This window comes from Solenopsis invicta, chromosome 13 (assembly GCF_016802725.1).
Source record: "Solenopsis invicta isolate M01_SB chromosome 13, UNIL_Sinv_3.0, whole genome shotgun sequence".
NCBI classification, from domain to species: domain Eukaryota; kingdom Metazoa; phylum Arthropoda; class Insecta; order Hymenoptera; family Formicidae; genus Solenopsis; species Solenopsis invicta.
The window spans coordinates 7,654,969-7,897,316 of NC_052676.1; the positions used below are offsets into that span (position 1 = coordinate 7,654,969).

At 34.7% G+C, this 242,348-nt stretch overlaps 11 protein-coding genes and 1 long non-coding RNA gene across 16 annotated transcripts; 7 read left to right on the plus strand and 5 right to left on the minus strand.

The window, feature by feature from the left end:
• Positions 1-865: 865 nt before the first annotated feature.
• LOC105203244 (mucin-19) lies at positions 866-16,848 on the plus strand. Of its 2 annotated transcripts, XM_039456590.1 has the most exons (11): positions 1,735-1,800; positions 3,066-3,429; positions 4,625-4,768; positions 7,575-7,720; positions 7,979-8,151; positions 8,432-8,702; positions 8,822-8,944; positions 10,175-10,345; positions 10,920-11,080; positions 11,186-11,436; positions 11,624-16,848. In XM_039456590.1, the coding sequence occupies exons 4-11, from the start codon at positions 7,607-7,609 to the stop codon at positions 15,703-15,705; spliced, it is 5,346 nt and encodes a 1,781-aa protein (XP_039312524.1). In that variant the 5' UTR covers positions 1,735-1,800; positions 3,066-3,429; positions 4,625-4,768; positions 7,575-7,606; the 3' UTR covers positions 15,706-16,848. The 2 variants fall into 2 exon arrangements, with proteins under 2 accessions (XP_011170320.2, XP_039312524.1); XM_011172018.3 differs by lacking the exon at positions 3,066-3,429 and having other exon boundaries at positions 866-1,800.
• A 1,193-nt stretch (positions 16,849-18,041) lies between these two features.
• Positions 18,042-23,457, plus strand: LOC105203245. The gene is made up of 3 exons (XM_011172020.3): positions 18,042-18,190; positions 20,909-21,074; positions 21,348-23,457. Coding segments are annotated over exons 1-3 (489 nt in total). The 5' UTR covers positions 18,042-18,188; the 3' UTR covers positions 21,669-23,457.
• On the minus strand, positions 20,821-21,437 carry LOC120359306. The gene is made up of 2 exons (XR_005576110.1): positions 21,316-21,437; positions 20,821-21,126 (listed from the first exon to the last, which is right to left on the minus strand). It is a non-coding gene; the product is annotated as an uncharacterized LOC120359306 (long non-coding RNA).
• A 628-nt stretch (positions 23,458-24,085) lies between the features above and the next one.
• Positions 24,086-30,837, plus strand: LOC105203246. The gene is made up of 3 exons (XM_011172022.3): positions 24,086-26,687; positions 29,557-29,725; positions 29,966-30,837. Exons 1-3 carry the CDS (start codon positions 26,533-26,535, stop codon positions 30,290-30,292), a joined length of 651 nt encoding a protein of 216 aa, XP_011170324.2. The 5' UTR covers positions 24,086-26,532; the 3' UTR covers positions 30,293-30,837.
• An 833-nt stretch (positions 30,838-31,670) lies between these two features.
• LOC105203251 (adenylosuccinate lyase) lies at positions 31,671-67,475 on the minus strand. Its single transcript, XM_011172027.3, has 6 exons — positions 67,228-67,475; positions 35,266-35,469; positions 34,473-34,755; positions 32,939-33,090; positions 32,393-32,791; positions 31,671-32,132 (listed from the first exon to the last, which is right to left on the minus strand). The coding sequence occupies exons 1-6, from the start codon at positions 67,381-67,383 to the stop codon at positions 31,869-31,871; spliced, it is 1,458 nt and encodes a 485-aa protein (XP_011170329.1). The 5' UTR covers positions 67,384-67,475; the 3' UTR covers positions 31,671-31,868.
• On the plus strand, positions 35,686-38,944 carry LOC105203249 (protein snakeskin). Its single transcript, XM_011172026.3, has 4 exons — positions 35,686-35,831; positions 37,390-37,596; positions 38,450-38,569; positions 38,793-38,944. Exons 1-4 carry the CDS (start codon positions 35,781-35,783, stop codon positions 38,889-38,891), a joined length of 477 nt encoding a protein of 158 aa, XP_011170328.2. The 5' UTR covers positions 35,686-35,780; the 3' UTR covers positions 38,892-38,944.
• Positions 46,121-53,080, plus strand: LOC105203248. The gene is made up of 4 exons (XM_011172025.3): positions 46,121-46,498; positions 47,236-47,446; positions 48,499-48,684; positions 51,955-53,080. Exons 2-4 carry the CDS (start codon positions 47,354-47,356, stop codon positions 52,174-52,176), a joined length of 501 nt encoding a protein of 166 aa, XP_011170327.1. The 5' UTR covers positions 46,121-46,498; positions 47,236-47,353; the 3' UTR covers positions 52,177-53,080.
• Positions 54,542-62,345, plus strand: LOC113004200. The gene is made up of 13 exons (XM_039456358.1): positions 54,542-55,428; positions 56,239-56,396; positions 56,480-56,573; positions 56,864-57,076; positions 58,382-58,584; positions 58,646-58,779; positions 59,393-59,678; positions 59,806-59,889; positions 59,995-60,067; positions 60,157-60,240; positions 60,329-60,430; positions 61,743-61,826; positions 61,889-62,345. The coding sequence occupies exons 1-13, from the start codon at positions 55,294-55,296 to the stop codon at positions 61,964-61,966; spliced, it is 1,728 nt and encodes a 575-aa protein (XP_039312292.1). The 5' UTR covers positions 54,542-55,293; the 3' UTR covers positions 61,967-62,345.
• LOC105203247 lies at positions 62,054-72,624 on the minus strand. 3 transcript variants are annotated; one of them, XM_011172023.3, is made up of 5 exons: positions 72,110-72,623; positions 71,745-72,049; positions 70,011-70,483; positions 69,068-69,268; positions 62,054-64,213 (listed from the first exon to the last, which is right to left on the minus strand). In XM_011172023.3, exons 2-5 carry the CDS (start codon positions 71,938-71,940, stop codon positions 63,134-63,136), a joined length of 1,950 nt encoding a protein of 649 aa, XP_011170325.1. In that variant the 5' UTR covers positions 71,941-72,049; positions 72,110-72,623; the 3' UTR covers positions 62,054-63,133. The 3 variants fall into 3 exon arrangements, with proteins under 3 accessions (XP_011170325.1, XP_011170326.1, XP_039312291.1); XM_011172024.3 differs by having other exon boundaries at positions 71,745-72,061; XM_039456357.1 differs by having other exon boundaries at positions 70,017-70,483; positions 71,745-72,624.
• Positions 72,625-74,664: 2,040 nt separating this feature from the next.
• On the plus strand, positions 74,665-87,155 carry LOC105203253. Of its 2 annotated transcripts, none has more exons than XM_026136803.2 (7): positions 74,665-74,812; positions 75,682-75,835; positions 78,019-78,145; positions 78,267-78,364; positions 81,800-82,040; positions 82,745-83,240; positions 85,270-87,155. In XM_026136803.2, the coding sequence occupies exons 2-7, from the start codon at positions 75,797-75,799 to the stop codon at positions 85,580-85,582; spliced, it is 1,314 nt and encodes a 437-aa protein (XP_025992588.2). In that variant the 5' UTR covers positions 74,665-74,812; positions 75,682-75,796; the 3' UTR covers positions 85,583-87,155. The 2 variants fall into 2 exon arrangements, with proteins under 2 accessions (XP_025992588.2, XP_025992589.2); XM_026136804.2 differs by having other exon boundaries at positions 74,757-74,868.
• LOC105203252 (unconventional myosin-XV) lies at positions 86,799-149,411 on the minus strand. The gene is made up of 34 exons (XM_039456364.1): positions 149,067-149,411; positions 140,195-140,280; positions 132,382-132,492; positions 128,828-128,916; positions 128,688-128,751; positions 128,494-128,603; positions 126,844-127,128; positions 126,570-126,747; positions 125,970-126,263; positions 124,941-125,285; positions 124,544-124,831; positions 124,316-124,473; positions 123,673-124,050; positions 122,051-122,394; positions 121,451-121,919; positions 121,175-121,377; positions 120,815-121,086; positions 119,348-119,524; positions 118,305-118,752; positions 117,245-118,041; positions 116,633-116,737; positions 115,860-116,338; positions 115,111-115,395; positions 114,825-115,036; positions 114,540-114,735; positions 113,378-114,359; positions 112,743-112,985; positions 94,792-95,162; positions 93,059-93,359; positions 90,742-91,322; positions 89,956-90,088; positions 89,657-89,861; positions 87,815-87,951; positions 86,799-87,725 (listed from the first exon to the last, which is right to left on the minus strand). The coding sequence occupies exons 2-34, from the start codon at positions 140,213-140,215 to the stop codon at positions 87,492-87,494; spliced, it is 9,495 nt and encodes a 3,164-aa protein (XP_039312298.1). The 5' UTR covers positions 140,216-140,280; positions 149,067-149,411; the 3' UTR covers positions 86,799-87,491.
• On the minus strand, positions 132,503-139,809 carry LOC120359309. The gene has a single exon (XM_039456365.1). It carries the CDS (start codon positions 134,652-134,654, stop codon positions 132,861-132,863), a length of 1,794 nt encoding a protein of 597 aa, XP_039312299.1. The 5' UTR covers positions 134,655-139,809; the 3' UTR covers positions 132,503-132,860.
• Positions 149,412-242,348: the final 92,937 nt, after the last annotated feature.

Consider the following 242,348-nt stretch of genomic DNA (forward strand, 5'->3'; position numbering starts at 1 on the left):
ATAAATCTTTCAATATAACTATCATCAAATAAAATTTTTAGAGAATTATGAACTTTATTTTAAAAAAAATAAAAAAATAAAAAACTGCATTTCTCCCCATCTTGCCCCAAGAGTGAGGCAAGACGGAATATCCCCTTAGGCAAGATAGGATACACTTTAAAAATAAAACAATTATTTAATATTAATGTTACAAGTGAAAAGATGAGACACAATCATAAAGAAATCGCAAAAAAAGATATATAAATTAGTCTAACGCAGCTGCCTACTTCGCTGACTTGTGGATACCTTTCAACTCTGACCAGTATACTCGATTGTGATTCCTGCATTCGAATCGCGTGATACAGAGGATACCCCTTGCTTTGCTACTCTGTCTTGCTCCACCTTCCTCTATTTATCATCATGGACGTTGTAGTTTTGACCAGAATTCAATTTCTTTGAATTTTAAGAAAATATAAAAAATAATAATGTAAACCATAAAAAAATACATGTCAATTTCAGTACTTAAAAGAATATTTTAGAATTGTTTTTGTATATTATTTACGTCAAAATCAAACTAGCACAATGAGAAATGTCAAAATTGATTAAAAATACTCTTTCCGCTACATTTAATAAACGCCTTGTAAAAAAATCTTATTAAGAGTTTAAGATTGCAAAAGAAATTATAAAAAAAATTTCCGTGGCCCCCTAAAATGTTGGACTTTATTCGTAAGCAGTTTGCTCCTTGAAGATTTCAACTACTGGTATGAAAATAAAAGTTCATGGAAGTTTAGCGGTGTTTTTATATTACGGCGATGATTCAATGATGCAATCGTCTAGATTTAAGAGAGATTCATCATCGATTAGCATACGTCAGTACTGTCGCAGCAACGCGGATGCCAAGACGTTGGACGACTCTCGTATTGCATCGGGAGAACGGAGTTGGTTTACGCACGGTGGTAGTTCAATCCGAACGAGCGCGGCGTGCGTTTCTAATAATCGCACAGGCGCGATTCTCCGATAGTATCACGCTCGATTTATCCGAACGTGACGCTATCAGGATCGCGAATCCGCGAAGCCGGGGATCGGCCGTCTGAAGCATTCGGTTTTGTAACAGATTCCTGTGAATCAATATCGTCGCGCGAACGTAACTCCCACGATACCTCGACGACGGCTCGTTACGACGAATTGAGCGGCTAATTGCCGCAGCTGTCCGATCCGCGATTTCTAATAGTTAGCCGCTTAATTTGCCCGGCAAAGAAAAAAGAAGAAAGACGCTTCGTTGCGCGCGAGCTCGCATTACCTTATTTCGCGACGTGCATCGTTACGCGTAACGCGGAAAGTGTCCCGATCTGGGACAGTCCGGGTACCCCACCCGCGATCCGGCGATCTATCGATCCCGATGGCCTCCGGCCTCTCTCCCTCTTTTTTTGCCTCACCTCCGCCTGTTCTCTCGGTACCTTCCCTTTCGGTCTTTGGTCCTCGCTGCCATCCGGTCGAGACCGGCAGGGTTTACTAGAGAGCACGCGTCCTCCAGAAACTTCAGTGTAAAACGCGCGCTCGAACTCGAAGGATCCACTAGGATTCCTCCACTTTGACAGAGACGAGACAGACGACAGTACTTCGAGGGTGCGAGGGCAGGAGAAGAACCCAGTTAACTCATGCACGATACCCGATGCGACATTCAATAATTCGAGTGTGATCTCCTTGCATCTTTAATACCGATTCGGCTGTGATCCGTCGCGATTTCGGTGTTCCCGTAAAAAATGTGGGGTCGTAGTATTCTCCTAGTGTCATTCGCACTCGTAGCGTTCGCAACGGCAAGTAAGTGATTCTTGAAAACAATCTTTTTTTTTTAAATCATTTTTTGAAGCTTGGAATTAAAATAATTTTTGTGCTTTAATATGTACAGGAGCATTTTAAAGAAAAAAATGTTGCTTGTCTGAATGCAAATCCATACATCATTTTAATCATCTTTTCGAACACGCAATATCGTCTTTACTATTTCTGTCATATCGATAGTTGCAGCAATCAAAGACGCACTTTCCAGCACTTGTTAATAGTTTACTACATTTTAACAAATGTACATACAATTAATTTTAATACGATGATAACACGCTGCGAGCTATTAGATTGTAATTTTATGCATCAATTATATTTGGGAGCAGCAGTATAATTATCAACACGCACCAATCTTTATTGAACTGCACATCTTTATACTTCAACTATTGTAAAAATTAAATTGCTTTCAACACTGAAGATGATCAAATGCTGGGATTGAAACGTTTGTTAATGTGGCCAATTGAGAAATACATTAAACATTTTGCACGAAGATCTTCCGAAGATTCCTCTATTTTCAGTATATTATTTCGTTTTTTATTTTTCTTCAGTTAGTTTTTATTTGATTTTTATTTTGTAAGTAATATATTTAGAGATATATATGTATACAGATGTAATATTTGTATCTGTAATTATATTGTACAGTAAAAATATAATATAATCTATATATATATATATATATATATATAATTATATTGTATTCAGATATAAATAAATAAAATATTTTCTGGACGATATAAATAATAAATTTAATAATAGATTTTAGCTTTTTAATTATATATTAACAATTTAAAGTTTATACATTTAAACGTTACATTTTAATATATAAATGTTTATACACAAAAATAAATCATTGGTTTTTTAATTAAAAACTAATTTTATAAAAAGTTTTCTTTAATCGCATGTTTATATCTCGATATTTCTATAAAACAGAACTCAATTGGAAAAGTTTAGATATAAATGATCTTCTATATTTAATAAAAATTAAAAACTTTTTTATAAATAAATCTTTGAAACGAATAAAGAACAAAACATTTTATATTTTATTATAACTTTACACATAAGTACTAAGTAAAAATTTAACAATAACATTGTACATAAATAATGTTTATGTGTAATTAAAAATACAATGTTTATACGCAGTTGTAGATAAATTGAAATTTTATATTCATTTGCAAATAAATCTTCACAGAAATCAATGAACATCGCAACGTCCTACTTTAAGAATGTAATTTATTTGTTTTTTAAAGAATATACGCTGTGAATCTATATAAATAGAATCTTGACTACACTGCGTACAACTTCCGTAGAAGAAGTGAAAATTGAATAGCACATTCAAAGAATGAAGTAGCACGCATCGACGAAATGTGAACGAATGCGACGCGAAAAGCGATCTTCTGCCGATTGCATTATACGCGTATCGGGTACGCCGCGTCCTTTAAGGTTGAATTACGCCATGTGCAGCTGAGACGATCGTTCTCGCAAGGACGATACCATTTATATCGTCGATCGTATGCATTCGCGTGCATACGAAATTTTCTGACAACACTTTGACGATCGGAAATCGCAAGTCGGTGACTTGGAGATTGTGTCCTTTGTACCACTAAACCAGACGTAAGTCGATTAACGCAAATTGATCATGCATACAGAAAAATGTGATTTTTTCCTGCTAAGAAAAGCGATTACTCAATTTTTAGTTTTCTTACTTTAAGTAACAGTTATTTTTACAAAGAATATTTTCTTAATAATAGTCTTGAAACATACTTATCATTTATCAAAAACAAATAATATTTATTTAAAATAAATTTATACGTAGCCACAAAAAATATTACTTATTTCAATAATATTACATACTTCATAAGTTCATCATGAGCAACAAATTTATTCAAAATATATTCTAAATTGTAGCAATTTATTATTGTATTTTAATTAAAAATATTAAGTTAAAACAAAAATTAAATTTGGTTATTATTATGACTTTTCTTCAATTTTATAATATTCTTTAAAAGTTCTTTTTTCAGTACGTATTAATGCAGTCTTCTAAAATTTGTGATAAGTATATTTTAAGGCAATAACAAAACAATATTTCTTATTAAAGATAATCGTTACGAAAAGAAAAAAAAAGTATAAATGTAAATTGAGTAAACGACTTTCTTAGTAATGGAATCGATATTTTTTGGGTATACAAATAAAATGAAGCATTCGGCCTGCAATTAAAATTATAATATCTCACGGCGAAGATGAAACATGTAACTTATGGTGCGTTTTTGCTTTCAAATAAATCCTATCGCACGTTTTTTCAGTGAGAGACGTCTTTTCAGTGAGAGACACTCGCTTCACTTTTACCCGCTTGATTAAACATTTAGCAAGCGCGAGTCGCACGTGGCGCAAATGACATTTGTAATAATCATATGTAAGAAAATATAGTGTTTACGTTTATACGCAGAATTCGCAAGCCTATCGCGTAATCTGTGTACGCAACGTTACGCTTAATCATATGCGCGATAATCGTACATAGTTATTATCTCAATATATCCGGGACTGATTGATTATTAATAAGATAGATGTGCAATTCGCTTCTCAATCTCCCGCGAATCCATCCTCTGCGCGGCTCTTTTTTTTTGTAGAGAGTAGATAGCGAGCTCGCGTGACTGTGCGCAAAAACTAGTATACCCGTGCTCACAATAACGCATTGTGACCGGCCGATGATGTCAACTTGCTGAAACTTCCGCTTCTCTCGCGATCGCTCCAAGCGAACGCACGCTCCTCACGGCGAGCGAAATCAAATTCACATTTAAATCTGTTGCAGAATGTCCGAAGAGGAAAACGTCACCTGTCAGAGAAATTCTCTGCTATACTTCCACCTTCGACGCGCAGCTTCTGGCCGGCTCCGTGTGCGGCTGTACCACTCTGGTGCATCAAAATCATGACGTGCGGAATCTCTCGATTTCCGGTAAGCGCAACATTCTCACAAGGGAGCACTGTAACTCGACCGTTTGAAACATTTCGAAATTACGCTATTAAAAATTCAGACAGGTGAATTCAACGAGCCGTTTGTAATGGAAGGCACAAGATGAGTTTTGAAGCATTACACACGGAGAGAATTTTCTCTTAGAATTCACTTTTAAAATGGTATATTTTCCTTATGTTAGATGTTTGTAGAATATATATATGCATTTATTTGTAGTCATAATATTTCATAAAACATATAGAAATCAACTAACATTTTTTCTTATTTTAGTCTTGTATTTTGAACGGTACAGTAGCGCATCTCGCGCGTTCGAATTTGGATTTTCGAGAGAGAACTCCAATCGAAGAACATTTGATTGTAATGCATGTTAAAAAAGATAATTTACACAGAAATATAGTTATTACATGTAATATCTATAATTCTGCTCGCCTTTAAAGAAAAAATCTCTACGATGAAAGAAAACTGAATTTATTAATATTTCGCTTTATACAGAAGAAAAGGGGAATGAAAAGGGGAAAGAAAAAGAAGTAACAATAAATAATATCATCGAATGTAGCCAATTAGATTTGCAGTTACGTTTAGCCTAAGTAATTTTAACGTTAGTAAGATTATTGAGTTAAATATGCTTAACTCTCTTACAGGAAATGCGGAATTGAGGTGTAATTAGTTAGATGCGATTCATCAATAATTCGTTTTCTTCTTTCTTTTTAATTTTTCCGTATCTAGTATTGTAAAATTATTACCTCAGACTCTTTTATGTTGATATCACTAATGGAAGAATGTGAGGGGTATCCAAATTTCTTATTGCTACTACGCCTTAACATATTAGAGGTAATATGTCTTTTTAATCTTGTATATATACGTCCATTTTGATCGAGGTACAGGCCTCTTGTGGTATGAATCCAATGTCTAGTGTTTTTTGATGGGGTTAAGGCCATGGCCCACAGAAAAACATAAGCAATAAGACTTGGGAAGTAAGCGATTAGGTTTGAGAATGTAAGGCCATAACGTAAGCAGTAGCAAATCCAACATGTTGATTTCCTTATTACGTACGTGTTACTGCTTAAGTTTCTTCCACGTAGCCTTTAGGATATGAATGCACAGTGTGCCAAACTATTATCAGTTATTTTGTTAATCTAAAGGAAGTGCTCATGTATCAGATTAATTATCAAATTATTGACTCGGGGAATGGCAGCGTTAGGTTACTTATATGCTTCCTAAAATCTATTGCTGATTGATGTTTGTCTATTAATGTTTAAGCATCCTTGTAAACACTTCTTTTCAAATATTCTAATCTTCTCCGTGAGATATGCATTGATATTGTGTCATATGAAATATCCATACGTAATTAGTGATCTTACTAACTGATAGCAAATTATTATGATTTTTGTGAGAAGATTTGGACTAAATAAATCTTTTGTATGCTTGAAAGCTTTAAAATGGTAATCAACAGTAGAGACAACATGACTTTCTAAAATTTTATTAAAACTAATGTAAATTTAATACTATTTATTATAATTTTAGTAAAATTTAATAAAATTTATATTTAGTAAAATTTACTAAAATATTCAATTTCATTTACATTATACTAAAGGACGATAGCTAAAGCCGATTTTTGTCCTCAGAGGAGAAAGTAAAAATCGTATAATTTTTTGTAGTTTTGGAGTTACTGAATCAAATCTTCAAAAAATTTTAATTTGTCAAGAAAGAATTAAATTCAATGAAACTATTAAACATTTAATACCATTTAATACAAAATTATTAAACGTTTAGTATTAACCTTTATTAAATTGTAATTTTATTGTTGAACTTATGGACATATATTTATGAACATATATCTATAAATATATTATATATAAAGTGCTCATTTGTGTTTTCCTAACAAAACATGACAATCTTTTGTTTTTCTAATTGTTCACATTTCGCTTGATAAAAAGAAATTAAAAAATTATTATCTGAAAATAAATTCATTATTAATAGAAACTATTTTAAATCTTGAGTCTAGTATTTTAGCATTGCTGCTACGTCTTTCAAGGACTTTCTCTTAAAGTATTTGATATTCTATTGTAGTATAATGTTGTACTACTAGAAATTGTAAGATTCTTTCAAAAAATATTTTTGAACATTAAGATTCGATCGATTAAGAACTTATACATACAGTTTCACACTTCCGGTTAACTTAACCACCGATTAAGTATCAACTGTGGTTAGTTATTTCAATTCTATTTAACAACAAATGCAGTTGGTTAATTTCAATAGAAAAATCGGCCGATTAAGCTAATCGGAGGTGAAACTAGTCTTAAAGCTTTCTTTTCACTCGTCATTAATTTGTGTTGTTTATATACAATGTATTATATTATTTATATTATATTATATTATATTTTTATATTTAGTATTATTTATATACAGTGGATTTTCAGGAAAAATATTTTATTACAATTACTATATTTATTTAACTATAATTGAACATTTTTATTAATATAGTATTTTCATAATATCTTATTCTTATGTATTTTATAGTTTTATATATTTTGAGTTTAGTGCCTTCCGAAAAAATTAAAATTTTAAAATTTTAATCAAAATTAAATTCAGTATCTTAAAAGCTCTTCTAGTAAAATACTTTGAGGTCCATGTTGTCCTACGATTATTACGATTTTAAATAGGTTAATTTTAGGAAAAAATTCTGTCTGTGTACAAATATAAATGAGACGTAAATATAATTAAACAAATGCGAGCAAAATTTTTGGCAAACTTGATTTATTTAATTACAAATAAAATATCGTTGTAGACATTTCTGATTTGCGGAAGTCTTTGAAAGAGATGCATCCGCCACTTCAATTTGTAATTTCTATACACGATCCCGAGATGATGCTTAGAAATTCCGCCATGATACGACAGGAAGCTATCGCTCGGATTATTGCCGTTATGAAAGAGGTATGGTATTTTCTATTGTCATATCGAAGTGAGATCTTATCTTCTCTCTTCAAGATGACAAGATAGCTTGAGAAATGAATAATTACATAATGAGTGTTTGTATATATATTTAATATTACAAGTAATCATGAATAATTAAGTAGACCGCTGAAAAAGTGTTAGTAGTCAAGATAAGCTCGTAAAACAAAGTATGCAAATGCAAATGTTAAATCACGAAAGTTGCGAGTTGATGGTAGGAAGCTTTTCTCTCCTTTCAAGGTGGACGGCGTGGAGATGAACGTGACGGCGGGTTCGAAGGAGCGCCTGTATAATTTTATCAAGAGCCTGAAAGACGAGATGATCCGAAAATCTTACGACAAGAGGATTTTCATAGCTTTGCCTAGTAAATCTGAGGATTTAGCCAAGCAGTTCAATATTAAGGAACTAGTAAAGTAAGAATTCTTCTCGTCGACTTGACGTGACATATTATCACCCATTCGTCGACGAGACGTTCAACAAATTGCTATTGGGTCGAAACAAATGCTAGTAGAGTTTTACAATAGCCTGCCTGCAGTCATTGATGACCAAATCGTAACGTTAATTGAAAATAATTCATGTCTATGTACATTTGTACACATAAATCTATCCTGCCCAAGTATCCAAACATTATCTTTGAATTTCACTTAAAAAAACACTACAAAATTATTTCTTTTTTCTTTTTTGTTTGATTAGGTATACCGATCTGTTTACGTTGCCCACGGATTATTTGACGGACGAAGACGGAGCCTTCGTCACCTTTCACCCTTCGCGTCTGATGGGACTTTTCGACATGCTGAACACAGACAGCTTGGTAGACTTGATAAGTGGATTAGGAGCACCCAAGCAGAAGATCTTGATGACCTTGCCAGCCAGTGCGTACAAATTCACTTTGAAGAATGAGAACGAGAACGCCCCAAGATCGGAAACCACGGAAAAGGAACCTTTGCCGATCGATCGTAAACAGGTGCGACGTGCTTTCTCGAGCTGAAAACTTGCTTGAGATTTTAGCAATTCAGTTGCAAGAAATGTATACGATTCCGTTAAAAATCGCAATACTCAAATTAACCGATCTTTATCGCACAGCTCTGCGAAGCCTTAAACGGCGGGGAATGGACCGTGGAACGAGATGAAGATCTCACGGCGCCGTATGCGTTTCAAAACAAAACGTGGATCGCTTTTGAAGATAAGATTTCGGCCGGAATAAAGGTGCGGATTTCCCAGTCACCTATTTTTTTTACGTAAAGTATCAGTTGCAATGCTGCTGTTTGAGACTAATTAAAATGTCATTCTTTGTCAGTATTTCTTTTAAATTTACCAAAACGATCAGTGCTTTGATTTGTGGTGTCTGCACGACATAAAAGTCAATTGTGATGCTGCTATTTAAGATTAAATGAGATGTGACAAATTAAAACGTTGCAAGTGCCATTTCTTTAATTTTGTAGGAGAATGGGAAAAATTATTCTTTTGAAAATCAACGCTTCAAAGTTCTGTAAAAATTATGTAAATAGTAACAAAAGATATGAGCGATCAGTCTCTACAATAATTTTTAAATAATTTTTAATTGAAAAAGATCATGTTAAAATATTGTAGTTGAAATTACAAAACTATTGGTGCATATTTGCAAAGATGCAGTGAAACGTTTTAAAGTTGCATCGTTCATTTTTCTTCACTTACAGCAGCATTTTCCATGCTAGATATTAGTATGTGATAAAACGCAGCACTTACAATCCAGTCATACAATATAACACAATTGCACAATTTCGGTGCTTACAACGTTCTGCTGTAGTACGCTTCAACGTTTATTTAGCATTTAGCAAAACGATCAGTGTTTATGTCTGTTTTAGTCTACACTACAGAAAAATCGCTTGCGACGTCACTGTTTTGCATTAAATAAAATACGTCAAAACAAAACGTTGCAATTACCATTTTTTTTTTAATTTTTTAGCAGAAAAGAAAAACTTTTTTTCTTCAAAACTATTGCATTTTAAAAATTCTGTACAAATTACTGTAATAACTAAAGGTATGAGCAACTAGCTTTACAATAATTTTTAATTAAGTTCTAGTTTTAAAATATCATAAGTGTAGATAAAGCTGCGGAGTAGCATTCTAAATTGCACCGCTTATTTCTCTTCGTTTATAGCAGCATTTGCCATGCCAGATATCAATAGATGATAGAGCACAGTATTTACAATTCATTCATATAATAAAACGAATATGCACAATTTCGACAACACTATCAGGAAACAATATTTTTTAAATGTTCTTTGAATATTTAAAAAACGTTATAATGAAGAATAAATATTTAAAAAACATTTAAAAAACATTGTTGATAGCTACGTTTTTCTGTGCACACCTCAAGTAGAACATCCCTCAGCATTTACTTAGGTTTTACGGATGCGATCAATATTTTAGCTTGTATAACAGAATTAATTTCAGGGAAAATACGCGTTGTTACGGGATCTGGCAGGATTAGCGGTGCGAAATATAGAGAACGATGTAGAAACTGAATGCGAAGAGTCTCTCACACAAGAAATTTCCCGTTCCTTCACAGAGTTTAAAAGAAAATCGAGACAAGCCGTGCTCAATGCACTGGAAGATGAGCTTCATGTATGTGAGATTATTTTTACGCCAAATTATTCTTACTATTTTTATTGTGTGTACATAAGAAAAAAATTAGTCAAATTGAAATTAATTATTTTCTATTTAACAATCACTATTTCCTTTATAAGTAAACAATAAAAAAATTTTAACAATTGAAACTAAACTAAGTTTTATATATAATATAATTAAAGACAAGATAGGCCAATATATGGTCACAGCAAAATTCAAACATTTTATGTATTCAAGTCAAATACATATACTTGAATTTAAAAAACTTAATCGAGTTAAAAAATGTTGTTAAATTAATTTTTTTTTTTAGTGTATCATTGTATTGATAATAATATTATTAACACTCGAATTTTTAGTTTAATGATAATGCAATACTTATCCATGCTTTTTCTCAACTCATGAAAATTATTATTGAATAATGAGAATATATTGTTCTTGATAAATTATATAAATTTTTAATGTAACAAATTCTGTCTGTTTATTCTTATTTTAGTAATTACATTTATATTATAAGCATAAAGATCTTCTCAAAAGATTCTTTGTTTTTATGATAATTTAATGAAAATTACAGCAAATGCAATTTTCATATCCAAACCATGCGAAAACGTCCAACTTCCGTGTCGCTCGTAAAGTAGATGCGGAGGGGCATATCAGAGCCGTACGCGAAAGCACACAGACCGAATTCGTTTGCAGACGGCAAGGCTATTTCGTTCACCCAAGAAGTTGCAACAGGTAATTACATATACCGCTAACGGCGGTAATGATCATTTAAATTAATTAATCTAGACATATTAATTAAACTCAAATATATAATATACATATAATGTTCATTTATAGATTTTATCGCTGTGTGAAATTCAATCAAGCAGTAGAAGACTATTCCGTGTTCGAATTTGATTGTCCAGCCGGACTGTCATTTGATGAACGCACGGAGGTTTGTGTTTGGCCAGGCTCATTGCCTGAGGGTTCACCGTGTCCCGGGAGCAGTGAGATTGCGCCTGTCGCTCCGAAGAGATTCGAGTGTACTCAATCCGGTTATTACGCGGATCCGCAAAATTGCCGTTGGTTCTTCGCTTGCATGGACTTAGGTGTGCTACAATTCATGCGTAATAAATTATTCATAGACCTTATGCATTATTCAGAATTGCTGAAGAAAGTGTGATGTCATAATTGCCGTATTATTTCATCGTTGCAATATCCATATAGTATTTTTTATTTAAATTTATCAAACGTGTAAAAAATACATTTTTAAATTAATTTTATTGAAATCTACAGGTGAATCGGAATTAATGGCATTCGAGTTCCGCTGTCCGTACGGTTTGGTATTTGATGAGAAGAAGATGGTTTGCGAGTGGCCTTGGTTAGTTCCAGCTTGCTCTCAATCTGGATCTGGTTATACCAGAACAGAATACAACTACGGAGGATACTCCGCAGGAGCTTCCACTGGAGGAGTTGGAGTTAATGACTACGTCACCGGCGGTTTATCGGACTACTCTGTCACGGCAGGAAGGGATTACTCCAATGTGGATTCTTCTAGAACAACCAGTACCCATGGTATCCATGGAACAGGCTATTTTGGGTCTACCGCTGGAAATATTGGTACATATCCTGGTATCTCAACTTTCGGCTCTGATACAGTCTCGGGACCTGCAGGAATATATAATAGCAGTCCAGGCGGTTCCTATTATTCTAAATCAACTGGAGACTATGAAAGCGCGGTGTCTTCTGTTCCGACGTACAACAGATCACCGGGTATACAGGGTACTAAACCAATCGTCGTGGGAGAAGGTAGCATTGGATATTCTACACCAAGCAGCAAAATTGGCGGTACTGCTCATGAATATACTGGTCACGATGGCACTGGATATTCCATATCAACTAGTGGATTTGATGCTGGATTTGCAAATAGGGGACCACTGGGAGGAGTTACTGCAGGCTTCTCTGGATCTACGGGGAGAGAATATTCCCAAACTACTAGTGGAAGTCATTTGACGGAGCAAGGTGCAACTTATTCAAGAAGACCTATATCAGGCTATCCTTTAGCAGCGGAAGATTATACAAGAAGTGATAGTAGTACAAGTACTCCGATAACAGATACAAGTTATTCGAGAACTCCAGGAAGCTATGTCGGATCAACAAAATTACCTGGATCATCTATCGGAGTTCAAATAGAATCTACTAGTCCTAAATATGTTGGATCAACAAATGTATATGCAGGTTCCAGCAAATTTAAAGCTAATAATTACTCGCCTTCTACTGGCGTCTATTCAGCAACAACTGGGCGTCAGCCATCGTTTGGTGAAACCATTCCGTCATTCGGAACTGCATCTTATCCCAGTGTTATCGGCAATGTCGAAATCACAGGCTCTAATAACAGAGAATATACGGGATCAACTGCAACTGTGTACGAAGGATCGACTGGCGCAGAATATTCCAAAGCTACGGGCGGTATCAGCACTACTGGCTCTGGTGAAAATGAAATCAATTTGTCAACCAGTTCTGGGATAGGATCAAATGTGTACGGCTCAACAAGTTCAGGTCGAGTCCCAGGAACTAATTTTATTAGTAGTTTTCCAAAAACCGGACTGGGAATTTCTACAACCTCTGGATATGTGAGCGGTACTCCTGGACCAACAGGCGCTTTTTCAACAGGCTATCAACAAAACAATGAAGGATACACAATCCCTGTACATATACCACACCAAGAACCCTCAATTTATCCCTCAACTGGAACAACAAGAGCCGGAACGATTGATACAAGTGGATACAATTTAGGTGGTTACGATGTAACTAAACTTGCAAGACCGTATTTAAACGTCAGTATTTCCGGCAATGAAATTTCTACCGATTATAATGTTCAAAATGGATTTACGGGCGCGATTCAAACTGGAGGTAGCATAGATGGAAGTATTACTACCGGTGACTCTTTCTCTGGAACCGTATTTAGTCATGGAAATATTCCTGGATCGGTGTCAACTCCTGCCATTAACCAGGGTAATGTACTAACCGGAGAAATTCAACCTGGTTATGTCACTACTTCTTCCGAAACTCCAGGATATGTAATTAGCGACGGAAAAAAAACCGTGGACATCGGATCAGCCAGTCCAGGAACATTAATATATGGAACGCCGAGTCCTGCCATTTCAATAAACGGCCCTTCGACAGCCGGTATTCTTTTGAAAGGTGATTCTACACCAAACGCCATAATCTCTGGACAAACTGCTCCTGGAGTATCTATAGGTGGTTCCATTCAATCGGGTTCAACCATCGAAAGCTCAACCCATAAATCATACGAATCATCAACTTATTACGGTGCCCCTGCAAGAGGTTCGAGTAGCACTTCAAGCGAAGGCTTAATACCTACAGCTCCTCACGGTTACAGAACTGATGAAGGACGCGGTACATTTATAATCAACGCTGGTTACGATACTAGCAAGTATACAGACATTCCGGATTACAGACCAACCAGCGCTATTGTTCCCGATTCAATTCAACTCTTTTCCGGAGGTAAAGTTGAAGGCTCTGAGGGTAATACTCTTGGTTTTACTTCCGAAGGGTCAACTACTCCAAGATATTTCTCGAATAAATCGGCCGTTTTCACACCAAGCGGATTTACAAAGACCGGTCCGACTAGGACAGGTATAACCACCGCTATTCTCGGAGGAGGCGGTAGCTACTCGATAAGTACGAGTGATCGTCGACCTACTTATAGTCCCGATAATATTAGCGAGAAGGCATTTGAGGGAAACGTTGCTGGGTATACTAAGACATCGTCTATTGACGGTTTGTCCGTCACTTTGACTCCACCCGGCTACTCATTAACAGCTCCACCAGCTAGTCGTTTCACCATACAGTCAGATACTTCCGGCTACTCGTATCCCGAACCAAACGTTCAATTAGGAATTAACGGAGCTACATTCTCCTCAACGCCGATTGCACCAATCGGAAATAATGTACCAGTCACAACATCGAAACCGTTCTACAGTCATTTACCAACATCAACGCTCAAGCCCATAATTTATACCACTGAAAATCCAGAGATTTACAAAGCAACTCTTTTCGAATCAAATAAGACTCCGGTGTCGACTGTTAGACCTATAATTGATCGAACGGGTAGTTCCCATATTGCATCAGTAACTACGTCCAATATTGGTGTAGGGGTGCCTTTCCGACGAACCGATTCAAGTGACCAGACAGTTCACGGCTTCTCAGTGGGATACCTGCCATCAAAATCAACTGAGACTGGTGTGATTGGATCTACCACGAAATACGACGAATTTACAGTAACTGGACGACCAGAACTAGGGGTAACATACAAGAAACCTTCATCTACCCCAGACGTTAGATACGGAGGTCCTTCCTCGTTCCAAGTACCTACTACGTTCAGACCCTCTAACGTTTATTATCCTGGCCAAGGATTTTCGACTACTCCGTCTTCCCTAGGGACAACTCCCGGCGGCGGATCTCCGACAAATCTAGATATTTCAAGAGATAAGATTGATAAGTTAATTACAAACTACGATAGAGGCACCATCAAGTACACCCCAGCCGAATATGGTACGAGCTCAGAATTTGACTCAAATAAGAAATTCACTTCGTCATTATCTTCCACGAAGTCATCATTTTCTGGGAAGATCGGCAGTGGCTTTGTCACAACATCTGGCATCCGTCCTTCGTCATTCGCGTACGAAGTTACCACAAAATCGCCCGAAGGCAAGGTTATCATCAAATGGAGCGATCTTCATCCACTTCTTTTAGGTAAACTTGGAGCAGAATGTACATGCAAATCCGATCCGTTTGCCAATATTCGCGGTCCAGGAAAAAAATTGATCGAATCTTCCAAGGGTAAGGTGGATTTGGCCAACTATGACTCTTCTGAGATTTACGTCGATCTTGGCTCTTCTGTAGAAGACTATTCTACCAATAACGACAATTTGCCAGCGCAACCTTTTAAGATTAGTGCACCCAAAACAACGAGCTCTCTGCCGTCATCCTCTTATTTACCTGCGCTAGATTCTAAAACATCTTCGAGGACTAATGAGTTCCGCACAGGTCGTCGAATGGGCAAGAAACTAGAATACCAAGAGGTAGAAGAAGAGGAAAACGAAAAAGATGAATATTATGAAGACGATCCTGATCAAATAATTAACGGTGCCACCGATTGCGCTAGGCCAGGCCTCTTCAGACATCCCAGTCTTTGTAATAAGTTTTACGCTTGCCATTGGGACCAATGGAAGAAAAAATTCACTCTTCACATCTTCAATTGTCCAATTCACTTAACATTTGACTCAAATGCGGGCGCGTGCAATTGGCCAAGCAAGGGACCTGCTTGCCAAGGCGGCAATTTATTAGTGTAAATGCGTCGTTAGATTTTTATTATCCGATCGTCTTTTTTATATCCTCATGGATATCCTCATTCTTCTAAAATTCTCTTGTACATAATAAATAAAAAAAGTCGAGGTCTAATTGTATATTTTCAAATTACTTTTAGATCGTTTAGTTCGGAAGATTAATTTGCTATTGCACAATGAAACGTTGTGAGTGTAGTGATATGTCATTAAATAACGAGCGATTGTTGCTTTCATGAGGATTCGCCTCCCGGCCTTGGATTTCTTTTGGGATTTATCTTGACACCCAGATCCCAAACGTTTGCATTGAATAGCATTGATAAATATCTTCTTGAAATGAATCCCTTGGCGGAGAGAGGAGTTGTGGGAAGATGAAGACTTGTTGAGACGTAAAAAGAAGGCCAAATCCAAGGCAATCAAGGCACTCCAAGAAAGCGTCGTCAGAGTGAAAGTAGTCCGTGCTCATCGATCCAAAACACGAAAAACCGATGGATATCAAAATGTATATATAACTTCTACTTGTACATTTTAAATTTATGTAAAACCTGTAAAATTGAACGAGTCACTTGAAAAAAATCCATTATTGGCAACAATAAGCCTAATAATGATAATAATACATTAGCGGGATATTTCTCTCTGATAAAATTAACAAACAAGAAATCAAACTTTTGGAACAGGAATAAATAACGCTTGTTCTACATTCAATTTTTAAATATTACTTATTTTCATAAAAATTTTGTCGAATTAGTTACATGTTACAAGTGCTTCTGCTTATGTGAATAGCCCATCACCTTTCGCCATTTTGTCTGGCGTAACGATATCGATAACGCGTGCTGCACGATTGATATTCTTCCTGATCGAGTTGGCGCTTTCCTTTCCGGGTGCCCAACTTCCTGACATTCTTGAGATAATTGTTCAAACTATACTTTATTATACATTTACTACGTACACGCTTGCCTTGATTTTCCATTCCTGCCCTATCTTACGTATACTCGCAAAATATAATTTATTCGTTGCTTATTAAGAAAATGCGATAATGTCATCGTCTACTCTTTCTACGGTTTTGACAGCGCTTTAATTACCGTACTATTTATTGAGCGGTCAATTGAATACTGTTATGATCTTAATAAATAATAAATTGCGTGACCAAGATGTATCTTTATTTATTAGCAACTGAACTTTATTGGAATATTGCAATTTAAAAAAAATATTACCCAGTTATTAAGGTGCCTGGACTGAATAAGGCTTACGCAATTTATTTTATTAAAGGGACTTATTCAACTTAGATATCTTATAATAACTGGTAATATTGCTATTGAAATTATAATTTAACAGAGTTTTTAAAATTGCATTTTTAAAAATAAACTAACAATTGTCGAGGGCTAAAGGAGCAAAACTAAGTCGTCGTGTTAATACAAACAATAAACATTTAAATTTTATACGTTTTGATTGTAAATGCGGTCATCTTCAATAAACAATTCGAAAAACAATCTATACGCTTAAAGATTTAAGCCTGTGATTTCCACAAGAATTTTCAAAGACTTTTCTGTTTGCGGAGAAAAACATCTCATTTTTTCAACGAATTGCGATAACATGCGAGATAATACGAGCAATATCTATAATGACGGTTATTTAAATAATTGCATTGTTTACTGAAGACTGCATTTTTACGGTCAAAACGTATATAATGTTTATTATTATTATATGTTAAAGATTGTTTCTATTAGCATAACGACCTTTGCTCCTTTAGCCCTTCACAATTGTTGGTTTGATTTGGAGAGTATTGATTCGATATATTATTGTAATCTTTTATTTTTAAAAACTTAAATAGAAATTTAATTTCTAAAATTTTACTTTTATATTTAAATAGTTTAAAAAAATAAAATTAATTACATCTTATTGAGGAACTTTATATGATATTAAAAAATTAATATTTGAAGATATTAGAAAATATTGGAAAGTAAAACAAATTCTAAAAAAATTATTTTAAAAATACGTATTTATATTTCCTCTTTATAAAAAACTTTACACATTTATACCTATTTACGTAAACTTTTTCAACTTTATAATTAAACAACTAGATGTTATTTAAAAAAAAGGAGAAATTGCTTTCTTTATATACTAATATTTTTCAAAATTTATATCAACCGTATCTTGTTCACATCAAAGAGAAAGAGTGATAGTTTATTCTCGAAACCTGTTTCCTACTCGTTAATGGTGGTGGGAAGCGTTTACTTTGTTACTACCTAGCTAACTTGCCGGCGACTGGAGAGGGATCGCGATTACCACTCAGTAAGAAAGAGAGCACTTGTGGTTGGAACGAGACACAAAAAGAAAGAAAAGGCTGGTGCCGACGCTCGATTCACTAGTTCGAGCTAGGAGGTGATATAAAGGCGTCAGAAAAGCGAGTCGGTCTGATTTGTCCGTAACATCTACCGAGAAACCAGCCTCAGAGCGGGAAATCCGTTGCTGCCACACCACATTTTACCATCATGTAAGTATATTATATGTATTATATATATTTTACTGTGTTATATAATAACAAATTTATTATTTCGTATCGATTATAATATTATCTTTCAACGATGTAACGAACGTACTTTGTCCTTTTAATTTTGATACACATATAATCTTAAAATCAATATTATTATCTCAGTTCATGAACCAGTTTTGAATCATAATTCAGATTTTTTCGCATTTGGTTTTACAAAATATTTGATAATTTTTTGATTCATAAAATTAAAATTGAGTTTTAAGAATTCATTTAATTTCTTTCTGTCTCGTGATTTTGCAACTAAGAATTATATAATTAAATAATATTGATCAAACATTTTCTGTTATTTATTTTTGTAGCAAAAATACATAAATTTATTTAATAAACACTGCATAACTTTTATTTCACATGAAGAGGTTTGTAAAGATTTGTAACGGTAATAGACACAATGCAAATCAGTCTTCGCAACATTATATAAGCAGAAGATAAAAAAGCGATGATCGTCGACCTTGTAACTAACATTACTTCGTAGTTTCACTCACTAACAAATCAATACAAATGATGTTTCTGCAATTACTAGAAGTTTAAATTTCCCCAGTGTATATTGAAAAGTAAGTTCAAAGTATCACTGCGCAGCACGTTTCGCTCTAATGAACAATAATTTTAGCTTCAATCTCACGTATCAATGTATTTTCTTTTCTTTTGGCGGTGAAAGTTAATCCCCTTTACATTGCGTCAAATTGTATTTCTCAAATCAAAATAATATTAATTATTAGTATCATAAATAAATAGTAGAATTAAATAAAAGCCTATTTTTATAAAAAGTATTAAATAAATTAAATCATGATAGATAATATTAAGTCACGATGTTATTTAGGCCCTGCACGCAATAGAGGAATGTTGGATATTAGAAATAGAAATAAACATTTTAGAATTAATTTTTTTAATAAATATTAAATTTAATGCCCAATGATATGAGTAAGACACAAATGTGTCGTACAAGATACAACACAATTTATTATTTATCCACAGTGTTTTATTGAGACAATTAACTGATTCTAAAATTTTAATTCTTATTCCTAATATCTAATATTCCTCTATTGTACGCAGGGCTTTACAATCGCAACATTTAAATATTAGATTTGTAAGTATAAATAATATAATGAAAACATATCTACACCTTTTGTATTGCAAATAATAATTTATTATAAAATTTATTAAAAATGATAACATTTACGTTTTGTACAGAAAAAAATTTTTAATTGATTAAAATTAATTTCCAACATTATGATTATAACTTACAATATAATCTTAAATTATTAAAACGTGAACAATTTCGTACGCTTTAATGTAAATCAAGCATTGATAACAATAATTTTTAATAACATTTGTAAAAAAAAATTATTATCACGAAAGATCTGCAACTTGACAAAAGGAGAAAGGTGAGAGGAAAATAAAAGATATATGCACATGAAAGGACGAGCTCGAAGACTTGGCTAAGAAGTAGCCGCGAGCAGTGAAAGTAGCGCAAATGCACCGAGTGAACTTTACCGAGAATGGTCACATTGGTGATTAAACGCCTGGTAGAAAAAGAAGCGACACGAGCGCAAAAAAATTCCTTCATACACCCACGTGACGCGTTGTGTAATAACTTGTAGCCTCGACACAGCGTTGATGTTAAATTTTATGATGTTAACGCTTAATGTGTAATTTGAAATCATAGATAGATCTTTCTCACTTTGGATTTACTTGTGGATCAATAAACTGCATCTAAAAATTCAGTTAATTGCGATTTTTGTTTCTTTCTGCTTAAATGAATAAAATCTTCAACAAATTATATTTAGTTTGCTTTAGAAAGAGTTTAAGTTTACTTGTAAATAAATAGAAGTAATGCTCGTTTTTTAAGCGTTACTGTAACGTTGCGTCATAATATCACAAGAACAAATCTACGGTCATGTGCGTATAGAGCCGAGTGACTATTGCATATAAGTTTTCTGATCATTATAACGAATCTGCAATTACAATTCTAATATTAGAAATAGCTAATCCAATATGGCGGATCAAAATGTATTTAATTATATTTTATTATATTCTCGTAAAATTTTATACGTACATACAAGTTTTAAAATCTCTTATGACAATTCAATTATCAAAATAAAAACATTTCTTTTATTATGAGCTGATCCAGACGGAGTAAAATGCAAAATTTACTTGAAATTTTTTTATTCGCACGCGAGAATTGACATTATTAAAAGAAAAGAACTGATAAAGTGCTTCAAAATAATACACATTAAATAAAACAATATTTTACGAACATTTTATTAAACATATTTTATTTGAAAAAAAGATTTTTAAATAATTACTTTGGCTTCAAAAATAATTATTTAAAAATAATTTCTTTGTTGTTACTAACAATAAACATTATATCATATTTATTATGAAAACTGTAGTCTCAACGTTTTAGTATTGAAATTTTTGTTTTAAAATTATTTCAAAAATCTACCCTTAAATATTGTTACAATCTTTATGAAACATCCTGATAAAAATATTAATTTACGTAATATGTATATCTTTAAGGAAAAATTAATCGCATGCAAGTGCGAATTTCTCCAGAGATTTTTTAGACAAAATTTGCAAGAGAATTTATTTTTTATTACTCAAGCATTTGTGTAGAATCAAATCGCTGGTTAATGCATATTTGCTCAATTGTATTAACAGGGTGGTGTGGGCGGTGCTGATATTGGCAGCGGTCGCGTTGACCAATGCAGCGGTACCAGATCCACCACAAACTTCTGGTATCACCACGATCGGCTCCAAAAAATTAGGTACTGCCGCCGATTGTGCCGGAGTTGTCGCTTTCTCTGCCACCCAAGGATCGATAAATGTAAGTTAATGATGCAATTAATCTTAAAAGATCAAAAGTATCTGCTTGCAAACTGAAATTTAATTTAATTTTTTTAAATAACAAAATAATCGTTAATTTTAATAAAAACTAAAGAATTTTGATAATAGAGAGAAAAAAACTTATTCGATTTCCTCTCAATTTTTATAAATAGAACATATAATGTAATATTTAAATAACAACCCAACGATAATTATAAAACAGATAATTTAAATTTACGCACTCAGAGAATGATATAACTTTAAATGTGTACAGGAAGCTAAGCTCATCCTCGCCGAGACACTAGTGGACAAGGGAGTCGGTTACGCGGCGGAGACTGGGATTTTTACCACGCATTGTCCAGGCCTCTACCAATTCAGCTTCGCCGGATACGGTAGCACGGATCTGCGGCTGACATTGAAACGCAAACAGAACAAATCCGATAGTTGGACACCGATTGTCAGCGTTGGTCCAGCCGGAGGAAGCAATCTCGTCCTGTTGGACGTCGAAGCTGGCGATCAACTTGCCGTCTTCGTTGAATCCGGGAAGATCACCGACGGAGCCAGCTTCACGGGTCACCGTGTTTATAAAAAGTAATAGCAGGGCCATTAAATAACAATCTTGACGAAGGATTCAAGATCACCATTAGGAAAACGAAATTGAAATGTTATAAACTAAGACTGAGTCTAAACAAATTGTGATATAATAATTTTGTAAAAAATTTGGAAATTATTTATTGTATACTTTTGAATGATGACTCATTTTACTTTGGATTGATAACATTTTGGTTGTATTGTTTAAAATTATCAAATATCTGATTACAAGATACTAAAACATAATGCCATGCTGTGAGATCCAGAAACTGCTAGATTGTTATTAAATGCATTTAAAAACACGTACAAAGAAGAAAAAGAGGATTGAAACGCTTTTACAAAATCCGAATTTTTTTTTCTACAAACGAGAACTTTCTTGTGTGCTGAATTAGAGTTTCTAATTCGTAATTCCGAAGCTTCTCGATGAACTGTACGTTCTGTGATAGCTATTCTCTTCATTCGTCTAAAATTTCATTGATTTCATAAATTTCTTTAACTAGAATGATAAATATCTAATCCAGCTTTCGCTTAGCATTTCTTCCGCTTCGCTTTCTAGGGTTTTTTTGTTCGTATTAACTTTCCCCTCATCTCTTGATACATTTTACTCGATATTTTATTGCTTCCTTAATTTCTTCGCTAAAATAACGCAATTAAAGAACAACTTTCTCCACTCAAAATTTACGTATCCTTTTTTCATACTTTTTTGAGAATACTGTTACATTTGTAACGCTTTCTAGTTTTTGTTATTTCTTCTATTTCTCTCTTCGCTATCTTTCTTCTTTATAATTCATTTTTCCACTCATCTCTTTGCTATTTTCGCTTTTTATCATTCCTTTATTTTTATTAAAACTTCTCTATTTCTATTTCACACATTTCTATTGGTTTCTGTTCCTATTGTCTTTATTTTTTCTTCTTTATTTCCTGTAGAGTTATTTTTGTCGAAAGTAAGCTTTTAGTCTGTCACAAATTTATCTGTTTAGTCCGTCAATCTTTTTATTTCGTTATTGCGCTTCTATAATCTTTAGAAAGATTTGTACTATTTTTGTTCTTATCATCTTTCCGCTATCTTAACATATCTCTTTTATTCTTTTATTTCTTCATTAGAATTTTCTTTCGCTTTATCGAATTTATTAACAATTTCTACTCCTACTATCTTTAGTTTCATCATTTCCATTTGTTACTTCTACTAACTTTCATTTTATTACTTCCGCCATTCTTACCTCTTTTAAATTTATTTTTTCGTTTCTTCAATTTCTTGTCTTCTGTTCCTGTAGAAAAAAAAAACATGTGCTACATCTTCTTTTCTGAATTTCTTTCGCTCTTTTCTGTATCCCTTTCTATTGTAATATATTCTTATAACTTTAATGAATCATTATATTGTTTCCTTTTAGCCCAATTCAGTCTTAAATCTAGTCTATGTACATTGCTTGTTCCGTCTCTCTTTTCGTCTTAAATATCTATCTTTCAATCTATCATCTGCGTATCTGTCAACTGTCTCTTTCACTTCGTTTCTATTATATATAAATATCAAAATCGTCTGCTATCACAGGCAGTTACGTCGGAGAGAAGATTTATAAAACTGAACTTAGAAAATGAAGAAAAAATAAGAAAGACAGATTGCGGCAATGAAGCAAGAGAAGTACCGATTGCCTATACAGCAATAGAGAACGCGCGCGCGCGCGCGCATCTATATAACGAACAGTGCGATTTATTTTTTTGTAACTTTATTAAATCAATGTAAGAAGCATTAACGTGATAAATAAAGTTGTAATTACATATTTTTTTATCACCAACAAAATTTCGTAAAGTTAATCACACTCTTAGCCTTGAATGACAACCTGACATTCCACACAGACTTCTTTGAAAAAAGTATAAACTATAGATAAATAAATAAATAGATTAATATAATCAAAGATTCCAGTTCATCTTCTCCGCTTTCCAATCGCTTGTAGTTTCTAAGTAGGACAGATATCACTTCTTCGAGGAACTCGACAATTTGTTTAGGCTACCGACAGGTCTAGCAGAGTATCGAATTGAAATAAAATTGTCGCGATGTATCTTCCTGACCCAGTCAACCAAGCCATAGTGTAGCTATACTAGCCTTGATACTTTATTTATGTTCCAATTTCTTGTAACAGCACGCGGATTTTCTCGTAGCCAATTTAAAGCAAGTGCGTAAAAGCGACATGCAGAATTAATTATCTAATATATTCCAAAGTGCATAATGTTTAAATTAAATTAAAGTGAATGATACAAGTTGTTTCACCAGGACGCGTTTATTTGTTTACAAATTTATTCTCTACAACGATCCCGCACAATATCCAATATTCTATACAATTAGAAGACAATTTTTCATTATTTCTCAAAAAAAGTAACGGAATGAAACAATGATAGAGGTCGTAAAAAATATAAAAAATAATATTAGAGAAGTAAAACCAGTCGACTATTAAAAATTCATTTATTTCCGTTATCAGTTATCAGTAACCTAATGTTGATATTTTCACAGAACAATTCCAGAAACTTTCCTACACGTGTTAAAAGCTTTATCAATAATTTTATCAAGCAACTCAAAAATTATACTCAAGAGCTGATAAAAAGAATATTGGTTACAATGGATAAAAAAATTTACACACCAAAAAAAGTTTAATTTACTTAATGACTATAATAGATACGCTAAAAAAATCCGATTAAAAAACTTATTAACAAGACACGTGAGACTCTAAACGTAAACTCTACATTTTTTTCTTTCAGGAACAATATATACGAGCAAAATTTCGAAATTCTAATTGACCCGCTATAAGATTTCGGAATTCAATTACCATTTTATTTGAGAATCGTAGATGATATTGCGATTGCTGTCCCTTCAAACCAAACTGACTGTCTTCAACATTTTGAATTTATTTCATCCCAGATTACAACTTACGATCAAAGTCGTGGAGAAGAGGACAACAGATAAAATCTTCTTGATATCACCATGATAAATAACGACGGCATTCTTTAGTTTGATTGATATCACAAACCATCATATTCTCAAGTAGATACTTCAACTATTTATCTTTACATTTATTATCTCAAAAAAAGACCATAATGGATATGGTTGACAGAGCATTTCACTCCCAGATCTTCAGTTTCATAGTATAAACATCAGTTTTGTTATTAACTAACTCTTTGCTGAATAACGATTATCTCTTGGATTTTACTTTGAAAACGATAAATGTATGTCTCAGATCCCTCTTAAACGAATAAACATTCAAATTGAAAACTATTAACTGTTAACGAATTTGGAGGTAGTGAATCATAAATCAAAGAATTTGACTTATGATTTATCAATTAGTATATTTTAGATTTCGGGAATCTTGAATAAGTTCAGATTTATAAGAAAAAATACTTATAGAGACTGGTGTTTTTAAGCTTGAACAAATTAGATAAAAATGTTAGAGTATATAATGATCCGTTGCCCTCAAGTTTAAAAAAATCAAGTGGTTCCATTTTATATACTTAAAAAAAATTATGTTTAAATTGATGATATTGTTTTCTAATTCGATTTTTTTAAAATATAAGTAAAAATATCTTCGAGAAAAATACAAGTTTATTTAATTTCAATCAAATCAACAAACAACGTTATTATCCTTTATTAAAGAAACATAAATTATTTTTAATTCAAATAATTTAGTTGTTCTGGTTTTAAATATATATTTCTTTTCTGTAAAGAAAGATTTGTGTTGTATAACTATTTTTTCAATTCTAATATAAAAAACAACCCAAATGTCTTCAAATCAAAGAAATTTTTCTTTAATCGCATAGCAATGCACAAATTCCTGTAATTCAAACAAATTTTTTTGAAGAAACTTTTTATTGAGTGTATAAAGACATCGTACGAGAAGTATTCATATATTGGCAGTTTATATTTCTATTTTAATATTTGATTGTAACTTTCTATTTAAAATTTCTATATGATAAATTAATTATTTATTGTTCAATCATTAACCAGAATTGTGACAATAATTTAAAGCATAAAATTTTACGAAATAAATATATACGTTACAAAAATAAAAATTTAGAGTCCCATGGTAAGTTATTCTTTTTGTTTGATTATAAAATAAAAAAAAAACTTTTTTTAATCATATTAAGAAATTTAATTTAAAAAACCTTGAATTAAGGATACACACAGCAATCACGTCCATCCAGTCTTGTAACTATGTGGATATTCTCGTATTAAGCGTTTAGGACTATTTACCATAGGAAAAGGATCCATGAGAAAGTTAGTCATGGAATAATATGTCATTGGAAAATTAGAGTACCAAAGATTTCAGCTGAAACGTATACTTTGCATTTGTATACGATTTTAAAATTAAATAATATAATTTAAATAATAAATTCTTGCGCTCTTTTTACAGTACCAACTACCAATTGCTCATTAAACTCTCTTCAATTATTTAAATTGCCTTAAATATTATTAATTTTATATTTTATATGTAATAAAAGGTCGTTTGCCAAATTTCTTGTAATGATTATGATACATCCTTAATGGGATAGACTGTTAAAAATTAGAGTTGCAGAACATCGCAATCACGTTAATAGAAACATTATGAATCCGTCATTACAGAGATTATGTAATTTATAGGATAAATTATAATCACGAGTTTGATTCGAATGATTAGCAAGTTTTGGATAATCAAAGAGAAAAAAAGTGATAGTTGTTTTTTCTCTATCTTGCTATCTTCTCGCTGATAATGACGGAAAGCTGTTACTTTGTATCTAGCTTAACTTGCCAATCGGCGCGGCGCCGCGGCGCCTGGAAAGAGATCGCGATTATCAATCAGCGAGAAAAAGAGCATTTGTCTCTATTAGAATGAGACGCAAAATGAATGAAAAGACAGGTGCCGATGTGCGATTCACCAAGTGTTCAAGTTAAGAGGTGCTATAAAGTCATACTGGAGTCCGAGACTGTCTTACCCGTTCATAACGTGAAGAACCAACCTGATAGCGGAAAATTCGTTTCTGCGTCATATTTTACTATCATGTAAGTCTGTTATTCACTTTGTGTAATAAAAAAATATTATTTTTACAAAGCCGCGAGTTAAATATACTGGGACAAGAACGAACAATAAATTAAAGAATATTAAATACTTGATTAAATGTAATCTGTCAATTAACATCAGAATTAGGAAGTAACGCGTTACATGTAATGTCAATTTCGTTACTTTTTTTCGATAACGCTCGTCACCTTGTTCTGTCTGTAATAATATAACGTCGTTATATTTTTACAGTAACGGTGACGAATTTACTCGTTATTTTTAGTGTTACTTTTTTTTTATTATATACTTATTATTTATTTTTGTTCAATAGATTACGCGCTAATCGAGTGATTGAAATATTCCGATACAGTACTTTATATCTTCGAGTGCATTCCGATAGCCACTGTCGTTATTGAATAATAATAATTATTATTATTACTACTTATTTCTATTATTTTTATTTTTTAATCTCTTTTTATATTATATACTATAGATTTTCAGTACTTACGATAAATATTGGAATATATTCTTAATAGCACTAATGTAAAAGAGAATTTAATATCAAATCTTCTAAAATTAACTAAAATAAAGAAAGAATAAAGAATTGGAAAAATTACTAGATAAGTTTAAGATATAGAAAAGCTTGTGCTCGATATACATATATACATAAAATAACTTAAAGAGTTTTAAATTTTAATATTTATTAATATTAACATTGATTATCAAATAATCTAATGATTTATTGTAGCATTACAAAAAAAGTAACGAACGTTAGTTTTAAAATTTACTTCTTGTAACAATAACGCGTTACATTTTTATGACCGACTGCTGCCAACCTTCGGTTGTTAATGTAACGTTTCAAACTTGATTAACATTATAGAAAAACTGATTTCAATTATACACAGTCTCAATTCTTCAGTCGCAATTTACAATAATTACAAACACAGAATATTAATCCGTTTCAGTTTAGTAAATATATTATAACAAAATGAAAAGTACAATAAATATAGTGTAATAAATTAATTGAGTTGGCTTGTGTTAAAGTTAACAATTATGATCAAGTAAAAGAATTAACGGTCTTCAGAACTGCAAACGTCATGCAATTAAACTTATCTAAATAATTTTATTTTTGTTTGTCCTGCGTAATCCTCTGTTTTCTTTATCTCCTTAGCGATCTTTTGTATAATTTTCATGAGTGAAAGAAAGTTGGTGTTATAATTACTCATTAATTTTATTAAATACTGATTAGTATTTTGCTCTTTGAAACTTGCTCGTAGTAAGGTGTGAACATACTTTATTCTCCATTTTGTTGAACATTATATATTTCAAAAGCAATATTATTCTCTCGGTGCACGATTTTTCTAGTTTTCAATTATAATTTAAGTTTCTCAGCATTAGATTTTTAATATTTACAGTGCTGTACAAACAATTTTTAAACATTTTTGGTATATAAAAATTAGATTTTAGGAAGTAACTAGTTTCTTTTGTCTCATAATCTTAAAATTATAAATATAATTAAATAATATTGATCAAACATTATTTTATTTTTTTTTATAGCAAAAATAGATAAATTTATTTATGAAACGCAACATAATTTTTATTTACATGAAGAGGCGTTTGCAGAAAAATTTGCAATGACAATACAATGGAATGCAAATCAATCTTTGTCACATTACATAAGTACAGGAAATAAAAAATGATAATCATCGATCTTGCAACTTCACTTTACAATTCTGATCACTAGTAGATATAAATAATGATCTCTCTTAACAAAGGCTCTTACTAAAGTTTTCCCAATATATTGTAATCACGCTATTGAAAAGCATGTTCATAATATGTGACTGTTTACCACGTTTCGCTCTGATAAACAATAACTCTATTTGTGCGCCTTGCGTAATAATGTGTTATCATATCGTCTGCGTTGATATTAATTTCCAATATCGTATAATTAATTTCAATAACTAAATTATTTTGACATTAGATTTATTTGTGTTTTTGTAAAAAGATTTACATAATCAATTTGCACTTCTTTATTATTAAACAAATAAAACTTTTAAGCTTTAATTATATACTCTGATTGAACAGTACAGGTAGTTCTATACAAAATACTAAATTTTGATCAGTTTTAACTAAAATAAAATTTAAAAATTGATTTTTTTTTAGTTTAGTGTAATAATTAAATATTCTAAAAATATAAAATATTCATTTATTACAAACATTTATAACAAAAAATAAAGTTTATGTATAGTTCTATGTAACAAAAATAAATAAAAAATTTTTTTTCTAATTTTTAATAAGATTTTTTTTTTTATAACTGTAATCTTAGACTACAGTAAATGTTTATTTAAATTTACAGTAAAAAATTTCGATTTCTCAGAGATTATCAATTTATAATATATCAAACAAATCTGAAAAAATTCTTTACAATGTTTTAAATGAGTGCTGAAGTTACCGTTTTATGATATTAATAACAGTTTAGTAGAAAATGCTTCTTTTAAAAAAAAAAAAAGACAAATTTGGACTATTCGTTTATTTATAGTAATTACGCAAATATAAATTTACACCTACCTATTTTTTTTTTAACACTAATTCATGTTCTAGGAACTCTACCAAAATAAAAAATCAATATTTTACTCAAGAAATTCATCAAAAGACATAAAAACTGAACAGAAAATGATGAGACGCTAGTGTCCCGTTATGACACAAAGGGATACGAAAAACTGAATCGCTCAAACATCAATCGTGTGTGCAACTTCTTCCAAACATTTTCTAAATAAAATTTTCTAAAACTTATACTTTATTATTCAGAATTTCATAGATCAATTCGTTAAATCGTTCGTAACATCAAATAGTTGATTATTCATTCATGAACAGGATGATGTGGACAGTGCTAATATTGGCAGCGATCATGTTGATCGACGTAGCGGCACCAGCAGATCCAATAGAAAATTCTGGCATCGCCACGATCGACCACAAAAAACAAGTTAATGCTATCGATTGCGACGAATTTGTAGCCTTTTCCGCCATTCAAGGATCAGTGATTGTAAGTTTAATGCACAATTAATCTTGAAATAAAAGGAATAAAAATCTACTTCTGCGCACTAAAATTGAATTATAATATTTTAATTCATACAAAAGATGAAATAAACATTAACTTTACTATAAAAACTAGAAGAATTTGGTACAAAAAAAAACTAAATTTTTACAGAATCTCTAAATAGAATACAATTTGATAATATTTATGCCTTTAAAGAATGATATATAAATTTGTAAATGTATATAGGAAGCTAAGCTCGTCCTCGCCGAAATGCTAATAGATAAAGGAGTCGAATACGAATTGGAAACTGGAATCCTTACCATGCATTGTGATGGCGTTTACCAATTTAGCTTCGCTGGATATGGTAGCACGGACTTGCGATTGGCATTGAAACGCAAACAGAACAATGTCGACAGTTGGATAACGATTGTGAGCACTGGTTCAGGCGGAGGAAACCATCTCGTCCTATTGGATGTCGATGCTGGTGATCAACATGCTGTCTTCGTTGAATCCGGGGAAATTAACCCAGACAGTGTCAGTTTCACGGGTCGCCGCGTTTATAGAGACCAATAACAATATTGACAAATCTAAGATACCAATTATCATTAAGGAATCCAAGTTTTAATTTATTATAAATTAAAACTGAGTCTAAAAAAATTTTTGATCAAAGAAGGTTAAACAAAATAATCAAAATTTTCAAAATGTAATTTGTAACTTAAAAGATATTTAACAAAAAGGTGGTAAAAAATTCTTTATAGAATTGATTTTTTGAAAATCAAAAGGCTCATCGTTTCTTTAAAAATCTAATTGGATTATAAAATACTAAAACATAATACCATGCTCTTGGATTAAGATTGTTAGACTGTCATTAAATGCATTTAAAAACATCTATAAGAAAAGAAAAAAAGATTTAAATGTTCTTGCAAAATACGAATTTTTTTTACTACAAACAAGAATTTTCTTGTGTACTGAAATACAGTTAAATAATTTGTTTTAAAATTTTTAGACGGATTTAATATTCTGCGATACCTATTTTTTTCAGTCGTTAAAAATTTTTAATCTTATTAATTTCTTTCATTATGTAAAATGATAAAATGTCTAATTTTTTTTTAACACAAATTTCTTCCAGTTTACTTTCTAACATTTTTCGTTTACGTTAATATTCCCCTCGGTTTTTTATTTATTTTCCTCGATATTTTATTACTTCCTTAATTTCTTTAATACAATAATTCAATTAAAAAGCAACTTCTCCCTTTAAATTTATGCATACTTCTTTCTTTATATTTCTGTCACTTTTACATTTTTAATATTTTTAAATTTTTGTTGTTATTTTGTCTTCACATTTTCGATATTTTTCTCTTCACTTTCCTACATCTTTCTTTTCCTTAGTTCACTTTTTCACACATCTTGTGCCACATCTCTTTACCTTTTTTTTTTATTATTCTTTATCTCTATTAAAATTTCTATATTTCTATTTCACATATTTCTTCATCGTCAATACCTTTGGTCTTTTAGTCCCTTTAAAAATATTTCTATCGTTATATCAATATTAAGTTTTTATTTACACAACTTTAATTTTTTTATTTCATTCTACTACATCTTTATCTGTAAAAGCGTTTATACATCGTTTTCATTATTGTTCTGTTACGTTTTAACTCCTTTAACTTCTTTATGTTTTGTTTTCTACATTTCTTTCTTCATTAAAATTTTTTGTACGCTTAATCGAATTTATTGACAATTTCCATTATTTTTAACTTCATCATTTTTATGTTACTTTTACTTATTATTTAATTATTTTTCATCCCTTTTTTTGAATTTATTTTTTTATTTATTATTATTTCTTTGTTTCCTTATTTTCTTCTAGTATTCTCTTCTTCTAGAAACAAATTAATAAAAAGAAAAGAATTTACTGTAATAAGCAAGTAAAGTACTGAAAAATGTAACAATGTAATTTATTTATTTTTTTGTAACTTTATTAAATGTATCAATATAAGAAATATTAACGCAATGTATAAAATTGTACGCATATTTCTTACCATTAACAAAATTTTAACTCGAAAGTCAATCACACTCTTAACCCTGAATAGCGTAGCCTGACATTATATGCAAACTTCTTTGGAAGGAACATGAAAAGATTTCTATAATATAATCAAATATCCAATTCGACTTTTCCGCTTTCCAATCCTTTGTAGTTTTCGAGCACGGGATACACCTCGTTTTCAAGGAATTCAACGACCTGTTGAGGCGCTCTACCAACAAAAGTTGACGGATCCAGCAGAGCATCTAATTGAGATAGAATCGGCTTGAAATATGGATCTTTTCTAATTCTGTCAACCAGATCATTATCCAAACCGTGTTGTTTTACTTGCGCTCCAGCTTCTTGCGATAACACACGGATTTTCTCGTGGCACACCTAAAAGTTACGTGGCATACATAAAAGTTATATATGTACAGGATCCATTACCTATAATATCTATGTTTTCTAAATTTTTCATTAAACTGTTACGTTTAAGTTACAAAAGATTACGTCAAATGAGCAATTGATTATAAAATAACAATTAACTTAAAATTTTACACTTTGATCGATTGCATTATAATTAAATTAAATATTCTCGTTGAACAAACAATAAAAATTAATCAAATATAAAATATTTAATGAGGAGCATTTAATACTTGTCTATCGCCACCGGCCTTCACCATGGCCATGATCACATTCTCTGCAGACATGAAGGGCAATTCCTGTGCCACATGTCTGGCAATGACCTTTGGATAGACAACTAATCCCTCCGTGATATTCTGAAGAGTCATCAGAATCGAGTCTGCCGACAAGTAAGCTTCAGCCAGAGTAAGCCGGCGATTCGCTGAGTCGTCCAACGTGCGTTCCATCCATTGGGTCGCCGCGGTATGGAGGGTGTTATTGACGAGAACCATCAGATGACGTGCCACACTGCAACATCTCTCGGAACGCATCGGGTTCCGTTTGTAGGGCATCGCGCTGGAACCAATCTGCGTACTCTCGAAGGGCTCCTCGATCTCCTTCATGTTAGCGAGAAGACGAATGTCCGTGCAAATCTAAGAAAATATTAGAAAAAAAAAGATCAGTTCGAAACTAAGTTAACAGTGAAAGAAAACATGGATATTTAAAGATAAACCCTTGGCTTTTAAAGCCGCCACGTTGCGTAGCCGTCATAGATGCAAATGCTTCAAATGCGGGCTTACCTTGTGAACGGTTGCACCAAGTGAACTTAAAACGTTCAAACACTCGATATCAACTTTTCTGCTATAAGTCTGTCCGGTGACGGCATAGTACTTGTCGAAACCAGCCATCTTAGTCACGAGCGCGTCTAATCGCTTCACCTTTTCTGCATCGCCTATTGATGTAAATTTCAACAGTTATTACATGAAATCTAAATTACATATTATTGCTTCTTACAATAATTAATATAAGGCACTTGAGCCGAATAAGGTCCAGCACTAAATAAAGTCTATTTTTAAATTTATTACTTAGATTTACTACATGCTTTATGCCAAGAATATATCCTTAAAAGATGTATCACAGGAAGTAGGTAAAGAGGGGCTGGGGAATTAAAACCTATACCAACACTTTTATTTAGTGCAACAAAAGCTTGCAACAAAGTAAATGAGCCGTCTCTTAAAAGTTTATTGCAAAGTTTATTAATTTATGGTTTACATAAGTATAACATTATTTTATGGTTTATTACAACATATTATATAATATTATTCAAATTCCTAACTATATAAAAAGCAAACATGAATTGATCTTTTGAAATATACTTTTACTTATAAATAATATGTTTATTAAGGCCCACTTATATTCTTATTGTCATTGTTTTTGTTATAGCCGTTGTGTTTATTAAGTGTAATTTGCAACAGAAGATAACGATTCTCAACGCTATTAACTTTTGAGAAACTAAAATTACACTCAAATGGCCAAGAATCTTCAATGGTTAAAAAATTAATTATAAGTAACATTAAAGATAATTGTAATCTTTAACAGTAAAATAAACCCTAAGGGATTTTGTTTTTATGATTAATAATGATTTTAAAATTGATTTCAAAGCTATAACGTTTAGTTCCTTTATATATAAATATAAAATAAAATAATAAATAATAAAAAATTAAAAGTAATAATACATTCAATTTATTTTTTATTCAAACTTTATTATACACATAAGCATTTAGTAAAGCCTAATATCAAAGTCTTAAAAAATTTCTTTTGTTTATTTAAAATGTTTTATATGGAAGATAATTTTGTTTTTGTGAGTGATTAAAATAAACATTGTCACTTTGTCAGTTTATTTCCATATTTCTATAAATAAAATAAATTAGGTAGATCTCATACGGCTCAAGTACCTTACATCATATAAAACAGTAGTGTATGTGTACACAACTAAAATCGATTGAACCGGAAAAGTAATATCACAGTATAAAGTGAACTGTGTAAGACGTAATTTCCGGAATATAAGGAGATTCAGGTTCAAATTCTGACTAGGATAATATTTTTCTTTATAATTTTTTGGAAAGGATTTTTCAAACAAATCGGAGAAATTTTCTGAAATGTTATAAAATTCTGAAAAATATTTTGAAGACTTCTAAGAAAAAATTTTAACAAAATAGACCACCCTATAATTAAGAGTATTTAACAATTTTCGACATTTCGTAAAACATTTCGCACTTTTCCGCGGTGAGAAAATCAAAAGATTTCCAATTGGGGATTGCTAAACAAACCGACCATTAAAAAGCTGAAGGAAAGACGCTTGGGTGCCGGTAGTGCCTTTAACTCCGCGGAATCTCAAATCATTTCTGGCGCGGCGAATAGCTCTCTCATCCATCATTAAGTCCTGCAGCCATAGCGTTGCCCTTTTGCCGACCGTCGTTAGTTGCGCAGGTTGAAGATGAGTAAAGCCCAAGGTAGGAAGATCACGGTTCTCGTGAGCGAATTTCGCGAGCCGCTTAATTACGCTGGCTAACTTCGGCAGCAATATGTCGAAACCTTGACGAAGAATCAAAAGGTCCTTTAAAAAACAAAACAGCATCAAAAAATTAGATAACTACAACGACTTAGTTTAACCAAATACATCAAAGGTTTAATGGTACAGCAATTGATTTTTAACTATCAGTAGCTAAATATACTTCATTTAAGATTTAAATAGATTTTTCCTTTCATCCTGCATCCAAGTGAAAATAAAACCAAGATTGTTTTTCAATTCTATCATACCGTTCTTCATGGTGTATCAACTAAAATCTCTAGCTCACAATATTTATCATTAAGATGAATAAAAGAAAATTGAATACAAAAATACTAGGTTCTTTTAAATAGTTATATAAAAGTCATATTTTTTTCAAAATACATATACTCTCGTTTTAATTGACAAACGTTTAACATTTTATGTATATTTTTTTAAAAATTGTACATTGCTTGGGCACTTGGCATCTTTTACCTTGTTTTGAGAAGGTAAATTATATTGTTACTATGATAACTAAAAGAGAATACTTTCATAACAGAATTAATCGTAGAAGTATACCGTATTATCGCCGACATAGCAGCTGGTCGCACCAAGGTGGATAATAGGCGCAGCCAAGGGACACTGTTCACCGAATACATGAACGTGCGCCATCACGTCGTGCCTCGTCGCCTTTTCCTCCTTGGCGGCGGCTTCGAAGTCGATATCGTTGACGTGAGCCTCCATTTCGGCGATCTGCTCCGGATTGATCGGCAAACCGAGCTCCTGAAAAATATACGTTGACAAACATTTCTGAATGCGACACCATCTGCTGTTTCGGTTGCGAAAATGAAGAAGTGCAACGCGATAATTTTACGATGTGACCAGGTTTTTGGAATTATCGTTATTTAGATAAGATCGCGCATGTGCGACTGTCCTCCACGCTTCTTATCCCCATTTCAACGTACTCTCTGTATCATCTGATTAGATAAAGAGGGCTTGGTTCTACTTCGGCATCACTCGAATCTCGGCACAAGTTTCATTTTGTTACGTACGTTTTGTCACGACGAAAGGCCAGTGCCAAGAAGTCTGCAAGCATGGTGTCCCTGCAGACTATTGCGAGTATAGTGATCAAAGTGCTAAAGTTGGTGAGAAGATTGCATTTTGGTTTTCATATCGTTTAATCGTGAAAAGTGTGTATTATAGAGAGGAAAAATAGAAAGCGGGGAAAAAGACGGACTATCCCATAACGAAGATATCTTCTTATCAGTGTGGAACAAATTCTTGGTTTGGAATAAACGCAATCAATGTATAAAGTTTCGAGTCAAAATTTAAGAATTTTCATTACTTAATTTATTAATTTAAATAAACATTACCCTATTCTTTTATTTTTAACGAATATTTCGTCCAAATTTTCGTTCAAATGGAATTTTATCTCAAGATTTATTTGCATTTTTTAATTGTTAATCAAATATTCAGCAAAAGAAAAAACCAAATTGAGCAAATTTCACAGTCAATTTGGCAAATTTCTTCTTGGTCATATAAATTATAAAAGAGGTTTTTCTCTTGTGATATGTACATACATAGAAATAATAAACTGAGATTAAAAAAAGATCAGGTTTAATAAAATATCGGAAAGAGTGATAAAATAACGATGTAGTAAAAATTCGATGTAAGAAACTATAACTCAAATCTAACGCATCATAAATTGTTTAATTAATGCGGCCAACGAGTTCGATCGCGGGTGATTATAAAAGGCGTAGACCAAAAAGTCATCATCATCATCATACACTCATTCAAGGGATATTCTTACGAGACGTATGAATCATTTCTGTCGCCCTTATCGGTTTGCGATAACGCACGTTGTTTAGCAAGTGATACGCTACGCTGCCGTCGCTTTTAATGCACGGAACTATAGAGAGTGTCCCAGAAAATCTTGCTATGATTGATAATAAAATTCAATTATATCTTGAGATCTTCTCAACTCTTTCGTAAACTTGGAAATTTTCAGCATTAATTTTTCTGCTTCAAAATAAGTTTCCTGTTCATATAAATATAAAACTACGACTCACTTAAAAAGCAAATTTTTATTGCCCAGTTATCTTCTTATAAAACTTAACGTCCCTAAATATTTAATTCTTCCAACAAAGTTGCCGACATAATCTGGTACGGATTGTCATCAGTAACTGAGCATCAGCATCTTTGTAAACTGGTGAAATTTTTCTTGACATTTTTTATATAATTTTTTAAAGTTTTTAAAAATTTCTATATAATGTAATTTTATAACTTTCTGAAACATATCTCAGATTTGTCATATAAATTAGAATACTTCAAAAATGCTAAGCATTATATAATTTCTAAAATTCTTTATATATGTATACATATACAAAATCTGAAAAGATTCAAGAAATTCCTTCAAAAATCTTCATAAATTGAAAATACGGAAGATTCTTTAAAAAAAAAAATTATAAAAGATTATAAAAAATTCTTTCATCAGTGTTTGAAATTATACATTTTCCATTTATCCACGAAATGATATGTACTCTACTCTGTTTCTAGTTATTCTGCCATCTTATTATATTAACACATTTTGTTACACTTTTGCTAGTATTCTGCCGATAAAAACGTATAACAGACACATTGCAAAATTTATTTACAATAAACTGGCTATTTGCAGTATTTTTGAAATTTGTCAATTTGCTGCAGGTTATCAACCTCATTGTGCTGATCCTGTACCGTACAGGATACGGTGGCGAGTTTCTAGGAGTAGGTGGAACTTGGAACTTGAATGAGGATAAGAATCCCGATGCCGAGATCGTCGCTTCCGGCGTATTCGTCGGATTCTTCATCTACACGAGCGTCGTCCTCGTTAGTTACTGTTTTGGAAACACCGAACATAAAAAGACTCTTGTTGTAAGTGTTCGTTCTTCCTATTTGACAGGGTGCGAATAATGCATATTAAACATAATAAAAACAAATAGCATAGCACGTTTCGTAAAACAACATTCAAATTTGAAGACTCAATTTTAAGTGATTATATTTTTAATACATGAAATATATCAGAGAAACAATGTTCTTTGTTCTTTCCACAACTTATAAGCTTTCTGATAAATATCCTAGTGCATTGCAAGTTGAAGTATGTAAAAGATGTACTCACTTTTTACGCATTTACATTTCTTATGCACTAATTTTATGCGTGTAATTTTTGTATTTTTTATACGCTTAGTCGTGTATCAATATTAATTTTATATGTTCAAAAAGTATGAAAATTACACGCGTATAAACGCGTAAGAGGTAACTACACGATTTTACATACAAAAATACATACTTGGATTTGCAGTGTGTGTGTGAAAGAATTTTTAATATTTTAAAATTATAGAGAACTCCAAAAAATACTTTGAATTTCTCAAGATCTTGTAAGTTTTCTTACGAAATTATAAAATGAAAAATTTTTTAAATCTTCGAAATTCGAATTTCAAAATTCACACATATAAAGAATATTTGTGAAAAAAGTTCCAATTCGTACAAAAAAATCTGAGAAATTTTTTAGAAAGTAATAAAATGTTATAGAAACTGTAACAAAATTCTGAAATTTACATAAAAACTCTGAAAAATTATATAAAAAATAAGAAAAGAATTTCAGTAAAGTATATACATTTTCTCTTTATTATCTTTATTTTTTCAAAAGGTACTTAAATCACAAAATTATAAACAACCTTAAAAGATCTTAAAACAATTTAATCAAAATATATTATTTTTTTTAAAGGAAATCATCATGAACTTTGTTGGAACTTTTATGTTTGTGGCTGTGGGTGGAACAGCTTTACATTACTGGCATGGTTATCAACCTGAACAAAATTTCATACATGATGCGCCAGAGAGGCAGGTAAGTCGAATCCCTAACTTACAAGGTAAAAGCTGAGAATATTTAAATTAGAACTTTCCAAATAACTACAGTAACGTAAACGCTCATTTTAGTTTTCTATTTATTAAAAAAATAAGATCAGCTTAATTCATAAAATACATGTAAATATTTTATTTTAATTTCTACTGACAATGAAATCAATAATTAATATTGCATTAAACCAAAAAAAATTTAATAATTTCAGATCGGTCTGGCCGTAGGGTCGTTGTGCGTTTTGGAAGGCGCGGCATACCTGATAGATTTAATATTAAGCTTTCTCCATTACGCTAAAGACGAATTATAGAAGAGAAAGTATTACAAACATTATTTTTACAGCGACAGTATTTACAAAAATTTCCGTTTCATTCCATCAAGGTCAGCTCATGCTGTAACTAACAATATATACCAAGTAAAAGTTTCATATATTAAACCCTCTATTACGACAGATTACGTTTTATATGTCTCTGGGTTATATTGTTAGTTTCTTCACATTTCTGTATGTATAGTAGTTTCTCTTTTCGCGGGAAACAAGTAACCTTGTTCTTCTTTGAAGGGAGACAAAGTTTTTCTCATTGCACGCGTTTTTATACATATTTATGTATTCGTGCAGATATGCACTTTCCATGTGAAATTACGTGTATAAAATAAAATTTATTACAGGATTTGTAATAGAATGGTTTAGAATATATTTCGTACAAACTTGAAAATTTCGTTCTAACGATATTCCTTTGCTTATTACATAGAAAAATACATATTGTAAATCACTTGAATCAAGTCAATATTACTTGTTTCACACAAATATTTCTCATGAGTTTACATATTCGCAAAAATCTATTATAAATCCGACTTCTAGGACCGGTATCATCAATTTCGATCAACCTAATCGTTTTGATTTATTTTCTAAATAGCAAAATTTAAAACTAATCTTCCATAATTTTTAATTACTTTAATTTAAAAAAATTATATAATTATTAATTTAAGAATTATATTAGTAAATTAAAATGTACTTATATAATTCTTTAAATTAATAATTAAATGGACAGAAAAACAAAATAATACAATCAATTAAAAATTTTGGAATATGCTATTCTTCAATCGACTGATCAAAGTTGATGAAATCAGCTTATCGGATCTTTTCAGATTTTGTATAAACTCGTGTATATAAAGAATTTTAAAAATTATATAATTATAGAATTAAAAATTATATAATTATATTTTTGAATTATTCTAATTTGTATATCAAATCTGAAATATGTTTTAGAAAGTTATAAGATTATATAAAAATTTTAAAAAATTCTAAAATTTATAAAATAAAAATTATAAAAAATTATAAAAAATGTAAAGAAAAAATTTTACCAGTTTACAAAGATCCTGCTCGGTTTCTGCTGGCAGTCTGTATCAGATTATGTCGGACAACACAAAATAATACGATCAATTTAAAGTTTTGCAATTGTCTGTTCTTCAATCGACAGCTGATCAAGCTAATCAAAGTTGGTGAGATCATTTAATTGACTTATTATTCTGATTCTATTTCGATAAAATTTTATGACATCCTTTGAAAGAATGTACATCTTTTTTTTAAATACATAATAATAAGTTTTTCTAAAATTTGTGTGAGTATATTTTAAGAATATTATAGAGAAAACATTTTTTGTCATAAAAGATAAACGTTATTTAAAATAAGAAAGTAACGGTAAATTGAATACTGCTTATTTTATCAGTACCTCTAGCATTGATATCTTTCTACATGTATCGCTCGTGTCTTCGTAGCCTTATGAATAAACATGCCCATTTTTTTTTTTAGAAAGTTAGCACGTTTAGGTATCTTCGCATTGCGACGCCTATGAAAATTTGTTTCTCCTTGACATGGCTGGTACTTTTTTCCGCGTCTAACGACCGATAACACCTATCGGGCGATTATGCGCGATGTCCCCTTTGTTTAATGAGGCACAATCGTGAAAATTGAAGAAAAAAGTGCACAGGAAGAATGCAGAAAGTGTGACTAAAATATGACTCACGCCCTTTTCGAAACAAACGACTCTGTGACGTTCCACCGGATGATTTCATCATGGGCCCTTTAAGATCCAGTTGTGCGCACCAATTAATCTACTTGACCTTGCAATCGTCGCGGGTGACCGGCACGATTACATACCCACCCACGAGCCGTGCACGTAATCACGTTAATTACGGAGGTCACGCCTAATTTGACTAAGTCACAAACCTAGTATATAATAGGATAAATATCCCTTAAATAAGTATAAATTACTTACTGAGGAAGAAAGAGGAAGAGAAGTGTGCCAAGAATCAACCACAATTCAAGCCAAGAATTGTATCCCCTACTTTCATATTTCTCTGAAATTATGTTTTCGGATAATTTAGGCAATTTTCCGAAAAAAACATGCAATTTACAATTACATATTTTTTTCAAAAAGCAACTCCGTGTTGCCTTTACATCAATTGATTCGTCTCATTATTCCGTGTATACAAATATTAGAGTACAATTATCAAAAAAGTAATAGCTCAAGAGATATTTTGTATTTTATAACAAAATATGTTAGAATAAAATATAAAATATCTCGTAAACTATTGAGTTTTCGCTAACTTTACCTTAATACTTTTATACACAGAATAACTAGAGGAATCAGACTATGTAAAGGAAATTAGACAATTCCATTTTAAAAAATGGTGATAACCTTTACAACTTTTTAGCACCTCCGCCTAGAAAAGAACAACGTGACCAATAATCACAGCATCATCAATAACTTCGGGAAAAATTCACTGGATGGTTTAAAATGGTTCATCTCGTACGTATAATGCACAATTTCTAATTTACATAATCCTACGAATCTCTAATAATGTCACATTGCGATTTCTTGGTCGTGACTAGCATGAATTACTTTTATTACTGAACGGAACAAAAATAATTCGAGTTAAGAAACGGAATAAAATACGATCGAATCTAAGACATACTTAACTACGTCTATAGACTTCTTCCTTCTCATCCGGTTTGTGTATATTATGTCCCTGCGTTTCTTATGTCTAAAGAACAAGTCAATACGATAAAAAAGTAACATTTTGCGTATCGTCGGCAGATAAATTACTGTCTAAGCCACTCTAAGCATTTGCACAATCGTCGAAAAGTAAGTAACTGCAATCGTATACGCTTCGTAAATGTTTCATTGAGGACGAGTTGACATAGATACCCAGCAATCGCAATATATGGAAAGTAAAAGATTGTAGCAAACTCGTCGTGCAACGAACGGATCGATACCACGACGATTCATTTCTGGCAATGTTGGCTAAAGCGAATACAGTCTATAAAAGCTATAAGTTAAAGTCGTGTGTTCTCTTTGTAATAATTTCTTTTTATACTTACAGCGCAAAACCAACTGTCGAAATGGTTTGCAATTTAAATGAATTTTAAATTATTTTCTTTAACGTTTTATCTTTATTAGAACATGCGTAATACATGTTCTTGGGAAAAGTTAACACAATCTTTTCATTAAATAAATTTCTCATGTTTTCCTTGCGTATACATTGATAAACGCTAAGAGCATTAAATCTTTGTTAATTTGAATTCAATTAATTAGAGTTCAATGTTATTAAACATCGCGTATTAAAGCATTAATATTTTTTTTTTTAATTTTTAGCTGTGCAATATGAGCTAAAAGTTACCAAGCTTTAAAAACTCTTTTTAATATTTATTTTTTCTTTTTTCTGTCAACAATAAATTTTAATCGTGAATATCCGATTGACCTTGAAAGCAGCTGTAAAAATCGCAACAACGAATAATTTGACTTGCAATAGCTTATACACAGTGTAAATGACTAGTTTACTGCAGTTAAACTTTTAGACAACATGTGAATCCAAACAAACTTCTGCGCAAATATTTATTAAAGTTTTATTGGTATTTGTAAGCGATAGGATTTAATTTATAATGCTATTTTCTCATCAAATTTGTAAATAAGTATTACAAAATGCAAGTGTACATAAAAAACCGAGAGTATATGTATACAAATTAAATGACTTTTAAACTAATAAGAGACTTGTGTTCAAATTTATAGCTACTCAAATGTAATAATAGAACAATTTATGAAATTTTATTTTTATTAATGCTTCGAGGTATGTGATACATACATTCTGAACACAATTTTCTATTTTTCTATTTTTTTTTTCGAGATAATCAAAATATATTTTTCACGTCGGTATTTGATTTTAATAGTTAAGCCTCGTGTTTTTTTATTCCGCTTAACTGACCACACTCACGCTACTATCGAAAAGCTGCTGCACCCGACGGAAAATGCAGCGGGAATTATAAAATTCACAATGAATTTCCGCAAGAGCGACTTCCTTCGCTGAAAACGCACTCGATCCCATTTTATGGCGTTATTTTGACGTTGCAGCGGTGCAAGGACACACGTCGTAATTCCGCGCGCTGCTTGCCGCTGCGCGCGTATCGAAAAGGCTCGCTATCGCATTACATGCAAACGCGCATTTATTACCGTCTCGCGTAATAGTGGCGGCGCGGTTATTTTTAACTCGCTAGGTTACAAACAGTCTGGATTGCTATAGTTGTTCTCCCAGACTGTGATTGTTAAACTTTAAATTTGAAGCGCAATGAATAGAATCTCAATTGCATGAGACATACGATTGGATTGCACGATGAAAGGATGTATTCGGGATTGTACGGTTAAGAATAGTTTCAGGAACAAAATGCAGGTATTCACAACCAAAATTTTTTGTCGTTATTTAGAAAAAAAAAGGAATTTAAGAAGGGCTTACGGTTTTTTAATTTAGATAACTTTTATATTCGGCATTATACCACAGTTCAAATATCCTTAAGGACCGATTAAAAATAGAACGAATAATCACTTTGTACTCCGCTTTTTCCAGCTTTAGTTTAAAATTCGTTGATGTTTTGTTAAAAATAAAATTGTTATTTAAGAATATAGTTACATTTTAAAGTATTTAATAATTTAATAATTTCATAGATTGTTCGATTATTACGTTTAAGTATTTATGTAAAATGTTATCTTAATTTTCTTAGTGTTTTTAAAAGTGTTCAATTTTCTTGCTCTTGTTTAATTTTTACGTAAAGTTACGTTTTATAACATTTATTTACAAATTTAATGAGGAAATATAGCATTACAAATTAAATCAAATTTTTTACATATACTATGATAAAGTTCTAATAAATATTCATTCAAAAGTGAATGAGAATTTTGTTTAAAAGTTTACCTAAAACTACAAAATACGATCATTTTCGCTGCATAAGCTGTTATAATTTTAATTTTTCCCTGTTTTCTTCTTTGCCGCTGATTTAAAGGGCAAAATTTGGATATTTGCGATCAAAATTGTTATCATTAATTAGAAAAGAAAAAGAATAAACTTAAAAAGCTAACAGTTTTTAAATTTCAATAACTTTTAGCTAATACTGTAGAGAGAAATCATTTTTAAGAGGTTTTTCTGTTCAAAGATCTAAAAATTGACTGTTTTTCGGAAATGGATTGTGAACTATACAACCGATTAAGATAAAACTTTTTATTTGTTAATTTTATTTTATAAGATTCAAAGTTTTAAAATGTTTCTCCTCTCCACTCACTCTCTATTAAACAACTGAACTTAATGCGTTAAGAAAAGTTTAAAATCGTGGAAATTCCTGACAATTCTATAATGAAAACATTTTAATAATTCATTTTTACAAGTAATTTACAAGTAATTTTGGCATACGCAGTTACTAAACCAACACTGAGATTAACATTTTAAAATTTAACAAAATGACGGCAAATTGATGATGATGATGATGATGATGATGATGATATCGTCATTTATTGAGCGCTCTAGGATCAGATCTTCTCAAGAGCTAAAAGTGAGAGAGAAAGAGAGAGAGAGAGAGAGAGAGAGAGACAGAGAAAGAGAAAATCATGTTTTAATTGTCAGCATTTCTTTTCACGCACTTTTTTTTAAAAAAGGTTTAATAATTGATAAAATACAATTAAATTATGGTTCACAAACTTCAAAAAAGGTATCTCTAATAATTGTACAGAATTTCAAATCAATCGCAGTTAAGCCGTTTTTGCGGGAGAATTTCCCGCAATTTTAAAAACATGGTTTTGAAAAAAATGATTGAAGTTTTAAGATGATTTTTTACGCATATAATCCAAATGTTTTTTTATTCAATCGTTAAACCACTATTTCAGAACTATAAAATAGAATTCAAAAAATGGAATAAAAAATCGATCTTTCCTATTCTTCTACCAAAGTCTTCTTAATTAAAAAATCGGTTCTTCTTTTTTGTATTGATAGCTGTAAGTTATAACTTGATGAAAATATATTTCAAAATTCTTCATATAATTTTTACGTATTTCTGCATAAATTTCAAAAATTTTCTAATTAGCTACATATAATAATTTTTTTCATATCTATTTCTCTGTATGACTTTTCAAAATTTATATATTAATTTCAGAATTTCTGTACAATATTTTATAACTTTTTTTATACAAATTACATTTTTACACAAATGTTAAGAAAGTTCACATCTTTTCTAGAATTCTTTATGTAGATAAATTTAGAAATATCTTAAGATTTCTAACATTTCTCATTTTATAACTTTCGAAGAAAATTTTATAAAATTTGAAAAAGTTTAAAATATACTTTTTCAATAATCTTCATAAATTTTTTTAAATATTGTAAGACAAAAGTTTTGTTTATCAGACTGTGCTCAGACAAGTTCCGTGATAAAATCTGTTGTCAGTGCTTATATATCCAGAAACAGTTCTATTGAACTTCGTGCTTTCGTCCTGGAAGATTTTTATTTCATTTCTAACAAGCTACGAGTAGTTCATAGTGTATCTTTTTTAAATCTTCGTATGACGCGGTTACTTTAAGTCACTATTCAAAAGAACGTAAACCTCGACGTCATTTAAATGGGCCTACTAACAGGAAGCTAGAACGAACATTTCTCGATGCGCGTCTGACTTCTGATGCATCGTCATTACGCACGTTTAATCGGTGACGTAACAGGGCGTGCTCGTGAAGAAAATGCCTCGCGCACGCGTCCGTGACACATTCGCGATACAGAACAAATGTTTAGACGGGCAAAAAGAAGAAACGCGACCGGAAACTTGGCGTTGTCAAACGCCGCCATGCGTGAAAGAGCCCGACCTCGCATGGCGTTTCTTGCCAAATAACGCCTTAAAAAAAAGAGGTGTGACATTTTTTTTTCTTTCTTCAAATCTACTTTGCCATAAAGTTCAGGTACAACTCCGAGCTGAGAGAATAAGAGGAGAGAAGAGACCCGCCGCATCGCTTCAGCGACGCGACGACATTTCTGCCGATTTCGTCGGCGGTCCTCGACGCGAAGCGAGCGAAAGCTACAGCTGAGGTGCACGCCGCTGGCGGTGCCTAGGCATCGAAACGTCGATTCCATCGGCACCGCACGCCCAAGGCGCGTGCGACCTGCTCGTAAGCGTGGGACTCGTAAAGTGTACTTCGCCTGCGCGCGGGGGAATGAGACTCGTAAGCTCGTAAAGTGTCGCGTATCGCCGTACGTTCTCTGCGTTTCAGTTCGAGCTGCACCGCTGCACGGCGCGGCCACGTTCGCTTCTTCCTCCTACGACGCAAGCGTCGCGACGGCGATCTGCGCACATTAAACTCGCCTCGACTTCGCGCTCGCGAAGAGTGAAGAGTGAAGAGTGTGGTAATAGAGAAGAAAGAAGAGAAGAAACGTGACGTTTCCCGACGACATCCGGGAATTCGCTTATACGAGCCCGTCGTGTTCCTCGCGACGAACCCGAGGAGCGGACGCACGAGGAGTCGCGGCGGTGCCGCGTCGAAGAAGTGAAATCGCGGACGCCTCGCCTGGCGGAGCGACCGGAGGTGACGGTACACACGTGGACGGGCGCGTGTCAGGTGAATCAATGGACCGAGTATTTGATATTCAACGTATATACTGCGGGCCTATTTAGCTACGAGTTACAGCCGCGGTCGCCACAACTTTCATGACGCAACACCGTATTCGTTCCCATAAAGAAGAAAAAAAAAAAAAAATAGACGACCGGAATATTCATTTTCCGAAGTTACGAAACACGCGTCGAAAGGAACGAATGTTGCAATGTTTGTTGTGTTAATGCGTGTTTTGCACTTTGCTTCTTTGTAACAGAAGTTGTGATCGACGATTAAAAGGAATTCTTCATCAATCCGGATTTAAATGCAAACAAGATCGAAGGGAACATTGATTATCATTTCCATTTTTTTTTTTTTTTTTACTATAAATTCGATCAGAACTATATTTTATTTATCTTTATTACGCTTGATTCTAAAGATTTTACATTGGACATTACTCAACTGTATGTCAATGTTTGTTTCTGCCGTGAATATAGTAAATTGTCTTAATTGATATTACATCAGCGCCATCTGAGGCGCGAAACACTAGATAGCTTCAACGATTTACGATTCAAATATAATTTACGACGCATTTAGTCAAAGAAAACCGACTATAGATGGAAAACACGGTAAAATATCTTATCGTTCGTACAATCCGCGTCCTATAGTCTCTTATTTGCGTCGTATACACCCCCGACTTCAACCCCTCCGATTTACGTGCGCGGCTCCCCCATAGGCGATGTTTATCGCGTTTCTCGTTTTAGGGTCGCTAAGACCGAGGGAAGGGTAACACGCACAGGAAAGAAAGAATCGATCGTCATCAAATCGAACTAAAAATCCTCCAAACTGGGCGACGGAAGAGGAAAACATCGACGGGTAAGAATGGCGGACGAAGCCCAGCAGAGTCAAGAACCGATCACCAAGAAGCATAAGATCTTAAGCCATCTACCCATTGCCATCAAAGTGCTCGAAGTGGCAAGTATCTTCTTACTTCGTATCCCATTATCAGAACTTTTTCTCGTGAATCTCGTGAAAAAAATTCTTAACATCTTAAGTTCAGTGTTTGTATATAATTTTACTACTGTACATCCATGGAATTTGATTCTGTCCATGGGGAAATTTTCCAAACTAAGAAGTCGCTATCTTTCTACATACTTACAGTTTATGATTAACGTAACGACCAATAAGCTCTAGTTACATTAATCATAAACTGCGAGTATGTAAAAAGTGGTGACTTCTCAGTTTAGAAAATTTCCTCATGGACAGAATCAAATTCCATAGGTGTACACATTTTCTTTGTTAGTTATCGCTCATACGTTAAGATATTTTTTCGAAATCTTCATAAATTTAACATAAATTCTTTAAAAGAATAATAATTATTTCAATGAAAAAATAATTATTCTTTTAAAGAATTTATGATAAATTTATAAAAATTTCTAAAAAATATCTCAATTAAACTTCTATGATTTAATAATTCTTTTTATTAAAATATTTCATTGAAACAAAAAATTTATTGTTACAAGTAATTATTTCTTTGAATTAATAAGTTTTAATTCAAAAAAATATATTTATTTGAGACAAGAGACATTCTTTCGCTGTGTAAAAATATTTAAGAATTCACATACATAAAGAATTCTAGAAAAGATTTTTCTCAACATTTTTGAAAAGTGCTCCAATTCGTATAAAAAAATCTGAAAAATTTTAAAATATTGTAAAATTGTATAGAAATTTTAAAAAGTTATGTAAAGAGCTTTGTGAAAATGTTCGCTGTAAAAATTTTTAAAAAGTACGATGCAAACTCGGTTTATTAGTCAGAAATTATAGTCTTAGACAAGTTCTTCTTATTTTAATTTCTAATTTCTTGATTTGCATTACACAACGACGCATTTTCCGATACCTCTCCATTCGTTATACAATATTTGATCTATATATTTTATTATTATTTCTCATACTCTTTCGATTGCTGTTCGTCCAATTATGTGGACAGCGTTAAACGTATGTATAATTTTCGACACGTCTCGGTGCAGATACTGTCCATTTTTGCAATCGGACTGGCGGTCGATCCAATGAACTCGTTCCAGCGCATTTTCAACAGGCCGCGATTCAAGCTGGACGACGCAGCCACTATTTACGTCACGATCGCCGGCTATATGCTCATCAATGCGCTCTTCATCATCAGCCACATGTTGGGCGATCGCGTGCCGAAAAGAACGGTAATATCCCTTTCTTCTATAAAACATATTAAAGTTTAAATAAGAATTACCTCTGCGCCTTATCCTTGTAACGTATTTGCCATCCACTTTGATGGCCTCTTCACGAAGAAGAGTATCAAGAACAAGTTTATACTCTGTGCATCCCCATATGTGCAGGGTATAAGAGTAAAGGACTATAAGATGATTCCAAGGATGATCTTTACAATTATGAATATTTCATCATTTTTGATGAAGAAAACGGAGATCGATTTCGAATTAATTGCGGAATTTCCGTAGATGAAATTTCGAAATGATTTCAAGTACTTCATTCATGTCGAACATTTTTTTCTTTTGTGAAAACTAATTTTTGAAATAAGTCGACAGAGAGAGAGAGAGAGAGAGAGAGAGAGAGAGAAAGAAGTACGTAGCCATCAAAGTGCTCGAAGTGGCGAGTATCTTTTTAATTTAATCGAATAGAGAGAACGTGGACTGCAGCGCTTCGTATCATATTACCGAAACTTTTCCCCGACGACTCTGATGAAAAAAATTCTTCTAATACCTCGTAATATTTTCAAAAACTTTTCTCAAAGTATTATAAATTTATGAAAATTTCTGAAGTGTTACCCTTCTTCCTGCTTTATACGTTTTCTTCGGAAGTTATAAAATAAGAAATCCTAGAAATCTTAGACTGTTTCTGAATATAAAACAACAATCGTCAATAAAAATACTAAAATTTTAATTTGGACTAAATTTATCTTATTACATTGTTCATCCCAAACACAAGAGATTAAAAAGAAATTTTCATTTTATTGCAACTTATATTAAAGTGTAAGAAACTAATATAAATCCATCAATTTTTACATAGATGGCTCCATTTTCACGCCCACCACTGTGTATAAAGAATTCTGAAAAGTACAAAAATTGCAAAAAAAATGCTGATCATATTTTTTGAAAAGTATCGTTCCCTCAATTTTCTCCATGCGCACTCGCGGGAATTAACAATTGATACTGTAAGCGTATCCTCGTGGTATCACTACTGTAAACATGTCCTTGTTACGTTATGTCCATAGCAAAGCCATAAGCCGCAACTAGTTACGCCTAGTTCATTTGTACAGCTGAGTCATTACGGCGACAGCGACGGCGTGTGCGTTAATTAGCGGACGCATCAAGGCCTCGTTCCGCGATCGCACGCTAACACTTCGAATGTGGTTTTACACGGCGTTTAAGAATGTGTCACCGAATGTAAAAAATCACGCGATAGGAGATCGAGCACATTGAAGCGTGCGTGTTCGAGAGGTATCCCGCTCGTGAATCATTAAAAATTCTTTTCAACTGTGTAAATCTCGAGCGCGTCGGCGACTTGTCGTGTTACGAACCATGCATAATCGATGGCACATTTACGACTGTTATCTTGATAAACAACGGAAAAATATCTCGACTTTGTGTAACGAACACGAAGGCAAATAATAGCAGGGCTTTTCGCACGTAATTCTATTTTAAGTGAACGATCAAATCATGATATTATAAATTTTCGATGCATTAAGGACGTGTGTGTGTTCTACAGCTTAAAAGAAATAGAGAAGAGTCACTTTTCATTCATACTTTGTATCTTTTAACGAAGCTTTTAGCATTGTGTTTTTGTGTGCAAATAATGAATAATGAAATTGAAACTGAAACTTAAAAATGATAATTTATTATTCAAAAATGTCCTATTACGATATTGATAAGTATTGATTTAGAAAAATGCAAAAAATTGTTTATAATGATCAGAGTTCGGTAGTAACTAGTTCAAAAGTTAAACGTTAAAGTTAATGAAATTAAAAAGTTAATAATTAAAGTTGATTAATTTTAAATAAGTTAAGTTTCAACTAGTTATTTTAAAAATTCGTAAACTGTAACTTATAAAATTTTTTTCTAAGCTGAAAATTTTCTTATGTAACAAAAAATACATTCCCATATAAAAAAAATCAATATTTCTTTGTTCTTTTACATATAACTTTATTTATAAAGAGAACATTTAATTTATTTGATAATTCATAGTGCAATTGTTTTGTTATTTAAAGTAATTTAACTTTAACAAGTTATAATAATCTAATATAAATATTTTACAAACAATTTTTAATTTAATCTTTAAGCAACTTTCAATTAAATTAATTTTAAAAGATATTAATTTTTGCGAGAATTTAATTAAACAAAAAGTATTAACTTACTCAATCTTGATAATAACGCAACAAGTCTCATTAACATATTTCTATTACTAAAACGTTATAATTCATAAACATTACATATTCTCACATGAATATGATAATAAAGCTTAATTTTTTAAATTGATCTTTGAATTCTATTTTTTTTATGAATATTATTTTTTAAATAATTTTTATATTTTGTATGTATTAAATTATATATTTAAAATACTGCTTCCCAAAAGACTCAATGTTATTTCAAACAGTTAAAAAAAAATAGGATATATACGCCGCGCGAGAATTTACGCCACAGAAATCAAGAAAAATAAAAGAAGTATGAATAATTTACATGCAACCATTTTGTTATATCATATTAGTATTGTGTTGTAATTTCAACATGGAAACTTTTTTAAAATATTTATTTCATATTGAGGACACATTTTTTTTCAAGCGTTGCAAAACTTTTCAAAGCATTAAAAGTGTTTTTTTTTATGAAACGTTTAATAAAGAGAATTTAACTCATTATTTATAACGTTTTCAAAAACATTTTTCGAAACGTTTTAAAAATATTTTGAACAACGCTATTTGCTACTTAGGATAATTCATTTTCCTTAAATAACTTTTGATAAAAATTAAGTTTTACTTATGTGCAACATAGATGTATATATCAGAGTTATTCTATATGATAAAAAATTTGAAAAAAAACAGCCATATTGATCATAAAATTAATCGCAAAATTTAATTAAATTCTTACTTATGTAAAGATCGGAGAATCTCCTTATTGTGGCAAGCCAAAAAAAGTCAGAAACGTACAAATTTAAAGGATTGACGTAAAAAGTAATATCTCTTTGTAAGTTGACTGACTAAGATAAAGTTTCTTGTCAAAAAGTTACTAAAACAAAGTTTCCTAAATTGTCGAGAACAGTCAGGATTTATAACTGATGGTGAAATCGAGTTTCAAGTGCCACGCTGGCGCGTCTGCATGCGTCCTCCAGTTTGTTTCCGCCGATGATTAAATGTTAAATATAGAGCCCGATCGCAAGTTTTTCATCACGCTAACGTCACAAAATGTCGTGCGTTTAATTCACGATTAATTGACATGTTACAGTTGCTGATGTTCGCGACCGTGGGTGCGTTTATGCACGTCGTGGCCGGAAGCCTGATTGTCCACAATTGGCGCCAGATTAACGGTCCTTATTATTACGTGCACAACAATGAAATCCATCCCAGCAAGATGTACATGGACATGCTTATATCAGCGGCCGTATTTACATTCGTGAACGCAGCCGTATTTATCACGGAAAGTATCGCCATTATAAGATACTCGTGAATACGTGCGTTTTCGCAGGAAAGTCCGTTGATCCAAACGAGTTGAAGAACTCGCAGGTATCACCAAAGCTCTATGGATAGTTCGTTTAAGAAAAAGCAGGAAGAAATATACGAAAGATCTTAATCTTTTAATGTTTATCGTAAGCAGTTTTACTAAACTCTTTGTAATTTACGTTGACGACTATTATGAATTGAGAGATTTAAGAAATTGAAAATAGAAAGATTGCATTTATCGATTGAATCGTCATAATTTTTTTAATAGCACCTCTTTCGAGGAAAGATGGTGAGTTGAACTGTACAATCTTTTAAAAGTATTAATTTTGTAAAATTATCGAACACAACATGCATACAAAGTCGTATTAGAAATAGTAAGAATATTATATAATATTTGTTATCACAGTAGTAGCATGTAAGGCCGTATATATGCGTGTAATTATCGTTAGAAGATTTAGTAATTAGTGGCGTTAGCATAGTTATAGTAATTGTCTAACAACGAGACCAAACGCGAAGTTGCAATCCTCGCGCGCAACAGCCGCGATTTCCGAAATATTCTTTGCTTTGGATGAAAAAAGTATCCATTCGCGTACGAATCCGTCCATTTTTGTACCTAAAGCGTTTACTTCTACAAAATGTTGCAATATATGTATAAGAAAACTTTAAGCTATTTGTTAAGCGGAAAAAGATCTCTTTTTGTCTATTTTCACTTATCTACTTGTCTTTATTCATCTATTTAAATAAAAATTATTTATCAAATGCAGCTGATAAATTTTAAATTCGCAGCAGCATTGATAAAGCACATGCGAGATCTGTTCATTACGCTCTCATGCTCTATATGTGTTTTTTTTTTATCTAATGCTTGTATTTTGTATAAAAATAAAGTGAATATAAAGATGTGAAAACTAGAACACATTTATTGAATCTCATTTTATCGAAACACGGATTTTTTAGACATCCTGAATGTTACATTTCCTATGCTAGCGGTATAAAGAAATTAATACAGCCAAAAAATATAAAACGTCGATTTGTAACAGGATAGAAACGATCTTGGACGAAAGAAAAGAAATAAAGAAAATTAAATTAAATTTTAATAAAATAGGAAAAGTGTAAATTTATGTCATATATTCTTTTTTTATAATCTTCTTGGAGCAAATAATAAGTTTTAAGATACTATGAATGTTGCGTTTCGCATACCGGCGATTTATAAAGAAATTGATAAAATCGGAATGCAAAATATTGATTTGTAATGAAATAAGTAAAAAAACGCTGTTGGATAAAGGAACAAATTACTAAAACGGAAAAAATATTTTGCGACTTTTTTTCTACGGCTTTGTAACTGTTGTAAGAACCTTTAATACGATTGGTTTATACAATCAGATCCGTGAGACACTAAAGATAAAAAAACCAATTGTGTTCCAACAATCGCAAAGCTGCTTTTCCTGACCTCCGTGAAGTTGGCACCCGACTTTTACGAAATCAAATTTAAAAGTGTTTCTTGTAGAATTTTGTCTGTAGATGATTGTAGTAAACATTATTTTGTTTGTAGTTAAAAAATAAATATGTTATCGGTTTTTAAAAAACAGTAAGAAATTATTTAATAGCTACAGCTCAAATGGCATCAGATTTCAATCTGAAATCGTTTGTAGTTGTTTGTAGTTCAAGAATTTTTGTTTAAAGTTTAAAAATAAGAACGTTATCAATTTTTAAAAAAACAGTTGGGAATTATTTTATAACTACAGCACAAATGGCATCACATTTCTATATAAAATTGTTTGTAATTGTTTGTAGTGTAAGAGTTTTCGTTCGTAGTTGATTGTAGTTTAAGAATTTTTGTTTGCAATTGAGAAATAAATATGCTATCGGTTTAAAAAAAAACAGTAAGAAATTATTTAATAGCTATAGCTCAAATGGCATCAGATTTCAACCCGAAATCGTTTGTAGTTGTTTGTAGTATAAGAGTGAAAACTCTGATGCCATTTGAGCTGTAGCTATTAAATAATTTACTGTTTTTTTTTAAACCGATAGCATATTTATTTTTCAATTGCAAACAAAAATTCTTAAACTACAATCAACTACGAACGAAAACTCTTACACTACAAACAATTTTATATAGAAATGTGATGCCATTTGTGCTGTAATTATAAAATAATTCCCAACTGTTTTTTTTTAAATTGATAACGTTCTTATTTTTAAACTTTAAACAAAAATTCTTGAACTACAAACAACTACAAACAATTTCAGATTGAAATCTGATGCCATTTGAGCTGTAGCTACTAAATAATTTCTTACTGTTTTTTAAACACCGATAACATATTTATTTTTTAACATATTTATTTTTACAAACAAAATAAAGTTTACTACAATCATCTACAGACAAAATCCTACAAGAAACACACTTTTAAATTTGATTTCGTAAAAGTCGGGTGTCAACTTCACGGAGGTCTTTTCCTGAACGCAACCAAGCCTTGTGTTCACGATACTAAAAATTGGCCGAAGATCTCGTACAGAGAGAAAATTAACCAATAGCATCTGAACAATTCGGTCAAATTCAGCATGATTAGTCAATTCTTCCTCGGTCAGAGATTTCGATCTGATTTCTAGCATCGTGGACACCACAAGGCTTTAGAGTAAATCCATAAATACAAACAGAAAACAAATGTACACGAAGTTAGTCATTCTACAACATGACGATGCTTTCAATCGGAGAAACAAAAATGTGCAGCATGTCCTTGCAAATGTCAAGAGGTTTCTGCTAAAACTGTTTCACGGATGCGTGCGTGTTAGCATTCGTTTTAAGTTGTAACATATTACATCATAATATTATACGTTATAATATCGCTACGTTAAATATTCGTGAATCGGAAGAGGCAAAACAGTGAGAATAAAAATGAAGCGTTTGGATCAGAAACTAATGCAGAAAGAAACCAACGTATCGATGCTAATCAAGCCGCTGAGGATATTTCAATTCGTGCGTATTGGACACCTTGTTATTTCGCTCAATTGCATTTTAATATACAAGAAAAATATCAGAATTGGAATAAACCGATAATCTCTCGCCGCGCTATAAAATTTTTTTCTGAAACAGTTCGCAGTGCTGCTAGTGTTCGCATTTACGATCTATATGATCGTTATGGACCCTATGCCACTGAGCCCTCCCTCCTGCATCTTCTTGATTGTCTTATCGGGCGTATACGTTTTCGCCTTAGTCGTTGAGTTGATCAGCCACTTTGCTGGGGGCACCTTGCACATTATTCCGGTAATTTACAATTCCGCATTGTGCGCATTACTGTTCAGTGAAATCAGAGACACGTGAAAAAACACCGAAACTTGACGTCTTTAAAATTTTACACGTTTTTCAAGACAAAAATCATTAACGCTGATAAATTAACAAACTGGAAAAAAGGAATAATCGTTGCACATGTTGTATGTATTATCAAATGTTAATAATAATTTTCAAGTGCTGTGTGTAAAGTATGCAAAGTGTTTTCTGGTTTCATAAAATAAAATAAATATATTATTAGTGTTGTGTAGTGATTAGTTAAAAAATTAAATAATACAGTTAAAAAGTTAAAACTTAATTTAATTTTGCTAATTTTAAATAATTTAATTAGTTATTATTGAAACATATAAAATTCAAATTAATAATTTTTCCACTTAAGTTGAAAATTCAAGAAAAAAAAATTATAAAAGAAAAATACATTCCCTAAAAAAAAACAATATTCCTTTGTTATACATTTTATTTAAAAATTAAATATTAAAAATTTGTTTAATCTACAATATTATAATTGTGAATAATTTATTTTAAAAATTTACAAATTTCCAATTTAATGCTTTCCAATTTAACTATTAATTTAACCTTAATGTAACTTTTAATATCTAAAATTCATTTTATAAGCCATTAACTTTAAATTAAACTAACGAGAAATGGCAATACTGGTTAAAAGCAGTTCTTAATGCTTAACATTTTTTTCCCATCAACTTTAATTTAAAAGTATACTAATTTATTCAACCCTTATTATTAATTGAAAATAAATATTTATCTACATAATAAAATAAATCATTACAGATGCCCATCTTCTCCTTACTCGGTCTCATATTTTTCGGGGTTGCCGGAATTTTATTAATTGTAAATGTCTATGCACCAATCATGATACAAATAATAGCAATAACGCTGTGTCTACTGGCAGCATTGTTATTCTTAATTGACATCACGATAGTTCTCGTGTGAGTATCGCGACCTTAAATCCTTGAGATTAATCCGAGACGAACCAATCAAATGATATTATAATAAAAATAAACATTTCTAGATTTTGGAAAAGAAAATGCTCGGCCTGTAAATGCTATAATGGCACGGAAATTTTACCGCACAAAGACAAAGAACCAAGCGCATCAGAAATCAAAGTGAGTATTCGCGCAAAAAAGGACTACATACAGTAATAGCATTTAATTCTATGAAAGATTCACAACTCAAAGATAAACTTATTTAAAATTAATAACAATGTTTATTAAAAGTTAAGTTCAATATTCATTAAATTAAATTAACTTTTGATAAATTAAAATAGTGAATCTTTAAATTTTGCAGTAGCGTAAATTAGACTCGGTTCGCTGCGCGTTCACCTAGCGCGAGACGCGACCGCGCCTCTTGATCACTATTTCACATTCTAATTCATATCTCTCGAATATAAACACAGACAACAAAGCACGATATAACAACCAGCCTGAGTGACGTCAGGGTACCCCGCGAACTGGAGGGCGTTGTGACGCCTGATCATGGTTTTCGTAAGGTCGAGTATCCTCGACGACGAGAATATGTCGATTCTCCCACCTGTGTGCCATCAATATGCCATCTCGGGGTCGCCCAGATTCAAACGGAATCGAAAAAAGTGTCTATTGTAGAGAGTCAAGTAAGTCGGATTCGAGTGTTGAACCCAACTTTCACTAACAAATCTCTTCTATTTTATTTGAATACAAGTGTCCCTCGAATGAGTCTCTAATGCTAGAAGTACCGACGTTTTTTACTCACTAAAAGAACCAAATAAATAAATTACTATGAAGATAAAGAATATGATTAAAAACGAGGGTTGAATAAATTAATAATTTTTTAAATTAAACTAAGCGTAAAAATTAATGGCTTATAAAATTAATTTAGTTACGTTAAAACTTACATGAACAAAAACTTATTCATTGTCAGTTAAAAGTTACATTAAAATTAAATTAATTTATAAATTAAAAGTTAATTTTGAAAGGCATTGTTTAGATTAGATCAGAAAATTATAATTTTTAAAGTTAAATTACTCAAAACAGTTATAACATGGATTATATTATCAAATAAATTTAATATATTATTTATAAATTAAGTATATACAAAATGTTAAAAAATATTTTCATGTGGAAATGTATTTTAACAAGTTAATCTCTTTTTACAATAATTTTTAACTTAGGAAAAAAGTTAACGAGTTAATGTTTGTGTTATAAAAGTAACTAGTTCAAGTTAAAAATGAAATCATTATAAATAATTTAAACATTATTAATTTTTTAGCTTTGTTATTTAACTTTTTAACTAGTTCTTACTTACACAACCCTAAATCCTTAAAAACTAATATTTAACTAGATATAAAAAACACAATTATTGAAATGCTGCAAAACCTTATTGTTTACACAAGAAAGATAATAATAAAAAACCGTCAATAATGATAGCTTGGAACTTCTAGTATATAAGAAAAAAGATTTACGTAAATTCAATGTCGCATTAAGACATGGGCTGAATAAGCTATTTTGTCCAGTATGGCAAATTTAAAAAAATTATTTTTTCAGTTAAACGTTTTTTGAAAAATATTTAAAAAATTAGAAAAATTTATACCTAAAAAAATCAAGAGATTTCTTAAAACAGAAGAACTCTAAAAAATCAATTTTTAAAATTGTAAATAAATTTCATATAATTTGGATGGACACTCGATAAGAAGTTAGAGTCACAAAATATGTAAATAATAATAATTTTAACAATTTTGATGAGCTAAATCCTGGAAAAATTTTACCCAGATAACATCATAAATTATAAGAGTGCTCGAACTATTTCAGTCCATAAGCGCAAAACGCAAAAGAGTTAATGTGACACTGTGTAAATTTATTTTGTGATTTGGAGAACCTCCTGCGTGTTTGTTGTCTACCGCCTTTTTAAAATTCATACGCACGTTTCTGGACGAAATCAGACTCCAAGCGCGATCACGAAGGAAACGCCGATGCAGACGTTGAGCAAATGCGAATTCTGTCAACAACAAATACCCTTCGTGCGTCCCGTCACCGAAAAGTCAGACGTACGACGTACGCAATGTTTCCAATGTACGTCACAATGGGGTTACCCCGCTATCGTGCAGTTTGTTCGCGGAGAGGACGGCGTACCGTGCTGTTCTGGGTAACATTCTAACATTTGTATCTAAAAAATCTTTCAGAAAGTGACACGATTTTTCCCGCAGGTGCAAATGCATAACGGATACAGCACAGAGCAGCTCGCAACAATTACTGCAGCAACGTACAGAATCGCTAACACCAAGAGTGAAGCCGTCTTCTAACAAAACGATGGGGAGTGAGGCAACACAGCAGGTTGCGAGTAAATCTGATATAATAAAATTGTGAATTTTTATTGTTCAGAATCACAAATCGGCGAAAAGTTGCTAGCACCAAGTTACAGTTATATAACTGTTAATTATATTTTCCTACTTAACAATATAAATGTTATATACATGTAGATATACGACCGTTTATGTAATACAAATAAATTGACAAAGAATAGGCTGTAACGGTCCCAGCAAGATCTTCGTGCTGAAACAATATCTTTTTATATAACTGTTATATAACAAATGTATTACATTGTTGAATAGGTAATTATTACAGTTATATAAATGTAACGGTTTGCTGGGTTACTTCAAAAAATGGAACAATTTTTTTAGTAAACACTTGTCTTTTCAACGATTTTCAGACCAATTTATTCAGATCACTTCATTTGCAAAATTCAAATATGCATTTTATTGCACTACAAAATTTACTAAAATTTTAATAACTTCTACTAAAATTATAATAAAATTCTTCGAACTCCATATTGTTCCACAATTACCAAGATTTTGAGAAAAAAATTCTAAGAGAAAAAATTCTCTCTGTGCGACAAATGTTTTAATTGAAAGATGGAAATTATGCTTTACATATTGCGATTCAATTAATTTTAGTCAAACAAAAAGAAGAGGCAACAGAGATAAAAAAGAATGCGAAACCGACAAACGAGGATGTCGAGCGGAACTTCGTGAAAACTGAAAAACCCGAGAGAACTAGAGAAACGATTACTGAGCTCGTCAATACACAAGAAAAAAGCAACGAAGATTGTACAAAAGAAAACGAGATCGAAAGAAGCAAAGGAGGAGGAGGAGAACGCTACACTAAAATCTATGAAAAGCTTATGCGCATGGAACAAGGAAGCATAACAGACCTGGAGGAGTCGCCAACGCACATGCATATGTAGGCAGTATTATTTTACATAAATTGAGCTCAGCCACGCGTCTCGTGTATACATAGTCAGATTGGTTGTCGTTGCACGGTCTGATGAAACGAATGATTCAATACACGAGAAATGAAATCGCTTTAGGAACGAAACGCCGCCGAGCAGCAGGATGAAACCTCGGGCATTGTTGCAGTTAAAGTCGAATAAGGTGGATCCAATCAAAAATATGTAAGCAATCAAGTAAATGCAATAAATCAAACTGATAATTTTGAAAGTTCCCCAGAATTTATAATTGTTTATAAATTTATGAGTCTCGTTGTACATCACACTTAGAGATGTAATCGAAGATCAGATCCCCGAAAGGATAGCATCGAGGACGATGCTCGATAATCAGGCTGTTCCAAAAGTATGAGACGTTTCAAGTTTTCAAATCGTGGAGAAAGTAAATTTTAAAAGATATTTTAATATTTCTCTCAATTTTCATTTCCATTCTAGAACGAGCGTCCAGCAAGGACTGACTCGCCAAATCCTGCAATTGAATATCAGCTGAACGATTCTTGTTTGTTCTGTAGGAGACAGGTGACTAGAGTGATAATACTAATCTTATTCTGAAAATCGGCAAAATTTCTCGAGTTCACCCACTTTTTACTATCTCAATTCTTTCTAGAATTTAACGCCAACTTCGGACAATTCCAGATGTTATACCGTCCTGAAAGACAAAAAGGGGAATTACTTCTGTGAATTTTGCGCCCCATCGAACAGTAAAAAGGTAAATGACCCGTACTATGAATTGACTAAACACATTAACACGTAAGCGCTGTTAAAAAATTTATTATTTCGACTTGCACAGAAAGGTCCCAAACTTAGAAATTTAAAAAACAAAAAAAAACTGTAAAACTTTGGCAATAAATAGAAAATATCCTAATATATAATTAACCATTTCTTTTACTGTTAAAATTCAATCTCTAAAGATTTAATTAACTCCTGAAAATTATAATCCCTTTTTTGTCATAGCTACCAATAAAAGGAGAAAACATTTTATAGGAAAAATTTATTTCTATCAATGAGATTTATTGATTAAAAAAACATTTTGTTTAATAATAAAGCAAGAAATCTTAATCAAGCAATCTTCATTTTAAAAAATTGATTTTACTTGTTCACAGTGAATTTAAACTAGCGTTTAACAAGGTGAACTAAACTCCATAAAACCCGGTAGATTGGGCTGACTTAAAAAATCACAACAAAAATCCAGCCAAACATTCAATTAAAATTTAATAAATGAGACAATATAAATGAGATAATATTTAATATAAACATTATTATAAATAAGAAAAACATGAAAAAAATTAATGAATTGATGAAGAAAAAGGACACGTAATAAAACTGAATAAAATCAATGTATCTGGTATTTTAACTAGCAATTTTTAGCAATTTCATACACGATAAAATCTTTTTTTTCGACTTTTAGAAAATTAAAAAAATTATTTTTGTTTTAATTTTTAATTTTATAGTTAAAACCTCTATTATTTTTAAACAAATTTATATAAAATACTCGTGACAAAATGTATGTAATAGATATTTTAAGACTTCATATATGATGGAATCAATATTTGTCAAACCAAAAATGGACCAAAAACTTATTGATTTAACCTTATGTAAATAGTATATTTATGTCTATTATATTAATACATAAAATAAATTAAATTGAAATTAATTCATTGTAGAATTATCAACGGAATAGTAAATTTTGTTAATCATTAGTGAACTATAAAAAATAAAAACGCATAAAATTCGTAAACTTCAAAAAACTTACTAGACTAAAAAAAAACCATCAAAACGTAATTAAAAAAAAAGTTTAGTACATATTAAGATATCTTCTACGTATTGCCAAAATTTTACAATTTTTTGAATTTTGGAATAGTCTTCTCTTGTTAGATTAAAAATATAATTATTATAACTCTTTTTTATTAAAAAGTTTGCATACAACTTGTTAGATAAAATTACATTTTTATTTAATAAAAAGAAACACTTTTCTACTTGGTTAAAGTGATTCGTTAACGAAAGATATTTAATGGGTTCAGATAATGAAAAGACTCGAAAGCACGGACTTAAGAGAGCTACGGTGTGCCAATTGTCGATCGCATCTTCGTTATCGACTTAGAACTGTAAGTATTGAAGTAATGATCCATAAAATGTTAAAGTGACAAATAATAATTTCTATTTTCAGAACGTTAAACTCAAAACGGACACTTGTCCGAGATGTAATCGATCGCAGAGACACGCGGCTTCTCCCTCTTCCACATAAACAGGTTGCGATTACGACACAACAGATCCTTCGGGTCGATAAAGCGCGTATCCATGCGAGTCATAAAACGGAAACGTCGATAGTGGATTGTTTCATTAAAAAGTTTTATTCCTTACAATAAGAGTCATTAGGAACAGCGATTGAAGGAACACACAGTATATTCGCGCGGACACATTGAGAAGAAATAAGCAGCGCCGATCGCGTTGTTGATCGTTACAGCTGTAACTTAATGTAAGATAACACTATCGGAAGAACATGATTATTCATATTGCTTTGTGATATTCCTCGAAACATGATATCAGTTGCCGCCAACGGCGGGATATGCGCGACGCGCGTAATCTGTAATCTGCTTGTAAACATTATTAATCTAGCTTATTGTTTATTTCACTTTCTATCTATTTTTCAGTCTTGCATTCTTAAATATAGCGTGATTTTACGCATTAGGCTTTTGCTTAAATTTCTATCGCCGATCTCAGAGTTGTCCTTCTGCACTCTGGGCGCGCGACAGTAACAAAAAATATAGCGATATAAAATTTAAGACCCGTTAAAAACTGTGCGATTAGAAAATACACGGGTGCAATTCGTATCGTTTTTAAAACAAGTGTAGTAAATGTCGAAGAGAGACTTAATCTGATATAAAATCGCGGTCCCGCTGCGTACTATCTTATTATTTTTATTATATTTTTACATTATGCTACGAGCGAGCCGGTGTTACGTAGATAGTTAAAAAATAGATACATGCCAACGATTATACGCAGTTTTATACGTTTTATACGTTATAAAACAGTAATATGGCATTTACCAATAAAATGCTATAAAATTGGAAAAAAAAACAATATGCGCGAATTACGTCAAGTAATTCGTATGAACTCGAAAGAAATCGCGGATAACAACGCATGCACTTAAAAAAAAAAATCTCTGTATCACTCACATGTGAAGCTCTTTGGCATCATGTCAATAATTAAAAACAAAAAAATCTAATGATTAGAACGCGTGAAATAAACGTAAAAACCGCAGTTCTCTAAAACCTATATAGAGGATCAAAAAGGAAAAAGAACCCCTTCTTCTTTTCCCTTTTGACCCTTATGTAGGTTTTAGAGAATTGCGGGTTTTACGTGCATTTCATAGCATATCCTTACATATAAGGGCAAAGAAAATAATTAAAAACTATTCAACACGAGTGGTTTCCTGCTTCAGGATCGGTCTGGGCCGTTTGTCCTCATTGTCGCTCGCCACGTCGAACGGAATAAGACAGGACGTCGCGTTTTCTGTAGGCGTGCAATTCAGGACGCGATTCGGCGTGCAATTTTGAACGTAGCGCGACGTAGTAGCAAACGGATTGGCTGTACGCAATATCGCGTCGCCTTTTCCCACCTTCGTCAGGACCCCACCGTGCCAGACTTCGTGATCGCTAAGCTTCTCGCCGATTTGGAGGGAATTCAGATAGGAGACATCGATCTGCTCGTTGCAGCCGTATAATCGGCGATCCTGATGAGTAAGAGAGGATTGCGGACAAGCGATTGCGTCCTTCGAATAAAAATACGGCACCAGCACGTAACACGCCGGATAATTCTGATGGCGAACGGCGGCTATCGATCGGGTCTGATCAATCGTCTTGTTGGCGAGAAAATTGCAATTGGAGTTGTAGCTCGCAATCGTTCGAGCCCCGGAATCGTTCGGATATCCGTTAAACAAGGAAGCCTGCGGCGGTGGATATTCCGCTGCGTTCTCACGCAGCGACTTCTTCGACAATTTATTCAGCGGCTCGTAAGACCTCGAACTGTCCGTGGGCAAATGGGGTAGCGTGGACACTGTATTGGAGTTCCACATATCGAAATTAGGAAAGCCGTCCGCGTCTTTCTTTAGCAGCGTTTTGTCCTGGAAGTAGTAGTGCTCATCTAGCGACTGTACATTGTCGTTGATGTCCGTGAGCACCATCTGCGGCGGCTTCTTGTTTTCATCACCCAGCGAAGCCTCATCCATTGCCGACATGGCCAGCATAGTGGAATAACGACTGACGTTGCGGTTTCGGCGACCAAAGGATTTAGTAATTGGTGAATTGGCTGGGCCGTTGTCGCCGTTCGGCGATTGTGGTGGACAGATCGGCGAGATTTGCTTGCAGCTGCCCTTAGAATCGTTCGATTCAGTCGATGGTGCTGGCGTGGACGTGGTGGTCTTCTTCGATTGCAGATACTTTCGAGTGATCTGTACGTCACCTTTGTCGTCGACCGTACCACGATCTTCGTACTGATGACATAGACATGCGATTCATGCAAAGAAGAAATTAGATATTGCCGAAGCGACGACGTAGATAGCACTGATTGCACAGAATCATTTATCAATTAGTAATACAAAAATATCATAAAAGCATCTAAAGAAGAATCTCTTGGATCTTCTTCTTTTTCTTCTTTAACAATTTTAGTGTAATGGAAATAAGTACAACATTGTAGAAAAAAAGAATAAATCTTTAAATTAATTGATACTGTTATTGATGCAATTCGGGCGTAATGTCCGTCACCAGAATACGAAGAGAGATTAAATTGTGAGAATCATCTATGAAATATTTTATGTCCTTTTCATTGTGTAGAATGTTTTGTAATAATTGTAAAATAACGTCATATTGGAGTGTGTACCTTGTTGTACAATATTCAAGGAAAAATAAACTTTTTTTTTTTGAGTACGAAGATGAGAATAATTATTTCATGTTTTAGTTTTTTTGAACACTAAATGTAATTCCATTTATTGCACTCACAATTTTAAGAAATTTTCGATTAAAGTTTTTCTTTTACACAAAAAGAGAAATTTTAATGTATTTTGGCATAGATATTTCAGTATTTAAATAGATCCGTAAATGTACATCAATTATTTTTAATTATTAATCAAAAAATTTGGCTTGCATTATATTATTGTATTCAATTATTAATATTTTATCACTAATTTCATTTATATCAAATTACTTCATTAATTTATTAACTTCTCTTATTTATACAGTAAAAACTTATTGTTAGTAATAGAGTAGACTCTGAGAGAAAATACAAAATCTTATGATTTACATAACTTACATGAGTCCACTTATCTTTTCATAAAGATAGAATTAATATAATTATTAATTTTTCTACTTTATCAGATTCTTTTAGTTTTAATATTTTACAATAATCAAAAATTCCTCAAAACTGAATTCCTCAAAACTGTAGCATGATAGAGCAATTGGTAAACTTGATCGTGTTCAGCACCTAAAAAACTACAGAAAATAATTACTTTCATTTTTTACACTTTTTTTTATTGAGCAGCGATGATAGGTTCGTAAGGATCCGATTAATTTCATCGAATTTTCTGAAATTCTCGTAATTGATAATAATTAAATATTCAAATCTGGATGAATTTTAACACATTGCTCAATTGTAACTGAACATAATTATTTTTATAATAAACGATATTATCTTAAATAACCTTTGTGGGCCAAGATAACCATGTTTTCGAAATGTTGCATGTTGTGCGTCAATCGATAAGATGTGTAGCAATATAACCCGTGTTAAAAATAGTTTCGCAATCTTCTCTTGCTTATTTGTACGCTTGTTTGCAGACGATTCAAATTTTTCCACCCAGAAATATTCCCATAAACCTCTTATTCATAAGAACTGTAGAAGTTTCAAAAGAATCCCTAAACTATTGTACATATTTCTTTCCACAAAAACTTTAAGCAGCTTAATACACATAATCAATTAGTTGCTGTAAATATAAATTTTATCATTTAATGCTATTCATATTGATTAAAATTGCCTACTCTGTACAATTTGCCATATCAGCCAGTTTTGGCCCACCGTAACAAGAATCTTTCTTCAAAGAAGCCAAGGTTTTTGCACTCATCTAATACTCTTGAATAAAAATTCACTTACATATTCTACTGATATAAATCTTTTTTATACTTTTTCTCCCTTTTAGAGTTTTTCTACTTTATACTTTATAGGTTGCAAAGTGTTGAACTAAATTATTACTATTTCAATGTAAAAGTGATCTTATTAAATATTATTCAAAACTATCAAAATTGTAATAAAAACTGTACTGAGGACTTGAATTCGAATAAAAATTCACAGTAGCACTATAGTGGGTTAAAACTTTAAATTGATTAATATAGTCAGTGCATAGTCAATAACGTAGCTGTTAATAAAAAAATTCTTCAGATGCTGTATTTTTCACAATCACACGTGTCATGAAAAATTAACAAGAAAAATTGACAAATTGCACACAAATGTACACTCAGAGAAATAAATCGTATCAGCAACTAAATTTGTGAACAAATAATACCTCAACTATATAATACAAATTAAAATAATAATAATAGGTTATGTAAACTAATAAGAAACAGAAATATTAACCATTTATCATAAAATTGTTAAATAAACTTTAGAAAAAACAGTAATGCAAATGTAGGTGGCCAAAATATTGAACCAACTGAAACTCAAATTCAGGATCCCTCATTCTTATTCCTAACAATTAGGATTCTGCTATCGTATACCACTATTATACACAGAAAAAAAAAACAGTTGTATAGTTCCAAGAAAAATATATTCTCATTACTTAATAATAATTTTCATGAATTAAAAAGAAAAAGTATTGGGAAGAAAATATTATAGCATATTCAAACCAAGAATAAGAATTTTTTAATATATATTAACAAAACAATTGTGCCCTTTCAAGGGCTATTAAGATTTTAAAATAAAATTATAATATTTAACTGAAATTTAAGAAAACCAAATTTTTTAAAGAAGATTAAATCATATGTAAGCAAGATTACAATTATTTCATTTGGAAACAGAAATATAATTTCTTGCTTATATATGAAACAATGATTGTTGGAAAGAATTCAGTAGTTTTAGTTTGATACTAATATTTGATATCGTTTTTTTTTTTCTATTCAGTTATTCCAGTCGACCATACATAAAATAGAAGTATGCAATTGCCATAACTTATTTACAGTAATCTGTTTAACTATCCAACTATACTACTAGTTGAAGTTATAATAGTTGTACAAAATATTGTCATGATGATATAAACTATTTCATAGTTATTGCAAGTAAAACTTGAGTTTTAGTATAACTCTAAAATACTTTATTGAACTGGATACTCTAATTCTACATATATATAGTTGCTTGTATAGTTGCCATCACAAATTTTTCTTTAAGTGTACTTATTATGTCAACAATATACGACTGCACACAGACACACAGACCGGTATGGTCTTATCGTTTGGGGGCACGTACCATTTCAGCTTTGGCCAGGTAAATCCAAAGCTTGCGCCACGTGCTGAACTTATTCTGGTCACTGAAATTGTAGCGCATCTCCTTCGAAGCGTACCGTGTCGACAGAGGAGAGCGATAGTCGCAATAATCGTTGCTGGGCACTTTTGAGACACTCATGGTTGATCGAGAAAGAAAGAAATTTGGAGCGAAAGGAATTGTCTGACGCGACCGCGAGAACGAGACTACGTGAGATCAGCTGATACCGTCACCCGACCGGCCGATTGAAATCGCGAGCGCCTCGCCTTGGAAAATACATGAACCTACTTCGCTGTTCAGTTCTGTCGATATTCCAAGTATGAATAGGTAAACGACCCGAATGAACAGTTGTTCCTTCTAGCTGAACTTCCTACTTCCTAGTCCGCCTGCGTGCACCGTCGTATTCGGACGTGTCCGATCGTCACTAATATTTTTTTTTGTAACCGTCGATTGCGTACTTATTGCATCACAATCGGCCTGCCGGGACAACCGCTGTTGTTCCGTGCCTTGATTTCTAATACGAGTTTTATGGTACGGTCGTATCGTCCCCGTAATCCCGGAAACGGGAATCAATAACGAAGAAGAAGCTGAACTTCTTGCACAGTTCATCCTTCCTCCTTTCCTTTTTCTACGTTGAAGAAAAAAAAAAGAAAAAGGATGAACTGTGCAAGAAATGCAGTTTAAAAAAAAATCTAATATGACGAATAAACACGACGATAAATAAATATAGCAATGAATAAACGAATTAATAATAAAAGCATGTAATATTACGATAGCGATTCCAAATAACCAGTTCATGACAGTCTCTCTGACAAATATAAAAAAAAGAAAAAAATAACTTCACGAAATGACTCATACAGCACAGATTATTGCAGCAAAACGTGGCAATATTACGTATTGCGGTGTAATATTATAGAAACATAAAGATTTTTTGCAATATTACTTCAACAATGTTGCAGCAACGTTTCAAAAATATACAGCAGAATAATATCATGTACTTCATCTGCAAGCCAGTACGTGCCACTATCATCAGACATGAACACGAAGTTTTACTTCTCATAGATAAAAAATTACACAAAATGAACTAAATGGTGCAGCATTGTGAGATTTTTCATTTACATTTTAATAATTGCTTGAAGAAGCGAGTTCTTTCTTTTTGAAAACGGAAGTAAATGGTGTGTATTTTGAGTAACATTTTTGGTTCTCTTATAAAAATTAATTGAGAGATTATAATTCCTGGAAGTTTTATGTGCTGTATTATTTATCCACACAGCAAAGACGTCCATGGAACATTCTTTGGATAAAGTAAGGAAATATATTATAACATTGCTACAATATTATAAAAGTATTTTACATATAGCTACAGAAATTGTATAGCATTTTTTATTTTACATCTTTTTCCTGTCAATTAAATTTTATTCTACTATAACAATCATCATTCCCATCTAATACTTTAATTAAAGAAATAATATGCTCACTCCAATATGACGTTCAATAAAGGAAATTCTTAAAGTTTATCATAATTTGTTATTATCTCTCTTCATTCACTTTCAACTTAAATTGAAGCGGTAACATGAAAAAAGATTTATATTAAATTATAATTTAAAAAAAATTAAAAGAAGTTATCACTATTTTGCACACTATGTGTGAATAATGAATTAGTTTATTTTCAAATTAAAAATCTAATTGCAAAAACTTACACAATCAGAGTAAAATCAGTGCTTCAATTTTGATTGTTGAAATCTGATGTCATTTTTGTTTGTTGTGTGTGTGTGTGTGTGTGTGTGTGTAGAAAAATAAAAGTTAAAATTCAAAAATTACTCACCACGTTAGTAGGATTCCAATCGACACGTGCCCATTCAACGTGTACTTCATTACATTTAAAGAGCCTTTCAGGTCTCAATTTTCGTCTCGCCAAGGCTGCATTACGATGTGATTTGAAAGAAACTATAGCATAGGCAGCATCGTGATTCGGAAATCGATAAATAGACACGTACTCGATATCCCATGCTGATGCATAAATCACCTAAATAAGGAATAAACAAATTGAAATTTTCAAAATAAGGAATAATCGAGCAAACATGAAAAGTGTGTACTTATTTACAAATTACGTAATATGAATATAAGAAAAAGATACATGAGTTATACAAAAAACAATATAGCAGTAAAAATGACAATAAAACCTATTTTTCAAAGCAATCTGGAGAAGTTTTAAAAAAATGTTCAAGTTTCACACAAAACTTGAATTATTTTTAAATCTGAAGCCCATTTTAAATAATCTATAATTTACATTACGACAAGTTAAAATTCTAGTTCTAATTTCATAAGTGTCACCTGTGGATAAAATTTTTTTCAAAATTCTTAATATATTTTTTCAAAATTTCTATATAAATTAAAAAATTTTTAAGAATTTCTAAGATTATATCATAATTTATTATGTAATTTTTCAATGTTTCGAGCCGTCAACTAGATGTGATTGTAACTAAAAATGTACAAATCAAGAAATCAAATTGAATTAAATATTGGTAACATGTTCACTGTATTTTCAAGCTATTTACCAATTGATACTTTTTTCTGTATATAATTATTAAAAAAAACTTATAAAATCTCTCTGAATATGTTCAAGTACTTTTTTCAAAAATCTATAATAAAATCTATCTTTGAAGTAGGCTTTATATAAGTATAATCTGAAATTGATGTAAATTATAATAAAATCTGTTTAAAATAGGCTTTATAATCATACATGTAAAAGATAAACAAAGATTTACTCTAACAACTTCTTCTGATGCGATGTGCCACGGCAGAGGACCGACATAGAGTTTGCACTTATTTACACTCGCCAAGACCCTTATTTTTCTGCCTGGTGAGATTTCGTACTGGTCTAACTGGGTGATGGCGCGTGCCGCGTCATCCGGATTTGTATACATGATAAAACAGTAACCCCGCGTCAACTCGGCCATATCTACCATCAACCGGATCTGGAAGACCTCCCCGACCCTCTTGAACAACGGGTACAGGGTATCTTCATAAATTGTCTTTGGGATCCGACCGACAAAAATTTCACAATCTATACCAGGAGTCGGTCCGCTCCAACGGATCGGTTGGATGCTGAGAATTCTCTGTCCATTGATCTGTGTAGAGGCTAGCTTATGCTCGTGCAAGAGTCGAAGAACATTTTTATGCGTTTGTAGTTGTCGACGTAAGGCGGGACACATAAGCGACGGCTTAAACTTTTCACTCCCTGTAAAGCAATTATTGAAGATATAGTACTTATATAATAAAACAACTTCAAGTTGTATAAATAAATAAGATTCAGAATTTACTTGAAATTCAAATATAAAAAAAAACAAATCTCTTCAATAATAATGCATTTTAGTATTAAAGTTTAAAGTAAATTTAGATATTTTAAAAATTTACAACAATAGTTTGTTGTATTGAAATATTTGAAAAGTGTATCAAGAAGGTAGCTACGAATATATACAATAATTATTTTCATAGTATTGTATCATTGGTTAAAAACAAAACATTATTTACTGTTATAAAATAAATTATGTCAAAGTCAAGTTTATCGCTGTTTTAATGCTGTTGTTTTTTTTCTATTAATTATCAATTTCCAATATATCTATATTTACATGAAATTATAATACCAAACAAATTTTTTAAAAAGATAAATTTCTTCAAGAATCAACCAATGATTTGATATTAAAGTTTGAAATAAATTTAGATAACTTAGAAATTTATAATAGTTTGTTATTGAGATATCTAGAAAATATTGTAGCAACTTAAACACAAATACATGCAACAATTATCGTTACAATTAATATTATTTTATCGTTGGTCAGAAACAATAAAATATCTTTTTAATAATAATAAAAGTACTTTTAATGTTAGAATTTCAAGTAAATTTAGATATCTTGAAAATTTATAATTTATATTTGGAATGTATAATTCTATAGACTTAATTAAACATCAACTTGTATAATGTAGAGATGACAAGGTGACTCCTATGTTACACACACTAATATGATATACTAATAATAATAAAAATAATAACAAAAATCTCGTCACTGTATTCGTAAAGAAACGTCCATATTAATTAACACACTAGTTCATGAAATTACTATTAGGAGAAACACATATTAATTCGATCCAGTTTTTATATATCTGTAGTGCAAAACATTTCAAAAGAAAAAGAAGTATATCAAAAATAAACTCGACACGTGTACAGACACGATACAGATTTATTTATATTTTCTTTTATTTATATTCTTCTTTCTCTACTTTTTCCTCGTGTTTTCTTTAATTTCGTATTTGCAATAATTTCGAGATATTTGATCCGATATTTACGTGAAATGAAGCTCGTTTGAGAAAACGATCTTTCTCAATGATAAATCCTATCTCGAAGTGCCGCGCGTTTAGACATCTCGTGCGAACAGAAAGACCGCGCACTCTACAATTAAACGCAGATCGAAGAAAAGAAGAACAAAGCATCCTCGACTTACCTTTGTCAAAATTTTCCAGATCCAGAGACGTCTCCTGTTCCGCAGTATTGAAGACATCGGCGATGGGGAGCGGCGGCCAGAGGCTTACGGTTTCTTCACTCTTCAAATGTTTTATCCGTCGAAGCTTCTCCTCCTTCCTGCCGCCTCTTCGTCGGTTATTTCCTTTCCGGTTCTCTTTCGATTTATTACTCTCCATCTCTTCGCGCAGTTCCGATCAATAAATCAATATCAGCTGCTTCAAGAACGATCTCGAACGATTTTCGAGAGGAATGTATACGAATATATGTCATACGTGTACATACATCCTGCGAAATTTGCTTTATATATAAACGTATATACGCATGATGAATCGTCTCAGGACTTACTCTGCTGACTGTTGACGAAGAGATGAGATCCCGCGCTCGTCGAACGTCGAAGGACGAGTATGTACCACAATAAAATTCAGATCTATCAGGATTGGCGGACACAATTTAGTGTGGAAGGGATTCGTGCCCTCATCTCCCTTCCACCGTCCGTGGTACTCGGGTATTGCGCATCTTCCTCCATCTTCCTACCCTTCCTGGTTCTGGAAAACGGGCGACGGCTACCGGCGACTGGCCGGACCCCAGACGCGACTTTCATCTGTCAATTGTCGCCGTGCAGGCAAGATTCGGCGCGCGATGCATACACACATGTGCACACACGTTAGTGCACGATCGGCGGCGAATGTATTATTTGCTCGCCACGTGCCTATGTGCGTACGTTGGCGACACGCACGTGCGTGAATCACGCTGAGCAAATACTTTCAAAACAGATCAGAAGATTTCAATACCGTTCCGATATACGCTGTCAGTATTGAAAAACTATACACAAAAAAAATTTAGTATCAGATCAACAATTCATTGTTTCATATGCAAGAATCACAAGCAAGAATATAAAATCTTGGAAGAATTTATAATCTTAAACACACATAATTTGCTTACATGAAGAGAAAAATTTTTTCCGTAAACAAATTATGTATGTTTAAAATTATAAATTCTTACAAGAAGGTTTTATATAAGAATATAGCAAGAGCTTATGTATGAAACAATAAATTGTTGATTTAATATTAATTTTTTTGTGTAGTTCATGTTATAGATTTTAGTTTAGAAAATATTTTCAGTATTTCTCAGTGTGAATATTGAAACGCCGCCTAAGAACGTGAGAACTCACGACGAATACGATGATGCACAATCACTTCTTCCAAAGGTTGATGCAAAGAAAAAATATAAATTTTTTACAATTTTTTCAGGAGGGGAAAAGGGTTAATATTTAATAATACGTGATATTACTTAATCTTGTTCAATTTAGAATTGTGTTATGACTGAAAATTCGGCGCGCAGTTCATTGAACTTGAGGAAAGTATATAAATCACACAAATAATACAAGCACGAAGACCTAGTTGCGACCGTAAAAGGCATTCTTGTTCAATTTGTATTGATACAGCAACGGTCAAAATATCTCTCTATTACTATAAATTTTTTATTTGAAGATTTATATAGATATGGATTGTAATTCTATTGTAAATTGTATAAAATATTAAAGACAAATATTCTATTCATTTATAAACTTTAAATAATTATCACTAGCAAACACTTCATCAAATTTTGGAAACTATACACGAGACCGATTAATAACTTATATACTGAGAATAAAATTTGTTGAAAAAAACTAAAATATTTAATCCGATATGTGCAACTACATATAGAAGTGATTTAATTAATTGTTGGTTAAAAAATTTAAATGGTTGTTATGATTGAACTGTATCTTAAATAATTGTTGAATCAATCCAATGTTTAGTTGGTGGTATCGAATTTAATATTTTAATATAATAAAAAAATTTTTAAATATACAAATAATTTATGATAAAAACAAAATTTCTAAAATTAAAATATTATATAATGTATCATACAAAATACTGAACATGTGATAGGATAACAATCAATTTCGGCAAAACATTCGATAAACATTGATTAAAGATGATTACTAAAAATTTGTGTCGCATGTTCCAACATACTTTTATTCACTCCATCGCGCCCCAATAAGTTTATCGTAAATGTAATTATTATAATCGTTTTTTAATTCACATCTTTTTTATCTAAAATTTTATTTAGTTTTATAATTTAATTTTTTTGTATCTATTATTTATCGAATATATATCTACTCTTTATTTCTTTAACTTTCTTAAATTAAAAAAAGTTATTGTAAAATTTCACAAGCTAAATTTTCAGATCTGTAATAAATTTTTACTTTTATGAGAGTGGCAAATCACTCGAAAAATTGCACTAACTCAGTTTTCTCTCTTCTCTTAATTATAGTGACCTTTCACTTTTAAAAATTTAAAGAGTAATGAAAAATATGAAATTATGATAAAAATTAAATAAAAAATTAAATTAAATTTTATATAAAAAATTTTAATATGTATAATCAATTTAATTCATAACTCTATATAAAATTTTATTAAACTTTTAAAATTTCTATTTTAAATTACAAATTTTTATTTCTCATTATTTTGTATCGCTAAACTTCATGCTCGAGGATGTTTGTAAATATAATACATAATTTTTAATTACGAAGTATATTGTGTTTTAATTTACACGTCAATAAAAAAAAATTGTACTTAATAAATGTGTAAAATAAAATTTCCTTCAAGTTCGAACATTTGTGCTGCTCACTTTTTTAATTCCACGGAAATTGTTGAGAATCGTCGAGAGATTCAAATCGCTTCGTCTTTTCTCGCGAGGTGTAAAGTGTCGAGAGGAGTGTCGAAGACAGTAACGAGATTTAGAATGTTGCGAACGGGTTCAAGGTGCGTGGCGCGCGACGAATCTCTCCGTGACACATATCCGCAGGTTCGCATCGTCCTGCGCCATTGCACCGTGTGATAATAGCATTGTTATTTGTGTGGTTCGCATGCAAGTAATCCTTATTACATGACACACGGTGCCGCCAACCTGGGCGACTGCGCCTTCGCTATGTCTTCTCAGTCGTCGCTCGAGCGCGTCGCGACGCGAAGCCTTATTTTCCGTGTTACGCAGTGACTCCTACAGGTGATAATATACTAGTTTCCACTATCGAACTGGAACGTTTAGCGATAGCAGTAAAAGTACAAAATGAAAACTAACAATTTCAAAAAATAACACTTTTCTTAACATTTGGACGGTTAAAGATAGTTTCAAAAATGTGATAACATTTTTTAAGTGCAACGTTCATTATTAATTCGTACACTTTTAAAAAAATTTTTAGCTAAGTTTAATTGTGACATCGAGGAAAAAAAATTTGTTGGAAAACTAAAATGTTTAGTCCGATACGTTCAACTAAATATTGAGTTGGTCTGGTTGATTCTTGATTAAAAAATGTTAATGGTTGAGACTTGAATGAACTATACGTTTTTCTTGTATAACTAAACAATTGCTGGAGCAACCTAATGTTCAATTAAATGTACCAGACTAAATATTTTATATTTTCAATAATTTTTTTTGTGACAGTTTCTTTTTTTTTTTTTAATCCAATTTTCTCTATGTGTGAAATAATTTTTCTCTACCTAAACTCTATTATTTATTAAAAGTAACTTATTTCTTTCATGAAGATGTGATTTAAATAAACTTTGTTTTTTATCAAAAATTGTGTCAGTTACATATGTTTATAAATTATATTAACGAGATTATAAAGATGATTAATACTCCTTTTAATTTTTTCTTAAAGTGTAAACTTTTTTTTATAGTAAAATTTTGAATTTGATTTACAAATTTTACTGTAACGTAAGAAACGCTTGGCGCAGATACTTTTATCCCGCATTGACTAGGATGTGACTAAACTTTTAGTCCATACAGTCAATAATATATTCTCTTGACAAAAAAATGAATTGTTAACGCGAATAGTGGCATTTCAAAAGAAAATGAGAACGGTTTGTTAATAGCCTGAGAAGTCACGTAATGCTTCGCCGAAAAGAGACGACACTTTCGCAAACGGCCGCTGTTTGTTCCCCGTTCCTTTAGTCGTTCACCTGGTAACGCGTCTTTAGTGATCGCACCATGTGGAACCGCAAGGTGTTCATCAGAATAATCGAAGTGGTACGTAGATACATCTTCAATTTGACTTTAGCATGAAAAAGTAAGTTAATTTTGAGATTGATGCGTTTATTAATCCAGTGTTTACCAAGAATTGGAATCAACGGAACTTTAATGCTCTCAAATGTCAATACTGTAGAATATTGTTCAATATCTATTACCTACGGTAATAAATATTAATTAAAAAAATTAAAACCCATTTTTGTTTATTTTTAATTTTACCTCTAAATGAATAATCAAATCCAAAGTTAGTTAAATCTAATGGCAACATTTAGCCTGGTACATACAACTTTGCCAAAATTATTAGGCACTTATATTTTCGTTTATCTGGAATTTTTTGTTTTTTTTTTATTGTTTTACATTGATTACTGGCTTTATACATTTAAGTTTATTTTTTTCTTTAAGCAAAGTATAAATCATTCAAGGATTTAATTTCCATTTAAATCCTTTCAGTTAAAAACATTTAAATAAGGTGCTCAATATTTTTGTCCAAGGCTATATATACATCGTAGTAATAATCAACCTGAGTAATGATGCGTAACAATAGTAGACAGTAACTAGCATGAGATATACATTTAAGTACATAGATGAACGGAATATTCTTGTTTTAAGAATATATCTTTATTTTCTGAACGTAAATATTGAAACAAGATTATATAAGCGTTACACAGTATAATTTAGTTGCATGAAAAAATCTTATATAGTGCCATTAAGAAAAACATATTTACTTCATTAAATAATAATTTGAGAAAAATTGAAAAGAAAATAATATCCGGTAAAAAATACAATATTCAAATAAAAAATTTAAATTGTCTAATGATTGGCAAAATATTTATATCGTGCTCTTTAAATGACTATTATAATGTTGAAATAAAAATATTTTTTAATATTGCTGAAATTTAAGATTATCAAATTCTTAAAAAATTTTTATGTTGTTATATATATATATATACACACACACATGGAACAACATTGTATTAAATAGAATATTAGTTTTAATTTGATACTAATTTCTTTCTGTGAAGGCAGTGATTGTACAGGAAAAGACATTTGTATCATATTAAAATATTCTATTCAATCACTATAGTTTCATATATGTATAAATAAAAAATTACATATAATAGTCTTGCCGATGTATAATTTAATTTTCTCTAAATATTTTTGAAAATTTTAAGTTTCAGCCAATTATTTTTACTTCAATATTATCACAATTATTTAAAAAGCACATGGCAGTTTTTATAATAATAATAATTCCAATTCTTAATTTGAAAATATAGTTGCTTTTTCTTTCCTCTCAACTCATGAAAATTATTATTAATAACACAAGCAATAAGAAGAAACCATTTTTCAATCAAAGTGTATCTTATTGTTAGTGTTTAAAAAAAATATTTTCATACTAATTATTAAATATATTTTTCAATTTTATAAACTATGCTAATTTTTTAAAATTGAAAAGTACGAGTATATTTAATAATTGATATGGAAGTAATTAAGCACAAAGATCCACCAAAAAATACCACTTCTTATGTCTTGTGTCGTTCACATATAGGTCTAACGTACTTAATTTATTATTGGAATTATTATTAACACTGCATTTTTTTTTTGCTTACTTAGATTGCATTCAGTATTTATGAGAATACCCTATCGGATATTTTGACATGCAATTCCGGTATAAATGTTATTAATTCATAAATAGTTTATGACAATTTCGAACAACATAAAATAGGAATTGAAAGTTGCAATCAATAGTTGAAATTTATTAATTGGAATTAATAAAATTTGTAATTTAATTAATTACAATTATCCAACGGTATTAAACAGCTGAAGTTTCTGACAGCTAAGATCTCAGATCTTTGACGTTAAATAATGAGAATATAATTTGCTTAATAAAATTATAAAATTTCTTTATTCAAGTAAATTACGTTTGTTTAACGCTACATAATCTTATTTTAATATTTACCTTTTCGATAGTAAAGATATTCTCAAAATAAGAATAATTTCTTTTTTTTATATAAATAGTTATTTTTTATAGTAGACTTCAAACTTTATATAGTAAATATTTTATTGAAACACTGTCTCGGTTCGAAATTTCGATCTCCTCGTCTAATATAATTCTCCGCTACCATGAAAAAAATTATAAGATTAAAAAATCATATGCGTCTCTCTCTCTCTCTCTGGGTTGGCAGCTCCTGTGCGTCGCCTGCGTCGTGGCGCTTAGGGTGACGGACGATGAGAGCAGAAGAGTGTTCCATTACTTGAGGAATCGCAGCAGGGAGTGGTCGCTGCTGAACAACGTGACATGGGGCAGCATAGGTAAGATACTATGATTCTCGCGTGATTCAGACACCCGGATTCCGCGGTACTCTCGCGTGCCGCGGATTGTCACGCGCGTGGCACACTCATCTTCGATTTCCTCGATTTCCGTGTATTTCAGGCGCTGCCCTCGCGACGGCGACCTGCGGCGGGTACGTAATCGTAACGACGGGTCTTTTAATCGCCGCGGCCACCGGGGAACTCCACGGCCGAAAGACGGTAATTGCTTTCCTTTTTCTCTTTCCTTTTTTCTCATGCGACGCGGTGTGCGGAATGCGTCGTAGCTGCGTTTCGTAACACCGGTAATAGAACCATAGTGCGGCGCGGTGGCCTCTCGATTGTGCGAAGAGATTGGGAGAATAATTTTTTCAAGTAAAAAAAAGTGGTTGTGACATATTTTCATAAATTTACTATTTAGATAAAGTTGCTTTTTCGAAAGTGCTGGGGAAATAGTTGAAATAAAAAATAGTAATAGAAATATTTGCAGAACATATCTATAAAACCATTATTTGATATAAGTATAAATAAATATCAAGAAGGAAATTCTGTTACCTCTGTTTTCCATTATTTCTTTAAAAGTACTATTCGCTATTTCTTAAGAATATAAGGTGAGCTTTTTTAATTCATCGATTGATTAAAAGCGCTTGACGTGATTGGTTGGATAACCGGCGAGTTAAAATAAAAAATGCGTAAAATAGAAAATACTAAGATCAAAATTTAAAAAAGGCATATGTTTTATAGATATTTAGATACTTGTTTTTGATACTTGTTTTTTGTTATCAAGTGGCTCGATAATCAGTGAGAAATAAATTTATTTTAAAACCCATTTATAGGAATTGAATTACGTCTATGAAATATGTGCGGGTTTTTTTATTTTAGTATTTAAAATTTTATTCCAGCAAACGAAAAATGAAAAATATGAAAAATGGAAAATATTGAAAATTATTTATTGAAGCGATGTCGAATCAAGTTTTTAGCTTTTTTATATCCGTTTGAATCAGTAATTATGGATTGGCTATTTACTTTCGGTATTTCATCTAATGTGCATGAAACATGCGATCAATTCATTTGAAAGAAATATATTTTCAAAACGAGAACAACCAAGTTATTTCTTACATTTCTGTCTTGAATTAAATAATTATTTGTTTAAATTATCCAGTGACTTGAGCAATTAAATAATTTATTACTTTTGAAAAGGCTAACAACGTCATTTCTGGAAATCAGATAAATTTTTATTTTCCGCAAAAGTATTCAACTTAAGAATTGAATAGAATTTATTTGCTTCAGCTTACAAAGGCAAAAAGGGACTTGCTGACAAAAAAACCTTAACCCAATCATCCATTCGTACTTTCTCTCTCTCTCTCTCTCTCTCTCTCTCTCTCTCTCTCTCTCTCTCTCTACGCATATTTGGCCTACCCTAAAAATTATACCTATTCTTAGTCCTATGTAAATCTTACATGTGTACACAACTAGTGAGGTATTCAATTTAAGAAAACCAAGTCAAAGAACAGATTTCATCAATTTAAACATAATTTTTTTCCGAATGCATAAACATAGACATAAACAGATATGACATAGGGTGCGTTTACTTTAGACGCTCAAGCGCTTATAAAGCATCGTTTTATCCTTCTTGTTTATAAATATTAAACAAGGACAAATAATATTTACAAGGGCTTTGATCGCAAAAGTAAACGCAGCCATAATATATCTACATGTCTGTGACTGATAGATGGAGCGCCAATAAAAAAAGAAAGTTGACGCATAAGGTCTCCTGGAGACAAGCTTTTTGTATTTGTATTTTTAGTTTAGAATTTGTTGACATCAGACTCAAGACATTTATATAACAAGATAAGATTTCTTTCGCCTCTTCGTTGGTTTTTACTGTCGGTAATAACACATTACGATACAAGTTACGCGTCATCCGGTCAACAAGAGCAAAAACGTTCTGTCACGAGGATAGCCCCGACCGCCCCGACAGAATCTCCACGTGTAACGCAGAAGAGCGACACGATGGCGAGAGCAGGACTCATTTCGATGGCGCACCGAGATCCTTCCCAGGCGCTCTTAATTTATTCCGAGGTTGGTGTCGGCAAGTGAAAATATACCGCGTAAATGGCGACGATAGCGGTGGCGTGAGAAGATCGGTAGCGCGACGCGAAGCCCGCGAAGGTGCCATTGAGGGGGCCAAGGATAAGAATGTTCTCCTAACGCGAGCGGGACTCGCCCTGCCCGCCGCTGCGCCGTACACGTAATCGCAGCCTTGGTCAGTCGCGACACGTAACGTAACTCATGTAATGAGTCATAATTGAGGCTGGGTCTAGCCGATCTTGAGCAGACTGCATAATGCGTAGATTTCCTGTATTCCTGTCGTCGTCCAATAAATAAATCTATCAAAAACCAGCACGCATAGGCGGAGAGCATTTTCTTTTAAACTTTACCCTCAGAACGGTAGTCATGGTAGTCATGAGTCACAGCGTGGATTTCGAGGAATTTTATGATTTTAGTGAAATTTTAGCAGAATGTAATAAAACTTATTTTACATTGTATTATATGTTTGGTAAATTATAAAATAATTTAATTAAATTTTTGTTTATAAAGTTGTAATAAAATTCTTCAAAGTCCTCGTTGTCTCACTACTGACTTTGAGGGTAAATTCTAAAAGAAATATCTTTCACAGGTATACTGAAAAAAAAGTGTTTGATATTTGTAACTATAATGATAAAACGATATAATAATTATAATAATTTGAAGCTCCATTTTGTAATTATTACTACTATGATGTTAATAATAATAATTTTATTAATGATATGATTCAATTGACTATGAATATATTTTATTATAAATTATAATAATTTCAAAAATTAATATAATAAGGTATTGAGATACAGATGGTAACAATAAAATAAACATTTTGCAAGTATCACAATTACCTAACGGCAGAAGATATCATATGAATATTCTAAATATTGTACGAACATTCGCACAATATCGTAATATCGTGCGTATATTTGTAAAATATTACAATATTCGTTCGATATCTTGTGCTGTTAGGGTTATGAGTATAATCTATTTTTTTCTTAAGATTCACTTATTATTTACGCAGCAATAGTTGTAATTTGCATGATTAAAATAATTATAATATATAGTTAGCGCCAAACATGATTACATTGAGAAAGTTATTAACTTAACTAAAATTTTCAAGTTGATTATATTTTTTCAATTCAACCATTTATGTATTTGATTAAATACATAAAATACTAGAACCTCAGTTTAAGCATTTATATATTTAACTCGAATACATACATATTTTATTTAAATACGTAAATATTTGAACTGAAGAAATTAAATCAAGTAAAAATTTGGTCAAGTTAACAAATTTTTTTCAGCATATGAATTATAATTGACTTATGGTAATTGCAATCATTGTTTTTCTCTGACAATGAGTATACCGATCCTTGCGCTACGACATCGAACTAGCCCTGAGCCTGCAATACGCGCTTCCTTTTCTTCTTTTTCCCTTTTTTTTTCCTTTTGCTGCAAGGTTGCTGGGTAATAAGTTTGCATAATTGAGTGACCGCGCTAAGCGTAAATAGATCGCATCGCCGCTAAGCTCACGCAGGTGTAACGGATTTAACATGCCCGATTGAATCTCAGGAATTTTTCTTGCTCGGACTGGGTGTGATCCTCTTTGGAATAGTCGGCGCCTTGTCGCTGGCGTCCATCGACAGTGTCCCCGAGGATCTGGTTGACAATGCCGCGGTTTTGGGTGCGCTGTGCTTATTCACGGCATTGATATTCATCGGGGATCTGTTGATATTCATCGGGGATCTGCTGATGAGTCCGCCCCGCAAGAAGGATAAGCAGGACCAAGCACGGATCATCGAGAAAGATTTGGGTGCGGCTATTAATTAAATCAACTTTACAGAAAAATTGAGAGACTAGATGATTTTGTTTATACAGAATAACAAGAAAGTTTGATCACAAAATGTCCATTAAATCGTTAGTAACCTTTATTTGATTAAAAAAAATGCGCTTTGAAGTGTTATTTACATCTTTTTAAAAACAGAAAATAATAATTATTGTTCAAAACGCATTTTTTATTAAGTTACTAATAATTTAATAAGCATAAAATTTTGTTATCTACGAACTGTCTTGTCACCATATATTAAGTTGCATTGGAATATTTTTTAACGAACGGAACGTTATATCACAATTTCTTTTCGATATTTAGTGTAACCGGTAAAAAATGTTACATGTTAAATATGTCCATGCATAAATTCATTCACTTATATAATTATATAATTATATGCAATTATATATTTATGTACATACAATTATATTTATATATATGGACATATTTGATATATATATAATTATGTATGACAAATTTTTTAACAACTACCTGGAAGAAATCATAAAAGAAACTATGAAAAAAATTCTGACGCAACGCTCCGTTCGTAGAAAACACGATCAGTGCGAATTATTGCGGCATGTTAATCCTCGTTAATTTTTTTTTTTATCTATTCTGCTTGCATTCGTAAATAAGATTTTTTCCCATGAATTCATTTATCTTTAAAAGATGACGTACTTCCAAAATAGAGAAGCGCCAGGTGACGCCGGTAGTGACCACCGAGGACACGAAGAAGTCGAAGCCAACCGTCGTCAAGATCACCGACGAGGAGAACGGTCGCGTGAACGATGCTTTCCAGAAGGCAGACGACCGTCACTCGCGATCGCAGCAGGATTCGCCGGGTACACGCCCGCGGGATACCCGGGACGATCGCGAGCTTCGCGGCGATCAGGAGCCGAGGGAGAACTTCGAGAATGGCCGAGCTCTACGTGACTCGCAGCGGTACCGAGGTGATATCGAGGTGCCGCGTACGATCGTGCACGATCCGGATCGCAGGATCGACGAGTCCAGGATAGTGTACAAGAGTCGAGACATCTATCAGCGGCCGATCGACGAGATCGACACACCACGATTTCCGATGGAGTACGAGAAGGGAGATCCGGTCTTCGCGAGAATCGTCAATCCGAGCGTGAAGATCATGAAGGTCGAGCGAGATGTGGAGGAGGCCATTGACAACTACAACAGGTGATTTCTCGCGTCCGGAGACTCTCGTCGTGTCCTCGGTTCGGAAATTTTATTTAAGCGTCGGCAATATCTACGTCGGCCATCTTGAATCATCATGCTTAAGGATGTACCACACATATTTTCAAAATAATGAAAAATTATAAAATTATTAGAATTATTCTATATTGCATTTGAAAATAATGCGAAAAATTTAGCGGCGAATTTCTTGCCGAATCAAAAATTATTTCAATAAAAAATAAGAATGTGTTTTGATGGAAATGTAATTAAGAGAAATATATGAAAAACTAAATTTTTATTATATGTAAATACTTTAAGCAGGATTGAGTAGTAACTTGTTAAAAAGTTAAAAGTTAAAGAATAAAGTTAAAAGTTCATAATTTTTAACCCAGCTAATTTTAAATGATTTAACTTTTAATTTTACTAGTTATTTTTTAAATACAAACTTTAATTTATTAACGTTTAAAATTAAAAATTTATCTTAAAGAAAAAAATATATTCTCACATACCAAAGTAATATTTTTTGTTATATAAACTTAATTTACAAATAAAACATTAAAAATTTATTGGATAATCCATGTTATAATTATTTTGAGTAATCTAACTTTAAAAACTTGTGAATTATGTTATTTAAAAATTACAAAGATTAAATTAACTTGAGTGCTTTTCAAGATTAACTTTTAATTTAACGTAACTTTTAATTAAGTCAATTTTTTGTTCATGTAATTTTTAATGTAACTAAATAATTTTACAAGCCAGTAACTTTAACTCAATTTAGTTGAAGGAATAAATAAACTTGCTCAATTTTAATTTTAAGTATTTGGTATGATTTATGTAAGTATCTCAAGCAAAATTGGGTAGTAACTAGTTAAAAAGTTAAAAGTTAAGTAATAAAGTTAAAAAGTTAATTATTTTTAACTTATTTAATTTTAAATAACTTGATTTTTAACTAGTTATTTGATTTTTGACTAGTTATTTTTGAAACACAAACTTTAATTAATTTCATTACGGTGCTGGAATTAGTTACACTGCAAACCAACAAATTTATTTACTTATTTATGAAACAACTAATCTCTGCATCGCGATGAAACATTGTATAAATCATTTTGAATACTTAAAGTTCTTGTACAAAAAATTAGGACTTTTATTTTCATTATTTTAAAATAATTAACTCTTAATAACAAATGTGCTATAAAAATGTGTTATTAAATTAAAAATATAATGATAATCTCAACATTTTTATATATACATATAGCTGTGGCGATATTGGAGTGGAAATAGAGACACCAGACAGAGAGAGAGGGGAGAATTTGAAAAGATCGTTTGGTACATGCAGAGTAAAATAATTGGCCGACGTGGCTGTTTTTGGGATTTTGGTTGGCTTACGTAGTGCAATCGTTTCTCTCCGCTTGTACCAAACGGTTTATGTTGCTGTCCTCTTCAAATGCTTCTTTTTCTCTCCGTCTCTATTTCTACTTCATTATCGCCACACAGCTTATTTAAAGTATAAATAGTAACACATTTCCAATTTTAATTTATTTTACTGCTGATACATCCACGGAAACGCATGCAAACGATTCTTATCTTTCGTACGCAAATAATTTCATGTTTAAAAAAATATGGAGGACTTTGCTAACTAAAAAAAAAGAAAAATAAATTTCCAACTTTTGAAGTAAGGAATCGATTCTAAATTGCCTAAATATCTTTACTCAGACCGCCATTGTGAAACGTGTAATTGTCAGAAAAATTAACTATTCATATTATAAATAAAAACTTCTGTCCCGCACATAAATTGTGGAAGATAATTGTTGCGTCACTTGTATTTCTCCTCTCCAATATTCACGAAATAATTAGGAACGCGAAACATCGATCATCTTACTCAGAATCACAATACGTCAAATGGAGAGTCATTTGCGTGGACGTGAATCGTCAGAATCGCTCGCTTCCGCGTTTCCGGAGTAATGATTCAAGATGCGTGACGCACCGGGCGCGCCGTCATTTAAAAATATAATCTTGTTTCAACGGCGAGCAGATATTCGGACAACAGCCAGTATGACAACGTGCCCATCAGGATGCGTGGCTCATCGGGAATCCTCAAGGGTCACCATCGCGACGTCTCCTTCAACGTGCCACCACCGCCCAAGGAGTACCGATCCAGAAGATCCAAGGACGACATCGAGATGCTGCAGGAGTACTTCGGCGTACTGAGAACCACCGGCACGCAAACCGCGAGGGTACCATCCTCGCCGACCGATCCGGGATACGTTCGGCACACTGCAAGTAACTGGCCGCAGGACGTTAAATCGAGCACACCGAGACCTAGCCCGGAACACGATAGAATTTAACCCTTTCATGCACACGCGGGTATTTTCTCGGTCTCTTTTCTCTAATTACAAGTTCATTGGCCACTTTTAGTTCAGTTAAGAATATCAATTACTTGTTTCCTAATTAGTAAAGTTAATAATTAATGATTAAAACTTTTCGAAAGTTCTTTCACTAATCTTGTAATACTAATATCTACATCCCGCTATCTTTCTGCAATTTCTGAGACTTGTTAAATATTTTCACAAGCATTTAGTCATGAAAGGATTAAAGCAAGACATAGCAATCGTTATTATTATATACTTCTCGACAATTTTTTGTAAGATTTTTGTATATGGTAAAGATGTAACAATTAAGGAACGAAACTCGTTAAGTCCAAAAACATTTACTCTTTGAAAAAAATAAAAAAAAAACTATACTTTAAGTTGAAATTAAGTGGAAATTTTTTTATATGTATTTACAATTAATACGAAACTCACTTAATCAATCTTAAATTTAACGACAATAAAACGAGGATTTTGGACTTAATTATTGTGTACCAAGCACACGCGCGAGATATCACGCATTTATACTTAAATAGTGTTAATTATAATAAATAAATTAGAAGGATAGCTACCACAGGACTGCAATCATTTCGGAACTTAAGACTCACTGCAGTCATCTTGAATTGATGACGTTATAGGCGACGAGAAAATACACGATGACAATTCTTGCAACGTACATTAAAATGAAAATGTTTTTTAATAAAACAACATTACTTAGTAATCGATAGAGCAGATATGTAAAATAATCGAAAATTCCCTCTTTGGTTGGGTGATATCAAAATAAATAATCCATATATGTCTAATTGAAATAAATATTTGCTTTCAGGTATAAAATTGTGACAAAATGGGGTCAATATATTTTAACATCACGGTAATTATTTGTCTAAAAAAATGTTGCACTAAAATAAAAAATAACGTTGAACGGTGCGAGAAAAATTAAATTATATTTTTTTACGCGTACATTGAATGTACATGTATCTATTACGTATTTCGCATCGAGACGATTTTTTTTTTACTTCACCGTTTTGAATTAAGTCGCCACTGTCAATGCGAACTTGGCAAACAGGAGTCTTAGGTGTCTTTCAATAATTTTTTTTAGTTTATATGTCCGTTACTTTTGAGAGTTTTATTTTGCAGACCTGTGCGGTAGTTTCGGGATTACGAGACAAGAGATTCGGGAAGGAATAACACATCCTTTTTTTACACGTAAAAATTTCAATATAAAGTTAATATCTTCGTTCACATCTCGTACTCCTCTATATGCATATACGTACAATTATTATTAATAATCTGATGATTACATATATAATCGCTGCATGGTTAGTTCACCTGTTCAACACTCATCGGGGACGCGTGTTAATATCAATGTTAATATTACACTGCCATGATAGATGTAATTTCTATATTCGCATTTATTCCTCACAGTCAACGTCCAAACTGTTGAAAGTACCAATTATTCCTTGTCTGTTCTCTTTATGAACTCCTTAAAACGTATAAATAAATGCTATACAAGTCCATCGTTTCAAGTCATCCGATATGGACGATTTAGATACTTGAGCATTCGTTTTTTTCTTTCTTCACGATTCCCCCTTCTAGCAAGTCCTACGAATATCCTTGATGACGGATCAGTCGCACCGTTGTTCGTCAGGACGCGGGCCGATACGTTGGAACGGATTTATCCTACTTGGTATCCGATGTAGCTCGAACCTCAAAGGTCAGTATTTTACGCAGGTCATGTTAAGGACAATACCGCGATTTACATTGGCTACATTAATCTCATGGGCTCGCGCTATGCTACATTAATCGAGGGCTTGGTTACCGCCCTGCAGATTGACTGATCCGGATCGGATATCGGTCGCGAAGGAGGAACGTCGCGTCGCAAAGAAACTTATCTCATGCCGAGCCCGATGCCGGCTCCACCTTGAACGTTGGACGTCCTCTGTTCCATAGTGATGTACTGCCTGATGAGGCGGGAGATTTCATGGGCCTGCTCCGTCTGCAGCCTAGTGATACGCTGCTGCATCAGATTGCCGCACTTCATGTCGAGGTAGAGCGTGCCCTCCTCGGACTTGACCTTCCTGGTGGAGATCACTTCGGAGTAGGGGTAATGGTACAGTGTCTCCTGGAAAACGCGAGACGCGAGGTTAAATTGTACGTGAAGAAGAAAAAACGCCGTTATGTGAAGAAGAAACGAAAAGCGGAGCTACTTACATGCGTGATCAGATCTATGAAGTGCACTCCATGTCGATTAAGAGCGAGAATATGATCGGCGCCTTTTTCCTTGCCCTCGGGCACCCTCTTTACCGCGAAGAAACTCGAGCCAAAAAGCGGCCACTTGGACAGTATTTCTAGAAAGGAGAAAAACACTGTTTGTATATATATTTGACCAATGACAATTTTTTAAACTGTTATTGCTTGAATTCTTGCTTGTATATTAAAGATATTGCGGCAAATTTGAGAATACCTTTTTTACCGTTCAAACACGGAGAGAATTTTTTATTGGGATTTATTTTCAAAATCGTAAAATATGAATGAAGAAATTTCCCGTACAGCACGTAATATTGCAATATAACAATAATATTGCTGCAATATTGCTGTAATATTACAATATTGCTGTAATATTACTGCGATATTGTAACATTATTGCAATATTGTTGATAAATTGCGTGCTGTGCGGGTTATTATAAAGTAAAATTTTAGTAAAAAATTTTACTAAACATTACTAAAATTATAATAAAGGATGATGGATAAAAAATAGGTCGATTTTTATTCTCAGAATGACAATAAGTAAAAACGGTATGTTTTATTTGTAGTTTTTAAGCTGCTGAATCTAATTATGACCTTTAAAATTTAATTTGCTTGAAAAAGTAAATTAAAATCAATATATCAAACTATTAAATATTTAGCACTGTATTTTATTATTGTTGCAAATATATTTCGTGTTTTCCTGTTGGTAAAACCTAATAACACTGTCGTCTTTAATAATTCATGTTCTACTTGATTAAAAAAAGAATAAGGAAGTTATTAATATCTGAAAACAAAGGCATTATCGATGGGAACGTTTAAATCTTGATTATAACACTTGAGAGCATTGTTGTTTACCACATCTTTCAAAGATTCTTTCCAAAATACTTTGTATTTAATTGTTGGAAACTGTAAGATGTGCACAGAAAACTTTTAAGCACTAAGATCTGCTTTGACTAAATACGATTTTCTTTATTTATTAATTTTCGATCGATTTTTACTCAATATAGTTTATTTTACTATAGTTTTATATTTTCATCAACATATCGCTCTCATAATAGTTTCTTATATACTTAATAGCTTCGTGTGCTAATTTTAATACTTTTATTAAACATTAACAATAATAATAAGTAACAAAAACGGGAAATGTGAGTCAGCGCGGAAATTATTGCGTAAACATTGATAAACAAATTTTAATCGTTATTTAGATTCGCAGGAAACGAACTTAGATCGCATCGCTTAATAAATGATGATAATTGCACCTGACACAATAATTTCTGCTGACTCACATTTTGCGTTTTTGTTACCTATTATTATCTTTAATACGGTGAGTTCTACACGAATCTTTTTACCAAGCTTTTAACAGCCTTTAAGGATCAGAATCAGATTCAATAGCTCATAAACTACAAAGAAACATTGTTTTATTTGCTGTTCTAAAAGTCAAATATCTTTTCTCGAAGTCCATGTTGTCAACTATCACAATTTTGAATATTAAACCCTAAGAGAGAATTCTTTCTGTGTATATACACAAGAAATTTTGAAATAAAATAATGTTCTGTTACTCGCTATTGGTTACCATGTACGTTATTTGTTGCAATACAATAAGTTACCCAGCAAACACCACGTTACATGTAACGTAAATGTTAGTTGTAATTTTCCACTCAACAATGTAACTGTTATATAACATACTCGTTATATAACAGTTACATTGTCGAGTGGGAAATTACAACTAACATTTACGTTACATGTAACGTTGTGTTTGGTGGGTAGAGACAAAAGGTTATATTTCGAAGTCTTGAGTCAACTCACCGAGCACCTGTGCCTTGCAGACAGCCGCCGAAGAGTGCTGAACGTTGTTCCAGGCTTGCTGGACCATGTTCGACCACTGTTGCGGCCTGGGCTCCCTCAGGCTGAGCGCTGGTTTTGGCAACAGATATTTAATCTCCTTCGTCGCGGGTTCGTGTGCCATGTCAGCCGCTCTGTGTAGCAGCGCCGCTATTTGCGCCATGTCATACTGCGAAACACGCGTGCCGTTAATTGATCGCCGTTAATTCTTCCCATCCGGTCGAACTCGAGAGCTCCCAGAACGCAGACGCGTTGATACTTACAATTATTTCTTGAGGTAAATGTTCTCCAGGTAGGACTAGTAAGAGTCCCTCCAAGTAATCGGGAGCGATTTGGTTAAATACGACTTCTATGTACAACGCTGCATCCAGTCGCAGAGGATAGTACCAAACGGATCTAAGATTTTTTTTGGAAAACGTTATTTTCATCGAAGTCACAAAAAGGACGATTAAAAATTTCTGCGCTTTTTCAAAATAACTCTGTGGCGATAAAGATTATGTAATTCATCAATTTTTATCAATCAGATACTTTTTTGTAAATTCTCTTAGTATTTTTCAGATTATTTACAAAGTAATCTGGGTTGAATAAGTCCCATCTAATTAATTTTATTTTCAAAACTTTGTGTAAGAGCTTAAATATTTTTAAACTTTAGAGTTTTTGAAAAAAAAAAAAAAAATAATAATTCATCAATTATATCAATATTTCTGAAGCAGACATTTTACCATTGCCGCAATGATGCTGAAGTATCGCAGCAATACTTGCAATGTTTCTGCAATGCTGTGCCGTATGGGATTATTTATTTTGCATTCTTATCATTGTAAACCCATGAAAGTACGCAGCAAGAACGCCCCATTTCTAATTCAAATTTATCTTCGTCTCTTTATATTACAGTAATAATCCCGTCAGTTTAGAAAAATATTGCTACACATGTATAAACAAAATAAGGTCTGTTTGTGAAAGAAGCTTCTATAAATTTTCCATTTATCGCAACTACTCGATAGTTTTGAGCTTGCAGCGGCGAAACGTAGAATCTGTAGAATCCACCGTACCTGCAGAATATTAGATAGAACATCTGATGGTTTTTTTGGAGCTCCGTGGTTACGTCCAGAACGTATTCGTCCCTGGCCAACGGCATGGTGAACGCGTCGCCGTCGACGATGCAGTACAGCGAGAACTCGTCCATCTCGTGCGGGTTTCTCACGGAGATGACATTGCACATCTCCTCAATAACGTCCTGCACGACCGTCGTGCATTTCGTGTTAATGACCCGCTCAGTGCCGCCTGGTAGTCGGTAGATCTGCCTCTTCGCGTTCCTGCCCGCGCTGATCGCCATGATCTCCTCCACGCTGGGCACGTTTTTGCGCCCGCCGTATTTCACGGTCTTCCGCAGGTTCTGCAGGCACACCATCGCGGTGCCGTGGTAAGCGCGACGCTTGTCGTACGCCGCCGTCTCGAGGTACTTGGTCAGATAGGGTCTGAGGCCTTCGCTGCAAGTGAAATAGGCGGCAATGATGCTGAAGATTCGCCAGCCGCGCTGGCAGCTCTCCGGATTCGGGCTCTTGTTATTGGTAGTCTGCTTCATCAGCTGGCAGTAAACCTCGTCGCGCAGCTGCTCGTATTTGTGACAGTGCTGCGAACAGGCGCGAGGGTATGGTTCTGTTAGAAAACGCGCGTCCTTCAGCGCGAAGAAAAGAATAGACGGAGCGATCGTTAATATTAGCGCGCGAGAAGACGAAGATAAAACAAGATAATGACAGATAATAACGGATAATCGGCAAGTTCCTCTTCTTACCAGGGATTTCGAAGGTAAATCCACGAAGAGACTGGAATATGCAAACGTAACTCGACTCTCAGAAAAATACGGAACACTTTTCATTTTACGTTCACGTTTCTATTATATAAGAAGGCAGTACAATCAGAAATGATTCTATGATAAATGAAATATTTAGATCGATACGAGTTACAAACACAGGTATGGTACCGCAATTCTTTATATGACTCCAATACTTTCTAATTAAAGAGTTTTCCTGATAAAAATTTTTCTCTCACAATTTTTCTCATTTTAAATTTATGAAAAAAAAAATACATTAAATTTTCTTAAATGTTTTTCAGTTTCTTTTTTTTTAGAAATTATAGAATAAGAAATTCTTAAAATAGATCAGAATACATATACAATTTCTAGAAATTATGTAGACTTTTTATAGTTCTTTTATACTTTTTTATAATTGCTCTGTGAAAAGAAACATTTTCTGTTATAATGGGATTAAGAAGCATTACGCTGCATACGATAGATGACCGCGACGGAGTACTATTTTTCGTAATTAAAAAGCCGCACTGATTAAAATGAAAGATGCAGCAATATGGCATTTATTAATTATGTGGGCGTATAAATATTATCCTAGCACAAATAGCTAGTCTAGTGAGTCAAATTAGTAGGTTTAACCCTTAAACACACCGATCCTGTAAAATATATAAACACATTTTCGGATCTGAGAGATTTTTTTTAACTTTGAGAAGCTATAACTTTGATTAAAATCAATATTTTTCAACAATTGTTTTTTAAATGAAAGTTTTGAAAAATCTGAGAAACGTAACTGCATAATCGGCATTGCTGAAAAATAATTTAACGTAAAGTTATAAAAAAAAACCAATAAGTAAAAATGAGAAATTGTTCCAAAATTCACTTTTCGTAAAAAAATCATATCTCCGTAACAAAAAAGTTTTGAGAACTTTAAAATACGGCGTTTTAAAGCTAAAGAGTGATACTTAAAAAAAATCATGTCATTGTCATTTATATTAAAAAATATACTTACGTAACGAGACAAATATGAGGTATTTTTGATTAATTTAAAGTATCTAAAATTGAAAATTAATGTGTTTCATAATATATTTTGGAACCTGCGTAGAAATCCTCTTTTCCATGGTAATATAATAGTATTTTAACTATAGACAGAATAACATCCGCGAACGGACCTGCTCGAATGTGTTTTGTCCAGTTTCTTTACAAATTTGACGTTTTAGAATTCAGATAAATCTTTCAAGAGCCTCCTATAGAAAATTTGAAAAATTAATGATTACCACGACATATTCGATTTTATACATAGAAATAATCTTAAAAAATATCTAAAATAATATATATTTAAAAATATAAGAATATTCTCAGAATGTCTGTCTTCTTAAAAATTCTATGAATATCCATTCAATGTTTCTAATGGAAGCTCTGAAAATGTTCCATAAACTAATATATGTTGGCTATCATAGGAACATCTTTCGATTGAAAATAATCGACTTTAACTCGAGTCTTATCAGTAAACGTTCAAAGATAAACCAAAAGTAATTTTGATTTGGTTAGAAGTGTAAACTTACCATGAGGATGGTGTAGACGCATTTGACCTCGCTGGTCTCAGGCGGCAATGGCTGGTCCCCCATGTACCTCATCAGGCACAGGAAGCACTCCACGGCTAAAAGGCTGAGATCGCCGTCCAGCCTGAGCAGACTCTGCTCGATAGGGACGGTGGAATACTTGACCAGGTCCACTTGTTCCTTCCAGGTCCACTCGGTGCCGTCCTGCTGACCTTTGCCCTTCTTCTTCTTCTTGCTCTTCAACGATTCTATCACCTTAAGGGATCCGCTGATTGACCCGTCCGCGGTTTTCAACATTTCGAATCTGCAGAATGCATACGACATGTTCATTAATGTCTATCCGCCCGTTCGCTTATGTCGCGCGCGATAAGCCGACTGTCGGCTCCTCCATGCGAACACGGAACCAGAAACGATACGGAAAAAAAGAGACACCGCGGTGCACGGTCGAAATGATATCGCACGGCGGCGGGTCGCGTTATGCTTTCTCAACTCGACTGGCTTGCATAACATAGTAAATAGTTGCTTCACATACTCATTTCCATACGATCTACGAGTTTGCGCATGTACTTGGTATCAGAATTTAGAAGGGAGAGTTATATTTAAATATCTCGTTTCTAATTGCAATTTTTTTTACATTAAACCTTTACCATTTTTATCTTAATTAATAATTATAATAGATATGATTTTCTAGCGTTGTTCCGCAGTTTGAATTATCTGTAAATATATAAGGAGTGAACAAGTAATGCGAACACTTGGGAGAAACACCCCAAGCAGAACAACAAGTCAAAATGACATCAAAATGATTCACAATTGTGTCAAAATGACATCAAAATAAATCGTAATTGATTGAAAAGTGACTTTTAATGATCATTTTGCTGTCACTTTGACATCATTTTGACGTCGTGATGACTCCCTGTTCTGCTTGAGACACTGCCTTTTTTTCATTAATAAAAGATTAATTTACTATTTGTCTTTGATACAGATTTCATCTTTGTTTAGAATCATACGATGCCTGAATGTAGATACCAATAAAATGTTGTACTTTGTATTCTTTTAGCAGAAGGTCTTTTAATTGATCACGTTAGTGATGGTGGAGGAAGAAATTTGCTTATCTACTCTACTTTCCAAATTAGTTTGCAAAATTCTTTTGTTTTTCAACGTAACTGACTTAAATATCACCGAGTCATTTTTAAAGAACAATTTTAAAGGGTAAAATGAAAAACAGATTTTCTTCTACGATTCTGCTAGAAGAATGGTATAACATTATACCGATGACTATTTAAGCATTGCATCTTATTTCAAAGAATAAAATCTGTACCAAGGAAAAATGGCGGATCAACCTTTTATTAACATAATAAGTAATATTTCCCAGATGTATATATTTCATCTATCTTCTCTTTGACAAAAAAATTGCACAGGTCTATGCGCATCTTCTTGAATTTCGCTTCCTAATGTAAAAGCATCTTCGAAGAAAATCAAAAAGGAATGTGAAACTTCACTCTTTAATGATCCAAGGAAGATTGCTGCATGATTTTCTTTCACGAACTTATAACAATTCGACAATTCTAGATTACTTATATGTAATCTAGAATATTCATATGTAACTTTTTTGGCAAAAAGTGTACCTACAGTTTTTAATTAAATTTGATTCTTTTTTTAAACGAGACGATCTTCATTTCTTCAAGATATTCACGCATTCTTGATTTGTAATTGCTTCGTCGGAAATATTGACTCACTTTTCTGTGCTTTGACGGAAATTCAGCATGGCGTACTGCAAGAGGGAATGTTTGCCGTCGTTGACCACCGGTCCGGTCTCGTAGATGCCGTCCTCCTGGAGTCGGACATTGTCGTCCGGCTGCCGCCACTCCTGGTTCGGGCTCAGCCGCTGGTTTTGCAAGTTCTTCTGATGGTTCGCCTGGTTGACGGCCGACACGTGGTTGGACACGCGCCCGATCGGCACGTGATTCTCGTGTTCGGATATTACGTGATTGGAATGGTTGTGGGGTTGAATGTGATTCGCATGATTCGCCTGCGACTGAATCGTCTTTGTGATTTGGGACACGTGATTCTCATGATGATTGATCCTCTGGTGTGGTTTATGATCGATCTGCAAACCGAACAAGCAATTCGTACATTTGGACCTTGACAATTAAATATTTTTGATTTATTAATTATTTAAAAAAAAAACGCAGTCGTGTTCGACCAATTCACGCAATGACGGGACTTCTGGTATTATTGCTGTGTATTAAGTAATGAGATTTAGAAAAATATTAAAAAGATGTCATTAAATAGAACAATTTTTATCTTTCAATGTAATCACACTGTATATATATTTCAACAATGGTTGGTAAAAAACCGCGATTTATGTAATCCTAAGAAAAATGTCATTCTCCTGTTATAAGAAGCGATTATTCAATTTTTAATTTTTTTCTTTTAAACAACGGTTGTTTTTTTAATACTCTTAAAATATACTTATCATTTATTTGAAAGTAATATTTACTCAAAATAAATTTCTGTTGTAAATACAGAAAAATGTATATTTGAATTAAGTAAATATCACTTATTTCAAATACATCATACGTTCATATCCGCAATCTGTCATAAATTTATTATACGCAAATTTACTCAAAATATATTCTGAATCCTAGTACTTTCATACTTTCATTAAAAATAATAAAACAAAAATTCGGATTGCTCGTTATTCTAACTTTTCATCTCTATAAATCTCGTAGAGTGATAAATCACTAGAAAAATTGCACAAGTTTAATTTTCACTTTTTTAGGGGAACGTTTCACTCTACGACTTACAGAGTTTGATACAATCTTACAATATTCTTCGAAGAAGTATAAATTCTTTTCTTTCAATATATGATATTGATTTTTATCCAAAATTTAAGATAATTATATTTTATCTTCATTAAAGATAGTTTACTGGAAGGGAAGAAGTAAATTGAATAAACGCTTTACTTGGCAGTATTTTTCTGTGTGTACGATCCACTTGACGCTGCAAAGCGTTTCGAAGCATTTTTTGATTGATCAATTCGTAAAATTCTTTGTTCCGATTGGTCAATCAAACGTTTCGAAGCATTTGTAACATCAAGTAGACCGCAGCCTAGACGGCGTATAGGAATTGGTAACTCTACTCGCTCCCACGATTATTATTGCTAATAATATTGCAAGCATACAGGATTTCCACCTTCCCAAGAAACTTTATTTCAATACATTTTTAAATTGTTTAAAACTACGAAGATCACTTCTTTCTCACCCTGTAGTCTCAACTTAAACCCTTATCATGGTGATTTTATTTTCGAAATCAGCGATGAAGAAATAATTTTCACATGTTAAATTACTTTATGAACAAAAGTTCAGAATATTTGTGATGGTAAAGAAAAATTAATTCATCGTCTTGAAAAAATATATTGAAGTAAAGAATGATTCTCTGGAAAAATTGTGGTTTCATTTTATCATCTTTTTTTATAGATACCGTTGAGCCGGAAACTTTCGGAGCTTTTACGTATATATGAGGTTACGTTTATCATATCTACTACACTGATCATTTATAAATATTCGTCATTAGCGACGGATCGTCTTCCAAGTCTGCACAGAAGCAAAGCAATTTAAGCCTTTTCGCTCGCGGTGCATCAGATAATCGCGAAGCAATCTTATTTATGAGTTCTGACAAGGGCATACATTTTTCGCGCGTCTCTATTTCTCTGTTTCCGCGTTGCTCGCGTTTCCTCCTTTTTTCCCCCGATTGCGCGATAGCACGTACGAAACACGATCGATCTTACAATTAGCACGCGAGTAAACGGGTCTCTCTCTCTCTCTCTCTCTTCCTGTTGGTCGTGTACCGCAACTTGGTACAGGAATGCGGCACGACACGACCATCAGGTGTAGGCGTTTTCTTTCTATTCATGCCTCGCCGAGCGAAAGAGGCAAAAAGGTGGGATAAGCGTGTGACGCCTGTGTAAATTAACGACGACTTCCGTGCTACGCGTGATTTCTCGGGCGTTCCTGCCGCGACGGACGGCCGTCGTCGTCGTCGCGGCGGATGCCCCGATGCTTCGGCGAAAGAGGCGCCGGGTCACTCTTCTTTTAGCTTCTTTCCGCTTTCGTTGATTATGAAGATATGCGACGGAAAGTAGGTGATTGCATCCTGCGTTTCTTAATATCCTCGCAAGTGTATAAGTAGATATCGGTATCTTCGATACCTAGTAGAAACCCGACACCTCGCGTGTTACTTCTTTTCCCCTCCCCCTCCCTTGCTCTTTCTTGTATAGGTAGAAAGATCGATCATGCTCGCTGACGGATATCGAATGGAAATGGTCCACTGATAGCTAACGGCTAGAGAGCTGCTCATATCGTAGTCCGTACAAAGAAAATGCGGAAAAATCGATATTATAAACAGCTATTGCGAGAGAAATCCGGTGGGACCAGAAGCAAAACCGGACAGTCACGCGGAAAAAAAACGGTTTTTTGTTAAAGTCTAAAAATATAGTTGACTACAGATCTGAAAATAATTCTGGTAAGTCATTGAAATAATTATTTCAAGAAGGTTGCCAGAATCGCAATACTTTTCACATGAAGGCTTGTAGTTAAAAAATTATAAATAATATTTTCAAGTTCTTTAAATCATAATGAAATGTACGATAATTTTTGTTTCTCATATAATTTTCTTTCGTTATTTTTTGCGTTGTTATAACTTTTTAAAATAAAAAAATTTTGTTAGCGAGGTCTACAAAATTATTCTCTTAAATTGTATCATAGATTGCTGAGCTCGCAGTGATTCTCCATCATAAGTCTATACTAATTTGTTCTATTCTACATAAAACTTCCGATACACAGAAAAAAAATTAATGTCAAATCAACAATTCATTGTTTCATATATAAGCAAGAATATAAAATCTTCTTGGAAGAATTTATAATTTTAAACAGACATAATTTACTAACACGAAGAAAATTTTTCTCTTCATGTCTGTCTAACGTTATAAATTTTTCCAAAAAAATTTTATATTGTTGCTTATATATGAAACAATAAATTGTTGATTTGATACTAAATTTTTTTTTGTGTAATATTGCAAAAATATCTTTCTTACAGAAATAATCGTATTTTTTTCTATTCTTTGTTCAATCTAATTTTATAGTCTTTACACAGAAAAAATGCTATTGAATCAACAGCATCAGTCTAATTGATAATATTTTGTTAATTTAATAACAGTATTGATAAAACAAAACTAAAAGTAAAGGCAATAGCAAATACAGGCTACGTTCTGTTTCATGCATGATGTATCGTTTATATCCTTGTAATTCCCCGAATGTCAAACAAGGACTAATGACGAAATGATACATCATGCGCATTATGCGTGAAACGAGACGTAGCCAGTTAAATAAATAAAATTTAGTTGAATCGACTACATATATTAATGACAGCCCGTGATTCGACGTCTAATTGACTCAAACTACGTTTCAATTCATATTACGGCATTTTTTCTCAGTGTGTATGTACTCTTTGACAGCACGATTCATAGTTTCTGGTTACCATTTTCTTTCGCTGTGAAGATCATCTACGTCCATCATAATGCCTATCGTAAGCTTCTTATGACGATTGTAACGCTCGTCGTATTAGCAGTCATAAGCTCATCGAGTTGACTCAACTTCGGCTCTTGTGATTACGATGCTTGTATTGCATTACGACAGCCAATGAGAATGCAACCTCGCTAACATTTTATTTCACTACTGACTGTTCGCATTATGATTTAGTAGACAGACAAATTACTACGCTTACGCGGCCAGATTTATGCCGAAGTTATAACATTGATGTTATATAACTAGCCAATCACAGTCGTTTTATGTTTTTTCCAGGGAAATAATTATGAATGTTATGATATATAAACGTAGTAATTGTTTACAACGGCTTCTCTTCAAATAATTACAATCAATTGCGATTAAAGTGTTACAGTAGATGTAGATGTGCCTTAAAAAAACAACCATTTATACCACATTAAACAAAATTGCAATCTAGGTAACGTCGTGGTGCGACTTAGAAAACTGTAAATTTAGAAAATTAACATTTCGTAAAATTCTGTTCATCTAATCTAAACAAACACTGTAACCTTATTAAAGTTATTAACGTAATTCTATAACAATTTTGCATGTTATCAAAAATTAGAAAACATCTTACTTTTCTGCAATTCAGTTACAATACAAAATGTGTCGGAAAATAACTACAATATTAGAATTATTTTTATGAACGTAACAAAATTTCTACTGCGCCTAACATTTCGAATGAAACGAAGCATTATGACAATATTATATTTCTCAAATAATCTTATAGAAACAATACAATTACAGGTTGAATTTTTAGGTGAGATAGTGCAATTTAGGAGTCGGTGCGATTTCGATAATCTTTCTCCATATAGGTCGCTCAAGTTAGTCGCTAAAATGTCAAAACTCATTGCAGCATTGCTCAATATTGCTTATACTTGAGCGTCCTTTATAATTATTTTAATGGTCCAACAAGATTATTTTCAGATCTATGTCTAATATTTAGTAAAATTTTTAGATGCTTTAGCGTTCTTTTCATGCAATAATTTGATAAGAACTCGCAACAAGACTTGAAATGTGTTAATTTTTTTATGACGTACGTCTCAATGTTTGTATGGAAATTACCCAGCATTGAATAATATAGTTCAACAGACAACATCAGGGCAGAACTATACGTTTCCTGTATTTTTTTTATACAAATCTAGTTTCCAAATTGCTTCATCACGCTACAATTTTGAAAAGTTTACAGTTAAAATTGCAAGAAAGGGCTACTTTTACGTATTTTGCTACATTATTATATTATAAATATAATTACATGTAATATAATTATGTGTAATATAATGTACTGGAAAAATTTTATTGCAATCAAAATTAAGTATGTTATTAAGATTTTTATCTTAAAAGTAATTTTTGTTTCCGTTATATTGCTAAAGATATTTACGGTTAAATACGAGGTCAATTGCGGAAAAGATTTTCTAGATTGCTTAATACGATCCAATATCAAAATTAGCAAATTTAGAATTTAAAAAGTACTTGTGTTTTCTAAAAAAAGATAAGTACAGAAATTTTTCATATTTGAATGAATACTAAAATTGACGAATTAAAAATGTTGAAATTAGTACAACCGAAATTAAATCATGTTTGAATATTAGCAAAGAATAATATGTAGGATTTTTCATATACATCATATTTAACCATAAATATCTGATAAAATCAATCAACATAAAAAATTCTTTCAGAGAAAGTCTTAACAGCATACTTAATTTTGATAAAAATTTCTCCAACATGTTAAATATCGTAGTTATAATATGACAAATTAAATAAAAATTATCCTTTTTTGCAATTTTAATTACAAATTTCTCAAAACTATGACGTAATAAAGCAATAGCAAACCAAATTCAAATTCAACGTAAAAAAATAAAGAATATTTCATTCTGGTAATCAAAAGTCTTTTATTTTGAACTAGGCACCGAGAGAAAAAATTATAGTGCTGGCAAGTATAAGAGGACAACTATATAATATTGCAACTTCTTAATTAATTCTTTAAACCATTAACTTAGTTGCAATAACTATAACAGTTTACTTAACTAAATATCATAATTCTATTTACAAAACTTGTATAGTTGTCCCCTCATGATTGTCACCGCTACAACTTTTTCTCTCAGTGTGTAATTAATTTTATCTTGCTTTTACTTAAACAGGAACGAAGTTCAGAGACTCAATCATCGACGGAATATTGAAAGAACCGATCGTGATTTCGTTGAACGGGGGTGTGATGTCATTGTGCGGTGACACCGGGTATATCGATACTTCGGAATCGACGAGACCAGAATGCGCGCAAGCGGGATAAACAGACGTCGACCCTGACCCACATAATCGTTTAATGCACCGAGACGCGACGTAAGACGTGGATGCGGTCGCTGCGCGTCCAAGTAAGTCATATTGCGACAGATAATAAGCGCAACGGTCTAACGATTTCCGCACGGCGGCTGCTGTTATTATCGAGGCATAACTGTGACGTAAAGAGGTGCGAAGTACGGTGCAAGTGGCGAAGTTTAGGTAGGCGAAGAAGTACCCACAAGTGACAAACGTTGCGTAAACGGATTGTCTACTTGATGACAATCGGGAAGTCGTTGAAACTAAATAGCTGTTATTTTCTAATAAGCGGACAGAGCAATGTGCAGAAGAAACTCGTCATTTTTATTAGTACACAAATTAGTGTAAAAAATAAATGTTTGGAAATTTGTAAGGACATAAGCATCTTTAAAAATTCAAAATTTGAATAATTGTTGAGTAATTTCATATTCGAAAAGATCACGCCATAAACGACCATTTTTCAAACTTTCGTGAAAAAGTTTAGTTGTAATTCTTCAAAGGTACATTTGCAGTTCTTCAAATTGAAAAATATTCAATGGCATCAAATGGCAAATTCAGATAATTATTTTGAAAACATATACCGCAAAAGTCTCAGCATGCTTTCATTTTTTTGCATCTCACGAAAAATTATTTCAGTGAAAAGAAATTGTAAAACAATTGTAGAGAAATTTCCGAAAATGCATTTTAAGAGCGGAAAGTTTTGAATGTCTTTTGATCTCATCGTTACGATATTTTGTTTCTCGATTGTAAAATTAAAAATCGATACTTTTTTCAATATTTGTTTACTTTGAAATGTTGTAACTTATTGAAATATCCTCGAACATAAATTAAAAAAAAATTGTTAAGAGTAAATTTATTAAAGTAAGTTTTTTGAAGCTTTAAAATATTAAAAAAAAAAATTTATGCGATAATTTCTCGCAATGATATCGAACCTGTGTTTTATAAGATTTCTTATAAAATTGTTTTCTAATTTTAAAAGAAAAAATTATTATAATGTGCGTAATTCGCATAAATTTTCTAAAAAATTTTAAAAGACTTCTTTATATTTAATTCTTGGTGAAAAGCAAAAAAATATTAATTACTTTGCAATTTTAAGCGGTAGTGTACGTATATTATCAACGATGCACATAAAACCGAATTACTGTTTCCTTTTTATATTTATTTTCTCTGATATGTATATTTTTTCGCACTACTTGCTAAAAGAATAATGAGCATTGTTTCTTCTGTAGTATAGTACTTAATTGATTTAATTATGCCAACTCGTTAAGCTTCACAAAATAAGCTATTTAGCTTCAGTAATTTTTTAATTGTCTTATACATCAACTTAGCCTTGAAGCGCCGTCTTTTTCGTGAAAGTATTTCTATTTTTTCGCTTTTTAATCAATAATTATGATTAATAGCTTCTTCTTTTCATAGCCAAGTGATAAAAAAAGGTGGAGACATCCTTGAGATGTTTATTAGGAATTTATGTGAATTGCCTCTCGACAATCAAGTATACCGTTACATCACCTGATTAATGTAAGTTTTTCTTACTTGTACCTCTCTGCGCACACCTGGGCCTATTAACTGTAATACGAAACATTCGCGTCCCATTTGATTTCATTTAACAGTCCATTTGATTTAATTTATCCCCGTGTCGGTAAGCCTTGAAAGCTCAGATTCCTGGATAATAATAAACATGACGAATGGAATACGCAACCTGATAACTCTTGACTTTCTCGTCTAATTTCTTCAAGGTTTCCTGTATGGTGTTGAGCGTCTTGTCGCTCGCCTTATCTTCATTCTGCACCTCGCTGTCGTTACATGTTGTCGTCGTCGTATCCATAGACTGCGTCCTGAGCTCTTCGAATCTCTTCAATATTTCCCGGACGCTCAGCTTACTCCCATCCGCATTCTCCTCAGTGATGGTCTCCATCTTCGCTACTTTGCGTTCACCGTTAGTCCGCACGATGATCTGCTCGCCGTCGTAGAACTCCTGAATCAAATTATCGTTCGTCCTTGGCTCTTCATCCTTCGGTTTCTGCTGAGCCGGCTTCTTCTCCCGAGTATTCTTCAAGGCTGCCGTATTTTTGGAATTTCTCAGCTCGCAACCTTCTTCGAGCCTGAGCTGCTCGATGGTCGGCTGGCGATCGTTCGCTCGCGCGATTGGGTGCAGGAATGTTTTCTGGTCCAACCTGGACATGTCTATCCTGGGAATGTTTTCGTATTCGAACTTCTGTTGGCCGAAGGGTTCCTTCCTGAAGGGTTCCGTGCCCTGTTTGATGTTCTTGTTTACGTCCAGGTGTTCGGAATCCACCTTCTTCTTCTCTTTACTGCCGTCTTTCGCCGTCGTCGAGAAGAACTTGATGAAGCTGCTTCTCTTCGTCTTGTGTTGCCGGTCCGAATGCGACGCCTGCTCCAAAAACGCTCCAGAATCATCAGTGTGCCCAGTGTATTCGTCGCTGCTCAACTCAGACTCCGAAGACTTCATTAGAAGACTATCGGGAGAGTTCGTTTTACGGTCCTCATCGGAAAAATTCCTCACGTCATGCCTGCCTATAAAGTTACTTTTTTTCCGATAAGCTAATTTTGAATCTTGGATCTCGTAGTGTTTCCAGTAACCGTCGTCTAGACGATTGAAGGGACTCTCGGGCGTCGATCTGCGTTCCCTCGGATCCTTTCGAGGATCCGGGATGTCCTTCCGGGCAAGATCGCCGAACTCGAATTTGCGCAGAAATTCAGAACGGCGCACGATCCGCTGCACGTTACTAAAAGACTGCGGTTCGTACTTGTGAAACTCGTTCTCCGAGGACTCGGAGTAATCGGTGAACTGGTTCAGGATATCCGGACGATGTCTCTGTCGACGTCTCAACGTCATTGGCAGCTCGGCCCAGTTGCTGAGAAGCCTCCTAGAGAACACTCCTTCGGTATCGGACACCTCTCTCTCCATAATAGAGCTAGGGGACAGACCCTTAACGGAAGGCATGTGTCGACACCTAAATAGAAAATACCTGCGGCTGCGACTCGTGCGATGGGTCGGTTGATGCCGTTCCACTGGCGAATTCTGTACACGAAGCTTTTCTAACTCCAAACAATCGTAATTTCACTCGGATCTTCCGAAGGATGTAGATCACGGATGAAGGACCGTCCGCGGAACATCGTGAGAAAACGCCCGGAAGGAGACTCTCGTGGGACCCTCGCCGAAACACAATGCGCACTTTTAATTATAATTACCTCGCGCCGACTACAGACTCTCCCCGTGCGCCACGACGGGCGAGAAAGCTTTCATGCTTTCATGGAAACGTCACGTCGATCCCGTTGTCGCGTGCTCGAATTTTCCTTTCTAACGGGCGGTGATCCGTCGGCGAATTTCGCCCAATGTTGTCACTCGTCTCAAGTTCCAGATCAATCGAAGAAGCGATTATACTTGCCGGAAGGTAGATAACGAGGTAACGGACTTCCACCGACGAATGAACGACCGTCGTTGCGGCCGTTAGATTTTGACTGGCGAGGAAGAAACAACAGATCGTGATCTTGCTTACGCAACTGCGGGCCCTTCCAACCTTACTCGCGCGAGATCGTCAGCGATCGTGCGATCGCCGTTGCGTTCCGTTTAATCATTACTCACCGCTGCCGCACTACTTAAGCCGCTGTTTTTACACAGTAGTGTGAAAGGCACGGTCTCATCCGCGGGAGAGAATAATCGCAGCTGATTAACTATACATTCGAAGCGTAGAGTCGTGCATTAACGATCGGCAGTCATTACCATTATGTTAACCTTGTCGAGAGCGTTGCGAATTATACAGCTGCGCGACGTTGCAGAGTCGAAAGTCTCTTGACGAGCGGCACAATCATCAAGTCGTTTTCCACGTTACGAGAGTTAATATGGCTTAAGTTCTTAATGTTTGCCTATTTTGTAAAGTCACGCACTACGACCAAGAGGCATAGGCCTTTCGATATCTTCGCGCTTCGAGAAACTGCGCTTCCGCCGGGTTTCTTATCAGCAGCCAGAGGCTCGAGAAAGAGTATCAAAGAAAAATGTAACTTCGTTTCAGAAGTTGTACATCGAGTTCTTTTAAAGTCGGCCGTTGGGCGGAACAGGAAGATACACGCGTTTCCCTTGGTACCTTCGAGCCAGCGCGAGTGCTCTTCCCCGGAAAATTAGCTTCGGAAGTCTGGGAGAGACAGCCGCTATTATTCCGACCGTCTCGCTTCGCTTCTACGCAAACAGTTCTCCGCGGGCTCCCTCGTTTCCTCCCCGTACTGTGTCGTGTGACAAGGGTACACAAAGCGAGACACGCGAGCGCCGGCGCGTCACGATACACCTGCACGGCGCGGCGGCAGTCGATGAACTGAAGAGCCGCGGCCGCGAGGCTTCCGATTCCAAGGTACCGCCGTTCCCTGCCGGCTGTATTCTGTCAGCCGATGCCCCTTCAGACGACGGATATCTGGGTCGGGCCCCACTACGGGTCCGTTCTTCCCGGGCGGCGGTATGCGTGGCGCACGTACGCCAGGCGTATGGAAAATCGTGCCGCGCCGCTTTTACGAGAGAAGCAGCGCTCTTCACACCGCACCGATCTCGTTCGATCGGAACGAGTGCATTTCCGATTTTCGAACGAGATACGCGCGTTAAGGGGAGCTCGCCGAGACCTGTCCCCTGCACTTAATCGACAGGAGACCCCGAGATCGCGGATAACGCTTGTCTCGAGTGCCGAAAAAAAGAAAGTGTTTATCTAAATGCGACGACCTCTCATCGGAGAAGCGAAATTTAAAAAAAGAAATACTGATAAAGTGAAAACACTCGCAAATACGAGTACACGAGTCGGCCCAATTTCGCACCTGTTATTATCCACCTTTCTCGGATGGGCTCCTTAATATCCAACGTCAAACGTTTTGTAATTAACTCTTAATATTAAATTTAAATTTTAAGATCCTTAGAGCTTAACGCTCTCGCGAAAAAAGATTTTTATCCGATAAATTGAAAATCACTGGTGTATCGCTCGAGAAATGTTTCATCTAGAGAATGATATGGTCTGCGCTGGTAAAAGATCTCCACGGATGGAAGGAGATCTTTTGTACGGTGTCTATATAGCTGCGATTCCACATGATGACATACGCTGCGAACACGGCAATGAAATAGAAATCGGAACCGGAAGAGGGAGGAAAGAGAGTCGGAAGCGATAGCTCATTACGCAGGGATTATTGTGATTTGCGGCTCAATGGGATCCGTCTGCAAAATCTTGTTCTCCCACGCCGAGTGCGTAATACGATTTCAGTTTTTTTTTTCCGTGTCCCCGTCTATTAAAAAGCAAAACCGGGGTTTTCGAAGTCCCGCGGAAACGGCTTTCGGAGTTCACATGACTATGCACGGTCGATGCACCTGCCGCTAACGGAAACGACCGATTATCCTTAGGGCCCTTAAAATCCTGTCGTCCTCAAGTACGTCACGTGTATTCGATTTTTCTAATTCTTTAAATAACTCAGGATTGCTGTTATTTTATGCGATGCGCTTAGATAACTTAAAATTATCTAGCTAAAGATAAGATAAATTGTGCGTAAATGTTTCTTAAATAAAGATAAATTAATTTTAATTAGATAAAAGATAAAATTACATGTTTTTGTCTGAATAATTTATAGGTAATATTTAGGCTATTGAAGAAAAACAATTTAGGATATGAGAACAATATATTCATATTTTTATTCCTAAATGTTTCTTAAAAATAAAAATTATTTTAAATAATTTAATCTGACAAAAAATATTTATGTTTAGATTTGAATTGTATATAAAAATCAAAGTTAAAGAATAGAAAGAATATGTAACTCACATTACACAATAATTGATAAAATTCCTTATGAAAGTTTTCAAATTTTTTGGAGCAATTTTTATATTGTATTATTGATCTGTGCAATCTAAGCTGTGTCGATGTAAACTGCCAGTACTAAAAATCTATAGTTCAGGTTACATTACAGATTTAATAATGACAGTAAATTTCAGAATGCAATCCTGTCATCACTTTAAAAAATTTTCATTTCAGAATGAATGAATGATAATTTGGTAGTTGAAGCTAAGAGGACAATATACTTCAGTCTCGTTATTTTCTTTACATTATTTTAGATAATTTGAAATAAATAACGTTTTTCTTATCCAATATAAAATTGAAGATAGTATACATTATAATAATCTAAAATAAAATTATTTCTTTGTACAAATGACGGTAAATTGATTTTATATAAACGGAGTAAACAGATTTAATTTTATGAATTTACGTAAATATAACTAGGTTTAATTTTACTAATTAATTTTAAATTTTGTTGCAGTTTACCTTAAAGATTTGTATTATAATGTATACAGCACGGAATATTTTGAAAGAATATTGCTGAGATAGTTGAATGTTGAATGTTGAAGTATGAATGTTTTTTCAATGTTTAATTCACACTGATTTTTCTACATTGATTGTTAATGCTGTTGCTACATTGAAATAATGTTGAACAAATTATTATCTTTTTATTGTTATTTCATTAAAAATAAAAAAATCGTGTAAATAGAATAGAATTGAATTTTATATATGTAATAAATAAAACGATAAAATAATAATTTGTAATATTTAATGAACAGTCGTATACGAATTTAATTTGTTAATAAAAGCAAATCTAATTATATAAAACAATACTTAATTTAGTGGAAATTTAAAATTATTTTTATATTGTTGTATTTACAACAATATTATTCATTAATTAACAACATTTTATGTTATTAAAAATTAAATGAAATAAATGTGTAAAGTTTCTAAATCGTCGGATAAGGAATTGAAATTCAAAAAATAATATTAAATTTTTTATTACTTAAAATTGATCCTTCCGGCATTCTGAAATATATTTTTATTTACAATACACATACACAATATACATTTTTGGAAAGCAGAAGAATCAATTTTAAATAATAAAAATCAATATTATTTTTTAAATTTACATTTTTTTCGAGCAATTTAAAAACTGATTTTATACATTTATTTCATTCAATCTTTTTGAAATTATAAAGTGTACATGACATACATTAAATCTTGCATTATTTATACGCGGAATAAATGTAGAATCATTATTGAATCAATGTTAAATTGCAATGACTGCAAGACATAGATTTGACGAACATTGGACATTTCTATAATGTCTTTTCAGCGTTGAATCTACATTTCGCGATGCTGCTGCAACATTCGCAACCTTGCAATTCAATGTTGCTGAGATATTGATTCAACACTAGTGTGCTGTATGGGTAACATCTGTTATTTTTTTTTTTTTACTAAAGTATTATCCAAGATAACATTCTCCTTTTTGTCGTTCCACAAAATCGATTGCGTTTTTATTTAAGGAGATCACTGAAGAAAGCTCCAGAATTTTCGGAGACTTTCGTTTATCGTACCGAGAAACTCGAACTTGTTAACCGTCCCCGGAGAAATGGCACTTTCTCACTCCGCGTTCTACGGAGCGACATTTTTCTCGCGCCAAGGAACGAAATATTTTCCGCGATCCGGATCGCGTCACGAGAATAGTTTCCTTCTTTTTTTTTCCCTCCCTTCGTGAGGAATTAGAGAGACCGGTCGAGCGACATCAAACGCAGGAGAACACTTTCCGCTCTTACGTGTTTTCTATTTACTTGCTCTTTCATTCCGCAATTCCAACGAGATGTCACGTGGTGAACGCGCGGAATGCGCGCGAGGCAGTGAAATTGAAATTGTTGTCCTCCACTTTGCGCGCTTGCAACACGACGCCTATTACTTTATAATGAAAGGTGTTCGTCGTGATATTTGATTGGACGGCCGGCTCGGCAAAGACGGCACGATTATATTGAACCTTTATCCGCAAAGCTTCTCCACTTTGCATGAATATTTTATCAAGGAGAATCTTCAATCTTTCCGCGTAATATAAAGACTTGATCAAATTTTGAGAATAAATTTATGAATAATATGTAGGCATTCATGACTTTTTTCAAAGTTTCCGTAGTATGATTCTTTTGAAATAACTTTTTAAAGTAACAGATGAGGTTTTGGAAAAGAGAATTTTAAGTAAATGTTGCAAACAAAATGTAAGAATACATTCGTGGAAAAATACATTTATGTAAAGATGACATTTTGGTGTTAAAAAATGAAGTTTCTTCGTAGCACTTTCATATGAATAAGAGTATAAAATGTTCATGAATTATACACACTATTCTTTTGAAGTTTATCGTCATACTAGTTTCACTACGAGAAAATGTGGTAACGTCGCTGTCGCTAATTAAAATCGTTAGTATAAACAGTTCTCAATTTTTGTCACATTAATATTTATCAATATTATAAAAAAAACTGTTTTTAATAATAAATTATTGTTATTGCTTACATTATGCTCATTATTCGTTATTTTGAATGCGTGATTTCCTTACACATTTTTAAGCTGAAGAACCTTCTTAATCATTCATAAAAGTTAAACAAATGTTTCGATCTTAAAATCACAAAATAAAAATTTAAAGTAGAGGACTTATTCGACCGATAATGTGAAAACAAAATATTTATAAGCAAAGTGTCTTAATGGACATAGCTAAATCTTGGTGCTGATATATTTATTGTGTGATTTTATATACATTTCGAGTTCACTGAACTACGCGCCGAATAAATTTTTTGATTACAAAACACAGTTCCAAGTTGAACAAGAATTAATAACATCATGTTATTAAATTGATAATTTAATAACAAATGATGCTAACCCGCATTTGAATGTGATAACCCTTTTCCCCCCAAAAAAATTTCAAAATTATTTCTTTCATAAAACAGGTATTATATGCGGAAATGAATAATGTGATAAATTATTTTATCTTGAAAAAATGTTATCTTAAGTGGGCAGAAAATAACCCGTTCGATGATAACGTATAATAAACTAACACGCTTCATCCGACGGAGCCCAATTAAATTTATACACCTACCTATCGATTATACGTTTAATATGGAACGGAAACGTTTAACAGCGTGCATAAGGCCGGAAAAGTATGTTATGAAACTCGCTTTTCATAACTGCAATCAAAACTTTCTTAACGGATTTCAAAAGTAAAGCATCTCGTCTCGATAAAGATTATTAAATTTGTCTTTTAATTTTTTTGTATTTTTGTTGGAGGGTAAAATGACGGAGGAATGAAGGGTGCGAAGGAGATTTGGGCCAACGTGGCAGAAAGAAATAATGAGCACCGTTTCACATTAGCAATTCAAACCACTTCCGGTGTCCGTGTTGGCGTGAGGAGAGCAGGCTGCCGCGCCTGCGGTAAATACGAGTTGCTTGAACTCGGAATCGCTCGAATGAAATCCAAGTATATCTGAGCTCGCTACTTTTTTTTTATATCAAAACTCTCATCTCCACGGGTGGAAAGATGCAGAAAATTAGAGTGGCTGTGTAATTTGAAGACTAAGGAATTATTAGATGATTTAATTAAAGTATCTGGCTTGAAGAAGACCTGCTTAATTACATTTTCTTTTTTTTTAGAAATTCTATTTGTATAAGAGAATATTAAAATGAATTAAACCGTATTTCTCCAAATTCCCACAAATTGAGTTAAAAAAAAAGTAAGCCTTATTCTTGTACATCCAAGGAAAAGTTATGTTAGAATTGAAGAAATCGTTTTCTTAACTTAGTTTCTTTAAGTTGAAGTTACCTTTAAAGAAAATAAAATTTTATTTTGTTTCAAGAAATAACGTTATTAGAATTTTGTAAAGTAAATTAGGTACTTGTTCAAATTATTTGTTTAATTTAAACAAATAATTCTTTAATTTAAAATAAATACTGATAAAAATGTAAGAAATAATTTAGTTGTTCTGGTTACTTTAATATACTTCTTTCGTTCAAAAAAAGATTTACGTTGCACAATCGAACTATTTCTTTAAAGCAATGCACAAATATCTTTGATTCAATGAAATATTTATTGAATCGAAGAACCATTGAGTGCACAAATCTTACTTTTGCGAGATAAGAGTACCATTTCTATCGCGTGTTTAGCTTCAAGACATGAAGAGAGAACATCTACAATGGGATTACAATGTTCACTCTTGATTTTACGTGAAAACTGCTCTCCAATTAAAATTAGTAATAATAAATGAGAAACAAAGTATAATGGAATTATCATTCCTTTGTAGTGTAAAGACTCTCCTCAAGAAAAGCATTGGACAATGGAATCACTATGCGACTAATTAAAGTCGGCTTTCTACGACTGCCGGCTGGATCTCCACGCCACGCGATGTTTTTCATGAATACTGAATCGCGTATTTTTTACGAACGGCTCGCCACGGCATTCCTCCGTTCCGATCCTTTGACATCATTCCATGTCTTCAATCAGACGCCGCGAAGAGAGACACTCGTCCGTCTTCCAACGTTGCGCGAGACGCTGCACGCGCGCACTCACGATTACGCGGCTCTTCTTCTTTTACACCGTTATATAATCCGTGATGGAATTTGAAATTGCGCGCATGTCTCAGTAAAGGTCATTTATTCGGCAATTATTCCAATCGAGGGAAAACTTCAATCGTGCATAATTGAGGGAAATTACTTGGCTGTCAACGACAGCGTGAAAGTAAGATAGCATCGGAAGTTCGGTTTCTAAATTATGGCGCGCATTACGTTCTCGATTTTTATTACCGAAATATAAGCCGTGTACGTACGACACATGCGACATTACAACAAATTACCAAAGAGAATCAGATTAACGCGCGTTGAAAATTTGATTTGACAATCATGCCCCGCTTTCTCTTCTCCCCCCCTCCCCCGCTCCCGAAAGAATAATGAAAGTTCGCGTGATTTAAGAGCGAAACCTTTAATATATATGAAAAAAATATATATCGAAAGATACATTTCAGCAAAAGTCTTCGGCAAGAGTTCGTCTGCATACGGTCATCGGTATTCGGGAGAACGTCCGTCACGCTGAACGAATCGCTTCTTGAATCGCGTGCGGCGACGATGCATGCAGGTGCATCTGATGAACAGGCGTAGCGCGTGTTATAAGAAATCCGATCTCTCCGTTTGCACAAGACATAAAGACGAGTCTCCCTCGTCGCCCCGTCCTCTCCTCTTTCTCTCGCGCTCTCTCGTTCGCGCGCGCAAAAAATCATCCCGCGTTCCGCGGTTCTTAGTGATTCACCGAGGATAGGCGCACGATCAAAAGGCATCCGGGATAGAGAAGGAACTTTTACCTTTAAAAGCGGTTGTCCGCACGCATTGCCATTGCACGCATTGCCATTTGACAGCGTCAGAATGCGAAAGATCAAGACATCCGAGGGATTAACATTTTTTTTCTTTCATTTTTTTCGCAAAAAAGAATTACGTTACGACGGAAGAGTACCGACGAGTGAAGAGCCGGTTCGCAGGGAATCCCCAGCGGCGGCATTTTCGCGGGATGTCGACATCGCGCAACTTCAATCGAAGGTGAAGAAGAGAGCGTGGAAGAATGGAAGTGGTATGGAGCGCAGCGTCGGTGATGGATCGCTGGTGCCGACGTTCTCCGATGGTGGAAAAGAGGAGAGATAAAGCGGGGGAGGGAGGGAAGAATAAAGCGAGACGTCGGAGGAGGCATTGGCCAGCATATATGACCGCTCACTGGAAACGCAATTTACACTAGGCGTTGCCCGCGGTTGCCTCGTTACAGGTTGCGTGGCGCATCATGTGTGCCGTTATCGTTTCCGCGGTCGACCGTCGCTAATTGGTCGTGGACGGGCGCGCAATGTTCGACCGTTCGCAGAAGAGACAAGGTCACATATATACACACACACACACACACTTACCAGCCTGATGTATCTGCCGATCATCTCCGTTAACTGCGGGGCGCGATTCGTGTGTAGGGGTAGTCTAACTCCCGACGCGACCTGCAGCACGCAGACACCCGATCTGGCAGAGTTCACGGAGACGATGTCTTCCAGCGGCAGAGTCTCCAGAATGATCAGATCACCGTTCAGCGTGCGCTTGATAAACCGAAGTCCGTGATGCGACACCGCCACGTGCTGCGTCTCCGGGTGTTGAGGACCGATCTGCAGAAAAATTTAAATTAAGATTATCGGATCGTGTAGAAATGTAAAAGTGATTTTTAGATCGTTTCTGCTTTTCAATCAGCATTCGTCGACCGACAAAAAAAATGAACGCTCTTAAATCATTACACGGAAAGAACGATCTTGATGAAATACAGATCTGAAAATAATTACCTTGAGAACCATCTAATTATATTAAACATTTAAGCTGATTGCTAGAATATTAGTACTTTCTAGCAATATTGTTATAGGATGCCGAAACGTCCTACATAATTGTTGCGATGGTCCAACATAAAATTATTTTCTGTACTCAGCTAAATTTTTGGATGCTGCACTAGAATTGTTCTTTCTGTGTCGTCTAGCCGTCACGGAAGAGAGAAACATGAAAAACTTACTGATACTGGAAATATTCGGGCAAAGTACAAGGGCCATTGCTTCGCCATATCCACGATGTTCTTTTTAATTGTTATCTTGTGTTGCGTGCTCTGAAGATTATCCAGAGTGACGCCATAGTTGTCCAGCATCTTCAACATGTTTTGTCGGTCTTCCTTGGTGATTCTTATGCTAGAAGTTGCCAGTACGTCGTATGCGACCTGGCAGAACACCAGGTGCAATGCCAGAGGACTGTTCAACGTCTCGTTAGGCGCAAAGACCTCTTTCTTAACCCTTAGAGTCCACGTGACTCTGTTGTACGTGAAATGCGCGTTGGAGGTTTGCGGATAAAGCTTGGTATTCATCATCTCCTGAGCCTTCTCGATTTCCGGCTTGTCTGCTGGCGGTAACACTGGCTTGAGAAACTCTGGCCACTCCTCAATCTCGATCCTCTCCATCTTGTCGGTGCGGTGGGTCGAAGCTACGCTCGATCGCCTGTCCACGTCCCGATCCAGCTTGTTGAAGCTCTGCCGTGCGACAGTGAAAGATTCTCTCGTGTTCGGGATCACACCGAAGTCACGCGGCGACGGCATCCCAAAGCTATCGCGGGATTTGGGAGATACGTCCCGGGTCATGCCAAATGGATCGCGCTTCCCGGTCGATCCATCGAACGCGTACTTGGAGTCAAAGAGCTCGGAACTGAGATCGCGGCGCGAGTCGAAGTCGGAGCTGCGATCACGCGCCGAACTTGCCAGATCAGTGCTATCCTTGCCGTAGAAGTCCTTGGACTTGATGTCCTGAGCGCGTGCCTTGTCGAAGTCGTTTCGGTAATCGTGACCGTCGCGCAAATGTTGCTGCGAGGCAAAGATATCGCGACTTTGGCTGAACATCTGATTCTTCGGAAAGTGATCGTAGGCTTCAGAATCCGGAGACGTGCGAAAAGAGTCGCGTGTTTTCGGCTCGATTGGCGCTGGTGGAGATCGCGGTTGAGGTACGCCCGATTGGCTGGAAGCAAACAAATTATTTATTGATTTTACCACTAATTTAGAACGTATTTGTCAATCTGACAAAATAATATTTTTATATCTTTTGAGTCTTTTATGACTTTTCAAGGATTAAAGCAATTACTATTTTAATTTTAAAATAATTCCCGGCAATATTTAATCTGGCGTAACGTTAAATTACCTGTTGCTGTATACACTGCCGCCTCTTGGACTCGGTGGCTGCGGCGGCGTAATGGGCGGTGGGGGTGGTACAGGCCGTTCCATTCTCTCGATCTGTGTCCTCACCACCTGAGCTTGCGTCATCATGTCGGTTGTGCCTTTAGAAGTAACGCTTTGAGTGTCATCAATGGTGGAAGCATAATCGTCCCACCTGCCACCTTAAAATTTGAATTTTTCGAACGATTAAGTACATTTCCATATCTAATTTTTGCATTTATGGTTGCGTAACGAAGATAGATCTAATTACCCAGTTGCTGTTCCAACAGAAGCTTCCTGTTATCTTCTAAACGTTTAACCTTTCCATCTTCTCGCGGGAGAGCGGGTTTCTCCGCCGTTTTCGTGGATCTCACGCTATGATTCGCCGTTACCTTCTCCAATCTCTGTCTCATCTCCGAGCTAAGCTTCAACTTCCCTATGCTTCCAGGTGATGGCCTCTGAGCGCCTACTTCTAAAGCCGATCTGCACAAAATTTTATATCAGTACTTTCTTAAGCTAAATTTAAACGCAGGAAAGAGAATCGTCATGTCAATTACTTTGATTTCTTCTTCTTCTTCTCCCCTTCTTCTTTGTATCCATTCTCGTGTTTTGCCGCGGTCGTTGACGGATGCGCATTTATAGATCGATCTTCATTGCTGACGATGTTCTCAATCTCGAACTCTTCCCACTCGACGCCGCCTTCAGTCGTAGCCTCGCCTTCGCCTTGGTCGTATTCTTGATACTGTGGCGTTAACTTGCGTTGCTGTTGCTGCTGACGCATTTTGAATTCTATGAAACTGTCTTGTCCTTGATTCTCGTTTGAGTCGCTAGGCGGTGGCCACCTGCGCAACATTAATATAAGAAGTAGAGAGAGACATTTTGACCGTTGCTGTATCAATACAAATTGAACAAGAATGCCTTCTACGGTCGCAGCTAGATCTTCATGCTTGTATTGTTTGTGTGACTTTATATATTTTCCTCAAGTTTAATGAACTGCGCGTCAAATTAATTTTCAATCATAACAAAATTCTAAATTGAACAAGATTAACTAATATCACGTATTATTAAATATTAACCCTTTCCCCCCTCCCCCTGAAAAACTGTAAAAAAATTATTGCAAAAAATATATTAATAATATATTAATTCGGCGCACAGATCATTGACCTTGAGGAAAATATATAAAATCACACAAACAATACAAGCACGAAGACCTAGCTGCGATCGTAGAAAGCATTCTTGTTCAATTAATATAAGAATTAGTATAACCTGGATAATAGCTTCACAATAAATTGGATTCTGAATTTACCTCCATTTTCCAATGCGTACTGTCTTCGCTCTGCCGTACGGATCGATGAACGGTCTAGATTCGGAAGGATCGTGAGACTCCAATGGCGGAGGCATCGGCGGGGGTGGTGGAACGCCTTTGCTATTGTTCATTGAAAGATTGCTGTCTACGCTGCTTTTCCTATTCTTCAATTCGCTAAGTACATTAGTAAAGTTGTTTTGTACGTTATTTTTATTTAAATTGGTTCTCTTCATGTCCGCCTGTGACGACGACGCTTTTCTGTCCACCATCTTTCGATCCGTGCTTATCTTTCGCGTGTAATCGATACTCGTCTTTCTGTTGGTCTCAGCATTCTTTCTGGACGGACTCTGGGATCGATGAATTTGGGCTTTTATCGTCATCGTCTCTTGCCTCTGATTTGTTGGAGTGGAAGTTAACAAGGAGGTTCCTCGTTTCTCAGTTGACCATAATTCACCGTCGTCAGGTTCTCTAAATGAGACCTAACCCAGAAAGCATTAGATGGAGTTCTCAATCAATTTGGAAAATTATTTACAGAGATGAGATTTGCAGGAGGATTGAATCGAGATTAAAAAATTTATTCGGAAGCCGCGATGATTCGATGAATGAGATATTGTCTGATCAGGTTGGCCTTAATTCTGAATATCTTCCTTGGTATCTGCTAGACGATATATACACGATATTTCCTTGGTTTCGACTAGACGATATATATACATGATATAGCCATAGCAAAGCCACAAGGTACAGCATAGGTTAGTTAATATCAGTAAATATACCTTGGAGTAACGTCCGATAGAATCATTGGGCCCCATATGGGCACCGATTGGGGGGGCTGGGGGAACAAGATTCATGCTTGAGGGGCCAGCGGGTAACACCATGCTCTGGAAACACACACCCCATGCCGCGGCGCGGCTCAGAAACCCACAGGATCGTCCAAAACGACGACAGTTTCGTTAAGACGTTAGCTTTCATTCAAGTGCGCGTATCACCTATTTCGTTACCGATGACGGTCATCGGTCATGATGATTATCAAGTTAATGACAGTGATCATGAAACGCGTGATTATAAGAGTTACGACGACTGCGATGATTCTCTTGCAATCGTGCTCGACATGCAATATTTGCTTCTGATCTATTTATCGTGATTCAACGATCAGGAATTCAATGTTATCTGCACAATTTTTTAAAAAGTCAAAAAAGTATTTGAAAAATATAAAATGCGACTAGAAAATGAAAAACTTAGACTCTTTCGAATAACTCTGGTAATGAGATCTAATTTAATTTGAATCACGATAAAAGATCAATCCGTTAATTATTCTGTTAAATCACATGAACCTCGGATATTAGACTCTTTGTACAGTTTTCTCACTTTCTCTTCTAATTTCTTACCGGTTGCTGTGTCGAATTTTGTGGACTCTGGACCAACAATTGCTGCAGAGCCTGATTCTGTGCCAGCAACTGCTGCTGTATTTGAATGTTCTGCGCCATTGCGCTCTGCAGGAAGGCTCGCTGGAGATTCTGTTGATACGCCATCACGTCATTGCTCTGACCGGGTGGCGAATTGGGATATTGAGGTAAGCTTAGTCCCTGCATGCTGTAGATCGGAATGGGCATAAAACTCGCGCCCATGCTCATGCTGGAATTCTGGCCGGACGGAACCTGCTGATTATGGTTGAACATGGGCATCATCATGGGCGGTGACATCATACTTTGTGCAATGGGACTGAAATTGAAGGCCGCATTTTGATTAGGAATGTCCATATTGCCGCCTCCCATAATTCTTTTAGACAGTTCGCCCGCGCTGATGTTTATTGTTTTACTATCTGCCAGCATCCCCTCAATGAAGTCATCTACCGTTGCATTTTTAGTAGCTTGTGTATTAATTTTTCGTAGATTTTCGAGAACTGATTGGTCGTCGGATGGCCTGGTATCGTGTGAACCTTTTATCGAAGCAGCCAAACTGCGTGCATCCGACAGTTCGTCGAGATTGCCGTCCAACACAGGCATAAAAAGCTCATCCAGGAACTGGTCCACGTCGGAAGCTTGGCTGGGCACCCTTACGCGTCGCACATGCGACGCCAAAGAAGGCGCCTCGCTGGTGTCGGACATGGCGGACGATTTTACTCCGTATTCGCTCTTCTCGATGTAGGCGCGACTAGACTGGCTTCCCGGCAGCGCGCGCTTGCCTGAAAACACGAGAGGAATAATTGATACGCGATCGATACGGAAAAATTGGATTGCATAATTATCAACTTTCTCCGCGATAGAAATGCTCGAGGTAAAATACATCTTACGCAACAGCGAATTAAATAACGAGAGTAAAGGACAAAGTCGAGATTGTTGATGTTATGACGTAATGCATATGCGGTTTATTAAGATCTGTGAAAATCCTTTGAAAAAAAGATAAGAAGATGATAAGAAGGAGAATGATTTCTTCGCGGCTACTTACCAGGATATTGCGACTTGATGAACCTGGTCTGCGACCTTATGTAGCTCTTATCATCTTCCGATCTTCCGGTTTGACTAACGGACTGAATATCCGGGTATTCAAAGTCAATCGTGAGATCCTCCTCCTCAATGTTGGGCTCCGTCGTCCTTGTGACCCTGCTGTACTTCCTCTCTTGCGGGAGCTCGGTACGCGTCATGTACTCAACGTTACTGACCGCCGGAGTCTCACCAATTCTTTCCAGACTGTGATACCGTTCATTCAACTTAGATGAAGAAAGCCCGAGATTGGCGAGTTTTACTGGCGAAGGCATGACTTCCGACTGAAGCAGGTTGTCCAAACTTCGGCTACGCTGCTTCTCCTTCTCGAAATAGCGGTCGTTCAAGGCAGATTTTCTTGATAATCCCATTTCTGTCGTCTCCAGAATGACCTCGTGCGATTGCTTTCGCATCTATATATAATATATCAAGTTGCCAGATACAATTAATAAAAAAAATAATTATTGTATTATTAAATATATAACTAAAAAAAATAAATAAATATAGATATAACAAACTGGCACACTTTCACTAATATGAAATAAAATTAGGACCGATAAAAATGTCAAATAAAAAAATGAGAGAGTCAATATCGGTTTTGTAATAGTCTGCGACACATCTTAGAGTCTAACAATAATAATAATTCTTGTATGAATTTTTAGCTCACTTTAACTGTGCGCTGCATATTCATCATTTTGAAACATAGTCCATAATCAAAACAGGAATACATAATATTCAACAACAAATTAAATTGTAAGCTATTTAATTATTTTGAGACTCGTAAGCGACTTAAGAATTCATTGCGAAAAATCCTATCTAACAATAAGACGTTATTTATAACATCAAAAAATTATTTTCACTATCAAAAAAGTAACATCTCAAGATGGGATTTTTCGCAATTAATTAGATTCTAATTTGATTTACGTATAACATTGTGAACAAAAAACTACGGATTCCAATATTAATTAGACTTCTTAATTGCTTGTCACAAAATTAATTATTACGTACGGGTGGTTTCGTAACGGGTGGCTGCGGCGGAGGAACTATTGGCCGTCTCGGTACCTGAATATCCAGCTCAACGGACTTGTCAACTACTTTTGGCACTGGTTTTCTTTCCAGAGGCTGGAAAGTTTTTAGGATAGGGATTTCCATCTCTTGTTCCAACTCCCGAATAACTTGAGCATGCTAAAAAAGAAAACATTCCATTTAAATACTGAAACTTAACAATTTAATGATAATTATTTATTCCACTTTCCATTAACTCCGTTCTCGAATTTTTTGTTCTTAAAGTCTCATCTAGACTGAACAAAATCTTATTGTATCGCCGAAAAATTTGACAAAACTCAATTTTGAATCTAAAAAATTTCGAATACATTTATAGATAACATTTTGTCGGATACATTGTTTCATACATTATTAATGAGAAATATTAAAAATGCAGGTGATTTTGTGTTGATAATGTTATTGCCTACAAGTTTATATGTTTTTGAGATAGTAAAGATCAAAAAAATGTCTGCGCCTAATCTCGATACACAGATAGCGTTGTCTGCGACATCGCTATATTATGTTCAATTGTAATATTTAATAACATTTATTCAAATCAAAACTGGACTTCAATTTCTAATAAAATTTTTAAAATTTTATTATCTCTCGATTCTTTACATAGCAAATCTTTATCATCATATTTTAACTTTCATCTAATAAAACATACTTTCCCGGATAAAAATTTTTTTCATACTTTTTATACGAATTAGAATATTTTTCAGAAATACACTTAGAAATACTCAGAAAAATCTAAATCTTCTTTTAGAATTTTTCATACATGTGTAAATTTTGAAATATTCTGAGATTTCTTCTCCATAAATTGTAACAAAATTAACTTTTAACTATTTTAGATTTTATTCCATCAGAATTATAAAACAAACAATCTTAGAAATTTCTAGGATATTTCATAATTAATATGTACAAAAAATTTTAAGAAAAGATGTAGACTTTTTGAATATTTTTCTGAAAAATATTCAATTTGTATAAAAAGATCTAAAAAAGTTATAAAATTATACAGCAATTTAAAAAAAATTTTGAAAAATTTTCACAAGAGTTACTACTATATTTTTCATACAATTTTAAATTAGGTCAAATTTATTTCTTCTTTTTGAAGAAGTTTGCTCGCTTAATAAAACTGTACAAGCACTAAAAGTCATTAATAAACCATCCTCTCTCACAATCTTGATCTATTAATGACTAACATTTAAAAATTATAATGCCAAAGAGTAATCAATATTATTATTTGATACGTTGTTGAATATAATATAATAGATATAAATTTAGTAATAAAAATGTTAGTCATTAAAATTTTGTCACATTTGTTTTCTAGATTTTTATCATCTACAATGTCAATGATGTTTCTTAGATGAAGCTTCAAGTTTTTTCTATATAGTACGTTTGTTAGCTACAGTAATATTGAAATTAACTTACCTCTCGTTTTTTTATAGGCGGCAAACTGTTCTTGCGTTGTTCCAAAAACATATGCTTAGCAGCGGGGAAAGCTGGCGCCAATTCCATCTCCGAGATCAAATCTAGGACGTAGTCGAAACCGTTGGTCTCCGTCACGATAGCATCCGGGCCGTCCAATTGATTCCAAAGTGTGATAGTCCAGCCGGAGTTTTCTACCCCGTGATTCCGAACCGCGAGATTAGCCAACTCTTCGCACGTCGTCCAGGAATCTATTGCGCATGTAGTTGTTTCGCCTGTGAAATGAAAAGTTATCGATGACACTAAAGTGTTCATGGCACAGTGTACGTTATTTTTCAAGGAGATTTATTCAAGGAGATTCACCGTCGTAGAAGCCAACGTTGAGCGCCATATTTACGCGATTTCTGTTGGCTCGCCATTCTAGGACGCACGGCGGATAATTCCTGGGCACCTGATGCACCGTTTGCTGATTATTATTCATCATACGGTATACCGTCCTCTCGCCTTGTAACAATTTGCGTTGACAGTAAGCCTTATAGCCGTCGTAGGCATGATCGGAGACGTATCTGATTAGAGAGTATTAATTAAGGATTGTAACAACATATTGCGTGTTTGCAATTTAAAAAAATATGAACTTACTTCAGAAAATACTTGAAGAGCGTGGCACTGGGCTGGAACGCCGACAAGCAATTGGATAGCAGCAGCCATCCTCTTTCCTTGTTAGCGTCGTTTTCATTCTTCCAAGTTTGATTAGCCAACTGGCACAGTATCTCGTCCCTCAGTTTCTCGTTCACGATACCCTTGTTAACGATGTAATCGCCCAACGCCTGTTCGCGTTTGCCATTAAGATTACTCTCATTCATGAAGCGCAATATCATCTTAAAAATCATCAGGGAATCAGTGTAATCCTGATCGCGAGCCTTCGCTAGGAATGGCGTCTTGATCGGCTCGCGTTTCATCCCGAAGATGTGACTCTTGAAATAAATGTTGGTGAACTTCGAGAACTGATACTGATCGATGTCGGGCGGCAGATTGTACGTATAGTTCATCGGGATGACTTGGCCGACCACCTTGAGGAGATTTCGCTCGGTGTGTGTGGGCTGCCAATCTGTGCAGTGGAATTACAAGAAAAAAAATTTTTTTAATTCAAAGTATAGTTCGTGAAAGTTATAAAATGTGTCTGAAGCTTTGAATAAACTTCACAATGTTGTTGTAATATTTATCGTGGTAAAAACGTACCATCGAGTTTGCTGTAGATAAAGGCTAGTTCTGCGGGAATCTCCAAGTGGTTTACACCAGCGACAGCTCGCGATGTCCTCTCCTGCTCCTCTCGTTGTTGCTTCGCCTTCGCCCGCTCCTTGCTGGCTCTCTCGATTTCCGCTCTCTTCACCATCTCATCCTTCAATACCTTGAATATCTCTCGTTGCTTTCTACCTCTGTATAACTTTTGCGCCATCAGGACACCCTTTTTCATCGCGCGGAACTGCTTACGTTCACGGTAACCGCGATACACCGCCTGTATCAAAACTGTGCTTCGGGAAATATTGAGGAATCTTCTGCGTGCCAAGAAGCCTCTTGTGTATCTGTAAGAGAAACCGTTATAGCGACGTCCGGGAGAGAGATTCACACATTTATTCATTTTAATTTCACTATTATAAACAGTGTAGTGAAATGAATTAAGAAGAATGGATTTCTGTGAGATATTTCAACGTCATAAAGAATTTTATATGTAAGATATATTAGGAGAGGATGCCAGTTGGAGCAAGAAGTCACTTAGATTATAGTGATTATAGTTCCTTCATAAATTACAAATTAGCTATTTTAATTTTGCACAAGTATGCGCTGAAGTGGGAAGTAAGTGGCTATAAAAGGGAACTCTGATACTAATAACCTATACAGCGCAAAATATTCCAGCAATGTTGCAGCAATATTTTCATTGTTTCTGTAATATTGTTGAAATGTTACAATGTTGATGCAACATTACTGAAACGTTCTGTGATGTATGGAAAGAATTGACAAAAATTTACAAGAATACAAAAGAATAAGTCATGAAATATGGCGTTTATGTAATATTTGATAACGTAATAGCTATGATTTAATACTTTAAAACCATGTGACTGTTAAAGTTTTGAGTATGTTTCACGACATATATGTTTCACGACAGTCGTTTCACGACAGTCACATGGCCGGTATAGATTAATTACATTTCGTGAAATCATGCGTGTGCAAGCTGCAGTTACATTTTCTTTTAACACTTGGGAGTAATATAAATACATTTAAAAAAAGTAGATATACAAAAATATATATTTTTTTTCTTGAGCGTGACACCTTTGTTAAAATAAATTAAAAATTCAAGTGTTTTACATAATTCTAAACATTTTAAATTTGAGAAATGCTGTCTAAACGTATAAATGTACAAAAGTATAATATAAGAAGTTGCTTTCTAATTATATTTATACTTTATCATTAATTTTTGTGTTGTTAGAATTTAAACTTGATTGTCCACTGTAGATAAATAAACGAATTTCTACATTACTCATACTATTTAGACAATTATTGCGCCAACTATACGTTGGCGAAGATCCTTCAGTTTTGCAAATCTTGACTTTTAAAATTCTTTTTCAAAAATCTGAGAATATCAAAATTTTAATTATTTTAATTATTTTATTTATATTATATAATTAAATAAAGGCCTCAAGGACATTAATTTTTTATAATTTAATTCTATAACATGATAAATTTGTGAATCCTAGAAGAAAGATACAAATGTGATGCTTTTTTTCAACTAACCTTATATAAAACTTATCACTAAATCATTATAAATATTTGTGTCTTTTCTTTTTGCATAATTTGACATATACCTTTGGACTGTAATGGCCGCTCTCTCTAGAATCAATGCTCTGTTATACTCCAGAGCTCTCTCCAACGATTCGCGTAAGAACACTCGCGTGAGTCCGAGTTGATACTGCGACTGTGCTTCTTTCGGAGCCGCTTTGTCCAAAATTATTCTGCAGAGCTCCTTGTTGGGCGCACCTCTAGGCAAATGCGTTGAGACAAGGTAACGATACCGATCCACAAAGTGTCCGAACAAAAGGCGAACCGGATAGCCGGTTTTTCTGATGCGAATCGTCTCCAACATGCCCGTGTATCTTAATTGTTCCAGCACGCAGGGCATGTCGAATTTCATCGGTGCTTTCTCGGTGTTCGGCTTGATGCAACGGACAAACCACGGATTACATCTACGGTGGCAGAGATAAAAAAAATTTTAACAGTAACTATCTGAACCTTGATAGTAGTAATAACTCCAACTAAAATTCCAAGAGATTGATAAAAATGTCTATTAACATGTTTTTTTTTACAGACAATTTAAATTTGCTTAAAATGTTAAAATTCTCCAAATTTTATTACTTTTATTTAAAAGTGGTTTCTTACAATTTGCAAAACACGTCTATTAATTAAAAAAAATCGTATATTTATTATTTTAATCCATTTTGGAATACTCACTGAGACATAGATTCTAAGAGCTGCTGGAGGCTGTCGTGAAATCGAGCCGAAACAGTCGGGGTTCTCGGTTTCATAGTGACAAATCTGCCATTCGGCTTGTTCATAGTTTTGTTAGCTTCATGCGTGGTTCTGACATGCTGGAACATCTTGCTAACCATCTGTAATCATCACAATCATGTATATTATATGATTCTTCCAGCTTATAGCATAAACAAACAAAAAACTTACCGAGATCTTGCTGCTGATCAACAACTCGACGACATCTGGTCTCAAGGTATCCCTGTTTTTATCTAAAAAGCCTTCCACATTGTACCAAACTTGTCCGGCATAATGCCTGATCGCGAACTCGGCGGAGCTCATCCTGGGTCTGGAATACAGCTCACTTAGCGCGTGATTGTAATGGCATTTCTCCAAGAAAGAAAGATCCGTCGCTTTGGGGAAATTGCTCTCGTCGTCCAGCAAGTGAAGAATTCCGACTGGCTTTTTCGCGATCAGATGGATGACCGGCAAGTTATCCTAAGACAGAAAGATCAAGAATTAAGTTATTTTTGTGATTCATTTGTTGATTTATGTGTTGACACGTTCCTCGCTACTAAAAAAATCATATCGTCCAAATTAACCTCACCGTGTAATTGATGGTAGTCCAGTCAATCTTCTCCTTCGCATATTCCTGTTGCTCGAGCTTGAAGATGTGCTTGTTAAAATAGAACTGCAGGTTCTCGTTCGCATAGTTGATACATAATTGTTCAAAACTGTTCTCCGTGAAAGTCTCGAAGCCAAAGATGTCAAGGATCGAAATGGCAGCTGTCTGAATGGCAGCTGTCTGCTTCGTGCCCTTGTAGACGATGTGGTTGACGCGCGCAACTAGCCACGAGAAGAGCGAACTGTACAGAGCTTTTGCGAAAGCGTCCCTGGCATCCAGGGCTTGATCGATATTCAAAGCCGTGAAAACTCTCTCGTTCCTTGCTTCCTGTAGCAATACAAATGTACAAATTTACATCTTGTTAATTTAATGCTAAATTAATGCTAAGCCAAAACAACAAGAATGTTTTAAATATACCTATAAAAGACATTCAAAGAATGTCGTGAATTTTTGTAAACATCTTTATGATGATGTCGCTTCGACATATAAGTCAAAGGTAGATACCAGTTGGGGAAAGAAGCCACTTTGATTCTAGTTTCTTCATCAATCAAAGATTAGCTAATCTGACCATGCACTAAATTATTAGGAAACTACGGTTTGAAAGAGGGTTAAAACGAAAATTCCGAGATACGAAAGGGCAAAAATTTGATAAAAATACGAAAAGGTAAGTCGTGAAATATGCTGTTCTGTGTATTATTCGGGAGGTAGATAAGCAAAATATGCAAATTGTTATTACGTCATACTATTTAAATAGTAATGGCATCTTTCTTTATAGGGGACAAAATGCTAGTTTTGCAAGGCTTAATTAATTTTTTTCCAAAAATTTTAATTACTTTCTTTGTATGAATAAATAAAAGTCTCCAAAAAATTAATATTATATTAAATTGTTCGCGGCATAATTCCATAACATAATAAAGTTATTGTAGAAAAAAACCCAAGTGTGGTATCTTCCTTCAACTCATCCTACATCCATTGAACCGGAATGAGAGATGTACCCAGGTGAAAACTTACTGTCGTCTTGGTAGTAAGTGCTCGGATGATGCCATCGGAATTCACTTGAAGAAGGTGCGCCGCCCAGCGTATTTCAGCGTCGGAACCGACTTCCACACCTTCCTGGCCGTGCCTCATTTGCTTCCGGTGAAAGTATACGTTCCCCAAATGCAACACGCTGGCTAGAATCTTGAAGATCGTGTCCTGCTCTTCGGACGAGAAGCCGAGAACCGAGAAGCCGAGAACCTGCATGGCCGACAAGAGCGCCTTGAAATCCTGCACATCGCTCTTGCCATCGATCTGGCAGTTTCCACCCTGAAAACATTTTATCAGTGATTTTACTAACTATCTTCTCTCTCTAAGCTAAAATGCATAAACTCGGGTTAATGAGAGGTTAGTGAGGTACTCCATTTTCAAAATACTAACTTTATTTTAATCAAATGGGCGACGTTTCGGCATTATTTAAAACAAAGTTTGTATTTTGAAATAATAATAATTGCGCACGAAGTACCGCGCTGACGCTCTCATTAGATTTTTGACTACGTTACCTGAAAATTTCGAGAGTTAAACTTCACTTATTAAAATGCGTAACTTTATGTCATTTATCAAACACAAACGCACCTGATTTAAATAAAAATATTTGTCCGGTGTAAGCAGACCGTATTTATCCCTGAGTTGCTGATCGAGACCAGCTAGAAGTTCATAGAACACGTGGTAGTTTCTCTCCTCCGAAGCCTGAGTTACTATTCTACTCTTTTCTAGAAGATACTGCGTTATTCTACCGCCTACGATCGCGCCGCTGGGAAATAGAAAAATTGTTTGCGTCATGTGGCACCAACAGAGATGACAAATTTTTACTTTATTGTTCCATAAAGTATCATATAATATTACTCACTCTCTGAAGTGAACTTCCAAGTACTTCCCGAATCGACTGCTGTTGTCGTTACGCGGCGTTTTCGCATTTCCGAAGCTCTCCAGGAGCGGCGTCGCTTCTAGGATTTGCTCGGTTACGAGATTGTTCGGCGCGCGATTGACGGCCGCGAGATATTGCATCACCAACTTCGTGGACTCCGTCTTTCCCGAGCCGGACTCGCCGGAAATGACGACAACCTGATTGGCACTGGAGTTATTGGCTGCAGTCACCTGACTGTACGCGGAGGAACCCACGGCGAATAAATGCCTGCGAAAAGTAGTAAAGTGGTAGTCTTTTTATAGTACGGAAGACTTTTTTAAACGCAAGTTAATTGAGATACATTTCGGTCTTTACAAGATTTGTGTAAAGAGCAAGATAAAGTAATGAATTACTTAAAACACAGTCTTTATTTGATATATTCATTCAATCAGATTAATTTATTTAATTCCGTCTTATTGTATCTTTGTATATTATACAAAGGTAGTTCAAAAGAGATTCTTTGGAAAAAAAGTATATTAGTTATTAATTCTTTCTTGCCTGAATTTTTCTAGAATTATTAGCATTTAATTTGGATCTTATGGAAGGTTTTTAAGGTAGTTGATTATAAATCTAGTCAAAATTTAAAATTTTCCAAAATGGCGAATCTAATATGGCACAAACTAAAATATAAAACTTTCTTCAATTTGAATAAAACATTTCAGGAATTTTTGGAACAGCTGATTTGAAATACCAATTGTTTTTATTTGCATTTTATCAGCTATTTTGAAATTAAGTAACGATTTTTTTGGTATAACGTTTTTTGTATAACTTTTTCATATAACAGTTTGATTTTCAAAATAACTCATAAATCGTTTTTTTCTTTATTTTTGTAGACAAAACAAATTTTTGAAGTATATATCTCACCAGGCACGCAGGTGCGTGCGCGAAAGAGAGAATTAAAATACTAGAAAATGATACATTAATCTTCAATGTAGTTCTTTCTACACAAGTAAGCCAGCAGATGAACGTTTCACTAGTTGAATGATGAATATCATTAGAATAAAATTTGCTTCATTTTTCAGCTCTATCGCTTTCTTCGCTCTACTTTAGCACATTTCACACCAAAGGGTTACGGCATTAAATAGTAAATAGCTAAATAAGTAATAACCAGTAAATAAATAATAAATAGCCAGTTTTCGGAGCTATTGAAAACAGAATTGAATCTAGTAACTGAACAAGTGAAAAGAAGCGACTCGTCAGGGGGTCATTTTGCTGCAAGATAATGCCAGGCTTCACGCTGGTCGTACGATGGATATACCGAAAATTGAAGCTTTGAAGTATCCATCATACTAAGCCTCTATCTGTCACTACATGATTATTACATATTTGAACCGATAAAGAAGGTATTGAGGGGACAACGTTTTTCCTCTAATAATCATGTGTCAAAGAGAAAGTAAAAAATTGATCGAAGAAGCAATTAAATAAATTTTATTCCAATGACACCAATTAGTTGAACATTAAAGGGAAAAAGTTGTATTGAAGACTAATGTATTTTATTTTTCGTATTTCAATACTTGTTATACCTTTTTTCCAAAGTTCCCTATAGCTTGTAAATAAATTTAGTAGAAAATAAATAAAAGAGTTAATACTAACGGTGGGAGTGTACCAAGGATCCGTCCCTCATAAAGCTTCACTTGATCCAGTCCGTAAATGTCGAACATTTTATATGGATTCACCGCCACGAGGATACTTCCTGTGTACGTCTAAAAATTCATCGCAAATGATTACCGAAGTCGAGTTGTTAATTAACGCTGGGAAATGAATAAGTCAACGTGAATGAAACGTACATAAATTAGTTCCTTGTCGTAACGGATCTTCAAGTTCCATAATAACGACGCCTCGTTCAGATCCCTGCAATTTATTCAGCTTGTTTAACGTCGGCGTGTGACAATCACGCAAATAGACACGTGATAATTTCGCGACTTACGTCAACTGAATCATGTCCTCCACGCCATTTTGACCTAAGTCCTGCCTGGGCCTCACTCCGCTCAGGTTGGTGAGAGTGAAGACTTGCGGCTTAAACACATAATTGTATGCAATTATTCGTCGTTTTTCCGCACGAAGATCCAGAGTGGTCGCGGCGACGCGATAGCATGCATTTGTATAATTTTTATGACAACCCACGAGCCCGCGATTACCCGACGACACTTTCTTTCCAATTTCTAACGACCCAAAAAGGGACACGGGAAAACGTCCAAAGACGTGACTTTCCAGCTCGAAACGAATTTTGCGATCGTTCCCGCTGCGTTTTCTCGATGCAGCTTGTAAGGAGAATGTCCGATAAAAAAGGAGGATTCATGCGAATTCACATAAGAAGCGAGAGAGCCACTCACGTGAGACTTAACCGGATACCAGCCCGTCTGCGTTTGCAGTTGCATCTCCATTGGCGCCGGCGGCAACAGTTATTTCCGGCGGATTAACGAAATTTTATGATCGGATTTAAAAAAAAAAAATTGAAAATATTTTTTATTTTCTGTCAACATTAAATTTTTCTTTGAAATTTCCTATTTACGGAAAATAAACGCGATAAATTAGAATCTTTTCTTTCTTTTGCTTCAAGAAACCTGAAAATACTCTGAGGATGAGTAATTGCAAACTAAAATAATGGAAAACTTCAAAACAAAACCTCTCAAATTTTATAATTTTTTACAATTTTCTGAACAAATGGATTTATTTATTGCAAAATATCGAAATTATTTATTATCATAGAGAGAAAGGTATTTGATGTATCTGATTATAATTGCATAATAAAATAATTAATAGCTTTATTTCTATAATTATTACTATAATATTTGTAATAATAACATTACGTTTATAGTTCTACAAATTATGAGAAAATTTTACTATAAATCATGATAATTTTAAATATTGATATAAAAAACAAGATGTAGCAATAAAATATTGTTCACAATTATAATGAATAAATCATTTTTTTAACATTTGCTTACTATTTGCGTAGTAATAATAATTAAAAGCTATTATTTGTAATAAAAAGGTACAAGTAGAACCTGTTAAAACGACTTGTTCAAGATACAGAGTGACACGTTTTTAATTTCAAAATTTATAGATCGATTTCTATCTGTCTACAGAATCAAAGTTGCAAATACGAGATGTTATACGGTCATTCCATTGGCTGAATGGAATTTTGAAACTCTCTAAGACCCCACCCATGATACATATTTAAGATATTTTTAGAAATCAAAGTCGCGAGTACGAGATATTATTCATTCCACTGGCCGGTTGGAATCTTAAAACTGTCTATGGCTCCGCATAAATTCATATTTAAGAGGTTTTCAACTATGAAATCGGATTGCGAATACCGTTAAATTCGCAAGTATACGCACATTAAGAGGTCTCTCAATACTCTTTTTCGCTTTTTTATTTTTGAAGCGATTGGCGTGCCTTACGCCAATGCGTCGTCATCTATAATGGGACACCGGTGAAGTGCAGTGCTGCAACTAGTGCACGACAATGCAACGCGGAGAACTAAAGCGGGCGGGCAGGAAAAATTGCGCGTTGTTAAATGGCCCGCGATGGGTGTCGGTGTTGCATAATGAGGTGGTTGCCTGGTGTTAATGGAAACCACGACGGCGCGCGAACAATCGTCCGTCAAGTCATTTTGTACCTTGCCGCGCGTAGCTCCTTTCAAAATTCTCGCGTCACCCACGACCGCGGGAGATCGATGACCGGCGGGTGCGATTCAAGGCGCGGGAGCACGAACTTGAAAATCGCACGCGCGCGAAGGACGAAAAAGTGAATGAAAAACGTGGAAACCAGATTGACACGGGCGCGAGCGTGGCGACGTGAGAGTTGCCCCTCTCGTTCTCGTCTAATGAAACGAATTTAAACGCGCGAGGGTCGCGCTAGAAAGTCAAGAACCGACGAGCGGTTCGCTCGGATACCACGCACACTTGCTCCATTATTCCTGCTCGATCTGACGACATTTCGATTGCCCTTAATCGCTTGACAACCGAGCCAAGTTGAAGCTTTATTCAATATTCTGCTGTGACGGTCAATTGGATCTTTTTCTTTATATTTTGAAATATCGAATATATTTTTTAATGTTATTAATCAAACGGTATAATTAATTTTAAATACATTTCCTCAGGAAAAATTAGTATTAAATTTACAATCATTGTCTCACATGTAAGCAAGAATATAAAATCTTTAAACCTTTCAGTCACAACGTATCATATATGGGGCACCTTTTTCACCTTCTTATTTTAATTATATCATGTAACATTTATGCCATTAAACTGTTTGTTGCTTTCAATTATCTAACAATTCAATCTTGACCTCCAATGGTCATTTGTTCAATAACGTTAAGACTTTTGTTGTCTTAAATAAATTAATATGTCCAAACAGTGTTATATTTTTACATTAAATTTATTTGTAAATAAACTAAATAAACAGATTCTTTTTTTAAACGTGGATACCTTAAGGAATAAAATGCGATGTTCTGCAGATATTTTGCAGGCCCAATTTTTAATTTTTTACAATACAAAGTTGTAAAAGTGTAAATTTCTACAAACTTATTTTGCGTCAATTTTGCGGAAAGTGCATAATATGATAATAATTATTTTGAATAATAAAAGGTATTAAAAGAATTTAATTCTTGGTTTAAAAATATTATTTCTTATTCGATATTTTTTTCTTCTCTTTTACTCACAAAATTATTATAGAAATAAAAACAAGTATATTTTTACTAATAAAACTAAAAACAAAATTTCTTCATGTAAGTAAATGTGCATCTGTTCAAAATTCTTTAAAGAAAATTTTATATTTTTGCTTACGTACGAGACAATAATTATTAATTTTATATTTTTTAATAGATACTTTTTCCGATAAATTAAATATATAAATAAATTTAATATTAAAACACACGACATTTATTTTAGATAAACCCTGAAATAAACATTTTGATAAAAATATGCGAGTCAATAAAATTATTATATTTTCAAATATTAGTAATCGAGCGATAAAATTGATTTTTATACATTTAAATACTTTTCTCGAAAAATCAAATATATAAATTTAAAATAAGTAACACATCGTAAATCATTTTGGCGAAGATACATGAGCTAGTTTGAGTTCCATTATATTTTAAAATATTTGCCATTTAACGGTAAAATCAACTTTAAATACATTCAAACATTTTTTTAAGAAATTAAATATATATAGATAAATTTAAAATAAAAAAGTTCAACACTTGGGCAAACATTTTGGCGAAGATACGTGAGTCGTATGTACGTGAATCGAGCTTGTCGAATGACGTCGTTTACAGAAAATGCAAAGTGATAGATTGCCTGGAGCTCAAGATAGCTGCATGTATTGTCGATGGAAAGGTCTGTTTACCAACCAAAGGAATACCGTCTGGCCTATCTTTTCATAGCTATTGAATTCTTTCGCATCACGCCATTCATAATTATTCACGGTTCATACAGACGATTAGTAAGCGCTTTCTACACTGGCTTATCTTACCTTGCCGGCGATCACTGCTTGGACCGAAAGTACATTGGCGGCTCTGTGGTATTCCAGTACTTCGCCTGGCAACACGTGGCCGACGCCGGGGTCGAACCACACCAGCTCACCCTGCAAATAATATTACATTCTTCAAATAAGCAGTCTAATGATACAGACGTTTCACCTACGCTTGCTGATATTTTAGATTGGCACGCGAAATTTATTATTTCTTCATTAAACACAATATCAGAAATTAGGTTCTTTCAACATCAACGACTAGTTAAATCAACTTTCACATTTGCAACAGAAAACTTCTCGCTATCCAAATTTCAGAACAGGAGATTCTGAAAAAAATTTGCCGGCACAATTTCACTTAATTAAAATAATAGCCTTTCAGAAAATAGATCGTTAAACTGTTTCGTTAATCAATACGATAAAATTACGTGTTTGACTTTTAAATAGAATAGATCGCTTAAAAATGAAAACTTCGTTAAATCCTATATTGTATATTTTTTCGAATCGATCCACAGGTAATTTCGAACCGTTTTCCAGTTCCACGACTGGGATCTACGAGCCACCTGCATCCTTCTCTTTCCGGTACAGAAACCGAATATCGACGACGGCATGTCCGGAGAGTTAGAACGTGCGCTGTTCGCGTCGCTAAGCGCTCTGACGTGTGTCGGGACACACGTCGCCGTCTTCCTCACGTAATTCGACCTCTCTTTGCTCTGCTTCGTCAACACTCCGCTCGTCGAGACTCTTCTCTGCTCGTCCACGTTCCGCGCCGGCAGATTCCCCGTCGACGTCTTCCGTCCGATCTTCACGTAGCTCGGCAACGTCGTCGATCTTATTCCCGTCTTCGAGTCCCCCAATTGCGCGTTCGTTAACAATTCGCTCTGCGACTTCGGTCGGCATCTCTCTTGCCTCTCGCTGGAGGTCCACGTGGAATCTCTGTGAGGACACTTATCGCGGGACCAAGAGTCCGTTTTCGAATTCTTCCGCCTAGACCAGGTGGAGTCCGCGCAGTAAGACGTCTTCGCGTCTTCGAGATCGTTTCTCCCCGTTTTAAAATTACGCAGCCGGTCGATGTCCGTTTTGGAGACCAGTATTGCGTCGTGCTTGACCCTGACCACGTCCTGATCTCGATCCTGGTGCATCCTTCGCTCCAAGGAATCCGTTTCGCTCGCGTTGCTGATTATTCTGCGCCTAGACATCGTCCGGTCGACCGGCTCCAGTCTCTCCTCGCGAGGAGCTTGCCTGGAGGATTTGCGCGCGACCTTGACATAAATGTCGTCACGAGTGACGTTGTCCGTGCCAGATCTGGACCGATCGGGTGGGTCGGGAAAGGGATCTCGCAGGTGCCTGATGACTTTCGTCGTAGCGTCCGCGCGCTCTCCATTCGCCTTTGCCCTGGAGAATCTCGTCAATGTGCTCGAAGGAGTCACGGTGGAGTCCCGGAGAGTCGCGGCGCCAGTCGGCAGCGACATTTTCCGCCGCCGAATTTTTCCATAAATGGGCGCTTCCCTCCCAGCGGCCTCCCTCGTCCTCGAAGAGGAGGAGTGCTCCTCCAGCCGAGACATTTTCGAGGCGTGCACGACCTTCGGCAAGGTCGACGGCCGCGAGAGATCGCGACTCTCTTTAGCCGAGCGACCGGAATTTGGGAAACCCGAGGACGTTCTCGCGACATCTTTCAATTGCGAGCTCGCCTCTATGGTCGCGCGACGCTGCAGGATGTCCTGCCTGGAGACTCTCTTCAAGAGCGAGGAAGCGCTCCGCTGCTCGGTGTCCTGACGAGCTCTCCTACCGGTCGACGGCAACGTTCTCGGTCTCTTCTCGACCTGATCCTTCTCCGGCGTGGAATGGAGCGTCGTCGTCTCGACGTCGTCCTTGACACACCTCCGTCGCAGGATCTCCTTTCTGGAGACCGCCGGGCCGCGCGGCACCGTATAGTACGTCGTCTCGCTCCTCGCGACGCTCGCACGTCGGTCACTCGAGTCCTGGGACGTCCGCCGGGCGGCAGCTGCCCGGTACTGCTGCCTGCCACCCGTTTCCGGCGCGTAGGAATCCAGGACGGAATTCGAATCTGGGTCTGGGCCACCGCCGCCGCCGCTGCTCGCATTATGCAACGCTCGTCCGCCGCGGCCGCCGGATAACGGTTCCGTGCTCGCGTAGAAAGCTTCCGAAGAGTGTAGCGAAAAGTGATTCCTCGGGGTCGACGATCGACCCACGGACCAGCGTCGCCGTTGCTGCTGCCTGGCGCTCGAGCCGCCCGGCGAATCCGCGTTGGCCATCGCTGCTGCCGGAAATATCGGCGATCGGTCGCGCACCTCATGTGCGGACCGATCGCACGCCACTCGCCTTCTCGCCGAGACTCCTCCTCTCTTCGCGTAATCGAGGAAGAGATCTCGATCGTCGCCCGCTAATGTACCAGCAGCTCGGTTCCTCTACTAAATTTTGCTAACTTTCGAACGCCCGTCCATAGTTATCTCGAACGCGTACAGCGTGACAGAAGTTGAACATAATTCTTGCGAACGTGGAGGATCTCCGTTTGTAAAAATCGACTGATTTCCTTTAGCTGAATTTCCCATGAAGATAACGCGTACACATCTTCATGTGCTCATCTCTTCATATAATTGTAAATGACGTGACGCACATGTAAAACATAATTGTCTGATTACAGATACGCGTAATCTCGATTTTTATCGAATGTGCAATCTTCGAAGACTTTCGAGACGCGTTTCCAGCTATTCTCACAGTTCACGATACAAGATTACGCGCGCAAATGTCTTGCTTTTCCTTCTTCCCCCGGGTTTTTCTTTCTTTCTTTTTTAAAACATCGCGTGCAGTATGATTGCGTTTTTCCTCAGTTACGGCGACGTCAAGCTTCGATTGCATCTCTCCTTCTTTCTTCCAAGTTCGCTCAATTTAAATAACAACCTCGTCGTGGATGACGCGTGTAGCGTTTCAAGTCAATGCCCGCTGCGCAACTCTCTCGGATGCGACCGAGGTATCGAACACACGCGACACACTCGGGAGGTTCGATGCCTCGCTTAAAATTGATGTAACGTGACGATCGGTAGTCCGGGAAATGCTCCAAGCTCAACGCAAACTCGCGAATCACTCTATCGAGTCACATGCCAACTGGATTTTATGATTCACGTTATATTAATTATTTATTAAGTTATTCAATCAAACATAGATTCATTAGGTCAACTAAATATCAATGGCGTACACACTGATATTTATTATATTTTGTTATTTATTACATTTGACATTTGTTCAAATCACTGGATTTTATGATTCATACATATTCATGTTAATACTAATTATTATTGTATTTATTGATTTATTCAATCAAACACTTAGATTCGTTAATTCAAGCAAGCAGTATGCCTTGCGCATTTATAATATTTAATTGTAAAACAAATAAACATTATTATTATTTTTATTTTTATTCACACATGTTCACATTAACATAAATTATCCATTGATTTATTCAGTTAAACACAAGGCTCTATTAATTGAAGTCAACAGTATGTCTCACACACTGATATTTATTACATTTGTTATATTTGATATTTATATAATTTTTCTGTTCTCCTTTGCGATATTTAATCAACCGGGTTTCATGATTCACACACATATCTATTTTTAATATTAAATGTTACACATTTGTTAATGTAAATAAACAGTGTCTTTTATACATTTACATTATTCGTTATATTTACTACTTCTCTATTCTCCTGGTTGTGAAATTTAATCACTCACGCGTAACACACGATTTTAACACCGTTTAATACGCGAAAGAAGAAAAAAAAAAACGAAGCGAAAAACGGGTCAAGCACGTCGCGATCGCGCCCAAACGAGTTTTCAGTTAGATACCAGTTGTCCAGCCGCGTCGAGAAAACCGCTTCGGCTGTGCAGAGAGTCGCATTCGCGACCGGTAGAGCAACACGTCGCATAAACGTTTTTTTCCTATTTCCAATTGAAACTTGCGACTTGGGGTCGTCAAATAAATCAGGCTGATCTATCGCCCGTCCGTCGAGGCTTCCACATTCTTCCATCCGTCGCGCGTTTCCGCGTACAGTTTTCCGCCGTCTCCGTCGCGGCTTTTCCCCGCGTTTCCGACTTATTTACAGCAGCCGCGGCGACCGGGTCTCATCGCGGACTCCCGTCACGATCGGCGATTGCGACCCGAGCCGTTGGACGTGGTCCGCGTTGTCGCGCGCATGTTAAATTCGGTGTAAAGAAGTTAGGAGGCCACGACTGGCGTCTATCGGGCTCATTGGGTCAGTCGGCAAAAGTCTGCGGCCGCACACACCGGGGAATTCGTTAACGGTGCCCGGTGGACGGCAGTGTCATCCTACGGTCCCACCGACACGGCCCGCCGTCGTCCGTCGCGAAAGCGACCCTTTCGCGGAAGACCATCAAGAGGGAAGGGCCTCCTTTTTCCCTCGCTGCCGCGCGGCACCGGAGATGATCGCGCGATGCGGACGCTAGGATGTTCGACGCGGCACTGCAAGTTGCGGGCCTTCCTCGCCTCTCCGCAACAATTGCCTCCGCGTACGCAGTGGCGTATATATGCAATTTTAATTGAGACACGCTAATTAGGCCGTGCCCGAAAGCGGCCCATATTCCCCGATCGATCGCGCCCGTTCTAATCGCCCCGCCGGATCGCGCACTTTCCCCGTTTCCCGGAGCCCCTCTCTGTCCCACCTGTCGGCGGGTGGGCCCTCCCCCTCTCCCCCTCTCCCCCTTCGCGATCTCGTTCGGAGTCTTCCGTTCTCGCCGGGATTTTTTAGCGCGATGAAATCATAAGCTGCCGGCGCCAGTGGATCGAAGCGCTTTGGGGTGGAACCAAGCGTGCCTCTCTTCTTATATAAATTACGCGCTAAATACGCGCGCGCGCGCAACCGTGCACATGCACGTGCGGATATTACATGGCTAGTGCAGGTGGCTACGAGGAGGCGCGAGGAACGCGCGAAGGGAAGCTAGTCTGCCTAGCGGCCGTGGCGAAGTTGCAGAAGAGCGATAGAAATTGTCGATTGCCGAGCGCGGCTAGTGCAACCGCAAGATGGGACACGATTATTTCTTCTTCTTCTTCTTATACGGCGATGTCGAATTGATTTATCGACATTAGACAGATTCACGTAACTCTCCTGAATTACTTCGTACACCTTTAAAATTGAAGAGAGAGAGAGGGGGGGGGGGGGAGAAAAAGGGAACGGACTCGCAACACCGCTCTCGTCTGGAAATTCTTGCTAGGATAAATGTAGAGGATAAAATGTAAAAGAAGTACGGCACAGCTCATTAAATCTCCCCATAGCGGCTCCGCGTCTTCATTTTCGATAATGCCGCTTGTTTAATATCCATTTCAATTTCGCTAATGCCCTTCTGCCACACTCGACGTAAGGAATGCTTCCTTAATTATTCCGCCGCTCATTATCCGCGATTGGATGCGCGAGGAGCGAAGTAAAAGTGAGAAGCCGCCATTGCGCCAGCGATGCGCTCTCGATGCATTCCGAACGTATCCGCGTGGCAAAATTCTTCTTGAATTCGCCTCTACATTGTGCTACTCGTCATTCGTAGCTGCTGCTACATATACATAAAGGTGACAGAGACAGATTTGGCGTACACAGTTAGGTTCACTCGTGAAAGCGCATAATTCAGAAAGTCTTGCCAACAACAGATATTACGTTAATAAGGCCGATTTCTTCATTCTTTGCAAGGCGTCGCCGTTTAATCTCTTTTATTTCAAAGGTTTCAGAAAGATTGCACACACTCGAGCAGTCGATACACGTATATGTTCTTTCAAATGCGTCACTCATAATGATCTTTCGGGCGCCCCAGCCAATCTCTCGTGGAAACTCATTTCTTAGATCAAAGTGTTTTTTTTTTTTTCTAATCCTGTGAAGTCGAAGACGATCGGCGCGCGGATCGATCGTTGACTAAGCGTCGAAAGACCATGTCGGACGAGGCGTTGGAAAGTAGCTGCTTCGAGCGGCGATGCAATTGCGTGTGCGCAGATCATTGACTCCGACCACGCAGCGAGATCCCACCGCGGTCGTGACCACGTAAACATTGTGCAACGCCGTGTCAATCCAAAAACGACTGTCTTACGAGTCTACGGGTTTACCAGTCCACGAGTGGGAATCGCAACGCCTTATCGAACGATTAAAATGCAAGAGGAACGATCGCTTTTCTTTCATAATATCAGTCCCCCGCGCCCCGTCGATGCCTCCAATTATAGACCTTCCCCGATAAAATAATTATACAATTCTAGAAACGCTCTGTACTTAAGGCGATGTTGGAGTCGGCATTTTTACCGGCAAACTCACCGACTTGCGATGTACAATACGTACGTACGATTTACGAAACATTAGCAGACTCTTATGTACTACTACATCGAGATTTCATGTGCACGTACACAATTTGTCAAACGTTCTATTCTCTTAAATTAGACTCCCCGACATAATTCTAACGATTCAATATTATTTATTCATTTATTTTACACCTGGCTCTGCCTTTATTTTGTATAAGTATCTAGTATAATGTTTTCACGAAATAAATGTATCAGTGAATTGACGGTTTTGGTCGCCGCATATTAAAATAAAAGTCGATAAAAAAAATTTGTAATTTAAAAATTTTTTATTATTTTTTTTCACAAAAAGTAAACCAGAGCCGTATACATTGGCATGTGTATTTTAATTCTGTAAAAGGAATTATATTTCTGTGAAATCAACACAAAGTATAACTTGTTTGATAAAATGTCGGTAATACAGACGATTCCATCGCCTTAAGGAGATTCTCTAGTCTTTTCACGTAATATAAGAGCTAAATTTTGAGAACAAGTTTATGATACATATAATAAAAAATGTACACATAATGTGTAGGCATTCCTGAATTTTTTTGGCCATACAGTTTACTTTAAATAACTTTCTAAAATTATATTGAGTTTTACTGAGAAAAGAACTTTAAGTAATTTAATCAAACAAGGATTTTGTAAAATTAAATTCATACAAAAGATTGGAATTAAAGTACATTTGGAAATTAAACAAACATGTACCGTACCATTTTCGTGCAAAACCATATAATATTCATGAATTCTCCCTAAATATGATATTACTTTAATAAAAATATAACAATTTCACTTGTTAGATCAAAATCATTATTATAAATAATTATTTTCATTTTTTTTCACATAAATATTAATCAGTCCGATTGGGCAAGTTTTAAAATTTAAACTAAATTAAATCCAATTAAAGTTGGTACACATAAATGTACACAAACACATAAAATTAATTTTGTTACGTTACAAGTTACATAAACGAAAAACTCAGTTAAAAATTGCGTTAAGTTTAAATTAAATTAAATTGAAAGTGAATTTTAAAAAGCATTATTTATATTAAAGTAGAATATACCTTTTAAAATTAAATTGCTCAAAGTATTTATAATATTATTTTATTGATAAAAATTATTAACTTTTTAATGTTATTATTAAACTGTTAATTTTTTAACTAGTCATTACCTATTTTTGTTATTAATATTATAAAAAATATATTATTAAATAAATTTAAATAAGAAATTATTTGCTTTTATTGCTCAAAATTTGTTATTTATTATTTTGGCAATGCTAATAAAGCTTTTGTTAAAAAATATATACGATTGAAATTTCACGTGACTCCCTTCCATTTTTTCAAGTTGGAGAAGCTTTCTTAATTCACGCAACATCCGCAAGTGTGCTTATTATTACTATTGTAGGCATGTAAAAACTCACGACTCACGACGAATCCAGTCTTTCAAGATGCATAGTTCGTAAATATCAACTCACCTTTTGCCACTCGGCGTACATCCTGGAACGGCGTTAAGTCGACCTCCGTGTGAAAGTACCCGTCATTTTGCGTCAATTGATTTGTGCTGAAACGAAATAAATTGACTAATTATTTGGAGCCGGGAGATTATAGGAATTATTATTGATTCTCAGCTAATATAGCTGACTTGGACGCGATACCGTTCATCTGCCCATCGATTTTCAATGTCAGATCTTATGCACGTGCAAGAAATATTACGCCAATCGCGCTTGTAACGGAAGCATCGCCCCGTCTTGCTGTCCAGTTATCCCTTCCAATCGTCCCGCAACTTCCGGCACAGATCGAAGAATATTAATGTTCAGCTTCGAGCTCTTTATTTATAACGACGTATATGTACTTTCTATTTACAATGACGTATAAGACCGTATATTTATTTAATTGTTCAGAGTAAACAATTCTAAACTTAAAGTCGTGCCATTAAAGGTAAAGATTTTATTTATCGATGATGCGAAATTAAAATAACTTTTCAATCTTATTGGCGTTATAGTAAATGTTTATTATCATCAGTATTATTATTAGCGTCAGAATATTAAAATTCGTTATCATAATTTTATTCTGATTCTAATATTCGATTAAAAATTACGTTTCTCAAGATTGAAAATAACGGCATGCAGTTTGGAGAAGAAAATGTATTATAAAATGACCAGGAAAATATATTATATATAAAATCACATGAAAGATATTATTGAGCATTGAAACACTGTTATGACCGTTTGTTGACCTCCTCTCTATTTTGATTGTATTACGTGTATACTGAAGGATAACGGCTTTGCTGAGATAATTAAAAATTTAGCTAGATACAGATCTGAGAATAATGAATCCTCAAAATAATTATGTAGAACGTTCAACTAAAGTCCAACATTTTTTACAGCACTTATCATAGTGCTTAAGCGTTCTACATGTTTTAATTAATTTGCTTAATAATTTTTTTTTCAGATCTGTATTTACCCACTTTTGTAGGTATTTCAACAAAACCGTTGTTGAAAAACCTCTCCGCGTACATATCACGGTCTCATCTCTCAATTAATGAAATAATTTTCTTTAAAATTCAGATAATCTTCGTAATGCTTAACTCCGGATTATGTTCGAAGAAAACATCAGTTCAGAGCGTGAGCACGGCTTGATATCGATCATAATTGCATGTTCGGAAATATGGGAAGTGTCGCAATCAGCATTCAGTTCCGCAAGATCGAGATACACACGACCACGCACATATCTACGTGTTTGTGACGCGTACGAGATGTATACCTATAAAAATCATTTATACCTTCCGTTGTATATGACATCACTCTGCCGCTGTAAATTGCGCAAAAGTAAGCTTGCTTTTTTTTGACACACATTAAAATGTTTTAATGATTATAGAGCGGAAACTGTTTACTTGAAAGAGATCACGAAACCAAGTCGTATCACTTTCTCTCTCAATTCCGTCAATTAGGAGTATATAGTCTCTTAGAAACTGACGTGGCACATCCTGCATACCTTTACTTCGTCAGCTATTACATTTTTACGACTCTTTGTAATAATAATTATCCTTTTTTATTTTCGTTGCTGTTACTTTCTTTAGATTATATTTAAAATTAAATATAATTTTCAGGCTCTGAAATTATTACTTTCAAAGTTCGAGACGGCAGCCTCGTAAACCACCAGTTGAGGTCAGTTTATTTTCAGTTCCGTTATTTACTTTGTTTCTTAACAATTGATGTGGCACATTTTGCATGTTTTTATTTTGTTACATATTATATTTTTATAAATCTTTCTAATAATAATTACTATTTGTTTTATTCTCGTTATAGTTACTTCTTTCGCATTATATTTAAAATTAAATTTTCAGATTATAAAATTAATATTTTCAGTCAGTGGAAATAGCATTGTAAATCAACTCGTTTAAATTATCTCTTGTTCTCAATTCCATTATTTATATTATTTCTTATGCAATTAATATGCTGTGTTCTACATATTTTTATTTTATCAGTTATTTAATTTTTTAAATAGATATGTTTAAAATAAAATTTTCAGGAAATTATTATTTTCAAGGTTTGAGAGGCGGCAGCCACGCAAAATTAGCCGTTCACGTCATTTTATTTTCAATTCCGTTATTTACATTATTCGTTAACAATAGATGTGGCACAACCTGCACGCCTTTATTTCGCCAGCTATTGTATTTTTACAGTGTATTCTAACGATTGTCATAATTTTTATTATTATTGTTACCTCTTTATTTTTAACAATTGTGTTTGAAATTAAATTTTCAGGTGTAAAATGATCATTTTCGAAGTTTGTAAAGACAGCCTCGTAAACAAATCGTTAAAATCACTATGAATTCTATTAGTTATATTATTTTTGATGTGACACGTCCTACATATTTTTATTCCAAAAGCCATTACGTTTTTATTGTGTATTGTAACAATCGCACAGTTTCTCTCGTTATTATACTATCTCCGGCAAATTTTATTTTTATTATCTCTTCGTTTTTCAAGTAATTACGATTCAAATGAAATTTTCAGATTGGAAAAGTTTATTATTTTTTAAATTGATGGAGGTAATCTCGTAAACCAACTATCTAATAAATCGTTCTTAACTTAATTATTTCTTAATAATTGATGTAGCGCGTTTTGCACATTTTTATTATACTTTTAGTATGCATTAACAATTGTCATAATGTTCTTTTTGTTACATCACAAATATACAGACATTTAATTTTTCCATACGTATGGTAAATTCTTGTCAATTTATTCTTCTCGTTAGAATTATTTTTCCCCTCTTATTTTTCACACGGTTACATTCGAAATAAAATATTCGAGTTGCAAAATTGCTGTTTTCAAGGTCCGAAGCAGTAACCTCGTAAATCCACCGCACAAGCCATCCGGCCCTGCGTTTATAGCATTGCAACGTGAGAGTGAGGTACATACACATTCGCATGCATCAAGAGAGAGAAAGAGAGAGAGCGTTTGCGGCGCGGATAAATCTGTGCAGCTAAAGCTTCCAGTAAAAGTAGCAAACGGTTGGCGTCCTTCTCCGGCGTGCTCACCGCGGAATGCATTTCGCAATTTTATGCTAATTTGGTTAGTCACCCTCGATCAGTGGCAAGCTCGCGAGCGCGGCTGCGAGAAGACGCGTGGGTTAGATTCGATGGAACATGATACGCAGACAATAGCAACGACGACGGCGATTTGGCCTTTCGACACCGTTGCTCATTGTCCGCCGCGCGCCGTCGCGCCGAGCCGCGCCGCGACGTCTTCCATCGTCCGTTCTTTCGGCGATCCGGCTTCACCGGAAAACGGCAAAATGGCTGACCGGTTTCGCGAAGCGATATTCGTGTCGCGCGTCATCCTCTTCCTCTGTCAATATGAGTGTATTAGTATTTAGCGCCGAAATCAAGTGTGTACAAAAGCCTCTAAACACTTGTAACGGGAATAGGAGAGAAGTCACAATTTAGAAAATTCAAATTTGACTTTACACTTTTTGAAGCTTGGAGAAAACGTTGATTTTCGTAGAAGTATAAAATTGTTGCTTTCGGTTTTGGAACGAACGTTGAAATATAACAGTCAAATGAAAACGATAGTTATTAACTATTATACATATATCAGAAATTGTCAATTTTGAGATGGCAAATTTCAGTGAATATTATTTTTAATAAAATATAAAAAGAAAGGAAAGTAAATGTGCACACAAAATTATTTCTGAAGTTGCTTATAGTTAACGTTGCGTATAGATAATTTTACAATTATCTAAATAAAGATAAGATAAAAATAATTTAATTTTAATTTATTGTTTAGATAAAATTATTTAATGTTTTATCCGGGCAATTTTTAAATAATTTTGCTGTTGAGCAAAACACAACTCAGAATATAAAAACAATTGTTTATATTTTTATTTATAATCCTTTATTCCTTAATAATAAGTTTTTAAATAATTCAATTTAACCAAAATTGTGCCTCTTTTAATTTTGACCAATATGCAAATAAAAATCAAAGTTGAAAAACACATAAAGGGAATATACAATATAACTCATATTAATGGCAAAGTTTTATTTATAAAAGTCTCCGAACCAGTTAAAATTTTGTGACAATTTTTATATTGCATTACTATTTTCTAATTTATGCAATTTGTTGTTATCACTTCAAAATATTCTTCTGTTAGGATAAATGGTAACTCGGAAGTTGGCGCTAAGGATAATATTCATATTATCACATTCGTTGTCTTCTTCACATTAACTTAAGTAATTTAAAAAAGATAATACTTTTTTTTATCTAGGAGCAGGAGATAATATAAATTCTAATATGTTTAGAGAAAGATAGAAGGTAAAGCGGTTTCTTCATTTAGATAACTTCATATAGACCATCGTAAACACTGTGTACAGTATATTAATTAAAAGATACATGCAATCAGACTTCTGAAATTTCATATACATAAGCGCGTACATTGTTTTTCTCGTTTAATTTCAAGTTTTACTTAAATTCCCTCACAAAGTTCTGTTAAGATTAATGTATGCCTGCGTATTGCTTCACTATGTTTGAATTAAGGGGTAAAATCTCGAGGGATAATAAATCTCTCTCTCTCTTTCTCTCTAGTGACAATCTCATAGCGAGCGCTAATGGCGGCGAGAGAATAGGAACTTTGCGATGTAAGTTATCCAGGTCAGACAGAGAAAGCAGCAGCCCGGCTGCGCGGTGATACAAGGATCTTATGTAATTCATAATCGCGCGCCTCTCTCGCGGCTATCGAAGCAAGAGTCAGTCGGGAGATTAATCGTGCGTGATCCAATCGCCCGTATGTATATGCGTACACAACCGGCTTGTTTCAAAGTCACAGTTGCGTCCAGTCGAAACCGTTCGACCGAAACCGCGCGCCGCCGTGTCTCAAATGGGTCATGTCTCTTGAACAAAATTCAACCCGTGACCGTTCTGCCTGATAAGAAAGCAGCTTTTAGGAAGTACTTTCTCTCTCTCTCCGCGTTTTTATTATTCGCTCCGTATCATTCACAATCGGACTTTCGTGCTACGCCATGGCGAACCGTTCGCGTGCGATCGCGCCGCGTTTCCTCGCCGTCAATCATTTCCGCCTGTCCATAAAGAGAACACATTACGAGTCTTTAGAATTAAGTGAAATTTATAGCATAATTTCTAACAATTCATTGTGCAGACTTTTCTAGTATCATTCCGATGTTATTATTGTCCAATGAGAGATAAATCTTGTGAAAGTTGGTATGGAAATATCAGGATTTTTATTTTTAATAAAATTTAAAACTATATAAATTGTAGATAACATTCAAACATATACAAGAGAGAGAAAGAGAGAAATGTTTAAAAAGATATTTTTTTCATCATTCGAATAACTTTTTATTTAGCTTATTATTTGAATGAAAGTTTATTTATTATTTGAATTTTTTATTATTGGCATTATTTTCTTTTTTGCATTGTTATTATTATTATTTATAACAGGACTAAAAAATTAGAAAATTTTAATTAAAACTTTGGCAATATATAAAAAATAAGAAATATTCCATTATGTAATAAGAAATAAAAAAAAAAAAATTACTTTTGCTAATCGAATTTATTCCGAAGGGCTCAAATCAATAAAAAATAATTTTTCATTTGAAATTTATTCGTCTAATTTGAATAATACTTTATTTAAATGTAAATTCAATATAATATCAAATAAGATAAATTGCAATATAATAAATAGTTAAATACAACATTCGGAATATACAAAAATATAAATTTTATTTAAATATACATAATAATTTTATTGGAGATAGAATAAAATTCTCATTCAAATAAAATCATGTTTTATTCACAAATAAAATTTTATTCTTTACTTGTTATTCCTTATAGGAATTCAAGATAAAATTCACTCGTTTAGCAGATAGAATTCATTCAACGAGCAATAAATTCCTAATAAACCTAGGTCTAAAGTTCAATCCTTTCAAAGGAACGAATTGGAAACGACTCTTTATGTGTCAAAAGATTCCGCGATTCGCTCGCTTTCAAAAAACTTTATGATGTATCATATAAGTTCCGAATACTTTTTAACATTCTGTATAATCAGGTTGCTAGTTAAGAATAGATATTTTTGAAGTGTTCTCGATGTAAATTTTATCTACAAAAGTGTTGTTAAAAGTATAAAGAAATTTAAAAATAAAATGTATGACGAAGGAATGATTCCAGAAATCTGAAATTTTGTAATTAAATGATGCATTTCACTTAAATCTTTATGAAATGGCAGACTGCCATTTTGCTCTTCACAATCAGAAGTGTCAAAGTGTGTTAGGCATTGCCAGCACAGAACACCGAGTTTAATACAGACGCAGTTGATGTCAGTCTGCCGCAATATTCCGCTCGAATCTGCTGGCATGCTATTAGCCTTTTGCCAGTACATAACACTTAATTAATCTACATTAAAATTCTAATTTAGAATCTGTCTTTATTTAACGCTATACTACATTTACAATTCAGCATGTTATGTCTTCAGATTAAAAACTTTCTTTCACTCCATCACAAGATTTTAAGAGATCTAAATTTTGTTTTGTTTAAGTCAACGCACAAATATAGTTTGAAACTCTTGAAATTTTACACAAGCGTTACTAATGAGGTAGTATTATTTATTTAGGAATTACTGTACTTAAGCCAACAATATATTACGAGGCTGGCGTACAAATCTTTTCGTAATATCTTAATGTAACTGTATTAATTTAGTGATTGTACGTTCGTTTCCGCTTTCACATATTTTTAAAATGGAAGGCACCAGAATTGAGCGAGCATTCGTACTTTTCAATTTTCCGCGATACAGATGGGCGCCGTTAACGGAGTAAACGTCATCCTCCACGGTTTGCAGACTGATGCATTGTCCTTGAATACTTTCGCCTAATCGTGCGTCGGCCGGAATGTCGCGCGCCACGGCACGCCATTTTACAAGCCAACCGCATGAACTTTGTTCCAACATTTGCGAGGTAGACGAGATCCGTCGCGGTACTCTGGGTACCCTCAATTAAACCCCGAGTCGTTCCCCTGTGGATCTACGAGATCGATTTATATTTGTTCTAGTATTAACCTAACTGTTTCTCGTTTATTCTATTTATTCCCATTACACTGCTCACGTGATTACACGGTCAACAACGGATACGAGTAACAAAACTGCACACGTATACAAGCACATGCACACACCGAGGCTAGGCCAGGACTCGAGTTAAATTTCTCGATCCTCAACTGGCCTGGTGAGCTGCCGATGCACAAGAACTGACTGTTAATTTAACCTTCGCTCGTTTCTCAGAACAGGTATACAGATCAGAAACTGAAAATTTTTTGAACACATATGAACACACACGTACACACACATACACACATATGCGCGTGCATACACACTATACGTTTATGTATTCATAATTAGATGTACCTAAAATTTGGTGTAAAAAACATAATTAGCGATATGTATTTAAAGGATAACTTGTATTGTTGACGATTCTTAACAGCTAAATCATTTACTTTCCTTAAAATTGACGTGTGCAGATCAAAAATGTATTCAGAAGTTTTATTCGTGAAGATTAGAATTAGAAAATAGAAGATTTCGATAAAAATACGATTATTACATTTGTAGAATATTTATTTCTTGTCTTTGTTCTTCAAATAATAAAATATTTTTGTTTTAAACTTAAATTTAAAATATTAAAACATAAAGAATATTAAAGTCGTTAAAGATATTTCAGCTTTAAACATTATGTTTTACATTAAAACATTTTTAATATCTATAAACAAAGAAATACATACTTTAATATCTCAAAATTAAATATTTCTTCCATAAATGTATTTATATCATTTTTCATCAAATGATATAGTCGTTTCTGAAGCCAAGTTTAATTCAAATAATTCAAAAATTTTATTTCCTTTTTTTTCTGTCTACAGTTTAAAATTAATTACAGTTTTTTCTTTAAATGTATTTGTAATTTAAAAAAAATTCTGCATTAATAATTAGATACATTTAATTATTAGTACAACTTTTTTTTTTTTTTTTTTTATAAATAACCATAATCTCATTTCTTTAAATGTGTTCGTGATTTTATCTTCTATTTCTAACATAAAAATTAATCCTCTGCTATACATATTTCCTTTAAAAAATATAAAGGTTAAAAATTAAAAATGTAGAAAATGTCAGATACGTCTAATTATTGACACATTTTTTTTTCTTTTATAATTTTCTTTATATCTCTTTACGGAGAGTGTATATAACATAAGATTAATTTTTTATGTTAGAAGTGGAAAAAAAAGACTACAGTTAATCATAAGAAAATGAAAAATTTTGTCAATAATCAGCTATATCTGTTGATTTTTTTAAGAATTTTTTTTATTTTCTCACTTTTTATTTTTTATATATTTTTTTAAATAGAGCACATATAACAGAGAATTATCTGTAACTTTTAATGTTAAAAGTAAAAAATATATGACTATTAATACGGAATTTCTTCAAACTTAATATAACAAAGTATATACTTGTATGTGTTATATTAAATTTTGCAGATTACACTGTAGCTTTTACAAAATTTTAATCTGCAAATTATATCCGTGAAATGACGCGAGAACAAACTTTAACAAGAGTTAATTATCGAAGCTGATTACGATGAGTTAATCTCTCGTCATCAGCAGTGATACATCGATTACGAGCGCGATGATGTGAGACTGCCTATGTGCGATACACGTTCGCGAGGCGATATCGCCGCGACGGGCATCGATGTCTCCGGCGCGCGATGTCTCCGATACCGCTTACGCGAGAGAGATCGATCGCGCCGACGCCGATCGCGAAGCTACTTTCTCAGGCCACTTGCCGCGATCGAGAACTCACCTCTGGATGTGTCAACCGTGCCCTTTGACAGAAACAGGAGCAGCAGTAACTCGTACCAGTTGGCACGGACGATAGGAAGAAGGGACGAGTTTTCAGTGACGTGATTGAAATTCCGTGAAGATCCACGCGGTTCCGAGAGGAATGCGGGTGCGCAGAGGCGATCCAACGGCGAGATCTGCGCGAGATCGCGCACGTTATTTCGCGGGGGGTACGGCTTCGAAACTGCGCGCGAACCGCGGGCCCGCCCCGTCGTCGCGATCTCTTTCAATCCTTTTTTTATCTATCCGAGCGTCGCGGACGATCGAGCAACGACTGGCTTCCACGACGCGATTCCGGATCGTGGTATGCGGCCGCTCGACCTCGCCTAAGAGGAAGGTAACTCGCGCCGCCGCCACGAGGAGCCACCGTACGCCGTGTTTGTACCGTTACGCACGCGGTCCCAGGCTACAGGTGGATCCAGGGGTCTAGAAAAGTCTGAGGAGGGCCGGCTTTAAAGCATTCACCGCCGGCGCTAAAAATCTACAGTTCACGCCACATGCATTGTAGATTTTCAGCGCTGGCAGTCAATTTTGGAACACACGCGGTCATCGTGGTACCGCCATTCGCGCGGGTTTCGAACGTTTGAAACGCTCTGTAAGTCGCCGACGGGACAGCGGCGTACTTACCGGTCTTGGAATCCCCGCACATCACTCCCGTCCCGTCCGGGATTAAGACTGGAAAATTTAAATAAGCGGAGAGAGAGTGCGCGCGTTCTCTTTTGGACTTTTGATTTTCTTCGTTACACTTTTAGGTGCCGCGACGACACCTCCTTTTTTTCTGCACGTTCCACAAATACGAATCCAACGATCTAATTCTAAAATATGCACGCGCGTGTAACGTGCGCGCAATGTAATGCATGTTAATTTATTCGCAGACAAACGTGTTCGGCGCGAGGAAGTGGATGCGAGAGAGATCTCACGTTTCGTGGTCCAGTGAGGATTCCCCAAAGTATGTATGTATCTACGCCGCGCGTTCGCGGATCCGCGCACGTCACATAGCGTGCGCCACGTTGCAGGTGCGTGCAGGTGTGCGTTTTCCCTCCCCAGCCGCGTGCGTTTTCCAAATATGATCGCACGCGGATAAGGTTTCGCGCTGGCCGCGCAGCCACCAGAATTCCTCAAAGAGGTCATCTAATCCGGGGGCCGTTGTCCCCGCAGCCTGATACCGGGTGAGGGGAAGGGGATCCTTTCTAAAGACTTCCGTAACTTCGACGTCACTTTCGTTGTAACCGGGTCTTGACTACGTATCCACGAAACTGACGGAATTCCTGGCGTTCGGAGCATAGGGCGATTCGATAACGCAGGGATCCGATAATAAAAGCCCCTCGAGAAGGTTAGCGTTACACCCGTTAGGTGTAAGGCTACTACTTGGAAAAATATTCTGATTCAAAAACAAACAGAGACAAGTGACTGTACGGCAAGTGTTTTATTACAAGACGTATTCAATGAAATTAGAAGATATTATGGATAAAAAATGATTAAATAATCACATAAACAAGAAATAACATTTTGACAGTTAATAAATTGAAATAATAGGAGAGCACAAGCCTAAATGTGTGTGTAAAAACAGAATTAATAAAAGCAAGCCTTATTCGATTATAGCTAAATCTTAATGTTGATATGTCTTTTGTGATTAAGAACACTTTCAAATTCATTAATGTCCAAATTATATAAATATTACAGTACAATGATCACAAAATAAGTATGTATATTAACATTTTTTTTCACTTTCTCTTCCATAAGTGTTTGCAATTCGGTATTGCATACACAAGTTTCATGTTTTTAGATTTTTTAATAAATTTATAAAATTCTTCACAATTCAAGTTGAATTAATTCAGAACATAATTCTATCTTCACCAGTTTCATGTGCATTCGTGAAACTTAAAAGATACTTCATATTCTGTATGATTAAATTAAAACGTCATTTATCCTAATTTTATACTTTTCAGTTCTGTTTCTAAATGCCATTACACAAAAAAGTATTAAAATTAAATTTAATTTTTTGTTATTAAAAGTTATGTAAAATATTTTATATTTTGCGTAACTGGGAATGATAATTAACAAATCCAGAACCTGGACACAAATTTTTAAAACACAAAGTGTTCAACTTTAAGTGAATGAGTTAGAAGCTTTGATTTAGGCAATACACATGTTGCGTTATATATACGTCGATGTCAAAATCAATTAAATTTGTTAAAAAAAAAAAAAAAAAAAAAATTAATTTTACAATATTAAAATGTTGTACTTCTATTTTCGTTTTTTAAATACTTAAAAATATTTTAGTTTTAAACGATGCTTAGATATAAAAATGTTTAGATATAAAAAATATAAAAATGTTTAAAACTATTAAACATTTTAGTCTTATATCTTAACATTTTTTAAAATTGAAACATTTTTAAGTACTTAAAAAACGAAGATAGTAATAAAATATTTTAATATCTCAAAATTAAAAACTTCGAGCATTATTGTTAATAAAGAGAAAGATTTAAATTATATTGTACACTAAAAACCAAAAAAATATAAAGATTTTAAAGACATGTCCTTACTTTAGTGAGATTTATTTTTAATAAGTAAATATCCACGCAGAACGGAAGCTTGTAATAGCAACAGCGCAATGTTGCAGAGATATATTGCAAAGAATTCTTTTCTAAATATTACCCCAGCAATATTGCAGAAATGTTTTAAAAGTATATAAGATAATGTGCCCTACATTTCACGTACATATCACAGCCATTAGATGATAGCAGCGGAGTTTTACTTCTCGTAATTAAAAAACCACAGAGTATAGATTTTTACTCACATTTTAATGACATAATTCTTTGAAGGAATGAGTCTCTTTTTTGTTCAATTTATATAACTTTGTATACAAATTATATTTATAATTAATAAAGTAAAAATTTAAATTAATAAAATATTTATTGTCATATTCAACTTTCTATGATAAAATGATATGCATACTGGTAATGATTGCCTATATAACAAGAAATTACTAATTTGGATATATTAACGTTATTCAAGTTTTTGTACAGTGAGTAATGAAGAGATAGATCACAGTAATGACTCTCTATTACTTTCTAATTTGTAATCTTTTTAGTTGTGAAGGATGCACTTTAATGCCTTAAGAAAGTAATCACTCTTTTACGAAGAACATTATACGTACATACGCTACATTTATGAATAGGTAAGAAGTTCTATTGTTATCTTTGAAGCAGGTTTCCTTAAAAATCCTTTGCATGTTCCTGCTTCAAATGTTTCTTCAGTATAATATTACGTTTTTAACTTTGACATAAAACTACAATTCATGATCGAAAAATAGTCGATATATACGTAACATTATAATAATTAAAGAATAATCAAATCCTTGTTTGTTATTTGCTTTCGATCAATCTTATATAAATGCAATATTTTACCGATAACAAAGTAAAGTTTCTTAAAAATATAAAAATCCTACCTTGTAATTAATACTGTAATTTACTGTACAGTAATGAAAAACATTAAACTCAATTAAAATTAAACTAAATGACATGGGAATGTAACGAGGTAACGCAAAACATTGTACACCGACTTTTACAGATATTCTCTCGCTTTCATAGCGAAAACTGTATTCGCATCAATAGGAAAATAAGCAAAAATAGATTAAAGGCAGCGCTTTGCCGCCTGAAATCCCGCTACGTTAACGGGCTGAACGGAATTGTTTTTTTTTCCCTTTTGCGGCTTTTGCGTGTTTCACTTTATTTTATCATCGCGCGCAAGGTACCTGCTTATCCTCGATTTAGCTAACTTTTCTATCTGGCGAATGTAACGAGCAAGTAACGACGCCGTTATTTTTGCAGCAGGCATTCCTGATCGCGTTGCAAGTGAATTAAACCAAATCCACCTTAGCGCGAACGTGATGGGAATGGGGGAAATGGGTAATGGGACATGCGTTCCACTAATTTTATCGCCGCAGTGTATGCGACATTATTTACACACTTATTTAGAGCGTCACGTTTTAATTACCGTTAAAATTCTTCAGCCTGTAAAAGATCATCGACAACAAACTCGAATTGTAATGATGAATCAAGTAAAGAGTACCTCAGTTCTAAATGCTCGTTGTTATAATTGCTGAATTTAATTAGAAATTATATGGATCTCAGATCGAATAGAAGAAGGCAATTGCAAAAATTATTTGTTACAAGGACGAAGTCAATCGTAAGCGATGTTGATCTCATTCCCTTCTCACTTTCCTATTTAGTTCTTCGATTATCTCGAGTGCTGGCAAATAAATGAACAACTTAACAAATGAACATACGAGTGGTAATTAAGTTGCAATTCCCAATTAACTACTTTGAAATTTAATTGGCTGCCACCGATCGGACCCCTGTTCGCCGCTCAGCAATGTGACCGCATGCACCGTAATATCGCAAGTATGCGAGCAATGCACCGTAGGTTTCCATTCACCGTTCCTTCGATTTCACGAGCGAAGGATACGCGGCAGCCTTCGGCAATCGGAGGAATTCCTTAATGACTATGACCAGCGATGCGTTTCTATCTTCGACAAGAAAAATAAAAAAAAAACAGTTTAACCCGCTTTTTTTTCGTTATTTGTTTACGCGACGATTTAGAATGTTCGCCGCATTAAACGACGTTGAAACAGGGAAATATAACGGTTAAAAAATTTCTAACAAAAATATGTTATAGAAGGTAATGTATATGGAGAATCGCACACGTGGATTGCCCTTCACGGAGAATCAAGATGGCTACAGTCTTTAGTCTCAGCTGAAGACGCATAACTTGATATTGACTTTCTATCGCAATGTAAAATAACTGAAATAAACAAAAAAATATATAAGGAAAGTGAAATGAGATTTGTAATGCTGTAAAGAGAATTTTATCGTTAATGCATAAAGAAGTTCGCGGATGGAACTTTTCAATAGCAGGTAAAACAGAGCAAAAGTTTATTACCAGTAGGTAAAACAGGTAACGTGTAATTAGCTTATTAACAGAAGATTCGTGAGTTGGAGCTTTACTGAATGCTGAAAAAGTCACGTTACTACGTAACATTAGAAGATAAGTTGTTTATTGCCAACGAGAGTCAATAAAGTGTCCTAGAATGCAGTTTAATATAATAAACTGTACTTCTTTTGAATATCGCCAAAAATTGTTGAACGCAAGTGTTAATTAAAAATTAAATTAATCACTCACATTATTTTACAAGTCCCGATACATTTTAATAAAATGCATTGTGCATTTTTTTTGTATTTTAAAATTTCATAACAAAACAGCACAAACGAGACATTCCTTTAATCCTATTAAAACCTCATTTTTTATTTCCCTTAAATTTGGTTTTGTTTATCGTTAAACATTTCTTTCTACATTATAAAAGTATGTTGTTTCTTTGAAAATTCTCAGCTATAATTGGTTGCTTCTTCTGCTTTTTCTTTTTTTTAATAAATCGCAAGTGTAAACGAGAGAAAACGTTGCGGAACTCTTGACAGAACTCATCAGCCACGATAAAGGGTGAGATATGATTTTTTTATCGGCGGCTTTTCAAGCGTTGCGCAAACGGTCGCGACGGACGAGCATATGTCACTCGAGTGCGCGATAAAATCAACACCGAATTACACTCAGCCGTTAAATGATACGAATAAAGTCGGCAAACAAAAACATTCGCGTTTAAAGATGTTAAGCCGTCGTGTATTAACCGTGCGCTAATGTAACAGCGCCGCGTACGAGAACGAGCTAAAAATGAAAGCCGACAGAAACCAGAAGAAGTGAATACATAATAAAATCTTGCTTGTCAGTTATTTCAAGCTGGGTTTTGTCTCTTTAAGCGCCTTCGTTTTTTTTCTTCTTTCAACACAATTTAATATTCAAGATAGAAATTCTTCAATAATGAACGAGCTTTCTCTGTTCTTCAATGATGAACAACCAAGACTTCGAATTTATGACTAAATATTTTTCTGGAATCTTCAATGAAACATCAAGAGATATTTTTCATATAGTAAAGAAACATTTTATATTTATATTAGAACATAAATTCATAACATAAAGTAAAACATTTTATATTAGACTGACCCTTGCTAAAATTTTTGCGTTAAATTTTTGAATTATTCACGTGTTAATTTTACATAATTATATTATTCGACTGTTAAATATTGATATTCGATATTTTAATTCTTGATATTAAACCAACACAATTTAATGGTAAATAAATGAATAACATTAAAATAATATAACTTTAAAATATAAATTCTAAAATGAATGAATAAAATGTACTTATTAATTTTTTTCTTAATTAATTGTATTATTAAAATTAACACAATTAACTGTTAATTTTATTGAAACTATATATTTCGCATTATTTTCTAATATATTAATCTTGTCTCACACTAATAACTTGGATAGTTCGTTTGGGACGCGTGCATATGGAAAAATATTTTGGTGTAATAACGTATAACTGGGTTAAAATATACCAAAAAAAACTATTCAATTAATATAAATAAATATTTTTTTATTTATATGCATTTCGTAGAAGCCACCAAATTTTTTTGATGTATAAAACAAAATATTTGATCGCATAAAAAATGCCTCGGCCAAACAGTCTTTGCTAAAAGCACAAAATTATTTTTTTCCTATTGTGAAATGTGTTAAAGTTAGCACAAAACTTTTTACCGTGATCATTCGGGTTATTTTAAACGTCGCGCATGAGAATCGAGACGCACAATGATAAGATTGCAGGGGGTAAACAAAGGGACAGGTTCTGAGTACATATGTGCTTAGGATATCGAGTGAGGATTTTGCGACTAGCCCCTCGGTAATTCAAAGAGCGACGCGCGACGCTCTCTTTCGATTGATATGGATGAAGCAGCCCGACTTTTGATATACGCTCGATTTCAAATGGAAAATCATGCCTGGATTGGATTCGCACGTGAGCTGAAATAAAGTTACATTGTCGGGCCGCGAGTCTGCACCGCCATGCCAACTCCGCCTTCTGTCGCGCAATATAACGCGCCGGAATATGTGTCGCGACCGTGTACTCCAGCGATCAACGCGAAATGCCGCGCGCGTGTCTACCAGACTTGGGCGTAACTTGCTTTATTAAGTATAAACCCGTTCTCCTCCAGTTGGAGAAACGATACAGCGATTTGCACCACCGTGTGCGCTTCGATCGCGCGCGGAGTTATCGTTTATCGACGTTTTGTTCCGTGCACACGGAACTTGTTGTTACGTGCGAGAGTAGCGAAATCAAATTACGCAAGACATGTGCAAGTTTTCCGAAATCTTAGCGCACCGCTCGAAGGTGGGGTAAACCAATTTACTCATCCGCCTCTTTTATCTACTTTTCGCTGCGCTCTCACGCGGCCGCTCTCACTTTATCTCAATTCTCCGTCCCGCGACTCGCAGGATTCCTTCGGAATGAATATGCACGGCAAGTTCGGGCGGGGAAGGGAAGGGGGGAGGAGGAGAAAAAGGAAAAGCGAAAAGATTCCGACAGAAAGAGAAAAGAGGGTCGCAGGGGTGGTGGCAAGCGGCTTGGCCCTCCTGCAAACACTGTAGCCCCTCGCCGCAACTTAAATTGACTCGATAAAAGTTCGCGGAATAAAGCGCCACTATATCAGAAACATCTGCCAAACGTTATTACAACTTTGAATAAAGAACGTCGGCCGGGAGGGTGGCCGGGGGTGGGGTAGGAGGAGGGCCACCACCTCCTTGTCGTCCTCGTGACGACGACGGCGAGGAGCGCGCGAGGGAAAAAGTTCCAAGTTCGCGTACGCCGAAGACCGTGGGAAAGTTCGCCCGTAAATCAAGTCGTTATTTTAATTTAGCTGGCCTCGTATTAGCCTCCCCGTTTCCGCCATTCGTTTTCATTTCGACGATCCGTGTGCCGATCTTCGACGGTAATCTCGTAAAAGAGGGTGTGGACCGAGTGTGATCGGAGGATGAGGTATACCTTGATCGGAAGAATTTTATTGTGATGGGAATAATGAGGATAAAATCTTAAATATCGTTACCGTTTTGGTCTCCTTCACTTTATCAATATCGATTCTTCGATGCTCTATATTAATGATCTACTTGCAATCTAAATTTTTTCGAGAAATATACTTTGTTGCGCTATTTTGATGTTCAATAATATAATATATTGAGAGAAGAATGATTGTAATTACTACAATTTATAGTAGCCACTAATTTATAGTTGTTTTAGTACGTAAATTATAATTATTATTATTAACATTAAAATTAATTATTACGTTAATAATAAATAAATATTTAAAGAAAGTTACATTTACTATAAGTGTGATTGCATTTAGTTCATAAAAACATAAAAACATTTAGTTCATTTTATTTTACATTCATCTTTTTATATTTTATTACATTAATATTGGAAATTATTAGAGACTGCAGTATAATTCTTTTATAATTGGTAAAACTGTAAAGGGTATTATTATTAACATTAGCAGCAATAAACTGTAAAAATGGCAGTCCAAATAATTATTTTAATCAGTTTTAAGATCGCGAATTGTATACAACAAATTAAATATAAGATAGGCCGAGACGGCCATGGCAAAAACTTCGTGCTGAAATAATATTTCATTTGTTTCTGTTCATTTTAAACGCCTCGGTTTTGATTTGAAACACAGCTCTTAAAAATAAAACATAATTAAATTGAAAATCAATATAATAATACTTATGTCATGCTCTAAAATCTTCTCACTTTCATAAAGTAATTATTAATTATTTTAATAATTATTTTACCGTGTAATGTAGTTACAAATAACATTTTTCTTTTAGTAGTGTACACTGAAAGAAAAACAATGGTTGCAATTACTATAATGTAACTGTAATTTACAGTCATTTTCTTTGCCAATTATGTACTTATAGTTGTTTTAATTATGCAAATTAAACCTACTGAAAAATGGAAAGCATAGCCAACAGGAACAGGGAATACCAGCAGGCGATACACTTTAACCAATCAGAAACCGTAAAAAATAACGGCGAGCCAATAAGAAGTTGCAAAATCTATTGCTTGTTGTTATTCCTTATTCCTGTTGCCTGTGGTTTTTATTGTGCAACAGAATTTATAGTTATTACTATTAAAATTATAGTTATTACTATGCTAATTATTATTATTACTATGCTAATTAATAACAAGTGAATAATAATAGTTTTAAAAATAGAGATACTAACCATCATTATTTTGCCATGCAATTATAATCACAAATACCAAACACTTTTCTCTCAATGTACTATTAAATTCGTAATATTGAATTGTTCTAATTTAAGTTGTTCTTTAATCATTCCTATGTCGCCGCTGCTTTTCTTAATATATCGTTAATTTAACTAAAATGATTTAACTAAAGAAATATGTTAAATTTAATTCAAAGCTATTTTATTATTTACTAAGCTGTTTACTTTAAAACTTAAAGCAATTTAATCACAGAAACGGATTGATTTGAAACTTTTTAAAACTCATACAGTAAAACATCACTCTAAAAGATTGAAAATTGAATTCGTGCAATTTTTCAAATCATTTAATAACTACTTTAATAAGAGTCAAAATTCATATCTTCATGTAGAGTAAAAATTAAGCTTTAAAGAATAATATGAAGTTATTTTTTTAACTACTTGCTTTACGTTTAAATAATAATTAAATAATAAATTTCAACACACGTAAAAGTTGAAAATAACAAAAAGTTATTTAAAGAATTTAAGGAATTAATTTAAATTTGATCTTTTAATATTTAAAAGTAAAGAATAAAATTGTTAAAAATAAAAAAAAGTGTTATTTCATTAGCACATTTCAATGTATTTCGATATTAACGTAATCTCCGTTACTAGTCGATTAGTTTTCGTCGATTTACCGAATATTCTGAAAAATCTGTTCTCATACTCGGGCGAAATTAGCCCTCTCAGTGCAATCTAATCCCGTCTTACGACGCTCGTTCTTTACGGATTCCCTCTCGATACTCGCACGTCTCTCTTATCCCCGTAATTGAGGCGGTCTCCATCATGATGGTTTTGTTCGTTCTTCGCGGCTCGGTCGCTCCCTTACTAAAACCGAGGCCGGCTCTCATTTCGGCGTCTCGCGGATGCTGTGAAGAATCGATTAGCATCGTGCGAGAGCACCGTGACGCATCTGAGGAAACACGATGAAGCCGAAAAGTCCATCCCGAAAGGAGTCAAAGAGGCTAAAAATTATAGGGCTAAGCGGACTCGCACGCAATTTCTCTCTCTCTTTCTCTTCTTTCCTCTCTCTTCCCCCACCGTTGCATGACAAGGCAATCACGATCGGATCAATAGCATCGATATGCTTGTCTCCTAAAAATTAAGAATGTATATCTAGAAATGTCAAATTTAAAAGAATGAAAGTATAAAGGAAATTTATGGTATGAACCTTACAGATATAGTTTTATAGTTATGATACACGGAGAGGATATTCTTTTATCCTTAAATTTATTCACGCCCATTTATCCTTAAAATCATCCAATTTATCCTTAAAATTATTTAGCATAAAAAGATTGCAGTAAAGTTGCAAAAATATTGCAAAATATTGCTGCAATATTTTAGAAGTAATATTTTGCAATATTTTGTGCACAGTGCAGCAGATGAAATGTTCGTTTCAGAAATATTGATAGGTAATGTTGTAGCAACATCACAATATAATATTTATGCAATATTGTGCAATAGAGAAAGAGTTTGCAGCAATATTACAATAACATCGTAATATTATGGCAATATTGTGGCAACATTGCTGTAATGTTGCGACGTTACTGCAGATTGTATGCTGTACGGGATAAGTAATCGTGGAACAACATGGATTTTAATAAAATATAATAAAACTTTTTTAAACATTTCTGCAACATAACTAAAGTAATATTACTAAACAATATTACTAAAAAAATATTATTTTAAAATATTGTATTACTAAAGTAATATTGCAAAAAAAATATATTTGCAAAGTTTCTGCAACATTGCACTGCATTATGCAATATCGCAACGTTACTGCAATATTGCCGCAAGCTTCTGTATTGCATGAGAAGAGATAAGTGTTTGCAGTAATATAATATGTGCAAATCATTCTTAGGAATCTGAGATTGTATTTTGTAGTGTAGGGAGAAGACATTACACACCTGAACGGTGTGCTGGAAACCAATATCCGAGATGAATCGAAAACGATCGATATCGAAAGCGACGTATATATATATCGATGCCGTTTCAGCGTCCAAGTATCGCGGGCATATACCCGCAATAATTACGGCGTGCGGAACGGCGTCGCGGATTAATTGTAACTGCATCGCAGCCGCTACCGATTCGCCTAATTAATTCGGTTACTAATGGCCGCCGCGACGTCCTCGACTTACCCGGGATCGAACGTGCCCAGCAGCGACCAGTGCGGCGGGCAGAACCGAATGGGAGATTCCACGGCTGTCGGATGCGCGACGATGGAAACTCGTCCTGGAATTAAATCGTCAGAAATCTCAGCCCCTGCGGCATCCTCCTCTCCCCGCTTTCCCTCATCCCCGCGACCTTCTGCATATGAATCCGATTAATTCCAATCGATCCGAAGCAGGGCGGCGACTTCTCTCGATCCGCTTCCGAGCCCTTCGGCATCACCGCCGCGAAACGATCACCGATCTATTTCGATTGGGATCGTCTCTCGCGCGCCTTTATCTCGTAATGCATTTGTATTTATAGCATAATATCTTTAGCTAGAATGACATAGCCTCTGTTTCGAGACGTTCCTATAAGTTCTTAAATGTCTTTCTAACATTTTTCAGTTTATTTTAATTTAATATTTACAACGAAAATATTAAATGAGTTAAAACTGTTTTGTTAAAATTTTTTTTCGATAAATTAATTTTGCTTTAATTAGGCACTTTGTTCAAATAGAATTTTAATTCAATCAAATTTCTCTATAATGTTCTCTACGTTAGATATTAGGTTTATTGTAATTTATTTTACTAATGTTATTTACAGAAGCAAGATATATATTTATATTTTTAAGAATATTTTGTTTAAAAATTGTATTTTTGTAAAGAAATTAAATATTTAATGATGTAATAATGTTAGTACAATAAACAAACATTATTTCTCTTCTTTTTATTTTCTTTTTTGTTATATTTTGGTAGGTTATTAAAATTATGGCAACTTTCCACAGAAAGCTAAAAACTATAAACAGAATACAAACAATGTATGCAATACTTTCGACATGCGAAAACGCATTAACGAGTTTAATGTTTTATTGTAAAAAATTTTTAGTTTTGCTCGATATTTTTCGGTTGTCTAATTTTAAGAGGCAAAATTTATTTAGAAAGCATTGTACGTGTTATTTTATATTTCACGCTCTTTATACGTTATTTCAGCATGTGCTTATAATTCCCGTTCACTCACTGAATGGTTTATAGCGCGGAAGAAGGACGAGGATCACTAACATAACGTGGCACTCGTAACTCTTGCTTAAGCGTGTGCCGGAAATGTGCGACGAAATAACGTTGAAATAACGACGGAAGTGTCGGCGATGACGTCGGCGAGATAAATGCCCGCTTAATGCGCGAACAAGCAATAAATCTAATAATCTAATAAGACCTTTTCGACGAATCTTGTAAACATCTAGATATGAGGTCAAGAAGAAACTCGATCGACTTAGGAAGATTCTAACTTTATGTATCTTCAATGGAATTTGGAGTTATAATTTATTCATATCTCTCTCCATTCTTTATTAAAACATAATTATATTATTGTATTGATTGTAATATAAATAAAACGCTACACGTAGCAAACTTTAGCTTCACTATCTGTTCAACACCTCATTTTGCACAAACATGTTTGGCTGATTGTGAGTGTGTACATGCTGCTAGCACACAGTATACGCACTCTTATCTTCCGCTATTAACTATTATCTATTAACTATTATCAACAATTTTACCAAAAATAAATTACATTAAATGTATCTTAAATAAGATAAAAATAATTTATTTATAATATATTTAGATAAAAGATAAAATTAAAAATGGTTTTATCTAAATAATTTTTAGATAATATCGCTACTGAGCGAAACAACTTAGGATATGAAAACAATATAATATTTTTTTATTTTCTAGATCTTTATTTCTCAAAAATAAAAACTCTTCAAATAATTTAATCTGGAAAAAAATTCTCTTTGGATTTGAAGCAATAAGCAAATAAAAATCCAAATTAAAAAACAGAGAGAATATAAATTACTCACATTATATAATGACAAACTTCCTTGTCTTTAGTTTTAAAAGTTTTAGAATTTATAGTTTTGAACAATTTTTATATAGCACTACTACTGATCTATGCAAATTAGGCTTTATTTCGATACAAACTGCCAGTACTAAAAAACTCTACAGTTCATATTACATACATTTCTACAGTTACTGGCAGGGAATTTTAAAACGTGTTATCACTTAAAAAAATTTTGTTTGCATGAATGATAACTTGAAAGTTGAGACTAGAGACAATACTTTATTCTTATCATTGTTCACATCATTTTAGATAATTTATGAAACGTAATACTTATCAAAGATAATTATATGAGGATAACATGCATTATAATCTAGATGAAGATAAGATAAAATGATTTCTTTATCTAGATAATTATCAAAATAATTATAATATTAAAAACGCAGCTATTAACTATTATCTTTTTATACTTTGACGTAGCAAGCATTGCAACAGTAGCTTGCTGAAGCTTTATTTGCGGATACAATTTCTTCTATTCTCTCTTTTTTCTTTATATAAATTTCGTAAATACGCAATAAATTATTATTATTGTTATTGTTGTTATAATTGTCATTATTATTGTTGTTACTTTAATTATTACAAAACATATAATAAAAATTAATTGTATTCGCCGTTGTTATGTTGCTTGTAAATGAATGACTTGCAAGATGGCATGAACAACAAATAAAACGACAAAAGAAATTCGCAATTACTGCGAAATAATTGTTTTATTCTGTACAAACGCGCGTATTATTATTCCACCCATTAATGTCTCTATCGTGACAGACACGAACTTTTATCGGTAGGAAGTATCTATCGGTTCACCGAAATTCACGGGTAAAGAAATTCTGCGGAAATTCTCGTTTTCGCGCAGAGTGGTTGACTGCTCGGAATGATTTAGTTAACTCATTGGCGTCCGCCGTGCAGATCTCGTGGCATCAATAACGTCTAATCACCTCGGTGCGGAGTCGATTCTGCTCGGTCGCGCGGCGCGCAATTTCGTCCTCTAAACGCTCGCCACAAATCACGCGCCACCGTCCGTCGCGCGCGCGCGCGCTCGAACGCTCACGCGATTCGGGAAGCCCCGATTCGACATTTAAACTCGGCCGGATTACGGTCGACCGATAATTAATCGCCATTCGCGTATCGCCTACGAAACGGCCCGCGTAAGTGTTTAACATCGTCGATATGGCCGATCGATCGATCGATCGGTTCGGGAACTTAATTGCCAGAGATTCTACCCGCACGACCGTTGACACATCTCGTTCGGCTGTATCGAAAGGTATGACATATTCACGAGATTTTTCCGGAAATAAAAATCTTTTTACGTTACCTTGAAGTTGCAAGAATTATTTTCGGTGTGATCATTAAAAATAATTCTCGGAAACATCAAGTAATCGAATAGTTGGGACAGTTCGAATCTCAAGATCGAATGTCAAATAGTTCAAACTTTTCAAAGTGAAGGTGTACGTTCAAGCTGTTCGAACTTACTTCAGATGCGAAAGTTAGGAATTATTATAGTTCTAATCAAAATTTAAGAAATATTAATAATATTTTGTACACGCAAAATTATTGTACAATTGGGATAAAAATAATTTTTAATTAAGATAAATAAAATTGCAAATAACGTTTTTTTAATACAAGATACGTTTTTAGAGAAACATATTGTAATGAAATATCTAAAATGTATTAAAATAATTTGAAAAACTGTAACATATTTTTTTTTTAAATTTTAGAAAGTTGAATAAAGCTTGAATTTATAATTCATATGAGGCACAGACCAATGCAATAATACTACTTAAAAAAAATACTAAAATAATAAAACGTAAAAATAATAAACTACAAATTAAGTAATACGATTAGATCTAAATTTTTATTTAAAATAACTAGATTTTAATTTACAGAATTGATTAAATAAAACGTTTTGTTTTATTTAAAAATGTAATTTTATTCAGTTGTTTTTATTTAACTGGTCCAATTTCTTACTTGATCAGAAACTGATGCAGTGACCTTACGTTTTCAAGTTTAGTTCTCCATCATGCAGCTGTTCTAATTGAAAAATATACTTCTCCTTTATTTTAAATTAATAAATTAACTCTCATGAAAATGTTGCATCTGCAAATTTCTGTTGTTTACTCGTGCAATAACTTCAACCTTGGTCGAACTGTTTCGTAGACTGAAAATGGTTCGTGCCCCGCAGTGCCTTGCCGTCATATCCTTGCTTACGCACCGTAATCGAGGGCGTAGTTCCTGCAAACATTTTCGCCACCCACCCTTCGTCGGATACCCGATGCGATACTTCCAGGATCATTGCTCTTTGATCGGTTGGCTAGAAACGATAAGGAGTGCATATTTATTTCCAGGTGAACCGAAGCGAATAGCGGAGACGTGATGCGGAAACGATGTCTGGATGTACGCGAAAATAACCGAGGCAATGCCTCGTACAGTTCCGGTAGAAAACCCGTGTCGTGTGCGAAATTTTCGTCCTCTCTTTTAAATATACATCTCCAAGGAACTCAAAGTAGAAAATAAAATTTGGAAAAGTTTGTAACATAATTACATCATTAGAGCTTCTTACTCACGTTTCAGTTTTTGATATTTCTCGTTGTTCTCAAGTGAATTTTAAAAATTAAATAAAATTTGGAGTTTATAATACAATTATAGGATATATTTTGCTCAATTACATTTATTAATTTCAATTATGATACTTCTCGTTGGCCTCAAAGAGACTTAAAAAATTAAATAAAATTTGAATAAGGTTGTAACGATTATATTGTAAAATTTGTTTAGTCATTCCCATTTATTATAGTTTTAATTATGTCGTTGTTAGCTCGTTATTTTATATGCATAATAGGTTTTTCAGCACAGACAATAGTACTCTTTCTATATATTTGAATATACAAAATTATTCGTGCTCAATCTTCATCTTATCATATCAGTGACTGATGTGATCTAATTCGCCACGACGATGTAATCTCGAGAATAAGAAACTCTGTGAAAAATTCTGCGGCGAGTGTACGGAATTTTTCATTTCGGTTGTATGCACGGTTTTATATTCGGAAGAGGCAGTCGTGCCGCCGCACATCTTTCTGATCTCCAATCGAGCCGTCGCTTAGCGGAGCGTGAAACACATTTGCCCGAATCGCGGCGCCTTAACCACGCAAGCTCTTACATATGATCTGGATCTGCTCCTTGTTCCCTCAGCTTTTGCTCGCAAGGGAGATACATCGCATCGCGATGGCTGTGGTTCGCGAAAAAGATGATGAAAAATTGTGATGAAATGTCTTCATATACCTCGTCTAACAAAGTTTTATCATAGCAAAAGTATTTAATTTAAATTTCGTTTTCCTTTTATATAAACATTACACTCTGGCTTGTAATTTTTATATCGACAAAAAAATGTTATTTATCCATCACGTAATGCTTTGCGTAAAAATATTATTTTTGTTAATTAATTCTTTTTTCGAAATTTTACATGAGTGGTATGAGTGAATTTTGCGTATTAAAGTAAAAATATCTGATTTTAATTTATTTTAAAATTATTTGTGAATTTTTAGTTTGAAGATCTAACTTTTATTAACTTTTATCAACAGACTTGTCTATAGACACAATAAAGGTCATATTATTTTTAGGAGAAAATTTTAGAGCTTTTAAATCTTTATGATGGTCTTAACGTCTAAATTGCCAGTGCACTAGTTTCCAGTGCTTTGAAATAGATTATATTACAATTATTGCGCATATTTACATATTCATCGACAAATCTACATTGGGAAATGTTCGGCAATACAATTTCCATTTTACATATGTGTAAATTAATCGATCAGTCTCATCATGTTGCTCGTTATCTATTCATATAAATTTTGAAAATTTTGAATAATTCATGAAAAATAGTAAATTTATATACATTGGGAGAGAAGTAATATTTGATATTTGCGAATATAAATATTAAAATAATTATGATTAGAAACTTCATTTTCATTGTTATAACTGCTATGAAGTTAATAACAATAACATACAATGATTTACACTAATAAGAAAAAATGATTACGATTACCATAACTTAAATATAATTGGCACCGGTTATAAATTACAATCATTTTAGATGCCAACTATATTAAATTTATGGTAGTCACAACTATTTTTTGCCAATGGATGCCATTATTATACTACGGTAATGAGAACTATCAAAATAGAGATCCTAATCGTAATATTACTTTAGCGTTCAATTATAATCACGAATATCAAATACGTTTCTTAGTGTATTTATGATATTTAGTATTGTAACACTGTATATCGTAATTTTGAAATTACTATAATTTAAATGTAATGGGTACTGATTAAAAATCACAGTCATTTTATATATTAACTATATTAAAGTTATGATAATTGTTATCATTTCTTTGCACGTGTAATATCTTGTATGCTATTATTATTAGCATTATAGTAGTGTTAACTATAAAAATGAAATTCTTAATCATATTTATTTTAACATTCAATTATTACAAAAATCAAGAACTTTTTAGTATATTTATGACACTTGGTACTATAACACTAAATATAATTTGGAAATTACCATAATTTAAATATAATTAGTAGCGGTTATAAATTACAGTCATTTTAGGTGCCGGCTATATTAAAATTATGGTAATTGCTATCGTTTTTTTGCCAGTGTAACATTATAGTAGTGATAACTATAAAAATGAAACTCTTAATCATAATTATTTCAATATTCAAATACAAATATCAAACACTTTTTTCAGTGTATTTATGATATTCGATATTATAATACTAAATATCATAATTTTCGAAAATAATTCAAGTAATCGAAAATGCTAACGTTTATAAAATGTGAAGCGCACAGATCGTCCGAGGAAACCGTCTTAGAAACAATTTGCTATCGACAACGACGTCACTCCCGGCGTCGTCGCCGGGGAATTTTTATCCGCGTAAACGATTTGCGAGCTGCCGCATCGTGTTCGTGAGAAAGAGAGGAGATACGCAGCGCGCGACTACGAGCGGAATTGAGCGCCGGATAATTGTTTCGAACAATCCCGGGCGACGCTTTTCGTCGGTTCCCATGGCAACGTGAACCACCGCTCGCCTCCTCGTCGGCTGGCAATCGAAACTGTCCTCCGTCGAGCGGCAGGAAGGAAGGAAGGGGGACCCGCTACCCCTACTTCGTACCACGTTCAATAGGGGGGGCTATGGTAGGGAAAGAGGCGTAGGCGGGGCGAAAGTCGCTCCAAGAAGTTCTCGCGCTCGCAGGATCCGCCTCTTCCGCTCGCCCGTGCGGACGTCGCGACGCTCCGCTCTACCCGAAAACGTTTCGTTTTTATTAACGCTCTCCTGAAAGCGGCCGGCGACGTCGGCGGGGCGCATCGATCCGATATTAGCCGCTAATTTCGCGTTATTACCCCTGCCGCGCGGCCGGCCGGCTTGATTTTTCAGTTTTCGTATCCTTCCGCCTCGCGACCCACTTCCGGTGCTCGGGATCGACTAGGGGACGTGGCTGATGTTCACGAACGACGCTCGGAGATACTGGGGATCGATTGTGTATTACACAATGTGATGAAAATTAGAAAAATGAATAAAGTTACTAGAATATTTGTAATTTCATTGGTCAAACAACTCTAGTGAATTTGCTCACTTGTGTAATTTTCACTCAACTCATATGATACACAATTGATCCATTGATTTCCCATTAGAATTTTCCTCGCTTATTCATCTCGCAACCTTTTTTTTCGTTTTCATTGCACATTTCGATCACGTGTAACTTTATCTCTTTTAATCTTTGGCTGTGTTTCAAAATTCATTGCCAACGTTCAAAAATCTATAGTTCACGTTACACTATAGATTTTCAGCGCTAATAGTAGTGAATTCTGGAACACAGCCTATATTATATGTTGTTTTCAATCTTCTTTTATGCCCCCAGTGCTTCTAACTGTACAGTACTGCGGTAGTGCAGTAGTGCAGGAGCAGAGTGGTTACGTTATCGGTGGACGTTTGTTAAAATATGAATTAGTAAAGAATTTTTAAATTACTAGTATAATTAGCAGTGACAAAAATGATAAGCAGTGATATACTTCTCGAAACATTAACCCTTGTAGAAAAATACTACTGAGCACTACTAGTGCGTAATAGTATTTGGAGGCGCTCCTGCACTACTGCACTACCGCAGTACTGTACAGTTAGAAACACTGGGGTTGCGACACTTTTTTATCGATGGTTTTTGGAATGTAGCTTATCTAGCGGTAAACGTAATTGGTTCTTACTTGTGGATTTAAGCAATAACATTCGCCGCTCGATGAGCAAGGCTACATTCCAAAAACCATCGAAGAAAAAGTGTCGCAACCTCAGTGCTCCCGATTGTATCACTATACTACTGCACTACAACACTAACATACTAGTGCACTATTGTAGTGCAATAGTGTTCAGTAGTGCTAGTAGTGCTCAGTAGTATTTTTCTATAAGGCAAGGCTGGGTTCGGAAAGCGTGCTTTTAGCTCTATTCCGTCATTCTATCTTTATCAGCTATTAGATGTAAAATAAGGTTAAAATGATGCAATTGCGCTGATAGCACACTCCGAGAACGCAGCCTAGAAGTCAAACGAAAATAAGAGCTCTGATCACATATATGTTTTAAAGAATACTTTGGACTTGAATACTTGTGTCTTGTCGATCGACTCTTGTCGGTTAGGAGCTTCGATAATTCGATTAACAGCCGTGCCTTCAGCACTGGAAAATAAAGCAAATGATGGAAGGTAATTAATTTGCGGGGACAAAACCGGTAACGAGTTTGGCGCATGCAACCAAGCCGTCGAGCTTCTCTCACGCGATATCTCAAGTATTTATGCAAAGGCGGTGTGCATACTTGTACAGGGCTGGCGCTAGGCCCCAAACAGGCCCTCGTTATCTACATTGATCAGTTATTTTGTTGCATTTATGTGTACGATTAAAATGGGAAAATAAAACTAGAGTTTTCAGAATATGTGTGTGCTCTCACATCTTACAGAAATAAAATTATATCTATTAGACTAAAGAATTAATTTTGAAGGAAAATGCACAGATGATACTTTTTTTTTATGAGACTGATTGAAGCATTAAAAAAACCCAACAAACACCAAGTTACTTGTAATGCAAATGTAAGTTGTAATTTTTCGCTCAACAATGTGACATACTCGTTATATAAAAGTTATATTCTGTTCTGTTATAAAACGTATGCTTTTTACATTTGTTCATGCTTCTAAATACAAACTTCCAAATTGTATTAAGATGTTACGTAAGTTTTTGTATCAATTTTTTATATAACATTAGAGATACGTGAATTCATTGATTTAATGAAACGATTTATGCAAATGGACAATGAGCAAAAGCGTATACTCGGATAAAATGTGTAACGTATTATAGTTACAATCGTACAGGACGAGAAAAATGGTCGGTGCGATCTGCATAATGCAATATAACGGATCCATTTACGGTTAGCGCGAGGATACCAACCGTCGTTTGCACAACAAGCTTCATTAACAGTTCTAATTGGGTAGAACCGCGATTCAGGATGATCGATGGATCGCAGCCTCGATTCTGTCCTATATAGAGACACAGTCCTGCCGTGTGTGTTCCGCCACCTTCCTATCCGCCGCGCGTTTCGCGGATACGCCGGCCGGCACCGCCGAGCGGTTTCTGCAAACGCGGCGTGCGAGCCGCGTATACGCTACGCGCGCGCTATAAACCATACGCGTTCTGTGATTTATGGTGGTAGGCAGTGGTGTAATTAGCGGCGTTCGTTTCGCCGCGATATAATTTGCGATGAAATCGGTGGCAACAACATAAACAACACGGCCTGGTACTCGCGGAGGAGCGAAAGGAAGGCGCTCTTCTCGCTCCTCTCCGCCGAGATGATGCGTCCGTCGTTTTCGCGCATTGCGCGCGTCGCTCTCGCGCTGGCGCTTCTTCAACGCACGTCGCTCCATTTCGCTTCGACGGAAGAACGATCGTACACGCATTACAGATGAATTATAATTATAATATGGCGTATGAGGCTCGATGTACTGGAAACATCTTTATCGTCGTAATTATTTTGATAAATTGCTCGAAAGCAATGTGTATCGGTGTTGCTTTTATTCAGATGAATCTAAGCAATAAATTATTGACGACGCAGCGTTTCTTTACTCATATACGTACTTTGCTCGATCAATGCACGACTTTGTCAGGCGACGTACGATGGCCAACAAACAAAGTATACGTGAGGAAGAAATAAAAAGTATCGTTAATAAATTATTGCACGGATTTGCATAAAGATACCATCAATACGGCACTACTATTTTCAGGCAGCTTACTGAAATAATTATGACAAAGTTATTTTTAATATAATATGACTGCACTGAGAAAAATGATTTTGCTATCAAGATACATGATACATAATTGCATTAAAATCAAGCAGAACTTCTGGTTATTTATATATAATAGGATTCAAGATTTTTCAATTAGTACGTTTGAATTTTTATCATAATTTTTTAATTCCTTTACAGAAAGAACAATTTTACTTTAGTATCTGAAAATTCGGCAAGATGCAGATCAGAAAATAATTTTATGTTAGACTATTAAATTTATTAAGTAAGACATTACAGCTGCAAAAAGTTTCGACATTTTAGCAACCAGTTTAAATGTCCAATATAACTTTTTTAATAGTTTAATATAATTATTTTCAGATCTGTATTTCAGTAAAATTTCCGTTCTTTCCGTGTATAAGATTTTTGATTCCGTTTTTGAATAGACGTGTTGGTGGAACCTATCAGATTTCTAATTAAAGTAACTTTTTTTCAATGTAGACTAAAAGAAACCCAATTAATTTATTTCTTAAAAACTCTATGTAATAGTTTTTGAAAATAAAATTTTTTAAGAATGTGTAATAATTTTATTTTTTTAAAAAACATGATTTTAAAAAATTCAGATAGATAAATTCAGAATAGAGTTTCTAAAAAAATGGAATATATAAAATAACTAGACTTTATTCAGCCCAATATCTTATCGAGATAATGATGCATAAAATTATAATGCAAATACAGATTAAACATATATTGCTTATTTTTACGACAAAGTTAAATAAGGCTCTAAAGATTAAAGTCACTGCATTAAAAATGCAAATAAGAGCCAACACAGAGTAATCGTTCTATATGTTTGTTATATCTAACAATTAAAAAGACAAACCCTAATTGTAGGTCATTTTCAGTGTCACAAAAGATACAAATTACTTTAAATGATTTCTGTAAAATACTTGTAAATTTATTTGACTACTTCATATTAGTTTCTATTAATTCCTGTGTCATTTTTAATTCAGTAAATTATTCTTACATATCTCTAATCTTATATGCCTCTTATTTAGCAGCAGAGAAACAGTATTCTGTATTTATTCACACACTGAAAAAATTGATTTATCGTCATAAACTAAACTTGGTAAATTTAACCAAATAATTTTGTTTCTTCTATTTAGTTTCTGCTATGAAAATATTCTTCTTGCTTTATAGAAGAATATATTTATGATAATATTTTTGTGTACTGAAAAAAGAATTTGATAATGTTATCGAAACTTTTTTTCAAAATTACATCCTAACCCAAATTATCGTTTTTACCACTAATAAATTAAGGACTTAAGAAAATAAAACATTAAATTAAAAGTAAACAAATAAAGAAATAATAATGGTATAAATTGTTTTATTAAAAACAAATTTTTGATTGATGTTAATGAAAAATATTAAGCAAATAATTTGGTAGCGATGATTTAAATTTGTCGAGTTTATCAATTTTGCTTTGTTTATAATAAATTTGGTAGTCTCAAGTAAAATACTTTGTATTGCCAATCGTAACGTGTGTATCAAATATTTTGGTTTCAATTAAAAATTAATTTCTTCAATTCAGAAAGAAAAAGATACCTGTGTCATTAATCAATTATGTTGCGTGGATTAGCATAAAGAAAACACCAGCATAATATATACCGCCATCTTCAGGCAATTTAACAAGATAATTATGATAATTATTTTTATATCGAGATAATGTTGCATGTGGAATTATAACACAAACGCATTAAACGTATTGCTTATTCTTACTTGCCTCTCGCCTTTAGGAGCAGCGAAACAATTTCCTGCGTGTAAACAGGAAGCACGTGCGGAAAGAACACATCTCCGCCATATTTCTAAGTATCGCATTCTACGCTTCACTTCGCAATTTGAGGTAGCTGACTCGCGTGAGTAGAGGGGTGATCTAGGGAATATGGGCGTGTCTTTGCTCTATCAATGCGCGCATTGGCGTGAAACGGAAGGATTCTTTGTCGCTTCTTGTGCATGGTGCGTGAAGCGGAATGCATCTTAAATAACATGGCATTACGAGCAATGCAGGATTTGAATTTTTGCCTGGCTAAAACCTCCCGTGTAGTTCAAGTTTTAAAACATTGAATTGCTAAAACTGATAGGGATCGTGAACCTTTTTCGCTCAAACTCCTAATTCTTGCAATTTAGTATGTTTGTGAATCTTAACTGTTTTTAAACAACAATTTTGTTCGAGGCACGTTCCGAGTGTGACTTTAGGACGTCCCTTGGACGTGTATCAGCTATTATACTTAAGTTTAGATCCCAGATTCACTCAAAATCCCTGATTCACGAATTTAAAGAGTGCAAGACTCGTAATCTTTTTTCTCTGACAGCACAAGATATCGAACGAATATTGTGATATTTTACAAATATACTCATAATATCTCGATACGAATGTTCGTACGATATCTAGAATATTCTAGGATATTCATATATCTCTTAAATTTTTCTTCTTACAATTCAGAATGTTTGATTTTTTTTACCTTAAGATCATCAAAATCCGAGATTCACAAAATTAAACATTCTGTAAGATTTTGAAAATTGCAAACCTTAACATACTCGAATGTTAAAATCAACATATCGTTGCGATTTTAAGATCTCGATCATCTGATGGATTCAACTTTGATCCTTCCTGCTCTGAGAAATCTTAAAATTGCTCTCCTTAAACACTTAAAAATTAAATCTTGTGAATGGAAAAAAAATTGACCAATCGCATTTGAACTCGGCCAATTGGCTAACAAGATTGGTCAATTCTCTGACCATTCGAGATCTCGCAGCAATTTCTAGCATCGATGGACACAAGGCTTTCGAATTACGCCGTATACTAGGATTCCTGTCGGCTGTGACAGGAGGCAATCCGACAATGTAAACAGTATCGCGGCTAATTAACTTGCCGCGGAGAAACTCTCGCCCCGCGAGTCGAAGAAGTATCGGGCGACCGTGCGATGATTATCGACCGACCGAAATTGCAGGCTTCGCTGTAATTCACGGACACCGTGACTAATGGTTGTAATTAATACCACGCAATACAACCGGATCGTGCCGTACCTCGGTAATAGGCCGCGCAGATACGTGCGCGGTATACCTGAAGTGCCTCCTCCGTATGGTGTCATTGATACGCCCGGTATTAAGATCGCGTCTCGGGTATAATATTGATATACGGACAATCCCCGTCCTCTCTCACGTCAGTTATAAATCGACGATATCGCGCGCAAGTGTGGCGAACGAATCGAAAAATTGACGCGCCGAAGTGTAAATCGAATTCTCCGGATTTCTCCGCGGATCAGCAGAAAGCTAGAATTAAATATTTCCTAGAGCGAATCGATGCGAAACGATACGTCGCTAGATGTCAACTTTTTATTACTAATAAAAATAAATTACTTGACTGAAGACGGCATGACGCTTGTATTTGTATGTGATGAGATCGACATTGAGAAAGTATATAAAATTTTTGAGAAAACATTGCAGTTTATTCAGTACGGAGGTTTAATTATTGTAACCGACAAGGAAGATTCGGCAACTCGAAAATTCTAATTTAATTTTTTCTAATCTCGTAATATAATAAGATATGAAAAATTGTAAGCTTTCCAATTCAATATATGTGCATATTTGTTTAAGTTTTTAGGATTGAAATATGGAAAGTTAGATTTTATAATAATAATAAAATATTTTTTGTTTTAAGTGATAAACGGTTTTAAGATATTTTTAAAATCTTTAAAAAATATGACGATATATTAATCTCGAAAATTCACAGTATTTTTACACTATGTTAAGAGCTTAGAAAAAATGTTTTTATGTTTTATTTATCAATTCGTTAATCTAGGAAATTAAACTTTTATATTTAAAGCACATTTGTCAATTTTAATATGTCCAAATTTGAATATATTTTTAGAAATATTACGGTGATGTTGGAGTCGTTTGTATTACCGACAAAAACAAAATTTTGTTAAACAAATTATACTTTGTTTTGGTTTTACAGAAATATAATGCCTTTTACAGAATTAAAATACGCATTTTAATGTGTACGCGCGGTTTTGGTTTATTTTTTGTAAAAAGAACAAGAAGAAATTATAAAATTATAGATTTTCTTATCGACTTTTACTTTAATGTGGCGACAAAAATCGGCAATTCACAAACACATTTATTTCGTGGAAACATTATGCTGGTTATTCATACAAAATAAAAGCAGGGCCAGGTGTAAAATAAATGAATGAATAATGTTGCATTATTAGAATCAAGTCGGGAATCCTAATTTAAGAGAATAGAATGTTTGACAAATTGTACGTGCATACATGTGTACGTGGAATTTCGATGTATAATATTATAGTAGTACGTAGGAATTTGTTGATGTTTCGTAAATCATACGTATGTATTGCAAGTTGTACGTGTGTAAGTTGAGTTTATCGATAAAATTGACGACTTCAGCATTGCTTTAAGAAAAATATAAAAAAAAGAATTTTAGCATTATGATGTAATGAGAAATCATAAAGTTTCATATTTAATATGATATAATTTTATTCAATATAATATAACGATATCCAAAATGATGTAATGATAATCATTTTATATATAATATAAAAAATCATAGTTTCACACTTTTTTTTATAATTTTTGAGATATTAACAGAAATATGAAGAATCAGATTGTCTCTGAAAGATACTTTTAATTAGAATTTTTATTAGTCAAAACAGGAAATTGCTATACATTCGTATTATGATTATATTCACGCACACTTTTATTTCTGCAAAGTTTTAAATCTGTAGGAAATTTTGTTACTAAATTTTTATTGTGAGAATAAAAAATTAATAGAACAAAGCATCGCGTCTATCGTATACGAGATTCACGCGCGCGCGCGCGCGAAAGCGGACCTATTAATTCACCGCAGAAAGACAGGCTGAATCTCTATCATGGCGTTCTGGATATTCCATTTCCACGTGGTTGCGGTGCCGCGGTGATATAAATGCTAATTCGTGACGAGCATCTCCGATCGACGCTGGCGGATTCCGCACCTAATTTTCCTCCTGCCAAGAGATCTGCCGCTGCCAGAGACAGCTGATCCGCGCGTCTGCGGGGAGCGCGAGGAGCGCGGCATGCCGCTTTTTGCCCCAGCTCCGCGCATCCTCCGCGTCCTTTGCGAAGAGAGTACCGTCTCGTTAGCGATTAATTCTCCCGGCGTTATGCTTAAATTAACGCGGCCTGATTTTCACTCCGTTTTCCGCATCCCTTGGAGGAAGAGAGGCGGGCAATGAAATAAGACAAATTCGAATTGGCGTCTGTCCAATGAAACGTGTGACCGATTCCATTGTGACTACGGGACATTGCTATTTTCTCCGAATTAGCCACTAAGAACCAGATTTTATTTTTATTCTGTAAAACATCTAATCGTCATACGATTAGTTGTCAACGCGCGGGCGCGCGTATTGTTTCGCAAATCCGAATTCTCGCGTTGATCTAGTCCGATTGAAATTAACGGATTGACCGGGCTCCGTCTTGTTTGTCTCTCTCTAGGGAAAAGAGGAATTATTACGCGATGCGCGAACCACCATGCGAGGAACTCCATCGGATCTACACCACAGAAGCGACATAGGGCTGACGCGCGAACATCGCTTTGTCAGCACGGGATCCCGGGAGTATTCGGGGACCGATTGGTGTCACCAAGCGCCCGTCAGTCTTCTGGGGAGGGTGGTCGCGGCGGACAAAAGAGGGAAGAGCTGGTTCCGCTTCGCAGACGAAACGATAATCCCGTCGTTGACGGGGATTTCCGTGTCATTTCCCTATGGATCTTATACGTGATAATCTAGAAATCCTGAAAATATTTGTGGCAGAGGGTATGCCAAAATGAGAACTTTCTGCTATTATATTATAATCGATGTGGCCAAGATTTTACTGTAAGTGATGTGTGTCCAACACCGAGAAGGTGCAGGAACGTTTTCGGAAGATTTGTTAGTTGCACGTTTCCTCTTTTAGAAACGTAATATACTTACATAAAGGAACTACTAAATAGACCCTAAGTGGGGTCCGTTGAACAATAAGTTTGCACCCACAGCACGCGCAGGGGTTCTGTCGGATCGGGACACGTCAGCTAACCCAGCGAATCCCCTTTCGCAGTCCTGTGGGACTTGTCCCGACCAAGTCAAGTCGAAAGATCGATGGAAACGATAAGACTGTTTTTGATCAGTCGCCACGTCGCGTTACGAGACGCCTGCGGTGATCAGATGTTAATTATGCTATCTCTAAATTTAGCCCCACCTTTTTGTCCTTTATTGAGCGAAACAGTCTCTGAAACGACAACTGGCTCAGCGAAAGTTCAAGCTTGTACTTCCCAAGAGAAACCATCCCCGTTGGTTTTCCATAGATTTCTTAATTCGCGCGGTACTCTTTGAAGGTTACCACTCCACGAGGCTTCTCTCTCTTCCTCCCCTTTTCATTATCACTCGAGTCAGGATCGCGCGTTCCATTCGAGTGAGACGTAAACACCTGAGAACGAAGCCGGCACCTAACAAGACGCAAAAATAAATTGAGAGACGCGAGATTAATGAAACGCCCGCCGGCGGCGGCGAGCACGAAAGGGCGGAGTGTAAAAAAGGGCCCATAGAAGAAGCGGATGAAGAAGAGAGAGGAGGAAGATCGGAGAACTGATAGCCAGACGGAGAGAAAAAGGGGGTGGAAGAGAGAAGAGAGAGAGAGAGAGAGAGAGAGAGAGAGAGAGAGAGAGACGTGAGTCTACTAATGCGTGCTACGTCGTTTCGCAGGAACAGCTGTTCGATCTAATTTATTTAGTGTTAATCAATTTAATCGAGCAGCTTCAGAGATAAAGAATCATTTCTATAAATGCAACCTCATTAATCCTTAATCTCGTATCTCGTGCATTCGTGCCTTGTAGGATGCATTTACCTTGTGTGTAAAAATTGCACGAAAGTAATACGCACACCATATACATACAACTTTTTATTTATATTATATGAATGCACGGAACGCGTTCATTTACGCGTGAGTCACACTATAAGGATTCTGCAAATCATAAGCATTCTCAATAACCGTAAAAGAATTAAGTTACTTTACGGCATAGGAATTTATAAAAATTTAAACAAACGTTTCTAAAGTTTTATATTTTTAAAGAAATAAATAAAGATATTTTGAGTGAAATCTGTATCAGATTGTACTGAGGATTCAAAATGGTGAATTAACGATTAGAATTTGATTAATCAGATAATTTTAATTTAAATCCGTGAATTTTGTTCCGATTAGTCAAATTATAATTTCTAATTACATCTAATGTAATCCTCAATTCATACAATATCGAAGTTTGCAGTAACATTTCTGTAACGTTAAAACATTGCATATTGTAGTGCAAAAACATTGTAAGGATTTTTTTGCATTGTTATTTTTGCAATGTTGTAGCATCGTTTTAAAAATGCTGTAAAAAGAAACGTATTCAGATTTATTCGGCAGTACTATACCCAAAGATAAACGCGATGGAATTCCATTTTTCATAATTAATTAATTAAATAAGACTACAAAATTTAAAGTAGAAGATTCAGCATTAATATGTTTTAATAAAATAATTCCTTTAAAGGAGCAAGTTTAAAAATTGATTTTGACAAAAAGTATATGAGATATTGACAGTAAAATTTTTTATTCTTTTGCATAAAAATTTTACTGTTAAGTTATACCTCATTTACTTTTATTCTCAAAATTACGTCTTTAAAGTTACGTGTGCCTAAATGTATTACACAATGGCATTTGAAATATTATCAATACAAATATCAAAATGTAACAATAATATGGTAATATACATATTGCGTTATAATTTTTTTAAAGACAGAAATTTACAACTGTTGCAATGTTGTAGTAATATTGAAGTAATGTTTTGTAGTGGTTCTGGAATATTGTTATAATTTTATTGTGCTGTAATCTCTTGTATAGTATAAACAGATTACAGTAATATTATACAAATACTTTATTGCAACGTTACAAAATTATTGCAAAACATTGCTGCAATGTTTTAGGTAAAATAATAAAATGTCCGCTTTAAAAAAATTATTATAACGTTACAATGTAATATTTATTAAATATTACACTAATCAATAAAGAAATACAGCACTATTACAGTAACATTGCAATATACTGTAATATTGTAATGTTACTATAACATTGCTGCAAGTATTTATTATTATACATATATATATAATATATATAATAGTTATGCAATATATTAATATTGCATAAATATTATATTGTAATGTTTCTGCAACATTATAATATTTCTGAAGTGGACATTTTACCATATTGCAGTAACATTGATGTAATGTTACTGCAACATCGTATGCTGTATCAGTTGATACAGGTTTTAAATTATGTAATATGATTAAGTGATTAGAGAAATCAAAGTTTTGGTCTACAAAAACTGCATTCGAAACTTTGAAGAAATCAACTTTTCAAGAGTTTTGAAAACTCGAAACTTTCTTGAATTCCTGTCTACATTGGCGCTTTAATCGTTGGGGGCGCGGCTAATGAACTTACGAGCGAATTAAAATGTTTAAACCCGTCTGTTGATAAATTTTTCATTCGAGACATCGTCGCTCGCTTCTGACTGTTTCCTTCTTGAGGGGAGGGGGGAGAGGGGAGGCCTCAACGGTGGTCCATGAACGTTAAGGTTTTAGCAGATCTAAGGCGAGGGGGCACACTTCGAAACCCCTTAACGAGGAAACTTTCGTTGAAACGAGCCACTTGGAAATTTTCGGAGGTAGCTTTAAATATTTGAAACTCTGTGCTCTCTCTTCTCTCTTCTACTTCGCTCCCCCCTGCCCCCTTTTTCTCTTTATACTCTTCGCCGATGTGGCCGTTCTAATTTAACGCTACGTAACGCGCGATATCGAGCTCACCCTTGTTTTACCCTTGTACTCTGTACCAATCGATGGATTATTTCGTGGTTCAACAAACGAACAAACAGGACATGGATTCTCTATCACTTTAATTGGTAGCGCATCGTATAACGTAGTTTTCCAAAATTACTACTCTTTTATTGTAAATTTTTTTAGAAGTTAATATCTACTTAACATTATTATTAATTTATTTATATTAATTACAAATTAAAATAAATAATATTAAAATTTATATTAAAATTTTTGTTTAATAAAATAATTAAATAAAAACTCGTTAAATAGTGACAAGATTTTCCCTTTAATGACAATAAAATCCATAATATTTTTTGAATATTTTGAATATATATGAGAAGTTAATATAATATATAAGAAATTAAATTTTTTAACAGATGTTTCAGTTTCCATATTTTTTAATATTTTATTCAAATATTCTGTTGAATTTTATATGAAAATTTTTATCTAATTAAAAAATTAAATAAAAACTCGTTAAATAGTGACAAGATGTTTTCTCTAATGACAAAATAAAATCCATAATATTCTTTAAATATCTTGATTATACATATATGTGAAATTAATATGTAAGGAATTAAATTTTTTAACAGATATTCCTTTATTTTTTAATATTTTGGGATGTTCTGTCAGACTTCTTATAAAAATGATTGCTAACTAAATAATGATAACGGGGATATTTGATTGTTGAATAAATATTTAAGGACATGTAAGAATCGTTGGTACCAGTCGGCGACGAAATATATCGTTTAACGTAGACACGCCACTTGTCATCGTCAGCATTAACTCATTAAACCGAGCACGTTACAGTGGTCTGCGCACGCGGCGAGCAGTATTCGAAATTCCATTTCGCGCTTAGTCAGGCGGAAGCTAACGTGTCCGGCAATAATGAAAATTTTCAAATTTCACGCTCGATTATCCGACGGTGTGCCATTTGGCGCGTTTAGAATCGCAGTGTCTCCGATCTGTTCAGCATCCCATTCGATCCAGCTGCTCGTTGTTGCAACCTCCAGAACCGTTTGAAGAAATTTCGGCCACTGACAATTGCTATTCCGTTCTTTGGTGGAAAATGGTTTCTCTCAGTATTTCTTGTAAAAAAAGAGACATGATTACACGGAGAAAGAAAAAATTGTTGAAAACCTGGATAAACCTTTCAATTTAATTAAATTCTTTCAGTTCGAGTATTTGTGTATTTAAATAAAATGTATAAACTTACATAAATATCCTTGAACTAAAGAAATCAAAATAAAAAATTTAGTCGAGTTAACAACTTTTTTCTCGGTGTATGTAATATAACGTAAAAAAGTTGCTTGTACGCGCCCGTTCAGCTCAAGCGAATGAATTTGGCACATTGTTATGATGATAGAGGCTTATTCCTCACGCTGCGTATTTCTTGTCGCATTAAAATAACAGAATAATAAAGGATAGCAATAAGAAAGGCGTGCGAATGCGCGAGATTGCTCGGCGCGGAAGACGCGGCCGGTCGCCTCTCGGCGCACCGCGCATTTCGCACGCATCGTTTTCCATCGCATTATCCTTAACTCCCTCAATCCGCGCTTTATTTATCACGCCCGCGCGCCGCGCTCCTTCGTCCTTTCGCGCCGCGCGCGCAGAATCGGCGCCGTAAATCACGACCGGTCTCTGAGGTGTCGCGCGCAGCTCGTCTCGTTAAAAAATCATCACCGAATTAAATCGACTCGCCCTTCCGTCGTGTAAACAACCCCCTCACGTTCCGTGTATAGATTTTCGAGCAACCCCTGTACGCTCTCCCGCCACCCTCTCCTCCCCCCTCTCTCTCACCCCCGGTTTCCGTTCTCTTTCGGGACGGGGGGGAAAACCGACTTTGGCCGCGTCGGCTCGACCCTCGATAATAGATGGCACCCCTGGGTACCGCAAATGAACCACGAAATGCTGCCGGTGTCCTGGACCAACCTGTCATTGGTCCTTGCCCGGACCGGCGGCGGCCATCTGTCCATCCTGCGCGATCGTAGCGATCCCGTGCAAGAGATAACGAGCGGACTTCAAGCGGGATAACGGGATTTCTGCGACGTCAATCGCGCTCGGTTAAAGTTTCCCGACCGATTAATTTGAATTAAGTTTTCACCCGACGCGTCTCTCGAAAGACGCGCGTCTAAAGAGAACTGGGTCGACGCGCAATTGCGTGAAAAATAAAACGGCTTCGACACCTCAAGGAGGTAAGAACGTATCGAATGATGCAACACCATTTAAGAAATATTCCATTTAAGGAATATTGTATAAATATGACTTCGCAAAGGATGAATGTAAAATGTCTTTGTGTTACTTCGAATCTTTATAACTTTTATTCTAGATGTAATGAAATTAATCTGTAAAAAGTAAATCAAAATAGATATATTACAGTTTTTCGTGTATTTGTATTTTTTCCCGGGATTGTTATTAATATAAATGTCAGCCGTAGTGCTACGGCTACAAGAAAGAACAATTTTATTGTAGTATCTAAATTTAGCTAGGTACAGTACCAATATGTTTTTATTCATTAAATCAGCCAGACCACCAGAAGCGAATAAATTACTATGAAAATAAAGAATATGATTAAAAATCTAATATTTCATCAGTAGAATAGTTTTTGTGTTAGATTATCAAAATAATTATGTAAGATGTTCAAGCATGATGATACTGCTGCAAAAAAATTTGAACATTCCAGTAATCAGCTCAAACGTCCAATATAAACTCTTTAATGGTTTAATTATTTTGCAGATCTGTATTTCAGCAAAATTATTCTTTCCGTGTATAAATTCAAATAAATATTTCTAAAAATTAAACTAACAAGAAGTGGCAATATCGATCGAAAGCAGTTCTTAGTGCTCAACATTTTTCTAGGTGAATTTACAAATATTTACAAGATTCCCCAAACTGCGCGCCGAATTGTTCTCCCGGACTGAAAACTCAGATTTTTAAGAAGAACTGACTATAATATCATAAAATTAAATTGCCAATTAGTTAAATTATTCTTTTATGTTTGCACGCATTTCCATTATTTTCCGTAAACCCAAAAAACTGTAAAGAAACATTTAAACAATTAATTTATGGTAATACCTCGAATTACATTAGTTATGTTCCACTGTAAAAACATTTTGTGTAAAATTACACCTGTTACAATAGGTAATTTTGAAACCGGCCGCTGTAACAGTTGTAAATTAATTCCACGCGTTTGAAAATTTGCAATAAAAAGGAATAAAATTAATTTCTTAATTTAAGAAATGTAAATGCAATAAATAATTAGTATGTGCAATAAATAATTTAAAAAAATTGTTAAAAAAATAAAATTTTTGGTAATCTTATTGTTAGTAAATAAAGAATCGATCAATCTTTGTCCGGAAAATTTTCTTTTAATAGATTTCTCTTTAACAATAAAAGATTAAGCGGTCGTTTTTATTTTTTGGATCACTGTGTGATCTTGTATAAAAGATAAAATTTTAAAATTCTCTGACTTTTTAAAAATTATGTCCCCTAGACTGATGAAATATTACATTTTTAATCATATTCTTTATTTTCATAGTAATTTATTCGCTTCTGGTGGTCTGGCTGATTTAATGAATAAAAATATATTGGTACTGTTTTAGTGTTATATGCAAATCTCATTAAATTGCAATTTCAACATTTTTACCGATTAATTTTATCATACAACGCAAACAATGAAACACTTTAAATTGCATTATATCGTTATATCGCATTAAAAATTATTTTAGAAGTCACGCATTTATACCACAGCTGTGCGTTTCGGGTTTTTGGAATTCAGAAAGAAAATAAAGATTACTCTAAGAGCACAGTACGAGATGATATTATTTTGGAGCGCAAGAAGAGTAATCTTTTAGTTGAAAGTCCGCGTGACGTCCGCACAGCACTCGCGGGTTAAATACATATATCACTAAACGGTATCGTTATGGCGTAAGCGGCGTAAGCGCGGCTCGTTGTTCGATCAGCGGCGGCTTAAAATTCCGTAGAAAAGAGCACAAATCATCGGGGCGGCTCTCCCGGGAAATATCGAACGCGGCCATAAATTGCAGATCAAAACGTGTCAAACGGTCCGGTCGCGAAATTAAAAGTGACGGGCGTAGCGGCCGCCCGCTCCCGGCGCACTATCGGCACCGCGCGAAAACCGAGCCGCCATAATTGTGAGTTACGGTGATCACGCCGGCGTTTATTTATTCGCCGTTGCGCCCGTTATTTATGATGAAAATGCATCAGCGGACACTCTGTATATCCGGCCCCGGCCGATGTATATTACGTGTATCGATGACGCGTCGATATTTCATCGAAAAGTCCCAAAACGTGCGCCAACCAGCCCCCTCCCTCCCTCCGCCCCGCTCTCTACTCTGCCCACAAATCCACTGCCTTCAAATCTGTCACCGAGAAAATTAGAAGCGATGTGCCGCACCTTTCACACTCGCCGCTCGATTCTGTCGGTATTAGATTGAGGTATCGAGAAATTTTGACGGCGTCGTCGCGCGCTGCGATTTACTACTCGTGCTCTAAGGGGATGATCAAAATATACTTTAGGCACGGTTAACCGTAGTTTATTGGCGCGAGTCAGTGCCGGAATCGAACTAGTTTGGGAATTAGAATTTTTCTCTATAACTCCAATCAGGCTTATTTTGCGAACGACTTATAAAGTAAAATGTAGTTTTATTTACGAGATTAGAGGTTTATAAGATTTAAGAGAAAAATTAAAAAATAATAAGGTTTCAAAATAATAAATTACAAATTGATTAATATTCCTTACATCTAATTTTACAGATTTGATTAAATGTCTTTTCTGGTTAAAAATATAATTATATTAAGGGGTTGAAGACCCCACAGAATCGAAAAATAGCGTCTTTTCACATCGTGTAAACTTTTATTCAAAGAGATAGATAAATAATGCATTCCTGCTTAAAAAATATGTATTTTTATTAAAAAAAGCAAGATATAAAATTAAAACAAATATGACATTAAATAATAATAACGACCTAAACAAATGAGTGTATCTGCAACGCAGTCACGATGAAGAATCGATGAATTATTTCAAAGTGAAGAGTACGCAATTTTTTTTTCTTTACCCTTGTCATGTTCGAATCTGGTAAGCAATTTTTTAAATTTTATTTTTAAAATTTAATTGCACAAAAGGGGTGAGTCCATATGAGCCGATTGTGTTCCCTTGCAAATTTGGTCCAAATTCATGAAAATATGTCTTATTGAGTTGAGATTAATTTGAGTGATTCCAGTTCAAATGGAGATATTTAGCGCGATAGTGTTTTATTTTAGATTTATTGGCAGTTGAAAAAATTAAAAATTTTGAAAAAGCCATGATCTGATAACAAATACTGTTATAAATACTGCTTTAAAATTTCAACTTAATCGCATAGATCATTTATTAATGTTAGAGTTTTCATGGCTACCGTTTTGAAAAATATTTGAGGAAAATGCATTCAAAATTTAACAACGTTTTTTTAAATCTAACTTTGCATTTTACGTTTTTTGACAAACACGCATATTTTCGAAAAGAAAACATTTTTATCTATTCATTAACTATCAATTTCTCATTTACTCATTGATTAATGCAGTGCGGTCGAAGACCTACGTTAGAGTACTTTTCTTTTTCTACCTCAAATATCAGGGTTTTGTACATTCTCGCACGTATGTTCACATACACATAGCGATAAATTCAGACAATTGTTCGGAATTACGTATTTGTAGAAAGCGTTTTGTAATTCTTATCTCCGGGAAACACCGAATCTGAAATGTCTCCGAGGTCAAGCGGAGTTGTGGAGTGCGAGGGAATAGAAAGTGTCGACGATAGGGGTGAACGACGAGGAGGGTAGGAAGCATTACAGGCGCACAGGTGCCACCAGGGTGCCGTTACTTAGCCGCGCACAGCGCCGGAAAATTGTTTACCGGATTGTTTAAACGAAATTTACTAAAGCTTACTGATTTTATATCACGCCGACGCAGCCCCTGGGAGTCGCACGGGATTATACATTAACGAAGTTAGCCATGCGCGGGGGGAGGAGGGGGAGGGCTGGGTGGTGGAGAGGGAAGCGCGGGGAGGTGAAGGGTGGTTTCGAGCTCGTTGGAAATTAGCCGCGCGCTATAATCGTCGCGAAATAAACGCGCTATTTCACGCTCCGCGTAAATAAATTGAAAAAAAGGAAACGAAGAGAGTGACTATTGAGAAATTTATGGGCTGCCGCATCGCACAGTATAGGATTTCAACATATTCTGGTTTATATTTTGATACGTGTTAAAAAACAAAATTTTAAAAGTTATTGTAAATACTTGTTTATGATAATTTTATGTAACAATTTCATCTGTAACAACTTAATTATTGATCAATTGAAAAAAAAAAAACCATAACAACGTAAACGAAGAATAACCGATGTAGAGCTATCGTAAAAAATATTGCCGTCATAAATTATGAAAAGATACGAGCGTGAAGCGATGTAACAAAAAAATTTCGATTAAATTTTGTCAATTTTCACATAAAATCCGCAAATATCGGCAACTTTTTTAAATTGCAAATTAAAAAAATCTTTAGATACAAATTTTAAAGACTTCTAGGGGATGTTTGGAAGTATAGTATAAATTAATAGTAACATATTATGATATAATAAAAAAAAAACGACCCATTGTAAGTAAGCCCAGCACATAATGAATATTGTGAAAAAAATTTTGTTTATTTTCAATAATATTTATATATAAAAATAATACAGCTCTTGTAACAATTCTTAAACAAAGTAAAATATATTGCGTCGAGTACGTAGAAAAAATTAGAGGCACCTTTGTTTTTGAATAATATTTCCAAAACGAAAAAATTACAAATAAAACTTTGAAAATATAAATACAAAGTAGAAAGTGTCTTCTATCAGAGAATGCTGCAACCTTTTTAAATATTATTTTGTATTTTGTAATAATTAATATTTTCACAATATAACCTTAAATAAGTCTCTAAGACATTAGCCCCAAAATTAATACAATAAGGAAAAAATTAACTGTAAAGTAAATTGATGAAATTTAAATAATAAAATATATTTTGGCGTATTAAACGATAAAACTTATTAAATTAACTGGTTAAAATTGGACTCTCCTACTTTATGTTTTTTTTTTTTGGCATAATTTAGTGTATATGTGCATTGTGCTATTTTTTCGATTTCAAATAAAAAAATGTTAAAAAAAATGTATGAAACATCTGTCAACGTTGTAGCTGAAGATGTAGTGTATCTACTTTCAAGGAGAAGTGTACCAGTTTACGCTTCATAGCGATTTTATATTTCAAACCGCGCTGTGAGGGAAATATGAAAGAGAAAAATACACAAACAAAACAGTTTTAGGAAGCTACATGTCTGTAGTTTCCTAAAACTGTTTTGTATGCATTCTCCTCTTTCGTATTTCTCTCATAGTGCAGTTTGAAAAATAAAATCCAAATAAAAATAATGTTTGAAACGTGATTTAATATTATAAATAATATATCATTGTTGTTTAAATGTAATTTTCAAGAGAAAATCGTGCAAATTTTATTCTCGTTTTGTAAAAATTTGTTTTTACTAAAATTTATATAAAAAGGATCCATAAATCTATGAACCATGGGTTTTTATTTCTTTAAAATAAATCATTTTTTTATCAATATTGATATAGCGCATTGTATGTATGTTCCGATAAATAAAGGAGTAACAATTTAAGAGATTTACGTCAGTATTGGCGATTTTCCTCTATGTAACAATTATTCTCGACAATAATCGCCATATTGCGAGAAATATAAATTTTTTATTTTTATATTATTTGCTTATTAATTAAAGTACACTGAGATATTTAATAATTTTCAATGTAGATAGCTGAAGTCAATCAACGTGTTTAAAATTTAATGTTTGTTCATATTTTTTGAGATTCTAGCACAGTCCATCGCGACGGTCGTAATACGTTCGCGAATCGTCGAAGATGAACCCGTTCGCGTTTAAAAATCTCGGAGAGAGAATTTACTCTTCCGCAAATCCGCAAAATTCAGTATCACGCTTGATACTTGTTTCCCCCCTTCCTCTTTATTTTTGCGTTAATTACTCGTCTGCGATGTATCCCGTTTAACATTCATAAATTTGTAATATTTACGAGTTTTCTCGCGCGCTTTGTCCCGCGTAAAAATTTCACGCTTCGTTTCTAAGTAGACGCAATACGCGGAAACATTTTCCCCCGATTCGCGGGCGCTTTGAGAGAGAGAGAGAGAGAGAGAGAGAGAGAGAGAGAGCCACCGTGAAGCGCAATAAATACTAATAAGAAGTCCCGCGTACTCTCGAGTGGCGTTCAGCGCGAAATCGGGAGGAAGCTGCGGAATATTTATAGAGCGGGACCCATATGCCACGATATGTGGCGGCGGCGGAGCCACCGAGAACCGATCGGCCAGCCGACCCGGCCGACCGACCCATCTGGTCGAAGTGGCGATCGTAATGTCCCGCCGGTTATCACCTATAATTTGGGGTAATATATTACCTGGTAATTCGTTGCTCATTGGCGCAAGATGCAATTACGAGCGTAAACGGGCAGCGGGCCGCGCCACGTCCGCCATATGTCTCGCGGATCCCGGGGATCGGGCAATTTCTGATTCCGATCTCGTGGTGCCTAAATCATTTAAGGACGTTGCGTCACGCCCTAAATAACTTAATCCGGCAGGTGAGCGATATCCTTCGACGGTGCGCGCTCGATTTCGAGAACCGCCGAGCGGGCAGTTCGTTACTCGAAATACAATGGCCGTATATAAGAGTGCACTGCAAATCCAAGTGTGTAAAATGTGCAAGTTACTTTTTACGCGTCTGCATTTTTAATGCGTTAAATTGAATTTACGCCTGTAATTTTTCTGGAATTCTTGTTAAACGCTTAGACGTGTATCGATGTTGAATTACGCGTCTAAGCAAAACGAAAAGAATTACGCGCGCATAAATGCGTAAAAAGTGACTGCGTTATTTCTCGCACAAAGATACGCACTCTTTTGCAACGTAGCGTCGTCTCCGACTCTCGTTCTACGACACAATGGTATACGATAAGGTTAGGAGACGACGAGACACGCGACACGAGTGCGTCGCGAGCGATTAGTACCACGCGAGTAAATATCAACAAATGAATGAGAGGTTACTCACCCCCTCTCCCCGGTCGCCGAGCAAGCCCTCTGCTGCTCCTTCCCTCGGAATCCTTCGCAGAGCGCTGCTCCTCCATAGTTCTTACGCGCGATCTCACACGCGCGCGCTTATTACCGAAACGCCTACAAGATCAATTACGCAGGCCGTACGTAATTCCTGATTAAACGCGATTCGAGAGCGCTGCGCTGCGTCTCCGTGGCGTTCCATCAGCGGGAAAGGGCGTCGATAGCGGACGACGTCAGCGTCGACAACTTCACTCCGATTCACCGCCGCGACACGACGCGAGTCGAGATGCCGAATCGACGCGGTTGACCTTTATACATTTGTTTCCATATACACGCGTTAGCGCGCGTAACAGAACGCGTAAAACACCTTGTGTACGAGCACTGCGTGGGAGCCGTCTCGATTAGTCGTCTCGATTTCGGCTTCTTAACCCTCGCTCGACTCGCGCGATAAGTCGAAGCCGCGATAGTGAGGGTGACGTCATCAGCGATCGGCGTTCTTTCCCGCCGGCGGAACGCCACGGAGACGCAGCGCTCTCGAATCGCTCTTTAATCAAGATCGTTACGTACGGCCTGCGCAATTGATCCTGTATGCGTTTCGCGCGTAATGAGCGCGCGCGCGCGAGATCGTGTTGTGGAGAAGCAGCGCTGCGAAGGATTCCGCGAGGAGAAACAGCAGTGGCTTGGTCGGCGTCGGGCAGCGCGACCGGGGAGAGGGGAAGGTAACCTATCATTTATTTGTTGATATTTACTCGCGCGGTACTAATCGCCCGCGACGCACTCGCGTCTCAGGTTTCACATCACCTCTGTAGCGGGATTCTGTAACTCCTTAGCGACAATTCGGTATCGTTGCGCAGTTATACATGGTAGAAAAGCTGCGTAACGACACGTAACGATATGCCTAGCTGTCGTTAAGAGTTACAGAACACGGCCCCTGTCCAAGATTTGTAGTTTTGGGCTTGCAATTGAAATGCATCGATGTTCACGTAGCGCGCGACTCTGTCTGACGGATACTACATTGCAACTCCAAGTGTGCATGTATCTTTGTGTGTGAAATTATGTTGTTACTCTTTACGCATTTATGTGCGTGTACTTTTTTATATGCTTAGACGTGTAATTTAATATTAATACGTCTAAGCGTGTAAAAAGTACAAAGATTAAGCGCATAAATTTAATTAAATGCATAAAAATTACAAATGCGTAAAAAATAACTAAGCGGCTTACGCACTTGGATTTGTAGGGTAGATATCGCCAAATGAGAATCGCGGTGCGCAATTAACTCTTGTTTCAAACTGCATTTTTAATTTATATGTATATAACACAAAATCAATAATTTAATTTATATATAATATATATAATTTAATTAATGTTTGATTAAATGTTTCTATTAGTATAATCACTGTGCAGCAATCGCTGAACAATCACCAGTAAATAATTGTTTAAGAAAAATGTTAAAATAATAAGTCTTTAATTTAATAAGTTGAAAGTTAATTGATACATTTCAAATCTGATTTTCATACTGATTTGATTATCATTTTCTACATGAAAATGTAATTATATTAAGTTAACGTTATGTAATTATATTTTGGGCTAATTAATTAATTATTTAATTAATTGGGTTAATTAGTTACATTGTGGATTTACATAGAGTATTGCTCCCTCGACTTAATCTATATCCTAATTTAAAATAGGTCTTCAAAAACGATCTAGCATGTAGACCTACGATACTTTTGGATAAAATGTGAATTGCACCATTTATATTTTTTTAATAGTTTACCGAGGATGATTCTTAGGTTACCTATGTTTATATTACATTGCACGGTAGAGACCTGCAAATTTTAATTTGTTTCTTCGAATTTGAAAGATTTGAATTCGAATAGTTTGAGAATTTAGAATTATCGATGATTCGATTTTGAATCGATCTCTCATTTTGATTGTTTCATTTACATCCGCACAATCAATTTCATATTAATATGTACATACTGTTTTTTTGCTTGATTATTTGTAGACTTCCAAAACTTTTTCTACTATTTCTAAATCTTCTATTTAAACTATTCAAAAATTTATACTCGATGCACAATCGTCTTACAAAAAAAATATGAAAGAGAAAGATATAAACAAAATAGTTTTATAAATTTATAAACGTATAAAATGATCTAATATTATCAATAATTAATTCATTATTGTTTAAACAATTCAATTTGCAAGAAAAAATTGTGTAAACTTTATTTTTGCTTTTCAAAAATTCGTTTTTAGTAGATTTTATATAGAAAAAAGCTATAAATGTATAAACTATGTGTATGAGTTTTTATTTCTTTAATTATCTAAATAGATTGTGTTTTTATTAGTATCTAGGTATTAATCCAGTGCAATGCTTACGTTCCAAGAAATAAAGGGATTTTAGAAGGGTAATGTCAGTATTAGCAACTTTACTTAGCACGTTATTTTTTGTAATTATTTTGTAAAAATCTTGTGATTAATTTTCTCATTTGTTAAAAAGGATCTGCGACATAATATGCTAATTTGAGTGTAATATTTTATTACATTCAAGTTAGCATATTATATAAATCGAGTAAAATTTTATTCGAATTCAATTTAAATCAAAGAAATTTGATTCCATTTGATTCAACGTGAAATCTTCAGATTCAATTCAATTCGATTTCGAGCATACTGTTAAAGATTTGACTCAATTCGAACTCGACTTTAGAATGCTTGATTCGTACATTTCTATTGTACAGCCTAAATAAGTTAACACGTATACGAAAAAGATAGCTGCCTTAAGCCAGATCGAGTCGCTTAACAACTGTTTACACTGTTGCTATCTATTCATGGCTTGAACGTTAACAAGTCGTATATTGACTGCTGCACCCTACACGGGAAAAAGAATCTAATTGCACAAATTGAAACTCTAATAGATTCAACTAGAAAAATCGGACACTTATTGTTGAATCTATCAAACATTCTACTCATCATAAAAATCAGAAATTAAAAATTACAATAACTAGAACTCTGATTAATAATTCCAGAAAGAATATACGCATTTTGCATGTTTTTTTTATTGGTATAATTAATTTTTAAACACATAAGTGGGTCTGGGAAATCTTCCTGAAAAAACTTTACTTTTATGCTATTTTATTTTAGTTGAGCAATAAAGTTAGTCAATCATAGCAGTCGATAGAGGAAACTTGAAACTTTTTTTTCCACCTAGCCCGAATCTTCTTTCTCATTCTGTCCTCACACAATAAGCAAAAAAAATTTTAGGAGGATTTCCAGTAATGTGTTTAAGGGTTGAAACATTTTTTAAGTAAGGACAAATTTCTGTTAATATTTTGTGTACACCTCTCGTACATATATTACTGCAAATAATAATGTAATTTGTACCTTTACTTAAGTTATTAAATTTTTTTTTTTATTTTTAAATTCTATACTTCTCATTTAACTACTGTATTTATTTCAACATATCATATCTTATTGATCGCACGCATAAATAAAGAACGAGGAAGGATCGTATCTGGTTCACGAATCCGCGAATAGCGGTGATGGAAAAGGGTGGGGCAAATTTCTCTTTGAGCTTCGTTTGCCGTCAACATCTTTAAGATGGTACGTCCGCGCTTTCCCGGGGAACTCGAGAGCAGGCAATTAGCTCCGGGGTTAAATACCTGCCCCCGCACGAGACGCCGCTGCCTCGCGCGCCGAGACAGATTAGACTCGTAATAAAGTGCTGGGGGTGTAGTCACGGCGGAAACGGTGCACGAGGGAGTCACTAAGGCGCCCGCTTTCGTTGGAAGCCGCTCTGAAACAGATTTAAACTCGTTTCCTCGGCGCGCCGCTGCATGCGCCGCGAAACTTTCTCGCGTTTTAATTAGCCGGCCGCTCACCCACACCCGCTCTGTACTGCAGGTCGAGATCTCAGCCAGTAACGTTGACGCTAATGTCCCGTCTGAATTTCAACTCAAATCTCTCTTGTTTTACAATTGTTGAAATACGCTATAAATAATGGAAATATTTTATGAGAATTATGAATATGAAAGATAAAGGAATGGGAAATAATATAGTCATAATTTGATAGAAAATATTATTGATTGAAGCTTTTTCACAATCATAAGAATATAATTATATATTGTATAATTATGCAAAAGATATACATGCATTTGTATAGAAACTTTGATAAGTTTAAAGAATATTAAAAATTTTTTTTTTTAAAGTAGTTACTTCAATGAAAATTTATTTAAGACTTTGATTTAATTCTAATTTTGCTTTTTCTAATAATTATGTCAAGTCTAATAATTATGTAAATTCTAATCGTATGTAGAGTTTTGCGTCTAATGTAATTTAGCAATTGTATAAAAACATTTTATGAGTGAAACAAATAAAAAAAATAAAAAAATGAAAAATAATGCTTTGTTATAATTTAAATAAAAAATATCGTTTATTAAACTCTTTTTGTAACTGTATGGATACAACGTCGCACAGTTATAGGAAAGATATGATATATGTAAGAATTTGGAAAGGTTTAGTAAAATATTTGAAGTTTTCGTTGAATGTTATTAAGTTTATAAAAACTCATTAGATGTTTAATTAATTTATCACAATTTATTTTTGTTTTTCTAATTATTGCGTCAAGTTTGTTTCAGTTTTATTTATACAAAATCGTATGTAAAGTTCTCTATATTTATTGTAAAAATTATATAAATTATATAAAAGTATATGAACACAATGAAAGATATTATTAGAAATGCCAATAAGGAAAATGAAGAAACAAAGAACTATATTGCCACAATTTAAAATTGAAAATATTATTCATCTATTTTTCCTATAATTAAGTAAATATATTTATATGTATGATTATGTTTTTGAAGTCTGTTTTTCTACATTTTAAAAACGGTTCAAAATTATGAAAAATTGCGAAAGGCGTGTTCAACCATTTCGAGGAAATGCTCTTTTGAGAGGATTAGTTAATAGTAGTTTTTAGAAATAATCAAATACATACATCGCAGTTTTTCATCCCGTGTAGAAATGTTGATAAGATTCTAATAAGAATTTGATTAGTTGGCCTGAATATATGATAAATTTGGGCCTTGCATGGGACATGTAACAAATTGCTTACAAGGCTTTTATATGAAAAGAAAAGAAAATTTAAAAAATCAAATTTTTGTTTCTTTCTACTTTAAATAATCAAATATAGACATCATTATAAAATTAGATTTAAATAAAATGTCTTTATTATGCTATATAAAATAGTCATAATAAGAACTCTTTTAATATTTATTTTTTATATATTCGTAAATTCTTTTCTGGTCCTTATAAGTTAACTTCAATAAATAAGTATGAAGTTAAAACTTTCTTGTTAAATGTTGACAAAGGTTTCATCAGATTAAAGTAAGAAAATCTTTTTTATGGTATCCTTAATAAATAATGATGAATGCCTCATTTTATGTAAGATCTTTAATAAATTTCTATGCGGGATAATTTTAAACTTTTCTGAAGTATATAGGGATATAGGGACAGACTTTGTGGACACTTCATATGCAAGAATTTGGAAAAATTTATGAAGTATCTGAAACTTTTCCTTAAAAGTTAGTAATTTTATAAAAATTTATTCAAAATTTCTAATTCAGTTTTCACATTTTATTTTTACTTTTTTAAATTATTGCGTTAAACTGTTTTGAATTTTAATTCAATGTTGTCTTAAAACGTTTAAAAATATATGTAACAAATTTCTAAATGTCGCTTTATTTCTTGCTTGCACTGGGTTTCTAATTTAGTAATACATTTTATTTTCACTTGGTCTAATTATTGCGACAAGTCTTTTTAAATTTTACTCGCATGTAGAGTCTTTTCTTTGCTCTTAATAAAACAACTTTGGTATATTGTCAAACAATCCTGCGGGCGAGAAGATTCAGCAACGAGCGAGCTCAGCTTCGTTAAATAATTAATTCGTCGACACGAGAACCCAATTTTGCGACGAACCCAAGCATATCGTTCCTTTTCTTCCCGAAATTCCACCTCACGTCGATCTTAGGAAAGAGAAACTCGTTCAGTCAGCAGGACCGAGGTAATTCGTGAGGAGAAATTACTTAACTCTCGGATGATACATAAATTAAGTCGGAATCGTAAAGGGGCCCGTACCACAGTCGCAGCCAGTTAGCGTGAGGGTGCCCCAGAGGGCAGTACCACCCCGCCACTGCCTCCGCTAGCTTCTCTTTCCTTTCCCTCCTTACCCCCTCCCACTCCCTTCGGCCACGCTCCTTCTATTTCGCTCAACCCTTTACGCCGCTGCCTAATAGAATTACCCTCGGAGCTCAAGTTAGCCGGATTGAAATTGCCGTGTCACATTTTTATCAAATCTCATTAATTGAGCCTTCAGTCCGATGGAATCGTTCGGACTTTCTATCGCGTACACGCAATCACGCTCGCAATTATTTTCCGAGATAATGAATTGTAAAGGAGAGAAACGTCGAGCCCAATTTCTACCATCTTTGATGTTTACTTTAGTATTTAGATGCAAGCGAAGCCTGAACTTCTTAATTAAATTTCGATACGCAGCCTTTTAACTCAGCTCTCCTCTCTTTCTTAATTAAGAGCGACGATTATTACAGATGGTTATCGTTGAGAGGGGCTTAAGCGATAAGTTTAAGAAGCGTTGGAAATTTTTGACGCAGACAATTCGCGAAAATTCAAAGCCCAGCGTATTCCGACGCTCCTTATTTATTCCCGTCTAAAATCTCATTTCGACTGAAATATCTGCTTTATACCCGGCGGTACGTGCATTCGCGGTATGATTTTTCATTAAAGTGTCTCCCGCAACTGAGATATGGCCGGCACATTGAATGTAGCTACTCCCCAGGAGCGAGCGAGAGAAAAAGGGGGTGGGCGGGGTGCGAGAGGGGGCGCAAGAGCGCGAAAGCTTATAAAGCGCTTTCGCGTGCGGGTGTAGGAGAACACGGGAGAGCGGGCGTTAAGCGAAACGTATGCGCGCGTTTTGCGGAATATTGCGGCGGTGATGTACATCCGGCCGCGATTCTCCCACGAGTGCGATAAAGATGCCGCCGCGCGAAGTTATGCGGCGGCGAAGAGAAATAGCGGACTCTCTCGCGAGTTTCGCTTCTTCAATTCGGCATTGGCGTTGCTCGATAGATACATCGTAGATGTGGATGAGATTAAAGCACAGCGCCAGCTGAAACTTATTCTCTCAGACGCTTTTCGTCCGAAAACGTTAAAACGTGAAAGACATTAACCTTTACCGAGACGTAAGGGTTAACGTCTTCCATGTTTGGGACGTATACGTCTTATCCTTTTCTCTTCAATTTTTTAATACTTTTTTGACATTGAACTATTGACATGTACAAATCCTATAAGAGCACAATATTTCTAGAATATTGTACGAATATTATTAAAAATTAAAATCATATTACTATGAATATCGTGAAAATGTTATTTTGTGATATCGTGAAAAATATGTTAATATTCTGTTAATGTTATACGTCCGATTTACATAATATTCTTTATATATTACTTTAAAATATTTGTGGAATATTATAAAAAAATTACAATTTAGAGATTTAAAAGAATAAACATTTCTGGAAACATATAAAATTATTATCAATAAATAGCATGTTTACACTCTATTTTCTTACTAAACTTGATTTTACTTTAATAAGAAAACATATTTACATTAATGTTTTAGGAATATTATTATTATATTAAATTAACTAAAATATTATTTAATATTAAATACCTAATTTTACACGCTTATAGGGTTTTGATACAATTTATACTTTTAAAGACCTAAACTATTATTTTCTCTTGTTATTTTAATCAATAAAGTAATAGGCTTTTATTATTAATATGTATAAAACTTTATCTAATAGAAAAAAATGTGTTTCTGTAAGAGTTAATGGCGCCTATTGTAGCTCGATAGAAGATACCAAGTCGGAGATAATCAATACTGAGACGATACTCTATATAGGTTGGACCAGCGAGAAACGTCCGTGAACCATCCGCGTGACTCACGCTAGACGAAGACGACTCGCCAACGATATTCGCCCTTCTTCTCATTACCATCGTTATTGGTGTTCGGCGTTACCGGCGCGCGCCACGTCGCGACGTCCGATTTCCAATTTTCCCCGGCGAGGCCGAAAAATTAGCTTATCGCGAACGATAATCCCGATCTCCCCGGGGACACGACGGCGGAGCGCGTGCGCGCGCACCCGCGGATTATATGCCGGAGAACATATTTCGTAATCCGCAGAGAGATATACGCGCCACCGTTGAACCATCCCCAACTTCCCTCTTCCCCCTTCCTCTACCCCGTCCGATGACGGTGGTGAGGTCGCCGTATCGAGAGCTACGAATTATTATTACGCAGATTCTCATGTATCTCAATGACACATCGCTTCGCACGGGACTTAAGCTTTAATGGAGTCCCACTCTTTCTGTCTTTGCAACCCCACTTTTGCGGGTCTTACCGGCGAGGCAATATCGGGGCGGCGTGAACTTATGGCTTTCGGGAAGGGGTCCAGGAAAGCAGAGGGTCGCGCGATGAGAGATAAGTGACACGTGGACGACGCTCGTGGTATTGTTGTTTGATGTAAAATCGGACTTGGGACACTTTTTATAGGTATCTCGATACGATCGAAACGCTGGATTTGGAGATAGATAGATAGCAATTTCACAGAAGGTTTCTCGAAAAGATCTTGAGGCCTATATTTTCATCGCGTACTTCACGTCAAGTGTGTTTTCCTTCCGTTTGCTGAGGATCGTATTCAACAGGATTGGACAGGAAATGAAATGTATTTGACACTGAATACTAGGAGGTTACATTCTTTGGGAATAGAATACATTAAACTAGTGGGTTAAACTATTGGGTTAATATTGTGGCATGATACTGATTTCGTAGAGAAAAATGAGTTTTATTTTAGTACTGGTTTTGTACCGAACTAACATTAAAATATTATGCAAGCAATATTACGGTGTTAACTCAATATATTTATTACACATGAGCTAGTATCTTACCGATATAATTTCGGCTGTATTGAAATTGGAAGATCTAACGCGAAACAGTACGAGAAACTTGCGGCTAAACTCTCGTAAGAATACCACGCTATGTATTGTAATTAATGTATCCGTATAAGGTTTGTCTTTTTCCATCGTTTCAGAGTTTCTACTCTAGAGAACCAATATTGCAATATTGAGAATTGGTACCAATATTTACTACTGTTGCAATATAGAGGATTGGTATTGGTTTTTGATACTAGTATGAAAGAGAGAGAGAAACTGATTAACTGACTGATTGTAATCCTATATCATAATGTTGTATTTCAAATCTTGGCCCATCGCTATTAGTTTACTATTCCATCAAGTACTACATTCATATTAGTATCTAATATTGTAGTCAATAGTAAAAGTTGGTACTGGATCAGTATTTTACGATATTCGATTCCTATTTGGATTGTTAACTTTTTGTTGGTAAAAATTTTCAATGTATGGAAGTATTTATGGCAATAAAAACCATAAATCTAGGAACCTATTTTTCTAATTCCAATATAATAAAATGCGCAATATCTGCAGTATTTCTGAAACATTAAGTACTCAAGGGCATTTAAATATTTTACGCTAAAGTTTAAAAGATTGCTCGTTACTTTTTCGCTATTAATTTTGGCAAGCCTGAAAAATTAATAACAAGCTACACATAATTTTGAATATCTTAAAATCTCTAGTCAATAAAATATCTGACGTTCTAGTTCTCATGGAACATGCTCGCGTCCCGCCGACGCGAGAAGAACTAAACGGATATCGATTATGCGCTAACGAGGCTCGCGTTGGTCGAAGTTCCGCCGGATCGTCCTGATCAAACACATTAGCCGCGACTTCCGGTGGAAGAGTGGCCTCCATTGTCGGTGAACTCGATGACGACCCATTGTCGCCTCGCGCGTTTCACGACGTCGTTCGTTTGTCGAGGAAATGGGAAAGTCGAGTGGCTCTCTCGACCCTCCATTGTGTCGAGTGGGTTGCCACAAAATAGGCACAATCATCCACGAATATTTCCTGCGAGAAGAATCGCCCGCCGATGACATAGCAATGACAAGCTCCATCTGCAAACCTGTATCGAGATGTATTTCACGCTCTGTATTTACTTTTCCTATTCTTCACTTACCCAGCAACTTTGAAAGAGTAGTTGGAATAATCCTTATTATATTAAAAGCTAACAATTTCTTTCAGCGTCTGTATTCGAGAATAAAGAATGGCAGAAAGTTTTATTTTCTGTACGCCTAAATTATTACAAACGTTTAACTCTAATAATATCGGAGGGAGAATTTTGAAGAAAAAAGAAACCTTCAAACAATGAGTCGGGATTTTTGCTGTGTAACGAGGAACACTGGTGCTCCTCGCTGAACACTGGTACGGGCCATGGTGCCACGCACGCGAACCGTTAAGGATCCCAGGACCTTCTATTGCGGCTTTACGGCCGTTGATAAAAATTGATGAAACCGCCAAATTGGCGGCGAGTTCGGTACGATCGATCTTGAAAATTCCGAGTGGTTCTCACGCGTAGCCCATGCTGCCACCCTGGAAGTCCATTGATTCGCGTATCATCGTAATTTCACGGCGCGTTACCTACGCGAAATGACTCGGGGGACCGCGCACGGCGTTTCTGCCTTCGGCTTTAAACAAGCCACGAAATTGGTTTACTTTTCGGCGCGGCCCCTCGCCGCCCCTCGATGTCGCCCGAATCACGCCAGAATCACGCCACCCTCGCGAGGCGGCTAAAAAAGCAGCCAGCCTAATTTCCTACACCTCCCTCAAGACCTTATCTCCTCCTTCGACTACCTCTCCGCCCCTCCATTGCACCCTCCTCCGTTGCTTTCACAGTCCCGTTGACTTCCGCCCGGGAATTAGCCTTTTAAATTGGCTCACCTACAGTGCTACCGACACTGAGTGGTCGCAGTTTTCCCGAAATGGATGGCAGGATCCTTTTTTTTCTGCACAAAGCCACCCCGAGCGTTCGGAGGAAGTAATTAGCGGACGCAGAAATCATTAAGTGGCGTCGTTAACCCTTTAATGGCGAGAAACCGACAACTATCGTCGAGAAAGTATAATATAATGAACGTACTTTCCAGCAAACACAAAGTTACAGTTATATATATATACAGGGTGTTTATTGATAATTGTACCCACTTTTTACCAAAGAAGCATGATTTACCAATGGATATGTATTTCTAACATATTATTATATTAGAAATAACAAGTACGTGCTCCTATGGTAAAACGTGGGAACAACTTAATGAACATCTTGTATACACATATATATATGTTTGTTGTAATTTTCCACTCAACAATGTAACTGTTATATAACACACTCGTTGTATTTTTCCACTTGACAATATAACTGTTATATAACATACTTGTAGTAATTTTTCACTCAACAATGTAACTGTTATATAACACATTCGTTATATTATAGTTACATTGTTGAGTGGAAAATTATAACTAACATTTATATGACTGTAACTGTGTGTTTGTTAGGTTATAATAGAAATTTTAAATACAGTTTTATTTATCATCTGTAACTTTATAAAAATTGACCATAAAATATAAAAGTGTACAAAAGGTAATTAAATTAGGGCATCATTATAACTTAAAACCATAATGTATTAGTAGTCTCCATTAAATGAAATAATCATTATTTCTATGATACTAAATTGAAGTTGATCAGTATTACTTTAAATAAAAAAATTGCAGTTTTATATTACTAAATGCAATACGTATACTTAGATAATTTCGCGTTCGTGCGATATAGTTGAGGGTGAGTAAGATTTCCTTGGATTTACTTTACGCTGTCTTCTTTCACGCAGCCGGAGTTCGTGCAAGATCACGAGGATAACATCTCCGTGGACGTCCTTGTCCACGGAGGGTTGCCGCAATGGCGATACCGCGAGGAGTCAGGCAATTTGCTAACCTGGCGAAAATATGTGTCTGGGATTCGTAGTCCCTTTTTCGAACGGCGCTGTGGTATCCGTTTTACGATTATCGTAAAACAGCAGCAGAACGGATCATTTTCTAGCGAGCGTTTTCCCCTTCGACACTATTCGGGAAAGAATCCGAAATCTTCCAGATCTTCGCCTTGCTACGTGATTGTATTATTGCAATTTCATGTTGCAGCAAAAATTACATAATCGTGTCGTGTTTTGATTTCAAACGTCAATAATAATAATCGAAGAAGGTTAAAAATTGCAAGAATCAAAGAAATTAATATTGTTTTTAATAATTTGTGCTTTTATTTAAAAAATCTCCTTTAGTTATATTGTTTTTTTTTACGATTGTTTTTGGATAGCATTACATCATTTATAATTGTTAAAATGACAAGCTAAAATTTAATCTTCAAATCTAAGTACTTTACCCTTTTAGTTTTTTTTTCCGTTCAACTAAATTGACATTCCATCCCATTGTGGACGAGTTTAGTTCCAGAAAATGCACGCGTCGCTCGTGCAACGACATCCTTAACGCGTAACCACTCGTGCATATGGCATCGAGGCATCGGTACGCGATAACAGCGAAGGATCCCCGGCTTTGTATCCCCCAACTGCGTTATGGGACCCGTGGGACTTCGGCCGCAGGCTACGCAACCAGCTCGACCCCACGACCGCGGTTGCGTAGACACACGCATTACAGGCTCTTCGGGGTTGAATTTGCTGCGGCGGCTCTCACTCTCCGCGACAATTATCTTCCACGAATACCGACGAGAGCGAAATAAACCCGGCAGAATAGGATGAATAACAAGATGATACATGATACGTTTTTGAAAGTAATTTTCACAAAGAGGATTATATTATAAATTGTAAACAGAGAGAGAGAGAGAGAGAGAGAGAAACAAAGAAAAAAGGAGGAACAAATTCTGGGAAAAGGGATTAGAACAAGCGAAAATATATTACTATGAAGATTAGTCAAAGATTTGACCGTCGAGAAGCGGAGAGAGTTCCGGAATCTAAAGTATGTTGAGACTTTAAAGATTAAAGTGTTGCAGTACGCTGTTAAGTGTCCGTCGGAGTAAACTCGATAGAGTAGAAGAATCGCCGATGAAAAAGTAGATGCGATTATCGTTAAGTCCCGACACGCCCCGGGCATGCCGACCAAGAGAATTCAACTTGTGGAAATCCCAACAGATTGCTGCGGGGTTTGTCGAGGCGGCGGCGGCGGCGGCGGGTCCCTTTTCATGGTGGTTTCCTCATAAATAAAAATAACCATCGCACCCCCCGAGGGATACGTATACGCGATATCGCTTTCGTGTCTCCCTGGCTCAGGAAATCAGTAAGGATCGGGTCCGCTTGTTCTCTCCTTTCTTTTCGTGTGTATGTCTCGATAGATTTACTTCCGATACTTATATTCGTGGCACCGATACCTTATCATTGACATTATAAATTATCTTACGCAATATATTTTAGTAAAGCTGTACTTCTAAACTCTAAAACTCTTGCGAATTTATTTCAATAACCTTATTAAGTAATCTAATTTTATTTTTTGTAATATTAAGTATAATGTAAGTGAGTAAGATTCATTTATTTTATTTTACTTTTTTCAAAATATTAAATAAAGTTTTCAAATAGAAATTTTTAGAATATAAGAACCTTATTAAAAAAGAATAAAATAAATCAAGTGGGCTTTAGTTTGCCTCGGTACCTAATTAAATTTTTCATAATATTAGATATAAAATACTTGGGCTGAACAAAGCCTACTTAATTTTATTTTTTTAAAAACTTTATTAAATAGAGTTTTTAAATTTTTTTAAAAATCCCTATTCAAACACACTGTTTAATAGATATTTTGAAAAATAAAGTATATTAAATGGAACTTATTCAGCTTAATTAAGTATTTTATAATCATTAAATCTACTTAAGATGTATTCCAAAGTTAAGTATATAGAATTAAATTATAAAAAAAATTTGTCTCAAAGATCATAGAGTAAAATTCTAAATCAAATTTTTAATATTCCGTAGCAGATGACTCGATGAATAAGTAGCTCACAAGTTGCGCGCTCGTGAGGCGACCGTTTCTACGCGATATTTCTTCGTTATACACTCGAACACGTGAAATCCCACGAGCGGTACGTCAGAATCCAAACGTTCAAGGATTGCAACCACGCGATCCTGGCAATGGTAGTCGGCATTAAATTATTCTCGCGCGTACGTATATAATCGGCGGCGCATAATGGCGGGTACTGAAACGCAAATAGAGCGAATCATCGCCGTGCGATCCGTCGTGCGAGCGGAATCGAGGATCGTTTCTCCCGCAGAAATCTCGCCTCGTTACCGGTTCGCAACCCCGAGGAGAGTCCGCCAAGGCGCCAATTACGAGCACGCGAGCCTTCGGACAGTCATGCGCGAGAACTCTCGTCAAGTTCTCGCAAATGTTTGAAGACTTGACATTGAAAAAAATGGAAAGAACATCTGTGTGGCAAAAAAAAGACTGAAGGAGGTGATTGTGAGAGGCAGATGCGAGAGAGATCCTCATAAAGGGATTTCAAGAAATCTATAGGACCTGAAAAAGGTCTGGGTAGAAATGGCGGGAACGTATGTACGAACTTACGTTCGAGATTATTGTATTTACATCGGGTATATCGGGGGTTCAGTTCTCATCTCGTAGCCTTTAAGCCCGAATTAGCGTCGATATCACGGAGGTGGCGTTTCATGCGGACCGACGCGCAAAAGGCAGGGCTTAGCATCCCCTTTCCAAGTACCCGCTAAGCTCGTTGGGGTGATTTGCTAAGCCCGCTAACAAATAGAACGATAGATGGCAACGTTCCAACCCCTCTCCGCCCCCGTGCCGCGGCTCCCAGAATCCGCTCGACCAAATTACACGCGGATCACAGCTTCTTGAGCTCCGATTCGACGCACCTCACTTTGCTATTACCGAGATAAATTATCGCGTTATCTTGATAAGCCGAATCCGCCGCATAGCGGGTGAGACGCTTCGGAATTATTCAAACGGTTGAAAAAAATTGCTTCATTCTTTCCCGTACGCGATTTTCTCTTTGAATGTGAGCGTAACACGTAAATAATTTTATTTTAAATAAATATTTACTTTAAATATAAAACACAAATATCTGAAGAGCCCTCAACGTCGAAAAGATAGGGAGAGGGAAAAGATGGAAAATCGGATTTATAAAACAAAAATATATCACTGATAGAAAAACATCGATGGAAGAAAACGAAAGGAGAAGAGCACGCACGTCCGTGCTAGAGAAGAAGGAAAAAAGAAATTTATTTTACTCTGGGGTAGAATCCCTTAGAAGAATGCGGAGAAGAATTACAAATTTTTTTCTTATACAGATGTTCCATAACTGCCTTACAATACTTTAATATTGTATTTGGAAGAATAATCAGAGCAAAAAATTATAAAAATGTCGAAATTATAGCGAATTTAATAATTATTACGAGCGAAGTTAACCGATGATGCCGCGTAAATAAATAAAAATGCGTTTGACGCGTGTACTGTGTGTAAATGTGTAAAGAAACGACGGAGAGATCGAGAGAAGGGGAGAAGGAAGAGAGAGAAAGAAAGAGAGAGGATGGCAGACTCAATTGGGGTGGCTTGAAAAAAAATGTAGCCATGCCTGTTACATGAAAAATCAAGAAGGACTGGCGAACGCAGGACGCGCGGTGTCGCGCGGGTGGAAGGGGCGCGACCGAATTTCCACCCTCGCGACAATCGAGCTCGTATATTCCGATTAGAGGGTGGCATTCACTTATAAGCCATATCATAACACTTGTCCGCGGCGCGTTACGATCCCTCGCAGGCGCTACGGGCGCTACGCTCGCAGGGGGCGGAAGGGGAGCGGGAGGGGGCGACGGTTTGGCCCGCGGGGGCGAGACGACAGGAGGTGGTAGCTGGCTTTTCCTCTGCCGGGCTTGCCTCTGGGGGACAGATTTACGGCCACCTTGGGTACTGATTCACCGGTCGCCGCCACCGCCGCCAGGAGGTTGCTCCTGTCCGAATGGACCGGCGGCGCCGCACCCCGGGTGCGCGCGGGCGCGAAACAACCCCGGGCGACGCCACATGTTCGTTCGCTCGCTCGTTCGTTCGAGGGCGGTCTCGCGAGTTGTAATGGCCTGCTAGCCGCGCTGAATTCCGAGCTTGTAATTATTACTTTATGAGCAACGAGAGCGCCGAGATTGTATCGCTCAACGCGCCCGGAATTTCGCGAACGCGGGAAGCAATGATTCCACGGGAGTCGTCGATGTCGTTTTATCAGGGCCGGGAGAGAAAAGGGGGGAAAGTTGATAAGACGTACGTTTTTTGTAAAACGGACGGTGTATCGAATACGCATCGATCGCTGTCGGATACGCCGTCGTATACAAACGTCAGCGGTATTTATCGACGATTAACAAACGATAACAGTTAATAACAGAGCATGCTGGATTAATAATTGGTTCGTATAATTAGTAACAAGTAAACTTAGCGATAGGTAAAAAGGGATAATGAGAACGCAACCGTAGCACGCTTCCTCATCTAGGCGGCAACACATCCATCATTCGTCATTAGCTCGGTTCTACTTCTCGTGTGTGTTTACACAATTTTAACGGCAATTATACTTGCCTATGTTCATTATTTCAATTTTTTTTCCCACGTACACCTCGTATATCTCCATCGTACGTACATTGTCGTCTAACTTCGCTTCGAAGGATTCTTCCCAAAATACAATATATCTCTTTCGGTTTCCCCACTTGATCTCTTACGTTTTTTTCACTCTTTCGCCTCTTCCTGCCTTTCGCTATGCCTCGTTTTTTAAAACCGGCGGGCCGCTTTCACGGCACTCCTTTTACGGCCGAATTTGTAACTTTAAATTGACGGGCTCGCGCGCCGCGCCGCGATGCTTCGACGTCGGTCGCCCTTTAGCGCGGCTCGCGCACCGTGAAATTTCGTGGTCTTTTTTATTGTCCGCTTTACGACGCCCGTTACGCAGACAGAGAGAGAAAGAGAGAGAGAGAGCAGAGATGATGGAAGCTTCCCCCGATCGCCATTAAGACCATCATCGTCGGAACCCCGCGAAATTTAGAACCACCGAATATCGGAAAGCACCGACCATTAATCACATGTTTTATCGTTTATTATGCGCTTCTTTTTCTCTAAAATAATTACGAGAACACTCAGACAAATTATACGCGAAATCACACTTCCATTATGTTATATTATATGCTAATGTATCGTAATATTACGTAGTAATAACGGCCAAGTCGCCTTTTATATGGTAATCTATGCGATATCATATGAATCACATTAAATATAGGAAACTTTCGGTATAGCTTCAGCAAATGCGTGCCAAGTACGCCAAAATGCTTGAAAACGTTGATCAGGAGTTACGCGACGAATATAACGAAATAATATATCCTCGCGGTCGCTTCTTTCGAGAATCCCATTACCGAAGAGAAAACGCGAATTTTCATCCCTCCCTCCCCTCATTCCGAGTGTTTGTTCGAAGCACTCTAGTTTAAAGGAACGTCCGCTGGCTTTTGTACCGCAGGACGTTGATTCCGCGACATGAATCGCGGAGCAAAACACAGCGTGCTTCCACCGAGACGTTATTTGCGCGGCGCAAATCAGCCTCGTTCAATTAAAACATCCTTGCCCACGGCCATCAGGCGATCTCCTAAAGCACGTAACGTCTTCATTTCGCGATCGTTACGCTGACGCATAACGAACAGCGTACACAACATCCCGACAGCGGCAGCGGCGTCCGTCCTCCTCTTTCGACCTCCCCCTACTTTCCGGTCGATCCTCCCTCGATCTCTGTGAGTTGGGCGTAATTAGAATCTCTAGAAAACAGAGTCTGGCCATCGCAGACCTCCTTTGATTAACTCAAGTTATCATGCCTACACAATGGCATGCGGCACAAATAAAAATGCGTATGAGATCCCCTAACCGACGTCTACTTTTAAATGCAAAAAATATAAAGAGTGCAAACGCCTCAAATATTTATCCCAAACACTTATATACCTACGGTATTTTGTAGGCTTGCTAGGAACTCTACATTGAAAAAAGGATTTGGTAATTAAAATTAATTACCAATTTTTTACAGTGTATTCTCTAAATTTCGTAAAGTGAAACGTCAGTCTGATAATGTTAAAATCACTCTGAAGGGGTAAAAATTATCTTGTATAATATTCGAGTGATTTGTCATTCTACTTAAAGTCAAAACTAACTCCTGTACGATCGAATAGAATTTTTCTAGGACTTCCATTCAGTCCTGCAGGCATGAATTTTGACTTTCAGTACGGCAAATCACTCCAACATTGCACAAGCTTTGCTTTCACTCTTCTAGAGTAACGTTTCATTCTACGAGATTTAAAGAGAATGCGTAATTAAAGACAGGGTTGAGAAAATCGCGTACACACACAAACAGTTGATGGCTCGCAAAGATCGCAGCGCGAAGATATGCACACGCTGAGACTTTAAAGGACAAACTCTACCGACGGAACTTCACTCTCGAGGTGTAGTGGATACTTGACGGAACACGAAACGTTAAACCAAACGCGTCTTTTCCTATCCCATACAACTGTGAAAAGATAAAAGATACATTTCTGTTGGAAGATATACCGCGGGGCCTGTCGAGGGATGAGGGCCTTAAGCTCGAGTTTCATTAGCTCCTACACAGAGACCGGTCGTCGAAACCCGCCGTTGGTTCCGACGTGAACGCTGGAGATCGCCCTTAAAAGCTGAGTGTGACGGGGGGAGGGGCCCTCCAAGAGGGAAATAGAGCGAGTGGAAGGAACAACGAGAGATTGCGCCTCGCGCGTACCATAAAAGCTACCGTAGTGGTGTCGAGATGTATAACGTTTAACATTTAAGCCCTTAGAAGGTTGTAAGGTTGGCTCCCTGTAATTATCGCCGAGGCGCGGCGCCTTGAGGTCTTCATTATGGCGCGAGTATCCTTGTTATTTTTCTGTACCGAAGCGTGCACGCATATACGTACGTAAGCGTACACGTTCGTTCGCCGCGAAGAGCGCGCGGAAAAAAAGGGTTCTGCTCGGCGTCGTAAAAAGATGGCGGTGTCGGAAGGAGGTATTCATCCGGGTATCAGCATAATCGAGGATTTTGCGTCAGAAAAGGAGTAAGATATAAAGACGGTGACGACAGCGCAGGTCCTTTGAACTTATCCGGTCGATTGTAAAAACAATTTTTATCTTATTTTTTTTTGCACAAAATTTGATTCTTAAATTTTAAATTCCAGGCAAAAATATCAGATTATTACCTTGGCAAATTTTACAGAAGAGTGTAAATATAGAAGAAAAGAATTTCATTGTGTCCTGAAATTAAACTTTTAAGAGTTAATTTAGGATGTTGTGCGTGTTGCTCTATAAAGTGTTCCTCAGTCAATCAATAATATTGTACGATAGTCTTTTAAACAATTTAAATTGTACTTGATGAAACCTTCAAATGATCTATCATATGCCAGCAAATAATAAATGTAACTGCCATATGGTTAACATAGATGTAAAATTATTGCATTTACATATATATGTCACATTGCAGTTACATCTGTTTCTGTTGGGATTATGCAATATTAAATAGTGTATAATAATATTGCACAATATTTCTTTATTTAATTCAAAACAAAATCTATGTAGCCTCCAAACGATCAATAATATGTAACATTGAAATATTGTGCAAAGACATTCAATGTTTAGAGTGCGTTTTACACTAGTAATTTTAAATCTTGTCGAGAAACATTAATTTCGTATCGGTTACTTTCAGTATTGAGCATTATCTTGATTTTGGGAAAAATTTGCGGTAGGAATAAGATCGACCGACATGTAATATTATATCACCAGACTTTACCCAGCGAACACAATGTTACAGTTACATAAATGTTAGTTGTAATTTCTAACTCAACAATGTAACTGTTATATAACTAGTGTGCTACATAGCAGTTACATTGTTGAAAGTGGGAAATTATAACTAACATTTATATAATTGTAACTTTGTGTTTGCTGGTTTTAAATATGGACTGGCAATTGGTATAGGTTCTGAAAGAAAACCGGAGGAGGTTGGAGAAATAAACGTACTTTTTAGCTTCTTTCTCAAAGTGTTATCAAGTACATAGCGCATGTTAGTAAAAATGTATGCACTAATCAGAATGCATCAATGTATAATATGTATCAAGTGTATGAAACATACTTTCAGACACTCGTAGAAAGAGAAGGACACGATGTTGCTTGTATTGCCAATCCTGAGTCTACATAGATAATACTTTTGTGATATCTGAATTCCTTTTCCTCTGAGGCTTAACGAGCGTGCGACCGCGAGGGAGCAAAGCCTTGTTGCCATGCAATGAATACTATTTGTTATAAAATTTGTATTCGGATCGCGAATTACGTTTGCTTCGGTCATTATTATAATTTCGATTTCTTTTTGTTCGTAGAATAATAACACTCTTGGTGAGGAGTTGTGCCTGAATTCGTTTATATCCCGTTCTAATACAGAGAATAAATAGTTGTAATTGACATTGAATATAAAAATTTAAGTTAACAGTGTCATATTCGCAATTAAATTCCGTTAAAATTTCTTCAAATCTTTTTACATCTGATCTATATTTAATAAGTATTGAGTGTCTCGGCAAAAAGTATGTTAAATATTTCTCGAATAAATTAATTGAAAAGAAATGTAACTTTAACGATATGAACGATTTCACATCGGTGTCGTCATGAAAACGCTTAAATGCTGCAATAAAATCTATGCGGTGCAGCGCGCGTAAAGCGAATGGTGGCATGAACGGAGCAAAGGGAAAAGAAAGAGAAAGAGAGTGGAAGGCTAGACAGAGCTGAAAGGCGATTTCTTGCCACCGTTTATTTTAATTTCGCGTCCGCGCCAGCCATCCCTTTGTTCTACCCGAATGTGCCGCTCTTATTCCTCCTCGCCTTTTTATCCGTTGGCACTCCAATTGCGCAACTATTTATTGTCGGAGATGAGAACGGAGATGAGAACTGGTAGACGTCTTCGTTCCTCAACTCATTTCTTAACCCTTTGAGAACGAGCGTGCTTGCTTTCGGTACATTCTCTTTTACTTTGAATTCCTCCGATTTTCATGAAACTTGGCCTGTGGGATAACTTGATAACGCTTTATTCGAATCTGATGTTAAAAATAAAAAATTAAAAACGGTGAAACCAATATGATAGAATTTTTATAATTTGCTTAAAATTTGGTTTTATCAATTTTTAACTGTTAATTTTTGTTAGGAAACCTCAAGTTTTCCGTTTTATTTAATTTAAAGCTCGCGCTAGCCGCGTGGAACGGCCACTTATAAGCGCAAATTTTCAAATTCTGAGCCCTATGACGCAAGTTTCTTCTTTGGTATTACTTAAATGTTTATTACTTACAAATTTTTATATTTTTAAGTTATATTTAAGTTCAGCGATTTTGTGAACTTGCTAAAATGGATAATCAAATCATTTTTTAAAATTTGATTCGTCATATTGAATTTTAAATTTGAGACCTGAGTACAGAATCTACACTGTTAAAAATTTGCAGCAGAATTTAATGTAAAGTAACGGAAGCTAATTTCAAGCAGATACGTTAAAAAACATTTAATGTAAAATTAGTGCATTAAAAGTGCACTAATTTCATGCACATGATTTTCAATTATTAAATTTAATGTGTAACTCAAAAATACATTAAATTTCATGACATTTTTAATAGTGTCATTCAGCGGCCGAAAATCTTTAGAAAACAAGGTATCCTTTAAGTAAAAAATTTCAGTCCTCGAATAGTTAATAACGACAAGAATTTTGCGATAATAAGAAATTCCTGTGAAATAATTCTCAAATTCTTTTTCCTCGTCAATATTAAAAATCTGGCACCATATCTAAATTTTGTATCAATGTTCAAAACGTTTCTCACGCGTGCAATGACGTGGAGAGTTCATTATACACGAGGAAAAATTCTACGACGCCGAGGACGGTCAATTAAGCGCGATTAGTCGAAAGCACGGTATCCGACAGTGATATCAATTCGAACACGTGACTCGCTCGCGGGATTCGCGGGCGCGAGCCTCGGCGTCGAGATGAAGATAAAGTCGATCCTCGGTCGCGGTCGAGATGAAAGCGTCGCGTCCGACACCTTGTTAAACGAGTCGGGGCACGCGGCGCCCCTCAGAGAAAACGACTATTTATTAAGAGAACGTTCTTTCTACCGTGGACTTTTCTCCTACCTCGATGCCGTCAACCCACGGATTTCCTTTAACCTCCTCTAACAGAGTCAACCGATTTAGTCGCCGGTTGTCCGAGCAGCTTCAAATAGACTTGTTTTATTCTATTTGCTTATTATTTTACAAATAAAACAAATTCTGTTGGTCAAATTTTTACTTGAAAATAATTAAAATAAATATAAAAAAAAAATTTAAATAAATGATAAATTAAATGAATAATAAATAATGAATTATTATTAAAAACAGTATTAATATTGGAATATAATATTATTTTAATATATATTATTGTTATTTGCAATATCATAAATGTTATAAATGACAATAACATATATATTAAAATAATATCATCTTGCAATGTATTAAATATTAAAATATTAACAAATTAAAATACTTGTATAGATTGTTTTAATTTGCTTTTGTTCGTTAATAATCGAATTTCGTTTGTAATTTTCACAAAAAAATTTCAATTTTAATATTTTTTATGTCTTACAAATTGATTTATGAAATTTGCTCTGTTCGGCGATTGATTGCGCAAGTAAATCTTCGATAAATAATTCACATAAATAATATTCATATATTATAGTAATACATATATTATAAGCTACAAGAAAGTCGACAAAATAGGTAGAAAATCGTGTATGTCAACCGAAGTCAATGTTGAAGCGGAGGGGAAAACGAATTCCAGAATTTCCAGAATCGAGACCGCTCTATTACAGCACTCGAAGGATCCGGTGGCGCGAGAGGAATTCGAACGCTCTCGGTGTTGCCATGGCAATTAATTACCTTCATCCCTCCTAGGCCGTAGGTGTGATTATAACGGGTGTGCCAATCGAAAGATATCGGGAATCCGTCTGCTCTGGGGAACGAGCAATAAATACGATAATTACGTAGAGATTATCGTTCGGTGCAAATTGGCTCGTTTCGCGTGACGATAAGTTTGGCACGCACCTAAATTTACCACCGAAACGGATCTCATTTCCATGTAATATGTATTCCATTCTTGTAGTCTATTCTTTTTACTTCGTATTATGAATACATTGAATGTATGTATAATTTATAGTTTTGTAAACGCACACAGTTTTATAAATTAAATTTAAAGAATCGTCACACAAGAAATACTAAGATCCAGTTATGACTGATAAAGCTCATCTTAAATCTCGTTGTGTTTTTATGCCTGTCGGGCCATATTCTTTTATTTTTACTTTTATTTTATAGTTTTATGCTTATTGCTGTGATAACATATTAAGATGAGTTTTAAAAATTTTGTCGTCTTTTATAAAACTTTTTGAGATATAATGCTTACAAAGGAGAAACCATGTTAATAAAGTAGAAAATTTATGTGGTTTTTGAATTTATTTGAATTATAAGTTGCCGATTAAGAAACGAGAAATATCAATACATCATAGAAGATTTTAATTTTACTAGAATTAAAGTTGATAATGATATATATTTAAATAATATGAAAATAAAATCTCCTGTGTAAAATTTTTATTAAAGAAAAATTAGAAAATAGAAAATTTTATATTATATACTTATATATGCAAGTATATAAAAGAAATAGCAATTTTGCAAATTGTTTAACAAAATAATTTTATGAAAACAAAGGAAGAGTGGAATATACGATACTAATAAAATATTTGTTTGCGTGACTTAAACAAATAGAACAGTTTGTAAGAGAACTATTTAGGGTTGAAGGGACTATTTCCTTGGTCGACGACGATAGCTCTGGCAAACCGAAAATTAGGCGAGGAGAAGGGACAAGAGCGAAAATGGTAAGAGGAATAGCTGGCGTTCTAGTTGGACGCCGCTATCAGTCGCGCTGTTATCCGAACGTACTTTTCTTGAGTCTCTGCATCTTTGAATCCTCTAGTTCAAAACAAATTTAAAGCAAGACAGAGATAAAGGTAAGAAAAGAAAGACAGTTATTTTGGTTAAAAATCGCGATATCATAAAGATAGCGAGTGATTATAATGATTTTTATAAAATTAATATAAACTTTTATTTTATTTAATAAATAAATTTTATTTATTAAATAAAAAAGTTTTATTTAATAAAATTGAAGGGTAGAAATTTCATGTATTTTTTAAATAGTTACTAAACAGTATTTTTACTTGAGTCTAGCAAGTGAAAAGTAAAACTACTGAGAATTTCAACGTAAACACAATGTTTGCTTGCAGCATAAAAGGTGCGCAAAATTTGAACCCATATACTGAACAAAAACGGGATAATAAATGCACTATTTAATTGACTAATAAGCAAGCTTGAAAACTTATCTATTAACATTAGACAACAACTGGGCAGGTGTTTATGCATATTTTTAGGAAAGTTATAATACTTTAGTCATTGAATAAAAACTTTTCTCAAATTTTTGTCCAATATTGCTCTAATTCTCTTCCAATATTGCTCTGTAACTAATAAGAATAAAATAATATTAACTGGATGAGTGTCTAGGAGAACTGTATGCAATGTTGGCCGCGCAATCTTCGAATCCTTCCATTCGTTGCGCTAATTTGCCAGATGTCGCGGATCTCGAAAAGATCCTAATCTTCTTTGCGCTATTTTTTTAACGTGACTACTAAGTGCAGGTATAATTAATATCGGGAGTGCCACGCGAGTAAACTATCTTTTCCGCGAATGTGTGTGTGACTGATTGCGAATGTATTATGCAAGTGCCACGAAGAAGTGGCGATGAAGAAACCGAGAGGAGGGCAAGTGAATTTATTAATGAATGTCTGGACAAGCATCGAATGACAGCGGAATTATGCAGTAAATAAGTTAGTATTTAAATATAAATTATTATCAAGAAAGAAATGCCAAGGGGTTATTATTCTCTATGTAATAAATGATAAATTATTATTATCTGTGTAATAAATGATAAATTATTGTCATCTATTACATAAATAATAATAATCCTCATACAATTTTTCAGAAATACTTCAACTGAAACATTTTAAATAAGGTTTCGAAATATATAACATTTTAGAGATGTCGCTGAGATAGTAAAAGGCCCGCGATTCTTGCACTTGAAACTTTGCAGAAATATTGCTGGAAAAATCTGAAATCTTTTTGAAATATTATTAAAAAGTTACTGAAAGTTTTCTAAAATATATTGCTTATCGTTAATCCTCCGATTATAGTAAATTTTCACAATCTGAAAAACTAAAATTTAAAATACTTCTGAAATAATTTGAAAATATTCTAGTATATTCAGAGGATTACAAGTATCACAAAGTTGTAATAAAAATTAGATGTATAATACAGTTAGTGTTTTTCTTTTACGTTTATATTTATTATTTGCAACTGATTAATATAATAAATATAAGTATAATTTCTGAAATATTTACTTAAAAAAATGCGCAATATATATCAGACAATAATATTTTATTTATGTAAAATTTTTATACTCCTACGACCTACCATATAAAGCACATTGCAAGCGGTTTTAGAAAATTTTTGTTTATCAAGTCTGAAATAAAAGTATCAAAGCAAAACTTTTAATTTGAAAATTTATTGCATAGCTTTTAGAAACTACATTTTTGTTGCAACATTTTATATGACATTTTGAGAATGCTTTTAGAAGTGTTGCACATAAAATGTGAAAGGTTATTCTTCCTGAAAGCTCTTTGCAATAATCAGTGTTGTATGGGAATTATTGATTTATTTAATATACATTTTTATTTTCATAATATTTGTATTTTTATATTATTTACAATATATGCATCGCGCTTTAATTGCGTAAAAGAATTAAGAAAATTACATACATCCATGCATGTTTATATTATTTATAATATATATTTGTTTCTTGAGGATTTAAAGAGATTTTTATGTAAATAACCGACATTTTTTTTAAATGCAATTGGCTTTATATAATTTGAAATTTTTTTATGCAATTAAAGCATGCATAAAAATGAAAAAGGAATATCATGCTAATATTAACAAAAAAATGTATAAATACATTAAGAAATTTTTAAAGAAATTAAAAATATTTTTCATTATTAGCATAAAATCGTCTTTCATTCTTTTTATCATTTTTGAGCGTATTTTATGTAAAAGAATTTGAAAACAATGTTTTTTGAGAATATTGTACAGTGAAAAAACAATTTGGTGAAAAGCTAAAATACTTAGTTTAATACAACTAAATATTGAATTGGTTTAATTTTTGATTAAAAAATCTTAATGGTTGATATAAATAAACACTTTTTTTGTACAACTAAATCATTGTTGAATCAACGCAAAATATTTTGTTGAATGTATTGAACTGAATATTTTAGCTTCTTAACAAATTTTTTTCTTACAGTGTAAATATTTTAATAAATTCGCTTAAAAAGTACATAAAAAAAATCTATGCATAAATTATTATTATTTTGTAAACTATAAATATTTTTATTATTATTTACATTATTTTGGACGCTTCTATAATTTCATTCGTTTATTCGTATTTTGCAGATCACAACGTAGCGACGATGCAGTTACAACTTCGCTGTTGCGCATCGCGTGCCGGTGAGTCATCTCTTATTTTAATCAGAAGTAATGGATTTGTTATTACTACAAAATAATTACATCTTATAGATCGTCATTGCCACGTCTCTGTATATAAATCTATCCGTTAAAATCGCCAGTTACAAAAGTCTATCGTTAATAATTATCGTGACGTCGAGAAACGTCGAGGAAAGCTTTGTTTGACGCGCGTAACGTTCACCTGCGCCTCTCTCTTTCGCGCGATCGGCAATCAGCATGGTCCGTTCACGTAGTTGTAGCGCGCGGCATAAAATCATAATCCAATTTGTCCGAGGAGACCGCGATGGATGCGGGTAGGTCAATGAAGTCGTCGCACCTCCGGCTGGACCGAACGTTTAATCATCATAAATTTCGCGAGAAACCGCAAACCGGCTTCCCCCCACAGTGCGAGGGAACGGACGTCGTATCGCGCCGCAGCCACCTGCGAGGATCTCTCGGGACTTGTGTGAACTTTCAGGTATTAAGATCCTAAGGAACTGGGCTGTCTTGTGAGCACAGTCTTTCTTTTTCTAAGAAGCTCATTCAAATCGAGAGAAAATTATAGTAGCGTTTAACGAATTCAGAGACACGGGAATGTCTTGCATCAAGTACATTTTTCTTTTACAGAATTTTTGAACTCTTTTTTAGAAATAAATTATTATTGTTTATAAGTATGTTGATGTTATTAAAAAATGCAGACATTGGATTGAAAAGGTATATTGTTTGGAAGAAAAAAATTGGTTTTTTTTAAATTGTCACTTTAATATTGGTATGATTCTAACAGGATTGTATTTATAACTTTGCTGATTAATGCTAAATTTATTTTAGATAAACGCTTACAACATGTTTATCTTAAGACATTAAACGCATTTTTTTCTACACGTGCTATTTCAAAATTTACATGTTTGAAAACTTACAATTAGTTATATTTTAATATTTTCTAATGAAAAACATATATTCTTAATATTATTTTCTATAATTTCTCGGAGCATTTTTTGAATTTTTGTTTTAATTTTATTTTTTATACGATAAAAAAGGAGTTAATTTTTATAGATCCATTTTGCTTTTTAAATGAATTTTAAAAATATAATTGTTTATAAAAGTGAGAAATATGACTCGACAGATTAACTACGACGTTATTTTTTAAGAAAATTTTTTTATTCTTTAGATAAAATTGTTATACGAACATAAATTACGTAAATCATGCAGGCATGCATGAAAAGAAACAGCAATGACATCATTTCTGTGAAAAATAAAGATATATATATTCTTTTATTAAGCCCAATTGTTATATAATAACAGATATAAAATTTACATAATTTTTTTCAGATAAATACTTGAATTTTTTTCGCCATTTTTGTTATATAAAAAGATTTATTTGTCCCCTTAAACGTTTTACGAAAGTAAAAGATATTTTTGCGTTAAAAGCCTTATAAAACTTTTACGTGCAATATACCATATATATATATATGATGTATCATTAAACTAACGAGAAATATTTTAATAACACATTCTTTGTATTATTTTAGGATGAAAAGTTTAATACGAAAATGTCAAGGTTGTAATCATTTTTAAATGGGAAGAAAGTTTAATTAATACAAATAGCAAAATTTTGCATGTTCAGAAATGACAAAATGTTAATAATAATAGTGTTTGTCCGAAATGCCTTTAACAATAATAAAATTTTTGTACAATTAGACCGTATAGCTTGTGCAATAATGGTTTCTTTAAAAATTGATTTATCCATAATAAGCTTAATAAATAAAAGCAATTTAAAATATTTTATTTAATAGTTTAATATTATGCATCAGTATTAAAATGTATCAGCTGTTATTTTATTGATAAATTCAAAATCTTAAGATGAGACAAAAATATTTTTATCGGTATAAATCGGTATAAATCGGTATCATCGCAGAGATTTATTGTACGAATCAAATAAGTACGGTAATAGAGCAAAATTCTAGCTTTGTCATTCGTGACCTAGTCTCGGTCTACAATAGGTGTAGCCTTAAACCGTAAAAAATTGTCCAATCACAGTCGAATGTGAGAAGAAAAACAGATTACGACAAAATTCTTATGGTATAAGACTTGCTACACCTATTAATAGATCGAGATTCGGGTCTATATTCATAATCGTAAATAATGTTCAATCCTTGATTGAAAGCATAATTAATTACAAATTTATTCATTCATTTATTTTCTTTTTTTCACTAAAAATTGGAAATTATTTACGACTACCGGCTTTAATGTTTTGACTATAAAATTTAAGCTAAAATAGTTATAAAAATGTAAAAACTGAAATTTCCTTAGGTTTTTGTCCTTTGTTTCTCTTAATCAACGACAAAAAATTTTGGTTGCAAATATCCGAACTTTGACTCTAAAACCAGCTGTAAAGAAGAAAACTACAAAAAATTTGATTTTGGCAGCGAAAATGACCATATTTTGCATTAGTTTTAAATAAATAACTTTTAAACAAGTAAGCAGATCCAAATGAATTTTTGCACGAATATTTATTTAAGTTTTATTAGTGTACGTAAAATTTTTTATTTAATTTGTAATGCTACTTTCTCATGAAATTTGTATGTAAATAAGTACAATGAAATGGGATTTTACATAAAAATCCAGAGCAAACAAAAAAATAATTATTAAACCAATAAAAGAATTGTGCTCAAATTTTATACAAATACTTAATCATAATGATGGAACAGTCTATAAAATATTTATATTTTTTTGTAATGTTTTGATATGACACCTCCTTAAACCCTTTCCATTTGAAAACTATAGTAGCCTTGACACTTTCGTATTAAAATATTATATAACAGTTCGTCATTACAATATTCAACTTTGATTTAAGGATACTCTGTACAAACAGAAATACATACATACGTGCAGTATTTTGATGGTCCAGATTGATTATAGACGAGAGATCTATAAGTTTATTGAAAACGTAATATATTATACAGCTTGGATGGAGATACGTAGAGATTTATGTGATCTTGCCAGTTTATTTATTCCTTGCTTCTCGATTTTCCTTATCGCCTCGCTCGTCAGACGCGTCAGCTTGCCGCGATTTTATCCAAGGCTTATTCCGCCGTTTGCCTATTGCGCACGTAAGAGCTCGTTGACTTTATTGGAACGCGTTCTCCGAAGCGTTTCGCCATCGCCGTCGCGCCGCCGCGGTGTCATAAATTTCGCGGGCTGCGACGAATTATTTGCGGCGGAGCAATGGCGGCGATGGGTTCCGCGGGACGATTTCTCGAAAGCGTCGCGTCGCTCGCCCGTACGAGGGATCGGAGTCGGGGCCCCGGTATCAATCTAAATTACAAATTCCATCGAACAATGGCGGAGGGAGGACCTCCGGCCGTTAATGCGAGCGGCCGAGAGGGAGATTGCGCTCGCTGGCCGAGTGTGGAGCGCATTAACTTAATTTATTTGCCCTTTATTCGGCCGTCAGTCGCGCCGCCAGACGTCGGCCGGCGGTGCCACTTAACACCAGAACGATTGGGACTTTGTGAACTATTCAGAAGAACAGTTATTTACGAGTGGTGCGAATTGTGCCGGGACACATAACTTAGGAGCCGTTGAAATTATTGATTGAAATTAATTCCCATTGAAAAATAACGTGACGTTTGAAATGAATTTAGATTAATTCCCCCGAAATATTAATTTCAATTGCATTCATAATGAAGTTGAATCGTTACTTCCAATCATTTCAGATACTTATTCAAGAGATAAAGTGTCGGAATCAAACGCATTATATTTCATGCATCGTGTTATGAACTGATATTACACGATAGCCGGAATTACAATAGTTATATACATGGCGCAACTAAAGAGCTTAAATAAAGGCGCCCATGAACAGACGCAAAGTTCTCCAGAAGAGACCGAGAAACTTTGGCTATACAATCCTCAAAGACATAGAGCCGATGGGGTAATAAATTCTACGCAGGACAAAGTTCACGGTAACCGCGATAGACCGACCCTAAATACGGGGTATCCCTAGTCCGGACCGAGTCCGTATTAAGTTCTCGGTGGAAGGGGGGGGGAGAGATGTAAAACGCGGTCGTAGATGTAAAACGCGGTCGTAACAAGGGGTGGCTTTCCTATGATTTCGGGACGAGACCACTAACACCGGCGACCATTCAGGACGTGTCCGTGAAATGGGGTAGTTTCAACCGCTATTGCGCCCCGCCGACAAAAATTATATTTGGATTACAAGCATTATCGCCCCGGACTAAACTTGACTTTTATGGCAGCGGGATCGTTTCGGGGGTTTGCGCTCCACCAATCTCTCATTCATTCAATCGGAAATTAGGCCAACGGTCGTCACAGATTTTCATAAACGATATTACGTTTCAGTTCTTTTCATAATTAATCTCTTTTTAATAATTCCGTGATGCGTCCTTATCGTTATAACCAATAAAAATATATTTAAAGTAATAATAAATTTGTATCTGTAAGCTGTTTCGAAATTCCTATCTTCATTTCTAGTTTTATTTGAAAAACAACATCTTTAAATTACACATCACTATCAATTTTATTTAGGTTGTTAAGTATTCTTAAATATTTTAAGGGGTAATTCCTTATATATATATTTAAAATTTTGAATTATATGTGTTTATTGTAAGAGATTTTATAAAATTAAACTTGTTTTTTAAATATGTACATATAATAAAAGTTAAAAAAGGAAACGTCATATAATCATATGTCCAAAACAGTTTAAAAGACACAAGTGTCAACGTTAAATAAAAAAGTTTGGTTTTTTCTTATTTTGAAAACGGCTTTCAAATTATTTTGATAAATCTTTACGTATGATTGAAGGATGTAATTATTCATATATTCCTTTTTAGACAAAGTAACATAATTAATTTATTAAGTTACTGGATCTTTAGATTTTCAAAAAGAGTAACTTTTTATACTTAAATACTAGTTGCGGTCTAAAAATTTTGATTAACTTTTCAAGAGTTGTAAAGATTTAAAGCAGAAAAGCAGAAAAGTGCGTGAAAGTCACCCAGGGCTTAATGGGTTCACAAAAAAAGGAAGAAACGTATTAGTGATAGGAGAAGGGTGAAATGGAGAAGAAAAAAAGATTGATATTAATTATCTAGATCAGATCTCCCGGGAGACCCGCTAGTGAAAAGGATTCTGCGACACTTATGCTGATGACGTCGCGTTCACTTAAATACCGAACGTCGATTAAGTCCGCGATTTCCATCCTTCGCGCGAATTCATTTCCCTATTATTTCGCGACGTCGCCCAGGTGATATATGAATTGTTTGGTACGAGAACGCACGCGCGAATTGTCCTAAATATCCATCGAGCCTCTCCTCGGGGTGTTGAAGCGAGTCGCGTGCCGGGCATCCATCATCCCTTTAAAAGGTCCGCCGAAGGGCGGGAAAGCCGGTCCGCTAAACGTTGTCAAAACGTTGACGAAGTCACGTGCGAGGTCGAAGAAACGCCCGTTGATCGACGAGCGCGCCTTCGGAAATTTTGCCCCGCGATTTTATCCTTCGAGGATGCATCGCGCTCTTCTAAAATTTCCGTTTGAACACTGAGGGTTACTAGGAGAAACTTAATGACGTATAGTATAGCTATTGATACCTTCTGAAATTTAGAACAATGGTTGATAGAAAGTTTTTGATCATTTTTATCGATTAGAAGTCAGAAAGTCAAGGGAGAAATTAATTTGAAAATTTTAATGGGCAATGCACGTTATAATTTAGCCATACAGCACAAAAAGATTGTAGCAATATTGTAAAAGTATTTTATTGCAAAATTACACGATGTTGCTGCAATATATTAATTACTGCAACTTTGTAGCAATGATGAAATCTTCGCTTTTAGAAATATTGTAATGTAACATTGTGGTAATATTACAACGTAAATGACATTGTTTTGTATTTCCAATAATATATTAGGTATCGTTAACACTTTGATATATAATTTACAGAAATATCACTCATACAGCACAGAACATTACAACAACATTGTAACAATTGCAATGCAATATTGCAGAGATATTGTAGAAACATTGCAACGTTGAATGTTAAAGTGTGAATATTTTCTCAATATTGAATCTACGTTGATTTTTCTACATTAGACATTAAACATTGCTGCAATGTCTCATTAATATTGTATCAATATTTTACAATGTTGTTGAAACATTCGCAATCTTGCAATTAAATATTGCTGAAATGCTGATGCAATATTAGTATGCTGCATGGGTCATGAGTTCTTAAATTAATTTTTACACAAATAAACTAAAAATTTTACTGTCAAAATGTTAATTTTGGAGATTCGTCCTTTCAAGGAATTATTTCATTAACATGTAGGTGAAAAATCTCATAATGCTGTCTTTTGTTATAAATTATGTGTTTTTTTTCATTACAAAAAGTAGAATATCAAGTTACAGTTACTTATTGTAAATATTAGTTGTAGTTTTCCACTCAACAAATATAACTGTTATAAAACGAGTTATGTAACAGTTACATTGTTGAGTGGAAAAGTACAACTAACATTTATATAACTGTAATTTTGTATTTGCTTGGGGTCTATTTGGTGGAGAGGGCGCATACTGCTTGCTGGTGAAACAGAGGACATAACTTTTTTACAATATTTTTGAAACGTTACTGAAGTAACATTGCAAAAGAAATCTTTGTAATATCTCTGTAACATTGTACTGTAACATGCAATGTTCCAACGTTGCAGCAATATCTATTCTGCAAATGTCTGTGCTATACTTATGGGCAATTTTTAGCTGGAGATAATAAAGTGGGATTTCATTCAGGCGACTTCAGATGGTTGTCTGAGGGTCGACCCAAGCAGACTCTCTTGTTCGGCACGTTGGCAGTGATTTAAAATGATACGCGCTGCAGGCTGGCGTGCCCGCTCGGCGCGCTTGGGGTCATCCCAAGAGTGCAGTTCCTCACAGCCAGCCGCCTCCGGTTTCATGCGACGCGATTAAAAAGCTTCCGCTCCGGGCGCTGCGGATGGAACCCCGCGAATTTATCAGCCCGCGAGACAGGCCGTCCCGAAAACGATCGTTTCGCCCGAGTCGAGTTATTCCCGTACGATCGTAGGATGGCATATCCCACGCCCGTGGACGACTATTAACGATTTCCGAGGTCGACCTCACTTCCTTTGATAGCGGCGTCTTAAAGTCTGTCACGGTCACACGAAGCCAGTTGCGCGCGCTCTGGTATCTCGCTTTCATTCCACCCTCCGTCCTCCATCCCGGAGGCCCTCCCGCCGCCGCTCCCTCGCCGAGGGATATTAATTATGCCCGGCGATAATGACCGCGCGCGAGCAACGAATCCGTTAATTGGCCGGCAGATAGCCGGCTGCCGGCTCTTCCTAGTGTGAGAGACAAGTGTGCCGATTGATAGGACGGAAATAGATCGGCGGCGGAACTTTAAATCGGAACGGCAAATTCACGACTTTTCACGCGAGTGATTTATGTTTCCTCCTAGAGCGCAGAGTCGCGGCCTACTTTGCATCGCTGGAGCGATGCACCGCACGCTAATCGATATCGTTCTGTAATTTTCCGACAAGCCTCTTTCAAAAAAGCACCAACGGAAGGCGATTTGTAGAGAAGCGCCGAGCACGATCGTGGCTGAACCTTGGTGTCTAATAATATTTATATGTAAATTTTTTAAATACATTTTTATACTAGAAAGTAAGGACTCGTGGGGAATACTTACAAACAAACTAAAAAACAAATACGAGTCTAGTGCGGATGATTGTTCGGTATATTTTGTAAATTAAAATTCTATGCAAAATAAATTGAACGTTTTGGCTCAGTTTTGATCATCATTAGCAAAATTAGTTCGCGCAAAAAGAAACGTATTATAGCGGCTTAAAGCTTCTCATGAATATCTCATGCTTCGCTGAGTTCTAGATGAAGATTGCTAGTCCAAAATTGATAAAGTTTGGATGTCGACCACTAAACTAAATGGCAAGGTAGAATGGGGCTACAATGACGGGTCAAGCAACTTTAAGTTTTTAAGGGATGCGCTATAGAAATCTCGTGTAATAATTTACTTTAAAAATCAGTAGTGGAAAGGTTTAATTTTATAAACTCTGTTGCTCAATAAGTAAAATAATATTTTATTACTTAATTCTTATCAATTTATTTCATAGTTAATTGGGCCGTGTTTTGCTATTGTGTCTAGGGTGCCAGTTTTGAGATCCAATTTCTTTCCATAATTAATGTTTAACCAATAGAACCCAAATATAAAGAGGACGCTCTTTATATTTTGGTTATATTGGTTAAACATTAATTATTACAAAATATAAAATAATATCATATAAATTGCTATACAATCTGTGTTCTTGTGTTTTTAAAGCTTCATGTTTAGTTTTTGTTTAAGAAATATTATTCAAAAACAAGATGGGGTACTAGCCAAGATAGCATGAAACATTGCAGCAATATTGCTGTAACGTTGCAATTACATTATAAAAAGTATGCATTATATTATAATAAGAAATGTATTAAATAAAGATATTATAATAGTATGTAATAGTTTATTATAGATATATAATGAAATATTACAATATGATTTCCTGTAGAGAAATTGCATTTTCTCTACAGGATCAGATGGGCAGAAAGCCAGAATTACTGAATATAAAAATCAACAGATCCACATCTACCCATTTGGTCATCACTGATCACAGTTTGAGCACAGTTTACAAATTCGATGAGGATAACATTTTGCATTGCGAACGTTTCCTCGAGAAACGTTTTACATATATCAGAAGATACTATACATTAAGCGACAAAGGAATAGCAATACTTTATAATCGGATACAGAATTTTTGAACCAAGCATACATCTCGATTTTAATAAAAATAATGTTTTGACATTCTCTTCAATTATGGTTATTATAATATAGAAGAAAATCACCAATACTCTCAGACGTTTACCTTATTGTCATATTTCTTTGCAGTTTTAAGATGCTTAAACGACATCATTATTATATTAACAATCAATTTAATTTATATAATTTTTAGTCAATTTATGAGTGCATTTTAAGTCCGATAGTCATTGGCGTGCAGTTTATAGAATTAAAATGTTAGAATTAAAAAAAAATATATAAATATAATATTATTATATACCAAGATTTAACATTAGCCATATTTCTTCTTTATTTATTTATGTTATTTATTTAAGATTACATTTAACTTATTAGACAGTCATTTCCTGATGTCCAAAATTTTTTGAAACGGAACGTCGATAATTTGATACAAGATAAATTAAAAAAAAAATATATATATATATATATATACATATAATGTGTTAAAGAATCGTCACGGAAAAGAGTTGAAGAAAAACCTTCGACTTTGATGAGTATTACGATGAGTAATAATTGATCAAACAATTTTCAGAAAACGGATTTAATTTATGTGACAAAGGAAACGCATTAATCACTCGCAACCATCAAGTAATGATTTTGCAACAGTTGTGTTCACTGAAAGCAGTCATAAATTGAAGAAACTCGCGAGAGACGCAGATTAATGTCAAATATTTTTCATGATTAGAAAACTACTGAATTAAAATACATATTGAATTAAAAAATAATCATATGCGAGAGAAACAACGCAGCTCATTTTACAGATGTTTTCAATTTATCTTTGCTTTTTGTATCCTGTTGTATTTTCACGACGCCGTTACTTTCGACAAAATCATACAAGATTTTGCCATACAGTCGGATTATTCTGTCAAAGAAAGAGAAGGGAAAGGAGAGAATTTGCGAGATAGGAAAGACGGTGATAAAGAGGATATCGAGTGGAAGGAAAGGCGGGGGCAGGGAGAGAGAGACAGATCAGATAGAGTGGCGTACAATGTTGTAGCGGGATCGCGAAAAGAGCAACAAATCCAGTGGCTTTATCGGCCATCGCCGGTGTAATCCTATAGGTGCTTAGCGTGAAATCCCATAATCGATAGTTTGCTTAACCCGATGCCACGTGGCGCCGCGTGCGGGCCTCCATTAGAGCGGGCTACGCACCTCTAATGCAAAGTGTGCACGTTAAGTTGCGAGCGAGAAAGGGAGAGAGACAGAGAGAGACAGAAAGAGAGAGCGCAAAGCTCGTAGGGTGACCGTATCTCTATGTTAATATGGGAATGTGGACCCAACGGTGGCCCATGGGGGAATTCGATACGCCTCGCGCGACACATCTGGACGTGGCTTTCCCGCGGCCGACTTAATTACCGGAGTCTAACGAGCTTCCCTTGCGGAAAATTTTCATCTCCGCGAAAGTACTGAGGGACAAACTGCTGCGGCGCTTACGAAAGTCTGACGACCTCATGCGACAATTAGCTGAATGAGAAAATCGAAATCCAAGTGGGCCCAAAAAGGATCCGCGCAAAGAGTCTATTTTTACGTATAATAGCGATTGTTGCAAAAAGAAAAGTTTTTAGAAAGGTTTCAGTCTTTTAAGCGCAAAAATTCTATATAACATGTTATGCGAAATGTTACAATAAAAATATTTCTGAAATACTGTGATATGAAATGTTGCGACATTAATGTTCCTAAAATTTGTCATGCGGTAAATTTGAAATCGTATCCAAGCAGAAGTCATCGTTACAAAATGATATCGAAATGGTTCGAAAATTGCAAACACAAGGTTCTATGTCAGTCACAGCGGTTCCTAATGCTGAATAATAATTTTTAATTTCTACAATCTTCGGTTTAATCAAATCGCGTGCATAATCGTCGAACTTGAAATACAGTCAAAGCCGAAATATGTAATATTAATGTTTTAGAAATATTTATAAAATCCCATATTTTCGAAAAAATAATATTATAGTTCGAAAATGATTACTATAAAAATCACTTTTTGATTAATTACGATTCATTTTTATGTCATTCTGGCGTTAATGTGATGTTATTGTCTTACTTGAGTTTGTGATAACAGCTAAACAACAGATTGATATAATTACAAGAATTTTGTATAATTAGATTATGGGACAGTAATAATTATACTAATAAATTAGATTGTAAGTGGTACGTTAAACAGCAAATAGTATTTGCCATGCTTAAATTTCTGTTAATTACTTTTTTTTAATTTAGTAACGTTTATTTTGAGTTTGTCAAAGGAAAGTTGACGACTGTTATCCAAAGGTGGACTTCGAATTTTTATTTTACGTACTAAAATGCAAGTAGAAGAATGTTACGCAAATAAAGTTGTTGTTTTATACATTTTTCTATTAAACTTATTTCAGATATCATATTTATCATGTTAATCAGATTGCAAGTATTAAATAAAAACGTACCAGAATAAAAATACGTATATTTTATATATAACTTTTATTAAAAGTTTATTAATATCCTATTATATTCAGTAGTATTTTATTATATATTTATTATATTCAGAAATCCACTGAATATAATGAATACGTAATAAATATTAATATTTGTTACAATATTATTTCAAATTTAAATACAATATTATTTCAGAAGTAATTTAAAATTGAGACGCAGAGTTAAAGTATTTCAGAAATGGTATTTAACTTTATAATAAGATTATCAGAGGATAGTGTTTAGCATTATTTCGATAAGGAAGATTTTTCAATAACATTTTAACAACTTTTCCACAAGATTTCAAGAATCGCCATTTTACTAATTCAAAGTTTCATTAGAAATGTTGCAAACATATTTCGCAACTTTTATGAAATATGTTTCACTTTTCTGTTGCAATATTTCTCAAATACCTATAAAAAATTGCGGTGCTGTACGGGTAACGTTGAAGTATCAAAGTTTTAGAATAAAAATAGAAAGATAATATAATGAAGAAATTGAAAGGAGAAAAATAGAAAGTCTTTGACTGTGATTAACGGATTAAGTGGCCCTAAAAGGAAGTAACAGAGAACGACTATCAATCATGATGGTCCTTTATCACACAAAAAACGTATATATATATCTCAAATTTATTACGCCTCTAGCTCATTTCCAGTAAAACTGGATTTACTTCTTTGAAAACAGTTTTCTTTTTTTTTCGTTAGTGCCAAATGCTTAATGGAGGCAGCAGTTCCCAAACAATTCAACTAGGGAGGAACGTTCCCAAATAATTTAGCCATCTTTCTAGTCCCGACCACGTCGAATTGCTGGTACACACGATTACGTACGCCTCGTTTCCGCGTCATGGGAACGAGCCCCCGTCGACGTTTCGGCGGGTTGGACGCTCTAATTCCGATCGCCGTGAAAATAGTTTCAATACACGGCACGCCGATTGGTTACAGTTAATTAAGCCGACGCGCGCAATTACGCGACTTTTCTAACATCTCCCTTCGCATCGATATAATCCGAGTATAGAGAGAGAGAGAGAGAGAGAAAGAAGAGTGAAGGAAGGGGAGAGAAGCTGGTTAGAGGAAGATCCGATAAATTCACGTTCACTATATCGCGGGTCATTTCTTTATTTGTGATCTGGTCACGTTGCAGGCTGTCCCGTGCGCGCCGGACGGCTAATCGATTCTCGACGTTCGATTGCTCGAAACCGCCGCTTCATAAATAGAAGCTTAGCGATTTTCTCTTTCATACGACAACGGCGCGGCGGCGCGCCGCCTCTTTGCTCTTATTGGCGACGATAGAGGCGGGATTCAATAGTTATTCATTAAACTCGAATTCAGTCGGGCAGGATGCTGGGGTCACATCCACGGCTGACCTTGCGGCTATCTTCAAAGACCTTATCTCCCGCCGCGCGCTCTCGCTCCGCCGTTCTTCTGTTCGTTTTCTTCGCCGGCCTCGCTGTCGAGCCATTCGCTGTCGAGCCATCGAAAGGCCGGCCGATATGTCCGCTGGTGAACGATTGGAAATCGACCGTCTCGTATCGTCGACAGACCGCTTCCTGCTTTGGTATTTTTGTCACGCGTCTGCATACGGCCTTTTCTGGACTCGGGCTTCCCGCGAATGTCAACGACCGTGCGAGCGAGTTAGAAGAGACAACCGAGAAATATTTCTTTGATGCTGGACGCTTCACGCGCATTGTTATGCAGAACTGTCTATAAATAATGTTAATGCTGGTTACATTTTATTTCTTTTATACTATTTTCTTCCTGTTCAAGATTCGATTTTATGAAATTGATCAGGTTATTTCATCTATCATTGATCTAACGACCAATGATCGCAGATGTAAATCTATTGTTATCATAGATGTTTGATCTTACGATCAATGATAGTGAGATACTTGTAAGGAACAAAGATACTCGTTCCTTTCGGAAAAATTCCAAGTTCTGACGATCACATCTGTGTAAGTACCTGGGATCAGAGATAATCGATCGTAAGTATCCTCGATTACGATCTCACCTGTGATTAACATATTCTTCGCGAAAAGAATTTCCAATTTCAGTTTTTAATAAACCTCATTGCTTCATGCCGCGAATATTGCTCCAGAGACCATTTTCGCGCATTAAATTATGCCGAACTTTCAATATAATATCCATCCGCCACGACGACGAAGCAACGCGTTCTTCAGGGTCGTCTTTATAATTTCAGGATCCCGGGTTGAACAGATAATTTACCTGCTTTCTATCTGATTAAAGAGTCGATGCAATCGTCGTTCTTTGTTACTCATTGAATACCAAAAGTAAATGGTGGATACTTGTGTCGTTAAAAATAGGAATAAATACCCATAAGTTTGCATTTTATGTTCTATAAACCGCTTATTCAAAGAAATAATTACACTTTTCTTTTTAAATCATTACATCTAAAATAATTTCTTCTATACTAAAATATTTACTTTTATATTAAAATTATATTATTTATCTATATCAATTATATTTAATTATAATTATTTATTCCAGTATTTATCAAAAGTATTACTTTTTGTTATTACTGTAAATACGTCAAAATTTTTGGAGCTTACGAATAATTAAATTCCTCAACTGCACAAGATATAGTATGAATACTCTAGAACATTCGTACAATATCGTGCGTATATTTGTAAAATATCACAATATTCGTTTGATATCACGTGCCGTTGGGGTTGAGATTATAAATCCATATCGTATTACATGTTTTTCTTTAAACATATAAATAAAAGAGAGAAAGTTTATGATTTTAAGTGAAACAAAAACTTCCACAGAAATAAAGCAGAATGTATGCATTTATGTTATCGATAGATATAACGAGACATCATCACATTGTTTATGATAAGATCTTCAGAGTTTAAAGCTTGAGAAGACGTAAACTCCCTCCGCCTACTATAAGACGCCACTGGCCGTTCCCATCATCGATTCCGCAACCCCCTTGACCGGAAGATTGCGTCCCTTTCCCTTGGCCTACGCCAATGTCCGATGATGAAGTTATCCAGCGATAATGGCTCCATTACATCGCGGCGTGCTGCGGCACACCGTCTCACCGTCCCCTATTGGGCCCCGAAGAGTCCCCCTCGCGCAGGCGAAGCGGGGAGGAGGTGGAGGAACGGGCATCGTTGCACCGTATACTTACCATAGCGATTGTTTATGTTGGCTGATGGCCACTTATGCTGCACACACATCGCATTACGAAGCCGTTCTCGGGGCCTCACGGCCCGTTACTTAGCCCGTAGCCTGGGCATCGTAGGGTAATGGCGAACGCGTTACGGATAAAATGTATACTTAGCCTCACAGCTCGATGGCACCGATGCCTTGATGCCTCGGCAATATCGAGATTACGCCATTCTCTCTTCCCTGCCCCCACCCCCATGTCTCGCCATCGGTTTCGGTTGGATACTTCCTCGTTTCTTACTCGTCGTCGTCGTCGCGAACTTCGATTGCCATTTTCTGAGAATGAGGGAATATTTCGCGACCGTCGTTGCAACTAAAGCCTAATATTGTGTTGCACCTTTTTATATCAAATCGCAATAATTTGATTGCAAAATAATTATAGAAATTGACGGCGCGGATAAGATCGCACGTGTGTATACACGATAGTATCGTTTCCACGGTGAAGAAAGAGTTTGGTAACAGCTAAGTGTTGAGTGAAATAATGCTAATTAAATATCGGTTGATATAACCAAAAATAATTTCAATTTTCTAAATATTTATAATAACATTGTTAAATTTAGCTACATTGTTACTAAATATTTAGAAAATTAAAATTATTTTGGTCATATTAACCGAATATTTAATTTGCATAATGTCAATCAATATTTGCTATATAATACTGAATGTTTTATCGTATAAAACGTTGTTAAGCATACACACACATTAAAGAATATTGTTGAAAAATTGTATTATTTAAGATGATGAAAAGAGGAAGTGTAAATACTTTGGTGGTTAACTTTGTACGATTTGGCTCGGAGCGACGGGGACAAAAAGAAGTGATGGCCGGTCGAATACAAACATAGCTAGTCTAGATTCGCACCGGGCGTATCCGTTGTATATCGGATCGCGTTTAGCATAATTCGACGTTTCGCAAGTGGCGGGACAGGTGCGCACCCCGCGGGGCGAGGGGGGAGGAGGATGACGTCAGCGCGTGGCATCTTCTCGGGATGAGGGATGAGCAAAAAGCATTGGAGCCGGAGCCGCGCGAAAAGTCGGAGATAGCCTCGAACGATGCCCGATCCGGGCAACGTTCTCGCAGATTGACCACCTCCGATGTTAATGGGGCCCTGATTACAAAGCACGCTCCAGCTCGGCCCTGCCCCCTGTTTATATCAATATCTCGGCGTTGCTCACGCATGCACAAACACTCGTACACGCGCGAGCACGTGCATTCTCACTGTCTTATCTCTTTGTGGCTACCTTTTATTAATACAGAGCGTACGGATCGAATGCGGTATAGTTGACTCGTTTAGAACTCGATTAAACTGCGAGTTATCACTCCGTGATAATTTACGACAATCAAATCCATTTTAGTTGATTTACAATTTGGAATAGAATTTTATTTCCAGTTTTGTGCGCCGCGGCGCCGCGCCGTCTAAACTCTACAAAAAACGTTTGAAGATAAGGAAACTGATATAAAAACATATGAGAATATATGAAATAGACTCTTTAAGGCGATACTGGAATCGTCAGTTTTACTGATAAACTCGACTTGCACATGCACGATTTACGAAACATCAAAAAACGTTTAAATACTATAATATTACATTGAGATCTCATAATTTGTCAAACATTCTACTCTCTTAAATTAGGTTTCCCAACTTAATTCTAATATTATTTATTCATTTATTCTACACTTGGCTTTACCTTTATTTTGAACAATTAACTTACATAACATTTTTACAAAGCAAATGAGTCTGTGAATTGACGATTTTGGTCGCTATATTAAAGTAAAAGTCGATAAGAAAAATTATTATTCAAAAAACTTTTTTCTATTTTTGATAAAAAATAGACCACGCCGTATACATTAGCATATATATTTTAATTCCGTAAATGAAATTATATTTCTGTAAAACCGATACGAAGTATGTTTAACAGAATGGTATTTTTATGGTAATACATACGATTCTTAGAGTGACATAATTCTCTTACAGACACTGCACTCGAAAAGAGTGCCGTTTCACTCAAATAAAATGCGACTTTAACTTAACTTTTAGAGTCACTCAAAGTATTTTATTTTTCACTCTTCGTTACATATGCATTCGAATTTCGAATGATGTTTCATTAAATAAGATTTAGAAAATACTATAATTAATATGCATTCACATATGTTGAAATATATTAATACATGTATATAATAGAATTTTATTCTAATATATACAAAAATTAGAAATGTGATAAAAAAGGGAGGGTGGGAGGAAAATTTAGAAGTAATGGAATTAAAAAATCTCTTTTCACGTACATGTGAAATTTTTGTAAAATTTTTCTTTCAATTTATTGAAAAACGTACGACGATTAATAACAGCAATAATTCACAATTAATAATACTTCTTACTCTTCTTATAAAAATAATTTATTATAAATATAATAAATTATTTTTATAAGAAGAAGATTAAATAGTACTGGTATACTGCTTCATTTCTGGATAATATTTTTTAAACAAAACTAAAATCAAAACTAAAACTTTAAAAACATGAAAACAGACTAGAAAAGATCTTCTATTGGATAATATAATAGTTTTCATAATACTGTTTCATATTTTGCAATAATTAATAATTTCAAAACCTGAAAAGCGTCTGAAAAATTAGGCCTCAAAACTGGCAAAGTAGACAGTAAATTCAAACACGATCCCGTAGGAAAGAAGTTAACTATAAAATAAACTGATTAATAAAATTTATTTTTATGTATTAAACAATAAAGTTTATAAAATAAATAGATTAGAATTCACTTTGTAGTTGAAGATTTCATAGTTATTGTCTATTTTCATAGAGTATGTTTACGCTACACAATTTTATGTTCCAAACTGCAATATGAGGATAATGTGAAAAAGAAAAATATAAACAAAACAGTTTAAAGAATTTACAAATATGTAAAATCATCTAATATTATTAATAATATATTCATTGTTTAAACTATGCAATTTGCAAAAAAAATCATACAAATTTTATTCTCACTTTTCAAAAATTTGTTTTTAGCAGATTGTATACATAGAAAGAAATCATGAATACATAAACTAAAAATAAGAATTTTTATTTCTTTAATTATAAGCAAATAATATAAGCAAATCATGTTTTTATCAATATTATTAGAGTGCGACGTTTAGTTTTTGAGAAAAGAGGAGGCGCCGTTTCAAGAGGGCTATGCTAGTATTGTCGCCTTTACTAATAAAAAGTTGTAAAAGCGCTTGCGATGGTCCAACAGACGATTTGATTTCAGACGTGTAACTAATTAATATAATTGCAATGTATCGTATTTAGATAACGAGCAGATTTTATTAGAAAAGTAATCGCAATTTTCTTAGCCGTTTTTTATACGACGAACCGAAGAAGCTCACTCAAATCGATTCGAGGTGGTGTTACGAAAGAATTTTCGTATTATCCGAATCGAGACGGACGAGATCGTGACGTGAAAATCTTTCTCGGCGTAATCGAGCTGGGGCCGTTTCTCGCTCGCTCGCGCTCCAAAGCAAAGGTATCGGCGAAACGGTAGGTGTGCCTCGAAATACAATCCAATCCGCGGCGGATTCCGAGCGGGCTAAATCCTCGGTCCGATCTCGGACCGACCGGCGGCGTTTTCAGCGCGAACCGCCCCCTCCGGTGCTCGCCTTTTTCTTCGATCCTCGCTCGTTTGGGGCGGAAAACGCGGCGTCAGCGCGCCGATGGTGCCATTCGCGCGGACCAAATAAAATGTATCGGACATTTTATTCGCCGCCCGCCCTGTGTAGGTTGGACAAGCCGTCGATTTCCGATCCCGTGGGTTCCGAGGGAGGCTGTGCACGATGCGGATTTCGATTTCGGCCCGCGCATTCAATACCCATATCCTTTCCTGCGCTCTCGTGGCGCACGTACAAATAGTAGGGTGCCGGAATATCGTCCCTTCTCTTATAAATGCTGAATATATGGAATTCTGATAAAAAGGGGCTAGTAAATAAAACAACGGCGTAAGATTGGGGGACATTTTATTATTATTTTTATTTCCATCATCACATAAAATATTGCAATGAGGTGTCGATCCTGCGGAAGATACCACGAAAAATAGATATCTGAATTACACGAGTGAGGAAAATATTATTTCAAGGGAAATGAAATTACGTAAGAAGGCGTTGTGAAGGATCATTTGCCAGTGAATCGTTCTTACGTATCTTTACGAGACCTGTAACTTTTGCTTTGAAAATGACCGTGATTGACACGGAGTGCGCAATTCGTGCGGCATTCGGCCGATCTCGTTCGCTTTTAGTCCGCATACGGCCGTTTTGAAATGGACAAAACATTCCCGGCCACGCAGCGACGGAACGTATAATAAGAGTGTGATTAGCATTATTTACGGCCGGTTAACTATTAACTCATAAATCAACTGGCGACTGTATTATCCAGCGCCCCGCGTGTTCGTGCGCGTCCAACCGGCTTTGACTTGAGGAAAACAGTACGGCACACCGAGGTACCGTGTATCCGTAGATCGACCGCTCGATAAGGACGATTCGAGAACTCGGAGGAGGCGAGAGAGACACCCTCGTGAAGTTGGCGAGGAGGCCGACCATCCGCCTAGTGATTTAAGGGAATTCGCTTGGACCGCTTCCGCACCAAGCTCACTATATTTTGCTCGACTTTTAAGACGCATAGCGGGAAGTTAGCCTCGAGATATAATATCGGTAAAACGATTTTTTTTAAATTTGTGTAACACATTCGGAAATGTGCTCTCTTTATTCGTCTTACTTTGAATATTTTTATAAACATTTTTCCATTTTTAGTTTTGTCTTTGATTTTTTACTCAACTTATTCTTTTAAAAAGTTGCTGAGGAAACCACTTAACTGGCTTTCTAATTTTACTTATTTTAGACACTCGGTTTCATTAAACATTATATGTGTCTAACTTGAAATTGCACACAAAAAAATTTAGCCGAGAATAAGAACATATTTTTATTTCAGTATTGCGCAATAATTATTCAAAGAGCACAATATCATTGCTTTGATAATAATAATAATAATAAATTCTAATTTTTAGCTTAAAGATATTGTTATTTTCTATCTGATATTTTTTCTCTCATAAAAATGATTAATTAGTTATTATTTGAATACTGCATGAGAATATATTTTTCTTAGTAAAATTAAACAAAGTTTTTTTATATTAGTAACTTATGTTTGTTTAACATTAATTGTGATACAATTTTATTTCAATATTTATATTTTAAAAATAAAGCTATCAAGAATTTTTTTGTGTACACTGAAGTAATACTTTTTATGTTCAAATAAATAAGGGAAGATAGAGCAAAACGGTGTAGTCAAAATTATAGGTTTTCATAATCAACGAATCAGCTTTACTTCTTATTCTTTGAACAGCAATCTTTCAAAAGTTAATAATTAGCATTAAATAAAATCTTCAGAGAATTATAAACTTTATTGTAATAAAAAAAAAGTAAAGGAAGACACTTCTCCCCCACAAGTGGGGTAAGACGGGCTATCTTTATGTGCAAGATTGGATACATTTTAAAAACATACTATAATTTAATACTTTAATATTACAAGTAAAAAGATGAGATAAAATCATAAGTAAATCGTAAAAAAATAAAAATTGTAATTTAACTCAATAACACACAGCTGACTACTTCGCTGGTTATTGAGTTTCCTCTCTCTCCCCACCTTCTATTATTTAAATATAATTTTCTTGGTTTAACGAAATATTTCCCAAGTATCAAAATAAATTATTTTATACTAGTTAATATTTATTTAAATGCAGGAAATAATTTCAAAACAATATAAATATATTTGCTTAAACTATATTTAAAAGAACTTTTCAGTATAATTGAAAGATACGACATTGTATTATTTACTTTGTACATGAGAATCATAATTTTCGAGAAGTGTGTACATCGTAAGTTGTTTACAACTCAAAAGTTTCAGCTGTCATATTTTGATAAAGACAAAGAATCAATCAAAGTATTCAGATAAAAAGAAAGTGCGTTTAGTGTGAGAGAGATCTTGCATACATGTGCGTCCCCTCTTGATAATATAATCAGTTGAAGGCACTTATATTTCCTTCCGATATTGATACCGATACTTCGCCTCGATGTAACAAGTCTGGCAGGAAGTGCTCGTAAAACGGGGCGATGCCGTTGGAGCGATGGAACATGAAGACGCGAAGATGGCCGCGGCTCCTCTCTTGTCTCGTGCGCAGCTTCTTTCTCTTTGTTTCGATAGAGGATGAAGATGCGGGTCACGCGTCGGCGGTTAGTTCTGATTAGCGACAGAGCGAATGACGTACCGCTGCCAGGTTCTCGTGCCGCGAATACTCAAGCAGCGAGTACGTATATATGCGCTCTCTGCCAGGAACGGAGAACCGGCACCGCGCCGGTTTATGGGAATTTATTTAGCGTCACAAGGCGCGCCAGTCTCTTCACTAAATAAATTCCGAGGAGGATCCGTGTGCAATTCAAAGATTCTTGGGTTGTGAGAATTTGACGATAGATTTAATTATCACAGCATACTCTCTCTCTCTCTCTTTTTTAATGAATGTGTAAATAGAATTATATCGAGATTTTTTTGTTTATACTTCTTTGGTATATGATCTTATATCGGATTATCATTTTTTCTTCGTCGATATTGTACTTGAATATCATTGTAAAATTTTATTGGTGCAAAATTGTTTAAATTATATTTTTATAGACTGAGAAAAAATTTTAATAAATATTTATTTGAATATTGTTAATGTAATTGACTTATGACTTACTTAAATATTTATTTTACAAAGAGAAAACGATTGCTTTGGACTTAATAAATTTTATTGTATCCAAACAAATTTATTTGAAACGGTGCAAAAAATCAATGTGTTATTTTCGTCAATAATAGATGTTGTGTGAATAAAACACATTGTTATTTAAACAAATAACATTTTTTGTAAGCAAATGTTTCAATAAAACAACTTTCAGTTAAATAAGTGGGACTACTAATAATTCCAATAAAATATTTATTAAAATTTAATAATTTTTCTCTTATTGTGTTATAATTAAAGGATTTCTAACAAAGATCAAATAATTCTAATAAAAAAAATTCTGAGTTATATTGCCGATTCGTTCTCTATCAGTAGCTTCACATTGTGAATAATTTTGTTCTTGCATTCCAATAATCAAATATAAAATATAATTATTAATTGTAAATATAAATAGGTATTTAGTCAATATACAATTTGTGTAAGAACAAAACACATCTTTAAAAGTTCTTTTTTTTTTAGTGAAACTACAAAGTATTAATTAAAGCCTAAAACTTTGTTTTTATATCTATTTATAGCTGCAAAATTACTATATTTATAAAAAATAATTATATAAATAAATATTTTTTTTATTAAGGGTAATTTATAAAATTTTCTAAATACAAATTAAAAAAATTATTTTGTTTTATACTCTAAGTAATATTTTTTTCTTTACTTTTATTTTTATAAAAAAGATAAATGTAACATATTATGGATTGAATAAATAGTATATGTAAACTTTTCGTAAGAACCAAACAAGTCTCCAAAGACTTTTTAGTTTCTCTTAATAAAAAAATAAAAAAAATGTTAATAAAAATTCGAAATTTTATTCTTATATGTTTGGATTAAAATAATTGCTATATTTCTATATAATAAAATTAAAATTCAGAAGTTTTATTATTTTCTAAAATTTAACTTTATGTTTTAAAACTAATTAATTTTATAACAAATTTTTTATTCGTAAATATCTTTAAAATATATTTATATCATAGAAAGATAACGATACTAATTGCATTTCTGATACTATATGTTTAAATAGAGTAGTACAGTTGGTACAGTAATAGTCAACTAAGATTGAAAAGTTCATTACCTTTTGCAGTAATATTTCTTAAAATTTATGACCTTTTACGTAAGCGGAACGAGAATCAATCGAAGGGCGAAAGTCTCGTCTAATTCATCCACCCCATTCTCTTTTTGCGGCACAGCGGAAGAAAATTGACAGCGCTGCAATCGCGAGAGACGATAAAGCCTCGCGGACGTCATTTGATATAGCGCGGGGTTGGGAGGAGAGCGTTGCATTGAGAAATTTCAATTCATAAGGTCGATAGAACTGGCTTGATCCATTGATCCCAGAAATATCATCTTACGCAACGTTAAAGACGGACGAAGAGTCGGCCGGATGTCGATAACAATTTCAATTTGTCGATGTCGAAGCCGACATTTGCCGTATCGCAGGTTTGCCATTTACGCCGGAGAGAACAAGCACAATACGATATTACGATGATTTTGCGATTCTTTAGTCATCGTATTTTGATTCCGTTTGATGGCCAAGTTATAAATGCACCATTATATTGAAACCTTACGCAACCAAAACAAATCAAACAGTACAAATTGATTTTATAGACCTGCACTTAAGCGATCAATATGAAATTCGATAAATACACATTTCCTGCACAGGAAAATGATTAGTATTAAATTAACACCTTCATTGTCTCATGCACGTGTAAGCAAAAATATGGAATATCCTTTAGAGTTTGACAATCTTAAAATTCAGTAAAATATTCTTCTTATAACATAACAAGAAAAGGTCAAGCAAGCAAACAATGTTACTTAGATGTGATTCATAGTTTATTGAATTACAGAACGTTTCGGTTATATTTAACCAGCTAAATTTTAACAAATTTTAAATTTACCTCTACATTGTTAAATGATACAATCGATATAAATTTGAACAGATATAAATAAAGTGAAATAAATAGAAATGGAACGTAATAAGCCACATCAAAGGTTCGACACAAAAAATACAATGCACAACAGCAAAAATAAAACCGGAAAATTCGAAATGTAAATTTGACGTCAATAAAAAAATGGTGGTCTCCATGTCAGAAATCCCCAAATAGAACTGTCCAAAGAGATTTCTTTTATATCTTTATTTCAACATTAAATAACCATCTGAACAGAACAGTGATTGTTTTATGATAATAACATTATAACAGTAATTAAAAATTCTTGATTTGAAGATGTTATTTTCTATCTAATTTGTTTTGTTCCTTTCAGCTCAAGAAAATTATTATTCAATAAAGATGAATATATTTCTCGATGAAACAGTACAAAATTTCTTTATGTAAGCAAGTTATTGTCTGGTTAAGATTAATTAAATTTTTGAATGATTTTATATTTTTGCTTCTACGTAGGATAATGATTGTTAAGTCGAATACATTAGTTATAATTTGATGGTAATTTCTTCGTATGTAAAGATTCGCGTTGCGAAATTGCATGATTAGTGGATTTATTAACTAGGCCGATGGTATGACGGCGCCCTTCCAAGAAACAGTCATTCGGAGTAAACGAGGGCGCGATTTCGCGATCCGCTGGGAGAGGGCGAATGATAAAAGAGTGAGCAACGTCCCGGGCGTCGGGCGTCGCGTCGCAGCCGGGAAAGGGCGATCGACAAGACCGATTCGAAAGTGCTTTGTGGGCCGCGGCGTGCTGGCCCGGCTAATTAAGTACGCCGTAAGTTAATTGAGATGCCGCGCGTAGGAGTAAAGTCGAAGATACGAGGGAAACGTTAAACTGTATAAACATCGAGCTAATTACTTCGAGACTTTATCGCGCAGCTCCACTTCGCTCCGAGAGCTCCGGCGAGCGAGTAAATGTGCGCGTGCGAAAAGCAGGAAAAGTGAGGTGGGAGGGGGATGAAGAGGGACGAAGGAGGATGGGACGAGGAGCTGGAGAAAAGAGGGAGGCAGGATGTCTCGCGCCGGAGGGAGGTGGGGAGAAGGGTTGGCGTTTATCGATGGAAACCAAACAGGATTAGATGGAGATGAAGCTGACTTGCACGCGGTTTACAGCGTCATCGAAGAAACGTGGATTCTAAGTGGCGCACGATAAGACAGCATCTTTGAAGATGGAAAAACGAGATGAAATTAAACGAGATTGTTTATTATATGCGGTTTGTATTTATGGCACAGCATAAAGAAGAAAAAGTGCATTAGTCTTATTTTCTAAATGTTAAACGTCATACAGTTTACATGCATATAAAGAAATTTTGTGTGGCAAGAAAGATTTTTCATCGAGAAGAAAAGGTACATGATAGAAAGTGATATCTCAAACTAAGAATGAGAATTCAATCAATATGTATCATTATTATTATTATCACACATTCATATCGTGCTTTTTAGAGAACTACTATAATGATAAAGTAAAAATATAATATTTTATATTTTACTGAAATTTAAAATTATCAGATTTTTTTTAAAGAATATTAAATCACATATAAGCAAGGATATAATATATGATCGTTGGAGAGAATACACAATAGCTTTAATTTGATCCTAATATTTGATATTGTTTTTCTGCGCAGACACTATTTATTATATATACATTTATTCTATCAAAGCTTTTTCTCCCTCTCGCATATTCGGACGTTCAGTTCTGTATCAAAATTAAAGTCGACTGATCCTCGCTACTGATAATCTCTAAATATCTCCATTTAATCTGGTCGCGCGGACGGCGATATCTCGCTCGCTCCTCTTTTTATCGTTAACCGGAAGCGCGCGATTATGCGCGTTTTTACACGCGCGTATCTTTCGGCACATTTTTGCGCATAAACGTACGTTTCTCTGACACGTCGATTTACATCCGGTTCCGTCGACAATTGTTCACTGCGAGGCGCACCACTCCCGCGACAGAGGGTTAAATAATGCAAACAAGTCGGGGTGGGTGAGGGGAAGAGGAAGAAGACGGAGTTTCGGAGTGCTACTCGGCGTGGCGGTAACTGCTACTCTTGCGGAAGGTGAGGAGACCCAGTTAATTACTAAAGCGTTTTAATCGCCGGCAAAGTTCCGTCTGGGCCGGAAAAGGGCTTCGGTGGATGCGGCGGCTGTGTAAATTAGGAACTCGCCGCTTTCCTCTTCGCTCGTCCTTCCCGCGTCCGCATTATGTACGCCCGGGTCTCCCGAGACGAGCGTCAGCCTAATTTCCGGCAAAAGGTGACTTTTACGTAATAGCGCGTCGCCTTGAAATTAACTTCTCTGAATTGCCCGTACTCCAGAAAATTATTCTCGCCTTTATGTATTTGCTGAGATCTTTCCCTCTAACTGTAGAATATCAAGTGTTCTGAGTTTGATAAAAAAAGATTGAAATATACGAAAACGCGAAATTTATATAAATTATTGTAGATTATTACTATGCTATTACGTGAATGTTATTATTATTATTATTCGTATCAAACTTGAGTTCAAGTTTTACATCAAATTTGAACATTTGAACGTGTAGGAAAGAAATAAATACGATGGAATAAATTTATACATGAAGCAAATTTCATACTATTGTAATATCATCTTGTATCTTGTAGGCAAATTATGTAATAGGTTTACAAGTGGCCAGTATTTGCATCTTTCAAAATGCACACAGTTATATACACACATACACGTACAGTACGTCTTTTGTTGCCTCTTGCTCGAGTTTAATTCCTGTCGTTATTTCTTTTCGAAAAGGCTTTCATTTAACTCGATTATTAAATGCCCCTCTTTCTCACTTTTCCTCCAACCCCTCCTCTGCGGTTCCTGGCGCATATTTAGGGGTCGCTGGTTACAGGTTGCCGGGGCAACCACATCGAGAAACCCTCTGTCGTTGCCAAGGCAACCTTCTCCTTCGTCTTCTCACCCTCTCCTCTCTCCCGGAGAGATTCAATTCGAGAGAGCGAGAACGAGTCTGAAGGAAGGGAGAAAGGGTGCTGGGTTTCTGCGGCGCAAGGAGAAGGGGGGAGGAGTCCTAAAGCAGAGGAGGGAAAAAAGATGGTGCGCTTTCTGGTGATTATATTTGATGGCGCGAGCGAGAACGTGCCAAATGAGGATTTGACCTTGATTAAAGACGAACTCTCTCTTTCTCTCTCTCTTTTTTTTCTTGATTCCTTTCTTTTTCTCTCGCTCGTTCTCTCTTTCACTTATCAACGATAAAATGATACGGGTGTAGTCGCAATTAGCCTCACTGCGAAGCTAAAAAAGAATTTGCTAAGAAATCCAATTTATTTTGTACGGCGGCGATAATTGCCAAAAGGTCACAAAAATAAAATATATTATACTTCGTAAGTATAATTGGCGAGGTGGACGTAAGATTAAAATGTTTGGTATAAAATTATTACCCTTTTAGGCCCGAAATATTTATTCAAACGAAAATATAAATGTATAAAATTATAAAATGTTAAGGGAAATTTTATAGACTTTTCTAAGATCATAGCTCCCTCGAGGTTGTACATTTAAGAAGGCGCGGCAGCCCTCGTTCATCAATTCAAGATATATTCCGCAGGATTTAATGGCGCGGATCCTCGCGCGGCTTTAGTATTCGCGGTTGAACCAGCCGAAGAACTTATTCATAAGATTATTCGCCATTTTCGTCATGGCGCTCTCGCTCTCTTGCATGTGTCGTTATTTAAGTTTTATA

What these genes read in the sequence shown, in the direction of transcription:
- LOC105203244 (XM_011172018.3), top strand. Translation starts at nt 1,743, where the DNA reads ATGTGGGGTCGTAGTATTCTCCTAGTGTCATTCGCACTCGTAGCGTTC. An exon ending in TGCCGATCGATCGTAAACAG is followed by an intron (nt 8,703 to 8,821) that starts GTGCGACGTGCT and finishes TTTATCGCACAG; the next exon opens with CTCTGCGAAGCCTTAAACGG. An exon ending in CTTCGCTTGCATGGACTTAG is followed by an intron (nt 11,437 to 11,623) that starts GTGTGCTACAAT and finishes TGAAATCTACAG; the next exon opens with GTGAATCGGAATTAATGGCA.
- LOC105203252 (XM_039456364.1), bottom strand. Translation starts at nt 140,215, where the DNA reads ATGTACGCCGAGTGGCAAAAG. An exon ending in TGTACGCCGAGTGGCAAAAG is followed by an intron (nt 132,493 to 140,194) that starts GTGAGTTGATAT and finishes TATTATTTGCAG; the next exon opens with GGTGAGCTGGTGTGGTTCGA. An exon ending in TTCCGTCAAAGCACAGAAAA is followed by an intron (nt 93,360 to 94,791) that starts GTGAGTCAATAT and finishes TGCATTCTGCAG; the next exon opens with ATTCGAAATGTTGAAAACCG.
- LOC105203251 (XM_011172027.3), bottom strand. Translation starts at nt 67,383, where the DNA reads ATGAGTGTCTCAAAAGTGCCCAGCAACGATTATTGCGACTATCGCTCT. An exon ending in GCTATGTCGGCGATAATACG is followed by an intron (nt 34,756 to 35,265) that starts GTATACTTCTAC and finishes TGTTTTTTAAAG; the next exon opens with GACCTTTTGATTCTTCGTCA. An exon ending in TTGGTGCAACCGTTCACAAG is followed by an intron (nt 32,792 to 32,938) that starts GTAAGCCCGCAT and finishes ATATTTTCTTAG; the next exon opens with ATTTGCACGGACATTCGTCT.
- LOC105203245 (XM_011172020.3), top strand. An exon ending in CCACCCAAGGATCGATAAAT is followed by an intron (nt 21,075 to 21,347) that starts GTAAGTTAATGA and finishes AAATGTGTACAG; the next exon opens with GAAGCTAAGCTCATCCTCGC.
- LOC105203247 (XM_011172023.3), bottom strand. Translation starts at nt 71,940, where the DNA reads ATGGAGAGTAATAAATCGAAAGAGAACCGGAAAGGAAATAACCGACGA. An exon ending in TCTGGAAAATTTTGACAAAG is followed by an intron (nt 70,484 to 71,744) that starts GTAAGTCGAGGA and finishes ATTGCTTTACAG; the next exon opens with GGAGTGAAAAGTTTAAGCCG. An exon ending in ATTGGAATCCTACTAACGTG is followed by an intron (nt 64,214 to 69,067) that starts GTGAGTAATTTT and finishes CTATGTCATCAG; the next exon opens with TACGAAGATCGTGGTACGGT.
- LOC105203248 (XM_011172025.3), top strand. Translation starts at nt 47,354, where the DNA reads ATGGCGGACGAAGCCCAGCAGAGTCAAGAACCGATCACCAAGAAGCAT. An exon ending in CCATCAAAGTGCTCGAAGTG is followed by an intron (nt 47,447 to 48,498) that starts GCAAGTATCTTC and finishes GTCTCGGTGCAG; the next exon opens with ATACTGTCCATTTTTGCAAT. An exon ending in ATCGCGTGCCGAAAAGAACG is followed by an intron (nt 48,685 to 51,954) that starts GTAATATCCCTT and finishes GACATGTTACAG; the next exon opens with TTGCTGATGTTCGCGACCGT.
- LOC120359309 (XM_039456365.1), bottom strand. Translation starts at nt 134,654, where the DNA reads ATGGCCAACGCGGATTCGCCGGGCGGCTCGAGCGCCAGGCAGCAGCAA.
- LOC105203246 (XM_011172022.3), top strand. Translation starts at nt 26,533, where the DNA reads ATGAAAAGACAGGTGCCGATGTGCGATTCACCAAGTGTTCAAGTTAAG. An exon ending in GCGTCATATTTTACTATCAT is followed by an intron (nt 26,688 to 29,556) that starts GTAAGTCTGTTA and finishes ATTCATGAACAG; the next exon opens with GATGATGTGGACAGTGCTAA. An exon ending in CCATTCAAGGATCAGTGATT is followed by an intron (nt 29,726 to 29,965) that starts GTAAGTTTAATG and finishes AAATGTATATAG; the next exon opens with GAAGCTAAGCTCGTCCTCGC.
- LOC105203253 (XM_026136803.2), top strand. Translation starts at nt 75,797, where the DNA reads ATGTGGAACCGCAAGGTGTTCATCAGAATAATCGAAGTG. An exon ending in CGTGACATGGGGCAGCATAG is followed by an intron (nt 78,146 to 78,266) that starts GTAAGATACTAT and finishes CGTGTATTTCAG; the next exon opens with GCGCTGCCCTCGCGACGGCG. An exon ending in AACTCCACGGCCGAAAGACG is followed by an intron (nt 78,365 to 81,799) that starts GTAATTGCTTTC and finishes ATTGAATCTCAG; the next exon opens with GAATTTTTCTTGCTCGGACT.
- LOC113004200 (XM_039456358.1), top strand. Translation starts at nt 55,294, where the DNA reads ATGATCGTTATGGACCCTATGCCACTGAGCCCTCCCTCCTGCATCTTC. An exon ending in GTGGATCCAATCAAAAATAT is followed by an intron (nt 59,890 to 59,994) that starts GTAAGCAATCAA and finishes CATCACACTTAG; the next exon opens with AGATGTAATCGAAGATCAGA. An exon ending in TTCGTTATCGACTTAGAACT is followed by an intron (nt 61,827 to 61,888) that starts GTAAGTATTGAA and finishes TTCTATTTTCAG; the next exon opens with AACGTTAAACTCAAAACGGA.
- LOC105203249 (XM_011172026.3), top strand. Translation starts at nt 35,781, where the DNA reads ATGGTGTCCCTGCAGACTATTGCGAGTATAGTGATCAAAGTGCTAAAG. An exon ending in TGATCAAAGTGCTAAAGTTG is followed by an intron (nt 35,832 to 37,389) that starts GTGAGAAGATTG and finishes AATTTGCTGCAG; the next exon opens with GTTATCAACCTCATTGTGCT. An exon ending in AACATAAAAAGACTCTTGTT is followed by an intron (nt 37,597 to 38,449) that starts GTAAGTGTTCGT and finishes TTTTTTTTAAAG; the next exon opens with GAAATCATCATGAACTTTGT.